Genomic DNA, 288,358 nt, shown 5'->3' on the forward strand with positions numbered 1-288,358 from the left:
CTTCTCTTTTCAATAAACTAGGAAAGAAAGTAAAAACTTTCAGGCTGAGCACTCAAGGTCCTGCTGTCAGCACAGGGATGGATTTCCTAAATAAGACCCCAAATGCACAAACCAGAGAAAAAATATTGATATATATGACACATTAAACTTAAAGAAGGTTTATTGAAAGATACACAAAGGGAGTCAAAGACATTTGGAAGAAGATACATGCATCACATATAACAGACAAAGGGCCACCCAATGGGCACAAAACTGAAGAGGCACTTCAAAAACATGGCCAATAAACATGAAAATATGCTATGCTTTGCTAGCAATTGAACAAATGAAAATGTAAACCCCATGAGAAAACATTTTATACCAACCAGACTGGTAATCACAAACAATATTATAATAGCAATGATTAGCAAAGGGTACAGAACACCAATGTATTGCTGGTGACAATGTAAACTGGTGTAATTCTCTTTAGAAACCAAATTCAGTTTACCATTATTTAATAACTTTGAAGATATATCCAATGAACCAGCAATTCCACACCAAGAAATATACCCTGGAAAAATTGTTGCATAAGTGTACCTAGGGAAATATACAAAAGAGCTCCTAGCAGCATTATTTCTAATAGCAAAATAAATAGAAATAACCCAGATGCTAATCAATAGCTAAATGGATTAATTAATACCAGTTACACAGAACCACACAAGTGAGTCTGAGAAATATAATGTTGAACAAAAAAAGCACCTTGCAAAAGAATGCATAAAAATGATTCCTTTTATATTATGAAAAAGAAAAACCATGCAAAATTGTTCAAGATGTTTTTAGGGACAAAGCCTAGGTGATAAATCTATGAAGAAATACAAAGGAATAATAAACAAAAAGCTCTCAGTGGGGGTTATCTCTGAGAGGGGTGGGAGGGATTTAAGGGATAGTCCTGTTGCCCATCATAAACTGGGAGGTGAGTTCATAGGTGTTCATGTTATCATAAGTCTTTATGCCTTAGATTTATTTTCTTAATGAATAAAAATGAATAACAGAAAAACAAGATCCTGGCCTCCCTCTGTTCAATGATTCACTCTGCATGTCCTTGAAAGAGAAATCTTTTTAAAACATGCTTTAGTTACAGCATTCCCTTTCCTAAAACTCAATGATTACCCAACCTCTGAAGGTAAAGTCTGAAGTCCCTAGACTCATATTCAAGATCTTCCACAAATCTGGCTCTTTCATATCTGCCCAAGTGTCCATGTCAATGTCCCAACAAGACATACTCCATTTCATCCAGAAGGGGCCAAATAGGTCCCACAAAGAGCCCTGCTCATTTCTGTCTACAAGTCCTTGTTTATGGTCCCTTTTCACCTGGAATGCCCTTCTTCTGCCTCTCTTTCCACCCAATTCCTACTCACCTCATCTTTTGAAGGCCACCCCACTTTCCAACTCATTCATGAATCCTTCCCTCACAATTCCATTGAATAGTGAAATCTCCCATAATCAAATGCCTATACCCTCATGGTATAAATTACTCACTTAACCCTTAATCATATACAGTTTCTTATCTTTGTGAATGTGTGTGATTAATTGTATATGCACACGTGTTTTTTCCCCAAAGTGATTATAAACTCTTTAAAAAATAATAACTATGTTTTATATTTCTTGGCATGGGTCAAAGGGCTTAGAATAGTAAACATTTGTCATACAAATAAATAAACTTTCTCAAAAATTTTTTCATGATATGGAAGTTTTGAAAATGCCTCAAAGTAAAATAAACCTTGGAAATAGTTTTCAAAATTAATTCTAATGTTAATGTGATGGAGTGTGTCTAGTTTTAATATGTGCTATTCAGATGTCCCTGTGGCCCTTTTTATTTTTATTTATTTATTTATTTATTTTTTCAAAACTCCCCTCCCTTACATTATATTCTGATGTAGCCATTTTTACCCAGGCACCATGATACAGGAACATTTTCCAATGACCTAAGAAGTAAACTTTTAAGTATTCATTTTAAACAAAATTTAGCAGCAACGTGTATAACAGACTCCAGTCTATGCTTCTTCCTGGGTCCTGAGTCTCAGCCCATCTATGACCTCATCTTGGTCAGGGGCTTCAGGAGTAAGGTAAAGCAGTGAGAGGTGGGTAAGATTTTTGGGAAGGGTAAGAGAGAAAGTACAGAGCCACATCAAGGTGATCCTGTCAGATATTCTGCTTCAGAAATGTCACCCTATTTTTAAAAATTGATTTGAGAGAGGGAGAGGAAAGGAGAGAGAGAGAGAGAGAGAGAGAGAGAGAGAGAGAGAGAGAGAGAGAAATATTGATTTGTTGTTCTACTTATTTATGCATTCATTGGTTGTTGCTTCTTGTATGTGCCCTGTTGGGAATCGAGCCTGCAACCTTGGTATATTGAGATGACACTCTAGCCAACTGAGCTACCCAGCCAGGGCTTGTCACCTTATTTTAATGTACAATACTCCATTTTCATGAATTAAGAAAATCTATAAATCTGTCTACCAAATACATGAATGATTTCACAATAAAATTATCATCCTCGAAGTATAACTTAATAAATTTATGGAAAATGGTGGCATAAGTAAATGCCGGTACTCCCTGCCTCCCATAACTACATCAAAATTACAACTGAAATACAGAATAACCATCATTCAGAACCACCTGAAAGCTGACTGAATGAAAGCCCTACAACTAGAGAAATAAGAAAAAAGTACATTGAGATTGGTAGGAGGGGCAGAGGCCCAGTGCAGCTGGTCCGACATCAACATGTATCATGTTTTTAATTGGAAGGGATATATCCACTGAAGAGGTCTCCTGTGAGAAGCAAGGGGTCCAAGTCCCACACCAGACCCCTAACCCAGGGTTCCAGAGCTGGGAAGAGACATCCCCATAACTTTGGTTTGTAAAAAATGGCCAGGGATTATGACTGAGTGACATGGAGGCTGCTGGAGACCCAGGCAGTCTGGCACATGAATTTACATAGTCTTGCTCCCTTTGAGTTCCAGTGCTGGGCAGTGACATTGAGGGAACCAGGGACATACAGGGAGGAACTGGATTATCTGGCATCAGGGCAGGAACTCTGGGGCAGCTCTCTTCCAGGAGGAGGTGCTCACAGGGGTCATTGATCCTGTGTTGGTATCTCCCCTGTCACAGAGTTGACTGACAGCCATATCTGAGTTTCCATCAGCATGGCTCACACTGCTTGCTCCACTCTGGTGATTTCCTTACATCCCATCCCATCCAACTTGTAGCCTCACCCTAGCTGTTTGCAGCAGCTTTTCCATATGAATGGCCTTTCCTGGCTCAGGCTTCAGACTTTGCTAAAATCTCTTAAATAAGCAGCAGCTGGTGTCATCCTGCCTCATACCTATCAATAAGAGGCCCAAGACTTGACACTCACACCAGCCTGCCTTGCTTCACAGCTTGGCCTCACCTGGGTACTTCTAAGCCCAATACATATAGCAGCCATCTGCAGATAATTTGGAAGCTCCTGCCAGTGGGCCCAGGCACTGGCTGACTTTGCACCTCCTGGGAGGCCCCAGAGCCAATGCACCAGGTGGACAGCTTCAGACCATACCAGATTACAACTCTACACATCCACAAGTGACACACTCAAGCGGCAGATTCAGTGAGTGCCAACGCCTTACTGAAGCACATCCTGCTCCAAACGAGTGTCTCCTGCACAACAGCCCTTCCACTGTAGTTGAAGCTGGTCCTCACAGCCAATTGGCCTGGAGGTCAACTCCTCCCAGTGACACCAACAGCAATCAAGGCTCAACTACAACAAGATGGTGCATACAGTCCACAAAGGGTTGCACCTAGAGTGCCCTGCTCAGGTAACTGGGGATGCTGAGCCACTAGGCCCTACTACACAAGGCCACTCTTCCAATTCCAGGAAACACAATGGCTCTACCTAATGTATAGAAACAAACACAGGGAAGCAGCCAAAACATGGAGACAAAGAAACAAGTCACAAATGGAAGAATGGAAGAAATCTCCAGAAAGAGAAATAAATGAAATGGAAGCAAGCAATCTACTGGATACATAGTTCAAAATAATAGTTATTAGGTTGCTCAAGGATCTTAATGAGAGCTTCACGAGTCTCAAAGAAAGCTTTAAGGGACTTAGTGAGACTTTTAAGGATCTTAGTGAGAATTTCAAAAACATGAAAAAGGACCAGTCAAAAATTAACTGAAATAAAGAGTAATTTACAGTAGTGTAGAAGATTCTGAGAATCAAATCAACAATTTGAATATGAGGAAGCAAAAATCACCCAATCTGAAGAGCAGAAGAAAAAAAGAACTCCAAAATATGAATATAGTGTAAGGAACCTCTGGGATAACTTCTAGTGTACCAACATTCACATTATGGGGTGCCAGAAGGAGAAGAGAGAGAACAAAATATTGAAAAACTATTTGAAGAAATAATGACAGAAAACTTCCCCTACATAAAGACATAGACCTACAAGTCCAAGAAGTCCAGAAAGTCCCAAACAATATGAACCCAAAGGGGCCCACACCAAGACACATCATAATTTAAATGCCAAGAGTTAAAGACAAAGAGAGAATCTTAAAAGCAGCAAGAGAAAAGCAGTTAGTTACCTACAAGGGAGCACCCATACAATCAACTGTCAGCTGATTTCTCAACAGAAACTTTATAGGCCAGAAAGGAGTGGTAAGAAATATTCAAAGTGAATTGCAAGAACCTACAACCAAGATTACTCTACCCAGCAAAGCTATCATTTAGAATTGAAGATCAGATATAAGCTTCACAGATAAGAAAAGTTAAAGGACTTCATTGTCACCAAACCAGTATTACATGAAATCTTGAAGGTCATTCTTTAAGAAGAGGAAGAAGAAGAAGAAAAAAAAGATTAAAAATATGAACAATAATATGGCAATAAATACATATCTATCAATTGAATCTACCAGTGGAGGAGAATCCCAAATGCCTACAGACTGCTGTGTAATAGTCCAGTGGGCTTTTCTCCACGTAGTCCTGAGAATCTGGGATTCCTTCTTGTACTAGCAAGTAACTAGTCTTTTTTTTTTTTTTAATCTTCGCCTAAGGATATGTTTTTCATTGATTTTTTTTTTTTTTTTCAGAGAGAGGAAGGGAGAGAAAGAGAGACAGAGAGAGAGAAAGAAAGAGAGAGAGAGAGACATTGATCTGAAAGAGAAACATTAATTGGTTGCCTCCTGTAGGTGTAACCTTTTGGTGTACAGGACAAATACTCCAACCAACTGAACCACCCAGCCAGGGCAATAACTATTATTCTTTCAACTGGTTATATTGTCAGTCATGTCTACAAAAATGCTAGATCAGAAGGCTTTTCTTCCAAAACCTATTCCACAAATCACAATCCTTTTGCTTTGTTTTTGGCTAACATAATAGAAATGTACTAGTATTTCTCATGTTTATAGAGGCTGGAAAGTTCAAAATCAGGGCACCAGCCAGAGGGCCTTTGTCCTGGCTTGCAGACTGCTGTCCTCCCATGGTGTCCTCATATAGCAGCAAAGGAGAGAGAGAGCCCATGAATCACCACTGTAACTTCTCCATTAAGCACAGAGCATGCAAGATTGTGTTTTTAGCCCTCTTCTCCTACCTGCATATTTGTTGTAGCAAACGGGGGGAGACAACAATGGTCACTAATTCATTTCTCAGTAAATTGCAAAATAAAAGGTGACCTTGATCTTATCCTTAGAGAAAACATCCTGGGGCTCTCTGTAGGCTCCTGTGGGAGACCCAGGCCCACGTGCAAAGTAAATTTCCCTCATCTGTGAATCCACCAAAGGTTTTACTATTACATTTTTTAAAAATTAACTTACTAATTGGTGGAAAATATAATCACCTCTAGAAATTTTAAGACAAAATCATATAGTTTCAAATAGACCATTATCTAGAAACTCATGGCAGAATATGCCTCTGGCAGCAAAACATTTATCCTTGGTAGTGAGTTAAAAGGTGTGTTTTGAAATGACATGCTTATCAATGGAAGTACACTGTCAAAACTCCATTTGGAAACTAAAATAGTAGTTATGTATACAGACCTTTTGCAGATTAACCTCTGAATAATTGATCAAATTTCCACAGAGCTGAGTTGCTTTGACAGCTGAATTGATCAAAATGACCAATCAATTAATGATCACATAAACAGAAGAGAGAAAAATATTTTAGATGGATAATTCTACTTTATTATTAACATCCCAAGTTGACATTGAACAAACTCATATTTTTAAAAATATGTAATAATAAATGTTCCTACCTCTCTTTGAGGTTTTGTGTATAACACCAACAAGCACAAATTTAAGCACAGTTTGTCGGTTCGGAGTTTGACCAATATTGTAAAGGTTAGAAGCTTGGATATGCAGTATATACCAAACCACTCTAAAAAGAATAGCAATGCTAATGATGGTAATTACCTTCTACTGAGCAACAACTTAAAATGAATTGTTTACCTCTGTTACATCTCTTATCCCTTATGATAACTGGGTGAGGTAGTGTTATTATCCTTCACAGGAAGAAACTGAGATTCAGAGAGGTTTAATAATATTGCCAAGGAAATGAGAAACATGCTCACAGTCCTATTATTTCTGAAAGGAAAGGAGAAGGAAACAATTAAGTACCAGATACCACACCTGGACCTTTTGTGTAACTATCTTGTTTAATCAGAAGTAGGATTTATGAAATAGATTGTAATATGAACTTCATGCTTAGCACTTTGTATTATTACTGTCTGAATGGCATTTTAAATTAGAGAAATTGGCAGTGTATTATAATGACTTTTCTCTATTTCCGCATTGCATTTAATAGGTGATGCTTAGCCCTAACTGGTTTGGCTCAGTGGATAGAGCGTTGGCCCACGGACTCAAGGGTCCCAGGTTTGATTCCGGTCAAGGGCATGTACCTTGGTTGCGGGCACATACCCAGCAGGGAATGTGCAGAAGGCAGCTGATGGATGTTTCTCTCTCATCGATGTTTATAACGCTCTGTCCCTCTCCCTTCCTCTCTGTAAAAAATCAATAAAATATATTTTTTTAAAAATAGGCGATGCGTAAGTCCTCAACTCTATAAAGAGCTAAAGAAACTTATTTCACAAGAAGATTTCCCCCCATTTACTTCATGACTGCTGAGGCATTTCTCCTAAGCCAACCAGCTTGTAAAACCGTTGGCCTCCCCTTGAAAATAGAGTTGCTAGGTATCAGGTTCTTGGCCTGTATACATATGTTGCAATCATAGTGTTAGCCTTCCTTATTTTAGCATGCAGGCATGAGCAAGGGCAGGGCATGTTCAACTTGTTTAATGGTAGTTTCTCTAGAGAGCTTTACTTCCATTTGTTGGTTAAAGGTTGGTAAGTGAGTTTTGTTTCTTTTCGCAGCCAAGCACACTGCTGTGACTATCTTGAGGTGAGTGCTTCTGAAGTCTTTAGAGGAGAATCCTTCCTGGCCTCTTCCTAGTTTGTGGTGTTTGAAGCAATCCTTGGCTTGCAGCTGCTTCACTCCAATCTCTGCTTCTGTCATTACATGGCCTTCTTCCACAGCAGAGAAAACATTTAAGCTCTACTCCAGTTGACTGAATGATCTGAATTACACATTGTCATGGCTAATGTGTCCTCCTGAAAGGATTTTTACCTCCATGACTTTCTTGTCCTCTATGATCTGAGTTCATTGCTTCATTGATCTACTGGGTACAAAGATGAAGAACATCTGTTTACCCAAATATTTGCTCAGAGAGAATTTGTTTAAGGGAAAGTGCGTTGACTAAATGAAGCAAGGTCACTTTTGTTTTTGTTTGCTCTATGATATCAAAGGGTTTTGCCTGTTGAAATTTGGTATGCTACTTAAGGACATGAAGAAAAACAATCAATTTTAAACAAAATGGCAGTCAATTTCATTGATCAAATGAGCACTTAATCTATAAATTTTGTTGTTGCTGTTAATTCTCACCCAAGAATATTTTTCCATTGATTTTTAGAGAGAGTGGAAGGGTAGGGAAGACAGGAAAAGAGAGAGGGAGAGAGAGAAAGAGAGAAACATCTATTTGGGAGAGACACATTGATTGGTTGCCTCTGGCACATGCCCTGACCAGGACCAGGGATAGAACCTGCAACCCAGTAGAAATAGGTACATGTCCTTGACCGGAACTGGAACCTGAGACCCCTTGGTATATGGGCTAATGCCCTGACCATTGAGCATACAGACCAGGGCTTAATCTCTGCTTTAAAATGTCTATTACATTTGGTACATGGAAAGAAGCAAAGTGATCTAATCTTAAAAGTGGTATAATTCACTATGTGAGAGGATATTGTGCATATTGCCTGTATTGTCTATGTAGTATGATATATTGTTCTTAACCACATTGACTCACTGTAGTTCAGCAAACATTTTTTGAATATGTAAGTGCCTGCACTGTTGTAGGTCCTGGGAACATGAAGCTCAGTAAAAAATAGCTTGGGCCTTCAAAATGAACTCAATTCTATTGAGAACCACATAGATTGTTGGTGAATTTGGTAAATGCATGAATGATTGAGTGGAGTAAACTCTGAGTACGTAGAATTCCTGGAACTTCTTGCCCCCAAAAGATATTAAAGAGGCTTAGTAACTCTCCTATGAAAGGAGGATGTCCTTTGACTGGAATCAACTGAGACCCAGGATGTCTTCAGCTTCACAGCTGTAAAACTTAATTTCATTATGTTCAAATGTGACTAAGCCCTGGAGGACTGAGTCATTACCAAATTCCCTAGATACTGACTAATAAAAAGATGCTTGTTTATTAATTAACAGCGTGAAAAACAATAATGCTACTCCTTCTGGCTGATTAACACACACCTTCAGTACTAAAGTCCTCAGAGAAGCCAAATTACTCTTGCGAGCTTGGCACAAAGGGAATAGAACAGCGGAAATTGGCTGCCTCAGCTATGCTCCTTCCACCCACAGGCTGGCTCGCTTCAAGAAATTATTTACACATCCATGCTCAGGGATTCTCTCTCCAGGCTCCAGATCCTCCTGAGTCTGATAACTGCATCTTGTTGGCTTTTTCCCATCCTCCCTTTTCTTCAAGCTGGTTTCACCTTGCAGTTCATCTGCTTTGGAACTGATGTTTCCCTGGATGGCACCTGGTTCTTGACCTGACTTTCACCCCCAGTTTCTGTCCTTCAGATAACTCTTGGCATTGACCTTGCTCATTTACACAGCCATTCCAGTAACCAGAATCGATCTCCAGCCAATAGTCTAACATCCTCACCCCAATGCTTTGTCCTAGATGGGATTCAGAAGAGTTACTTGATTGATGTACCTACTGGTATTTCTACTGTGGAGATCTATCCATGGGAGGAACCAGAACATTGTGTCCATTGGTCATGACTCCATCTGGAGACCATTCCTTTTTTGGAGAGAGTGGAGTACGGAGTTGAACTTGCAGAACCCCGAGTTAGAGAGCTTGGGTTGCTAATTCCCCTCACTGCTTAGTAACCGTGGAACCTTGGGCAAGTCATTAACTGCTTTGCACCTCACTTATTAGCTGCTTTGCACCTCAGAAACTAAAATGAGTTTCCTCATCTGTAGAAAGGGGATTATAATAGTTCAGACCTTGGAGCATTGTTCTGAGGAGTAAATTAATATTTTCACATAACTCTCTCCATGGCAAATAGTAAGCACACAATACTTGCTACTGCTCTTTGTCTATACTTTTTCTAGATTCCAAGCAGCTCCTTTCCTTTATGCCAGCATAGTGACCTCGGTGTTTCACAATGCAATTGAGTGTGTCATAGTTTCAGAGTGACACCCTCTCGATTTGATGCAGGATTCAATTAGATTAACAGCCCCATCATATTTGCATGCCATTTCCACTGTACACAACTTAGCAGCTGCCTAATCACAGTGACAATAGCCACCACTTATTGATGACTTTCCTGTGCCACACACCAGACAAACTGCTTCATGACTATTACCACAGGTAACACTGGCACTATCCTTGTACAGGAAGGCATTGTTTTTGCCGTTCTGAGGATTAGGAAACCGGACTTCCTGGCATGAGGACACTTGCCTGGAATGGGCATCACCTGGAGGAGCCCTGATTTGAACTGAGATCTTCCTAATTCCAGAACCCATGCTTTCCTCCAGAATCCTCTATTGTCTCCCTCACAAAAGTCAGAGGGACCCTTTGCTTCAGTTGTCTGCATATTGCAGGGACACCCTCTTACAGACTCTCATAATAATGACATACACCTCATTACCCATAATCAGTTCAGGCCAGATGCCCGGAATTTCTTGGGACAGCCTTGTTTGTAACCTTTGGCACTAGGCTGTCCTGCATTTTGTTTATTTGTTTTACTTCTATTGTTATTTTGGCATTAATTCCAGATTCCTTACTCCTAACAAAAACCAATTAACTTTTCTGTCTCAATAGCCCTCTGAGTGAAGAACTTACTAATCTTAGAATTAATAAATTCTTGATCTGGAGTTCCTAAAATCCCCTCCTTCTAAGGACAAAATTGGTCCTGGGGTATACCCTCTGGTAGGAGTCAATACATCATATTTTTAAAAAAATTAAACTAATTTACTTTTGAAAATTTTATTTTTCAATGACAGTTTACACTCAATATTATTTTATATTAGTTTCTGGTGTACAGCATAGAGGTTAGACAATCATGTACTTTACAAAGACCTGATTAGAGGAATTGGCGGCTATAAGTTGAGGGTACCATCCTCACACCACCTCTATGGCTTCCATGGTGACCAATTTCCCATCCCTTCTCCAGCTCCATCAATTCCTGGCTGGGGAAACAGTCCCCAAAACTCTGTCCTTGGCCACTCCCTGAGCCTGAGTCTGGCATCTGGGTTTTCCATACACACAAGTGCTTTCCTTGGAGATCTTATGTCCTGAGAAGAACTGGGAACTTTGATTCTGGCCCCACATAGCAGGTACTGTATCATGGGCTTTACTACCATCTTTTCGTGGCAAACTTTCTTGTCTTCAATGACTCTTGCCACAGGCAACACGGGCAATATCATTGTTGTAAAGGAAGGTATTGTTTTTGCAGTTCTCCATTTCTTGTTAGCATCCCTTCTACTAGAGCAGCGGTTCTCAACCTGTGGGTCGCGACTCCTTTGGGGGTCGAACGACCCTTTCACGGGGGTCACCTAAGACCATTGGAAAACACACATATAATTACATATTGTTTTTGTGATTAATCACTATGCTTTAATTATGTTCAATTTGTAGCAATGAAATTGGGGGTCACCACAACATGAGGAACTGTATTAAAGGGTCGCCGCATTAGAAAGGTTGAGAATCACTGTGCTAGAGTACTTCTTACATTTCTATTATCTCTTCCTCCTTAACGGTCATAGCTCTAAACCTTCTCATTATTTGTATGAAGTATTAAAATAACTTGTGTACTCCAGAGATTTTAACCTGGGAAGCAAACACACCCTAAAATGTTCATAGATGAATTTTTTTTTAATCTGAACAATAAAGATTTAATTTAAAAAAAAAAAAAGAGGCACCCACATAACATGTGGGTGTGAAAAGCAACAAGGTTTCTGTCCACCACAGGGAGAAAGGAATGCATTAGAGACACAAGCGACCTCTTAAAGTTGTTGGGGTCCTGCCCCAGCAGGTCCAGGGGTTCCCAAAGATGTGGATGGAGTCGGTGAAGAATGAGGGCCACGAAGACAGCGTTCAGTTGATCAGCAGCCTAGCCAGGTTCTCTAGCCAGGTTCTAGCCAGGATCTCCAGCCAGGTTCTGTCTTCATAGATGAATTTTAATGGGCCTGTAAAACCCCTGAAATTAATTGTTGCTGTTTTTTTTTTTAACAAGTTTACATTTCTTAAAAAGATTTTTTTATTAGTTTTTAGAGAGGGAGAAAGAAAGAGAAACATCGATGTGAGAGTGAAACATCAATTGGCTGCCTCCTGCATGCTCCCTACCAGGGATTGAGCCCACAACCTGAGCATGTGCCCTGACCGGGATTAAAACCAGCAGCCTTTCTGTGCACAGGATGAAGTCCAACAAAGCCACACAAGCCAGGGCTGAAATTAGTTTTTAAAAATGCTGGTATGGCCCTAGCCGGTTTGGCTCAGTGGTAGAGTGTCGGCCTGCAGACTAAAGGGTCCTGGGTTTGATTCTGGTATAGGGCACATGCCTGGGATTCAGGCTCAATCCCCAGTAAGGGGGCATGCAGAAGGCAGCCTTTCAATGATTCTCTCTCATCATTGATGTTTCTCTCTTTCTCTCCCTCTCCATTCCTCTCTGAAATCAATAAAAAAAAATTAAAATATTTTTTTAAATGTTAAAAAAAATCCTATATAATAAAAGCATAGTATGCAAATTGTCCCCTCAACCCGGAGTTTGTCTGGGAGTTTGACCAGGGGAGGGGCCAGCTGGGGGAAGGGAGGGAGGCCCCAGCTGGCAGTGGCAGTGGCAGGAGGCCCCGGCTGGCGGCAGCAGCAGGCGACCAGGAGAAGGGAGGGAGGCCCCGGCCGGCAGCCAACAGCCACTAGGGACCCTACCAATGCATGAATTTCATGCACTGGGCCTCTAGTAAATAATAAAAATACTGGTATGGTGATATGCATACATTCATTTTTTTCTATCAGTTTCTCAAAGGGACTCATGTCAGTTTCCTGTTATCACTGAAACAAATTACCAAAAATTGAATAGGTTAATACAACAAAGTTTTTCTCTCACAGTTCTGGAAGTCAAAAGTCTGAAATAAAAGTGTTGATGGGCTGAATTCCTTCTGGAGGTTTCTATTTCCTTGCCTTTTTCAGAACTAGAGGCCACCTGCACTCTGTGGCTTGTGGGCTCTTCCTTTCATCACTCCAAACTCTTGCTTCTGCTGTCATATCTCTTACTAGTCACTCTGATTCCTGCCTTCCTCTTATAAGTACCCTTGTGATCGTGTTGAGCCCACACAGGTAATCCAGGATACTCTCCCTTCTTAAGATCTTTAACTTAATCACATTTTTGCCACATAAGGTAACAGTCACAGTTTTCAGGGATTAGAATATTGGACATCTCTGGGAGCCATTGTTCAACCTACCATAGGAGCCAATGCCCCAAATATGCTACCTTGACTGGCTTCATTAACAATCCAGATAATTACCTCTCAGAAACCATTCTCATCTTGCCATCTCCTGCATAACTTTACAATGACTTCCTCTTGCCTAGCAGATCAATGCACTCTCTGAGTGCATACAAGGCCATTAGCCAACAGGCCCCAATTGATTTCTCCAAATTCATCCTGAAGGTTCCCCAGCTGGGACAACAGAAGTTTTTCCCTGAGAATGTATTATTATTCCCAGCTCTAACCCTGTTCCCACTGTTGTCTGCCAAGAATAACCTCCTGACTCACTCCCCACATCACTGTAATTTCCTCTGTTTAATCAAAGACTTTCCTCCATATCATTTATGATAATGTTTTCCTTTATAAAGCCTTAGAGTCATTGCTGACTAGTACTCTGTTCATGCATTATTTTGACTCATCCTTTAGCTGAAGATGAATAAATATTCTAAGGCAAAAAGTTTCTTTTTCTGTTTTTTTTTTACACGTAAAATAAAGTTATGTACTTATCAGTTGGTGAAAATGTGAGAAAAATAATTTTAAAAAAATAGTACTTAATTTTAAGATGCTTTCTTACATAAATAACCAGAACCATGAGTAAATAAAGAGAATAGGACATAGGTGTACATGTTTGTAAAAAATGGTCTATTTGTATATTTAAGATGGTGTATCTTATATTTAAGTATGCTTTTATTGATTTTAGAGAAAAAGGAAGGCAGAGGGATAGACAAATAGAAGCATCAATGAGAGAGAAACATCAATTGGCTACCTCCTACACGCCTCCTCTTGGGATCAAGCCCCAAACTCAGGCATGTGCATGGGTTGACATTCAACCACTAGGCCACACCAGCTAAGTGCATCTTATCCTATCTAATAATAGAGAAACATGGTAATTAACTGTAACTTCGCTACCCTTCCCATTGGCTAATCAGCGAGATATGCAAATTAATCAACAGCCAAAATGGCAGTTAACCGCCAACAGAGATGGTGGCTAATTTGCATATTGCAGGCAGGGTGGGACAGCGCCATCCCGCCTGCCCTGCTGCCATCCGGGCCTGCTATTTGCGACCAGGTGGCAGGCGCCCGTATGGGAACAGACCCAGGGCTGGCATGGAACCCCAGCGGCCACGCCCACAAACAGCCCTCCAGCGGGGATCCCCGGCTGACTGGTGCTAATGCACTGATCTGCCACTGGCCACGCCCACAAACAGCCCTCCAGAGGGATCCCCGGCTGACTGGTGCTAATGCACCGATCTGTCACTGGCCATGGCCACAAACGGCCCTTCGCTGGGATCCCAGGCTGGCAGGTGCTAATGCACTGATTTGCCGAAACGCACACTTGGGCAGCCTTTGCCCTGCACAAACTATGCAGCCAGGAGAGGGGAGTGGGGCCTGGGAGCAGGGCGGGAGCTTCCCGGGGTTGGCGTCAGGCAGCTCAGAGCAGAGTGCGAACTATCCCCGCTGGTAGCTGCTTGCTCATTCACTTACTCCTCATTCATTCACTCAGTCACTCACTCATTATTGACTCACTCAGCAAACCCACTCAGGTTCATGGCACCAGGCCAGGCACTGAAGTTGAAGCAGGATAAGACAGAGCTATGTCCTCAAGATGTTAGTAATTCAGTGTGCAGCCAGGAGAGGGGCGCCAGGATGCTGGGAGCAGGGGGGAACTTTCCCGGGTTGGGCTTCAGGGAGCCGGGAGTGGGGCTGGAACTTCTGCCATGTTGCCATGGCAACGCGTTCCCACCCCTTAGCTGCTTGCTCATTCACTTACTTGCTCATTCATTCACTCATTCACTCACTCATTATTCACTCACTCAGCAAACCCTCTCAGATCCATGGCACCAGGCCAGGCACTGAAGTTGAAGCAGGATAAGACAGAGCTATGTCCTTAAGATGTTAGTAATTCAGTAGGGCGAAGCAGGCACATTAACAAGGCAGTTGTATGCACAGATGCAGTGTACTGGGTTCTGTGAGGGCTGTAACTAACGCCGATTTTGTTCTCTTGATAAAATGGGGCCTCGGGAGCCAGGCTGCCCCAAACCTGTAGGCCTGTGCCTAGGCCAGGAATGGCCGGGGTCCCGGAACATGACAGAGGGTGCAGGTTGGGCTGAGGGGTCTGGCCCCACTCCTCACCCTCACCCCTGAGTGCACAAATTTTTGTGCACCGGGCTACTAGTATTTTAACAAATATAATGATTTATTGTTCCATGTTTTTATTCCTTTCTTGAATTTGGAGACTTCTCATTATTTGGGGGCCATATACTTACTGAATTAGTCAGAGTTCTCTAGAGGAACAGAATAAATAAGATATATCTACAGTGAGATTTATTATAAGGAACTGACTACTTGATTATGAGAACTGAGAAGCCCCATTATCTGACATCTGCTAGCTGGAATCCCAGAAAGCCAATGGTGTGAATTCCAGTCCCAGTCTGAAGGCCTGAGAACCATGATGTAAGTCCCAGTTAAAGGGTAGGAAAAGAATGATATCTCAGCTCAAAAAGTCAGTCAGCAAAAAAAATTTCTTTTACATTCCTCAAAATGCCTAGAGGAAGTTATGAATGAACAGTTTCTTTTATCTCTCCCACTTCTCCCAGAAAACAATTCTATACTCCACAAATACACTGTGTCCTCCATTCTGGTCCTTTCTCTGCCATCCAACAATAACTATTCTGAAATATGGTCCATCATGTGACTTACTCACATGAAAAAAAAAGATTGATGAACAAAAATGTTTAAAAGTATTCCATTAAAAAAAAAAAAAACCCACTTTATTTCAACCCCTGATATTGAAAAGCCTAAGAGATACCCAGCAGGTCCTCTACCATAAGGGATGAAAAAAGGGCACACTTTAGAAAAGTTTAAAGAAGGAGGATTATTTTACCTGTAATATAAGCTGAGTGTCCTGTTTATTTTTTAAAAATATTTTTTTATTGATTTCAGAAAGGAAGGGAGAGGGAGAGAGAGATTGAAACATCGATGATGAGAGAGAATCATTGATTGGCTGCCTCCTGCATGCCCCCTACTGGGGATCAAGCCCACAATCCTAGCATGTGCCCTTGAACAGAATAGAACCTGCGACCCTTCAGTCCGCAGGTCAATGCTCTATCCACTGAACCAAACCAGCCAGGGCGAGTGTCCTGTTTATTTATAGTGAATTGAAAACACACTCAATCTATCTTTTCCTCTTTCCATTAGTTGGGGATGGGCTTGGCCAAGTACTTGGTCAACTTCTTATGAGATTCCCTTTAGAACCCTGGGCAAAGCCCCTGATTGATAAGAGGACCTTTCCACCCCCACCTTCTCCATTTGCTTCTCCTCTAGGCTCTAACTAAATTGTCTTTCGTCTAAGAACCAAGTTTTCTTTGTGATGTTTTTTCCAATGACTCATTCTACATCCCATTTCTCTGGGACAGAGGAAAGAGACCAGTTCCCCTGAGTCCTCACTATTTCCATTACTCTCATTTCTTTTGTATTTAGTGTATTTTTATTGATTTCAGAGAGGAAGGGAGAGGGAGGAAGAATTCAAAACAACAATGGTGAGAGAGAATCACTGATCAGCTGCTTCTTGCACGCCCCATACTGGGGATTAAGTCTGCAACCCAGGCATGTGCCCTGACCAGGAATACAACTAGGACCTCCTGGTTCATGGGTCGACACTTAACCACTGAGCTATACCCACCAGGTGCAACCTCATTTCTTTGAGTTCCAAATTCTTTGGCCACCTACCCTCCACCCTTTTATTTCTGTTGTCCTTTGGTCACTTTCCTACTTGTATGCCCTAAGAGCATCTCCAATTCTCTGTGCCCAAACCCAGTTCACTCTCTTCTCTGTAAAACCTTTTCTCCTTCCTTTGTCCTATCACCATGAATAATGTCACTACCCACTCAGCCACTTTGTCCAGAAACATTCTTCAATTCTTTTCTCTCCTGAAAACCCTGTTTTCAATTCATCACCACATCCTCTATTCTTCTAACTTTTTTTCCTCTCCAGCCCCACTGCCACAGTTTTAATCCAGGTGGCTAATTTGCATACTGCAGGCAGGGCGGGACAGCGCGAGCCACCATCCAGGCTGTGTGCAGCCCTGGGCAGCGGAGTTTAGGCTGTGCAATCACGCAGCCTAAGCCCCACCCCCAGCAGGGACTCCTGTGTGCCGCCTAAGCCCTGCACCTCCTAAGCCCTGCCCCCAACCGGGGCCCCTGTGTGTCGCTTAAACCTCGCTGCCAGCCAGGACCCCATGGCAATCTGAGAGCAGGAAAGTGCAGCCTATAGGCCGCAGCCAGCAAGGCCTGCTCCTGGGTCATAGTGGGGACAATGCTGCCTGCAGGCAGGCCCCCGGGTGGGCCTGCGCCTGGGTGGCCATGGCGATCCCACAGTAGGAAAGTGCGGCCTGCAGGCAGCCCCCAGGTGGGCCTGCGCCGGGTCGCCATGGCGATCCCAGAGCAGGAAAGCATGGCCCTCCGGCAGCACCCAACCCTGGCCATAGCTCAAGGGAGAGTACAACACACAGTGGAGGCCAGGAGCCTGAGAGATCAGCACAGAGGGGCGCCTGCTCCAAGCCTCCACGGTGTGGCTGGGGTCAGGCCCCCCAGCAGACACACACACACACACACACACACACACGGAGCGACTGCTCTGAGCCTCCTATGCATCTGGGGGCAGGCCCCCAGTGGGGACACACACACACACACGCACACACACACACACACACACACAGGGCAACTGCTCCAAGCCTATGTGATGCAGCTGGGGGCAGGCCCCAGAAGACACATATACACACACACACACACACACACACACACACACACACACGGGACGCCTGCTCCAAGCCTCTGCTGCCAGACTGTGACCATCAGTAGGACATCCACTGAGGGCTCCCGGACTGTGAGAGGGGCAGGCTGGGCTGAGGGAACCCCACCCCCAGTGCACAAATTTCATGCACCGGGCCTCTAGTTTATTATAAAGGAGAAGATAGTAACTCTATGATGGAAAATCTGATTAACCACTTGAATCAAGTGATCAAAGTGAGCACCACCAGTAACAAGACATATCAACAGAGCCTAACTGAGAGATATAATAAAAATATAAGACACTCTAAAAAATAAGACAATCAATAGCACATAATCCCTGAAACGATAGACCGAGAACACAATATCACTTCTTTGTTATTCTTTCTTTTTTTTTTAAAAAAAAAAATACTCAGTTCTTCTTTTTTTTAAAAATATATTTTATTGATTTTTTACAGAGAGGAAGGGAGAGGGATAGAGAGTCAGAAACATCAATGAGAGAGAAACATCGATCAGCTGCCTCCTGCACGCCCCCTACTGGGGATGTGCCTGCAACCAAGGTACATGCCCTTGACTGGAATCAAACCTGGAATCCTTCAGTCCGCAGGCCGACCTCAGCAGCCAAAGAGCCAAACCAGTCAGGGCTTCTTTGTTATTCTTACCAAAAAAATTTATAATCTCAGTTTAAGTTAAAAAACAAAACAAAACATTAGGCAAATCCAAACTGAAGGACATTCTAAAAATAAGTAACCATTTCTCTTAAAAAGTATCAAGGTTATGGACAATAAACAAACAAGAGTGATGAACAATCCTAGATTTAAAAAAACAAAGAATTTGAAAGAATGTATTCACTCCTATATTTGTTGCAACATTATTTATAATAGCCAAGATTTGGAAGCAGCCCAAGTGACCATCAGTAGATGAGTGGATAGAAAGCTGTGGTACATTTACACAACAGAATACTACTCAGCCATAAAAAAGAAGGAAATCTTACCCTTTGCAACAGCATGGAGAGACCTGGAGAACATTATGCTAAGTGAAATAAGCTGGTAAGAGAAAGACAAGTAACATGATTTCACTCATATGTGGACTCTAATGAAAAAATGAACTAACAAGCAAAATAGAGGCAGACTCATAAGAGAGCAAGCTGACAGCTGTCAGGGTAGGGGTTGAGGGCTAGGTAGGTGGTAGAGGGATTGAGAAAATAAAAGGAGAGAGAGAAAGAAATACAATGAACTCATAGACACCGACAACAGTGTGGTGATTGCCATGGGGATGGGTGTTTCGGAGGTAGAGGAAGGTATAGGGGGGATAAATGGTGATGCAAGAGATTGAATTGGGGCGGTGAACACACAATACAGTGTTCAGATGACAGGTTATGGAATTGTGCATCTGAAACATGTATAATTTTGTTAACCAATGTCACCCCAATAAATTCAATAAAAAGAAAACAACAACAACAAAGGATATCAGACAACTAAATGCAATGTGTGATCCTTATTTAGATCCCGGACCAGAAAAAGGCATTAGAGGGAAAGCAACATAATTCAAATAAGGTCTTTAGATTAGTTAATAGTATTGTGTCTGTGCCAATTTCCTGTACTAATGATGTAACTTTTCTATAAGACTAAAATTATTTTCTCCCCAATTAAAAACAATTCAATGTTATTTATAAGGGAAATAAAATAAAAACTAGACTTTTTAAAAATTGCAATGCTTAATGCCATGGGGGAAAAGGGAATAATGTTTAATGTATTGAAGGAAAACAAATGTGAACCAAGGATTTTATATCCTGAGTAAAACTGACCATAAAGTATAAAAAGCACATTATAATATGCAAGAACTCAGGAAATATGACTCCCACGAGCCTTTCTGAAGGAATGTAGTCAAGAATAAGCTTCAGAAAACCAAAGTAATTATGGAGACATCAGCATAAGGGCTGGTGATAAGCATTAAATATATAGTTCTTATACATATAAGATTAACAAGGATTAAAAGAGATTATATATGTAATGGCTATATTACAACATACAATAACAAAAAAAATGGTATAGCCATAAAAAAATAGGAGAAGAATAAAGATAACATATGCCTCCCATTTTTCTCTTTTATTTTTCAAATTACAGTGACATTCAATGTTATTTGCTATTAGTTTCAGGTGTACCTCATAGTGGTTAGACAATTATATATTTTATGAAGTGATTCCCGATAATTCATGTACCCACCTGGCATCATACATACTAGTTATTACAATAGTACTGCCTTAATCCTTTCACTTTTTTCATTCAGTCCCCCAATCCCTCTCCCTTTTGGCAGCCATTGTGTGTTCTCTGCATCAATTGGTATGAGTCTCTTTCTGTTTTGTTTGTTCATTTATTTTGTTCTTTAGATTCCACATATAAGTGAAGTCATATGGCATTTGTCTTTCTCTGTATGACTTATTTCACTTAGCAAAACAGCCTCTACATACATTCATGTTGTCACAAATGATAAGATTTCCTTTTTTATGGCCCAGTAATATTCCATTGAATATATGTACCACAACTCCTTTATCCACTTCTCTATCAGCACTTGGGTTGCTTCCATAGCTTGGCTATTGTAAATAAAGCTGCAATGAACATAGAGGTGCATATATTCTTTTAAAGTAGTGTTTTGGATTTCTTTGGATATGGACCCAGGAGTGGGATTGCTGGGTCATAAGGCAATTCCATTTTTAATTTTTTGATGTAACACCATACTGTTTTCCATAGTGGAAGCTGATCTGCATTCCCACCAACAATGTACAAGGGTTCCATTTTCTCCACATCTACACCAACACTTGTTGTTTGTTGATACTGATGATAGCCATTCTGACAGTTTTGAGTTGGTATCTCATTGTGGTTTTAATTTGCATTTGGCTGATGATTAGTGACAGTGAGCATATTTTCATGTGTCTATTGGTCATCTGTATGTCCTCTTTCTGCCCATTTATTAATTGGATTGAGTTTTTTTTTAGTCTTGAGTTCCATCAGTTCTTTATAAATTTTGGACATTTACCCTTTATAAGATGTATGTTCTCCCATTCAGCAGATTGCCTCATTTTTTATAGTTTCCTTTGTTATTCAAGAAGTTTTTTAGTTTGATGTAGTCTCATTTGCTTATTTTTCCTTTTGTTTCCTTGACCGAGGATATATGTTAGAAAAAATCGCTAAGAAAAATGTCAGAGATTTTACTGCCCATGTTTTCTTTCAGGATTTTTATCATTTATGTCTTTAATCCATTTTGAGTTTATTTTTGTATATGGTGTAAGAAGATGGTTTAGTTTCCTTTTTGGCGTGCATCTGTCCAATTTTCCCAGCACCATTTATTGAATAGAATGTCTTTATCCCATTGTATGTTCTTGTCTCCTTTGTCATATATTAGTCAACCATATAAGTGTGGGTTTATTTCTGGGCTCTTTATTTTGTCCCATTGTTCTATGTATCTGTGCTCACACCAGTATACTGTTTTGATTACTATAGCCTTGTAGCATAGTTTGGTATCTGGTGGTGTGTACTCCCTCCAACTTTGTTCTTTCTCAAGATTGCTGTGGCTATTCAGGGTCTTTGGTTGTTCCACATAAAATTTTGGATTATTTGTTCTAGTTCTGTGAAAAATACCATTGGTATTTTGATAGGAATTGCATTGAATCTATAGTTTTTTTTGTGTTTTTTTTGGGGGGGGGGGGTAGTATGGACATTTTAACAATGTTACTTTTTCCTACCATGAGCATGGTATATACTTCCATTTACTTGTACATTCTTCATTTTCTTTCTTCATTGTCTTATAATTTTCTAAGTACAGGTCTTTTACCTCCTTGGTTACATTTATTCCTAAGTATTTTTTCATGTAATTGTAAATTGGATTGTTTTCTTAATTTCTTTTTCTGATAGTTTATATTTGGTGTATAAAAATGCAACCAATTTCTGAATACTTATGTTGTACCCTGCTACTTTACTGAATTTATTTATCAGTTCTCGTAGTTTTTTGATGACATTTTTTGTTTCTCTCTATATAGAATTATGTCATCTGCAAATAATAACAGTTTTATTTGCTGCCTTTTATTTCTTTCTCTGTCTAATTGCTGTGGCTAAGACTTCCAATTCTATGTTGAATAAAAGTGATGAAAGGGACATCCCTGTTTTCTTCCTGATCATAAGGAAAACACTTTTAGATTTTCCCTATTGATTATGATGTTTAGCTGTAGGTATGTCATGTATGGCCTTTATTATGTTGAGGTATGTCCCTTCTATTCCCATTTTCCTGAGAGTTTTTATCATAAATTGGTGCTGGAGTTTATCAAATGCTTTTTCTGCATCTCTTGGTGTGATCATTTGGTTTTTAATCTTTTATTTTGTTTATGGGGTGTATCATGTTAATTGATTTGTGAATATTGTACCAACCTTGCATCCCAGGAATAAACTCACTAGATCATGATGTATGATCTTTTCAATATATTGCTGAATACAGTTTTATTTTATTGAGAATTTTTACATCTTTGTTCATCAGGAATATTGACCTATAATTTTCTTTTTTTGTAATATCTTTGCATGGCTTTGAAATCAGGAAAATGCTGGCCTCAGAAAATGAGCTTGGGATCCTCCTTTTCTCTTAAGTTTTTTAGAATAGTTTGAGAAGGATAGGTGTTATGTATTGTTGGAACGTTTGGTAAAATTCACGTATGAAGCCATCCAGTTTAGGACTTTTGTTTGTTGGGAATTTGTTTATTATTGCTTCAATTTTGTTGAATGTAATCAGCCTGTTCAGTTTTTCTGTTTCTTCTTAATTTAATTTTGAAAGATTGTATGCTTCTAAGAATTTATTCATTCATTCTAGATTGCCTAATTTGTTGATATATGTTTTTCATAACATTTTCTTTCTTCTTCTTCTTTTATTTTTTTTAATCCTCACCCGAGGATATTTTTCAATTGATTTTTTTTTTTTAGCCAAACCAGGTAAAACCATAATATTTTCTTGTCATCATTGGCATTGCTGTGGTTGTTATTTATCCTCTTTCATTTCTAATTTTATTTATTTGGGTTCTCTCCTTTTTTTGTCTTAATGATTCTCGTTAAAGGTTTATCAATCTTGTTTATCTTTAAAAAGGATCAGCACTTAGTTTCATTGATTTGTATATATTTTTAGACTCTCATTTATTTCTGCTTTAATCTTTTTTTAAATTTTTTTAAATTAATTCTTTATTGTTCAGATTATTACAGTTGTTCCTCTTTTTTCTCCCCACAACTCTCCTCCACCCAGTTCCCACCTCACCCTCCGCCCTCACTCCCCACCCACAGTCCTCATCCATAGGTGTACGATTTTTGTCCAGTCTCTTCCCGCATCCCCCACACCCTTTTCCTCCCCAAGAATAGTCAGTCCACTCCCTTTCTATTCCCCTGATTCTATTATAATCACCAGTTTATTCTGTTCATCAGATTTTTTATTCACTTGATTTTTAGATTCACTTGTTGATAGATGTGTATTTGTTGTTCATAATTTGTATCTTTACCTTTTTCTTCTTCTTCCTCTTCTTAAAGGATACTTTTCAGCATTTCATATAATCCTGGTTTGGTGGTGATGAACTCCTTTAGGTTTTTCTTATGTGTGAAGCTCTTTATCTGACCTTCAATTCTGAATGATAGCTTTGCTGGGTAAAGTAATCTAGGTTGTAGGTTCTTGCTATTCATCGCTTTGAATATTTCTTGCCACTCCCTTCTGGCCTGCATAGTTTCTGTTGAGAAATCAGCTGGCAGTCATATGGGTACTCCCTTGAAGGTAACTGCCTTTTTTTCTCTTGCTGCTTTTAAGATTCTCTCTTTGTCTTTTGCTCTTGGTATTTTAATTATGATGTGTCTTGGTGTGGTCCTCTTTGGGTTCCTTTTGTTTGGGGTTCTCTGTGCTTCCTCAACTTGTAAGTCTATTTCTTTCACCAGGTAGGGGAAGTTTTTGTCATTATTTCTTCAAATAGGTTTTCAATATCTTGCTCTCTCTCTTCTCCTGGCACCCCCATAATTCTGATGTTGGTACGCTTGAAGTTGTCCCAGAGGCTCCTTACACTATCTTCATATTTTTGGATTCTTTTTTCTTCTTGTTTTTCTGGTTGGGTGATTTTTGCTTCTTCATATTTCAAATCTTTGACTTGATTTTTGCAATCCTCTAGTCTGCTGTTGGAACTCTGTATAATATTCTTTATTTCAGTCAGTGTATGCTTAATTTCTAGTTGGTCCTTGTTCATATCCTCGAGGGTCTCACTAGATTTATCAAGGTTCTCACTAAATTTATCTGCAGTTTCTAGAAAATTCTTGAAAAACCTTATAAGTTTGGTTTTGAACTCTATATCCAGCAGTTTGCTTTCCTCCATTTCTGTCATTTGTGACCTGTTTCTTTGTCTCCGCATTTTTTATGCTTCCCTGTGTTGATAGAGTGGCTTTCTGTTCTAGGTGTCCTATAGGGTCCAGTGGCTCAGCCTTCCCAATTACCTGAGGTGGACACTCTTGGTGCACCCCTTTGTGGGCTTTGTACACAGACTTGTTGTAGTTAAGCCTTGATTGTGGTAGGTATCACTGGGAGGAATTGACCTCCAGGCCAATTGGCTGTGAGAATCAGCTGGGTCTGCAGTGGGAGAACTTCTGTGCTGGAGACACCATTCTGGGCCAAGACTTGCTTCAGTGGGGGTTTGGTGCTCACTGAGTCTGCCCCCTGAGTGTGTCCCTTATGGATCTGAGGAGTTGTAATCTGGATGGTCCCACTCTGACCACTGGGTACACTGGCTCTTGGATCTCTAAGGAGGTCCTAATTTAGCCTCTGCCTGAGGCTACCCAGCAGGAGCTATGGAGAGATCTGCAGATTCCTCTTCTTCGTTTGGGATTTGGAGGTGCCCAGATGAGGCCCAGCTGTGAAGCAATGCAAGCTGCTGTGGGGCCTTAGGCCTTCTTTTGGAAGTTCTGGGTCTCTCTGACCCAGCTGCAGTTTGTTTGGTAGTTTTCAGATTGCAAAGGGCCAGGCCTTTCATATGCAAAAGCCTCAGCCACAGCCTGGATGGGGTGGGGTTTCAGGGGATCAACAGGCCAGAGCAAACAGCTAAGGCTGATCCTCAGCCCTGCCCTGAGAGGCCCCGGGTCTCAGTGCCCCTTGGTAATCGCTGCAAACACCTCTGAGAGAAAGCTGCCCTCGAGTTCCAACTGATGCCAGACAGTCCAGTTTCTCCCTATATGAGTCTGGGTCCCCAGAGACTCACCCAGAACTGGAGTTCAGAGCAGTTGGGAGCTTGAGTCTCCCTCCGGATTGAAAAAGACAACTGTGTCCTCAGTTGCCAGCCCTTTCCACGCGCGCTCGAGCCTCCGTACCTCTGCACTTTATTTCCGCACCTCCTCTGTGTCTCAGTGTGCTTTTCTCTTTCCTTCTAGTTGTAGAATTTCCACTCAGCCAGCCTTCCTGTGGTTCTGGATGATGTCCGTTTTGTCTTTTAGTTGTATTTTTGAAGTGGTTGTGCGAAGCAGCAATTTCCAGTGTTTACCTATGCCGCCATCTTGGTTTCTCTCGTGTTTTCATTTGCCTCAAGGAATCTTTTGATTTTTATTCTTTGATCACATTCATTGCTAATCAGTTCATTATTTAGTAACATGTTATTTAGCCTGCATGTTTTTGTGTGTTTTTCAGATTTTTTTGTTTTCTCTTATAATAGATTTCTAGTTTCATACCATTGTGGTCAGAAAAGATGCTTGATAGGCTTTCAATCTTCTTAAAATGATCCATGTGCCCTTGAAGAGAATGTATATTCTGCTGCTTTAGGGTGAAATGTTCTGAAAATTTCAGGTAAGTCCTTCAGGAGTGGTGTGTTATTTAAGACCACTGTTTCCTTATTGATTTTCTGTTTGGAAGATCTATACGTTGGTGTCAATGGGGTGTTAAAATCCCCTACTCTGACTGTATTCTTATTGATCTCTGCCTTTATGTTCACCAATATTCCCTTTCTATATTTAGGTACTCCTATGTTGGGTGCATAAATGTTTACAAGTGTTTCCAGCGGTCTTCTGTCTCACCTGGTGGAAAGGAATTCCTATTGACTTTCAGATAGATGTAATGTGGGCTCCTCTTCCCAACACTGGTGCTCTGAGCTGGAGATGCAGGAGTGGGGCTGAGACCCCTTGCTCCTCAGGGTACCCTCTACAGCTGAGATATTCCTTTGGATCCTCAACCCCCACATGTGGGTGTAGGGCCAGCTCATTTTGCATATCCACCCCTCCTACCAGTCTTGACGTGGCTTCTGTATATCCTTAGTTATAGAACTTCTGCTCAGCCAGACTTTAGATGGTTATATAGGTTGATTGTTCTATAATTTAGTTATAATTTTGATGTGGCCATGGAAGAAGATGAGTGCAGTTTCTACCTACTCTTCCATTTTGTGGAATCACTTGCTTCCTAATTTGTTGCATTTATTTTCAGTAATCATAATTGGTAGTGATAGTAATAGGCTAAAGTATTGTACGCAGATTCAATATAAACAAGTTAAGTAAAAAAATCTATGGTCCTGGATCTGAATTGGCTGATTCCAGATATGGGACAGGAAATGTACCAGAGAAGCATAGACCATCTTGACATACCAGACAGCAAGGTTGCGATCAAAGAGTTCTAGAATTTGTCAGAAGGACTGAAGAATAAATTTGAGGGGTTCCCACTGACAAAGATTGGACAACTTAAGAGAATGGCCGACCTTAGGAAGCTCCCTGCCCATGATCTCTTGGGTCTCCTTCTCCTCAGACCTTCCCCCTCAGCCCCTCCCTGTATTCCTGATAATGCTATTTTGATGATGGGTATTAGCATAATTTACTTATATTTGATTTGTTTTATCTTGTACCTAGATAACACTTAAGATTAATTTAGAAGGTTTTCAAAATTCCTAAATTTCCTATTCAATTTAGGTTTACATTTGTTCTGCTTCTATTTTTTTCTTCTCTCCCTTTACTTATTTTTAATCTTTATTGTTGAAAGTATTACAGATGTCCCTTTTCCCCCCATTGACTCCTTCTAGCCCATACCTGCTCTCTGCCCCTGGCCTTTCTCACCCTATTGTCTATGTCCTTGGGTTATGCATACAAGTTCTTTGGTTGATCTCTTTTCACCCACCCACCTACCCCGGCCTTCCCTCCGAGATTCAACAGTCTGTTCCATGCATCTATGTCTCTGGATCTATTTTGTTCAGCAGTTTATTTGTTCTTTAGATTTCACATTCCTTTCCTCCCTTAAGTTACATGAACATACTGAGCTCTTTCCTGCCCCAGGACCTTCATACATGCTGTTCTACTTCCTGAAAAGACTCTTCTCCTATCCTGGTTTCTTCTAATTTTTCAGCTATCAGTTCAAATGTAATACCTTCCTTGAGAACCCTGTCAAAGCAGGTTATCCCCTAACCCCATGGTCGGCAAGCTGCGGCTCGCGAGCCACATGCGGCTCTTTGGCCCCTTGAGTGTGGTTCTTCCTAAGCCTTAGGAGTACCCTATTTAAGTTAATAACAATGTACCTACCTATATAGTTTAAGTTTAAAAAATTTGGCTCTCAAAAGAAATGTCAATCATTGTACTATTGATATTTGGCTCTGTTAACTAATGAGTTTGCCGACCACTGCCCTAACCCATCGCTATTAATCTGTATCATATTATACTTACATTTCTGCATGGCATGTAATCACATGTAATATATATTCTAAAATGTTTATAAGTATAAAATTAGACTTACATGTATGTGTTCTATATATCTGTATTTATAAATCTACTGAAATATTTTGTATTTATGTAAGTACTGGAGACCCGGTGCATGAAATTCACGCATGGGTGGGGTCCCTATGCCTGGCGGGCAATCAGGGCTGATCAGGTTCCCCACCTCCCCACCTCCCTGTGTCTCCCTTCCCTCGCATCCGCTGCCACCCACACCCAGTTCTCCATCCCAGCCCAGGCCCAGCCTTGATTGGGCAATCGGGACCTGCCAGCCAAGGGGAGGGACCAGGATGGAAATGAATACACACTTTGTACATCAGGGCCCATCCTCTCGGCCAGGGATGAGCCCTACTCCTCTGGATACCAGCTGATTCCCCCAAACTCAGCAACCTTCCCTGGAAGATGGTTAGTCTTGCAGTCCTTCCAACTCTGCTAAGGTTCCAGGGTGCCATGTATAGAGCACCTGTTTTTAGGGCTTTTATTTAGCATCTACAAAGGCTATGACTTATTGCTATGATATACTTCTTACAAATTGGAGAATATTTATGAGTATCTTCAGGATTGGATTCCCTCACCTTCTCCCTTCAGTAGGCCTCTGAGAGGTGAGGGCAGGGTTAGGGGACTGCCTCAGACTCAAAGCTTCTCCATCCTTTCTTCTGTACCATGTGTTGAAGGTTATACTTTCTTCCTTGCTATTAATGAATCCCTTCCCCCTCTATTTTTCATTTGCTAAGAAGCAGAAATCAAGTTAGGTATATATTTCTTCCCTGCAATTCTAAACATAAATATATAGAGTAATATATCCATTTTTTTGAGGACAAAAGAATTGCTGAAGAATTTTATATCCAACCAGGTGTTGAGTGGGGAGAATCATCCTCTCCCTTTCCCACATGAAGGAGTGTTTGCTTGAAGACCATCCCTGACACCTCCCCATCTCCTCACTCACTCTGAGTGGGAAGAAACATCTTACTAGTGAGTCTGGAAAGAGATCTGGCCCTGTATGGCAAATCCACTCCTAAAGTCTCTCTTTTTTAAAAAAATATATTTTATTGATTTTTTTACAGAGAGGAAGGGAGAGAGATAGAGAGTTAGAAACATCGATGAGAGAGAAACATCGATCAGCTGCCTCCTGCACATCTCCCACTGGGAATGTGCCCGCAACCAAGGTATATGCCCTTCTCCAGAATCGAACCCGGGACCTTTCAGTCCACAGGCCAACACTCTATCCACTGAGCAAAACCGGTTTCGGCTAAAGTCTCTTTCTGATCTGGCCAGATGTGCAGTATGGCCCTTGGGTCTGCTTTCTGTGGTGTGCTTAGGGGCTCTGCTCCAGCAAGGCACAGGCCTAAGATATGGAACCATTTGATTTAGAGGGGACATATTAGGACACTAGTGTGGCTGAAAATTCAAATCACATCCCTCAGCTTATCATAAAGCTAAATTAAAAACAAAACAGAAGTCTGTCCAAAAAACTCCTGTGTCTTATTTCTCAATTGTTTCAGAACTTGGCCTTCTGAAATTCCTGGTTTCTTAAACATATTCCTGGAAATCTCAAATAAATAGGCAAGGACTAATAGACACTATGGAGTTTGATATTTTGTACTTTGAGACAGTATTAGTGCATATAATTAGAAATGCTGTTTTCCTAGTGAAAGAACCATTTATTGGTTATATTATTTTTCTCTACTAATCCTTTTGTGCCTTACAGTCTATTTTGTGTGGTACTAATCTATACTAATAATAGCCTAGGTGGTGTCACATCCTCACATAATCACAAGATGGCTGTCACAAGATGGCCGGCCACGCGCACAGCGGAGGCAGGGCCCAGTGACCGCTCTGCACAGTGAGGCCTGGGGGTCCCATGGCACTGTGCAGAGTGGAGACAGCTGGTCCCAGCGTCTCCACCGCCTCATGTGGAGGAAGCAGGTCCTGGCGGAGGAGGCGGGTCATGGCAGGGGAGGGCAGTTGAGGGCGATCAGGCTGACAGGGGAGTGGTTAGGGGCAATCAGGCAGGCAGGCAACTGAGCGGTTAGGAGCCAGCAGTCCTGGATTGTGAGAGGAATCCCTGCAGGATCCAGCCTAAACCAGCAGTCGGACATCCCTGGAGAGGTCCCAGATTGGAGAGGGTGCCGGCTGAGCTGGGGAACAACCTCCCTCCCATGAACAAATTTCATGTACTGGGCCTCTAGTCTATACATACAAAAAGCCAGCGACCAAAATGCCATAACGACTGGAATGACCAGTCGCTATGATGCCCACTGTGGCCAGCAAACCAGCCTGATTGTGGGTTGGGGCCGGCTGGCCAATCTCCCGTGACCCCTCCCCCAAGTCGGCTCCACTCCTGATCAGCCTCTGCCACCCTGATCGGGGGTGGGGCTGGTGGCCAACTTCCTGAAGCCCCTCCCCCTGGCAAGCCCTGCCCCTGATCGGACTCTCCCACCCTGATTGAGGGTGAGGTGGTCAGCCAACCTCCCCCCACAGTCCCTCTCCCTACCTGGCCCCACCCCAGATCGGCCCCACCACCTCGATCAGGGCCAGAGCCAGCTGGCCAATCTCCTGCGGCCCCTCCCCCCAGCCGGCCCCACCTCTGATGGGCCCCCACCACCCAGATCAGCCTGCAGCCCCTCCCCACAGCCAGCTCTGCCCCTGATTGGCCCCCCCCACTCCAATCATGGCCAGGGCCAGCTGGCCAACCACTGATGGCCCCTCCCACAGGCCACTGGCCCCCGATCAGCCCCCCCAACCCCATTCTGGGGCGGGGCTGGCCAGCCCACCACCCACAGCAACTCCCCATGGCTGGCCCCACCCCTGATCAGCCCCCACCACCCTGATCGGCCCACGGTCCCTCCCCCCAACTAGCTCCACCCCCAATCGGCCCCCCCACCCCAATAGGGAGTGGGGCCCGCTGGCCAATCGCTCGTAGCTCCTCCCCTCAGCCAGCCCAGCCCTGATCAGGCCCCGATCGGGGTAGGTGGCCAACCTCCCACCATCTCCTTTTCCTGACAAGCCCGGCACCAATCTGCCCCAATTGGGTCCAGACAGCTGGACCCCACATGTGCATGAATTTGAGCACTGGGCCTCTAGTATCAAATAAAAAACAGTTTCTCTTAGGCATTTGCCTGATCATTTTTGACATTTTAAAAAAATATAATCGTTGTTTGTCTTAACAATTCTGGGAAAATTCTTAGCCATTATCTCTTCAAATTATCTCCTCTTTCCAGTTCTTTATTATCACTTTCGGAAACTCCTATCAAACATTTGTTAGTCTGTCACACTGTAGCCTCTATGTCTCTTTACCTCTTCCACATTTTCTATCCTTTTGTCTCTGAATTCTGGAAAATTATTTTGAATCTATCATCAATCTTTCTTGAACTATATCTCATCTATTCTTACCACATCAAATTTAGGTTTTTCATTTTCAATTATTATATTTTTCTTTCTATAATTTTTGTTTTACTTTTTAAAGTCTACTTGGTTGTTTTTATAGTTTTATATACATATAAAGAATACTATATATAGAATACTAGAGGACTGTTGCATGAAAATATTTGTGCAATAGTCCTTCCCTTCCCCTGGCTGCCAGCACCGGTTTTCCTCCGGCACCCAGGACCCAGGCTTTTGCTCCGGCCGGAGCCGCCTTCAGTCTTCGCTCCTCCACTTTGCACCTATATATGCAAATTAGCTGCCATCTTTGTTGGTGGTTAATTTTCATATCTTGCTGATTAGCCAATGGGAGGCGTAGCGAAGTTATGGTCAATTACCATCTTTGTCTATTATTAGATAGGATGGATATGAATATATATATATATATTTATATATGCATATATATTCATCTCTCCTTTTTATTTCTTAAAACATGTTAAACATATGTATTTTATATTACTTGGTATTCTAATATCTGATTCCTTATGGTTCTAATTCTGCTATGTATTGTTTCTGCTGGCTCTTCTTCATGATAATATGTTCTCTTGTGTTTTATGATTTTAATTTTGAATTCATAAGTAGAAATTCTTTGAACCCAGGCTAAATTTGTGTTCCTTCAGAAAGGATTTGTGCTAGCTTCTGCAGGTTACTGGGAGGATTACCTTCCCAGGATCACTTTATTTTTATTTCAAAGTAATATTTATATATTTGAAACAATATCAAACTTACATTAAAGTTCCAAGGATTGTACAAAGTACTTTTTCATAGCTATTTGAGAGTAAGTTGTCAAGATGATGATTCATCACTTTCATTTACTCTAGTATTGTCACACACGAGGACGTTCTCATAAGTTGAATAAACACAACCATGAAAATCATGAAGTTAACATTAATATATTATCTAATCCTCAGACCCCGTTCAAAGTTTTAGCAGTTGTCCCAATATTGTCTTTTATTAAAAAAGGAGCTAGTATAGAATCAGGTGTTACATTTAGCTATCATACTAATTCTTTAGACTTCTTCAAGCTAGAAGAGTTCCTCAGTTTTTCTAGACTCTTTTGATCCTCAATTTGGGTTTGCCTGATGTTTCCCCATGATTCAACTGATAGGGGAAAAACCCCACAACAAATCAGGAAAGATGCTGGGACTGAGAATGGAAAGTGAGCTCAAGAATTCAGGTAGAGAGGCAAACCCTAGATCAAAAGAGTGGTTTTCTTCAGAAATAATAAATATTAATGACAGTATTTTAAAAAGCAAATGTTGAGGCTGAGTAGGAGGAAGTTGAAAAAACTCATGCCCTAGGTCTCACCCTTCGCGGTCAAACTTCTTAAAAGCAACCCTGCCTCTGCTTCCTCCTCGCCCACTCACTTCTGCCCCCACCATGTCAGAGAAGAAATTCCCTTTTTGAAGGTCACTAATGAATTTTTAATCATCAAATTCCATAGCCTTTTCTCAGTATTCAATCTCTGACCTTCTTGCCAAAACTGATACTATAGACCACTCCCTTCATCATTTTTTCTTAAACAACTAGATTAAGATGTAATTCACATACTATACAATTCATTCAGATAAAGTATATAATCTAATGGTTTTTAATATATTCACAGAGTTGTGCAATGATCATTACTATTCATTTTAGAATACTTCACTACCCCAACTCCCCCACCTATCCCTCAGCCCTACTCAACCACTAATCTACTTTCCACCTCTATGAATTTGTCTATTTTGGACATTTTATATAAATGGAATTATATATGTAGTCCTTTATAACTGGCTTCTTTCACTTAGCATATTTTCAAGGTTCATCCATGCTATAATATGTATCAGTCCTTTATTCCTTTTTATGGTCAAATATTATTACACTGTATGGACATGCCACATTTGTTTATCCATTCACTAATTAGTAGATATTTAGGTTATTTTCACTCTTAGGCTATTGTGAATAATGCCTCTTTCCTTCATCTTAAAACACTTCTTTTGGCACCACTGTAAGTCATCTTACTTTAATGGTTTTCTGTTACATTCTGAAAGAAAGAGAAAGGAAGAAAGAAAGAAAGAAAGAAAGAAAGAAAGAAAGAAAGAAAGAAAGAAAGAAAGAAAGAAACAGAAAGACAGAAAGAAAGAAAGAAAGAAAGAAAGAAAGAAAGAAAGAAAAAAGAAAGAAAGAAAAGAAGAAAAGAAAGGAAGAAAGACCCTAACAGGTTTGACTTAGTGGATAGAGCATCAGCCTGTGGACTGAAAGGTCCCAGGTTTGATTCTGGTCAAGGGCATGTACCTTGGTTGTGGGCACATCCCCAGTAGGAGGTGTGCAGGAGGCAGCTGTTCGTTTCTCTCTCACGGATGTTTTTAACTCTCTATCCCTCTCCCTTCTTCTCTGTAAAACATCAATAAAATATATCTTTTAAAAAAGGATGGAAGGAAGGAAGAAAGGAAGGAAGGAAGGAAGGAAGGAAGGAAGGAAGGAAGGAAGGAAAGAAGAAAGATCAGGCTGATCCTATATAATAAAGAGAAAATATGCTAATTAGACTGGATGGCAGAACAACCTTCCAGAACAACCTTCCTGAATGACCAGTGGGTGGGGGGCGGGGCCACGAGGCAGCCAGGGCTGCGAAGGCCTACTCTTGCATGAATTTCGTGCATCCGGCCTCTAGTATTTAATAATACTCATGATATTGATCTGCTTTTCAGTTTCTATCTCCTATTTCATCCACTAACTAGAGGCAAACCATATCTGGTGATTTCAGCCTTTGGATTTTTAGATGCTTTCTCCTTGATTAATTCCTCTTAAAGTCACTCTTCCCCATCTCTCAAGGACCAAAAAATCCTACTAAATCTTTAAGGTTTATTTCAAATGCCTCTGAAAACTTCCATAATCTCCCTAGACTAAACATTTATGTGCTTTGTTGCTGTCACTTGTATGTCACATAGGTATTTTATATTATAACTATTTATGTTTTCACTATCTTACCTACTAAGTTTAATCTGTAGGGCAGGAACTACATCTTACTTTTGTATATATGTAGCACCTCATAAATCTATTCAAAGTAGGGGTTCAATAAATATTTCTTCCTGAAATTACTAGAGGAGATCATGTGAATTGACTCAATATTTTGAAAGAATATCTGGATAGTTGGAGGAAAGCTATTTTGGGGTTCTGAATTATCCAGGTCTAAGATCACAGTAATCTTTAATTTAAGGCATGACCACAAAGAAGATGATTATTGTCCTTTGAATAATTCCTATTATATTGTATGTGGAGCAATGACTCATTGTTTAAAATATATTGTGACTCAACACTAATTCTAAGGAAATATCTATGTATATGGAACAAATGATGAATGACTTTTAAAAATAGTTGATTCACTAGACTTAGAGGCATCATAGTGTCCCTAACAGTACTAGATTATATAAACAAACCAATATAAACAGAATTATATAACACACTAGAGACCCGATGCATGAAATTCGTGCAGGGGGGCGTGGGGAGGTTGTCCCTCAGCCCAGCCTGCACCCTCTCCAATTGGGGACATTTCTCTCACAATCTGGGACTGATGGCTCTTAACTGCTCACCTGTCTGCTTGCCTGATTGCCTAACTGCCTCTGTCTGCCAGCCTGAGGCCTCAGGAGAACCAAACCTGCCAACATCTTGATGTTCAACTTCTAGCCCCCAGAACTGTGACAAAATAAGTTTCTGTTGTATGAGCCACCCAGGCTGTGATATATTTCCATGGCAGCCCTGGCAAACAAATAGAAGTCATTACTTATTTTGTCTAGTTACCATGATGATTAAAGAGAGACAGATTTACCAAGTACCAAACAATGAAAACCCTTCAATCTCGGTTGGAAAATTAGACTGTGAAAGAAAAAAAAATCCAGTTATAAACATATCCACATACATGCACCCACAAGTGTATGCTATTAAACTGACATACCAATTTCATAATTACTTATTGACTACCTATAACAATAATAATAATAAATGTCCAATACTTAAATGGCATTTAGCATTTTGCAGGCAATGTTCTAAGCAGTTTATCTACAATAACTAATTTAATTCTAACAACAAACTCACAACAGAGGAGCTATCATTATCCACATCTCGAAGGTGAAGGGACTAAAGCACAGAGGATAAACAAGTGCCTGAGGTCACAGAAATAATAAAGGGCAGAGTTACAGTCTGAATCCAAATAATTGGCTTCAGAATCTGGGTTGGCATTCGTAGCTGCCCTCCAAGTTCTCACTATAATAGGGAATGCTTGAGATGCTGGGGTTCATGCTCACACAGGGCTCGGGAAAACCTCCACATTAAGAATCTTAGCAACTAAGATCTGAACATCCACCCAACCATTTGAGTATAGTCTGTCAGTTTGTCCTTGTATGGATAAAAACAAGTTAAATGATTATAACAGACAAATGCAGTCTGCCTTCAATTACTGCTATGGTGAAGGTACAGCTTAAGTCCACCATACTTTCTGTGAAAAGAATTCTGAACTTGAAAATCAAAATGCCAAGCCTCAAAGCCTGCTTTGCCACTGGGAGTCATTTATCTTTGAGCATGTCACAACCTAAATTCACTAAGTTTTTTCCTAATTATAAAATACAGATAAAATACCACTCTGTGGATTTTATGTTAGGGCTGAGTAAGATAAGGAATGTAAAAGAGCCTGGCAGAGAGAAGTTGCTCAATAAAGTAAGTCTAGAAAAGTTGAATTCAGAATCTTACTAAGATGAATAAAAATGCATAACAGTGCACATAAGAATTTATTGCTAACTACTCTTAGATACATTTAGAGATGAGTCAACTATTTAGCAGGAAGAATAAAGCATAAATGACATGAAGGCAAAATTTTAATTCATCATATATATATATACTAGAGGCCCGGTGCACAAATTCATGCACAGGGATGGAGGGAGTGGGGGTGGGGGGGTGCCATGGGACGTTGGCCGCCAGCCCCAAGAAGGGAGCCGACCCTTGGCCCCCTTGGAGAAGGGGCCACATCTACCGCCACCCACCCCCGGTTCCCCGTCCCAGCCCAGGGCATGAAGGCCCCAGGGGGGTCAGAAGAGAAGGCAATGGTGGCTGGACTGGGCGCAGAAAAAATGAATGCCAATGCTGACATCGGCGCCCCACCACCATGCAGTTCCCCACCTCCCCCTCTCCTCCTTCCCTTGCCACTGCACCACAACCTCAGTGCCCCCCCCCCCGCCGCCCCCGGGAAGGGAAAGGATGGGAGTGAGACAAACCCTTATGTAGAGGGCTGACTTTCAATAGATCACAGTGAGGGAGCTGCTCTGCTACTTACAAAATCCGACCCAGAAGCAGTTCGTCTACAAATGGTTGAGCATCAGGGCCGATGGGGGCTGGCCAGGGGGAGGGGCCGTAGGAGGTTGGCTGTGGGAGCTCACTAACCACCAGGGGGCAGCTCCTGCATTGAGTATCTGCCCCCTATGGTCAGTGTGCGTCATAGTGACTGGTCGACCAGTCATTCCAGTTGTTTCAGTCTTCTGGTCATAATGGTCGCTTAGGCTTTAATATATATGTATATATACATATCCTATATAATAAAAGCCTAATATGCTAAGTGTCCGGTCGCCCTTCGGCCATTCAACCAATCAAAGTATAATATGCTAATGATATGCTAAGACCACTCAACCACTCAGTATGACGTGCACTGACTACCAGAGAGCAGACGCTCGAACCGATAGGTTAGCTTGCTGCTGGGGTCTGGATGATTAGGACTGAGCAAGATGGGCCAGACACTCCCTGGAGCCCTCCCACAGTCCCTTCTTGGCTGGACAACCTTGCGCATCCCTCCCCGGCCTTGATAGTGCATCGGTGGGGTCCCTTGACCTGGCCTGCGCCCTCTCACAATCCAAGACCCCTTGGGGGATGTCTAAGAGCTGGTATGGCCCTGACGGCGGAACAACCGGTCACTATGACATGCACTGACCACCAGGGGGCAGACACTCAATGCAGGAGCTACCCCCTCATGGTCAGTGCGCTCCTATAGGGGCAGTGTCACTCAGCCAGAAGCCAGGCTCATTGCTGGCAAGCACAGCAGGGGTGGTGGGAGTCTCTCCTGCCTCCGCGGGAGTGCTAAGGATGTCCGACTGCAGAGAGCGGCCCTAAGCTGGCAGTTGGACATCCCTTGAGGGCTCCCAGACTGTGAGAGGGTACAGGCCTGGCTGAGGGACGCCCCCCCCCCCCAAGTGCATGAATCTTGTGCACTGGGTTTCTAATGTGTGTGTGTGTGTGTGTGTGTGTGTGTGTGTGTGTGTGTGTGTATCCTATCTAATAAAAGAGAAAAATGGTAATTAGCCGTATCTCCGCTACCCTTCCCATTGGCTAATCAGGGCGATATGCAAATTAACTGCCAGCCAAGATGGTGGCCGGCAGCCAGGCAGCTTGAAGCAAACATGAGGCTTGCTTGCTTCAGTGACGGAGGACTCCAACGTTCCCGCCTGCTGCTGCCGGCCTCTGAGCTTGCAGTTTGAAACATTGTTAAAAATATAGAAGCTAAACAAAACCCCAGAAACCTGCTTTCAGCCAGCCGGGATCTCAGAGCTGGAGTTGAAACAGTGTTTCGATTATAGAACCCAAACAAACCAGATACCTGCTTTCAGGAGCGGAGGCCTAAGAGCTGGAGCCAAGCCTCAGAGCTAAAGCTGGCCCAGAATAAAAAAAAGAAAAAGAAAAAAAAGGAGTGGTTGGGAGCTTCAGTCACCCGCCAGCCTGAAAAGAGCCCTCAGCCCCTCACCCAGGCTGGCCAGGCACCCCAGTGGGGACCCCCACCCTGAAGGGAGTGTGACCAGATGCAAACAGCCATCATCTCCTCACCCAGGCTGGCCAGGCATCCCAGTGGGGACCCCCACCCTGATCCAGGACACCCTTCAGGGCAAACCAGCCAGCCCCCACCCATGCACCAGGCCTCTATCCTATATAGGAAAAGGGTAATATGCCTCCCAGCAACAGGATCAGCGGAGCCGCGAGGCCTCCCGGCACCGGGATCAGTGTGACAGGGGGCAGTGCCCAAACCCCCTGATCGCCCTGTGGCACTGTGTGTGACAGGGGGCGGGGCCACAACCTCCCTATCTGCCCTGCTCTGTTTGTGACAGGGGAAGGCACCCCAACCCCCTGATCAGCCCTGCTCTGTGCCTGATAGGGGGATCTCCCCAACCCCCTGATCGGCCCTGCTCTGTGTGTGACAGGGTGTGGCGCCCCCCCCCCCCAAAGGGCCCTGCTCTGTGTGTGATGGGGTAGAGCCATAACCTCCCCATCGGCCCTGCCCTGAGTGTGACAGGGTGCATCGCCCCAACCCCCTGATCCGCCCTGCTCTGTGTGTGACAGTGGGCTGTGCCCCAACTCCCCTATTGGCCCTACTCTGTGAGTGACAGGAGTGAGCTCCTCAACCCCCTGATCGGCCCTGCTCTGTGCGTGACAGGGTGTGGCGCCACAACCTCCCCATTGACCCTGCCTTGAGTGTGACAGGGGGCGGTGCCCCAACCCCCCAATCGGCCCTACCCTGAGTGTGACTGAGGGTGGCATCGCTACTTCCCGATCCGCCCTGCTCTGTGCATGACAGGGGACGGCACCCCAACTCCCCAATCAGCCCTGCTCTGAGCCTGACCAGGGGCTGGACCTAGGGATTGGGCCTGCCCTCTGCCACCCGGGAGCAGGCCTAAGCCAGGAGGTCGTTATCTCCCGAGGGGTCCCAGACTGAGAGAGGGCACAGGCCGGGCTGAGGGAAACCCCTCTCCCCAGAGTGCACAAATTTTTGTGCACTGGGCCTCTAGTATATATATATATATATATATATATATATATATATATATATATATATATATATATATGTATATTTGGGCTGCATTGCTTTCCTAAATAACTTAGACTTTTATCTTCTACCATATATACTGTTCATATACTCAGACCCAGTGAAAAGGCCCAAAACTGAAAATCTACTTATATACGTGCAGGGAAGGGAAAGGATAATGAAAGAGGCTGGGCACTCCAGTCTGGCAATTAACAGAGTTCATTAAGGGAAATTTACATATGAGGCACATCTCGGGCAGCGGTAAGACAAAATAGATATCCTCTTCACTGGGTGGCAGGTACCGAAGACTATAAAGAACAGGGGAAGGATGGATAGGAGGACTAGTACGTGAGTCGTCCCAGGTAAGGGAAAATGCCTTACATGTTTGTCCATGGCAGGACAAGGGCCGCTTTAGGAACCAGCATGATATGGGATAAAGGAAAGATGCAATGGCATATGTCAGATGAAAAGCAGATTATGATCAGTCTCTGAGGGAATTTATGAGGCACAATCTCTGTTCTGGCCTGGGTCCACCTCACAGGTCTGTCAGCATCACATCATGGGACAGTCTCTCCTCCACATTTACTAGGCAACTGGCAAGAGTTAACAAGTCTTGCTCTAAACGGTGAATGGCATTATAGAGTGAAAGCTATACACCAAATCATTTGTATTGATGAACACATTGTTACTCTAGTGTTTACAATCATCTTTGGTGTCAAAATAGTACACATTAGCATAAATCACCTAAGTCTCATTGATGCTGGGAAGCTCATAGTGGGGCCAGGGGAAGCCTCAACCCAGTGACAGTATCCAGGTTCTTATCACCTCACAAGAAAGGATTTGAGAGTGAGACAGAGATTCAGCAAAGCACAGCAGATTTATTAAAGTGACAATACATACTCAAGAAGGAGGGGAGTGCAGGCAAACTCAGGAAGTGAGTCACCCTGAGGGGGTCTGGATGGAGGTTTTTATCAAACTATGGGCCAGGGGAGGGAATGAGGGTGGTTCATGGTCTCTGATGTTGGGGTGGGAGGTTGTTGGTGCAGCTCATCTCAGTCCCTTCTCTCTGGGTGGTGGGTTTCTCTTAGAGGGCATAGCCGGCTCAAAATCATGATGTCGGTCAACATGGCTGTCAACTCTGGCTGAGACCAATTTTTTGTTTGTCTCAACTATTTCTTATGCCAGGACATTAGGAGGGGGCAGCAAGGGGACAGGTGTCTAGTCACAAGTTGCATCTGCAGTGCTCTGATCCAGTAGGTGAGCAGTGGGAAGCAGATGTCTGACCACTTCCACAGTGTCCTAACCTAGGAAGGGAGGGAAGGTGTAGAGACCAGGGCCTCTATTCCATAAGCTAACTTTTCTGCATTCTCATGATTATCATTACTATACTCATCTATGTTTAAAAGGCCATAGTCTACCTTCTTAACAGTTGAGATCCTCTTTCCCTCAAACATATCCTTTCATGCCCCCTAAAAAGCCCCAGGACTCAGGTTACCACTGAATCCTGATATTGATGAGCAAGAGGCAACAGAAACTCTGACCTTCATACTTGGAGAGAGGCATGAAGAACACACAGACTTGGAGGAGTGTGCTATTACCATCTAGACATCATTAGGTGGGGATGGAAGGACCAATGAAATAGATTCTGAAAGCTTAGAATCTGGATTTAAAGGAGTAGAGGAAAGGTTGGGGTAGGAGAGAGTAGGAAAGAATCAGACCAAGTATTCTGCTGCTCTTACTGACTCTCACCTCTTGGGTACATAGAAGTAAGAACATTTCTAAACTAAACTAAAATCATACAAGCTTTCTTAAAAAATGGAAAGGCTTTCTGTCCTACCATTCCTGCTGGCTTGGATAACCTTCATCGCCTCCTATTTTCCTAAGCCACCCTTCCCCCATTATCCTATTTCCATTTTGATGATGATGATGATGATGATGAAGAAGAAGAAAAATTGATTTAAAAATATGAATAATAAAATAACAATAATACATATCTATCAACATTTGAATCTAAAAAACAAATAAATGAACAAGCAGAATTTATAGACACTGAGAACATTTTGTCAGTTCCCAGATGGAAAGGAGGTTGGAGAGGAATGAAAAAGGTGAAGAGATTAAGAAGTACAAATTAGTAGTAACAGAATAGTAATGGGGATGTAAAGTATAGCATAGAGAATATAGTCAATACTATTCTAATAACTAAATATGTTGTCAGATGGGTACAAGATATATTGGGATGATCACTTAGTAAACTATGTAATGTCTAATCACTAGGGTGTATACCTGAAACAAATATAATATTTTTTGTCAACTATAATTGAAAAATAAAAATAATTTTAAAATGAAAAAAAAAGAAGTTTGGGTTTCACCTAGTGGGCAATGAGATGTTACTACAGAGAAGAGTAGCATGGTTGCCGGAGGTCTTAATCCAGCATCTAGAAGGGTTCAGGAACCTCGAGAAGGCGCTGTGCGTAAATTAAATAAGAGTCCAGAGACAAAACACAATTTTGGAAGGCATTATGGGAAGTCAGATAAGACTTAGCTAAAGGAACTAAGTTCTCCTTGTCTTAGGACCCCTTGCTATTTATTAACACAATTTGTCCTAAGGCAAGGTAGATATACATCAAAGGCCAGGGTTTGTATACAGAAACATTGTCAGATTGGGGTATTACCCACGGCTGTTCAGGCGTTTGGCCAGTAGGAGGCAATAACATGTAGATTGAAATGCCCTGAGCTGTCTGGCAGCAAGCAATCATTTAATGCATCCTTTTCAGGTTTGGGGGAATGCCCTCAGCCATTTCCAGATGATTCAACCCTGCTGACATGCTGGAATTGGCTTCCGGCACATAGTCATATGTAAGATGTTGAAAGAGCATTCCATTGGCAGCATAAAGAATGGTACAAGATCACAAACCGACAAAATTATCACAATAGTCCCGATATGTTAAATTTTTTAAAAAATCAAAAAGGGTGAGATGCCAGAAGCCAATTCCAGCATGCCCAGCTTGCAGACTCCATCCCCAGTTGGGGGCATGTAGGAGGCAGCCAATTGATGATTCTCATCATTGATGTTTCTCTCTCTCTCCCTCTTCCTCTCTGAAATCAATAGATAAATATATTTTTTAAAAATCAATAAAATATATTTTTAAAAATAAAATAAGATATATGTATATAAGTAAAATATATTTATTAATTTTTATTTGATAAGGCTTTCCATGTGACTTCAAGTATATTAAATCAGCTAAATTTAAAATATTTCCTTTAAGAAAAGAGAACAAATTCTTTGAATCACTCTGGGCCCTTGGAGTTTTCCAAAAATCATTCATCGGTTATAGCCTTGAAATTTAACTTGGAAAGACTATCAAATATATATGATTTAAAGTTTTGCCGAAACCGGTTTGGCTCAGTGGATAGAGCGTCGGCCTGCGGACTGAGAGGTCCCAGGTTCGATTCCGGTCAAGGGCATGTACCGGGGTTGCGGGCATATCCCCAGTGGGAGATGTGCAGGAGGCAGCTGATCGATGATTCTCTCTCATCGATGTTTCTAACTCTCTATCCCTCTCCCTTCCTCTCTGTAAAAAATCAATAAAATATATTTTAAAAAAATAAAGTTTATATACCTTTTATAATTATTTTAAAAGCTATTAATTAAATTTAAATTGGTTTTTGTATTAAAAATTTTGGTTGGGATCATAGAATTAATTCTCTTTTTTAATTAGACTAATAAGCAACATATTTTGAATTCCTAATTTTTTCAGAGAAAACACCAGATTTTATTTTCTCAAAAATACATTTCTATACTTTAGGCATTTAGTTACCACAACTATATAATTTCTCCCAATTTAATTTGAGCCTTAAACTTTTAGAGCTGGCAAGTCAAATATTTAGCATTTCTCAGATTAATAACACCTTTATATTTTTAAGAATAAATTTCAAAAAATATAAAAGATATAATCAATTAACAGATTTAATTCTGCCTTCTAGATTTCATACGAGGCATACTTAGATTAATATTTTAGCATTTTGTCATTTCAAAATATTTAGATATAAGTTTTTATCATTTGATTTAGAAATCTTCAAAGTTTTAAGTTTCCAGCAGCTCTGGAAAACCAGGTTTGAGGCTGGCAAAACAGGTCTGGCCTAACTTGGTCTATTTTTATGTAAATTGGCCATGTTCTTTTCTTAGAGATTGCTGCCAGCAGGAAACATTGACTTACCTACTTGACTTCAAAATGACCAATTTTTTTTTTCTTTAACAGGTCACTGCCCCAGGAAAAACTGTTTTTGGCTGGCAAGGGCCTAGCCGCTTGACTTTAAAATGACCATATTTTTTTTCCTGCTGGGGGAAGGGAGACTAGCCCCTTCCTCCATTAGAGAGGCACAGCTAGCTTTCCACCTGGGCTATTGGACCTTTATAATTAATATATTATTTATTTATGTTTCAACAATTTTTTTGAGATTTAAATCTAATTATAATTATCTTCAGGCATTTTCTTTGGCAACTTTTTGTAACAGAGACAATTTACTGATTTTCTTGGAGGCTTTAATGTTACTTTTTGAATGTAGTCCATGATTATTATTTAAATAAACTACCTTTTATTATGGAAATACCAATCTTGTTGCTAGAACCAGCTTGTATTTTTCTTTTTGGTTCCTTTCCGCCATCTTTTTGAGGAAAAAAAGTCTTTCAAAAGGATCATTTAATGCATCCTTTTCAAGTTTGAGGAAATGCCCTCTACATCATCTGTAAAGAGAGTTAAGTTTAGCTCAAAACATTTTTAAAATCCGAAATCAGACTGTGCGTGCATTTTGTCTTAAGCCAGCTTTCTCTCTCTATGAGTACAGAAATTCCAGATGCACTTCTAAATTTTGTAAAACTTTTAAATTACAAACATGGCAAAGATGAGACTTTTTAAAATAGCATACTTGGGGAGGGGGCGTCCATACAGGATTGCCACATGTTTCCCTTCCCGCACCTCCTGCTTGCTTTGGGAGAAATTCAACTGACCTGGCCGTGTTTCTTTTCCCAATTAAAGGCATGCTTAATAGAAAAAGACAGATTTTAAATTTTTTCCTATTTCGCTTTCCAAAGTAATGACTAGCACTTAAGCTGATTTTCGCCAAAATTGGTTTATCCAATGCGTTCTCTGGTAATTTTTAAACAAAGCATTAAGTAGTCTTTTTGCCGGAGAGTTGGTAGCTCCGCCCTCTCCAGCTGCTTTTGAATCTCTCCGCACCAGAGGCAGATTCAGTGGCAGGGCTTTATTTTTTATTACAGATTTTTGATTCTCAAAACAAATTAGGTATTTTATGATTTGAACAAGAAACCACATTAAAGATGAATTTTGCCTTTTAACCGAATTCTTCCCCATTATAATCTGACTTAAAAAAAAAGTATCACCCATGCACTTATGGACCTGCAGGCTTCCGAAGCTGAGGTGGGCTTTACGCACAGTTAATCTTTCCACCATTAATGGTGCTGTTTTATCCACTCAAGCGAATTCATCTTCTCCAAATTTCCATCCTTATCTCAAGAGCCATTTAACGCTGGTGGTCTTAATCCAGCATCTTGAAGGGTTCAGGAATCTGGAGAAGGTGCTGTGCATAGATTAAATAAGAGCCCAGAGATGAAACATAATTTTGGAAGGCATTATGGGGAGTCAGATAAGACTTAGCTAAAGGAACTAAGTTCTCCTTGTCTCATGACCCCTTGCTATTTATTAACACAATTTGTCCTAAGGCAAGGTAGATATACATTAAAGGCCAGGGTTTGTATACAGAAGCATTGTCAGATTGGAGAATTACCCATGGCTGTTCAGGCGTTTGGCCAGTAGGAGGCAATAACATGTAGATTGAAATGCCTTGAGCTATCTGGCAGCAAGCAATCATTTAATGCATCCTTTTCAGGTTTGGGAAAATGCCCTCAGCCATTTCCAGATGATTCAGCTCTGCTGACATGCTGGAATTGGCTTCCGGCACATGGTCATATGTAAGATGTTGAAAGAGCATTCCATTGGCAGCATAAAGAATGGTACAAGATCACAAACAGACAAAATTATCACAATAGTCCAGATACCCTCTTCTCCCATCAGTGGCTGAGAGCATTTCTGCTTCCCACATTTCACAGGAACTGATCTGGTATCATTTAACTTTAAGTGAAATTCATTCTCATTCATATAGAACTTGATAGAGGTATGCATACTATTCAAGAGATGCAGAGGACCAGAAGCAAAGCAGTAGCATTGAAGTTGAAAGAAGAGGCAGGATAGGTGGAATGACAGTGAGATAGAAGATACAAAACTTGGCGAAGAAAGGTTTAATACAAAGACCAGTCTGTACCTTACAGGGTATTGTAGCTCCATCAGTGAGAGTGACTTCCTACATCTTTCTTAGCAGCACCTTTGAGCATCTCACAGCCCTTTCCTTTTTATCACTTTGCCTCCTCCTCCTATGGCCCAGAAATTCCTCTCCCATCTTGGAATCCTTTGATTCATGTATAGACTTTCTGAACCTTTTTCTGCTTTGTCTGGTTATTTATAACACTGAATGGCAATAAATTACACATCACACTTGTGTAGGACTTGCTACCATCTAACACACATAATATCCCAGTGTAATAAGGAGGGAGAATGGAAGATAGGATAGAGGTAGAGGTAGAAAAAGAGAGAGAGGAGAGGTAAAGAGAGAGAGAGAGAGAGAGAGAGAGAGAGAGAGAGAGAGAGAGAGAGAGAGAGAAAACAGATTTACTTGAGCTCCCCATTCTACTAAATCAATTTCTTCATTTAGCATCTAGGCTTATTTCCTAGGCACTCCTCTACAGTTTTGTGACACTTTGTTTTCTTCTCAAAAATTTGCTCCAGTCTTCCTGCACCATGATAATCTTGCCTATGTGCCCTCCTGTAATGTAGGCACAGTTCAAATGCCATCCTGAGTCTCATATTGACATAACCACTTTCTCTTCTGGTCTCCATAGCACTGCACACCTGTTAGAGCATGATGTCACCACTCTGCTCCCTGCTGGCCTGAATGAACATAGAGCTCCTTGATGGGAGATGATGGTTTATACATCTTAATAGTCCTCAGTTTCTGAGTTTCAGTGTTTTGGTTGAATTATGAACATAATTTTGAGAATAGCTTTATAACATAGATAAAGAGTTGGAATTGTTTTCCTTTTGTAGTTAAAAATAATGCAGATATTCTAATATAAAATTTGGCATGTTCTGCTCAAAGTCACTAATCATCCGAGAGATGCAAATCAAAACAACAACGAGGTACCATCTCACACCTGTCAGACTGGCTATCATCAACAAATCAACAAACGACAAGTGCTGGAGAGGATGTGGAGAAAAAGGAACACTTGTGCACTGCTGGTGGGAATGCAGACTGGTGCAGCCACTATGGAAGACAGTATGGAGTTTCCTCAAAAAACTAAAAATGGAACTCCCATTTGACCCTGTGATCCCACTTCTAGGAATATATCCCAAGAAACCAGAAACACCAATCAGAAAGGATATATGCACCCCTATGTTCATAGCAGCACAATTCACCATAGCTAAGATCTGGAAACAGCCTAAGTGCCCATCAGTAGATGAATGGATTAGAAAACTGTGGTACATCTACACGATGGAATACTATGCTGCTATAAAAAAGAAGGAACTCTTACCATTTGCAATGGCATGGATGGAACTGGAGAGCATTATGCTGAGTGAAATAAGCCAGTCAATGAAGGAAAATTACCACATGCTCTCACTCATTCATGGATAATAAAGACCATTATAAACTTATTAACAATAATAGATACAGAGGCAGAGCTGCCTCAAACTGATTGTCAAACTGCAGCGGGAAGGCCAGCAGGAGGGAGGGGGGTAAGAGATCAACCAAAGGACTTGTATGCATGCATATAAGCATAACCAATGGACATAAGACACTGGGGGTTAGGGGAGGCCAGGGGATTGTCAAGGGCGGGGGTAAAAAGAAAGGACACATATGTAATACCCTTTGTAATACTTTAAGCAATAAAACAATTAAAAAAAATAAAATAAAATAAAACCAGTTAAAATATATAAAAAAAATTTGGCATGTTCAAATGAAGACATACTCATATTAGCATGAACATTTTCTATTAGGGGAAGTAGAAGCCATTTTCTGTGGCTCAACATAGTCATTATGGGAATAGTCAGGAGTAGATTTGGGTTTCCTGACCTGATCTGGTGCCCTTTCCATATTGAAATAAGGTAAATTAACAAAAAAAATTTTAAGGGATAGGAAAACCCCCCAAAACTCTCACTCAACCTATTAACAATACATGAAAACCACCTAAAAATGAAGCACCAATTAGTATACTGAGTTCCAATTCAAACAATGTTTCTCGAAATACTTGATATGCTTGTTAGAAAAAAACTTAAAAATATGTAGGAGGATTATCACAGTACAATAAACAAAAGTAAGCAGCACACACTGGTCAAGTGTGTCTGAGAAGTCACGTGAAATCAGGATACAAAGAAATATCAAACTTTTTATCTTTAACTTGGCACAACTAATCATTTTAGTACTTAAAATGACAGCTTGTTTTGTTCATATTCCATTGAACTCTCTTTTTAAAAGATATCTTTTTGTTGATTTCAGAGAGGAAGGGAGAGGGTGAAAGAGATAGAAACATCAATGATGAAAGAGAATGATTGATCGGCTGCCTCCTGCACGGCCTCTAATGGGGATTGAGCCCACAATCAGGCATGTGTGGGCATGTGCCCTGAAAAGGAATTGAACCAGCAACCTTTCAGTGCATGAGATGATGCACTAGTTCATAGGTCGATGCTCAACCACTGAGCATCACTGGCCGGGTAAAGCAACACTCTTTTTAAAAATATATTTTTTTTATTGATTTCAGAGAGGAAGGGAGAGGGAAAGAGAGATAGAAACATCAATGATGAGAAAGAATCATTGATCAATTGCCTCCTACATGCCCCACACTAGGGATCAAGCCTGCAATCTGGCCATGTGCCTTGACCAGGAATTGAACCATGACCTTGTGGTTCATAGGTTGACACTCAACCACTGAGCCACGCAGGCTGGGCTAAAACATCAAATTCTTGAGACCGTAGAAAAATGCAACTTTTTGTACCTGGGCCCACCCCCTAACATTTGTGAGATCCAAATGAAGAGGATAAATTGAAGCCCAAATATCATACATTTGAATATCTTACAGTTTTAAACTAAACTACAAGTTATTAAGTATCATGTTCTATTCTATTCTAAATTAACAAGACTTTCATGATGTCAAAATTTTTAGATATGTAAAGCTACAGTTTTTATTTGACTAAAAGAAAAATATTAAGACTATTGAATTTCATTTATTGTTATGTATATCTTATGTATACATAATAATATAATTACACCTTAACAATGTTCTGTTGATGCGCCAGCAATATTTGAGTAATAAATAAAGTAAAGATATGAATTATTCATAAATTATATATTTACTGGACAAAACACAGCTTTTGCTTTGATTTTATCATTCTTATGACCAAGATTATAATATAATTTATTGATATTCAGAGTAATGATTTAAAGGTTCTTAAAAATTGTATCTAAAGTGTATAAATTTGAATATATTTCATCAGAAATGTGAATTAAGTGAAAATTGAAACTTTAAAGTATTTCTCATAGATATTTTCAAAAAAGTTATTTTGTAAAATATTTTATATTATCTATTAAAACCAAAAGGTAAAATAGAAATTAAATTGTGCATCAAAATTATAAATAAAATTATTCCATTTTTAAAAATATAATTACTTTATTAAAAATATTTTTATTGATTTTTAGAGAAAGAGAGAGAAGAGAGAGAAGAGGAAGAGAGAGAGAGAAACATCTATGTGACAGTGAAACATTGATCAGCTGACTCCCACATGCCCCCCCTACCAGGGATGTGCCCCAACAGGGAATCAAACAGAAACCTTTCACTGCATGGGGTAATGCCCAACCAACTGAGTCACACTGGCCAGGGCTAAAAATATAATTACATCTTAACAAATATTTTTCAATTGTATTTTCTTTTTACAGTTTATGTTCAATATTATTTTGTATTAGTTTCAGGTGTACAATGTAGTGGTTAGACAGTATAATTTAAAAAGTGTTCCCCCCAATATTCCCAGTCCCACCTGGCACATAGTTGTTACATAGATGTTACATAGTTGTTACATAGATGCAAATGCTACAATGTTATTAACTATACTAGAGGCCTGGTGCACAGGTTTGTGCACCGGTGGGGTCCCTTGGCCTGGCCTGCAGGGATCGGGCTGAAAGTGGCTCTCCAACATCTCCCATGGGGTCCTGGATTGCAAGAGGGTATAGGCCAGGCCGAGGGACTCCACCAGTGCACAAATCCGTGCACCAGGCCTCTAGTATGCATATAAAATCTTGGGTTAATCTCTTCCTGCCCTTGCCCCTCCCTCCATCCCTCTGAGACTCATCAGTCTGTTCGATGTTTCCATGCCTGTGCATTGAGCGTCTGCTTCCTGGTGGTCAGTGTGCATCATAGCTACTGGTCAAATGGTCACACAGTTGCTTAGGCATTTATGTATATAGACTAGAGGCCTGGTGCACAAAATTCATGCATGGGTAAGGTCCCTAGGCCTGGACAGAGATCAGGGCCGATTGGGGCCTTCTGGCTGCCAGCCAGAGCCTCCCTTCCGTCTGCCAGATAGGGCCTTCCTTCCCTGGCTGCTGGCTTCCTGTGGGGGCCTTCCTTTGTTCCGCGCCACCCCCTGGTGGTTAGTGCACAGCATAGCTTCCATGAGGACAATTTGCATATTAGGCTTTTATGTATATAGATTTCCTATGCTGTACTTAACATCACTGTGACTATTTTGAAACTAAGAATTTATACTTAATCTTTTGAACTTTTTCACCCAGTCCACCAATCCTCCTCACCTCTTGAAACCTCACCTTTGTATCTTTGAGTCTTTTTCAATTTTTGTTTGTTTGTTTTGTTCTTTAGTTTCCACATTTAAGTGAAATCATATGGTATTTGTCTTTCTCTGCCTGACTTATTTCAGTTAACACTAGAGGCCCAGTGCATGAAATTCATGCACTCGGGGGGGCGGGGGGCGGGCGGGGCGGTCCCTCAGCCTGGCCTGTGCCTTCTCGCAGTCCAGGAACCCTCTGGAGATGTCTGACTGATGTTTGTCTGTGATGTCCTTTGTTACTTCTCTTTCATTTCTAACTTTATTTGGGGTCTCTCTCTCTTTCTTGGTGATTCTGGTTAACATTTTATCAATCTTCCTTATCTTTACAAAGAATCAGCTCTTGATCTTTTCTAATTTTTTTTACATTATTTCATTTGCCTCTGGCTCTGATCTTTATTATTTCCTTTTTTCTCACTTCGGGCTTTGTTTGTTGTTCTTGTTGTATTTCTTTCATTTATTTATTTTAATTTTATTTTTAAATTTAATTTCTTTATTATTTAATGTATTACCTAAGTCTTCTTTTCCCTCCATTTACCTCTCCCAAGCTGCCCCCAACCCCCAGAACTTGCTCTCAACCCCCCAGCCCTATCTGTGTCCATTGGTTATGCTCATATGCATGTATACAAGTCCTTTGGTTGATCTCTTACCTCCTCACCTCCCACCTTCTCTCATAGGTTGGACAGTCTAACCAATGCTTCTATGATTCTGGTTCTGTTTTTGTTCATCAGTTTATGTTGTTAGATGTACAGTTAGATAGTTCATTTGAAGTTTTTCTTGTTTCTTCTTTAAAATATGTTTTTGTTGATTTCAGAGAGAGGAGAGGAAAGAGAGAGATAGAAACATTAATGAGAGAGAAATATTGATTGGCTGCTTCCTTGAATGCCCCCTACTGGGGATCAAGCCTACAACCTGGGCATGTGCCCTGACCTGGAATTGAACTGGCAACCTTTGGTGCACAGGAAGATACCCAACCAGCTGAATCACACCAGCCAGGACAACAGGGCATTTCTTGTTTCTTAAAGTAGGGCTATAATGCTGTGAATTTTCCTTTTAGAACTGCTCTCATTATGCCTCATTGATTTTCAGTTGTGGTTTCATTTTAATTTGTCTCAAGGTATTTTGATTTCTTCCTTGATCTCATTCATTGTTAACCAACTTGTTGTTTAGTAACATGTTATTTAGAGTTATAAGTTTGTTTATTTTGTTTGTTTTTTAGTTTTATTTTTTTAATTAAATCTTTATTGTTCAGATTATTACATTTATTCCTCTTTTTTCCTCCCATAGCTCCCCTCCACCCAGTTCCCAACCCACCCTCTGCCCTCACTCCCCACCCACTGTCCTCATCCATAGGTGCACGATTTTTGTCCAGTCTCTACCTGAATCCCCCACACCCCTTTCCTCCTCAAGAATAGTCAGTCCATTCCCTTTCTATGTCCCTGATTCTATTATAATCACCAGTTCAATCTGTTCATCAGATTATTTATTCACTTGATTCTTAGATTCACTTGTTGATAGATGTGTATTTGTTGTTCATAATTTGTATCTTTACCTTTTTCTTCTTCTTCCTCTTCTTAAAGGATACCTTTCAGCATTTCATATAATACTGGTATGGTGGTGATGAACTCCTTTAGCTCTTTCTTATGTGTGAAGCTCTTTATCTGACCTTCAATTCTGAATGATAGCTTTGCTGGGTAAAGTAATCTTGGTTGTAGGTTTTTGGCATTCATCACTTTGAATATTTCTTGCCACTCCCTTCTGGCCTGCAAAGTTTCTGTTGAGAAATCAGCTGACATTCGTATGGGTACTCCCTTGTAGGTAACTGACTTTTTTTCTCTTGCTGCTTTTAAGATTCTCTCTTTGTCTTTTGCTCTTGGCATTTTAATTATGATGTGTCTTGGTGTGGTCCTCTTTAGATTCCTTTTGTTTGAGGTTCTCTGCGCTTCCTGGACTTGTAAGTCTATTTCTTTCACCAGGTAGGGGAAGTTTTCTGTCATTATTTCTTCAAATAGGTTTTCAATATCTTGTTCTCTCTCTTCTTCTGGCACCCCTATAATTCGGATGTTGGTATGCTTGAAGCTGTCTCAGAGGCTCCTTACACTATCTTCATATTTTTGGATTCTTTTTTCATTTTGCTTTTCCAGTTGGGTGTTTTTTTGCTTCTTCGTATTTCAAATCTTCGACTTGATTCTTGCGATCCTCTAGTCTGCTGTTGGGAGTCTGTATAATATCCTCTATTTCAGTCAGTGTATGCTTAATTTCCAGTTGGTCCTTCATCATAAACTCGAGGGTCTGACTAGATTTCTTGAGGATCTCACTACATTTATCGGCGGCCTCACTAATCTTTTCGAGGGTCTTACTAAATTTATCAGCGTCTTCTAGAAAGTTCTTAAAAACCTTAATAGTGTGGTTTTGAACTCTATATCCAGCAGTTTGTTTTCCTCCATTTCTGTCATTTGTGACCTGTTTCTTTGTCTCCGCATTTTTTTATGCTTCCCTGTGTTGATAAAGTGGTTTTCTGTGCTAAGTGTCCTCTAGGGCCCAGTGGTTCAGCCTCCCCAGTTGCACATTCTTGGTGCACCCCCTTGTGGTCTTTGTGTACAGTCTTGTTGTAGTTAAGCCTTGATTGTTGTAGTTATCACTGGCAGGAATTGACCTCCAGGCCAATTGGCTGTGAGAATCAGCTGTGTCTGCAGTGGGAGAACTTCTGTGCTGGAGACACCCCTCCAGGGCAAGACTTTCTCCAGTGGGGCTTTGGTGCTCACTGAGTCTGCCCCCTGAGTGTGCCCTTTATGGTTCCACAGAGCTGAAAACTGGATGGTCCCACTCTGACCACTGGGCACACACGCTCCTGGTTCTCTAGGGAGGTGCTAATCTAGCCTTTGCCTGAGGCTACCCAGCAAAAGCCTCCATGCAGGGCTTGGGCGGGGTGGGTCCCATGGGATCAACAGGGCGGGGCTAGCAGTTATGGCTGCTCTCAGTCCTGCCCTCAGAGTCTCCGCTTCTCAATGTCCCAGTAATCGCTGCAAGCACCTCCGAGAGAAAGCTGCCCTCGAGTTCCGACCGATGCCAGGCAGTCCCACTTCTCTCGTATGAGTCTGGGTCCCCAAAGACTTGCCCGGAACTGGAGCTCAGAGCCTGAGACTCCCTCCCAATTGCAAAAGACAGCCGCACCCTCAGCCGCCAGCCCTCTCCACGTGCACCTCTGTACCTTAGTGTTTTACTTCTGCACCGCTCCTCCTCTGAGTCTCGGTAAGCTTTTCTCTTTCCTTCTAGTTGTAGAATTTCCACTCAGCCAGCCTTCCTGTGGTTCTGGATGATGTCTGTTCCGTCTTTTAGTTGTATTTTTGAAGTTGTTGTGCGAGGCAGCAAACTCTGGTGTTTACCTATGCCGCCACCTTGGTTTCCCCTAGTTTTATTTTTGTAATTAATTTCCAGTTTCATACCATTGTGGTCAGAGAAAATGCTTGATATACATTCAATTTTCTTAAATTTATAGAGACTTGTTTTGTGGCCTAACATGTAGTCTAGTCTATAAAAGGATCCATGCGCATTTGAAAACAATGTATATTCTGATTATTTGGGGTGTATGTTCTGCAAATAACAAACAAAAGGAATCCAAAGAGGACCACACCAAGACCCACCATAATTAAAATGCCAAGAGCAAAAGACAAAGAGAGAATCTTAAAAGCAGCAAGAGAAAAACAGTTAGTTACCTACAAGGGAGTACCCATAAGATTGTCAGCTGATTTCTCAAAAGAAACTATGCAGGCCAGAAGGGAGTGGCAAGAAATATTCAAAGTGATGAATAGCAAGAACCTACAATCAAGATTACTTTACCCAGCAAAGCTGTCATTCAGAATTGAAGGTCAGATAAAGAGCTTCACAGATAAGAAAAAGCTAAAGGAGTTCATCACCACCAAACCAGTATTATATGAAATGCTGGAGGGTATTCTTTAAGAAGAGGAAGAAGAAGGTAAAGATACAAATTATGAACAACAAATACATATCTATCAACAAGTGAATCTAAAAATCAAGTGAATAAAAAATCTGATGAACAGAATAAACTGGTGAATATAATAGAATCAGGGGCATAGAAAGGGAGTGGACTGACTATTCATGGGGGGGAGGGGGTGGGGGGTGCAGGGAAGAGACTGGACAAAAATCATGCACCTATGCATGAGAACAGTGGAGGGGCGGGTAAGGGCAGAGGCTCGGGTGGAAACCAGGTGGAGGGGAGCTATGGGGGGGGGGGAGGTGAAGAGGAACAACTGTAATAATCTGAACAATAAATATTAAAAAAAGTAAAAAAATAAAAATAAAAATGTAAGCGTTTAATGTGGCAAAGTATTCCTCAGGTTATACGTAGAATTGTTACAAATATTATACTAATTTATAACTACCTGAAAAATATCAATTGGAACACAGAGAACATTAGGAAAATGGACACTTGGCACTCGTGGGTAACAATGCTTCCATTTTTGAGGAATTTATTGTATTCATGCTGAGAAGGATTTGATAGGCTAATTCATTTGTCTTCTCTTTAACCCCCATGCTTGCTCTGCTCATATCCTCCCTGCCCTCTAATGATGATGGTCCTTTGACTCACTAATCTTCCAGCCTTCAATGTAGCCTTGTCTTTTCAGACACAGAACAAGAGATGAAGAGGAACATTTACTTGAGGCCTGAATAGTGTTAGTCATGACAGTAGGGGTACTGTCACTGAGAGTCAAATCCTTCACAGTTCTTGATTCCATTTGCTTTTGGTGTATTTGTAACTGCAGGCCTCTCCAGTTCTCTTCCTTAGGCACCACTTGTATGTTCTCCTTCTAGGCCCTCCGACCACATCAGATGCTGTTTTCTTTCTCTTTTCCTGTGCTCTTTCTACTGAGAGCAGCATGGGTAAGATTTACTCACATTGGCAGTATTTCTGGACACTGAAGAGTGATTTAGGGCGATTTACCCTAGAACCACATGACATTTTGTGGGCCTGGGTATATTTGCTGTCAATTATGAAGATTTTTTCCTTATGAGAATCATGTGAATATTGCAGTGATTCATTTTTAGAGTAGCTGATAAATGTGCACTTGCTACTCTAGCAAAGATATTAGGATGTACACTTGAATAAATGAAAGTAAGAAATGTAGTCTTTTAATAATTCAAGTGTCAGCTTGAATGTAAGGAGTTGTAAAATGGTAAAAGTTTAAAAAGGCTTGCAATATCCGAATAGAGTAGCACAACATGTCCTGAAATATTCTTACTGTCTCGCTGCAGACACAGGTCCAAAGTCACTTGTTCAATTCATGCTATGATGTGGGAGACATCACATGCTCTGGAAGTAATTTCTGATAATTTTCCTTACAGTCTTGCCACCCTAAAAATAGCTTTTCAAGTGAATTCTAGCTCTCACCCACCTTTCCTGAAACTTGTGATTCACAATTACTAAAAATGTCTATTCATTCATAGCCACAGAGAACTAGAAAGCCAGAATATTAATAACTGGAAATACTGTGGAAATTCATTTCAGATCTTTGAATTATCTAGATTCCAAATACCACATTCTACTGGACCTTCCAGTTCCCAAAATAATGTCTGGCCATATCTTTAAATCTATAAAATCACATGAGTTTAGAATGGTCCTAAAGTATATTATAAAGTTTTTGTTTCATTTGTGATATTAATGTTCTTATTGAGTTTATTTTCTTAAGTATTTTTATGAACAACTCAGGTTAGAAAACCTCAATCATTTGAGATGACAAACTAGACTTATATGTTTTTATATTAAAACATCTCTTCAGAGGTGTATTTCTTTTGCAATTTTGATTCCCATTTTTCTCTAGAAAGGCAGCATCTCTGGACAATAGATTGTCTTTTTAAAAAATATATATATTTTTTAAAATATATTTTATTGATTTTTTACAGAGAGGGACAGAGAGCCAGAAACATCAATGAGAGAGAAACATTGATCAGCTGCCTCCCGCACACTCCCCACTGGGGATGTGCCCGCAACCAAGGCACATGCCCCTGACCAGAATTGAACCTGGGACCCTTCAGTTCGCAGGCTGATGCTCCATCCACTGAGCCAAACCGGTTCTGGCTAAAAATATATTTTTATTGATTTCAGAGAGGAAAGAGAGGGAGATAGAGAGAGAGAGAGAGAGAGAGAGAGACATCAATGACGAGAGAGAATCATTGATCAGCTGCTTCCTGCATGTCCCCTACTGGGGATAGAGCCGGCAACCCAGGCATGTGTCCTTGACCAGAATCGAACTTGGAACCCTTCAGTCTGCAGGCTGACGCTCTATCCACTGAGCCAAACTGGCTAGGGCCATATTGTCTTTCTTATGTTAGCAGGTCCATAAAACTCTTTTAGAGCATCACAGTATGCAGAAACATTAAAACTCGAAGTCCAAGCCATTTTAGTTACATAGCAGCATCTTTTCTTTTTTCACAGCAGAAAAGTTTGAGTCCTTCCACTGACAGGCAGATGTGGCATAAGTACTGCCTCCATATTCATTAGCCCATAATGAATCTATTAATTGAATATGTAAGTTTGGCTAATTAGCTGTAAGACATTTCTTCAGATTTAAAGGGTAATAATAAAAAATTTAAACTGCAACACCAGATCAAGCATTTAAGAACTGATAAATGTGAACTGGAAAGTGCACAATTCCAATATAAATTAGTTAATTGCCTCTGTTAATTTAGGTGAAACACATTAGCAAAAAGGTCAATCCATTTGAGGCTTGATGTGTTTTTCAAATAATAAATTAAAAATAGCAAATCAAAGAGCATTACGAAACGGGAAGCGTGGAATCCACTCTTCCAATCCAGAGGTTGCAGAGTGGACTCAAGGAAACCCACAGAGTTATTCTGCTGCGGGGTGACCAGTAGTTCTCAAATCAAGCGGTGTCTTAGACACCAGGAAGCTTTGTTAAAGATATCAATGCCTTGGGCCCCTTCTTAGACTAACTGACACCTCTGGGGTGATGGAACCTGGGTTCAAAACCACTGGACTCTTTCATGAATGTCTGAACCTCTAAGTAAGCGGGAGAGTGACAACATCAACTCCAGTCCAGCAGGTATGTAAGCATTAGAAACACGACCTAGTATCCTACTTCAGGTTCTCTTGTCTTCCTAAATGGGGAAAAAATTGGCTGCCTGTTCCCTCCTCTATTTTCTCTTCTGGCTAGTTCTGTACCAAAGGGTCTTTACACTTGAGAACATTTAACTCAGATTTGGGAAGTAGGAGGCAATCTCAGCTCCAAGTATTTGTTCCAATTTTACAAAGAGTTCAACTTAACAGATAACATTTGTTATCTTTACACTAGAAAAACGTAAAAGGAGTTCTTTGTAGAGACCAGTTTTATAGCACCTAGAAGAGGAGAAGGTCCCTGGCAAGCCCCAATTAAACTTTGAGACCAGGCTGTCTCCTCTGAATCCTCTCTCACTTTCACTCTGCCCTGCATATTCTCACTTCTGTCCTGTCTCATGGCCCCTTGAATGGCTTCACATACACAGCTACTGTCATTAGCAGACTTCTTTTTGCTCTTCACGGACTCTGTGTCAATGCTTGGCTTATAATGCACTGTCAATGAGTTTCAGTATTTGTTCACAGCCATTTGATTGATAGAGGAAAGAAATCCAGGTTTAGCAACAGCAGTCAAGGCATCACAGATGCTTTGAAAGGGGGAAGACGTGCGCCTGAAGCAAGACACCCCTCCTCTGTAGTTTGGGGCTGGAAGTCCAAACTGGATGTCTGTTACTGACATCTCTGAAGGCTTCCCATTTTTGCCTGGTGCCTTTCACAGGTTGAACTGTGAGAAGAAAGAGTCTGGCATTCTCCTGCTGTTGTCGAGACATGTTCCTCATTACCTTTTCAGTGGCTCATTCCAGCATGAAAAAGAGGGACATGGTGACTATTCCTTCAGTCTCATTTTCTAATGAACATGAATATGGATTCCTGCCCTAAATATCACCAAAGCTCTTGTGAGAATTCCTTACAACCAAAGACCCCTTCAGTGAATGACTATATAAAGGCAGAAGAACTTGGGAAAGAAGCTTATGTTTAAGAATGGGAGAGTCCTGCCTGGCCAGTGTTGCTCAGTGGTTGAGCATGGACCTATGAACCAGGAGGTCATGGTTCAATTCCCGGTCAGGGTACATGTCCAGGATGCTGGCTTGATCCCCAGTGTAGGGCATGCAGGAGGCAGCCAGTCAATGGCTCTCTCCTCATCACTGATGTTTCTATCTCTAACTCCCTCGCTCTTCTTCTCTGAAATCAATAAAAATACATTTAAAAATAAATTCATTAATTAAAAAAAAGAATGAGGGAGTCCTAAAGTAGTAACAATGAAGAGATGTGCGGATGTAAAGAATTTTAAAAGTAAAAAGAAAAGTGTCAACTAAGGAACATAAAAGAAAAACAAAAGAGCAAACTTAACTTACTTACATGCCAAGCACTTATTAGGGCAAGAAAAAAACCTAGAGCTTCCTATTAGCAAATCTTCCTCACCTACATGATAAAAATAGCTGCTTCCGATCTGAGACACATCCCTCTGACCTGCTCTGCGATACTGCATGCTCTGAACTACTGTGTGAGCAGGACTGTGGTGTTCTGAGTGCTTCGCTTTCTGGGGTAAGTCAGGCTCATGAACACTATCATTCCTATCTTAAAAGTCAAAAGGTCTGTTAGCGAAAGTCCCTCTCCTAAAAACTTGTAGTCTAAAATTTGTCTGCGTTCTGAGATTTTTCCTCCAAAGTAATCAAATTATAAATGTCACATCTTCGAAGATTTCTCACCAGTAGCAAATATAATACATTGAATTCAAGCTTTTGCTTTTAAAATAATATTCACTTGCACATACATACCATGAACTGCAGAGGGAGCTAATGCCTTTTCCCTCAGGCCCGTCAGAAAAGGGGGCATAGCTGGTTTTTTATTTTTATTTTTCCCTGTGCCTCGAAAGTGTGACTATTGGTAAAGTACTGAGCTCATCTCTGCACCTAGATTGAAGCCTTTAAACATATGTGAGGTAGAACTGGGCTTTACAACAAAGACAAAGCTAGTTCCCACTTTTAAATTAGTCTCTGGAGGTTCCCAAAAGGTAGAGGATATATTTTAAAAGGCAAGAATTGTGTTTTGTATCAAAACAAGATTTTTTGAGTCATAACCAATTAGGAATAAACTCCCTGCAACCATAAATTCCCCTTTTCATAGACTACAGTGACCAGAGGCCACATTGGGCCATGAGGGACTTAATATGTAGAGAATTTTTATGGTTAATAAATGCCACAGTCTCAGCCTCTTTTCTTATAGATGCTGGAAGGAAAGGGATAATTAAATGAGCATTTAGATCCCAAATAAAAAGTTGATATTCACATTAAATAAAAATATAAGCGAACTTATTTAATAGAAGTTTTCATAATGAGTCCAAAATACTTCATTAAACATTTCTGGATTGAAATATATAAAGCTCTGTACAAGCTTGTGTTAATAAATTAAATACCACTTCTCTATAAATATACCATGCATTAAGCTTTCCTGCTATAGTTTTCAGGGAAACATTTCACATAAAGTAGCCCAGCATATCCCATCTGAGATGAATGAGATCATTAGGAAACACTTATATCTGAAATAAGCACTCATTCTGCATACAACCCAAGGGCCCTAATTTTTTAAATATTTCAAACAATGTGCCTCTTTCAAATCATTATACTTAGAGACATTTAAGGACCTGATTCAATTAACCCAGAAGAGAGAAATGCTATAATGTGTGATTTATTTTGGCAGATAAATTAAAGTGCAAGTGTATCTGTTAGAAAAGGTAGGCTGTCATTGTGGTTAGTAACAGGAACAGGAAAGCCATTAGGCAGGGCTACCTGAGGCTGAAACAGCTCCTGAATAGGGAAGCTTGAAGTTCAAGATTGGCATTCAGTTACTGTCAAAACCAAAAGCATTCCTTCTTTAGGAGGAGTCTTGATATTCCATTCAGTTGCCCTAATTGATTTCTTTCTTCTTTTTAAAAAAATATGTTTTTTATTGATTTCAGAGAGAGGAAGAGATAGGGAGAGATGGAAACATCAATGAAGAGAGAGAATCATTGATTGGCTGCCTCCTGCATGCCTCCTACTGGGGATCAAGCCTGCAACCTGGGCATGTGCCTTGACCAGGAATCGAACCGTGACCTCCTGGTTCAAAGTTTGATGCCCAACCACTGAGCCACACTGGCTGGAACCTCACTGATTTCTAAAGCATGTTTCTCAAATAAGAAACACTTCCCCTCCTTAAGTGAAAACTAAAAAGAAGCCTAAATTGCTATGGTTTCATACCAAAGTCAAACTTCACATGAACTGATGTTTTAAAATTAAAATTTTGCATTCTATTATTTAGGTGAGGATTTATTTTTCTCCTCTACAAGCCCAGGAGATTAGCTCCGCCATGCCTAATAACCTGTTTTCAAAAGGAAATAAATAGAGCATGCTGTAGTTTACATTCTCTTGCACAGAAGGGTTTAAACACTGTCTATCCTAAACAATAAATAATTATAGATGGGGGAGAGTGGAAAAAGCAGGTATTATAAGGGTGGGGAGAACGTTTCTTAACAAAATCAGGGAAAAGACTGGAATTCAAAAGGTTAGCAACTTGAAGGTAGTTGTGGGGAAGACTTAAACCGTCTTGAAATCTATAGAAGAAATGAGAAGATAATAAAAGAAAGAAGAGGGAGAAAGAATTAGAATGTGAGAAGAGATGTTAAGGCATCCTTAAATGCAAGTAACAGAATTCTATGAACAAAAACCAAGAAGACATGTATACTGTCTCCTGTTGATTAGAGCTTGGAATATATATATATATATATATATATATATATATATATATATATATATATATATAGTAATCATGAACTGGTAGGGGAACTTTCTTTTCAGAGGATGATTATATGAAGAAAAATATTAATAATCTATGACCAGAAGGGTTTTCAGTAAAAGATGGGACAAAGCAAAACAAACTCCAAGATTAGGAAAAGAAAATGTTTCTTAATCAGAGAGCGTAGGAAAGTTCATTTCTACGTACACTAGAAGTAGTCAAACGCCCCCATCGGGAATGTGTTTCCTCTTTTGCTCATATACTCAACAAAAATATCCCAGTTTAGCTTTTCCATCACAATTTATTCCCCCATATCCTCTTCCACCCTCACCAATGCCCCTCCCCACTGAAATCACCACACTACTATCTGTGTCCATGAATTTTTTCTTTTTTAGAAAACCTTTTTTATTGATTAAAAAAAATGTTAGAGCAAAAGAGGGAGAGGGAGACAGAGAAACATTGATGTGAGAGTGAAATATCAATCCCCTGCCTCCTGCATGCCCCCCCCCCCCGACCCAACACTCCTTCCCCCACCAGAGCTGTGTTGCCAACAAATATTTTTATCAAAGAGTTACTGTGTGCTCCATGCTGCTTTAGGAATTGAGGGAAGGAACAAGAGGAATGGAAGCCACCGTTCCCGTGCTGATCACTTGACTATCTAGTTGGAGAGCAAATCTCACACAAAAGTAGCCATCAGGGAACAATTCAAACCAGTGTGCCATCTGTCACCGGACTGGGTCTTTTGGAGATGTCTATGAAAGCCAAGAGATCGTCCCTCCCTGCCTGGAGAAGAAGGGACTCTCTTTATTGGCTCTACCTCACTGTGTAACAAATGCTCATCATTTCATCACACTGTTTCTTCTCTGGGAGAGATTTTTCCAGCCATGATGATAGAACTGGAGTTAGCAAGCAAGAAGTGGGTCACGGACGAACAACCCCATCTTATGCTTTGAGAGAGAAAAAAAAAAATCAGTGGTTTTTCGTTTGTGATAGTCTTTCCTGACAATATTCATTTATCAGTTTAATTTTTACAGATTTCCCTTTTCTCCTTGGAACCTTTTGATGGTTTCTCAGTGTCTCAAGAATTAAAGTACCTACAACCTTGAATCAACTGTCTTGCCCTCCTCATCTGCTGCTCCTCCAGCCACATCGATGTTTCCTAAGAAGTATTCTCACATCTCTATGGACTGCTCTCTGGGCCCTTCTGCTTGTCCTCTCCTCCCTGTGGAGGCCTCACCTCTCCTCAAAGGCCTAGTTCAAAGGTTAGCATCCCCAGAGGGCTGATCTCCATGCTGGGGCATCCAGAACAATGTTGCTGATGCTCTTTTGTAACTTTCCCCCACAATCCCTCATAGTCTGTGAGGAAGGGTTTCAAGCTCACTGACAGCAAGGGCTGACCTTCTTGTTTGTAACCCAGCCTCCAGCACCTTGCCTTGCATTGGAAAGCGCTCAAAACACGTTTGCAGAATTGTTCTATGGGCACCATTGATTTATTTCCTTTGCTGCTACCTTCTCCCTCTCTCCCCAACTAATTCTAAGACCGTATTCTTGTATTTCTCAGTTGTATCTCCAGCCCTCCAAGGCTTTAATAAAAGTGTATCTCAAGAACATATACTGTTATTAAAGCACAATTTTGGGGTCTCGAGATCCTGTGTGAATTGAGATCTCTCAACTACCTAAGCTAAGTTCCCTAGTTTCTCCATGAAAACAATTCACTCAGGTACCCGTGGGTATACACTTTGAGCTGAAAGTTATTTCTATAGACCTAATACTAAAATGAAATATTTTTGTCTATTTCTATTGTTTCGCAGCCACCCACCGAGCACTGGGCAGTTTTAGGTACTGAAAATATTTCAGGCAAGATCTTTTCTGACTGACATTAAACACCCAAAGAAATGGGGTTCTCAGGGCTCTGAAAATGGCATTTAGGATAAGAATCAGTAGGCCCCGTTAGGATTATAATGGGAGGAGGGAAGTGCCCTATAGAGGTCTTTTCATTTGGACCCAGATTTAGTCCACTGAGCTCTGAGTCCATTCAGTATGGGGTCTCTGGGTTCTTGACGGATGGACACTTACATGCTGACCTTTAGGTGCCCACAAACGAGAAGAAGGCCTATTGGAACTACGGAAACACTTAAAATAGGGGGTTATAAATATGGAAGCTCAAGCCCAAGGGGGTAGTTAAGGGAGGGGCCCCATGTCCAGCGGGATGATAGCTGTTCGGGTGAAGAACAAAAAAAGCAAAACAAGGGTACGTTTGTGTGTTTTCGGGCGAGGAATATGAGAGCTGGAAGGAGGGACCCCAGAAGAAAGATTAGGGGGCAAATGAAACTTGCAACTCTGAGGAGCTTGTGAGGACCAAGGCCCGCCTCCCCCGGCGCAGCCCGGACAGCCGGGCAGTCCCGGCCGGCAGAGGGCAGCAGCTGGGCGGGAGAAGCCAGCCCAGGGCCCGCGGAGTCGCCAGGTTCCCGGGGACACGCTCGTTGAGTGTGGGACGAGGGACTCCACTCCTCATTGCCCGCCCCGACCCTGCGGCCCAGGAGAACCTGGGGCTCGGTTGCGAGAACGAGGTGTGCGGGGCTCGCTGCGGAGGTCCCCGCGCCCCTGCCCAGGAAGGAGAGCTGAGGGCGCCCGCTCCCTGACCCCCGGGAGGAAAGGAGCGCCGGAGTTTGGAGGGGCCCCGGGCACGCGGGTGGGAGGGGATCTCCGCATCCCTGCAGCTCCGTCCTGGGCTGGGCCCGCCGACCCCGCCCGCCCCGCTCCCACCCGCTTCGGGGGCCACAACCCGCCCCCGCCCTCGGCCAAGGTGCGCCTCCCGCCGACGCCGACCCGGCCAGAGCGAGGCCGCCCCGCTGTCCGAGCCCGCGCAGCCCGGGGCAGGTTCGCGCTCCGCCGTCGAGGAGGGCGGCGTGGGCGTGGGCGTGCGCGTGGGCGGGGGCCGGCTCCTGCGGCCCCGGCGGGGGCGGGGGCGCGGACGCCCTTGACCGTGGGCGCGAGCGCCAGGCGGCGGGCTGTATGTAAATCGCTGCGCCCCGAGACCTAGGTAGGATGGACCAGCCCCCGCGCCCCGGCCCTCACGTCCAATAAGAAGCGCCCCCGCTTGACACCTGCCTATAAACAGGCGAGCGCCCGCCGCCCCGCGCACAGCCCGCAGCCCGCACCGCCACGCCGCGGGGCGACACCATGACCTCCAGCAAGATCGAGATGCCCGGCGAGGTGAAGGCCGACCCCGCCGCGCTCATGGCGTCCCTGCACCTCCTGCCGTCGCCCACGCCCAACCTGGAGATCAAGTACACCAAGGTAAGCGGCGGCGGCCGGCCGGCCACGCACACCCTCTCGAGCCGCCTTCCTCGCCCTGCGTGAGCTGCTAGGGGGCGGGGGCCAGCCTGTAACCCCCGCGCAACAGAGGGGCGCCCGGGCTCGGGGTGGGGGCTGCCGAAGTCCCGCGGGGTCCGGGGACACCTCGGGGACTGGCCACTCGGGAAACGCGGCGCGGAGGGCTCGCCGTCAGCGGCTTTTCCCCAAACCGCATCCGCCGCTGCCTTTCATCCGACTCGGGGTCGCGACCGCTTCGGGGACGGCGCCCGCACCGCGTCGGCTCCTCCAATGGGGAAGAAGGGCGTCCCGCCAGGTTGGCCCCGCAGCCTGGCCGTGGCTTCTGGGTCCCCCGCCGTCGAGGGCCGCTCGGTCGCCCGCCCCGCAGGTCCTCGGGGTCACGACGGCGGGAGCGCGGGCGCTGGCTGCCCGCACAGGTTTCGTGGGAACCTGGCTGCTGAGCGCAGTAGACCCAGCGTCAGCGTCGCGTTCGAATTCTGTCGGCAGTGGCAGTTTCCCTGGAAAACTTGGGAAGTCTTTTCATTTGTAGAAATTAACAGGCTCGCTTTGGAACTGGGGGGGAAAAAATTACTCTTTATAACGAACTCTGACATCTTGGGTTTGCCAAGCACGAATGTTTTTTGTTGCACCACATGAAAAAAGAATATGTGTTCGCTACCTAGTATAAATTGAATTTACTTTCTTTTAAAAAAAACAACTCGACATAGAAGAAAATTATTAATTACACACATAGGGGAAGTATAGTGTCATAGCACCGGGAGGGAGAGATGGGATTTAAAGTCATGTTTCTTGGAGTTCATTTTACAGTTCTCTTGTTTGATTTTTCTATTTCTTTCCGTTGATTTCTACCCTAAACTCCCGATTAACTTAAACACACACTGAGAACACACAATATGGTTATAGTTGTTTTCCATCATGCTTATTGCACGATAAACTAAATTTTGTCGAGAAGTAAATTGTTTGGTTCTGACTTAATGGTTGAAAGAAATACAAAAAAACCAACATCGGAATATTAAAATTTTCCTTGCGTTGAGTTTTAGGTTACAAATCAGGGTGGTTCCTGCTTTGAGTGCCAATTTAGATGAATTTGATGTACCTGTTAGTTATTTTTTAGGTGGTGTGACAAATTTTTGAAAGCCGTTTTAATGAGAGGTCGTTAATCGTTACAGCCACTTAGGCATCATTTGCATCCCCATTGTGCCAGTGTTTGGCACATCTCTGGGTCCAGGAACAAGCGGGGGGAAGCCTGCAGCACCAAGCTTTGTTTTAGGAGCGTCTCTAACCTCTCCAGCCTCGCTTTAAAATTATTAAGATGCAAGATCTCCTTCTGAGAGAGGACGTGATCCTCAGATTTAGCCTCACTTTTGAACAGATTCTCCTCACCGCCCTGAAAGGAGTTTTAGGTATGCAGTAGGTATCTCCGAATTTAATTTGGAAACTCTTCCAGCTCTCTTTCCCTCTAACTACCCCCGCTCTCTTTTTTTCTCTTGTTCTCCCTCAGTAGGAAAGACAACTGATTTATAGCTAATTGAAGTCTTTAATGTGGAGTCATTTCACTCAGGGGAGACTTTTATCCAGTATCCGCTTTCCCACTTATTACAAAGAAAAACAATCAGAAATGAAATAATGGATTGTAACTTGATTCTTTAATTTGTGGGGAGGCGGCATCTTATTTTTGGCTTGACAAACACCCCTCATAAACACTGAGTAGCCCTAATCGAAAGGCGAGCTCTTTTCACAAAACCTTGTAAAATCAGGTCTCTCTGAACATTCCCAGCCTTCCCCCTTAGCTCTTTGGTGAGACTTTAAAATTTCCCGAGACAAGCGTGGTGGGCATGCAGCCTTTTTAACGCGGGGCAGAAAGCTGCTCTTTGGTAGCCGAGGGCAATGGCGAAGGCTGTTTTACTTAAAAGGAAAAATAAGATGAATGGGGAGTTTTTAAAAAATTCTCTTATGGTCACAAGTGAGGGAAATTATATTAGCATTTTTAAGCAAAAGAATGAATAAGGTAGAATGGACAGTTAGTCCTTTAGAATAGTGATACCACATTCATTAGGAATTTCTAAAAAGGTAATTAGTAGTTAAAAATTCTTATGCTAGACGGCTTGTTACATAACACATAGGAAGCAACAATGTTTGTGTCAGAAAATGGTACAAGACAAACATAGGTGGATCCTCAATCTTTTTTTGTCTTGTTAAACAAATACATCTTTAGTGAAGGCTATTGCTGTAGGATTTTAAAAAAAAAATGATTTTGGGACCAACATAAAGTCGCTACTGAGAATTTCAAGTAGCATACATCTAGGAAACTTTGCACTGGGATCTTGTATTATTGTATTTATTCACCATTCTCTTTCTCCTAAACTATTTTACTCTTTTTTAAAAAAAAAAATAAAAAAGGAATTCGGGAGATAATTAGGGGGGAAAGTTACTGCCTTTGTTTGTTAAAGGTCCAGTGAAAGTGCTCCAAAATTAAAGTTCAGTCTCCAAGGATGCTGAAAGGGCTAACCTCCTGGTTTGTACGTATTGACTTTCAGGCAATTACACGTAGTTTTGAAAATAAGCCTGCAGGTCCACTACCCATTTTAGACTAATGATCAATGGCAATACTATCTTTGGAATATGTCTATTTTTATTTTCCTAATAAAGCAAGCTAGACCTCAAGCTTTAAAAGTGATTTCTTATTAAAGAATATGTTAAACAAACAAATAAGACTTCATTCGTCAAGGAAGTGTGATAACAGCACCAACACAAAGGAGTGAGTGGACTCCTTTGTGGCAGAGAGAAGGGATGCTTCCTTGCTTGCGTGCTAAGAAGAATGCTGAACAGCTAGCATAAGAGTTTGATTGCTTTTAGCTATGCTTTTATGAATTAAAATTTTTCTGAATTGTTTGTTTTATCAGTCTAGTTTTTAGAAGTTTTGTATAGCTGAATATATCATAAGTGCACACACATTGTAAAATCAAGCCTGGTACTTTACTGACTGCCCAGAACTGCAGAAAAGATCTTTTCCAGATCCCCAGGTCTTTGGAAACTTGAAAACCACCCTACCTTCTCCATTGTCTGCATCATCTCTCCTGGCTTTACTAGTCCGTCTGTCCCAGCCTCCCCCTCCCCACTACACTGCACTACACCACACACACACACACACACACACACACACACACACACACACGGGTTGCACTCTTTCCCTGTTGATTACTTTTTCAGTGAGAGTTTATGCCCATAACTAACAGTAATATAAAGTGTTGGGTTTACTCCAGCATCTGATACTGTGGGGAGCTAGAACAGAAGGAGGAAGGGGGACATTTATGGGATATTGACCTACTAAATTAGAAGAGGAAAAATAAAAGGTTATCAACTGATAATCAGAGCTGATGTGCATGGAGTAACTACTATTTATTCTTTTATTTATTCAGTTAACAACCTTTTATTGAACATCTGTTTTCTGAAGTCAATTTCAGTTTCAAATATGAATGGCCATGTTTCTAACAAGTGTGCTTTCCATTATGCTAGCTGGGCTGTGGAAGCATTGAGTGCCAAAAATTAGTTGTCAACCTGGTGGTAGTTCAGTTGATTAATGTAAAAATAACAATAATGACAATAATACATATAATGCTACTTACATTGTTTATAGGGCCTAATGGTTTACCAAGCACTTTCATATATATCTTATGAAGGAGAGAGAGAGTAGGAAGAAGTAGGAAAAATTGATAAGGAAAACCTTGGCCTTGACTTTTAAAAATTGATAGAGCTTTCCTCCCCATACCTTTTGCTTTTCCTAATAGTCACATTCTTTTTTCTTTTTGAGAGAGAGAGAGAGAGAGAGAGAGAGAGAGAGAGAGAGAGACTTCAAATCTTCATTTTGTGTTGCTTCTATTGCAAACACGGAGAGAGTATGAATTGGCCTACTCCTCTTAAGAGCTTCCTTTTGTGACTTCTGATTCCCTAACTTTAAATTACTATTTTTGGTGTTTCTATGGTTTGTATGTCTGGGACAAGATTGTTGCCTATCCTAGGGATCATTTCTTATAAGATGGTGTGGGTCTAATTGCCTCTAATTGAGATTGTCTGTCTTGATCATAAATTATTAATTGAACTGTACATTTAGTGGGGAACTTGCATTAAAAAAACCTTTTGCAATTGCACAGCTTTTTGACGTTTGTATCATCTCCATTTAACACAGGGGAGCTGACCAACTTCATTGTGAGACTTGAATTAGCTTCTTCACCTGGGCTCCTGCCTGCCCCGATGCCTTCTGTATGGGCCTATGTTACCATATAGAATCATCAAGTCCTTTTTATCTATAAAATGAGGAATCAGTGTTTCCATTTCAGGGTAGAAGATTCTCTGAGGAGCCTATTCTGTGAGGTCTCATTTCCTTGTATTCAGGCTTAAGAGAAGCCAGGCTTGCATAATTAGTTCTCTGTTGTATTAGACAAGCATCCCAAATACCAACATGCACAGTCCTCTCTCGAGTTGGGTGGTGGAATACAAATACTGATGAATATTTTTGCCTTTTTAGTTATTTTAGTGACAACTTGCAGGGGTCAGCAAACTACAGACTGTCTACCTAGTTTTGTAAATAAAGTTTTATTGGAGCACAGCCACACTCATTCAGTTACATATTGTCTGTGGCTGCGTTTGGATTACAATGGCTGAGTCAAGTATTTGCAACAGAGACCATTTGGCCCTCACTTTAGAAAAATTTTATAAAGCCTTGACTTAGGAAAAGAAAGGCTCTGAATTAAAATAGGCCTTTGTTCAAATCTTGATCAGATATGTACTTAGTTAGCTATGTGAGCAGTTATGGATGGTGTCTCTTCTTAGGGGGTTTCTTCACTGGGTATCAATTTCTAGTTGTTGGTGTGAGAAAGTAAATGGCATATAATGATAATCAACCAAGGACTAATCCCATTTCATTTTTTTAAAGTGGTCATTACATTTGTAGTTCCAAATTAATGGAGGTCCATTAAGAAAGATCAGAGTTGTATGGACAATAAAGTTTTACAAACAGGCCAATGCTTAGTATTCTGCTTATTTATTTAATGTTTAGTAGTTTAATAAGTCATAAGAGTAATATTCTGCATAGCTTGTATGTTTACACTGAATTTTCATCAAATGGGATCCCTTGGAGGTTTCCCTACCAAGGTATTATCTTTACCAAGAAAGTAACCAAATCAGTTTCCCAGCCAGTACAGTCATGCACCACATAACGGTGGTTAGGCCAACAAGAGACTGCATTTACTATAGCGATCCCGTAAGATTAAAATGGACTTGAAAAATTCCTATCCCCTGTGATGTCATAGCCATCATACTGTTGTAGCCCAAGGCATTGCTGTTTTGGGCCATCTCAGCCCATCCATAGTCCTGCTGTCAGCTAGAAGTGGCTGGGGGTGCTCCTCTGGCTCACATGCCCCACGGCACAGTAAGGTCCTGAGTAGAGAGGGCATGAGCTAGCTTTCACACTGCCTCACTCTTTATTGGTGAATTCAAAACATAAGAGGGGGAACTTAAAGTATTGGAAGATAAAAACAAAACAAATAGCCTAAAATAGTTATCCAAATCAACCAAGATCTCTAAAACAAAGGAGCCTAAATGGGAGGAGGTGGACTGACTCTTTGTCCAGTCCTGTGACTGGGATTGTGTTCATTCCAGATAGCCTTCTTAGAAGTATTGCCTCTTTAAGGTGGATGCCTCAGCAATCAAAGCTTAAATCAGGCACTTGTATTAACAAAAGGAAAGCCAACAGTCAGGGCTTAAACTGTAACTACTCATGTGTTTGTGATGATGTTGGTGTAAGCAAACCTACTGCCCTGCCAGCTGTATAAAAGTTAAGTACAGCATAGGGAATATAGTCAATAATATTATAATAAACTAGAGGCCTGGTGCATGAAATTTGTGCACTCAGGGGTGGGGGGTGTCCCTCAGCCTGGCCTGCACCCTCTTGTAGTCCAGGAGCCCATGGGGGATGTCTGATTGCTGTGGAGGCAGCGGGAGAGGCTTCTACCACCACCGCTACGCTTGCCAGCCATGAGCCCAGCTCAGGGCTTCTGGCTGAGCGGTGCTCCCCCTGTGAGAGTGCACTGACCACCAGGGGGCAGCTCCTGCATTGAGCATCTGCCCCCTGGTGGTCAGTGCACATCATAGTGTTTGGTCAATTTGCATATTAGCCTTTTATTATATAGGCTGTATGCTGCCAGATGGGCACTAGACTTATCAGGGTGATCATTTCATAAGGGATGTAAATGTCTAATCACACTGCTGCATACCTGAAACTAATATAATATTGCAGGTCAACTGTAATAAAAAATGAAATTTTAAAAATATAGGCATGGATTACAGTAATAGCCTATACCATCTCGGTTTGTGTAAATTCATTCTACTGTATTCACACAAGATCAAAGTTGCCTCACAATGCATTTCTCAGAACATATCTCCATCGTTAAGCAGTGCATGCCTGTATTTTGATAGTTACATTGGGCGTCTGACGCTTGTGTGCCAAAAGTCAGCATTGCTGTGCCTCAGTGTGCCCAGCTGACTGGGCCCAAACGTCAGCCTGCAGAGCGCCATTTCTGGTGTTTTAGGTTGTTTGGACAAGATGTTGCCAAGTCGTTGGTGCTTAGACCTAGGAAATAGGACAGCCTGTGGGGACATTCTCTGAAGGAAGATACTATTTAGAAATGGGAAGGTCTATTAAGGTATATAATTTAAAACTGACTAGACTTGCACTGGTCCTGACTGCCCAATTTGGGGGCACTTCACCTGGAAAAGCACCATACAGTGACTATTTTGAAAGTCCTTCTAGCGTTTCTTTAATTTTTTTTTTATTTGCTGTGACCATCATTTCAGAGCCACTCATTTCTCTTCAAATAGTGAGTCTAATGCATATAAAAGTGATAGCCAGAATGTCACTTTGATTAATTTTTAATTGCCTTTTCAGACATATCTTTGAGCTCTATTCCATTTTACTGTTCAGATATATAAGATTCTTCAAATTGGGAATTTCTTATCTCTGGCATATCTCTATTGCTTGTTTTTTGGCCCAAATTATGTTCACGGTTGTCTCTCTTCATAATCTTAACTCTTAGTGAGTTTATTTACAGCAAGTCTCTTTTGTGTCACATGATTTGGAAACACTTCCAGACTTTGAAAATTTCAGTTGAAATAATAATTGGCCTCTCAGCAAAACTTTGCAGGGGCTAACACAGAGGTTTATTGACCTCCGTAGATTGTGATTGAAAATTAGACTGTCATGGGTGAACATTCTAATTTTTGTTATAGAAGGAAGCTTTCCGTTTCCTCCAGTGCTGCTCTGTTACTACCAGAAGTAGTTATCTGCTATGTTGCCTTCCCTCACTACAGTTTGACCGTTGGAGAACAAAGTAGCAGTTTCTTTATTCCTACATCTCTGGAGCGATAAGACATATTGTCCAGTTGAACTTGGAAACACTTGTCTCGTATTTAGAAGAATTTAGGATATCATCAGTGGTACCAAAACACTCTCCAATCTATATGTATAAAAGGCTAAAATGCTAAGTGTCCTAGAAAATGTCCAATTGGTTGCTGTGACGTGCACTGACCACCAGGAGGCAGATGCTCAATGCAGGAGCTGCTGTGACACGCACTGGCCGCTTACAAAGAAACAGCACCACGGACCTGGCTCTGACAAACCAACACTCGGCTTCTCCCAAGTGGGACACAGGCCCCGCCACCACCCCTAAGCAATACCCCACCAAATTGTAGCCAACACTGCCAAGACCCCATGGTGCAAAACTGTGGCCCACAGGCCAGCCCAGCCCAGAAATGGTCGCTGTGGGTGCCAGGTAATGATGTCACATAGCAACACCCAGCTTCCTCTCCCTAGAGACTAGCCTCCTTGGAGTTTCTGCAGCCCAGGAACATGACTTGCTTTATAGCCAGGTGGAAACACTTTACACTGTAACCAAATATCTGTGAAGTGTTTTCCCATGCCTCATCTCATTTGATCCTCACAGAAGTCTTGGAGTAGGTAGATAGGAGACTTGGTAGAATCCTATTTTCATTAGCCAGAAAACAGATATTTAGAAAGTTTAGAAACTTGACCCAACTGAAAAGAAGTAAGAAATGGTGGACCTTGAAAATGACTTCAGGTTTTCTCACTGTGAAGAATATAGTCAAACACTGCTGCAGTTAAATATTTTACCCTTTGTTCTCCCTGTGCGATCTACAATAATAATAATCTGCTTCATGTTGATATTTACTGCTGTGTTGCTGACAATTACCTGAAAGAGAAGTTGAGGTGTTTCACTGGACTGGAAAAAGTTTAGCTAAATCAGAAAGCAGGTCTAATTAAACAAGTTTATTCTATATATATAAAAGGCTATGTTGACTTGCGCATGTGCAATACATATAAAGCTCTCGCAGGCACCAATTGCATGCTTGTCATTTTGACCTGTCATTGTCGATCGTGAATTTGGTTGACACTTCTATTATAGAGAAAGGGCAAATAGCGATATTAAAATATTTCTTCTAATTAATTTCCTTTCACCGTGCATGAATCCATGCACTGGGCCTCTAGTCTTGATTATAAAATATAAGGCAATTTTTTCAAAATAATTAAAATATTATATTTTTGTATATTTTTCTGATACATAATTTTGATTTGTCTAGCTTAAGTCTTCTGATTTCAAATCCAGTGACTCTTAAGGGTTTTTGCACCAGGTCATTTCTAGGGGTTTCTTAAAGATTAAACTAAGTCCAAAAAATGGTATAAGTTGTATGGCTCTTCCCACAGGTAGGATGGAACCTACCTCCCCATAAGTGGATCTGGCAAAATATGTTGGATTTAGTAAACCTACTAACAGCCAAAAATAAACTATTTTCTTCCCCCCTATCCCCAGCATCAAAACACACACCAGATCTGTGGGCTGAGGTATGAGTAGTGATGGGGAGTTAGGGTGGGAAGTAAGAGGGGAAATGACACCTTGCCTGGAAAGATAAAAATTATGAAGTGTCTAAGCATCTACAGAGGATAACTTAAAATCTTATTTCCCTACGTGTGAAAAATGGACTTCCTCACCGAATCCTTTTTTGGGAGGAGATCAGGAACCAGTATGAGGCTGGTTAAATTTTCTAGCAAGCCTGAAACCAGTGAATTCCACCTCATTTATATTTTAGAATCTGATACTCAGTGTACCAGTGTAACTTGATTTTCACAAGGAAGGTTATATCTAATTGTATTATCTTGGGGTCATTTTTATTTTTAACTGCAGCCAGAGCTACCCTTTTGCTTCCCTGAATTTATTCATTTGACATTTATTAGGGGCTCTTGTGTACAAAGCACTGTTAGTCACTATCTGGCACGAAGATACATAGATGTGGACTTTGTCCTAAAGGAGGCTGGAGCGGAGTCCCATTGGGGACGGGGTGAGGACATGTACACAGTAACTATGGTGCATGATAGAAGATGCTAAATGCCTGAGACAAGTGCACTTTAAGCACCTTGAAGATTCAGAAGGTAGAGAGATATTTGCTGCTCAGCAGCATAATGTATTGTTAGACATGACAGGAAATGAAATGTTTCAAACATACAGAAGACTATAGACAATAATGTAACAAACTTGTACCTATACCCAGATTTGTTAGTTCTTACCATTTTGCAATGTTTGCTTCAATTTGTTTTTAAAAGAAATACACTGAAACTCCCCTGCGAACTCCACTTTTCTTCTCTACCTCTCCCTTCCTTCCTCAGAGCCATTTATCTTTCCCATAGGTGTGTGTATATGTATTCACAAACAATACATGCGGCTGTTTTGCATGTTAAATCTTTTTATATAAATGGTAGCATGGTGTATACATCCTTCTGCAATTTGATTTGTTTGCTTAATATATTCAAGATTCGCCCATGTTGTTGCATGTACCTGCAATTGATTCGCTGTCATTGTTGCACAGTATTCCATTCCTTGAATATATCACAACATTTAATTCTTCTACTATTGACATTTAAGATACTCCTAGCATTTTACTATTACAATATGCTGCATTAAACATTCCTGAACACATCTCCTTGTACACCTGTGTGAAAGGCCTTCTAGGATATACACTTAGAAGTGATATTGCTGACTCATAGGGTATATGTATCTACAGCTTAATTACAGATGGCCAGGTTTCTGTCCAACACAGTTATACTAGTTTCCACTGCCACCAGCAGTCTATCAAAGTTCCCATTACTCTACATCCTCACCTGTGCTTAGACTTCTCATACTTACTAAATTTTGCCAACCTGATGAGTGTAAAGTTATCTCATTGCAGTTTTAATCTGCATTTCACTGATTTCTTGTGAGGTTGAGCATCTTTTCATATATTTATTGGCCATTTGACTTTCTTCCTTTGTGAATTGGTCAGTATAGAATTTGCTCATTTCTGTTTGTGTAGGTGTGTGCTTTTCCTGACTTGTGGTAATTTTTATATGTTCAGGCTATAATTCTTTAACAGTTATATACTGTGTGAACATTTCCTTCCCCCTGTGCCTTTTCTTTCTTCTTCTTTTCTAGTGTAATTGTCATATAGTTTTAAATGTAAATGGAGAATTTTTCTATCTTTAAAAAAATGTTTAGTGCTTGTGATGTCTTGTTTAGGAAATTCATTCTTATTCCAAGTTTTTAAAGATATTCTTCTACATAGTCTTCTCAAAGTTTATTTTTATTAAAATTTTTACCTTTTGCATTTGTGTCTTTATCCACTTGTAATTGGTATTTGTTTATGTACAAGAACACAGATAAATCTTAAAGACAAATGATGTAACATATACGAAAGTCGAACGATATTAATGTGTCAGAAATTTTCAAAATTGTATTTTATGAAATTTTGGAATAAGATGAGGGAGTCCAGAATGTGTGTTTCTTTTCTGGGCTTAGTCTTCTCCACTAGGGGAAAATATCAGAAACTAGTCCTGCGTTGGTGGACGATTCAAATATATGTTGGTTTTCCTAAACTACGAGCAGAAATGCATTCCATAAATCTACCTTAAGGTGTCATTGTAGAAAACTCTGGGATACATGATCATTACAACTTTTCATGTCAAGACTAATTTCCCTACTTTTCTTACATTACCTAGAGCAGAATATGTGCTCAAATGTAGGTACTATTGTGTTTTTTTTCTCTCTCTCTCACTATCACTCATACACACACACACACACACACACCCCACACATTTTTGAAGGGCTATTACTTGGTAAGTAGATGAATTGTTCACTGTGTGCTATTTGTTTTGGGGACTGGAGAAAAAGTAGAGAGATGACAATGAATATAATGTGAAAAAGAATTTCTAATGGAAAGACCCTTTTCCTTGAGCAACTGATTCAATACTGTGCTTTATCCTGCTAGTTTAGAGAATTTAAATTATTCCTTAGCATCAGGCTTGAAATTAACATTACTTTGTATTTTGTTAATGTTTTAACTTACTGTGTTTTGAATCAAAGCAGATGTTGTACATTCATTCACCTAGGTGCTTGTATTTTGTAAGTTATTTGATCTGTTCATGTGTGCATCTAATTCTGAAGAAGCTATTGAAGAAGAATGAAATTTTCCAACCTTAAAAGGGAATCTAGTCCTTCTGTGCATGCAGTACTTATGTAATAACTAACAGGGTTGGCTCCATACTTTTTAAAGAAGGCTGAACCTATATTCTCTGAATGCCATATTACTTGTTTGTCCTACTCCTAAATGGTACAGATTTTGTCTTGTATTATATTTTTCTGTGTAACTCCCTACTCCTAAACTGTACTAGATTATAAACTCCTATTCATCGTGGTATTTCTGAGCATCTCGCTCAGTGTCTCATAGTATAAATGCTTAGGAAATGTTTGTTGAATGAATACTCATTATATTCTACTCTACAGCTTTTATTATTAATACATTTCCAAAGGGCTTTTCACATGCGACTACATTTAATAATTGTGGCAGTCCTAAAATATAAATATTATGCTGACATCTCCATTTTATAAGTGAGAAAATCAGACATATTAAAGTTAAATAATTTTTCCAGGCTCACTAGCTCGTAGGTGACAACTTCAGAACGCAAATAATCCTTTTCTTTTCCTGCTCAGAACAATAAGCACACGCACAAGAACCACAACTAAGGCAATAAAATTTGAACTCTTAGCTTAAAGCTCTGCTGAGTGTTTTGCTGGATAATCCCAAACTCAATTCTCTGAATATAAATTCTAAATTTAATTATAGTTGACATTATCATAGCTACCATTAGCAACAATTTCAACCTGACATAAAGATGAGAATGCGCATACAAACCAAAGAGAGAAAACCATTGATATAATCCACACTGTAGGTATGAATCACCTGGGCAGGTGTGATTCTTTAGGCTGTGAGAAAGCACTGTGCTTTTAGGTTCTCACTGGTTGGGCAGTCAGTCACACATGGCCCTTACTAACACCTGCTTGTTTGTGTTTTCTTTCAAAACGCGCTTTTCTTTGTTATGGTTATTAGATTCCATTGGGAGTGAGGATGTGTGGAAAGCGAATATATTTCACATTCTTTTTAACGATTCTTCTCCTGCCATAAACCATCATTTGTGGGGAAGACACTTGTCAGAGAGATGGGTGGGTATCTCCCATGTTGTCTTTTAGGAGCAATCCTTTCTCACTAAGTCTTTACTGTTAGATCTGTCTGTTACATGTAACCTTAGGGGGGGATGCAGAATAGAGAAATAGAGAGGGGCCCCAGAAATTCATGCAATAGCCAAACTTGAATAGAGTTTCAGTGACAGAGGGTGGTGGTGGTTGGGATGCACAATTAATGTTTTGTAGTCAATGGCTCAAAAACCCTATCGAAGGAAACTGCTGCCAACTTGTCTTCTAAAGCCAGACCTTAGTCTCTAGATTTCTCTGCCTTCCCTTCTGGAGAGAAAACATTTCTCTTTCTCCTCTACTTCCTGCTTCTTCTCATCTTTTTCATCTCTGATTCTATTTTTTACGCACTTGCGCTTCTCTTTTGCTTCTCTAAGTATTTCTCTCAGGACAGGCTCTTAATGACTCTCCTTCCTTGTTAGACGCATTACCTGTTTTCACAAAAATGGTTAGATACGGCTGGGAACCTTTGCAGTCAGCTCCTCCAGCTGTTGGCCTAAGTGGTCCTCAGGGAGGCCAGAAGCAATGAACCTGGAATAACCACATTTGACTTCTGTGAGCCCTCTTGAGAATTTAGTAATTACTTAATGGATTGAATCAGTGACATATACTATTCCAGATAACACCCTGGGTTGCATTAAATTAACCTTCACAAATGGATATTTATTGGTGTACTCTTAAAAGACTACATGTGTTGGCTGTAATTGCTCTTCCATGCTTCTCCACGCTGATAGGTATTTGCATTGAGTGAAAAATTTCTCAGATTAGAGCCTGGGTGGTAGTTCTAGCCATTTAGTGATGTGTGTGATTGTGTTCAGCACATTGAGCATAAATCCTGTCTTGTAAACAGCAGGGAGACTAATGAGGTTTGCCCACATTCTGGTGTCATTACCAGGAATTCCAACAGAAAAAGAGAGGGCTTAGCAAAGCAGTACACTAATCAGAGGTTTTTGGAACTCTTGATGAGCTGAATTAAGGAGAGAGATTATTGTTCAACATTTAGTACAGACGCCTACGTACAAATATGGGTACAGAAATGACATTTAGCTAAAAAAAAAATAAAGCAAACATTTTGCTTTTAATGAAGTTGCCAAGCCGCTGACTCAGTTCCACAGAGAACTGATGAGAGGCTTATTTATGAGTGTCTCTAATTATGAGTGGTAGAAAGAGGATGGTTGTTGAAATAATGAAGTTGTTAAAATGATAGCACACTTTTTTCTTTCTTTGAACTCTTCGTTATTTCAGCCAACTAAAATTCACACCAGTCTTAATCTTACAATTTTTGGAGTGATTCTGCAGGGTTGTTTTTTTTTTTTTTTATAGTGACAAATTACATCTGAACACAACAACTGTTTTGCAAGAAGCCTCCCAAATGTGTTTGTTTTAGGTTTACTTCAGCTCTTTATTTTTATTATTATTGTTAAATAACTTGTACATTTGATAATGTCACATCAAGGGATCCCAAGGAGAGTAGTGCACAGAAACCTCTGTTACTGACTCTCCTTATACAAGTGAGGGATTGAGCAGTGCCATGAAGATCCACTGGAAATCAAAATATTTGTTTTTGCAAAAGACTTATAAGACCAGAAAGTGGAGCGGTGACTCCCAAGAGCATTCTTCCTTTAAATCTTAGGAAAAATTGATTTTAATACTTGGCAATAGTGGTAGGAAGAAGAGGCTTATTGGCACTTTTCTTCCAAAGCACATCAGCAGCTTTTCAGTGAGCCTGGGTCCTGCAAAGTCAGGGGAGAGGGAACTTGTCAGAAACTTACAGCTCTTCACTGGAGTCTAATAGAGACTTAGCACTTTGCAGGTCAGTGCCACTGCTATTTGTCTCTGACCTAAGCGATCTGGAGTTCTTCACATCAAAACCACATCTTGCTGAGCAGAGATCAAACGTAGGAAGGTAAGGGTCCTGCCAGTGATTTATCATGCCAGGGAGAGTGATCAGGCCATATGGGGCCACTGCGAATGAAGCTGACATTCCGGCAGTTTCTCATACAGGTCTCACATGTAGTGATGGTGAGTTTTTCTTGTAAAGGAATTCCAGGTCAAGCGGCAGCTTTCAGTGGCGTTTCTTAGCAAGACTTACCTCCAACATGAGGTTTGTTTCAAAATCAAGTCCTTGCAAGACTTTTTAAATATTTTGTTTACATGGCAAATAGGCATTTTTTGATCAAATATTTGAAGCTTAATTTGAGCCCTTTTCTTCTTCTTCTTTTTTTTTTTTATTTCCTGGGAAGGTGCCTATAAAAAAATAAATAAATAAAAATTAAGGTCTTTTGAGGTCAATAAAACAAAAGAGCTTTTTCCCCCCTAAATATTAGATATGACTTTAAGGTAATGAAATTGACTCTATAAGTTATGTACAATTAGGCTTTTTAGTTCAGCATCACATTTTATTAACTCAGGGGCTTTTGGAGTGAATAATTATAAATATTACAATATAATTCTGGGGTAAGGGAAGGCAACACATAGACCTTTCTGCGTATTTGTAATGACCAAGAGCAAAGAGGAAGAATTTAATCATTTAATTACAAAATAGATATAAGTATGTTTGAAAATATTTGCTAAGATTTGAGTCAAGGGCAAAATTTTAATTTTAATTGAAAAACAATTTAACACTGCCTCTCCTCATTTAACTGTATCAACAAATACATGGAAATCATAGTGCTACATGAAATCCAGCCTGCTTTTTGTTACTGTGACAAACAAATGTTTAGTCTCCTGTGGAGAAATCACTTATTTATTGGTTCAAAGGCCTCTTCAACCCTAGGATGTGCACTGGGGTGTTCCAGCCCTCTTTGCACAGGATGTTTGCTTTGTAACATAAATGAAAGACGGTATTGGCCTTTAAACGTAGTAGTTCATGACATTAACTTCTAATTTAACTGAAGAGACCAGTTGTCCCTTTTGTGTTTTACTTTTTTTTTTCTTAATGAGATGGCCATAAATGGGATTAATTACCATAAATGGAATGGGCTTTGGTAGTCAGAACTAGATCTCATCCTGTAGTCAAAATTCACTTGATTTCCTGAGGTATCTATTAGTTGATCTGTTTTAAATTGGGGATTATTTTGACTGATGAACTACTTCAGCTCTGCAGGGAGCAAGTTTAAGTATAATAATGAAATGGAATTTCTCCTAGTTTTCACCTGGCATCCTTGGAACATATAAACATCCATGAAAACCTGGTAGGGTTGCAGAAAAAATGTGCAGCTACAGCATCTAGTTAAATTAGAATTTTAGGAAAATACCTGATTTGCCAGTGATTTGGGACATACTTATACTGAAATTTAATTCATTGCTTTTCTGAAGTTCTTATTTAACTGCACACCCTTTATTTTTATTTGCTAAAACTGGTAACCCTAAACTGTTATACACATGGTTTGTGACTTTTATTTGTGACAAGAAAATAAACATAATTTTAATGTAAAATTAATTGGCAATAAATATAAAAGACCAAAGGAATCCTTTAAAATTGTTGCACTTGAATAAAGAAGAAGAGTGTAGTAGACTTTTTTTTAACCCTAGCAATATTAGTGAATAAATAGGTCAACTAGGCCCATTGTAAAGACAGCTTAATCTCCTAAATGAATTGCTCCAGCCTTTTAATTCAAAATCATACAAACAAAAACATGAGATAAGCTGGGTGCTTTTTCAAATGGGGACCCCTGTGGCTTTGAAAACAAACACTTCAGCCTCCACCCCCTCACCCCCCAACACCCACACCCACACTCACTAGCCTTTCTGATGTCTTCCATTTGCAAATGAACAGCTGAATTCTGAGAAAGACAGAAGACTAATTAAACCCAGGGAAGATAGGCAAAGGAACATTTGTTTCCAAGCCCAAGACAAAAAGAAATCATGTTACTTGAGGTTTTCTTAAGACTGACAGGAGGGAGCCAAAGCCCTTTCCCGATTCCTCTTCTCAAAGCACGTTTCCCACACCCTGCTCAGCCCCTCTCAGAGCAGGCCACTCTGCTGTGTTTGAACCAGCCCTCTTCAGCCTGTCTTCATGGCCAGCAGCAGAGGGTAGCAATCAGAAATTCCAGGAGGCCAGTTACGGCTTGGATGGCCTTCACAGTCCTTACCTTCTCTCCCCATCCTTTTGCCCCATGTGTCTCTGATGGTTTGGCAGACAGGTCTTAGTTACTAGCCATAGAGAGAAGAATAAACGAATGAATAAGCAAACACAGGACAAGGAGTGAGTAGCTTTAACAGCACTATTAAATTGCCTGAATTGCTTGCTTGCATTCAGAATTAGAATCAGTTAAAAGTTTGAGTGCACACTATGCCAGGTTTTTTAGTACTCAGGTACCTTATTTAATCCGCATGACCACTGGATGACATGGTTTTATTATTCTACAGATGACAAAATTGAGCCACAGGAAGTTTAAATGACACACCTAGGTCACACCATCTAGTCATCTTTATACACGTAGGAATTTGACCCATTAAGGAATCATATGAAAGCAATGAGGAGGCAGAACTTGACTTGAGGGCACCTTTGTTCATCTTTGTGGTTGAAGAAGACCCAAAAGACCTTCGTGAGATTCAATCTAGGTGCTAGTCATACCCGGGTGATGGGAAAATCGGGCAGTTTAAGTCTATGATAGAGACATCCTACCACAGGGCTTGGAATTCTGAATCAAAGGGAACACTAGGTCTGCCCTAATTTGTACCACTAGCCCCTAGAATTACCCCAGAGCTCTCTATTTGGAAGATCCAAGAAGCCTCATTCTGGGAAGCAGGCCAGCCCCCTTCTCCACCCCCCACCACCTTACATCACCTCCCCGTTTATTTGTCCCCCCCACCCCAAAGGCTGGCCAAACTGAACTGTCCTCTGGGGAACATGACTAATGACCTTTTGTCTTTGTACTCTCATCAGTGTCCTTTCACTTTCAGAAACAGACCTTGAGGTTAGATGTATGTGACAGAAGCTGAGTGGATCTTCGCCACCTACCTAACTGCTCATGTCCTAACTTATTTCTGTTTACAACTCCACACAATCTATGCCATCATTGCACGTTAGTATAATATGTTGGGCATACAACATTTATTTTAAAAGACTCTGTCTGGCACAGAGTCTTTAGATTAATATTTAAAGCTCTTTTAAAATGTTGCCTCTAGTTTCTTACTTCTTTTGACCTTGTGCTGTCTACATACTTTGAAAGTCTAGTTGGCAGTTTTTTCTAGTGAAGGCTTCCTTTTTCCTGCCTTCCAGCCTAGGACTCAGGATAGGAGGGGTTCAGGGCATACAATATTGGGTCCAGTATTTAAAATTGTTCATTGATTTAAAATTAGAACTAATAAATTAGTCTTTGTCAAAACAAGCTTTGTAGAATCATGTGTTTTTTTGTTTTTTGTTTTTTACCAGTAAAAGATTACACCTATTGAACAAAGGCCATGTCTCTATAATATCAAAACATTGACTTTAAAGTAAAAAAATGCAATCAATCATCTAGGTGTTTTCCTATACAATGCCATTTGGGTGGTTTTTCACTTTTTAGCCAGATGTTTTGGCGTGAAGCAGAGTGAAGAATGGAAGTCAACAGAACCACTTTTGCTCTAACTACCTATATATTTCAATAGGAAGGACCTCCCTCCATAACTGGTCTGATCATTTGCTTCATCATTTTACTTCATACAGATAACCTGTTAATTAGAAGTAAAATAAGGTGAAGATTTCTCCATTCAGGTTAAAAATACCATTATTACCTTTGATTATAATATTTAATTATGTGTTCCTTTGCAGAGTAGCATTGAAATGATCATCAAAACGACTATTTTTATAACAAAAGACATTTAATTTCATATAGTTAAATGATAGTGCTGCCTATTCTTCGTTGTCCATAAATCTCTAAAGTACATCAGTAGAAGCAATGGATCAATCATGTCAAAGGAGATAACCAACATATGACAAATCCTCAAACTACTACTTTGTACTGCTTACTTAAAACGTATTGAGCTTTTTTCTATAAACAGATCAGTGTGGTTATTGATTTGCTATCTGGTACTTTCCTTTGATGAACCAAAAGCAGTTTAGTGACAAGGTGAGTAAAATTCAACTCTCCAAGGCACAATTTACTGCAGGGTTTAATACAAATCATTTGAAGCGTTTACTATTAAAATAACAAAACATTTTATTACTGAAATAAAACATGGCAGCTTTATGCCAAAGATTCATTGAGGATAGGAAATTATCTACACCTAACTGCCATTAATGCCTGCTGCTTTGCGAACTCCTCAGGGGTTTAGATTCCCCAGTTAGAAAATTCATGGCAGCCTCTCTCTGTAGTCACGGCCACTTTGCTGTGGGCCAAGGAAAAGTGTGGTAAGCCTGCCTTTCCTGGATTACCTTCCGGCTGCAACAGTGGCCAAGTGATGTGGCTTGGCCTGCATGGCGAAGCTTCACGGTCTTGAATCTTTATCCAAGTAATTGCTGAGATTTATAAAACAACTTAAAGCAACTTTTAGATGAATCGGATTCCTGTTAACAGTCAATCTGAGTTCCTTATCCCATCTTCACTTCTTTCCCCAGTACTACCACTTATTTATTTATTTATTTATTTATTTATTTATTTATTTATTTATTGAACACCGATTACATGTTAGAATGTGGGGGAAATCACATGAAGCCAGGAGATCTTTCTTCAAGGAACTTAGGAAAGGGAGAAACTTCCACTTCAGCCAGCGAAGCCTTAGGCACATTCACATATTATCTCCTTAACTGTGTATCCTCCTGGCAAGGTGGATAGGTCTTCCCCCGCCCCACACCCCTCCCTCCCCCTTTTTACAAAGCTGAGAGGTGGAGAGTCTAAGATCCTTCAGGATTACATAAGTGGTAAAAGCAGACTAGTGTTTAAATGGACGTCTTTCAGCTCTAGTATCTCCATCTAGTTTGTTCTATAAGGAATACATGCAAAATTAATCACCTCACTCCTCAGTGAGTTTCCTTATTTCCATACTTTGTTTTACATGCATGCACATAACCCTGGTAACACTGCCCTTTCATGATTGACTAAATTAAGCACCTTCAGTCTCTACACTTGTCTTGGGGAGAATAGACTTGCATGTTACTTTGTTATCCTGATGGTCTCCTTTGGAAAAAAAGAAAGTATAAACCAGCCCAGTCACCTTGAATTGGTCAAAAAGCCCACCTTTATGATCTTTGTTGTTTTAATCAAGGGATACACCCATGTACCCATTCATATCTCAGACCTCCTCTCTTGGACACTATGAAATAGCCATAATGCCTTTCAGGTTTGGGAAGGGACACTTTTGTTCGACAGAAAGCCTTTGTTGCAGTAGAGTATTGTGCTTGTTAGAGTTCTTAAAAGCATTCCACCAGAAAGGGAATACAATTTCTCAGATGGAGAAATATATGACATTTCCTGCCCAGGTGCCCAGAATCTAGGATGCTATGAAATATTTATAGAAGGAAATTGTACTCACAGTTTTTTTTTTTTTTTTCAAATGCCTGTATGGAGTGTCCTAATAAAGTGCCATTATGAATTTTTGTTTTAATTCCCTTAGCTGGGAGAAGCAACTGAGCCAAACATCTGTGACCATTTTATAAAGACTTTGGCATTGGATGCCCTTTTCTTACTCAGCTTTGGATATCTGGATTCTACAGAGAAACGCACATAGGAAAAAGGAATCACTTTGCTGCAACTGTGATCAGCTCCCAAATCAGCCAACGTTGGCCATTCCCTTTTTTCTCTGCTCATCCAAAACCAACCCTCCTGGGAAAAGTCATTAGGACAGGTTTTGAAGACCCTTTCCCAGACCCTCAGCTATAGCCCTGTGGCTGTAAGAGCACAGAACTGATCTTTACAGCACCCAGGAAAATGATTTCCTACCTTAGGGTCACAATAGTCTGGCTTCTGTGTGTCATCTGGCAGAAGTCCTGCCTCTGCACCTGGGAGATTGCAGCCTGTCCCAGGACTGCACCTCCAAGCAGAACCGCATCAGGAATGTAAATCACCACGTCGTCCCTAACACACTTTGCTTTCAAGAAAGGAAGTGAAAAACTATTTTGCGGTCACCTCTGTTGACTGTGCTGAAAGCAAAAGGGAATGAAGCAAAATTCCTTGTGCTGAATAATTTTTAGGGGACACTGTGAAAGAGATGCGGTGGGGATTGCTCATAGTCCCTGGCCAGCCATCAAACCTGCTTTCTAAGGAAACTTCAGCAAAAATTAAATTTAGAAAAGTCGCTGGGATGTAAATCTGGATGTGGGGGTTTCAATCCCTGTCCTGCCACTAGTGGGGTGTGTGATCTCGTGCCAGTCACTGGGTTTTTGACAAGTTTATATAACACCTTCCATTTGCATAGGTTATATCGAAGGCCCCTTCCAGCTCTGTGAATACAGTGGCCTCCACTATATTTAGAACAAGAAAAAGGTATTCATTTATTAGTGCATTTTAAAATAGTGCTTTAGCCCTAGTCGGTTTTGAACAGTGGTTAGAATGTCGGCCGGTGGACTGAAGGTCTCTGGTTTGATTCCAGTCAAAGACACCTTCCTTTCTTTGTCCTTCCCCTCCCTTCCATTCTCTCTGAAAAAATCAATGGAAGAAATGTCCGCAGGTAAGGCTTAACAAAATAAGTAAAAATAAAATAAAATAAAATAGTGCTTTAATAAGCCTTGGCTTTCAAATATAATCTTGGCATACTCCGTAGTTTCAAAACAAGAAACTAAAACCAGGTGTTTTTGTGGGGGGTGAGGGGGTGGGGGCAGGGGGTGGTGGGAGGTTTCCAGTTGTTCTTGGTGATTATTTTGCATACATTTTTAAATGCTTGTTTTCCAGCGAAATTTCTCTTTTCAAATGGTATCTTACATAAGTTGTGTGATCAAGTACTAGACAGAATTAAAGAGGAGGCAGTCAGTTTTGAACCGGGAGGACAGACTCTGCTGTGGCCATGGAGATAGGTTATTCACGTGGTTAGAGAAGGAGCAAGACAAACGTAGTGTCACAGAGCTTAGGGTGAACTTTATTATGGAGCGCCCACTGGTGGCCACATGTGTTCTATGGGCAGTGCCTTATTAGATACCCAATATTAGAACTAGCAAGTCTTCAGGTGGGACGTCTTCCCCAGCTGGTAGTAGCTTTCTAAAGTGCCAAGGTGAAAGCATTCAGGAGTTCAACTGAGAAGTGTCAGGATCCATTATCCATGTCTGCCCAGGGGCTGGACAGAAGATTTGTGCCTGCCTTTGGTTACCAAGTCCAGTTCTCTCATAGACAGAGAAGCAAGCCTGGGGAAGCTGGAAGGTTTAGTGAGAAACCTGCAGGGCATCTCGTGAGAAATCAAGACTAGAACACAGCACTTCACCTCCTCCTCCCATCAGGCAGGTGTGGTTCTTTGGTTGGATTTCTCTGAGATGCACAGATTCCCTGGCTAGTCTACACTAATAAAATACAAAAATGCTAATTGACTGTACCTTTGTCACACCCAAGCCACGCCCATCAGCCAATCAGAGTGACTATATGCAAATTAACCCAACCAATATGGCGGCTGGCAGCCACAGAGCTGGAGCAAGCAGGAGGCTTGGTTGCCCCAGTGATGGAGGAAGCCAAGCTTCCCGCCTGCCCTGGCCTGCTGTGGCCTCCACAAGAGGCAACAAAGTTTCCATTATAGAAGCTAAGTAAATCCCAGATACTTGCTTCCAGCCAGCCTCCACTGGGAGCTTGGGTGGCTGGGGGCTGTGGCCAGCCTGCAAACAGCCATCAGCCCCTCACCTAAGATGACCACACCCTCATGGGGTGAGGGTCCCTGCTGGGGGGCTTAGCAAGCCTGAAAACGGCCTTCAGCCCCTCACCCAGACTGGCCAGGCACCCCAGTGGGGACCCCCACCCTGAAGGGGGTGTGGCCAGTCTAAAAATGGCCCTCAGCCCCTCACCCAGGCTGGCCAGGCACCTGAGCGGGACCCCCACCCTGATCCGGGACACCCTTCAGGGCAAACCAGCTGGCCCCCACCCATGCACCAGGCCTCTATCCTATATAATAAAAGAGTAATATGCAAATTGACCCTAACAGCAGAGCGACTGGGAATCACTGGTCACTATGACACACACTGACCACCAGGGGGCAGACGCTCAGTGCAGGAGCTGCCCCCTGGTGGTCAGGACACTCTCATATGTGAGGAGCTCTACTCAGCCACAAGCCAGGCTGACGGCTGCCAGTACAGCGGTGATGGTGGGAGCCTCTCACACCTCCTCAGCAGCACTAAGGATGTCCAACTGCAGCAAGACCTGCTCCCCGCTGGCAAGTGGACATCCCCCGAGGGCTCCCAGGCTGCCAGAGGGATGTCTGACTGCCAGCTTAGGCCCAATCCCCTGGGGAGCTGGCCTAAGCCAGCAAGTGGTCATCCCCCGAGGGGTCCCAGACTGCAAGAGGGACAAGCCGGGCTGAGGGACCCTCTTGAGTGCACACATTTTTGTGCACTGGGCCTCTAGTGTTTTATAAAATTAGAATATAGAATAGGTGATCTTTGGAGCATATTCATAGTTGGTTTCCATAAATACTTTTGAACGTTGTGACCACATCATATTATTGGAGCTGTTATTGTGTTGACCTTCCCACTACAGTGCTGAACATTTATTTCAGGGACAGGAGCTGATTCTTATTTATTTCTGTGTCCTTTAGTGCCTAGCATAGTGTCTAACATATAGTAGGTGCATAAGAAATGGTTGTGAATAAAGGAAGAATTAATGACTTCTAGGGAGATAGAATAAAGATGCCAACTGCCTTCCCTTTCACATGTAATTTGTCCCCCCTTCTTCTTTTCCTGCTCTCTTTTCAGCTCTTCCCTTTCCCCCAATAGTCAGTACTCTGAGTACTTGCTAGCTTTAATACACCTTTCTAGAAGATAATATTTCTTTCATTTCTTCTCTTCACAAAAATGAAAGGTGACATGTCTTCATTGTAAAGAAATGGCCTCAGCAACTTCTGGAAAAACTCTGGTGGTTAATCAGTTACTTTTAATATAAATATATATGCTTAATGCTGAATTACATTGTAAAACTCCTGGGCTGATTTATGGTCTCAGTCCGCCTTAATTAACATTGATTCTAGGGGAATAGTAATGGGAATGGCCCTCACAATTGAGGTTGAACAATGAACTCTCTGGGTGTTGTCCAATTTGTAACATGATTTACATGCAGTGAGCCCTTCCCTTCCCGGGTTATCCCTTTTTTCATCTGGTGTTTAGGACGGGCTATATATAACCCCTAGATAGGAACATTTGCTGTCAAATACTTTTGCTGATTTAGGGCTAGGCCACAAAATGGTCACTATTAATAAAGGAGGAGAAAAAACCCTAATCTGAGGCTTTGCAGGGATTCCAGCTTCTTGCCATGTGTCATCGCTTGTCCAGTCTGTGGCGTTTTTACGAAGTGGCCATAATGAAAGTCAGATTAAATGCATGGGATATATACATTTAATCAACAGCCATTGGAGTCTGTGGTGCTGGAAGAATTATAAGAGCCCTGTGAATGCAAATTTATTGCAAAAGAATCCAAGGAGTGGGGGAATGAATGTCTGCCGACTGGTACTACCTGACACGGGACACCCAAAAACTCTCCAGAGTGAGTGATTTAAGTGTAAGGTTTGGCTTGTAAAGCTGCCAGCTGCTTGGTTTCAAAACTTGAAACATTTCCAAAACATTGGATGAGGCACTTTATATGTGCACTAGAGTAAATACTCTGGTTTTACTGCCAATTTAAATGTGCTCAGTTTACAGTAATGAGCTTGTATAGGCATTACCTTGTTTATAGAAAGTGGAACAGGAAGAAATGAACATTAACCATTACCAGTAGCAACTCCCATTGCCTTCTGCCACAACACTGATGGCATGTATGGTTTCTTCCAGTGTGGGAATATGTCACAACTGACAATGGTGTATACTTGGCTTCAATGCCATGTTGCTTCAACAGAGCAACAATTACTGTAATTCAGCATGACTTGGTCAAGGCAGCTCAGGCTAGTTGGCTGTTTCTTACTACTTTTCCTAAAGCTGATATCAACAGCTTTCTCAGACATGGGCGTCATGGGACAGTAAGTAGGTTGGTACCCTGATTACACATAATTGAGTTTGTTTCAGCTAGCTCTGGTTTCTACAAGTGAATCAGTCATGGGAACTATGTTTTTTCTCTTACAAAATTATCTGGGGGTGTTTTGATGCTCTACATGGAAGCAAGGGCCTTTTTCTTCTGGGATGACTGGCACAGGAACCCCTTTAGCCCTCTTGTACTCCTGGGATCATATACTGGAGACAGGCAGATATATTTAGCCCGAAAGACATATTTTGCTCAGCCTGGAAAAGAAAGCTCATGTACAAACCTAAGGAGACACTAGTAAGTACAATGCCTAGAAGAGAGCAGACACTCAGTAAAAACTGTCGAAGGAGATAAGAAAGGCAGGGAAGAAGGGAAGGGAGGGTGTTAATAGGAAGAGACCATGGAAACCCATATCTTAAGGGAGACATATGCTCATGAGCTCAGCTTTGTTTAGACTAGACTTCATCACACAAAAAGTCCCTACTGATTGCCAGGGACTCCTTGTCTTTATTTCTGCATTTCTTTGCATGGCTTCTGAGAACCATTTGGCCCAAGTATATTCTTATGAATATCAGGATTGTGCTACCCGAGGGACACCACGCTTCCCCTATGTAAAATTCCTTCTCCTTTGTGTGGGGATACTAGCAAAATGTAGAAATAGACTAAAACCAGCAGCATGATACATTTCTGTAAATAGTGAGATTCTGATAGTCGGTGGCTATCAAATTGTTCTCATTTAGAAGTTATGTATGTTTTCTGGTTGGTCTTGCTTTAATGCTTTTTCTAACAGTATTACAGTATTTTCATGGTGATAAAAAGAAAAGAAAGCTAGTTATTTAGCATTGAATAGTTGAAAATATTGAATATCTGAACTTTCCTGGGAAATGAGTTCTACCTCTTTCTGTGTTTGTTTTTTTGTTTTTTTGTTTTTTTCTGTCATACCCTCTCCCTGTCCCTCTACCCTCCCTTCATCCTTGGTTCCATTCTCAATTCATTGTTTCTCAATATGAAGTAATAAGGCCTATTTTTCTCAGACTCTTGTATTTTAACAGAACTATATATTTTTAAAATAAGTATTTGTTTTCTAACACTATTTTAAAATATTCATTGTTCTTGTCTTTTAAAGGTCTCCTCTTCCTGTTTCCTGTATGGCATTTTTCATTCCCTTTAATCATTGCTCATTCTGAATGTGGTTAATTTATAACATATTTAACATTTTTCTTTTTCCTTCCTCTTTCTTTCTGTTGGACAAGCTTTATGAGTTTTTGACCTATATACAGACTCCGGATTTCCATGATTCCTGGGTCCTGCTTGCCTGAAGCCACCATGCTTACTCATAGGCCAATGCTGTGGCCGAGGCTAGTGCCCAGAGTATAGGAGCCACTCAGCCCCTGAGACTGCTGGTGGGTCGGGACTTTGAGGAGGGAAGGAGAGAAGCTAAATTTCAATTATCTCCTTTCTCTGTCACACTCCTTAAACCAGGCTATCAGATCATCGTCAGAGAGGAGCTAAAGTTAAGGAAGCGGGGCTGATCAGGCCAGCTGAATCATTTTATTAGGGATAGAGTTTCTTTCTTCTACCTTATCTATTCCCTACCCCAGGTCATACTCCCTCCTTACTTCTTGTTTCCCTGAAGTGTTCTAACATGTCATCCCACACCGGTATTTTCCTTCTCAGAAGAGTACTCCCTGCAGTGCTTATCTCCACCAATCATCTTGGCACTAAATCATACAGTGCCTTGCATTATTTAACTTTCCTGAAAGTAATCTTGTCTGTGAAACATGATTATCAGCTTGGGGACATCAGAGTACAGGTCTTCTGTGGATTTTCAGTAGGCCCTACAAACAGCTCTGTGTTGACAATAGACCTTTAGTAAACATTTTGCAGGCTTTTCTGTGAAATCAGATTTCTGCTCAGCTACTCCTCCCCCTCTTGGTTGCAGCTCATGCTGTTTTTGTTCTATGAACCTGTTTCAGAAAGAGGATGTGGGAAGGAGTGTTGCAGTGCCCTGAGTTTTATGAAATGGTTGCGTTGCAGCTCAGAGCTGTGACTATTCTTTAGACTCTCTTTGAGATCATTATTTTAAATTCGCCTAATTTAAAAGGTTAATAAATAGGTGCTGGCTGCCAAAAATTGCTCCTCAGGATTTCCACACCTAGCATTGTAGTAAACTATATACTCTAAAGCAGGGGTGGGGAGCATCCAGGCTGCAGGCTGTATAAGGCCGGTGAAATCTTTTGGTCTGGCCCTGCCAAGACATGAGAGGTGAGTTAATTAAATGTTTGGCCAAATATAGCAGGCTAATTTTTAAGTTGGTAATTTGCATGGCCCATGAATAATGTTATAAATATCCAAATGGCCCTTGGCAGAAAAAAGGTTTCCCACCCTTGCTCTAAAGGCTCCTTCTGTCACATGCAACTAGATCTTGGATGAATTAATGTGTGTGTGTGTATAAATATGTATATTTAAATGTCATTTTTTATGACATTTGTTAATAGTATAATGGTCTTGTATCCTGGAACTTTGTTAAATTTATATTTCTATGATATATATTTTTAGATTTTTAAGGAATTTTTACACAATCATGTCATCTGAAAATAAAGACCATATTACTTATTTTACTTTCAATCATTTGGCCTTTTATTTCTTTTTCTTGCTTTATTACATGGTATAATATCAAATATTATTACCATATTAAATAGGAATAGTGAGAACATCTCTCCTTACATACATTAATGTATTGATTAGTTAAAAGAACAGTGATCTGAAAATGAATCAAGGAGCTGAAAGAAAATGCAAAAACTGGGTTTTCTCTAGAAACAAATGCCCGTAAAGTAAACCTTCATTCAACAACAACAACAGAATACACATTCTCTCAAGTTCACATGGAGCAGTTAGCAAGATAGAGCACATTCTGGGCCATAAACACACTTTAACACATTTTAAAAAGTACAAGTTTTATAAAAAATATACTCTCAGACCATAATGGAATTGAATTAGAAATTAATAACAGAAAGATAGCTGGAAAATCCTCAGATATTTGGAGATTAGCAGCACATTTCTAAGTCTCAAGAGAAATTAAAAACATTTTACTAAATGAAAGTACAACTTATCAAAATTTCGGGGATACAGTGAAAACAGCATTTTAAGGGATAGGTATAGCTTTGCATACATCTAATCTAATAAAAGACAAATAGGGTAATTAACCGTACCTCCAACACGCTTCCCATTGGCTAATCAGGGCAATATGCAAATTAACTGCCAACCAAGATGGCGGCTGGCAGCCAGGCAGCTGAAGCGAACATGAGGCTTGGTTGCCCCAGCGATGGAGGAAGCCAAGGTTCCCCGCCTGCTGCAGCCCCACTCTGAGCTGCACTCTAAGAAACAATGTTGCAATTATAGAAGCTAAACAAACCCCAGATACCTGCTTTCAGCAGCAGAGGCCTCAGAGCTGGAGCTGCAACAGTGTTTCAAATATAGAAGCCAAACAAACCCCAGATACCTGCTTTCAGCAGCCGAGGCCTCAAGATGGAGCCGGCCTCAGAGCTAAAGCCGGCTCTCAGTTCCAGTGACAGCCATAGAAGGTAAATAAATCCCAGAATAAAAAAAAAAGGAGAGGTTGGGAGCTTCAGTTGCCTGCCAGCCTGAAAACGGCCCTCAGCCCCTCACCCAGACTGGCCAGGCACCCCAGTGGGGACTCCCACCCTGAAGGGGGTGTGATCAGCTGCAAACAGCCATCAGCCCGTCATCCAGGCTGGCCAGGCACCCCAGTGGGGAACCACCCCCCCCAATCCGAGACACCCTTCAGGGCAAACCAGCCGGCCCCCAACCATGCACCAGGCCTCTATCCTATATAGTAAAAGGGTAATATGCCAACTGACCCTAACAGCAGAAAGACTGGGAATGACTGGCCACTATGACACACACGGACGACCAGGGGGCAGACACTCAATGCAGAAGCTGCCCTCTGGTGGTCAGGGCGCTCTCACATGGGAGGAGCTCTGCTCAGCCACAAGCCAGGCTGATGGCTGCCAGTACAGCAGTGGTGGTGGAAGCCTCTCCTGCCTCCTCAGCAGTGCTAAGGATGTCCGACTGCAGCTTAGGCCGCTCCCCACTGGCAAGTGAACATCCCCTGAGGGCTGCTGGGCTGCCAGAGGGATATCTGATTGCCATCTTAGGCCCAATCTCCTGGGGTGCAGGCCTAAGCCAGCAAGTGGACATCCCCTGAGGGGTCCCAGACTGCGAGAGGACACAGGCCGGGCTGAGGGACCCCCCCTCCAAGTGCACAAATTTTTGTGCACTGGACCTCTAGTATATTATAAAATAAGAAATAGTCTAAGCTCTATCTTAGGGGAAAAAAATGAAGAGCAAGCCTGGCCAGGGTGTAGCTTAGTGGTTGAGTGTTGACCGTTGAACCAGGAGATTATGGTTGGATTCCTGGTCAGGGCATGTGTTCAGGTTGTGGGCTCCATCCCCAGTAGGGAGCATTCAGGAGGCAGCAGATTGATTATTCTCTCATCATTGATGTTTCTATCCCTCTCTTCCTCTCCCTTCCTCTATCTGAAATTAAAAAAGTATATATTTTTTTAAAAAGAAGAGCAATATAAAACCAAAGCAAGCAGAAATCAATGAAATTGAAAACAGGAAAAGAATAGAGAAAATCAGTGAAACCATAGATGGTTCTTTGAAAAGATCAATAAAATTGCTAAACATTTAGGCTGGCTAACAAAGAGAAAAAGAGAGAAGACATAAATTATAATATCAGAATCAAAAGAGGGGCCATCACTACTGCTTCTATAAACATTAAAAGGATAATACAAGGATATGAACAACTCAATGCCCACAAATTTGATAAGTTTATTGAAAGACACCAATTCATTACAAGATGCCAAAACTCACACAAGGAGAACTAGATAACTTGAATAGCCTTATATTTACTAAAGTAATTGAATCTGAAGCTAAAAAAAGTTCTCACAAAGTAAAATCAAGGCCCAGATGCCTTTAGATGCCTAGAGAATTCTATCAAATATTTAAGGGGGAACATGCCACTTCTACATAAATCCTTCCAAAAAATTGAAGAGGTGAGAGTAATTACCAACTCATTCTTTGGGACCAGCATTACGCTTATACCAAAACCTAAAGGCATTACCAGAAAAATGTCCTTAAAATCCCAACACCTATCAAAGTGGCACCCATTCTTGAGCTATTCATCACCTATTGCTTGCCTCTCCACAGTTCTTTTGAAAAGAAGTTCTCCTGATCCAGAACTTGGCCCTTAAATCGCCTCAAATGGTACTATTTCCTGGTTCTAGATGTTTGGACCCAAGGACAGCCATTTAATTTACAGCTGTTGACTGATTTGAAAAGATGCCCTTCTTAGGAGGTTGACCTTAGAGACCCAAAGGAAAAGAATAGTTGGTGGGAGCTGAGAGTAGATACCCATATTGACTAAATCAAGATAAGTCTATGTGTTTAAGAAACTGAATCAGTAATTAATAATCTTCCCCCAAAAGAAAGCACCAAGTCCAGATGGTTTCGCTGGTAACACCTATCAAACATATCAATTCTCTACATTCTCTTTCAGAAAGAAAGAAAGCAGAAGGGACACTACCTAAAGCATTCTATGAAGCCAGCATTACTCTAATATAAAAACCAGGAAAGGAAAAACTACAAACCAATGCCTCTCATTAACATAATGCAAAAATACTAAAACATATTAGCAAATAAAATCCAACAATGTATAAACATATTATATACCACAACAGTCTTGAGAAAGAAGAGCAAAGTTGGAGGAATCACATTACCCGATATCAAACTGTACTATAAGGCATAATAATCAAAACAGCATGGTATTGGCATAAAAACAGACATATAGATCAATGGAACAGAATAGAGACCCCAGAAATAAACCCACACGTTTATAGTCAATTAATATTTCACAAAGGAGGCAAGAATAAACATTGGGGTAAAGACAATATATGGTGTTGGGAAAACTGGGCAGACACATGCAAAAAAATGAAACTTGACCACCTTCTTGCACCATATACAAGAATAAACTCAAAATGGATTAAAGACTTAAATGTAAGACTCAAAACCATAGTAATCCTAGAAGAAAACATAGGCAGTAAAATCTCAGACATTTCTCATAGCAATATTTTTTTCTGATATATTGGACAATATAAAGAGAAACAAAAGAAAAAAATAAGCAGATGGGACTATCTCAGACTAAAAAGTTTTTTTGAACAGCAAAGGAAACCATCAACAAAATGAAAAGACAACCACTGAATGGGAGAACATATTAGCCAATGACACATTGATAAGTGGTTAATATCCAACATTTATAAAGAACTTATTCAACTCAACACCAAAAAACAAACAGTCCAATTAAGAAATGGGCAAAGGATCTGAATAGACACATCTCCAAAGAGGACATACTGATGACCAATAGACATATGAAAAGATGCTCAATGTTACACTAATCATCAGAGCAATGCAAATTAAAACCATGATGAGCTATCACCTTACACCTGTCAGAATGACTGTTGTTAGTAAATCAACAAACAAGTATTGGTGAGGATGTGGAGAAAAGGAAACGTTTGTGCATGGTTAGTGGGAATGCAGATTGGTGCAGCCACTGTGGGAAATAGTATAGAGTTTCCTCAAAAAATTAAAAATGGGACTGTGTTATGACCCAGCAATTCTACTTCTGGGAATATATTCAGAATAACCCAGAACACTAATTTGAAAGAATATATGCACCCATATGTACATTGCAGCATTATTTACAATAGCCAAGATTTGGAAGCAGCCCAAGTGCCCATCAGTAGATGAGTGGATAAAAAAATCTGTGGTACATTTACACAATGGAATATTACTGGGCTATAAAGAAGGAGGAAATCTTATATTTTGCAACAGCACGGATAGACCTGGAGCGTATTCTACTAAGTGAAATAAGCCAGTGAGAGACACTAAAATATCATATGATTTCACTTATATGTGGAATCTGATGAACAAAATTTACAAAATAGAAATAGATTAATAGATAAAGAAAACAGACTGACAGCCTTCAGCGGCGATTGGGGTTGGGGAGATGAGCAAAAAAGGTGAAAGGACTAGGAAAAAACAACAACTTTATAGACAACAGTATGGTAAACTACCAGAGGGGAAAGGAGTGGAGGGAGGTAGAAGAGGGTAGAGGGGGCATAAATGGTGATGGAAAGAGATTTGACTTTGGATAGTGAATACACAATATAATATACAGATGGTGTATTATAGAATTGTACACTTGAAATGCCGGGGCAGACAGGCAAGACCCTGAGCGATGGATGAATGATTACTCTGACACAGGTTCACTGTGAAAGAGACTACCTGGCTAAAGGAACCAGACAGCCTTGATCACATGCCTCTTCAGGCTTTTATTGTAACCGCAGTTTGAGATAAAGTTTATCTTTTAGATACAATCTTGGGGTAAGTAATTTTGGGAGGAGACATGTGTCTGCAGTGTCCTTTAAGCAAGGACACCTAAAAAGTAAACATAAAGAATCCAGAAAACACCTGAGGGTCCTCACGTACACAAACTTGTTTGGAAAGGTCAAGGAACAATTAGGGGTAGCCGCCTTCTGCCAAACTCTCCTAAGTCAGAATTCTGATAAACAGGGCAGGCCACTTTCAGCCCACTTCCCTTTTCAGAATTCCCTCCTTATAGACTTTCCAACAAAGTCTCCTGTCCGCCCCACATAGTAACCAATGTCACCCCAATAAATTCAATAAAATTTTTTTAAAAAAAGAAAAAAACTGATTTAGCCATTTAAATATCTTATATAATAAATGGCTAATATGCAAATTGATCGAATGGTTGAATGACCAGTCACTATGATGTGCACTGACCACCAGGGGGCAGATGCTCAATGCAGGAGCTGCCCCCAATGGTCAGTGTGCTCCCACGGGGGAGCTCCGCTCAGCCAGAAGCCAGGCTCATGGTTGGTGAGTGCGGTGGCAGGAGCCTCTCCTGCCTCTGTGGCAGTGCTAAGGATGTCCAACTTAGGCCCGCTCCCCTCAGGTCCCGGACTGCGAGAGGGCACAGGCCAGATTGAGGAACACCCCCACCCCCCAGAGTGCATGAATTTCGTGCACCAGGCCCCTAGTAAATTTGAATAAGAGTCAGAGGCATCTGCCAAGGTGCTAGATCAGAATTTCTTGACCTTATTAAATGCTGTTTCACAAGCTATTGCTTGTTACACATCGACTCCTACATGCAGAAGTGACCTTAGAGCCCAAACCTAAAGTAAGGTCATACAACCATGTAATCCTTCCACAAGGGTTTTCAATGAGGTAAACATGGGCTCTTAATCTTGAGGGGAAAAATATTGTATTAAAGACGACAATAATCCTGAACACATACTTTACATGATGAATGATGTAATACAAAGAATGCTGACATTTTAAGACAGAATAATTTATTATTTATTGTTTTCTCTGATTCCATGAAGATCTTCAAAGTTTACCAGAGCTAACAATATTGATAAAGCTCGAGTTTTTACTTTATCCATAAACATTATATATTTACCAACCTTTAAAACTTCAGTTTTATGTGTATCTTAAAACCATATTACTAGGAAAAAATAACATTTGGATGTGTATATATTTCATGAGAAACACCATCAGCATTTTTTAAGTTGAAAATTACACTGTGTATTTGTATGTAGTAGAAGCATGAATAGCCACTTTCATTAAGAATTGGACAAAAGATAAATACTCAATGATTACAAACTGTACAAGAAAACCTGCAAAAAAAATAATAAAAGGGCAAATCATCGACAAGGATGATAATCATAGACTTACAGCAGACTTCTTATAAACACCATTGCAGGATAGAAAATATTGGAATAATATTCTCAAAGTAGTGTGAGAAAGTAATTGTCTTCTGGGGATATCCTTTGAGAATGAGGGTGCAATATATATATTTTCAGGCTTGAGACTTTATCCCCGATAGATCTTTACTGAATGAAATTCTAAAGAATCATAAGAATAAAATAAAAACTTCTTAAATATATAATTTTCTGTGTAAAATAATTTTATAACAAACTCTTGAAGAAAGCAATTATATTTAGTGTTCTAAGGTCCTTAAAATTGGGAGGAATGTTAAGATATATATACATTTTACACTTCAAATTAAATATACATGATAAAATATCATAAAAAAATCATGAATAACCAGTGAAAGAATAGAAATATAGTGTGAAAATACCAAACCAATAAAAGGGAAAATTGAATTGTAAAACAAACAATGGCAAATATTAATCAACTTGAGAGAAGAATCAAGAAAGGGGAAAACAGGAAGTAAAATAAAGCAAAAAAAATGTATCTAAGAATAAAAAAGTTAAAATTTAGGATACCGGGTCAAGCAGGAGGATGGGACCCCGAAGAAACACACAAATAACTTCAGTGATATTAATAACATTCTAGTGCTTGAATAGTGTGTTCATGATGTGCTTTAATATAGTGCATGTGAACTCACATTTATGTTACATATATTCTTTTGCATGTATCAAATATAGTATAATAAAAGAAAACTTTACTGCCCAAATATGTTCTTCATCCTTCAGTGTGTTTCAGATTTTATTTTGGTGTGAGAGACATTATATTTCTAATCATATCAGGAAAGGTACTAGACAGTGATTCATGTCGTCTCCCAGCAGGCATTCCATTCCAATTAACATGAATTAAGTGCCCACCACATTCATTATGTCTTTTAATACCAACAGCAGCCCATAAAATGCCAAGGGACAGTTCTTCACAGCCATAGGAAGAAAGTTAGGCTGATGAGCTAATCCATCCTATCCTCTTAGAAACCTGCAGCAGACTGGGAGCTTCTTAATGGGTCATATGCTTCTTTTGCCTGTGATTTGAGCATCACAGAATTATATAATGTTATGTATTATGTCAATATTTGTATATTTTACAGATGAAGACACTGAGAAAACTCAAGTAACTTAGCTAGAGTCAGACATCTTTACTTGCACAGAGTTCTAGAGTAGAAAGGCTGCATCTTCCTGACACTTATTCTGAAATTCAGTAACATGCAAGGCAGAATTTCCTAGTTTCTCATACAGCTATTAACAAGTATTTTAGCTGAAATGATTTGTAAATTTAAAAGAATAATTTTGGCAACATTGGGCCATATTTTAAGGCAGAGCTTGAATTATTTTTCCCCCACAAACTCACATTTAAGAATGAACTTTTGTGAAAAGAAAGATGTTGCTCTTCATTATTTCATGTAACGTATTTGTTTTGCTCACTTATAGTATGAAAGGTAGGCACCAAAGGGCAACTCTAATCTCTACCTTTTTTTTCACTTTTCATTTTGAAATAATTTCCAATTTATTTTTAAAAGTTTCAAAAATAGCGCAAAGAATTCCTATGTACCTTTCACCCAGATTCCCCAGGAAATTAACATGGACACACGATCTAATCCTAAAACCTTACTCAAATTCCACCAGTTGTCCCAATAATACATTTTTTTCTGGTCCAGGAGCCAGGTCACAGTTACATGACTCATTTATTTTTACATATCATTGGTGTCCTTTATTTTAGAATGGTGTTTTAGTCTTTCTTTGTCTTTCATGACCTTGACTCTTTAAAAAGGTAAAAAAGTAAGGCCACTTATTTTGTAGGATGTGCTTTAATTTGGATTTGTCTGGTAATCTCCTCATGGTTAAATTCAGGTTATGCCTTTTGAGTAAGAATACTGCAGAAGGATCTGTGTCCTCAGTTTATCATATAAGGAGCACATGATATCAATTTGTCCCATCACTGGTGACGTTAACTTTGATCAGTTGATTAAGGTGCTGTCTGCCAAGTTTCTTCAATGTAAAGTGGCTATTTTTCCCTTTGTAATTAAGAAGTATCTTGAGGGAGACTACATAAACACCCAATTTTTCATCATGTGTTTTCCCACTAAGTTCATCATCTGTTGATGATTTTTGCCTGAAGCAGTTATTACTGTGGTGTGTGACAAATGGTGATGATCTAATTCCATCATTCCTTCAGTGCTGTTAGTTGGAATTCTACTTGAAGAAGAGCTTTTCCTTATCCCTCATTTATTTACTTACTCATTTAAAATATATCAGTGTGGACTCTTGGATGCTTTGTTCATTCTATGAATAAGAATTCATTAATATTATTACTTATTTTGTTGTTTAAATGATCCCAGTATTGGCGTTGGGGAGCCCCTTCATGTTGGCTCCATCGTTTCGGTATGTCCCATCAGTTTTTGAACATGTACTTGATTTCTGGTATCACACTAGCCCAGGATCATTTTGTGCTTCCCTGTTATAGCTCTGAAATGAACTATTTCTCCAAGGAGCCCAGTCAGAGAAGAACACTTTAGACAGCATTTAAAATGTTTGAAATGGCCCAGAGAAGCTAAAAACCTTCAAGTATTATGGAGGTATTTGCTATCATGTATACCAACAAAGTTGTCAGTATAAGTTTTTAAATTGTCATACTGTATGGCTGGGTCTACAAAAATAGTAATGCAGTAGAAATATAAAATATTTTAACCTTTTTCATACCAGGAGAAATAGTCATTACATTTACCATTTGGGCCCAAAGGACTCTTTTTAAAAATTTTTTAAAAAATATTTTTTTTATTGATCTCAGAGAGGAAGGGAGAGGGAGAGAGAGAGATAGAAACACCAATGATGGCCCTAACTGGATTGGCTCAGTGAATAGAGCATCAGCCTGCAGACTGAAGGGTCCCAGGTTAGATTCCCATCAGGGGCATGTACCTTGGTTGCGGGCACATCCTCAGTGGGGAGTGTGCAGGAGGCAGCTGGTCGATGTTTCTCTCTCATCGATGTTTCTAGCTCTCTGCCCCTCTCCCTTCCCCTCTGTGAAAATCAATAATATATATATATATATATATATATATATATATATATATATATTTTAAAAAAAACATCAATGATGAGAGAGAATCATTGATCGGCTGCCTCCTGCATGCCCCCTACTGGAGATAGATCCCACAACCCAGGCATGTGCCCTTGGCTGGAATCAAACCTGGAACCCTTCAGTTCGCAAGCTGACGCTCTCTCCACTGACCAAAACCAGGTAGGGCTGGACTCTTTATATTTTTAAAATTTTAAATTATTTTATGAAAATATAGTAAATAAACAGATAGCTAAACCAACGAAATAATTGAAACATAGCAAACCAAAGTTTTTTCTGTAATTTTTCTGGTTTTGAAGGTATATATACCTGACATAGGCAATGGCCTTTGAGTGCACTGATGTGTTTATCAGTTTTCATGTGTGAAATGGGAAATATTCATGTCATAAATACTGATTCCAGATTTTATTTATTTATTTATTTATTTATTTATTTATTTAGACAGCCCTAGCCACTTTGGCTCAGTGGATATGATTCCAGATTTTAAATACATTTCTGGTGGGTTATAGCATATCATTTCTATTTTTTTTGTTGTTTGTTTTTTTTTGTTTTTTTTTTTTTACATGTGCATACAGTGTAATACTATTGAAAAGTTTGAAGGCTCATAATTTTGGAAAAAAGAGGATGGCCATCTTTTTGTCCCATAATTACGAAAACATTTTTATTTTTAACACCATAAATTTGATTAATCCAATGAACTTTTTAAATTTTTACATCATTTCTGCCCTTTCAATCACCTTTGTGTATATACCTACCTTCAGTATTTGTCCATTTATGAATCATAGCAAGTAAATTTTTATCTACGCATATCATAAAAGATAAAACAGTTGTTACATGTCCTTTTATCAAAACAAGATGGTTCAAGTTCTTTTTGCAAAATAATAAGTGATTAAGTCCCTCCTGATGAATGACTGGTTAAAATGTCATATTCCTCTTTGTGTTTATAAATTGTTCACTCTTTGATTTTTCAATTTGAGAAAATTCATTTATTTATCCTAAAGACTCATAGTCCAAGATTTTTCTCATTCAGTCAATTTCACCCCCATTAGTAAAGTCTGTAGTGTTTCTGTCTCTCTGCCTTCATCTTCTGACTCATCTAACAATTGTGAAATGTCCTTGTTAATTTCCCTCTCTTGACCATTATGGACAGAAATGAAACAATTTGAATTCTTAACTATGTTCAGTGAAAGCTAAAAAGAATGTGACAAAGGTGGTGCCTCCCAATTTTTGTATACCCTTTTGAAAAATAGTACATTACTTTGGACAACACAAAAAGGAAAGGGAAGGATGATGAAATAGTGGTGACGTGTTTATTTATTATCTAGGGGCCTGGTGCACAGATTCATGCACATTGAAAGGAAGTTAATTAGAAGAAATATTTTATCGTTATTCACCCTTTCTCTATAATAGAAGTGTCAACCAAGTTCACAGTCAACAATGACAGATCAAAACACACACGTGTGATTGGTGCCAGTGAGAGCTTTGTATGTATCACACATATACGAGTCAACATTTATTTTTAAATTGCCAGTACGTGTCACATGTACCAGCCAGCCGTTCAGTTCGATGGTTGGACGGTCGGTCAAAATATAGAGAGATTTCTAAGCAGTTCTGTAATGTTTTTGTTTCCTTATTTTTTAGGAGCTTTTTTTTTTTTTTTAGCATAGTTGGAAATAATGAGTGATGATGAAATAGCTTTTAGGATGATGAAATAGCAAAATGTTTCAAGGTTTAGGAAAAATCACTAAGATTCCATATCATATCTTGGGTTTATAAAAAGATCAATGGACCTAAATGACAATAGTAAGAGAATGAGTTTCATTCCATTAAAAACAAATAATTTTTCTCTTAGATTGAGTTAGAAGACCTCTATGAAACAATAGAAGTCATGAAATATCCATCCTTACAAATAGAACTGCTCAGCAAAGAAACTTAAAAACTAACATTGGATCATGATGATTTTCCAAAGATTGAGAAGTAGATAAATAGTGGATAAAAGGAATAAATATTGGCAAGACTCCTTGTTCCTTAAATCTGATAATAATACAGTACTTGTGAATCCTTAATAAAATTAGCCTCTTTTTTTTTTTGTTACCGTAGAAATCACATAGTGTTTCAAAGGAACATGCAGATATGATCAGCTGTGAACTGTTAGGAAATTTGTTAAATGGAGTGAAAAGAGAACTAGACCAGGAGTCTAAAAACTGTAGCTCTAATTCAGGCTTAGACATCAGTTAACTAGTTGTGTTTCTTTGGACTGAGCAATCCTGGCAACCATGGTGTAGTGTGAAGAGCAATAGACAGAATCAGAAGCACCACGAGAACCTGCTTCTTAGGACTCTTAACTTCCCGGCCTCTCTGTTGTCTCATTTTCTGTAGAGAGAATAAAGCCCTGCTGTTAGGGGTGTTGCAAATATTTAATGAATTACTAGAGACTATGTAAGATGCTGACTGGAAGGCTGGAACTGTTAGGCATCTTTGCCGCTCCAGTGGCGAGAAGTAGCTAAGTATTTATTGAATAAATGAATACATTATACTAAGTATGTTTATAAATTGCATATTAAAATGTATGAAATTACAAGGTCATTGTGCTTGTGCTTAATACATTTGTATTAGGTGCTATACAGATAGAAGATATTTTTTCCCCTTTATCTTAAAAAGCCTTCAGGAAAAGATAACTTCTTCAACACAGGCTCATTGTTTTATCAAAGCCAGGAAAAAGTGAAGCTTTGGAATAATATAGAACTTAATATTTAAAATTGTAACTCTGTAATCATTTCGCCTCATCTGTGATTGTTAAAATGGCAGGCAATAGTAAACTAGCTTACCACTGACTGACTCACAAGTTCAGAAACTTTCATTGTCATGCCATTAATGTTACAGAAAATGTCTCTGTGCATTCTTTGACTTTTAATAGTCCAAACTATTCATTTGGGTTTCTTTCTTAATGCTATAAAATTTTTGAATTTTCTTTGCCTATATTTCCCCTTCTTTTTTTTTTTTTTAACTCACGTCTTATAAATCTTCTGAGAAATTGACTCAAATAATTTCTTAAACCATTAGTCTCTTTGCCATTTTAATAAAATCTTCATTTTTTATATAAGGAACCAAAGCTCTTAAGAAAGCCTAGAGAGACCAATTTGAAAGTTATAGATCTTTTCCCTCTGCAGAGCCATGTAACCTACCAAGCAAAGAGAGAGAAATCTCATTTGGGTTCAACTTGTAACTTGTTTGATTTACTAGTTAGTTTGGTCAGAGTGATTGCTCGATTCAGGATCTGACTGTAAATTAAGTAAATGCTTATACACTGAGAGGCCAGATTACTATGAACACCTGACATTTGTAGGCAAATTAGCTATAATTTCACGCTGAAGTTGCTAGAAGGCCAGATCATTATAAATAGGGAAGCAGGTTGTTTACCACGACAGTAGAAGTGATTTTTTTCTGAAGATATGGGTAAACAACGTGATTTAACAGCCTTTGAACGTGGGATTTATTTGAATGTGAGTGGCCAGATTATGACCGCCTGACATTTGTAGGAAAATTAACCATACACTGCATCGTATGGGATATGGAAGCCGAAGGCCTGTTCGAACACCTTTGCTGTCTGCAGTTACCAAGATAAAACATTTGCAATTCGCACAGAAATACAAGGATTGGATAGTTGAGCATGGGAAAAAAGTCATGTGGTCCGATGAATCACGTTTCCAGTTGCATCATGCAGATGGCAGAGTGAGAATTTGGCGGAAACAGCATGAAAGCATGCATCCCACATGCATGAGTACAACCCTTCAAGCTAGTGAGGGCAGTGTTATGGTTTGGGGCATGTTTTCCTGGCATGATTTGGGCCCTTTAATTCGTGTGGAACAACGTCTGAATAGCACAACATACCTAAATATCGTTGCTGATCAAGTTCATCCTATCATGTTGATGGCGTATCCCAATGGAGATGGCTTCTTCCAACAAGATGATGCGCCATGCTACGGTGCTCGTATGTGCAGGAGTGGTTTCAAGAACATGAGGGAGACTTTACCTTGCTTAGGTGGCCCCCACAATCACCAGATCTCAATCCAATGGAGCATTTGTGGGACGAAGTTAAAAGAGCCATCAGGCAGCTGGTTCCACAACCATCAAATCCCACAGAACTGGACAGTGCTATTCATCAGGCATGGTGTCAGATTCCTCGCATCACCTTTCAACATCTCGTGGAGTCAGTGCCAAGAAGAATTGCCGCAGTATTGAAGGCAAAAGGTGGTCCAACGAAGTACTGATGGGGTGGTCATAATAATCTGGCCACTCATGTTCAAATATATCCCACGTTCAAATGCTGTTAAATCGCGTTGTTTATCCATATCTTCAGAAAAAAATCACTTCTGTCATGCTAAACAACCTGCTTCCCTATTTATAATGGTCTGGCCTCTAGCAACTTCAGCGCGAAATTATAGCTAATTTGCCTAGAAACGTCAGGTGTTCATAATAATGTGGCCACTCAGTGTATATATTTCAGCACCTTCAAGTTTCCCTGTGAAGACGCTTATGCCTCTGACAGAGAAACTAGGATCTAAGGTTTGACCACTGTCAGTTTAATCCACAATTTACTCCTTATGTGTATTGGCCAGAGCTTGGATAATGGATCAATAAATATTTTCTCAGCCCCAGTGTATGTTTGCTATGTTTATGAGACTCTATCCTTTCATTTCTTTTTGACTCTCTCACTGGCTGACAGGTTCACTGTATTTAGTCTTTGGATGACATTGAGGTAAAAAAAAATGTCATAGAGGAAATTTCTGAATTAGGGGCAGGGGGAAGCTGGACTGCATACTGTTTAAGGGCCTCTTACAACTCTTCATATTCTGTACTTTACCTGCATAGCAGCAAGCATATAGAGTAAGTATGATTACTGTGATATTTCCATAACAGTTTGCCTCTGACTGGCTTCCTGTCACCTGTCTCATCAATCCCATTCTGCTGTTTACTCCTTTAGATTTTCATTAACAACGAGTGGCAGAACTCAGAGAGCGGGAGAGTGTTCCCTGTCTATAATCCAGCCACAGGAGAACAGGTGTGCGAAGTTCAAGAAGCAGACAAGGTACGTCCTTCTTAGAAAAAAGACTCCCTGTGAAGTTACTCTCCAGACACCACCACTGACATTTGAGAGCGGTTGGTTCTTCCTTTACCTGGAGTGTTGTCTCGCTTCAGCTGTGCCTCGTTCTCTCCACAGGCGGATACAGACAAAGCAGTGCAGGCAGCCCGCCTGGCGTTCTCCCTCGGCTCAGTGTGGAGAAGGATGGATGCTTCTGAAAGGGGACGCCTGTTGGATAAGCTCGCAGACTTGGTGGAACGGGACAGGGCAGTTCTTGCAGTAAGTAGCCTAAGCAAACATTGTCTTTACCCCAAACTTACCTTTCCGCTGAAATTCAGATTCCTCGCTCTTTATGAAAGTATGATGTGAAGCAGACCGGGGGAGCAAGCTACGGAGTATGTAACACAAGAAAAACGAGAGATGTTTGGCTTTTGCATCAGGTGGGGGAGGTTAGTGGAGGACCAGCTGAGTGTCTCTTCTTACTTCATTTTGAAGAACAAAACCTTAGCTTCCCACGACTGGTACAGGCCTTCCTGCCTCCCTCCCGCCCTCAACAAACAAAACAAGCCTCTTAAGCCGCAGGAGAGTCACCTTGCTGCTTGCAGAAAAGCAATACCAAATGATTCATTGAAGAACCAAAAGGACAGTTTTTGACTCCCCAGAGTTAACCCCTCTTGACTAAGGAGACTCCTTCAGGAGCACGGGGCGTGATGGGGACTCCTGGTGGCCTCCTGCTGCCTTTGTTCTGTCCCTTTCAGCTACTTCCTTTCACTAAAACGGTCTTTTTCCTACCTAAGGAACGTTCCTCTCTTAATGTGTTTGTTGTTGTTACTGCCAGTTTTTAAAGTAAAATCATTTTGTTAGAGAAAAGACTTTTTGGAAGCTGGAACCACTGGGGAATGCCCGTTCGGTACATAAGGGATCTCCACGTGGATGACGTACAACTGATCAGTTAATACTTAGGGCATCGTTGCTCAGTCAGGGCATTCAAACCACAAATGCTAGGTCCTGCTGTCTGCGTGGGCAAACAGGTCCCCGTAGGGCTTGCTTCGGGAGAGGCAGGCATCCGTACCCTTCCTCCGTTCACACCTCCCAGGGCCCCTCCCTCCCACCAGCCCCTCGGGGATCAGTTCAGAGTATGGAAACAAAAATGCATCTTTATGGAGATGGTTTGGAACGCTAGCTATACATAACCTTTATTCATCTATAAAACCGTTTCCTAATCTGGTCCTTCAAGGAGGTGCTTATTTATATTGTGAAAAAGGTGTTTCATGGTGAAATGGCTCCTTCTTGGAGATTTGCAAGACACCAAGCATATTAACGACTCTGAAAAGCCCTACCCAATGTTTCTCAAACTTATTTAAGCCTCAACACCATTTGGTTTTTTTTTGGCTAACCTATCAATATCATGCAAAACAGAATTATCTGGAGTAGCTTAGGGCAGTGGTCGGCAAATTGCGGCTCGCGAGCCACATGCGGCTCTTTGGCCCTTGAGTGTGGCTCTTCCACAAAATACCACAAGCGAGCGCACACATAAAGTGCGATTGAAACTTCGTGGCCCATGTGCAGAAGTCAGTATTTTGTGGAAGAGCCACACTCAAGGGGCCAGAGAGCCGCATGTGGCTTGCGAGCCGCAGTTTGCCGACCACTGGCTTAGGGTATTCCAAGGTATATGATTTTTTTGAGAATGAAAATTATATTTTACTTAAAAAAAAAATCCCTAGCACAGTTCCTGGCACATAGTCAGTGGGAGGTACCCTGAGGGTCTGTAACGGTCAGCTTGATTGCGTTAAAGACACAATATTTACAACATCAGATTAACAATATGTACTAGATGATGATATAGCTCATTTTTGCAGTTATAGATTCATGTCATAAAATTCAAATGCCATTCTTTTTCTGACATATGTCTCACTGTGACGACACTTGAATGGCCTCTCTTCCTTTAAACCCTACCAAGTCACGAGAGGCGTGAGTGTTAGTAAGAGGTGGCCTCTGGAATGTAGGGGAGCTCCTGCCCGAACTGAGGTTAATACTGTATCCGAGTAAACACAGTTGAAAATAAACGTAGTCTGGCAGCTCTCAGGCCAATTTGGCTGGTGTCAGTAGCTCCTAGGGACCATTCAGGTGGCCCAGATTTTCACTATTGACTCTATTGCACTCTGTGCTGTGTAGATGGCTCTCTGCTAGACGTGGAGAATGTAATGCTCATCTCATGAACATTTAAATATTATAAAAAGTACTAGGCAGTAATATGATTTCTTTTAAGAAAGGTGAGTCAATGTACAGTGATAAGTAACACAATATTTTTTTGAGGTGACATGGTTAATAGGATCATATAAGTTTCAAGTGTGCATTTCTATGATACATGATCTGTATATTGCATTGTGTGCTCCCAATTCAAAGTCAAATCATCGTCCATCACCATGCATTAGGCCCCCTATATCCTTTCCCACCTTCCCACCCACCTCTCTGTGGTAACCACCACATTGTTGTTTGCATCTATGGGTTTCAGTTTTATATGCCACATATGAATGACATCATATGGTTCTTAGCTTGAGAATACCATGCTAAGCAAAATAGGTCAGTCAGAAAAAGAAGCTAAGTAACATGATATTTTAAAACGAATTTCATCTTATACACACAGTAAGTGGATAAGTTGCACTGTAAATAATAGTATTTTCATGTTATGGGATGGAGAATATTTCAATTTTAGTTTTCAGTGCTCAGCTTTCATACCACTATGTTTTATAAAGTGTCCTTATAGAAAAGGACATGAGATTACAAACATGTTTTGTTTCTTTCATTTGTTCACCTTGCAACACTGTTAATATTTCTCAGTCGAAGTACTCTTTTCTCATTTCAGTGTATTCATTTCTAGTTCTTTTTGTTACGGATTTAACCACTTTAGGAACATGTGATTAAAATAATAACATTTATAATCTAAAACTGCCTTATATCTCTATTTTTATTAAATGAGCCAGATACTTCACTCTCAATATATAATGGTTGCTAACATAAATATTTACAAAAAAGCAGCCCTTGAGTAGTTAAAGTCTGAGCTTCCCTGGAGGAGACCTTGTTTATTTGGTGGCAATAAATAAACTCACTGTGCGCCGTGGATATTCCATTCCTCAGCAGGGGTCTTGGCAGCTGTGGAAAACGTTTTATATTCTCATCAGTTGCATAAAAGCCCATGTCCCTGCTCCTCTTTGTGGACTCAGATTACTGGTGTGGACTCTGACCCCTTCCCTCCCCAGCTCTGATCACTAATATAAGAGAAGGTGGTTTGACCAAAGAGTATTTGCTTATCACCAGTTGAAGAAATCTCGTGTTTATGCACTTGGATAGTGGTTACTGGGAGCATGCAAACCCAAGAACATGCACAGATATCGTCATTGTGATTTTTACTGGAAACTAAACTAAACTGGCAGTACTGAAATCTTTGTATTTGAGAAATCAGAGTTGACCAGGTATGCATCACTGTCCATAGTCATCTGTGCTCTCTCGCTTTCTTTTTTCTTCTGCTCCAGAAATTATATAGCGTATCACTGGAAAGTTCTCTCTGTTTCTTTTTCCGCAGACCATGGAATCCCTCAATGGTGGCAAACCGTTCCTGCAAGCTTTTTATGTGGATTTGCAGGGGGTCATCAAAACCCTTCGGTATTATGCAGGCTGGGCTGATAAAATTCACGGGATGACCATTCCTGTAGGTATGTGAAATCCGAGTACACTGAAAAAGGAAACATGAGACCCCACCGGAAACACACTTTTCACCACCAAACTTGAAGGGCAGTCACATAGAATGCAGATATGAGCACACTTATAGCAGACTGAACCAAACAAAGAGCCAGATTACATCACTCGGATAATGACCCTATTTCTACACATAGACAGTTCACATATACGTGCAGGGTCAAGCCACTTACATCAGTACCTCAGGCAGCCAAGGAACAGGTATGTGTTTGTCAGCTGCTGAGTGCTCAGCACTGGGCTAGGTTAGGTTCAGAGCCGGGGAGAGGCCTCGGGTGTGGGGAAGTCTGGGGAAATTCTGAGCAGATTAAGACATAGTTCTTTCCCTCCTGAAACATAAGATCTATTTGTTTAGAAGGAAATACTCTAAAATGTTAACAGTTGTTTTCTCTTGGTGGTGAGATTATGGATGGCGTATTTCTTTTTAAAAAATACTCTTCCATATTGACCATGAATTACTTTCACAATCTATAAAAACAACAACCATCCTGATACCTTTCTTCTTTTCTTTTTCTTTTAAGTCATGTGGCTTGGCCTATCAGTGCTGTATTCCTTTAAAGGAGAGGGAAAGTATCCAGACTGAGTTAGTTGGTGGAAAGTTCCTGACCAGAGCATGACTATTAGGGGTAGCGAATACCACATGGAGTGCTTGCCCAGCACCCCAAAAGGAAGGCACTATTATTAACCTCCTCACTGACAGAGGAGGAAGCTGAGGCCTAGGGAAGTTAAATAGTTTTTCTAACTAACCCAGCTAGAGTTGTAGAGCTGAAATTTTAACAGTAGAGGCTGGTGACTCGGCTCACTAGAGGATCCGTTTTACCTACTGGGAGGAAGAGTTATGGCAGGAAAGGGACCGACTGCAAGAGCTATGTGGATGGGAGTGTGAATAGATATAAGGAAAGAAAATACATGTTTATTGAGTGGCTCCTGGAGGTTGCCATGTCCCGTGCCAGGTACTCTACCGGTGTTCTCCGGAACACAGCCTGCTCTCCCTGTGCGTACTAGGAAAAGTGTGAAGTAATGCTGGGATCCTGGAAGTGCCCTGTGAGACCTTCCTAGACTGAAGAGTATCTATATATATATAAAAAGCCAGCAATTAGAACCCTGGAATGACCAGAATGACCAGTCGCTATGACGCCCACTGCAGCTGGCCAGTGAGCCTGATTTGGGGCACAGACAGCTGGCCAACTGCCCACAGCCCCTCCTCCTAGCTGGCCCTGTCCCCGATCAGCCCCCATTGGGGCAGGCTGACAGGACCCCAGCCATGCACGAATTTGTGCACTGGGCCTCTAGTTGGTTTATAAAAAGGGAATGGTTGGCTGATAGTGCAGATGGCTTAGAGCAGTTCTTCTCAACCTTATTGTGCCTGTGTACCACTAAATAGGACTGGGGTGGGGCCTGAGATTCTTTATTCCTAACCAGCTGCCAGGTGATGCCTGGGCTGTGGGGCCTCTGCCTTGAGTAGCAAGGAGAGGATAGAGACCAACACGGAGCAGGCACCTGCTCTCTCGGGTCCTATGTTAAGCACTGGGGACTACAAAGGTGAGTAAGTAAGATGCTCATAAAATAGGAAGGAAAAGCAGTAAGTAGACAAGCAGATGCAGTGCAGTGTGGTTTGTTCAGATGTGGAAGCATGAAGTTCAATGGGAATCCATAGGAGAGGCCATCTTCGCCGGTATTAAGGTTTCCTTGAGAAGGAGTTGAGATGAACAAGATGATACCCGAAGGGTAGGTACATAAAGATGGAGATAGGGCCGTCACAGATGGTGGCAATGCCTGTGCAAAGCATGGGGGGAGGAGAGTACAGAGTGGTAGTGGATCTGAAAGTATAGCCAGATATAGAAGACAGTGGGGCTCTGGGGCTGGGGAAACTATGGTACATGTTTTATTCCAATGGTGAGTCACTGAATTATTTTAAATACATGAGTGCCATGATCAAAATTGCACTTTGATTACATGATGGACAATCAGTTGGGGAGAGCAAGTATCTGCTTCCTCCCCCACCCCCTCGTAGGGTGGCCTCCCTAATATTTGGGAGGAGGAGAAAGGGTTATGGCATGACCATTCTGAGCCATCCACTGGACAGCTGCTTCTTCTGACTTGAGAGCGTCTCCCATTCCTCTCCATTGCATCCCACTCAAGGCCCACAGTGGATGTTATCCCAGAATCATGCAGTATCTGTCATTTCCTGCCATGATGCTCAGTGGAGCTGTTGTCTCTGACCATAAATCCTATGCTCTGACCCTGCTACGATGGCACTTCTAATTATGTTGATAAATAATAACCATTACTATGATTTAGTGAACACCTTATTTGTGCTCATTATATTATCTCTAATCTCATAGCAACCCAGCAGGCAAAGTATTATTTTCCCCATTTTGATCATTTAAAACCTATATTCTCTCATGTCCACAAACTCTTTATGATGGAGGATCAAAACTTGTTTGCAATTAATGGAGGGAGAAATGGAGGTTAATTGATTTGCATAAGGTTTTCCTCTGTAACTACCTAGTGTTGATTTTATTGATTTTGTGTTATGTAAGTAGAGAAAATATAGTTCATGCTTTAAGCTGAATTCCTACAGAATGGCTTTCTATTAGCCTACAGAAAAGGTTAAAAACCTACTCAGGTCATATGTAATTATTTATCCACTTCCATCCCTTTTCAGTTTTATGCGTTAAACGAAACAATCGGTAAAAAGTGTTCAGACATTGACTCAGATCCTAAGGCTTTGCCTTCAACAGCTACATCTAGTTTGGTGCCATTAACGAAGGGCACATGTGGTGAAATCTTATTGTTCCCTGAGAGGGGGAGCTGTTTGTTCTGCCCACCTAAGAAGAATCAGGGTAGTTAGTGGGACCTGAATTGGTGGTGACAGGAGGTCATGAAGTCTGTTTCACATGTAACCTCTTTGAGAGGTTTAAGGCTGCAAAGACCTCAAGGATTCCTAAGGCCAATCTCCTCATTTTTCAGACAAAGAAACTGAGGTTCAGAGAAGTAATGTAAAGTCTCAGTGTTTGTATAGGTGTTTATAGTTTATCATTATAGCCGTAAACTGTTCTGCGAGGTCTGTTCAGTATCTGTTCAGTGTCAGAATACATAGGAATCTGCCAGGGGACATGACGGGATGGTTCAGTGTAGCTGGTCTAATTGTTTTAACACTGGAGAGGGGGAGATGACCTCCCATTCACTGAATTCTGCACAGATTTTTATGCTGTCAAATAAACTAATTTTTAGTGTGACCAGGTATATCCAACTAACTGCAGTTCTTCAAATACTCTTAGTATTGTAATGTAACTGAGAGCTAGTTCTTGCAGCTCATTTTGGATAAACTTCTCAATTTCTGGCACATTTTAGATTTTTCTGATTTTATTGACTATACATATTGCCCAATTATACTGTCTAGTTTTTGTATAGATTGTGTCAATGTCAGATATGCTTATGAGAATTCTGTAAAAAATTTTTTTCAAGTAACTATAAAATTTGCTTTAAGAAATAATGTTTACTCTGAAGGAATAATCCAAATAATTAAATTGTTATAATTAACTGAATAATTGCTCTCTCTCCTGTGTAATTTTTTCTTTTTAATCCTCACCCAAGGATACTTGCCCATTGATTTTTAGAGAGATTGGAAGAGAAAGGGAAAGACAGAGAGAAATATCAATATGAGAGAAACATATCGATTGGTTGCCTTCTGCACATGCCCTGACCAGGGCGCAGGCTGGGGAGGAGCCTGCAACCAAGGCACATGCCCTTGACTGGAATCAAACCCAGGACCCTTTGGTTCACAGGCCGACACTCTATCCACTGAGCCAAACCAGCCAAGGCTCTCCTATGTAATTTGTTGAGTTCCCCTCAAAAAACATAGAACAGTAGCTTAAGTGCATTTCACAAACACAGAGGAAGTTTATTACTCATTTCTAGGGAAGAAAACGATATAATTCTAGAAATGGCTCAATATACACCCATAAAATTTGATCCAAAATTCAACCAAATTTATCCTATATAATCAAAGGGTAATATGCAAATCGACTGAACTGTGGAAAGATCCGGTTGCTATGACACGCACTGACCACCAGAGGGCAGATGCTCAACATAGGAGCTGCCCCCTGGTGGTCAGTGCGCTCCCACAGGGGGAGCGCCGCTCAGCCAGAAGCTGGCCTCCGCAGCACTAAGGATGTCTGACTGACATGGGGGGCGGGCCTAAGTTGTCAGTTGGACATACCCCAAGGGCTCCTGGACTGTGAGAAGGTGCAGGCTGGGGTGAGGGTCCACACCCCCCGGGTGCACGAATCTCGTGCACCAAGCCTCTAGTAGTATGATAATGTCTTTAATTGTAGGAAATTTATATTCCTCATGCTGTGTAAACACTCAGGTGTAAAACACATCAGGGAAGTTGTCCCTGGGTGAGTCTTAAACTCCTGTAAGAGTGGTATCTTACTCTATAATTTTACTTTCTTGAGTGAAATGGGAAAGAAGCTGAGAGATAAAAGACTTACACGTGTGATTTAGTATTTCTGTTTCGGTATTTCATCTTTTCTTTAGTTTTCTCCACCATAGTTATTATGTTCTGACTTGTCAGTTCAGGCTGTGGGATTCAGATCATTTTTTTGGTGTCTTCATCAAATGCAGGCCTTCATGCTGAGTCTGGTTCTCTCTGCTTCATGGTTGGTAAGAAGACCTAAGGTCATCGCGGCCCCAAGTAGAGAGTCTGTGTTTGGGTGGAGATGTTTTCTACATCAAGCCCATGAGAAATGAAGGGAACAACCTTTAAGTCATCTTGCCGTACTTGGGGAGCATCCTTTATAATAAAGTCCTAATATATTAGACCGAACAGCAGAACGACCATCCGAACATCCTTCCAGACGATTGTCCGGATGACCTTGCGGATGAAGTCAGGGCTGCAAGGTCCAGCCAAGGCAGCCGGGGCTGCAAGGGCCGAGCCCCTTGCACGATTTTCATGCATCAGGCCTCTAGTTATTAACATAAAACATGGGAAAACGGGTGGTAATTTTTCTTCTAGCAGATGAGAGTACTCATTATGTATCACCTTAGGTGTAGAAGGGAGAGAGAGAGGTTATTACTGTTGCTCCTGGAGTTTCTGTGAGTTCTCTGTGTCCACATTCCAGATCCTCAAAGAGTCATCCTCACCTTTTACAAAAGAGTTGTCATTTTACCTCATTTGAACTTGTTGACATAACACGGGTCCTATGATTTGTGATATCCACCTAAATCCAACACCTTATTCACAAAAGAGTCTTTAATATGTTTCTAAGGGTAATGAACTTGAAATCTGATGACCTAGTTTCAAGTCCAGGAGCCACAATTTAACCAGTTATATGACTCTGAGCTTAACCTACCTGTGCCATGTTTTCTCTATTTATAAAATGTTGATAATAACAGTTGCTGTGTTTTTTATCTCATCAAATTGTTTTGAACATGAAATAAGAATGTGAAAATATTTTGTAAGGCTCCATAGAAATATATATGCTTTGTTCATATTTTGCTATTTTAAAAGTATTAAAAACATTGATCAGATTCCCCTACACTTCAGACTCCTTTCAGGCAAATTAGTCGAGTTACCAGAGAGGCAAAAATAAATAAACAGAAATGAAGTCAGCATGAAGCGGCTGTAGGTCCTCACGACGCCTGTCGACTCCCATTTACCCTCTTGGTTCCATTGAACCTCGCTACTCAGAGTGTGATCTGTGGGTCAGAAGTGCTGGCCTCACCTGGGAGCTTGCAGAGTCTCAGGTCCCCCAGACTTCCTGACTCAGAGTCTGCATTGCAACAAGACCTCCAGGGGCTTTGTGTACACTTTTAAACTTGAGAAGTACAATATAGCACACCACCTGGCGCTTGTAGCGTGCAAGGTGACTCTACACAGTAAAGTAGTGAGAACGTTTTTTATTTTAATTATTAGGTTTGAAGAAATCAGAAGAAAAGATTGCTAACTCATGAAACCAGCTGCTTCATAGATTTTCTTTAAGGTGCTGCTAACAAGTAGCCATGTATATATATTTAAAAGATGAATTGATTTAACAGAATGATTGAGTAAGTAATAGAGTAGTTACACTTGGATATAGCAGAAATGATGAAGATGGCTCTTGAGCGATTGGTGTTTGGGTAACTTTAGTCTGGAAGCTTGGTGGGATTTGGAGCGGGTCGTACTCCCTGGGAGGACCTCTGAAGTGCCTTTAGCCTTAGGCAAGGATGCAGATAAAAGGCACAGCTACTGTGTTTGCCAGGGCCCCAGATCAGACTAGGGGTGTCCAGAATCACCTTGCGCTGACCAGACTGGAATACAGACTGAATTCAAGGTCTATGGTCTTTCCTTTATCTCTTTCACTCCGTGCTCCGTTGGGAAAATTCAAGCACCAAGCCTGTATTTCTTTATTGACTACTTAGAGGAACGGTAGGGACAGAAGATTCTTCAGTTCCTTTCTCTGAGCCAGCCTTTAGCTAATTGTCCAATCTGTGAGCTGTTTATTCAGGGAAGTTTCATTCCCCATACTCAGTTTCTCTTGGGACATAATTACAGAGTTCCTCATGAGGTCATTTTTTAAGATTTTGCCTACACTTTTTCCCTTCTCTTTCATTTTTTCAGTAACTTTCAAAATCATATAAGTAATACCACTAAATTCTTCAGCACTTAGCACGTAGACGGGGAAATGCTTTATGAGTCACCGTGCTGTGCTTGCACAAGCGCCTTGTGGATTTCCTCTGAACTGTTCCTTTCCCACATGTGCTTCTAAAGCAAGCACCTGTGTTGTTCTTCAGTTCCTCTTCCCATATTTTCCTCAGCCCATTTGTACTCTATCTTGATTTTTATGGTTTGTGATTATCCACCTGAATCCATCACCTTAGCCAAACTGTAGAGTTTACTTGGGAAGGATTTCCTTGGAATTGAAACTCTTTAGCCTATTGATTGGTATTACTGCTCCCCATGGAAAACCTTCCCTGGAAGAAGAGCCTGACATCACAATTATAGCTACTGAAAAAAAAAATCTGAAACATAAAAAGGTATTAACATTAAAACCCCACCTTTACAGAGATTTATAAATTGAAGAAGGGTAGTAGCTGGCATTATTGTAAAGAATGACATCTATGATAATTATTGAGTCGTCTGCACACAAAACTAAGGTATATAAAATGATAGTGTTTACAGCTTTATTATAACTAGAGGCCTGGTGCATGAATTCGTGCACAGGTGGGGTCTGTAGGCCTTGCCAATTATCGGGGCCAGCCGGCCTGGGGGAGGGACTGCGGGATGTTGGCTGGCCACAGGAGGTTGGCTGTGGGAACGCATTGACCACCAAGGGGCAGCTCCTGCATTGAGCATCTGTCTCCTCATGGTCAGTGCGCATCATAGCAACTGGTTGTTTGGTCATTTGGTTGCTTAGACTTTTATATATATACTAGAGGCCCAGTGCACGAAATTTGTGCATGGGGTGGGAGGGTTCCCTCGGCCTGGCCTGCACCCTCTCGCAATCCATGACATCCCTCTTGCAATCTGGGACATCCCTCTCACAATCTGGGACTGCTGACTCCTAACCACTGGCCTGCCTGCCTGCCTGATCACCCCTAACCACTTGCCTGCCTGCCTGATCACCCCTAACCACTCTGCCTGCCTGCCTGATTACCCCTAACCACTTGCCTGCCTGCCTGATCACCCCTAACCACTTGCCTGCCTGCCTGATTGCCCCTAACCACTTGCCTGCCAGCCTGATTGCTCCTAACTGTTCTCCTGCCTGCCTGATTGCCCCTAACTGCCTCTGCCTTGGCCCCGCCACCACAGGTTCATCCAGAAGGACATCCGGAATGATGTCCGGAAGGTCATTCAGCTGTCCGGTCTAATTAGCATATTACACTTTTATTGTTATAGATAGATAGCCTAAACTGAAGGCAGTCTCGGTGTCCCTCAGGATCGTTTGTAGGTAGCACCATTATTGAGCCAGTGGAATAACATTCAGCAGTTAAATATGTTAGATTTTTGTGAAAAGAAGTGGAAAAAAGATAAAATATAGAATACTGAATAATATGATGCTATTTGCATTTTAAGAAATGAGAGGTGGGGCGGAATAAAAGGATGCTACCAGTTACAGATAGCTGTTAATTCTGGGAAGAGGTCCAGGAAAAAGAGAGAGAGAGCGATCTTTAATTATTTTAAAATGTATAATTTTGAATTTAAAACAATTCTGTATGATAAATATTAGTGATTCAAAGGTGTTTAGAGATAATGATAAACAGTCACATCATTTTCTCTTCCCCCAGCCCATACCCCCTCCTGTCCCCACCTGCACCCCTGCCTACCCCCATGATGCTGTTCATGAGGGTTAACCCAGTGTCTTCACTTTCCGGGAGGGACGGCTTTTGAGAGAGAAAACATATCAGTCAAGTGGCCAAAAGGTTGGCAATTGAGGGAAGAGCAAAGATTTTGCCCAGGACCAGAAAGGGAAGGCCCTATGCTAAAAAATGCGCCATTCTTTCTTTGGTTATTTCAATTAGCCATTTAACGTAATTCAGATAAACATAATGGCATTTTCCTAAAGGAGAATTTGGTTTGACTTTCCCGGATAATTATTCCAGTTACCTATTGTCCCTATAAGGAAAACAAGGTTATTAAATTGTCCTCGTTTCCATGGCTAGTTTGGAGGTGGAAGCTTTGGGTTATTGATGGAGTTTTCTTTGAAGTGGACTTTGGTCTTCTTAAAATTAGGCCTACATATGCCTGCATCTGAGGGCTCAGGAAGTGCATTTGAAAATTTTGAGGTATCTCAGTTTTTAAATCAAATAAGTGTTCTACAAATAAGTATTATTTAAATATTTAATATAAAATTTAGTAGTGAATATTTTCCTGTTTCCAGTGCCCCCCACCCCCAAAACTTCCTCCCCCAAGACTGTTTCTAGTGCCATCAACTTGTCCATCATTCTGCCTCTGAGGTTAGTACTCTGGGTGTCTGGGAGCCATAACCGGAGATACTTTATGCCAAGTAAAGTATCTACCAGTTTTCGTACTCGGTTGAGTGGGATGTTTTCTCAACTTTATTTCTGGTTTTGCTGCCACCCAAATTCTCCCTCTGCATTTTTTTCTTCTGATCTGGATTCCCTGGTAGTGACCATACTCATTTCTTTCAGATGGAGACTATTTTACCTTCACAAGACATGAACCCATTGGAGTGTGTGGACAGATCATCCCGGTGAGTGTAGATCCTCATGCTTCGTATTTATTTTCATTTGAACCAGTTCTCTTAAAAGATACATAAAACATGGATCTCAGTGATGTGTGTTTTCCATTACTGGGGGGAAAAAAACCGAGCTCATGTTGTTGACATATCTTTAACAGCCTCCCTGCAAATGCTTATTTGAACAGGTTAATAGGGTTTCAGCTCCGTTACCAGGAGTTGAGTTCTCAAGTCATGGAATTCTCATGATTAAAATAAGCAAAGCCAAGCCCAATGTATTAATAACCTACCCTTGGTTATGGATGTCCATTCAGCTTATGGAAAATTAATGCTTTGTTATATTTGCTTGTTTATTTTTTAAAACTGTGACTCACCATCTTTCCAGGCATATTGTTTTATATGGTCTTTTAATCCCATTCTTTCTCACTGTTTCTTTTCACAAGAATCTAGATAGAAGACTGTACAGAAGACACAGCAGTACCATTAACGTCACGGTCATAATTGAAACCATGCCGGGCTGTTGTGTGTCTTGTAAAGGGAAATAGATGTAGTGCTTAGTGTTTGGATTGGAACATTAAACATTGTCTTTTTTTTCTGCCTCTCTCTCATACACAGCCGTGGCACTATACAAAACACCATCCAGTCCTCCAACAGTGCTAGCTCATCATTCCGGCCAGGATTTCAGGGGAGTCTCAAACTACACTCTTATATTGTAGACAAGGAGTTTTCTCTTTTCAAAATATAAGAGAATGAGTTAAGATCATCTTTGGGCTTGGGGGGCAAAATTTTTTTAGAGATATCAATATTCTTTTCATGAGCTATTATAGACTCCGGGTTACTGTGAAATTTGTTAGAGAATGAAAACGGAAAATGAGAGGTTTGATTTAAGTTTTTCTGCTCCTAACAGCGCTCCCCCCCTCCTAAAACCCGCCCCCTCCCCGGGAAACCCCACTTGGATCAGAGCAGGGGTGAGGTCTGTTACCTTAATTGCAGGAGCTGAAGCCTGCTCTCCTGGCCCTTCCCAGACTCTCGGGGCAGCAGCTTTCACTGACAGGACAAGAGCTGCCTGTCAGCCACTCCGCTCGGTTACTGCGCTCCAAGATTTATATGCTGTAGATGGAATTGAAACATCACTGTGGACTCCCAAGTTTATAAACAACTAAGGGGAAAAGAAATTGGGTGTTTGGTGAAGGCAAGACACTTGTATATTTTTGCAAGCTTGCCAGGGCCAGTGAGAATCTTTCAGGGGTGGCAGCTGAGATGCTTCAGGCAGAAACACATTGTGGTCCGGCTGAAGCCAGGGGACCAGCATTTCTGTGTTCATTCTTAATGAAATTATCAGCAATACCTGATAGTCCTGAGGCTCATGCCTGTGCTTAGGACAATGCAAGCTCAATATTCTTTTAAAATCATTTTTTGGCCCCAAATTCAGGTACATATATTTTTTAGTCTCCATTAGCTTATTTTGCAGTGGAAAGAAAACAAACTAAATTTTTTGCGTACTCCAAAAGCAAAGATGCACTCTATTTTTATAATCATGTTTTTGTGATAATACATATATATATAAGTAAAAGGCACGGCCTTAAAATACGCATTGACTTAAATATAATTCACAGCTGGAATAGTCTCTTCTAGTTCTTCCACACTATAGAGCTTTCATACCCGTCTGAAATCCCTGGTACAAAAATCACAAATGCAAGAAAAAGTTTTCATACACAGGAACTTACTGGAACCAAAGTCTAGTTTTAAAAACATATAAAATAACAACAATGAAAAAACAAAACAAAGATTCTCTTTTCACTGTGTGATTTCTTTTGCTGGGTAGTTGGAATATAGTAATTTGGATTTTCAAGGCCAGTCCTATTTTATTCTTAATGAAGTAATTTAAAAAATCCAAACATCTACACTTTGTGGTGGAACAAGATTTATGTTGAGGAGTAGTCTGAGAAATCTGAGAAGTCACAGCTTGAAAACAAATAGCGGAGGGATATTTTTCCATCTATCAACCGCGGGTTTTTTCCTTTCAGTGGAACTTCCCCCTGCTGATGTTTGCCTGGAAAATTGCTCCAGCTCTGTGCTGTGGCAATACAGTAGTTATTAAACCAGCAGAGCAGACACCACTCAGCGCACTCTACATGGGAGCCCTCATCAAGGAGGTAAGAGAAGCCGCCTTCAGAAGCGGCCCCTGCTCCGTACGGTTGGGGCCTATGGGAGCATATCTGATTTCACCTGCTGCTTCAGCCCTCACAAGCCACCCTTCCTCCAATTCTGTTTTGTTAGGCTGGCTTTCCACCAGGAGTCGTCAATATTTTGCCAGGATATGGGCCAACGGCTGGGGCAGCAATAGCTTCTCACATTGGCATAGACAAGATTGCGTTCACAGGGTCTACTGAGGTAGGTACCTGGGAAACCATGGGTTGAACAGCCCTGCACATGAGTAGAGGGTTTAAAAGAAACAGGAAAATGTTACTCAGAGGCTGGTCACCAAAGGAGCAGTGAGCACCTAAGCCCTCCAAGGACATCATTGGTGTCATAGCTGGGATTCTGGCGAATCTCAAAGTAAAGGCACATGTTGACCCGTGAGGCTACAGACCCCTGATCTTTTTCTGTGTGATGCCATCTGTGTAAAACCTGTCTCAGACAAGTAAACAAAACCCTATTATCTTTTGAAATAAAAGGAATACAGAGGCAAAAATAAAACTATTTCAGAAGAGACTTTCCCAATGACTGGGTTTCTGGACACTCTCTTGAGTCAAGAACAATAATGGCAGAAGCCAGTTAAAAAGCTGGAAATTAAACTAATCTCTGGTAGAGATTAAAATGGGAAGTGTTCTCTTCTGTTTATTTCAACCAGATCCTGTAGATGCAACTGGCAACTACCAATGCCCATGTGTCATAAGGGGTGATACAGAGCAGGGGTCAGCAAGCTTTTTTCTGTAAAAGGCCAGGTGATAAATAGTGTAGACTTTGCAGGCACTACAGTCTCTGATGCCCTTGTAGCACCAAGTAGCCACAGGCAGTATATAAGCTGAGCATGGCTATAGGCCCATAAAGCTTTATTTAAAGATACTGAAATTTGAATTTCATATAATGTTTATGTCTCACAAAATATGAATCTTTTTAAAATTTGTTTTCCAACCATTTAAATCACAAAAACTGTTCTTAGCTTGTGATCCATACTGGATAGCAGGGGTCCTCAAATTTTTTAAACAGGGGGCCAGTTCACTGTCCCTCAGACTGTTGGAGGGCCGGACTATAGTTTAAAAAAAAAACCCACTATGAACAAATTCCTGTGCACACTGCACATATCTTATTTTGAAGTAAAAAAACAAAATGGGAACAAATACAATATTTGTGTTTGCATGTGGCCCACGGGCCATAGTTTGAGGACCCCTGCTGGATAGGCAAGGGGCCAAATTTGGCCCCTGAGCCATAGTTTTTTGGCCCCTGGCTGATATGGAGTCACAAGTTTGCTTAGAGGGTTTATAATAAAATGTTACCCCAAAATGTCTTGGGTTGAGATAACAGAGGTGATAAAAGATAATCTGACTCACTTTACCAAGCAGAACTTTACAGATGACATCATCATCATCGAACAAAGGATGTTTGCAGGTCTAGAGCAGTGCTACCTAATAGAAATATAATGAGAGCAACATTTGTAATTTAAAATGTGCTATTAGCCACATGAAATATTTTAAGTTAATTAATTTTAGTAATATATATATTGATTTCAGAGAGGAATGGAGAGGGAGAGAGACATAGAAACATCAATAATGAGAGAAAGTCATTGATTGGCTGCCTCTTGCATGCCCCCCCCTGGAGATCGAGCCTGAAACCTGGGCATTTGCCCTGACCGGGAATTGAACTGTGACCTCATGGTTCATAAGTCGATGCTCAACCACTGAGCCACGCCGGCTGGGCAATTTTATTTAATCTGGTATTTCCATATTATCATTTCAATTTATGATCAATATAAAAATCATTATCACAGTAGTTTACATTCTTTTTTCATTATGAAGTCTTCAAAATCTGGTATATAGTTTACATTTACAGCACAACTCAATTCACATTTTGACTTTTCAAGTGCTTTATTATTATTTTTATTTATTTCAGAGAGGGAAAGGGAGATAGAGTTAGAAACACCTATGATGAGAGACAATCATTGATCAGCTGCCGCCTCCACACCCCCCACTGGTGATTGAGCCCAAAACCTGGACATGTGCACTGCCTGGGAATCAGACATGACCTCCTAGTTCATAGGTCGACGCTTAACCACTGAACAATGGCAGCTGGGCTCAAGTGCTTTATATTGGACAGCACAGGTCTAGGGACTTGAGTATATTAGCTGATACAGTTAATGGTACTTGGTTAAACTGACAGATGTGAACATATTTAACAAGAAATTAATTGATTAATAAACCTGATGTTAATTTATAGTTACACATTATTGTTTTATGTTTGTCAACCTTTTATTTTAGTTGTATTCACTATAGTAATTTTGAAATTTCAGTGAAACATAACCCAAAATGTGAGCGTGAGAGTTATTATTCCTATTTCAACTAAGTCTAATGTGTTAAAAGATTTGCTAAGGGCTAGATGCTTAGGAAAACTGCAGTCAGTGAAGAGTGGGCAAGGCAATTGCAAAAGATCAGGGTGTGGGGGGAATATAGATCTAGATAGAGTGTGCACCTGGATTGCTTTGCAAATGTTTTTAAGTCCTCACTGCATTTTAAAGAAGCTGAAACCAGAAATTTTAAACAATATTTTAAGGGTATAGTTTACTAAGAAAGGACAGGTGTACCCCTAGTTAAAGAAAAGTCCTTGATCCTATATCCAAAGATTGCAGAATGAGTGTACATATTCTTAAAACTAAAATGAAGTACTTAAAGTATCTTTCTCTATGCTTTGACCTTTTTCTTATTAACCAACCAATGGTCCGGGTTGAGTCAGTTGAGAGTCTTGGCTATATAATAATTTTTAATAAAAATGAGTTCATAATATATAAAATGAGATATCAGACTTTACATGTCAGCCTCTATAGATCACTTTCATTCTTTTTTTAATAGCTGCAAGAATACTCTTGAATCAGTGTATCCTAGTTTAATACAGTGTAACCCTCATTCATGTACACTTATATTTTTTTCACTTTTTTACACAGCCTATTACACATTACACTATTGAAATAAAAATTCTTGGAGATCTAAGACAAATTACATATATATATATATATGCATATAGATAGATAGATAGATAGATAGATATTTTCTGTTCGATATGTTTTAGAAGTGGAATTGCAAAACAAAAGGATATTTATATGTTAACTTGCTTATCACCAAGAATGCATTAGAGTGATGGTTTTATTTTTGAGATCTTTCTATATATTGTGTTAATCTTCTGATTCTTGTAGAATTTACAATATTTCCAGTTTGTTCGTTGCTTTCTAATTTTTTTTAAAAAAGAGTTGTCATGCACAAGTTTTAAATTTGTATACAGTCATATCTTTCAGCCTTTCTCTTAATGGCTTCTGGGCTTCCTGTCATCTTTAAAGAACCTCTTCAAGGTTATACAAATGGCCCTTAACGTTTTCTTTCAGTACCTTTATGGCTTTGTTTTTGTTTAAATCTTTAATCTGGTTGGAATTTATTTTCATAAATAATGAAAGAGGAGGTCTAAGTTTATTTTTTTTTATAAATGAGTGTTCAGTTCCTTCCACACCATTTATTAAACAATCTATCCCTTTGCAGCTCATTTGAATAAAACATTAACAGTATATGATAAATTTCCATATATTCATGTTTCTGTTTTGAGACTCAAAATTTTATCTGTCTATTCTTTCACTGGTGCCAGATTGCTTTAATTACTAGATTATAAAAGATGTGTTGCAGTGTGGTAGGCAAGACACCCTGTTATATGGTTTCTCAAAATCTTTTGGCTATTCTTGCCCATTCTTTCAGATAAAATTTCAAATCCATTTTCTAAGCACCTTTCCTTCTTCCCCAAAAATCTCTCATTGGAATTTTGACTGGTGTTACATTACCCATTTATATTAAATTGAGGATAAGTATTTTTGCCACAAGATTGTCTTCTCACGTAGGAACATGGTGTAAATCTCTTATTTGTCCTGCCATGTTCATCACCAATGTCATCATAAAGGTTTTACACATTTCTTGATCAATTAATTTCTAGGCATTTAACTTTTTCTTCCAAAGATATTTTAATCCAAAAACTGAGCACCTTTTTTTAAAAAAACCACAATATCATGTATTGGAAACTTAGTTGAATGGGTGACTTAATCTTTTTGGCCAGACAAGATGTGGCGTAGTGAATCAGGAAGAACATAATGCTTGCTTCCAGGCTGCTGGGTTCAAATCTGTTTTGACATTTAAGGTTTTTTTTAACTTTTATAAATACTTTATTGAATTATCATTTACATCCAACAAAAATGCACCCATATAACTACCAAATGTACACACTCATGAAACAATCACGCAGATCAAGATATAGAATTTTTCCATACCCTAAAAGATTTCTCATGCCTCCTTGTGACTAACACCCTTGGTCCCAGGCAACTGCTACTTCTTTTTATTCATTTTGCCTAGTCTAGAATTTCATATCAATGGAATAATACAATATGTACTTTTGGTTAATATGAAATGAATTATTGATATGGTTGCATTTAAATATCCCATCCTGATTTTTGTTTTCTACTTGTCCCATCTGGTGTTTTGTTCCTTTTTCCTCTTTTTCTACCTTCTCTTGGATGAATTGAGTACCCTATTTTATCTTCTATTTTGGATTATTAGTTATGCCTCTTTTTAAAGTGCTTGCTTCAGGATTATATTATACATCTTAATCAGAGTCTACCATTAAATAGTATTATGTTACTTCATACATCTATATAATAAAAGCCTAAGTGACCTTTACGGTGGAACAACTAGAACGACCGGTCGCTATGATGCACACTGACCACCAGGGGGTAGATGCTTAATGCAGGGGCTGCCCCCTGGTGGTCAGTGCACTCCCACAGGGGGAGCGCTGCTCAGCCAGAAGCTGGGCTCATGGCTGGTGAGTACAGCGATGGTGGCGGGAACCTCTCCCGCCTCCGTGGCAGTGCTAAGGAGCAGCGAGCCAAGCAATAAGGGGCAGTGAGTAGGCAGGTGGTAAGAAGCGAGGGGTCCCAGATTGCGAGAGGGATGTCCAACTGCCGGCTTAGGCGGACACCCCCTGAGAGGTCCCGGACTGCGAGAAGGTGCAGGCCGGCTGAGGCATGCCCCCCCCCCCCCGCCCCTATAAATTTTGTGCACTGGGCCTCTAGTAGTATAACTGTACAACAGAATTCTTCCATTTCTTATGTCGTCCTTTATGCTATTTTTGTCCTTTAGTTTGCTACTACATATATTATACACCCTACGGAGAACCTTGCTACTCTTTTTGTTCAGTCAGCTTTTTGAAAAATTTTATAAATGGGAAAACAAAATTATTTTATATTTACTTGCATAATTTCCATTTCTGTCCCTCTCCTTTTTTTTTTTTTAGTGTAGATCCAAGTTTTTTTCTGATATAATTTTCTTCCTGTGTAAAGATCTTTAGCATTTCTTATACTTCAGGCCTGTTATTGATGTATTTTCTCAGCTTTTGTTTGTCTGAAAGTGTTTTTATTTTTTATGATGTTTTTCTGAAAATAGAATTCTGATTTGACAGTTTTTATTTTCTTTGATTTTACTTCAACACTTTAAATATGTCATTCTGTGTTTTTTTTTTTTCTGACTTACATTGTTTCTAATGAAAAATTAGCAGTCATTCTTTGTTTTACTGTACATAATGTTTTTTCTCTGGCTGTTTTAAGATATTATATTTTTACTGTTTTTCAACAATTGAGATTTTGTAGATTTTTTTCCTTAGTTGAGGTTCATTGAAAATTCTTGGATCTATGAGTTTATGGTTTTCATCAAATTTGGAAAATATTGACCTTTATATTATAGTAGTGTGGATATATAAGCTTTCTCATGTCTGTTACTTTTTGAAAGGATGCTGAACATTGTGACCATTACATTATTGAACAGTAGGTTTGGTTGTTACTCTGTAAAACAGTGCTGGGCTCTTTTCCCCCTAATAGGTGGTTAAGTACAACTTGACTTTTTTGACACTTAATTTTAAGCTTTGTTAGGACTAGTTTATCTTTTTCTAACATACAAAAATTCACTAAGATTACCAAGTTGAGGTCCTTCTGGGGTTTCTACTGAATGCTCCCAGTGTTCAAGGTCTTTTCCACTCTGGCTGGTCAGAACTCAGATGTCTCCCAGCCCTGTAGGAACTCTGGGTTTATTCAGCAGCAGATGACATGGTCTTAGTTCTTTACCTAGTCTCATGGAGCCTCCCCTATGTATTCCCTGCTTAGCATTCAGCCAAGGACCCAAATGGACTGCCATGCACATTTCTGGACCTCATTCTCTCCTTCCGGCACTAAGCTCTTCACATTTCAGCCACCTCAGCCTCTGAAAACTCAATTCAGTGAGACCACCCTGTTCTACTTCAGCTCCCCAGGCTACAATCTAGAAAGTCTTCTGGCAGAAAGGTCTTTCCTTATTTGTTTCTCTTATCTCTGCAGTCACAGTCCCTACTGCCTGACGTCCCGTTTGAAGGAAGAAATTCATCTATGTTCTAGTTGTTCACAGTGGAGGACAAGCCCAGTGCCAGTTACTCCACTAAGGCCAGAAGTAGATGCCCCATTGCATTGTTTCACTACTTTTGATGTTGTTCTTTGATTTCTTTCTCTAGGTTTCAGACAGATCACTTGTTCTCATGGTTTATCATTGACTCATATTGGATATATTATAGTCAATGAGGTTACAAATTTATTTACTTCAGTTGAAATAATTAAAGTCTTAAGAATACAACTCTAAAGGCAATTAGATTCAGAAAAGTTCTTGGTTTACTTAGTACAGAATATTTTAAAAGTACCTTAGTCCCATAAGTAACTCATTTTTAATTTCTTTGAGTGAGTTACTTTGCTTATCAGTTTAGTGTTATTTTTTAGCTTTAGTTTCAGAAGATGAGAGTGTTTGGTTGTATAGGTAAATTTGAGTGGGGGTAGCAGTCTCTTTGGAGTCTATCCTGTAGGCCTTCTCCTCCCTACCTCAAGTAGTACATGCTGTGTAGACAGCATGCATTATAAATATTTGTTGCTACTTGAAGGGGGGAAGACTGAATTTGAGAAGTAAATGCTTAATCTCAAAGCTAGAAGGTAATATATCAAATGGAGCACTTTCCTTCTTGCCACCAGAAGCTTAGGGTTTAATATCTTTTACTTTATAGCTATGCAATCATGGACCAGTCACTTCATTCTGTACAAAATTGGCTTAATAATAGTAAACACATGTATTTCTCAGGATTATGAGAATTAAATGCAATATGAGTTTTGTAAATTGTAAGCAGTTAAGCAAATGTTAGTTTGTAACATGACATTAGTATCCCCAAAAGGGCAAGGTTTCTGGGGGTTGGATGGCCTGTGAAGGCTTGAAGAGAAAGAGGGATTTAACATAGGCCTTACAGGATATGAATACGTGGGGTGGGTTGGGGAAAGGATCAGTGTCAGTAAACACCTAGCAGCTAGAGAGTATAGAATACAGTGGGCATTGGGAAGGGCTTGCGGAGAAAGGTGGTGAGGCTTGAAAATAAGATGCTGCAAGTCAAGCCTTTGAAAGCATTCTTGGTAAAAAAAAAATTGAGACCAAAGTGTAGAGAACTTCGCAACAAAGATATTACATGAAAACTATACACCAACATTCTTTATAAATTATAGATACAAAATACTAGAAAACAGAGTTCAGTGACATATAAAAATGATTATACACCGTGACCAAATGGGATTTATCCCAAGAATGCAATGTTGGTTTAACATCCAAAAATCAATCAATGTAATACTCCGTATTGATATATTAAAGGACAGAAATCACACAATCATCTCCATACACACAGAAAAAGAACACACCATTTGACAAAATCTTAATACCACACAGAAACTTACAAAAATGTTATTCTTAATTGCCTAAAAGTACAAATAACCTCCATATCCATCAAATGATAGTTGGTAAACAGATTGTGGTGTATCTATATTCATTCAATGGGATATCTATCTATCTATCTATCTATCTATCTATCTAATCTATCTAATCTATATATTTATAATAGAGAAATATGGTAATTAACTGGGACACCTTAACAGGTCCACTGGATAGGAAGAGGTTGCAGTGCAGCGTTGGGGGCGGGGCTGGGGCCTCGGCGCCTGCGCTAGGGGAGGGCCTGATCAGCAGAGGCTGTGGCTGCTTCAAGGGCCAGAGAGGGAGGCAGGGCCAGCAGTGGCTGAGGCTGCAATTGGGGCCCTGGGAGGGAGGCAGGGCCAGACCAGAAGTTGGGCAGCACCATGCAATTTCAGATCGCGCACTGGGCTCCCAGTTCAGCCATAAAAAAGGAATGAAGTACTCATACATACTACAACATAGATGAACCTTAAAAACATGATGCTAAATGAAAGCAACCAGTCCTAAAAGACCACATATTGTATGATCCTATTTATATGAAATGTTTAAAATAGGCAAATTTATAGAGAGAAAGTAGAACAGCAGTTACCCGGGAGCTGAAAGGAGGGCAGAATGGCAATGACTGCTGATGGGCATGGAGTGTATTTTTGAAGTGATGAAATGTTCTGGAATTAGATTGCAGCAGTTGTGGCGGTTGCATAGCTCTCTGGATGTACTGAAAAATCACTGAATCATCCACATTAAAAGATGGCTTTTATGGTATGTGAATTACATCTCAGTAATGCTGTTAGAAATGGATGATTTTTAAAAAAGCATTTAAGGTTTTAATTATGGTTATTCATAGCCAATATTGATTGAGCACCTCCAGTGTGCCAGATACCCTCTAAATACTTTGCATATATCATCTCACTACATCTTCATAGGTGAGCAAAGCATGGCTAGGGAGAGGTTAAATCACCTGCCCATGGCCACTTGCTAGTCAGTTGTAGCTCTGAGAGTCATAGCGAGACTGCTCTGAATCACAGTGCTGCCTCCCTGGCTGAGGGGCTGTACAGCACCCCATGGGAGGAGGGAGCCATTAAAAACAAGGACTATCTCTCAGTGGAACATGTTTTGTTCAAATCATGGCCAAAAGTTTCTAATTCTGAAAGGTTGATGTTCTAACTCACCCCTCTACCCCTAAAATTTACTTTAGCATCTCTAAATCTTTATTTGATATATTATGTTTCCATCTGACATTCTGGGATATAGGGCCTAAACTTTAAACCTAAACTTTCTTAAATCAATTCCACAAACATTTATTGAGCACTTATTAAATGTCAAGTACTATGCTAGACCTTAGAGAACTTGTATGATTCAGTCTGACCCGGGTGATTGAATGTTAGTTACTGTGAATATGTAACTAATATTGTGGGGTGTGTATGGGAGTGTGGAGGGAGAGAAAACTTGTTCTGCGTCACTTTACTTACAAATTTCCTGATTTCGAAGATGTTTTCAAAGATGAAGGATAGAACTAAAATTACCTTGCTCAACAGGCCTTTTAAATGTGTCTGTGCATAAAGGAGAAGTATTGCTAGTTGAAGATATTTAAATGAAAAGCTACTTCATGCAAAAATAATCTTTAAGACAAAGATAATTCTATATCTTAATTCTACAGTTAATATTCACAACTGGGAAAATGTGGGTTTATTTCCTTTTCTCTTTGGAAAAAATGAAATTGTAGAGGTGTGGGAACCAAAGTACCAAAGGACTTGGAGGAACCCCAGGCAGGGACCCTTGTGAGTAGTGTGTTGCTTAATATTGGCAGATAATCAACAAATACTGGTACCGTTCAATTCTCAGAACCATTTCCCATGCCTGACATTAAGGACCAGCACTTTGAAAAAGCTCAATACATATTCGGCTGGAATGTAAAATGGGAGATTAGGTTTCACTGTTGCCTTCCAGTAACAAATGCAGTTTTCTTTTTCTTTTCATTTCAGGCAGCTCTACTTTTAGCAGGCATTTGGATTCCAGAGCTGTAGATTTGATACTGATTCAGTGTGTAACCTTAAAAGTTTCCTCTGGAAGTGAAAAGCCTTATAGAGTTTGGAAAATAAAAGCCCTAAGGACCTAAATTATGACAGATGGGACATGTTGAGGCGTTAGTGTGTGTCTGATTTCCTAGTGCCCCAGACACTTGGTGGATTGAGCCAATGCTGGACACCAGATGTTCGGTGATTGCTAAACACATAATCCCAGTGTTCTAGTGAAAGCATTTAATATTTAAGAAACACAGAAGTGTGCAGAAATTAGGTCTGCCTCTATACCTATGTCTCATAAGTCATCTTTCTAATCCTCAGATGATATGACTCTCACCTACATTCAGGCCAAGTTAATTTTCAGCAACAAAACTATCCAGTGGCTTATCATAAGCAAAGGTAATAACTACACTAAATAGTTAATAATTAATCTAATGGTCAACAGACACCTCATAGAATTTAAAATGATTTAGCAAGTTAAGAACTTTAATGTAGTTCAGCTTGAATTAATGTCTTTCAATCATTTATTTAGAGTCTCTTAAAGGAAAACAGAGTACTCCTCATTTTTTTACTAATATGAAAGCTTGAAAGAATGCTTCATCACACCATACTTTTCTTTAAAAAAAAGAAAAAAAAACCCCAAACACACAAAAACAAAAAAACAAAAAGAAAAACAACAAAAACTAGAGGAAACTGTCACTTTTTCAATAAGAAATTCCAAACACAGTCTTCAAATCATACAAAAGCAATCAAGATTAAATAAGATGTCATATTCATATCAGAAAACTAGACATAATTTAAACCTCTATAATGATTGTGTGAAGTTGTTCACAGTACATGTTATTTAAAAATTTCCAGCTCTCAGATTGCCATCCACAGATAAGTGGTGATTGTACCTAATTCATGGGTTTTGAGACTGAAATAAGTTAGAGTACCTAAGGTGTTTAAACAGGGCATGGTTCTTAGGAGAGTGTCAATAAATATTGTCATTGCTTTCTGTTTATTTTTAAATGAAATTTATAGAGCAATTTATGCTTAGGAAAGTGTGAAATAATAATAGAAGGGGGCTGGGTTCAACTGACCTTGGATCAAATCCCACCTCTCCTGCTGGGCGACCTTGACAAATTATTTAATTTTTCTGATCTCTCATTTCTTCATCTATTAAGAGGCACCATGAAGAAGTCCTTAAAAGTTTATTTGTGGATTAATGGAGGTAATGTATTTGAAAGTTCCAGTTCTATTGCTTGGCACATTGTAAAAACTCAGTAAATATTAGTTGCATTTGAAACTCCCATTTGTAAAGAATATGCCCATCAAAAACTAATTCCTGCTCGCCTCTGGCAGTTTTACTTTCCTTTTGTTTGTTTTATAGCTTTTATAAATATTTTACAAATATTTTTGTCTTCTAATAAATGTTTGGGCTTTTCTGTTTTTGTATTTGCTCTTCTGTTTCACTCTTTGGAAGATTGCCCAGGTGCTTGCTTGGATAAACTGATTTTGAATCTTTTTTTTTTTTTTTAAGGGGTAGAATGTGCTGGATTTAGAGATAGTGCTGAAAGAAGACACTTGGTACCTATGAAGGAATCGCTTATGCTTTTGCTATGGCCTAGTTCAGGGGCCACTCCTTCAACTAAGTTTGCCAGAACTGAATTCTGGTGTAGGGACAGAGTCCTTTGCAGTAAAGTGTAATGCAGTTACCATTGTTTTTCAGTTGTCCTTCAAGGACTACCTCACATACAGTTATAAATAGGGGGTGGAGTCAGGGGAAGGGAGGGACTTATTAAAATGCAGATTCCTGGGCACCACCCAAGACCTTCTCAGAACACTTGGAAATGGGGCCCAGAAATTCTCATTTTAATTAGGTTTCCTCGTGATTGTTATGTTCATTAACATATACAGTTTAAGTAGCTGGGTCATACTCCAGAACATGTTCCCAGGCCCATTTAAGAAAAAAAAAAATACAGCTCCAAATTTGTTCATCTGTGCTAAAATAAAACGTCATGTAAACTGACAGGCACCACTCATATTGTCTGCTATCTCTGTAGTTCCCACTCCAGCAGTAAGCTCTCTCCCAAACACCTGAAGGAAAAAAGAAATTAGTTCAAAATCAGTTTAGCAAAGCAAGGACATGGTCCAAAGCAGTCCCTGTATCCTTGAATTACTCAACAAAGAAACAACAAAAAATGCCCGTATTTTATTAGACATTTACAAATGTTTCCAAAAGTTCACGCATACTGTGAAACTACACAGTGCTGGTGATCTGGGAAAACAGCTGACTGAATGCAAGGGAACTTAACTAATTGCCATGTGAGCAGTTCTGCTTCGATTGTATTTCTCGGATAGAGGGTCTAACTCACACAGTGCAGTTGTAAAGTGCTGAGACTTTATACGTGACACCTCGCCAACAAGCAGTATAGCAACTCCATTGCCTTTTTTCAGTCCGTGTGTAGTTAATTACACTTTCTCTCTTTCCTGCTTCCCGGGTACTGGAGTACCTGGAGAGCTTGGAAGGGCACGAATGGGCTCACTAGCTACAAAAGAGAGATGGCTTTGATTATTCGATAACTAAGATTCCTGTTTCATCCAATTGATGTCCTACTGTGTGCCAGGCACTGGTGAAGATATCCTTATATCATTCCTTACTTTACAAATGAAGCAACTCAGGGCTCCACCCAGCACATGAGCATAAAACTGATTCCTGGTAAATAGAATTGACTTCTTCATGAATGATTCCTCCCTCTCTTCTCTGTTTCCTTTGTGCTCCAGTCCTGTTCCCCAGAGGGTCCCACAGGTTTAGCATAGATCTAATGCGATCATTGGCACCTGTCTGTACAGAGGCTACAATGGAGCCCAGGGATTCAGCTGATGAATTGGTAGGAAATTGTATCTTCCAGGCTTAGCTGGTTGGACTTCCTTCCCATCAGCAATTTTTGTTCACTTACCCTTATCTGCATAAAAACAGTACTCCTAAAACAAGGTCCAATGTTTACTTCTGCTATAACTATTGGTTTCTGAAAAATGAACCACCATTTCCCTCTCTAACTCTCTTTCTTCCTTATGACCATCAATATAAAAGATTCTTCACCTGTAGTAACCTAATTGATCCATTTGATTTTTTATTTACCAATATGAAAGTAATCAAATAAGATGCAGATATTAAATGGGCAGCCACCGTCCGAGACTTGCCTGTGCCTTGGGTGGCCCTGGGCGGCTGGGGGGCTGAAGGGACTGGGGGCTTTGGAGGCAGGCGCGGGGAGCGGCTGGGCCTTCCTGGGGGTGGGTCTGGTCTTGCCGCGTGCCTGACGCCCCAGCGGGACTGAGGGAACTGGGTACCACCATCTTGTGGCTGTGGGTGCTGCCATCTTTGAGGGCGTGACAGTCAATTAGCATATTCCCTCCTTATTGGCTGTGGGTGCTGCCATCTTTGAGGGTGGGGCAGCCAATTAACATATTCTCTCCTTATTGGCTGTGGGTGCTGCCATCTTTGAGAGCAGGGCAGTCAATTAGCATACTCCCTCCTTATTGTCTGTGGGCACCGCCATCGTTGCGACAGCATGAGGTTCAATTAGCATATTCCCTCTTTATTAGATGGAATATAAAAGCCTAAGTGACCATTCAACCATTTGACCATTCAACCGATAGCTATGATATGCACTGACCACCAAGGGGCAGATGCTCAACACACAGGCATAGAAACATGGAACAGACTGATGAATCTTAGAGGGAAGGGGAAAGGAGGAGGGCAGGAAGAGATTAGCCAAAGATCTTATATGCATACTAGAGGCCCAGTGCACGGATTCATACACCAGTGGGGTCCCTCAGCCTGGTCTACAGGGATGGGGCCAAAACCAGCAGTCCAACATCCCCCAAGGGGTCCAGGCCAGGCTTAGGGACCTCACCAGTGCACGAATCTGTGCAGGTCTCTAGTATAACATAACATATTAATTTCTTTTTTAAAAATCTATTGTTGAAAGTATTGCATAAGTCTCCTTTTTCCCCCTATCCACCCCCTTCAGCCCATCCTGCCCCCGCCCCAGCCCTCACCACCCCACTGTTTGTGTCCATGGGTTATGCATATATGCATACAAGGTCTTTATTTGATTACCTCCCACTCATCCTCCCTCCTCCGCCTTCCCTCTGAGATTCCACACTCTGTTCCATGCTTCCATGTCTATGGATTCACTCTGTTCATCAGTTTATTTTGTTAATTAGATTGAGATCATGTGATATTTGTCTTTCTCTCACTGACTTATTCATAGGATTTTTTTTTTATCTTCATGGGAAGAACAGTAAGACCTAATTATGCAATTTTCAAAGATGCAGATATTAAATGGGAAGAACAGTAAGACCTAATTATGCAATTTTCAAAGATGCAGATATTAAATGAGAAAACAGAGAGGAAAGAGAGAGAAGAGAAAATTTGGCAAAGAGAATGCGGTGGAAGGTGGCCCTGTGAAATGTTTTGCTGTTAGGACTCCTCGCAGTGCGGTGGCTCTTAGCAGTGTGCATAGAGGAAGTTTCAGCTGCGTTTCCCTGACAGAGTCTATTGATATTTCTCTCTAGGGAGAGGCTTATATTCACTTGGATGGGAACCAGTGCTGCGGCCTCTGGAGAATCTCTTAGTTTCCTCTCTGGGATGATATCATTGACAGACAATAGAGGGCCTGAGGGAGAAGTGTTTGTCTAGATTACAGTGGTCAGCAAACTCATTAGTCAACAGAGCCAAATATCAACAGTACAATGATTGAAATTTCTTTTGAGAGCCAAATTTTTTTTAAAAAATATATTTTATTGATTTTTTACAGAGAGGAAGAGAGAGAGATAGAGAGTTAGAAACATCGATGAGAAAGAAACATCGATCAGCTGCCTCCTGCACATCCCCCACTGGGGAAGTGCCCACAACCCAGGTACATGCCCTTGACCGGAATCGAACCCGGGACCTTTCAGTCCGCAGGCCGACGCTCTATCCACTGAGCCAAACGGGTTTCGGCTGAGAGCCAAATTTTTTAAACTTAAACTATATAGGTAGGTACATTGTTATTAACTTAATTAGGGTACTCCTAAGGCTTAGGAAGAGCCACACTCAAGGGGCCAAAGAGCCGCATGTGGCCCGCGAGCCGCAGTTTGCCAACCACAGGGCTAGAATATGAAAGCCAACTTATAATTATTCATATTAATGGTGGCAGGCGGAGAATTTTCACAGGCAAGCCAAATGATCACATAATCCTCAAACCCCTTTTCAGCTTATATTATTTACTTTCATATCCACTTGTCCTTTTCCAATTTTATAGGCTGCGTGGAAAATTGTATAGATGCTCTCAGAGGGCACGTGTCACTTAAATATGGATTTGAATGTGGCTCCTGTTATGGCCATTCCAGGGAGAGGGACCTGTTGGTACATCACCAAATGCCTATCAGTCAGCAATAAGACGCTCACTTCAGGAGGCTGCTTCCCATTTACTTCAGCAAAGGCCTTTAAAAAGCACACAAAGCCACTCAGATTAAAGATGGAATTAATTTCTATTTATGCAGCTAAATACATAGGCAATACATGTAAATATTTAAGAAGCGAATATGAAAGCGCTCTAACAAACACAGAGTCAATAAACAGCCTCAGTGAAGGATAGGGAAACGGTTTGCGTTTTGCTTTGTGCGGTGTTTTCTTTATTCACTTAGATTAACAAACCATGATTTCATCATAGTCACCACGATAGAAGAGAGACCATCAAAGCGAACTACAGGAGAGTCCAGATTGATTCGTGCCAAGCAAATGTTTGTAGCGAACAGCTGTATTATCACTGATGCCGACTTACGCAGCCGGGGTCCCCCTTTCATTTCCTAAGTGAGATGAATGTCATGTTGCATGATACGGACACCCTCTCTGCTGCCTGAGTAATGGATCGGGTCAGCTCTCCTCTGTGCAGCCTCTGCCTCTTCGCAGGTGGGGAAGCAGTGAGCTTCAGTTTTAGCTATTTTTTAAAAAACAAGGAAGGGCCTCTCTCTAAGGTTGTATGAGTCTACTAGTGAATATCCAGCATTTGAATCAAATATACCAGTTTGATGTGTCAAAACCGTTGGATGGACATGTTTTAAATGATTAGCTTTCTCCCTTTTCCCCTTCGATGCTGTAATCTAAGCTTGAGTACTGAAGAGTGAGAAAAGGGATGCCGCAGTCTCCGCCTGCTAGCTGATTCTGTCCCTGGATGCAGGATTCTCTCCTCAGCGCTCAGGCTGAGCAGGAGCAGGGTCCTAAGATGCCCACCCTGTAGTTCGCCTAGTTAGGGGGACTAACAGGAAGTAACCTTGACTTGAGTATATGAGGCTGCTTCCTATCTAAGTGACCAAAAAATCAAAATCTTGATTAAAAAAAATTATCTGACAGAGGAAGGGACAGTCATGTAACAAAAGAATGGCTCAGTGTGCCAGGCAGTCGATCTAGACTAGTCGCTGGCTGTGGGTAGTATGTTTAGCTATGAGAATTCTGCTCACAGAAGAGGGGATCTAATCCCAGGAGAACATCTGGAGAAGAGAAGCAGGAACCACAGAGAGCAGCTATCATGGAGCAAAAGGCGTGGTGTGGGCCTTTGGAGTCCACTCCTGGCTCTGCCGCTGCTGGGTGCCTGTCAGCAAGTCACTTCTTGACCTCTCTGAGTTGTGGTTTGTTTGTTTGTTTCAGCTGTAAAATGGGGCAATAATTCTTGCCTCACAGGGTTGTCATGAAGATTATATTAAGTAATGTTTGTGAGAACAAGCAGTGCACAATAGGTGCTCAATAATGTTAAAAAATTAGAAACTAGAACCAACAATGAAAGGTTAGAGTCAGGAGGAGAGAAATGCCCGTAAAGAGTCTTTAACCTCATGGTTCTGAACCCCAGCAACACATTGAAATGCTCTTGAGAATTAAGACTACCCAACGCACGCCTGTGTGCCCCACTCCGGACCAAGATCGGACTCTCTGGAAGTAGAACCCAGACATAGAAAAAGCTTTTAAGTGCGGGGACTCCCCTGTGGAGTCAGGACTACAAATACCTGCCCTTCATGGAAGATACAGACATTTAAGCCAAAGGTAAGTGAGAAGAGGAAAGCTAAGTCTCATGCTGCTAGCTGTGGCAAAGCTAAGCCGTGGAAGTAGGTGTCCTGGGTCCCAGTCTCTCACTTCTGTTTATCTAAAGACGTCATGTTCTCTGGTTTTCAGAGACCTCAAGAGCAGCTGTCATGTCGGGCCCATTGGCTCATCTCATGTTGAAAATTGTGTGTGTGTGTGTGTGTGTGTGTGTGTGTGTGTGTGTGGTCCCTCTGCCCACACATTCATCCTAGTGGGGAAGACAGCTATTAAATGAAAATGGTGTGAGAGTTATGTGGGACCAGCCAGTGGAGCGTGGACTCCTAACCCCGTGGGGAGGTAGGTGTGGAAAGCTAGAGTTTCTGGCGAGGTGACAGGTGGTCGGCCTGAAGAACTCGGTGTAAAGTAAACGGGGGAGGAAAGGATTTCAGATGAAGCCGCTTACACGAAGACAGGCACATTCCGGGAAGGGCAAGTGGCCTCATGTGGCGGCGTGTTGGGGGTGTGGAGGTGGGAATAGTGGTGGGAAAGAGGCTGGAGATGTTGTTAGCGGCTTATCGGTTTTTGTAATCTGAACTTCACAAAGTTTTGAAATTGCTGTTACCACTGAAATTGATATTTAGATGCCTCAGTCCTGTTACTCTCTGGTAGAAATCGAACAGATTGATTTAGCCGATTATTTCTGAATATTTCAGAGAGACAAGAAATATCCAATAACACACATTTTTGGCATTTCTATTCCCATCCTAGTTAGAACCAGTGAGCACAATAAAATTAAGAAAGGAGAGGAGGTTTAAGAAATGAAAACATACTGCAGAAAGCAGGCATCTTCAACCAGTTTATTGAGCTCTTGACTAGAGAATTTTTTATTTTTAAAAAGGATGGAATATCTCTGAGAAGGAATTCACCCTAATATGCACAAGTAATTAATCAAGAAAAAGAAATACCTCTGAGAAGAAACCCATCCCGATATAGGTAATTAATAAAAAGAAAAAATTCACCCAACTTTAGGAACTCTGTTCAGGGAGAAGCAGCTTTGAATAAAGGGCAGGGAGCGCCATCGCATTCTCTTTTATCCTGTGTAATAAATCGCTTTCCGTGCAAAATGCCAAGTGGCATTTCCTATCCTGTGCATTGCTGTGAACATGATTCTGGCACACTGTGGCTTGTCCAGCGATGCTCCTGATATCAATCTCGAGGACTATTCAAAACCAGGATGGGAGTCAGAGTTGATCTGTGCCAACATTCCTGCTGAGAATTAGCCCAGTTCCCTTATGCGTGGGGGAGCCCCAGTGCCCTGCCCTGGCCTGTTTGGGGTACACGGATACAGCTAAGAGACTCTGCAGGGAGTGGGAAGTTAGGAAAGTGCATGTTAGGAACACGGTCACTTTTCCATAATAAGCTCTATGTGAAAAACGACAAAAAGGTCAGATTTTCCTCCCATTCAGTGCAGCGGTGGTGCTTCCATGAAAAACTATTTCTGCTCCACAAGGCGGGAGGAATGCAGAAGAATTGGGGACAGACTTGGATCGAGCAGGGCTCCAGGAGCCCTCTGGGTCTTTGCTTATCTCTTCAAACACTCTGGAGAGCAAAGGGACAGATTAACTGCTTGGCTTGTGCCTCCATCTGTCAGGTGAAGAACCTGAGGCCCAAGGGGCTGAAGTGGCTTTCCCAAATTGACGGTGAGTTAGGGGCCAAGCCAGAGTTTGCAGTACATAGGTCTTCCGACTCCTCTGGGCCAAACTGCAGTCCACAAACCTGAGCATGGTTATAATTAGCCAGGTCATCAGAGATAGGGCAGGAGGTATAAGAAGAGTAGATTGTGAAATCTTTGCTGATTGGGGAAAAAGATAATGATGGACTCAAATTTTGGTCTCTGTGCCTTTATTTTGTTTAATCTATCTTCCCATACTGTATGTTTCCCAAACTATATGTTTATCTGTTTCACCGCACAGATTACCTGTTTGATCAGAATGGGGCTTGGTTTTCTGGTCCATCCCTATTGACTTAACCACTCAGAAGACCTGAGCGCCCTTGCAGCCTCGTCTATCCCACCACATCCTTCCACCTTCTGATTATGCATGAAAGGGTTCAGGATGGCCAGTGTAGCACCTATCCCCAAGGAAGCCTCCTTATTACTTTTCCATCTAAGGTGGCCCGGTGAATCCAAGGCCTTGGTTGGATGTCTATATTTCATTTGTTCTTAGACTTCCTAACCCCCTAGATTTTAATTTGGGAAACCCTTGCATGGTATTTGTGAAAGTAATGGTTTAGGCTGGTTTGCATAAGACCTATCATGTTTTGTAAGCAGACACAGTCAGTTCTCACTTGAACTTAATGTTTTTAAACATTACTCTTTCCTGTTAAGAAGCCCCTGCTTTGAGTTGCATCTGTTCTCCTTCCATGGCCTCTTCCCCCTCATGGAAATGATAATGAGGCGTGCCTCCTGTTTGGGGTCACTTAACCTCTCTCGCTCCACTGGCAGGGAGGATTCATGAGTAGCAATATATTCTCCAAAGAGTTTGACCTGGAAACTGAGCATGTCATGGGAAGGCACATGATACTTGATTCCGTAATTAATGAAGGTTATTGCATCCTGGCCATTCTATGGGTAAGGGCCAGAGAGGTCTGAATCTGGCTTACAGTGAAGAGCTGCAGAACCATATTTCATCTGTTCAGATCTAATATTAAGTCATACTCAGATTTTCCTTTAAGTGGGCTGCAAAACTGCACTTACTGAGCACCTGCTAGGTTTACATGGGCGTTCTCTTAGCTGGGAGTTCCTTGTTGCTAGGGACTGTGCCCAACACACAGTAGGAGAGCCAGAAATATGTGTCTGAATGAAGGAGATTGGTAGCCTGTCCTGAGGCCACTCCAGATGGAAGTGGTTCTCCTCTCGCCTAACACACCCAGTTCTTTCTTGAGGCTGGGCTACAACTTGACCTTCTTCCAAAGATAAAAAGGAACGACATTCATTATTCATCTGAGATTTGCCTTGCAGTGTTTAGCATGAATTTGGTTTCTAAGGAAAGGCTGGCAAAGCATTGACACAGGAAAAATTATGCTTAGGTATTCTTCTCTGATGACCATAGACTGAGCAAGATTTTTTGTGTAGTTACTGTAGCCATGAAAATAATCATGGGACAACATTCATAGTGGCAAATATATACATCAACCCACAGAGGGTTTGAGGAAGGTCAGGGATAGGACTAACAGGACATAATGCCCGCCGGGCCAGCACTCTCTTTACCAACTCTAAACACTTATTTAATGTCTTACACTGTATAAAATCCATGGTTTATGGCTTTTGCTTATTTTAAAAAATGTCAATCTGAAGGTAGAATATTTAAGATCATCATTTGTGTCTACAAAAGGTGAAATTTCTACTCACTTTGAAATTAGTTTGGAGTTTGAGGATGAGATTTTGGGGAGGAGGAGATACACATTAGGTGCTCAGTATGCACAGACAGGCAGGCAGCCAGGGCAGTGTGTTGGGGGAAGAGAGGGAAGGAGAAGGCGAGAGCCACACTTGTGTTCTGGATTCAGCCTTCATAGAGTTCAACAGGGTCTGCCCGGAACCAGCTGGTAACCGAGTAACATCCATTGACATCTAACTCTTGAGTTTTCTCACCTTTAAAATGACTTAGTACCTACTTTTTAGGGGCTTTGCGAGTCTTAAATGAGTGAATGCATGTAAATGTCTTACATTAACTCAGTACATGTTAGTTTTTTAATACAATGAGTCATGATGTTCATGACTGCAGTGATTATTTCCTCTGAGAAAGCACTTGTCTATCTTTCTGGACTTTGCAATGAGTCCCCATCAATTAATTTGGTTTCCTCAGGGCCGAGAGAGCCACACACACTGAAATGCCTCAGAACAGGCAGCTGTAGACACAGCCTCCTGGGGATGCCCCTGGTGCTGCTGCCCAGCTGCCTGTTGGTGCTGCTTCCCTCTCCTGCGAGGCCTCAGCCCTCCGTCATGATTCCCATCCACCGACAGTCCCTGGAACAGGGGGCTGACCCTCCTTTCCTTGGTGTACTCATATTTTCTTCTAGAAAGAGGCAGAGCATGTCTGCCTGAGAACGGGGCCTTTGTTAGCCCGTCCTCATAGGGAGTTTACCTTGTCGCAGAAAAGATGAGCTGGCAAGGCAGGCAAGGAACAATGTGGCTGGTGGGCTGGTGTCTGCCCATTCATCTTTAGGGTCAGATGTAGGCATTTCTCAACCCCTTAACTAGCATTGTCCCATGAACGAAGAGGCTCTAATTTTACCTCTTTCAGAGACATCGCTGTTTGTTCCCCAAGGTTGGGTTTCCTCAGAAGGAGAGTGTATGTTCTAAAACTTTTGCCATGAGGTGGAGTTAGACTACAACCACAAAGCATTTAAGCCAGCTAATCCAGAGGAGGAGGGGATGGTGCGGGAGGTCCCCAGACATTCCACACCATTCCTGACACAGTGGATGCGCATGGACAGGCTGGAGATGCAGGATGAGACCTGCTATGGAGTGTCTGGGGCCTTTCCACACCATCACCACCTCCTCTGCACTAGAGGTGGAGGGAGAGGGCCCTGGCTCCTCACGCCTGCATGTGGGTTCTCAGGCCCAGATATTTTATATCACTTAATCCTCAGGACCAACGGTTGCCAACCTTTCAGACCTCATGGACCATCAGTGGTCCATGGACCACCGGTTAGCAACCGCTGCTCAGGACAACTAAATTCTGAGTCAGATACTGTTCTATTTTTCCCATTGATTTTTTTTTTTTGAAATCTTTATTATTGAAAGTATTACAGATGTCCCTATTTTCCTTCTATTGATCCCTTCTAGCCCAGCCCCACCTCCCAACCCAGGCCTTCACCACCCTATTGTTTGTGTCCATGGGTTATGCATGCATGCATACAAGTTCTTTGGTTGATCTCTTCCAGCCCACCCACCAGATACTATTTTTAGCTTCATTTACAGAGGAGGGAGCCCAGGGCTCAGAGAAGGTAAACAAATTTCCCAAGGTCAAACAGTAAGTGATAGAATCAGTAAAAGAAACTCAGGCAGAGAGCCTCTGCCCTTAGCCGTGTCTCGACACTGCTCAAGGAATTACTAGTCCTGCTTGAGGATCTCAACAAGCGGCTGGAGGAATCCAAGGTAAATTCAGCATTTCTCTTCTCCAGGCTTTCAAAATACTTAATTTTTGGTGGATCCAGGCACAGGTAGCATTTCTCATCTCAACTAGAGCAAACTGCCTACATGGTGGCTCAGCGCTTTCCATAAAGTAACCTCTGCCCTCCAGGAGAGTGGCGCCATTACTGGTCAGGTTCTCCAGACACCCTGAGGTGGGGTTTGACGTGCAGGCTGTTTATCAGGTTTCCCCACTGAAGGGGGGTGGACACAGGGGAAGCCGAGCTGCAGTGCAGGCCTGACAACCTCAGCCAACCATAGGTGGCCTGGCTGAGCGTATATGGTCTTGCGGAGTTGGCCTGCGGTGGGCTGAGAGGGCAGGCCTTTATACCCCTGCCCCCATCAGTGGGTGGTGTGGGATGCCCAGGGGAAGGTATCCCAGTGGGCAAGAGAGCTCTTTCTAGCTGAGGCAGGTTCTGAAGGAGCTGACAGCTTCCTAGTCGCAGAGGCACTAACTTATATCTTGTCCACACAAGTTGACCACAGGAGCTGCTCCTGTGTCAGCAGTGGGTGGGTTTGCTTTGCAGGGTCCATTCCTGCTGCCAGCCGCTGTTGCCCGGAGCTGGCTCAGGCCACTGACCATCTCAATGCAGTGTGCAAAACCTCTCTCCATTTCCTTTCAGGTTGGAAAGCTTATCCAAGAAGCAGCTGGAAGAAGTAATTTGAAGCGAGTAACTCTGGAACTTGGAGGGAAAAGTCCCAATATTATTTTTGCAGATGCTGATTGTAAGTCAACCACAGGCCTCATACGTGTTCCAGCACATGCCCTTCGGTGCTCTCTCCTATCTCCCTTAAAACAAACAAACAAACTAACAAACAAACAAAAAAACTTTAGTGCTGAGAGTGTTACGAATGTCCCCCTTTTTTCCCTCCATTGCCCCCCTCCGCCTGGTTCCTGCCCTGCCCCAGGCCTTCACCACCACTCTATTACCAGTGTTCATAGGTAATGCATATATGCATGTAAGTTCCCCATTGATCTCACTTCCCTCCCCCACCCTCATCCCCCCTTCCCTCTGAGATTCGTCAGTTTGTTCCATGTGTTCATGTCTCTGTTTCTATTTTATTCATCAGTTTATTTTGTTCATTTATTTTGACTTTTGGATTTGATTGTTGATAGGTGTGTATTTATTGCCATTTTATTGTTCATAATCTTGATAATTTTTCCCTTCTTTTTTTTTCTTCTTTTTTCTTAAATAATACCCTTCAACATTTCATGTGATACTGGTTTGGTGGTGATGAACTCCTTTAGCTTTTGAGAAAAAGATCTTTGAAACTAAGGGGCACTCAAGAAGAATCTGGACTCTTCCTTCTAAGGGGAAAATAGTTTAATATAGGGAAAGAGCACTTATCAATGTGGAACTGAAAAGGATTTGTTTTCTAGACACTAATAAGCCATTTTGACCTTGTAATGTGTAGAATAGGGTGGAAGGGGTGAAGGCTTGGTCAGCGCTCTATAGTAGAAAGACCAATGGGCTACATATCTGAACACCTGAAATATAACCTCCCTGCCTAGTTTCAAGAAGCCTGAACTCCCTGCCTGGTAGCTTTGTAGGTCATTTAGAAAATTCTTCACTAGCCAACATGTTTCCGAACCCACAGTCTCTCCTCTGGTCATCCCAACCCCTTTCTTTTTTAAAAAAATATATTTTATTGATTTTTTTACAGAGAGGAAGGGAGAGGGATAGAGAGTTGGAAACATCGGATGAGAGAGAAACATCGATCAGCTGCCTCCTGCACACTCCCTACTGGGGATGTGCCTGCAACCAAAGTACATGCCCCTGACCAGAATCGAACCTGGGACCCTTGAGTCCGCAGGCTGATGCTCTATCTACTGAGCCAAACTGGCCAGGGCCATCTCAACCCCTTTCTGTTACTCTGTGGCACTCAGTCAGGATGACAACACACGGTGGTCAGCTCTGTGTGAATAGACCCAAATTGGAGGTGACTCCGCCTTGACAGTGGGGCTTTAGGGAGGCTTGAAGCAGTAGCCCAGGGAGCCCCATGTCTCCAGGCAGGACACTGAATGGTTCGCTCTGCACAGGTGTGGTCTCCCTGTTTTGAAAAACTGTCCAGGGAATGATATTCCCAGTCTCTTTCAGCCATTGTTTTCCTTCCCCACATCCTGCCCAGCAGAGCTGCTTCCCCAGGTTCACCGCTGGGGAGAACAGGGAGCAGTTTGCCTGCCTTCCAGCCCCAGCTGGGAATGTGCAAGGAGTTCAGCTTCAGTTTTATACTAGATGCCAGGGGATCAGAATTCTTACAGCCAAATCCTCCCGAGGAGTAGGCACTTCATCGACGTGACGTTGATGGATTGATTCCGTCATTTAGCAGCTAGCACACACCAGATTTAATTCTATCTTGAAATATAAGAGATGAAAATGAAAGCGTTATCACAGGCTATTATACAAATCCCTGTAAAAATAGAGGAAATGTGATGTCTTCAAAGAAAAGCCATTGCTATTACAGTTAAATCCACCAAAATACTAATTAAACATAACAGCCACAAGGCCCTATAGATTAGGGGTTGCACATTGGCCAAATGCCGGTCTAACTATGTTTAGAATCTGGGTATTACACAGTGCTTAAAAAAACAAAAACTGTGCTTTACAAGTATTGATTTCTGTTTTTCCTTAAAATTGGAAATCTGGCAACCATGGGCTTATATCCATGCAGAGCACCAGCCAAATGCAGTGGCTTTCCTTCCCAGTGTCCCTCACATTGTTTTACTACCTGGCAGATTCATACCATTACGTTACCTGCCAACCCCTTTGGGTTTGGGACTCAAAGAGGTGGAGATGCCCAAGTTAACACAGCCAGTAACGTCAGGGTCTATTAGAACAACAGTGAGGTTGCGTTCTCAGTCCAGTGCCCTCACAGTTACTCACCTTGTGCCCTGCGTGCAGCCTGACACTGCCTGGGCTGTGTGTGTTGCGGGGGGCGTAGAGGGGGCGCAGGGGGGCGGCTTCTGGACAGCCCCACTCAGGTGAGGCAGTGCTGGGAACGTGCCTTTCCTCTTGCAGTGGATCACGCCGTGGAGCAGGCTCACCAGGGTGTGTTCTTCAACCAAGGCCAGTGTTGCACTGCGGGCTCGCGCATCTTCGTGGAGGAATCCATCTACGAGGAGTTTGTGAGGAGAAGCGTGGAGCGGGCCAAGAGGCGCATAGTGGGGAGTCCCTTTGACCCCACCACTGAGCAGGGACCCCAGGTAGAGAAATCATGAACCATCCCTTTCTTTACATTTTAAAAAAATACTGATTTTAGAGAGGGAGAGATAAAAACATCAATGATGAGAGAAGCATTGATTGGCTGCCTCCTGCACATCACCTCCCCCTCCTCCCCCCGCCAGCCCTCCCTCCCCCCCCCCCCCACCCCGATCAAGCCCACAATCCAGGCATATACCCTGACCAGGAATTGAACCGTGAACTCCTGGTTCATGGCCGATGTTCAACCACTGAGCCACACCGGCCGGGCCCTTTCTTTACTTTATCCCTGGTGAGCACAGAGACTGGTCACTTGGTGGGACCCAGCAAAGCACCGCCTTCCGTTATCCCGCCTCCTTCACAGCTGGAAGTGTGGCCAGTGAGCATTGCTTATGTCTAGATTCTCTTTCCATTTCTAAATTTTGTTTCTGGGAAACGAAAGGATTAGAGTTGCCTTAAGGATACTCTCAACTTCGGGAGTAAGTTGGAGTCGCTCAGCCCTAAAGGAAGACCTAGTTGTCACAAGGTGGATCTCGCCCTGAGAACCCAGTCCCAGCCCTGACCATGGACTTCCTTGCAGAGGCCGAAGTCAAGGAGGCGGGGCCTCTCTCATTCTCAGAAGCTATTTATCCTTTTCCCAGCTGCAAAGGGCTCTCTCCACCACCCTGATGTGCTTGGGGAGACCATTTGTAGATTGTGAATGTTTGGTCATGAAGACCATACGGATGTCTCTCACTCTTGGGTGCCTCGTGCGCTGTGGTGGGTGGGGAGGCCATGAGAGTCCCGCAGCCTGCTCTCCTTAGGGCTCAGGCTTTCCACAGTCATCACGGCGTATTTCCAGATGGAGTTCTGGTTTTAAACTGTAGACAGAGGCTGTGAATATGTAAAGAATGCTTGGACCAGATCTCATCTGGGCCACTAGAGCCTGGGTTTTTCTAATAAGAATTAACACCTTCTCAGTTTTGGGGCCATTTGAGAACAGATTGATGTTCTAGCTGAGCATTTGAAACTCAGGTGAATGTCAGTTTTTATATTATTTACCATAATAATTGCATGATAAGCCTATAACTTTTGGAAAGCAAGACTGACCTTATTTTATGGCGTAGGAAGCTAGCCCTCACTCTTTAAACTTAACCCTTTTCTCTAAAGGTGGAACATTCCATTAAAAATTTCCCCCAATAGGATTTGAGGTAAAGAGGTTGTATTAGCTCATCTCTTGTTTTCATCTTTTTAGTATCAGTACAACTTACTAAACTCTTCATTTTGGCTATAGAAGTTCATTTTCCTTCCCACAGTGAATAATCAAATCACCAGTGTCTCTATCACTTAGAAAGTTGTTTAAACATTAACCTGGTGTATCTGATTCAGTGGTATCAGAGCCATTCATTTATTGGAATTCTTGATATATTTGTTTGAACCAAATTGCCATTTTCCATGGATAAAAAATGTTTAAATAATAGTATCCCATATGATTTGACTAGATATGATGAAGCTTTTTTAAAAAGACAAATGATTCCTGAAAACATGCTTATTTCCGTTTTCATGGAAGATTTTACTTGGAGTCACTCGGCAATTTTGTCCGTAGATTGATAAGAAGCAGTACAACAAGATCCTGGAGCTCATCCAGAGCGGTGTGGCCGAGGGTGCCAAGCTGGAGTGCGGAGGCAAGGGGCTGGGCCGGAAGGGGTTTTTCATCGAGCCCACGGTGTTTTCCAACGTGACCGATGACATGCGCATTGCCAAGGAGGAGGTACCAAATACAGGATTCTAACATTTTGGCATGTTTTCCAGAGCATTTCTAGTACAATGATATTCACGTTTTCTATTTCTGTATGTATTGTACTAGAACTAGAGCAATAAATATGGCTATGAAAATCTCTGTTTCAAGAAAAAAGTTAAAAAGGCAGGGAAAGTAGGTGACGTATTGCATGATTGCAGTTATTAGCCAACGGAATAATCAGGAGAGCCAGTTGTGGGGTCACCAGGCTGTTACGCAGGAAAGGAAAGGCGTCCAGGCGTCCTCACAGTAATGCAGCAGAGGGACCACGCAGGTCAGCCAGCAGCCCGAGCAGTGCCTCCTCGGCTCTGCCCGGGCTCAGAGCACAGCTGAAGTTCACACAGTGGAACCAGGTGACATCAGGGAGGGTGGGGTGTGGGGCATCAAACACCCTCTAAGGATAGACTCCTGTGTAATCTATTTCTGCAGAGTTTGGGATATTTTCCAGTTTTGTGTTGCTAAACGTAAACATTATTTAAATAACGAAGGCAGAGAACCCTTTCTTTGAAATGTGGAGAGCAGGTGAAGGAACGGCATAGCAACGATGTTGAGTCAAACTATCTTGTTGCAGATCTTTGGCCCCGTTCAGGAAATTCTGAGGTTTAAGACGATGGATGAAGTTATTGAAAGAGCCAATAACTCCGACTTTGGACTCGTAGCTGCTGTCTTTACCAATGACATCAACAAGGCCCTCACAGTGTCTTCTGCAATGCAAGCTGGGACTGTTTGGTAAGATCCATCTGTGCCATCATTCTGGCCATAACACATTCCAGGGGTGGTACGGGAGCCTTGCCATTCTCCAGAGCCTGGGTGAAGTACACGTGTATCCTCTGGAAGGATGGGGAAGGCCCCAGCAGCAGACGTCACCCTGAGAGGAGATGCAGTCTTTACTGGCTAGATCAGGAAATCAAAATGAATTATAAATTTTCCATCTGGAACAAAGGAAATAAAAATAAAACTTACAAAAGAGGTATCATGCCTGTGGGATTGTTTCTGTGTGAGCAGAATTCACACTAACAGTAGCACTGTTTTCTTCTTCCAGGATCAATTGCTACAATGCCTTAAACGCCCAGAGCCCCTTTGGGGGATTCAAGATGTCTGGAAATGGGAGAGAAATGTAAGTGTCCAAAGTTGCTGGTTCTTAGTGTAGAAGAGGATTCTCATTCCCTTACTCATTAAACAAGCATTTGGTCGAACATACCCCACTGTAAGCTACTAGTAAGCCCCGTGCTGCACGTTACAAAGATGAACAAACACAATTCTCTCATCTGAGGTGGGAATGGGGAAAAGTTAGTGTACCAGCAATACCATATTAGAAGGGCCATTAGAGAAGTATGTCAAACATCTTGTAAGTATAGAGGCAGAACCAATTAATTTCACCTGGTGGGGTCAGAGAGTTTTTTTTTCAGGAGCAGGCATTCCAGGCAGAGAGAATAGCAAGAACAAAGGCGTGAAGGTACAACAAATATAGAATAGCCAGCGACCAAACCAAGTTTGTAGTGTTTAAAACAAAGGTCACCAACTGCCAGCCCAGGAACAAAGGTGGCTGGCAATGTTTTGTTTTGCCTCACATTTAAATATCTTTACCGTCCAGTCAGCAATGAGGAGGCTCTAAATCAGTGGTTCTCAACCTTGGCTGCACATTAGAATCACCTGGGAATCTTTTTAAAATCCTGATTTCTGGGCCTCATCCTCCGGAAATTCTGTTTCTTTGTTACTAATGTTGTGGCCTCACCTCATAACAAAGAAACAGAATTTCCAGAGGATAAGGCCCAGAAATCAGGATTTTAACAAGATTCCCAGGTGATTCTAATGTGCAGCCAAGCTTGAGAACCACTGCTCTAAATAGATCTAGATTCCTCACTTATTTCCTTCTCCTTATAGAACTGCTTCAGCTGTGAGCTCTGCAGTTCACCATTTCCCCATCCCTCCTGTTCCTCGTGGGACCTGAGTATTGGTTGTCATTCATTTTACACTCACCTGATTCACTCACCTGCTCAGCCCCTGTAGGTTCTTTCAGACTGGAAATGCAGCGTTAGTGCATAGCAGGAATGAGTGTTTAATCCCAATCTCCAAGGGCTTCACAGAGCATTCTGTGGGAGCTGAGGAGATCCCAGAGTGTTTAAGGCCAAGATTCCTGGCACAAGAGGATGCTTGGGCAGAGGTTATAAGAAGACGACCTGCTAGAAGGAATTTTCAGTAACAATAATGATACCATGAGTTAAATGCCTTATCTGTGTTTGGCTTTATGCTAACTTGTATCCTAACATCTGATTCAATTTTCACAATGATCCTTTAGGATAAATACTTGTCTTTATATGACAGATGGTTTAGAGGGGGAACTAAGGGTTAGAGGAGTTTATGTAGCTTGCACAAGTCATACAGCCAGTAAATGGCAGATCTGAGATTTGAACTTGGGATTCAGTGGCTCCAAATGCACTAGATTCCATAAGATCAGCCAAGGAGGCACGGGGTGGGGGTGGGGGGGCAGGCATAAGGACTTCACAGGCACAGGATCAGGACAGAGTCCTGAGATGCTAAGAACCTGAATAATGGAACTGCAGCAGAGGAAATCTAGACTCAAGAGGGATTTTATTTGCAGGATTCATATATAAATGGACTTTTTGGGTAGCATTTGGAGAAATAATGATAGCCAGGGTCGTCCTGAGGTGACATCTACCCTCCCAAGCAAAAAAAAAAAAAAAAAATTCCTTCGTTTTGAAAAGAGCTGGACCCATGTTTTCTAAATCCTGTGACTCACAAGAGGAAACATCTCCCATGCCCTGCCCTCTGCCATTACTGAATGCATCTTTATTATTATTATTACAAGAGGCCCGGTGCATGAAAATTCATGTACTGGAGTTGGGTTCCCTCAGCCCAGCCTGCCCCCTCTCACAGTCCGGGAGCCCTCAGGGGCGGGAGGTGACCTGGTGATCAGGGGAAGATGACACCCCATCACCCTCTGCTGCTGCCACTGCCGGCAGCGCAAGCCTTGGCCGGCCCTGGTTACCTGAGCCTCAGGCGGCCCCGGGTGGCTGGGGGGCTGAGGGGACTGGGCGCCACCATCTTTGAGGGCATGGAGTCATTTAGCATATTCCCTCCTTATTGGCTGTGGGTGCTGCCATCTTTGCGATGGCATGAGGGTCACTTAGCATATTCCCTCTTTATTAGAGAGGATTATTTTGAGCAAGTGCTCAGTTCACAATCAGTCTTCTAACAAATATTGAGCAAAGCACGATGCGTGGTCTGTGGGGGAAGATGCAGCTCATTAAGGTACTTAAGATCGTGTTGGGTAAATGAAATATACAACATAGTGAGATGAAGTCTGGAAGCCTTTAGTTGTGATCTAGTGTAGCAATCAGCATTGGCCTTTCAAGGAGAGGAACATTTGGATGGATGGAGGGAGGGAAGTATTTATTCAGGGTTGGTGCAGAATGGGAGGAGGAAGTAAAGACACTGCGGGAGAAACAAGTATGATTTGGGGGAAAGTGCAGTGCACCCGTAAAACTAACACTGGCTCCATGCTTCACACATTGAGGACAGATCACAAGAATTCTCGCTTCATATTACACAGTGTTTTACAAAGTATCATACTTTAAAAAGATATTAGCTTGTAAGAACATGTAATAAATAACTTCAAAATGCAATGGGTATTTAATTTTAAAACATGCCTTTAACATTTATGTAAACCTTTTTTGTACTCATTCAATAGAAACTTATCTGGCCACTGGGCAAAGCTAGCAATAAAACGACTGGTCTGCAATGTGTTAGATACTTTAACTGGCCATTTCCAGCCCCTAGCCATTAAACCATAAAGTAGGTGTAACTTTGAGGTAAAGAGGAGACTTTGTAGAATCACACTGCTCAGATGTGTATCCTGACTGTAGCACTTAATACCTGTGCAACCTTGGGCAAGTTACTTAATCTTACTAAGCCTCAGTTTCCTCATCATAAAATGGGTATAATTATAGTACCTGCCCCAAAGGGTTGTGGTGAGGATTAAATGTTAGGATTAAGTATGCCAAATATTCAACAGAGTGTCTGGCCAACCTTCAGAAAATGTTAGCTGCTCTCATCGTTATTCATCAGGTACTGTAGATGAGTGCTATGCAGGTGATCCCCCTTTTTCTTAATAAATACCTTATTTTGGAAGGGTGGCAGAATTTTTCCTAAGTTCCAGGTAGTATCCCCAACTTCTGTGCTGTCTCTGTGATGCCAGGGAGGGACCACTCCTGCTTGAACTTTTGCTTCTGGCTTCAGCACCTCTCACTTGGTTTACAGCCAGAACCCAGAGCCAGTCTGGATGCTCTTTGCTCAGCCATTGGTGCTCCTCAGCTTTTACTAGTATACAGTCCTCACATACTCCAGGTGTCTCTCCTTAGCCTGCACATGGCCTTGCTTTCTGCTTCCACTTGTCATTTCGCTTCCCGCCCTGGGTTTGGGCTCCCCAGGCTCTGAAAGGTTGGAACAGTCACTGGCTCTGGGAATGCTGCTCACATCGACTTTCCTGTTACAGATCATCAACAGGGTGAATCATGGGCATGAACTATACCTGTAATAAGTAAGCGCTAGCTGATGGCTGTAATCCCAGGCTTGCCCTGGACCCTGGTCATGGTCACACATCCTCCCGGATTCAGGCTGTGATGTCCAGGTCCAGTCTGCTCCTGTCAGAAACATTCCCCCTGCTAGAAAGATGGTCCAGGAGAAGGTCTGGCTCTGTCAGAACCACCCAGAACAGCGGGCCAAGATACTGAAGAACAGCGCTCAACTCATCTTGTAGGCGCTGTAGTGAATTGGCCTTCCCAGGCAGTTAAACAGTAATTAGGAAGCAGAGCCCTTTGATGAGACTCACTTCATCTTTCTCAGTTATATGCTTCTTTGTCCCCGCTTGCCCCTCAAACATGCTTTCTCTTCCCTAACTAACCTAGAGTGGTAGGAAACCCTTCATTTAAAGAACCTGCCTTGTCCAGCCTCACTCTTCCTTCTCATGTAATACAGTCCTAGGAACCCCACCTAACCCTGCGTGTGGAAGAACTGTCTGCCTCACAGCCCGCAAACTCCTTGCAGCTTCGGTCCCTGACGTCTCCCTGCCACCTGGCACCTCTGAGAGGAGCAGAGACAGAGGGAGCACCTTCTGAAACAAGCTGCAGGGAGGGCTGGGGAGCCTCTGCGTGCTCCCCCAGGGAGAGCTGTGGAGAGGGCTCCCTCTGCAGGTTACCTGACGGGCTGGCCTCTGACTCCGGGTCGGAGGAGGCTGAGTTTCTCTCAGTCCTGCCCGCTCAGCTAACTCCATCTGTTTCACTCGCCCAGTCCTTTTCCTTCCTCATTCAGGCTCCCCTGAGACACAAGAGCCCGAGCTATAAAATATGTGTCACAGTTAAGGGAAAGGAAAGAAAGCCGCGAACCTCAGCATTTTACAAACGAAGGACACAAGCGTTGAAGATGAGAAGCATTAGGATGCTCTGCATAAGGGCTTCTCGGGTTCACGGTGCGCACACACGCATTGTGCATGTATGTCCGTGCACAGCACGCACCTGCACAGGAAGTGCCTGCGGTCTGGGGAGGGGCGGGCTGAGCGGGCCTACCTGGGGACCCCTCAGGGATTCTGACTTAGTGGATGTGTGCTGGGGCCCAGGCTCTGCATTTTTAACAGGCTTCTGGAGGGGGTCTGATGCAGGTGGTCCAGGGGGCCCTGCTCCGAGAAACGCTGCTGTGAGCCAAAGAACAAGGCAGGGAACTATACACCCGAAGCATAAATCCCTGTTTGTGTAATGAGTGAGTCTAACTGATTTTCTTAAAGGGCAGGATGAGAGACACTGAAATCTAACATCTTACCTTATGTGTAGGTATGCCAAACTTGGTTCCTTTTAGGGAATATAACCTGGTCTGGCTGAGAAACAGGAATAAGACTTCTAAGTGCACCTGTGCCCTGACACATGGTCCAGCTGTGAAGGCAACCACACAGAGAGTGGGACACCGTAATCACAGGTCTGCCTTTATGCCGGAGTAGGGTTTGGTGGAGACAGCAAGCCAGTGCTGTGGGCTCTACACTAGGTTGGTGGGGCAGGAAGTGGTGCTCTGGGCTGTGCACTAGGTTGGTGGGGCAGGAAGTGGTGCTCTGGGCTGTGCACTAGGTTGGTGGGGGAGGAAGCCGGTGCTGTGGGCTGTGCACTAGGTTGGTGGGGAGGATGCCAGTGCTGTGGGCTGTGCACTAGATTGGTTGGGAGGAAGCCAGTGCTGTGGGCTGTACACTAGGTTGGTGGGGAGGAAGCCAGTGCTGTGGGCTGTACACTAGGTTGGTGGGGAGGAAGCCAGTGCTGTGGGCTGTGCACTAGGTTGGTGGGGAGGAAGCCAGTGCTGTGGGCTGTGCACTAGGTTGGTGGGGCAGGAAGTCCGGTCAGTGAGATACAAGCCCGTGGGGGACAGATGCTCAGGCAGCCCTCCTGGTGACAGGCTGTGCTAGAGGTGGGTCCAGGGCTTTGTAAACACAGAACGAGGGCAGCTGCTTCTCTTAGCGTCAGGAAAAGCTTCGTGGAGTTGAATTTACAGAGAATAGAAGGAGAAAAATTCAAGCATTTTAAAGAAAAAAACAGAACATGCTTGGTTTTACAGTGAAATCAAGAAAAGAAAAACAGACAATTATAAAGCAGTAAGAATGGGAGGGGCTAGAGAAGAAAAGTGAAGACAAATTGCATGGTAGCCACAAGGCTTCACTCCACCCCAGCAGCCTGAGAGCAGTGGAGTGTCCAGAGGGCTGGGGAGCGCGGCCAGCGCCCACCCTCCTCTCAGCCCAGCCACCGCACGCTCCTCAGAAGCTGGAGCCGTTATTTAGTTTCTCCTTCACCCAACCCAGTGCAGTGCTGCCCATAGTCATAGCTCAGTTATGTTTGCTCCCCAGATGAATGACAATCCTTGATCTATAACCAAGATCCCAGAGGTCCCTGTGAGCCAGGAAGGAAAGTGGCTGAAGGAGAGTCTGGGGCCTGGGTGGGGGAGAAATGACAGCTTACTGCCACTTCCCATCTTTTAAAACATTTTTCATAAGAGTTTATTTGACAATATATGCCAAGGAGCAAGATCTCCAATGCTCCCAAGTTGTTTTCAGCCAGTTATTTTGATGGCTGTGAGGGCTGCGGACATTGTTTATCCAGGATGAAGTTTTTAAGGCATTTCAGTGATTTGTGCTCTGCCGTGATAGGCCTTGGGGGTCATTTCCATGTATTAGATCTAAGAGCCAATGAGGAGGGATTTAGAATCCCAAACCCAGAGGCCCTTAGCCTGGGGATCTCCTGGTCTCCTCCCAGTTAGAGTGGACCCGCCCTCTGGGAGAGCGATCGGAGCACAGACTCATCCTGGGCCCAGTGGCAGGAGCGGGATTTGAAGAGAAAAGCTCGCCATGGTCCTGAGGAGCCGGTGCCCCTGAGGTAGAAACAGCCCAGGCATTAGACACGAGGGCCTGCCGCTGACCGTGGTGCCCAGCCAGGCGCACAGCCAGGGCCTCTGGTGACTGCTGGCCACGGCGCACCTCTGGCCTGTTTCTCTGAGTCGTTGGGACGTGTGGCCTTTGTGTGTAATACTGTGAAGACAGATCATCCTTTTCCTGTAAGAAACGGTGACTGCTCATAGGTGATGGCTTCCCCAGCCCGCACATGGGCTTGGCGTCGTTAGGAATTCCTCCAGGAACCCCAGGGCCTGCTGGTAGCAGGTGACAAGCTGCACCTCCCCAGGACTCTGGCATCTCCGGTGGGGAAGCCGGGCCCGGAGTCTGACGCTGCCCCTTTCTGTTTCCAGGGGAGAGTTCGGCCTGCGCGAGTACTCCGAAGTGAAGACTGTGACAGTCAAGATCCCCCAGAAGAATTCCTAAGGAGGCCCAGAGGGAGGTGAAGGCTGCCTGCACGACCCCCTCTCTGCTTTCCCTGAGGGGCCCAGCGCTCAGGAATCCAAAGCTGATACTCGGTCCTTATTGAAAGATGAAAATGATCACACACAGGCCAGGCCGGTCACTGCGTCACTAAAGCAAGCCAGCTGGGCAGTTTCTTGGCACTCTGTAGGGGATCACCAAATGATACCAAATATTGGGGAGGGCGGGATGAAGGACAGAGGGGTGACTATCGGCACTCCCAGGGTCTCTCTGAGGGGGGGCTGAATAGGGAGCTGTGTTATTGGATGCCTTCTGTCACAAAACCCTTCCTCCTACGGAAAGGCAGCCTTCCTGCCATCTTCCCTTTCCCGGTCCAGGCACTCCCTGCTCCTCCCCTGCCCCTGCTTCTCTGAGGAGAGCTCAGCTGAGCTCATTTGGGGCAGATGTTTGGGCCGGGAACAATTTTCCAAGGTTTTGCAGCCAAATTACCGTTTCATGTTATCCATTTCTTCAAAGCAAAATATTGAAATGGCTTTAGTGAGAGCCAGGCCAGACTGACAATGCCAGAAGCTGGTACACTGCAGATACGCTAGGCAGGAGGGAGGAAGTGGGGATTTTCCAGACCCAGCCTGGATTTCTCACGTCCACGGGCACCACGAGGGAAGGACTAGGATATGGGGAGGCAGAGACCGTGTGTAGTTCCCAGCTTCTGAGTGTGGGCATGTTTGGGGGACAGGTGTGCACCTGCATTTGATTCCTTGGTTATTCTAGAATAAGGCAGGGAGTGGGTTGTTCTCATAGATTAATAAGATCTTTTCCAAAGTTTATCTTTAAAGTCAACCAAAGCAATCTGAGTAGGCTCAAGCATTTGGAGAAAGGTAATGCTGGGTGCCTGGCAGAAATGATTTTGTTTCCAACACCGCTTGACAACTCTTAACTAAGTGGGTTACCTCTGCAGTTGGATCAATAGCTTCTCCTGCACCCCAGCCCCCACTGCACCACCAGCGGCTCCCCTCAGTGCAATGGGTGTTATTTTGGCCTCTCATGCCTTAAAATGCCCCAATCCCACTGGCAGGAGCCTTGGAAAATCTGGCCAAGCCTGGCGGTTTTCCTTCCCATTGGCACGGTTCCAGTGTGCCCCCGTCACCACACTGCACCAGAGCTCCTCTGCCACACGCAGCGGCCCCTCCACGGACTGTTCCTGCCTCCCGGCCTCCCGAGGGGGGTGAGAAGCAGGCTGGCCCCCTTCCTCCCAGCCACGCACTCCTCTCCCGAGAGCCCACCAATGCGATGTGAGCAGTGTCAGCTTCCTTCCCTGCTTCCCTCCTTCCAGCTGCCAAATCCAACCCCAGCTCTAACCTAGAGGAGGGTCATGTATTTAAAAGTACCAGACATAACCTGGAGTATATGGAATGTGGGCAACACATAGATAGCCTTCTGTATTTAACTGCTCCTGCTTTCTAACCACGCCGGGTCCCCTTTCTAACCCTGTCTGCTCCTGTTTTCAAGAAATCCCTACTTGCTGTTACCTACGACAGTGCATCCCGTGCCCTGATGCCTTGAGGGATGCCACGTGTCTGATCCTCCGTGTGACTGTCATGCTCTCCCCTTATAGCGTGTGTCCAAGTGAACGTACCCATTAACCAGCTAGTTACCTTCGAACTGCAATATAGAATGTGAAAATGAAGATTTATTTCTTTTAATTTACTTAAGAAGAAACCTCTGTGCTAGCAATAAAGCATTTATATTGTGTACTCCTCAGGGCTCTGGCTGTGTTTATAAGCCTGCGTCCCACAAAGCCCACGCGCATCCTCCTCCCAGCGCTGGGCGCCCAGCTGTGCCGCTCTCTGGGGGTGGAGCAGAAGTCGGGGGTGGGAGGGCTTCTTACAGGACGAGGCAGGGCAGACAGCACCCTCGTTTTCTGACACGGTTTAGAATCTGTGTGTGCATACGGTTTTAGGTGGCAAACACGTATAACCATCTATGAAACACGTGAAATAACAATTTTCATTCAAAATAGCCTCTGTGAACGCTAAATGCGGAGGAGTTTGGGGGGCCCTGTTCTCACAATCGTGGCTACGTGGTGAGAGCGCACGTTGCTGATGGCACTTAGCGTGGCTGCATTTGCATTTACCGAAGCCAGATGAAGTCGAGGCTGACTGCCTGGTGCAACGTTCTGCAGCTGTAAAGAGGAAGCTGTCGGATGACTGTACCACCACCTACAGCTTGTTTGCTCTGTCTGTGCTCTCAGAGTTGAGTTTTTTGGGGGTGGCGTCCACCCTTTTAGACCTGCACATCCCCTCCTTCCAAGCTCCACCCACGTCCAGGTGTAGTGAGACAAATGCAGAAAGTGGTGACCTGGCCGGAGAGGAAAGCGACTGTGGCTAGGACTCGGGGCTCTCTCTGCTGTGTCTTGTCTCTCAGAGGAGCCGGTGGTGTGGGCGAGAGCGCGGTGCCGGGCTGAACTGGATATAAGAGGCAGGCTTCCTGCTAGGCTCCCTCACGCTCAGAAAGAAAACGAGAAGGCATTGGGCATAGACTAAGCATTGAAGTCCTCTGGGCAGGTGCCTGGGTAGAGCTTTTTTGCAGCAGGAATTAGAGGACAGACATTCTTTGTTCTTCAAAGCATAGCATTCCTCACACTTCCTCCCTTCATGATGCTGACATAAAGGCGAATGCGGGCGGCATCACAGATGTCATGAACAAAACAGACACTCATCAGTCACTTGTCATCAGCACCACATAGTTATGGCCTTTCCCCCCTTATTGTTAACACCTGCGATTTCCATTGTGCCTTTTCCTCCAAAACGCCCTCAGTGCATTCATATCGACAGTTTCATTCTTTTTCATGAGACTTTAGTTAATAAAGGACAAACATACTGTAGGGACTAAAAAACAGAAAGAAACAGAAGCCACTGGACTGCGTGGGAGAACAGGAAGGCACCCAAGAAAAGAGGACAGTCAACGAGAAGTTGGTAGAAGAGGTGGGTTTTGAACTGGCAGGACATAATCCCAATAGGCCAGGAAGCAAGAGGAAGGAATTTCTGGTCAAAGAAAGCGGCAAAGCTGCAGAGGCGAGGCCAAGGCACCCTTGTATGACCGTGAGCGACGACGGGCTAGAGCAGGCCTGGTGTGCTGGCAGTGGTCGGCTTGCGGAGGGCCTGGGGCAGCCACTGCCTGAGGTCACGTCCCAGAGAGCAGGCATCCCCAGCTGCTCTGGAGCGGGAAGTGACGAGGCAGTGGGCAGAGCAGGCAGTGGTGGAGCAGAGCAGCGGGGAGGAGACACAGACTGAGTATGAATGAGCTTGGTTTGACGCTCGCTTGGTCATGGGGACGGAGCGGAAGGAAACAAACCAGGGTATCACTCACCGGAGCCTGGGGAATGAATATGAAAGATGAAAAGAAGACGAGGAAGCTTTCAAGCCCAGCCGAGTAAGGAAATGGCAGCACCCCTGCCCCAGAGGTTGAAACGTGGAACAAAGTTTTGGAAGTAGAGTCTTGCCGTCAGGCCTTGGACATGGAAATTGGGGATGATAAAGAGGCGTCCAGGCATGAGTCCCCAGCAGGCATTTAGGAACAGGGGGTCAGGGCCTGGCTCAGGTGATCTGCCTGCCGCACTAACATAAAAGTGATGGCTCTGAGTGCAGGGATAAAAACAAAACCAGGCACTGGCTGGTGGTTCAGTGGTTAGAGTGCTAGCTTATACACTGAAGGGTTAAGGGTTAAATTCCCAGTCAAGGTCAGGTTCCTGTGTTGTAGATTCATTTCCCGGTCCCATCGGGGCATATGTGGAAGGCAACCAATCCATGGTCTCACATCAATGCTTCTCTCTCTCTCTCTCTCTCTCTCTCTCTCTCTCTCTCTCTCTCTCCCTCCCTCCCTCCTTCCCTCCCTCTCTTCCACTCTCTCTCTACCTAAAAAATCAATGGGGAAAATATCCTCAGGTGAGGATTAACAAAAAACAAGAAAACAATAGCAACAACAAAAACCAGGGCCAGCGAGAAGCTGAGCAAAACAAAGGGAGGCTGCAGTGAGAGAAGCAGGGAGACTGTGCCAGGTGTGCCCCCAGAAACCCGGGGAGAGCTCAAGAAGGCAGGCTGCAAAGAGGGTAGCGGATGAGGGTGATGTGAGGAGACCTCACACGAGGAGACCTTGACTCTCTTTCTTTATGAAGTAGAGACTGCAGGGTCTGTGGGCTGAGGAGGCTTAAGCAACCCCTGCCCTGTGTGTGCTTTATGCTGTGAGCGAGGGGCCTTTCACAGGCCTGTGCTCAGCAACAGCCTTGCAGCCACCAGGCCTCCCCGAGCCGTAGGGCAGACTCTACCAATAAGCCAGTCCCACCGCAGACCCCATGGAAAGAGGACGTGAACCCACAATTAGTACATGTCACATCGCGTTAGAAGAAACTGGAGCTGGACTAGCTTAGCTGGCGGAGGTCAGGCAGGAGGAAACTGGCCTTGGGAGTGTCAACGTGTGAGTAGAATTGCGAAAGGTGTAAAGAGGAGAGAGCACGAGACTGCTGGGGAAGGTCTCCACGCAGACTTTCCTCCTGCCCCATGGGCTGCCTCTTCAGCCGGAGCTGACGAGTGACAAGGCAGGGTGAAGAGCACGCTGCATCAGAGGCTGGACAAGTGATCAGAAGCCCTCCCTTGAGGCCCCGAATCGGCCATTACAAGCAGGTGTCTTTGGGTGAGTGGCTTCACTTCCGTGGGCCTCCCCTGCCTCCGTGGGATCATGATGATCGCTCCTGCCCTGCCTGCCTCCCAAAGCTGAGTGAGGATCCATCCACGTCATGGCTGATGCATCTCTGAGACACACAACTTTAGACAACCACAGAGAGTAAAAACAAAGTGATTCTGTTGCTTTGCCGATAAGTCAGCAGGTCATGAGAATTCATCATTTCTCCCCCAGCTTCAAGGCCCTTGGGTAGACCCTGACCCTCCAGGGTAGGTTTCCTGTGGGTTTCTAGGCAGGTGGACTCCAGGGGAATTCCTCCAGCCAGCTAGGGGCAAGGGAGAAACATGCAGCTCCGATGTCCCCCAGGCTTCGGTCCTGTGGATTAACACACTGCTCAGCCACTCTGTAGGGTGCTTACAAGACCCAAAGGCTCTGGATGTGGGTGCCACCCTGCGTGTCTTACACAGCGAGTGCTCCTCCGTGGAGACCAGCTGGGAATGGGCATGGGAGAGTCCACTCTGGAACAGCCTGAAGCCCTTTCCCTAAACACGTACATGTCTGATTCTCACTTGGTTATTGGCCAGATTAAAAGGAAGATCAGCTTGCCATTTAGCCTTTGATGTGAAACTGCTTGGATAATGTTTCCGTTGGCCATTTATCTATGTAGTGAGGAGGAACCTGAAACCACGGTGGCCTGGGCCCCATTGCCTCTTAATGGTTTCAAGGTCTTTGGGCCCTGCCTTTTCTGTTTCTTTCTCAAAAGCAGGTCTCTGTCCCTCTTTTCTTTCTTATGAAATAGATGTTATTTATCAAGTGGGCTTGGGTTGCCTAATTGCTTGTATAACTGTTTCTGCAGTCTGTTTGCAGAGATGGGCGGCTGGTTTCATATTTTCTATTCTGAGCAGGATAAAAAGCACTCCATCCCAAGCCATTCTGAGCTGCACAGAATAGCTCTCCTTCCAACCTGACCCCATCTGGAGCCAAACACAGCCACCCCAGGACCCTGGCAGGACCCCTCTTTCCAATCCCACCAGCTATGTCCAATTTGTGGAAGGACAATGTAGAACCTTTCCCAGCCCCTCCTGTCTGGTGACCTAGGGTAGGAACCCTCAAGCCTCCCTGGGGGGAGCTGAGCAGCAATGGACAAGACCCACGGCGCTGCTCTAGCCAGAGCTGGCAAACCCATGGGCAGGGTCTGTTTGTTAAACAGCTGAGATCCCAGGTTCATTAATAAACAACACAGGATTCATGTAAAAATTGAATAAATTCCAGATGTCACTTGTTAATACAATTAGTTCATGCTCCCTAGTAGCCCCGAGGGAGGTGTAATGGCCACAAACACTCTAAGCTCGCAGCGACGTTCCCTCCCACCCCTCCCACCCCTAATTGTGTGTGCTAAAGAGTGCTTTGCCCTGCCAAAGGGAGGCGGGGGCAGGAGCTTGTCGGGTAAAGGCTGCAGACTGTGTGTGTGTGTCTGTGTAGGGCTGTCCATCCATCACATGTTGAGTCTTCCAAGTTCACATCTGACACACACTAATTCCAGAAAGGGCACCAATTCCAGAAAGGGCAACCTGTTGGTTACATAAAGACCTTCCCCAGTGGGCAAAGGAGCAAAGCTTTAAAGTAGTTCACTCTTCACTAGCCGTGTGCCCTTGGAAAAGGAGCCATTCCAACCCTCAGTCTTCCTCACTGTGAAACGGGGCAATAAAGCGACCCACCTCACACAGCTGTCGTAAGAGTGGAACAGAAACTGTACGTAAGGTGCTTAGTAGTGGCCATTGTAAGATCACAATAAAATGGTGGCGATTAATAAAAGTGAATAAATAAATCAGTATTCACTAGGGCTGTAGTCCTGAAGAGGTTGCAAATCTCACATTTCCTTGTGGCTGGACTAACACATTTGTGGCTTTGAGTTCCCATGTAGAAGACAGGCAGGGGGACACCTACCTGAAGGTGGCCTTACATTTGCAATAACGTGGATGGACCTAAAGGGTACTATGCTAAGTGAAATAAGTCAGACAAAGACAAATACCATACAATTTCATTTATATGTGGAACCTATAAAATAATGTAAATAAAACAGAAGCAGATTCATAGAATCAGAGAGCAGACTAGACTGATGGTTGCCAGAGGGGAGGGAGATTAGGGGACTGGGTGAAAAAGGTGAAGGAATTAAGAACTATAAACTGGTAGTCACACAATAGTCATGGTGATGTAAAGTACAGCATGGAGAATATAGTCAATAATATTGCAATGACTACGTTATGATGCTGGAGGGTGCTAGACTTCTCAGGGTGATCACTTCAGAAGGGATATAAATGTCTAATCCCTTTGATGTACACCTGAAACTGATGAAATATTGTATGTCAACTGTAACTGGAAAATAATTTTTTTAAAGGTGGCCTTAGATGGTAGGATTGAAACCGGAACTCATGTGAATGCTGGGAGACTGGAAAGATGATGACCATTTAAAATCACATGTCTATTCTCAGTCAGTTCTGTGGCGACACTGAGTTTTAGAGAAGAATTTCTTAACACTGAAGATGTTGTCCTGGCTCTCATATGTTTAAAAAAAACAAGTAACACTTTGGCCAGTGCTGCTAAATGGTTAGAGCATTGGCCCTCACTCCAAAGGTCCGAGGGTTTGATTCCCGGCCAAGGGTACATACCTGGGTTGCAAGTTCAATCCTCTGCCCTGGTCAGGGAAAATGCAGGAGGCAACCAACCAATGTGTCTCTCTCACATCCATGTTTCTCTCTCTCTCTCTCTCTCTCTCTCTCTCTCTCTCTCTCTCTCTAACTCCCTCCTATTCCCCCCTCCCTCCCTTTTCACTCTCTCTAAAATTCAGTGGAAAAAATATCCTTGGGTGAGGATTGAAAAATAATAAAAAAAAGTAACTGCTATTCTTACAAATTAGTTACAAGGCTTGCCCACAAGAAGACTCAATAACCTTAAAAAACCTGGGGAAAATAAAACCACTCTGTGAACTCAATCCCGAGGGCTTGGCTTGGGGCATGATGACCCAGGATTCTGATTTGGCTTTTTTTCCCCTTTTCCCTCTCAAAGATAACAAATAATTTAATGCACAAAGCCACGCACATATTGGAAACACTTGTCTTTTTTTTTCCCACTTACCCTCAGTGATATCAAGGGCTCTGTAATAAATAGCTTGTCAGGAATTCTTTTCAGGAAACGAAACCACAGTTTTAGTCTTGTCTCTTCAACACATTGTTCAGAAATGTTTTGGTAACCTTTAAAACCCTACTCTAGGAGAGAGGTTCCCATACCCTCCAATTAAATTCTTTCCTATTTTGAAGGTCATTGAGATTTTGGGAGATGTGCTCTCATACGTGAGTTTGAGTCACATATCCATGTCCTCAGCCTAGGAGGCAGGAAGGTCCATGCTTGTGAGAAAACGTTCCACAGAGCCACCAAATGTGCTGGGCCAGGCCCTCCCAACTCGGAAAGGAAAGCCTGGGGGTGTCCAACACAGCTGCTGCCCACTAAGGAGGACTCACCAGATGGTGGGGAGGCTCGGGAGGCCAGAGGACTCACTGCATGGGAAGGCTGTGAAAAAAACTCTGAAATAAGGAGTCGGCCTGCAATGCTTCAGCCTGCCAGGTATGGCCTGCCCATTCCTATCCAAACCCAGTCATAGAAGGGACTGGCACAGATATTTACACACCCATGTTCACAGAGGTGTTATTCACAGTAAAGGTGGAAGCAATGCAGGTGTCCATCAGTGGATGAAGGCATCAACTAAATGCAGTATAGACACATCCCTTTTTATTCAACCTTAAAAAGGGATTTTTGACACATGACAGCACATGGTTGAACCTGTGATGCCATTATGTTAAGTGAAATAAGCCAGACATGAAAGGAATACCTTGTTCCATTCCACTTACCCGTGGTGCTTAGAACAGTCAAATCCACAGAGACAGGAAGTAGGATGGTGGTGGCCAAGGGTGGGGAGAGGGGAACGAGGGAGCTTCAGTTGGGGAGATAAGAAGTTATAGGGACAGTGGTGGCGATGGTTGCACAATAAGGAATGCACGTAATGCCACAAAACTTGTCACTTAAAAATGGTGAAAATGACACATTATATGTTACTAGAGGCCTGGTGCACAAAATTTGTGCACTGAGGGAGGGTTGTCCCTCAGCTCAGCCTGCACCCTCTCCAATATGGGACCCCTCGGGGGATGTCCGACTGCTGAACCAGCAGTTGGACATCCCTCTCACAATTCAGGACTGCTGTTCCCAACCGCTCACCTGCCTGCCTGCCTAATTGCCCCTAACTGCTTCTGCTTGCCAGCCTGATCACCCCCAACTGCCCTCCCCTGCTGGCCCAGTCACCCCCAACTGCCCTCCCCTGCCAGCCGGGTTGCCCCCCATTACCCTCCCCTGCTGGCCTGGTCACCCCTAACTACCCTCCCCTGCTGGTCTGATCACCCACAACTGCCTTCCCTTGCTGGCCATCTTGTGGCTGTGGGCGCCTCCATCTTTGAGGGCGGGGAAGTCAATTAGCATATTCCCTCCTTATTGGCTGTGGGCACTGCCATCTTTGCAGCGGCATGAGTGTCAATTAGCATATTCCCTCTTTATTAGATAGGAAGTATATTTTATCACAATCTACACTAATAAAAGAGAAAAATGGTAATTGGCGTACAGCGATACCGTTTTCATTGGCTAATCAGGGCTATATGCAAATTAACTGCCAACTAAGATTGGCAGTTAACTGCCAACAAGATGGCGGCTAATTTGCATATGTAGGCACAATGCAGGGAGGCGAAAGGGAAAGCAGGAAGAAGCCCCCTGCCACCGACAGTGATCGGAAACCCAGGGGGGAGCTTAGAGCTGGGGGGCAGGGCAAAGGCGGCCCCAGGGCTGCCTTTGCCCTGCCCCCCAGCCATGATCGGAGAATCAGGCGCCTTTGCTGCCCTGGCCAGTGATAGCAGAAAGTAGGGGTGGACCCAGCGATGGGAGCTGGGCACGGTCGAAGCTGGCAGTCCCAGGAGCTAGGGGTCCCTTGCCTGGGCCTAAAGCGAAGCCCACAATCGCGGGGCCGCTGCAGCTGCGGGTCCCCGCTGCCCGGGCCGGACGCCTAGGCCAGAGGCGTTAGGCATGGGCAGGGGCGGAGCCTGCAACCGCGGGGAGCTGGGGGTCCCTTGCCCAGGCCTTACACCTCTGCCGGAGGCCTCAGGCCTGGTCAAGGGGCCGATCCGGTGATTGGTGATCGGAGGGTGATGAGGGTCAACTCCTCTGGCCGAGGCATCAGGCCTGGGTGGGGGGCGGAGCCGAGGATTGGGGGGATATGATGGTCCCCTTGCCCAGGCCTGAAGCCTGGGTCAGAGGCGTCAGGCTTAGGCGGGGGGTGGAGCAAGCGATCAGAGGGAGATGGGGGGTCCCCTGCCCAGGCATGATTCCTGGGCCAGAGGCCTCAGGCCTGGGCGGGGGCCAGAGCCAGTGATCAGGGGGAGATGGGGGTCCCCTGTCCAAGCCTGACACCTCTGGTGGAGGCGTCAGGCCTGGGCAAGGGGCCGATCAGGCGATCGGAGAATGATGGGGGTCAACGCCTGAGGGCTCCCAGTATGTGAGAGGGGGCAGGCTGGGCTGAGGGACACTCTCCCCCCCCACACACACACATCCAGTGCACGAATTTCGTGCACCGGGCCCCTAGTAATAATAATAATAAAGAAACACTTGTTCATGAAAAGATCTGATAAGTTTGTAGACATTCGGGGGGTGTGGCTGATAAGACAGAGCATTGCCTTCCTCAGGAGCACTGACTTGCCTTTTAGTGGGAGGAACGCCTTAGGTTAAGGCTCCACATACCAGCTGGTCCAGGTGTCCTGCCAGGGGATGAAAAGTAGGGCATCTCTTCTGGACCATCCCTTTCTCAGATGCACCCGCCTGCGGCAGGAGCAGAAACCGTGGCGAGCAGGCATGTCTGCATGCACACGCGTCTCCTGGGTAGGGCCTTCTTCAGTTCTCATGGCTCACTTCCATCTTTAACTCGAGTTTGGCTTCAGTGTCTTGTAGTGAATCCCAAGCTCTTCTTCCTTCTTGTGATCAAGACTGACGTTTGCACAGAGTGGTTTCCTGGACCGCCCGCCTGATCCTGAAATGGCTACAACCCTGCTGCTGGGGCTCCGAGCTCAAAAACACCCATGTTGCCGGAAACTCTTTTCCAAAAGGACTATTGAATCTTCCAGGGTCTGTCATTGGAAACGTAGATTTAAACAGAAAGGAAAGATTCCGACAGGGGTTATGGAATAGACTTTTAAGAGTTAAATGGTTTGCCAAAACCGGTTTGGCTCAATGGATAGAGCGTTGGCCTGCGGACTAAAAGGTCCCAGGTTTGATTCCGGTCAAGGGCATGTACCTGGGTTGTGGGCACATCCCCAGTAGGGAGTGCAGGAGGCAGCTGATCGATGTTTCTCTCTCATCGATGTTTCTAACTCTCTTTCTCTCTCTCTTCCTCTCTGTAAAAAATCAATAAAATATATTTTAAAAAAATAAGAGTTAAATGGTTCCTTTAAGATTATTGTGTCGAATGTCCTTATTTTACAGATGTAGGAAACGAGGCAAAAAGAGAAATGACTTCCACACAGTAAACATTTCAAACCATGGCCTGGGACTGAAGGGCAAAGCTCTTTCTCCTCTGCCTCCTGGGGTAGCATTTGGGGAAATTGTTGTAGTGAATCCCCCATATGAACTTACCAGGAGTAAAACACAGCCATTAATTGCAAATGTTTCCAGAAGCGTTCAAGCAGTGTCTTTTAACGGAGCCAATTAGCCCATTAGTACCCACTAAACACATCATCACCCAGGTTTCCAGGTTAGCGTGCAGAAAGCAGGGTTTGAACAGCAAGGGACCTGGGACAAGGAGAGCCTTTCTTGTAGCGCTGAGAGGGGAGGCTTCTGGGAGCCCCAGGGGGAAGAAGAGGAGGGTCTCATGGTTTGGAGATCTGGGCACTGGAAACCCAGATTTTACCGGCTGTTCTGTTCCTAAGCAAGGGTGTGACTTGGCTCCCTCAAAGGTCAGTTCTCTCATCTGTAAAACAGGGGTCCTCAAACGCAGGCAGGGGTCCTTGAACCCGGCACCAGGGTCACTTTAGAGAAGTGGTTAAAACACTGCCTCATTTCCTGTCTGGATATTTTGATTCAACTGGACTGGGAAACTGCATTTGTGGGTTCCTCTGACTTTAAATGTGAATTATTTTAGTTATTTTTGATTAGTTAATTGCATGCAGTAGGTTCAAAACTCCAAAGCCAACAAGAGAGTATTTATATGTTGGAAGACACCTTCCATGCTGTGTTGTCGTTCCCCAGCCCTCTTGCCTGAAGCAGGCCCGGTAGCAGTTTCTTGGTATCGAAGAGGCCATCGGCATCTTCAGCACGTGGTCCATGGTTGTGGTGCAGCTCATCGCAAGGTGGTATTTGGGAGCGAGAGTGTCCTTCTCCTGCGGATGAGGGAACGGAGGTTTAGGGGCAGAGTGTTTGGGCAGCAGCTCTGGTACACAGTGTCCTCAGCTCTCCGCCTGGGGTGCCCAGGTCCCAGCCAGTGTTTGCTGTTGTCACTGTCTTACTGAAGGCACTGCTCTCCGGGACTAGCGGGCTGTGGGGTATCCACCCCCCAGAGCCTCTCTCCTCCCCTCTCGAGGGCACAACTGACTTCTCCCCCTGGCATGACTCTGTGCTGGGAAGGGGTCCTGTACTCAGAGTGGACTCCCTGGCAGCGACGTCAGGATCGCTGGACGAACGACTGTGGGACCCCCAGGCAAAATAAAAAATGCCCTCCTGCCCCCAGGGAAGGTGTGAGCTTCACTGCGGGTGTTGCATCTTCCCCTCCTCTCTCTGGCCTTTGTAGCATCAAACATTTAAACACGGGGACTGCTTCCTAAAGTTAACCAATTTCATACTGAAAAAAACCTTCCCAGAAAATGAGTGGGAAATTCAAGAGAGTAAAGAGCCTTCGTTCTGATACTTGAGTCAGTAAGGGCCTTAAAGATGGTCTAGTAATGGCCGCTCCACATACCCTTGCCCTTAGCTAATAAATAACAGCGAAGCGTCACCACGGGCCTGGTTTTGGACAAATTATCTTTTCAACACTTGGATCAGTTTACTTCATCGCTTGGTTGTTTCCTGTTTCTCACATCCAATTGGCTGGCCTCGGAGCTGGCCATGAGTCTGGGCTTTGTGTGTGATCTTAGGAAGAATTCCTTTGCGTTACTTAAAATCCATGTTCCTCCCTCCTGAGCTCCCATGGGGCAGCCCCCTGCGGCGGGAGGGCCCTTGACTAGCAGTCCAGGCACCTGGTTATGGTCCCTGCTGTGTGCTGACTGTAGGTACTGGGGGGCAGCTTCCCCTCCACATGCTGGCGCCTCATTCACGCAGTGTCTTCTTCACATTACATGGTTCCTCTCGACCTCGGCACTCCCTGTGCGGGATGCACCAGGAGCCCCATTGCGTTGATGGCCCTGAGATTTGAGAGGCATCGGAAGTGGTAGTGCAGAACTGGAGTCCAATCTCCCTCCAGCTTTTGGGGTGGAGCCTCTGTCCGGGTGATGGGACCCCAAACCCCAACCTCTGCCCCAACACACCTCTCCATTACCACTCTCCCCCTTCCACTCATCTCTTCCTCCTCCAACCCCAGCTCACCCAATTGATGTTGTTCTCTCTCTCTGCTCTCTGGTACCGACTCCCTCTCCCCAGAGCTTGGCCCACTGCCCTTCATACCTTCAGCGGGGTGATCACCCCATACTCAGTGTTGGCACAGGTGCTCAGAATACCTAGTGGGTGAGATGTGTCGGTCCTCTGGAGCTTACCTTTAATGTGGGCGACAGGGAGAGAAATAAATCACTCTAATATCGCAAGTGCTGCACTCAGAAGAAGAAAAGCTACAATGGGAAGGCAGAGGAAGGAAGTGATCAATTTTGACAGGGGAACAGGGTCTGGGGCTAGTCTGGGGGAAATTTTATAGGGAAGGTGTCATTTGAGTTTTTAAATACCTACCCTTCTTCAAAAAATGATCTTAGAAGGGCAGATATAGGGCAGGGATCAGTGACTGAAACTTGTGATTTGCTATGTCACCTACTACCTATTGACATTATTACTTGCCTGGGCACAGAGCTGGAAGATTCAGAGTCATGCCCAAAGTTCAGAATTTTTCTTAACACCATACTGACGCCCTCCTGACAGTAGCTTCTAGAGGAAAAGGAGTACAGATACAAGCAACAAAAGAAAACCCAAAGTACCTGGAGTCCACCTCAAGGGGAAAACATCTGTCCATTCACGAGGGGTAGATTCTGAGTGTGTGCAACAAAGCAGCGAAGTGCTGGCAGGAAGGGAGTGGATGGCAACCAGGAAGCCAGGGTAGCAAATAGAACCGGCCACTCTGCTCCCCTCTGAAATGCTAAATGGACCTTGCAAAGAGGCGGATGGGCCAGGCTCCGCAAGAGGGGCTCTTGAGGATAAGCTCAATACAGGGTTTGCAACTCCTTTGCTCTGTGACCTTAAGATCCTGACTTCCATCCAGGCTGGCAGGTGGGCTGAAAGCTGCTTTGCTGGGATCCCGGAGGAGCCGCGAATGGTCAAGAAGAAGGAACCCGCTATGGGACAGCATCTACTCACACAGCTCTCAGCACAGCGCCCAGGGCGGGATGCATTAGCGGAAAGACACCCCCATGGGTAGTGGAGAGCACAAATCCACCCTCGGGCGGCAACACCAGGCCAGTAGAACTCTGCCTGCTGGACACAGCACCTTCCACTTTGTCGATTCCCAGCACCTCCCGCAGGCTCTGGGGTAGCACCGTGAACAGAACTTGGTTCCTGCCTTCGAGGGGTTAGTGATTAGATTTTTACCTCCCGGGTCTTCTTGCATATTGTCACACCAAATGACATTAATAGAAACAGGAAAGCTTACTAGCTGAATTAAAGAGTTATAGTCATTGTCTATGATAAGAACGACCTGATGTTTAAAAAAATAGTCCTTGCATTTTGCCAAGTGGGACTGTTAGAATAGACGAAGTTAAGAGTGGTAGTAAGTCTGGATCTGAATCAGACAGCCTTCAATCCCGGTTCTGCCGTGTGTGTGACTTGGAGCAAGATGCTTATCCTTTGTATCACATGTTGCTCTGCTATAAAACTGAAGAAGATAGTAACACATAGTTTTGCTACAAGGATTATTGCTAATGCATGCCAAGGCAATAGCATTCAATAAGTGAGATTTTTTTAAAAGCACGCACCCAACAGATTAGGAGAAAATATTTGCCATGTATTTAATAGACAAATGATCAGTATCCAGAATATATAAAAAGCTCCTAGAGATCAATAATAAAATGACAAGCCAATAGAACACTGGACAAACAATATGAATCGGTAATTCACAGAAGAATGAACATAAAAGACAAATTTAGTGAGCATATGAAAAGGTCCTCTCTTTTACTAGTATTCACAGCAGTACAGACTCACAATGGAAGTTTCAGTTTTTATAAGAATGTGTTCATATGTCACATGGTGAAGTTAAATAAGTAAACATGTAAAATATATTTAACTAGGGGCCCGGTGCACGAAATTTGTGCACTGGGTGGGGGGGGGGGGGAGAGTGTCCCTCAGCCCAGCCTGCCCCCTCTCACATACTGGGAGCCCTCAGGCGTTGACCCCCATCACCCTCCGATCGCCTGATCGGCCCCTTGCCCAGGCCTGACGCCTCCACCAGAGGTGTCAGGCTTGGACAGGGGACCCCCATCTCGCCCCGATCACTGGCTCTGGCCCCCACCCAGGCCTGAGGCCTCTGGCCCAGGAATCATGCCTGGGCAGGGGACCCCCATCTCCCTCTGATCGCTTGCTCCACCCCCCGCCCAAGCCTAACGCCTCTGACCCAGGCTTCAGGGCTGGGCAAGGGGACCATCATATCCCCCCAATCCCCGGCTCTGCCCCCCACCCAGGCCTGATGCCTCGGCCAGAGGAGTTGACCCTCATCACCCTCCGATCACTAATCACCGGATCGGCCCCTTGACCAGGCCTGAGGCCTCCGGCAGAGGTGTCAGGCCTGGGCAGGGGACCCCCATCTCCCCGCGGTTGCAGGCTCCGCCCCTGCCCATGCCTAACGCCTCTGGCCTAGGCGTCCGGCCCAGGCAGCGGGGACCTGCAGTGGCAGCGGGGGCCGCCGCGATTGTGGGCTTCGCTTTAGGCCCAGGCAAGGGACCCCTAGCTCCTGGGACTGCCAGCTTCGACCGTGCCCAGCTCCCATCGCTGGCTCTACCCCTACTTTCTGCTATCACTGGCCAGGGCAGCAAAGGCGCCTGATTCTCCGATCATGGCTGGGGGGCAGGGCAAAGGCAGCCCCAGGGCCGCCTTTGCCCTGCCCCCCAGCTCTTACCTCCCCCCTGGGTTTCAGATCACTGTCAGTGGCAGGGGGCTTCTTCCTGCTTTCCCTTTCGCCTCCCTGCATTGTGCCTACATATGCAAATTAACCACCATCTTGTTGGCAGTTAACTGCCAATCTTAGTTGGCAGTTAATTTGCATATAGCCCTGATTAGCCAATGAAAACGGTATCGCTGTACGCCAATTACCATTTTTCTCTTTTATTAGTGTAGATAACTTTTCTCAGTATAGGGTACGGTTGAAATTTCTAGCTCTGAACCCAGGTTGCCTGGGTGGGTACCCAGCTCCACCGCTTACTCTGTGTGAGCTTAACCGAGTCCTCTAACCACTCTTGTCTTAGTTCCTTCATCCTTGATATAAACATAGCAGCAGTACTTGTCAAGGGCAGTTGCGTTGAAGACAGACGATCAGTACCTGTGGATACTTAGGCCTGGCCTGTGGAAAGATCAGCAATGTAGCTTTTACTATCATTACTCTCTTTCCTACAATGATGGGTCAGCAAAAATCACCCCATGTTGGAGTTGGGAAGGTCCACATTCAGCCCAACATTGTTCCACAGATAAGGAAACGAAGGCCAGAGAGATTCAACGAAGGAGAAGCTTCTGAGTGGAAAGTTCCTTTGTCTTGAAGAAAATGGGCTGCCTGGGCTTCCTTGAGGGACGGCCTGGGCCTGGGATGGCTGTCCTGTGGGAAAAGGGAAACCCTATCTCCTGGGAAGGCCTGCACAGGAGAATATTTTAATGAACTTCTACCTTTGGGTGGACAGGTGGTAAAGTGCAAAATGCAAACAACGCAACAAAGACATGCAAATGGAACGCCCTTTGGCCCAGTGGAGCCCCCCCTGGAAGAGCTCCTACCCGGGATGCTGCTTTGAAGGTGATGGATGGAGTGTGAGCACCTCAGCCCAGCCAGCCTCCAGACTGCCACTGCCTCCTGGAGGACCTCGGTGACTGAATTCTCACGAGAGCATCTGAGCGTTGTTATTCTGGTGTAGACTGCTTCCAGATGCAGCCGGGAGACTGTTCAGGGCATGTCTTCCTGTTGCAGCACCTGCGGGTCTGTGTCAATGGTTGAGTACACTCATGGGGACACAGGATTTGCTTCCAGCATCTCTCCCCCAACTTCAGAGCTCCTTATTGATGAGGCCAGTGGATGTCAAGGAATGTTTCTTTGTATGCCAAAAAAATCCATGATCAGAAATGGATAAATTTATGATATTAGCCAGCGAGTGCTACCAACAAAAATTAATATTTAAAAGTTCGTTAATGAAATGAATTCTCTTTGTGGCTGAGAGGAAATCCACAGCCCCACTTGAAAACCCAGTACCAGGACAATGTCTACTCTCAGAGCAACTATCACAGGTAAATTGCTAAGTAAGAAAAGAAAAGAATATAGTACCCATGACCTTGAGGAAAAACTGGGCTTATTCAGTCACTGAAGGAATCTCAATTCCTTAAGGAAGGGGATCTACACTGTTAGCAGAACCCTTACCAAATTAGCAGCAAAAATTGCATCACCCCCATAAAGGAAACTTGGGTAGCAAGGTGTCCTTTGGTGATAGACTCCACTACAAATGTAGCCACGATGAGGTGAATGAAGGGGATTGTGAGGGAAGTCTCCAGCTACTAACATGTGACATGGGGCTCATTCAATAGACCTCAGGCTTCAGATATGTGGGGTGGGAGTAAATTATAAGAAAGTAAGAGGGAAAAGAAGGAAGGGAGTAAGAAAGGAAGGGAGAGAGCGTGGGAGGGAGGGAGGGAGATGGAGGAAAGGAGGGAGCAGGGAGGAAGGGGGAAGAAGTAAGGAAGACACTGACAGCAGGCACTTTTGCTATGGCTGCTTTGTGTGGGAGCCAATGGGGTCTCCTCAGGGAGAAGCAGTAGACCATGAGCTGCTCTCTGCTACAGAAGGATCTGGTCTGATCTGACAGACAAGTTGACAATTTGCCAAAGAGAAAGATGGAGCACATGCTGGCCTTGAGCATGGTGCAGGGAAATGACTGCTTTTTAAGTTGCTGGTTTTTAGAGAATTAGAAGACCCTGAAAACAGGAATATGCAATGACAGAGTTAATTGTCAGGATTAAGGAAACACATGTAAAAGGCACAGTTGTTTCCTCTGGTCGAGGATCCCTCGTTCAGGGTTGTCCATTCACAACTGGAAAAGGTGGGTGTGTCATCACGACCAGTTTGCAGAGCCAGCGCAGCCACTGCCATCTCCATGGCATGACAGGGCCCAGACTTTCTGAGTGTTGGTGCCTGATCTGCAAACACAGGATTGGCTAAGGCTCATTTCACCTGGAAGAAGCAACGATTCCAGTATTCATCTCCATGCACTTCCAGATACAGCAAATATCTGGGCTAAGAGTGGAACACTGACTGTTTGGTGAAGTTATGGAGTTATCTCCTGAACGCTTGGATTCATGCCACTTAATATTCCACTTTTCAATAACAGCAGCTTTGTCTGCTGTTACACAGTTAATTGTTTTTCCTTTGGAGAAATTTATAACAACAAATCAAGGAACACACACAAAAAAAGCAGAAATGCAAATCTCTAGCTATTGATTCCAACTTATAACTAAAAGAAAAATGAAGATAAAGACTTAGTTACTTTTTCCAAACTTCAATTACATTCTTTGTCTAGATGGGAAAAGTACTTCAAGTGAGAATGGGGTTTTTTATAAACTATTTTTCTCCACTACTTTTGTGGACAAAATTTAATTATTTAAAATATTCTTAGAAATCTATGACGCATATCTGATGACAAAAAAAGGAAGCCTAAAATGAATAATGATTTATATTAAAGGAAACAATTTGATGTCCAGTGGTCACCTGCTGCCTTGGACATGAGCCATCTCCCAATAACTTGCTATGTTTCTGCCTGAGCCAGCTTTCAAAATAAAAGGGTCCAGCCATCACTGGGAGTTCGAAGGTAATTGCACCCCCATTCACTCTCAAGGAGCTTCCCCAGCGAGTTTCTCCATCAGTCAGGCCTCTGATCTGCAGCTCAGAGAACAGGCGGAGGTATCTGGTTTCTGCTGACCTCGTGGAAAAGGCTCTTGCATTTAGAGGCCGGGGCCAGATCTGTACCAGATGAAAAGGACAGTCTAGCTTGAAAGCCTCGGTCCTTCCCATCCTAATCTGAGAAAAACCTCAGGATTCGTGAGAGCAGAGGCTGCCAAGGACTGGTTTTACTTAGGCCATTCCACTGCTCTTGCACAATAGAATCACTCCAAGTAATCTGTGACAAATCACTTACATATGAAGAGGCTGTTGACTGCCCATGAACACCAAACTCTTGCTCTCTGAGTGGCAAACATATTTTTTATCTAATGTGTGGCTCTTGTCATAGAACACCAGCAGGCAGACATTGTCACATGCATTTTTTGGTCCCTGCACAGAGCTTCCACTTAAAGAATTACAAAGATACTACCCTAAATTACACCATTCACGGTGAGGGGTGGGGTGGGGGTCTTTGCATCAAAATTAGCTGGGGGCTTTGTCAGAGTACAGTTTTCCAGGCCCCCTGCCCCGGACACACCAAGTCAGTATCTAGCTGGAGGAGGCTTGGGAAGAGCACTTTTGAAATTCTCCTTTCGAGATCCCTATGTCACCGGCCCTACGCTAATCCTTGAGTTCAAGTTTGAGAACCACCAAGCCAGACTACTATGCCCAGTATAGTAACTTCCCAGAAAGTAAATGGTTTCATCTAGAACTCTGGCTAAGCCCAAGAAATGTTCCTAACGAGAGACTTTCTGTGGAAGTTATTCATTTTAACTTGGCTGAAGTGGTTGCTGTTGCCTTTAACCACACGATTTAATTCTCATTTGTAATCAGACTAGTAAAAATTAAAAGTTAAATCTGTTTCTACTTTAAGGTTATTATGTATGCTGGTGGATGGGGAAAATTCAAAACAGAATATGCATGTATGTACATATATCAGTGAGTATTAGTCAACTAGAACAATTAAAATGTCTGTGACATTTTGGCTTTGGGCTGCATATCTAATACAGTGTATTTCCAGAATAGCTGTGGTTAACCCACTGAACTGCAATAGGTTTTCATGAAAAAAGTAAAAATAAAAAAAGGAAACATGCCTCTGCTTGCAGAGTTTATATTGTTTCTTTTTGAGGAAAGAATAGATCCAAATCTTGCTCCTTTGGATAACACGGTGTTGTCAACACCATTCCAAATCTTTTCATTAAACCAATGAGACCAGCAAAATAAAGGAGGTGTGAGGATTCATTTCCCTGGATTAATTTGCTGGTAGAGATCTTGTGCAAACCTTGCATGAAACCAATGTCTTTCCCAAGATGCTCCAGAGTTCAGTAAAATGGTTTGTTTGAATGAAAACTTTAACTTAAAAAAAAAAAGCATTTTTTTTTTTTTGCTTGCTTGCTTTAAGATATTTTACATACCACCCACTTCCCTAACTTGAAAAGAATCAGGAGTCACCATATCACCTCATGGGCATGAGCACAATCTCTAGAGTCATTGGAAAGCTTATGAACATTTTTAGGAAAACATAGTCAGTGAACTGAGCAGGAGAAAAAGGAAGAGCCATCTTGCATACAAGCCCAATCCAAGCTTAGAGGTTCATTCATCCCTTCACACAGCCTCTGTCAAGTGCCTTCTGTACACCAGACACCAAGGCTGGGGACTTATAGAGGCTAACGCAGTTCCCACTGCTTAGAAACCCCGAGGGAAAATGACGGGCATTAAGTAATTACAATACCATTGGATAATTAAAAAAATATACAGAAAGAGCCCTGGCCAGTGTGGCTCAGTTCATTGAGCATTATCTCATGCACTGAGAGGTTACTGGTTCAATTCCCAGTCAGGGCATATGCTCTGGTTTTGGGCTCAATCCCTAATATAGGGTGAGCAGGAGTCAGCAATTGATGTTTCTCTCTCTGTCTCCTTTCCTCTCTCTCTCTAAAAGAAGTCAGTAAAAGCATATATATGGACAATTCATGAGCTGGACTTTGCAGGATTCAGAGGTAAAAATGGGAAGGACAACTTCCCTGTTTCCCAAACATTAAAAGCACAGAGGTTGAAAGAGGAAAAGTCAAGTGTGAACAATGGCCAGTGGTTGTGTGGCTGGAATACTAGCCTTTAAGCTGTGGTTCACCAGAGGCTGTAGGTGTTAGTAAGGTTGGGGTCATGAAAGGTGATAAATGATGCTCAAAATTCAGATGTTATCCTTCAAGGGATGGAGTAGACTTTGAAGGGTAAGATTTCTGACAGCAGGATGGAGGATGGGGATGAGACTGGAGGCATGGAGAGCAGGTAGAAGGCTTTGACAAAGTCCAGGTGAGTGGTGATGGGCATCTGAACCAAGTCTGTGACAGGGAGGAAGGAGAGAAGTGAAATGTGAAAGCTCTTCGAAGGATGTGCTTGACAGAATTAGCTTGGATGAAGATGCCCACAGGGACTGTAGGCTGGGCGCTGAGAGGGAAGACAACTGACCCGAGGGCTGATACTGCAACATATTGTTTTATCTCCTCTCTCCTTGCCAACAGGATGCTCTTGCCTTTTCAGATCCTTTTCCTGTTCTCTTGCTCTTACTTCTTTTTACTCTTCATCCAATAAGATTTGAAATATCACCATCCACATGGACCTCTATCACCACACACTGTCCTACCAATTGCAAGACTCAGGCCACAAACAGAAGCTGAGGCAGCGGGTCCCTGGTGCTCATTATGGCTCAGCCACAAAAATAACAACAAGAACATTGAATATTGCTTTGCAGTGCCATTTTTTTTCACCTCTGTGTCTCATTCAAGTCTTATAACCACCCTTGTCTATAGAAAGGACAGGTCTTATTGTTCCCATTTCAGAGAAGAAGAAACGGGCTGGAGAAGTTGATCTCAACAATCCCAGAATGGCCTCCCACCTCCTGCCTCCAAGTGTCAATCTCCTTCTCTAAAAATGGGAACAAGAAAAGTACCTGCCTCCTGGAATCGTTGTACAGGCTAAAGGAAATAATGCAGGTGAAGGCCTGGTGAAGTCTCAGTAAATGTTCGCTGTTGCTTTCACAGCTCTTCTAGCTCCAAAGTCCTAGCTCATTCTCCTCTACCCGTGTCCCCACTGCTGCTCAGAAAGAAGGCTGTCATTTGCCACTGGACGAATTTCTGCTGCTGACAGAAGAAAAATGCCAAAAGGAAACATAAATACTTCACTGGGCCTGGAATATCATTTAACAGTCACAACTCGTGTCCCGAAGTTCCTTCAAATACAAAACTGATAGTGTCGATGGAGAGATGCTGAGTTTTTACGACTCACTCATAGGCCCCAAGAGAGCTTCCTGTACTTGCAGGAAGTGAAAGTTTGATGGTGTGAAAGTCAACATGTCCGTGTCTTACAAGAGGACCAGCTACTGGGCTCGGGAGGGGCTTTTGGCTGGCCGAGAAGAAGCTGCAACCAGAGCCATCGGGGTGTCCTGAGATCTTGGCGATACAGGGCATCCGCCTGGCGACAAAGGCCAAGGGGCCGAGCAGCGTGTTCTTGCAGCCACTTCGCGGTTGGAAATCTTCCTCAGGAAAAGTATGTTTCCAATTCCCAGGTCAGCATCTATTTCCACCTCTTATGACTTTTCTACACGTTTTGCCTCAGTGCTAATGATCCCTAATGAACATTGTGAAGGTGGGGGCTGTGGGGAAGGGGACAAGAATATTGACATGTTATGTGGGGACATGGTGGGGCAGCGTATCTTAAGGCCAACAATTCAAGAAGAGAGGAAGAGGACGTCCATTCTGCCGGGTGGAATAAATGTTTGAGCAGCATTCTGTCCAGCTGGGGAAAGGCCAAGACTAATTTAACCTTTGGTCAAATGGTTGGGAGTTAGCTAGTTTCCTTCTTCCTCTTACATCACTCCCAGAGATTCAGACAAAAATAACATGGTCCCGATTACATGACATTATGGGCTCTGAAAATACACCAGGGAGGATAGTGTTGAAACCCCTTGGAGACAAATTAATCCTAGCAAAGCAACAGCTGTTAAAATTGATACAAACAGAAGAAACAACAGCATATTGGTTCCAGGCTTGGTTAAGAGTTGATTTCCATCCAAGCTATTTCAAAAAGGGTTAAAAGCACTAATTTTGTTCTTGTTTTGTTTTGTTACTGTAAGATGGTACTTTATGAAATACTCATTGATCCTCCATGTGCTTCAGTTGGCTGTTTGGCACACTTTGGGACTTAATCCCTAATTTGACTTTTTAAATCCTTATTGCTTAAAATGGAAATAAATGCAATGAGAAAGTTGACCTCTGCTGTGGCAGATTTTTGGCATTAGGACTTCTATCGGGGAAACCTAGGCATGGGAGCCACTGATGCTGTGGGCAATCAGGGACTGGGCACCTGCTCCTCCCCCTCTGGGCCGATCGCATCCAGAGCGGACACTCGAGCTTTTCCCGAAATCACAGCCTGCAGCCCCTGGAGGACCATCTGCAGAACTTGTATGCACCATTGACACTCCAAAATCAAAATATTTCCTCTCCCCGGGACACAGCGGCCTCTCCACACCCGCCCACTTTGCAATTGGGCATTACTTGGAGACCCAATATGAACCCTATAATAGAAATCTCACAGCTGGAGCTGAACTCAACTAACAGAACACACTTTTAGAACACGAGGAAATCTATCGTAATGTTTATGGGCACAGTTTCTGTACTCAGCCTGCCTACATCCCAAGTCAGCTTGGCCCATTGCCATTTGCTTCACTGTGGGCAAACCCGCCTCAGGGCACTCATCTGGGGAAGGGAGGTACGAAGAACACCTCTGTTATGGTAATGTTTGGGACGTGCTCAGTACTAGCCTGACAAATAACAAATAACAACTGTTGTTGTCAGAACCACGGTCGTTTTAGAAATCTTGACAGAAATTGGTTGGCAGTCGGTCCCCTGAAGTAATCTTTAGGATTGAGCTAAGTTATAACCCTTTTAATTATAGAAGCAATGACTGTCAGGACAGCAGCCGTATAATAAGGAAAAACAGTCGCAGTGCCAGGTCCAGCAAGCAAGCTGAGGAGATCTGGGTCTTTCTCCTGGGGACAGGGGAAATGGTTTGGGCTCTGGTAGGGTTGGGGCGGGGAGTGAACGCATCAAAAACCAGATGGCAGAAGTCCCAGCACAATAGGGAATATTGAAGCTTGAGAACTGTGTTTTCTATAGTCACCTACTCACATTATCATCCATCTATCCATCCATCCATCCATCCATCCATCCATCCATCAATCCATCCATCCATCTTCATTCATTCATTCATTTGTTCAATAGTTCTCGATTTAATCTATGCCTGGCAGGAACTGTGTTAACTTCTGTTCATACAGAAGGGGATTTTAATGGGACTTATCGTGCAGTGGCAGAGATGCAATTGAAATATAATCACATATATATTTAACTTAGAATTGTGTAATTTTTTATGGTTTATTTTTTTTAAAAAGATACTATGATAGGAAATAGCGAGGGGCCTACTTTAGGTTGGGGTTTAAGGGGGTGCCTTATTGGTGAACAGATAGAAGTTACTCAGGCAGCTGGAGATTTGAACTTGTGCCTCCTAGTGTCTTAAGTCAACAACCTCATTCCACCAGCTCTGACCCTCCTTGCCTTGTAAGCTATCACCCCTTCTGCTTCTGCAACAACATCCCCAATACCCAGTTCTACCCTGTGAATAGGCATGAAGATAGTAAAGGCCTTCATTTTCTACATGCAGACACTCGGCCCTAGCTGGGGTCGGGGTTGCTGTTTATCTACAGTCACAAGGCAGCAGGTTGGGTTTGGAACCAGAACTCGAGGCTGGATGGTGCTCCCCATGTGACTCAGTGCTCACCCCCTACTCTCTGATGTATGACTTCTTCCCAAGGAAAGAATGATGGGAGGCAAATGTCCCTTAGAGATATGACTCCTAGAAAATTCCTTTCAGGGCAGCCCCAATGCTGGAGACCTCTGATCTACTCTGAGGTCCCTCTAGGTTTCCACCATTAACAAATAAAAAATAAATAAATAAAATGAAATGAATAAAATAAAATGAGCCATCACAGGGCATGGTAAAGCTAACACCTTCAGAATGACAATCTCGTTTGCTGAGTTTGTATTCTGACTGGCCTGCCTTCCAGGTTGCTCTACCCCAGAGGGAAAATATTTCTGATTATTTCTGACTCGCCTATAGACCTTTTGCTAACATAGCACATAACTAGTGGGACTTCAACCCAGATCTTTTGACTCCAAGCCCAGTGCTTTTCAACTCCAACATATGAAGTTAGTAACAAATTCTGTTTGGGATGCATGGAGACTACAGAAATGGTGAATGTTTCACGTGGTGATTTCCCAGGGGCAGACTGAACGAGGCAGATGGTCACTAATTTATTCAGCAAACATTTGCTGAATGCCAACAAGTCAGGCCTCAAGGATTTCCGGGTGAATAAGATCAATTCAAGTTCCACCCTCATGGAGCTAATAATTTTCCAGGAAATTCATACAATAAACACATAATCACCCGAATAATGATGAATTACAACGGTTCTGAGTGTTGGGTAGGTTTGTACAGGGTGGGCACAATAGAACCTAAACCAGGTCCTATTTTAGCCCTACCATCTCAAAGAATAGCACTCCCCACCCCAACTCCCCAGTGTGGAGGTGACAACCCAGGAGTCATTGTTAATTCCTCTCATTCCTATTACCAATTCCTTACCAAATCCCCCTTATTTTGCTATTACCAATTCCTTACCAAATCCCCCTTATTTTGCTATTACCAATTCCTTACCAAATCCCCTTGGTTTCGCTATTACCAATTCATTACCAAATCCCCCTTATTTTGCTATTACTAATTCCTTACCAAATCCCCTTGGTTTTGTTCCTATGGGTCTTCTGGAATTTTGTGCCTCTCTCCGTCTTCACTGCCATTGTCTCCACTAGAACCATTGTCTCTTGTCTGCACCATAGTAGTACCCTGGCCAGTTCCACTCCTACCCACAGGGGCCCTGCAGTCCATTCTACACCGTAGAGCCATGGTGATCTGAAAGAAAAACCTGATTGTGCCACGTGTTACGCTTCACCTCACCTCTTCTCCTCTCCCCTTCGACACTCCCATTCCCCATCCCACACTTAAAACATTATTGTCTCTTTGCTCTCAGTGTCAAGGCAAACTCCAGAGGGCATGCTACAGAGTCCTGGATATTCTGCCCTTCACGCTCTCCCACACTCAGTGCAACAGCCCTCACTCTCTGGCCAGCCACCTCGCCCTTCTTTCAGGCCCTAATATGTGCTTCGCTCTCTTCTGATGAACAACCTTTCCACAGGTTGTTGCTCTGCTTGGAATGCTCATATGTTTCTCTCATTGCCTAAACAGCTTTCCCAGCCTCCCTAAGTAGGTCCAATTCCCCCAACAATGCATTCTTGGAGGTATCACAGTGGCACTCTTACTTCTACGTACCGTATTTTTCCATGTATAAGGCACCCCTATGTATAAAACGCCCCCCACTTTTCCAACCCAAAATTAAGAAATCAATATTTTAAACATTTTGCTGGTTTTCCTCTTAAGGCCTTCTTCTTTTTTGGCATCTTAAGGAGTTGTTCCTTCTGTTTTCTCCACTGTCAGAACATACACTCAATGGGCAGGGGGTTCAACTTGTCTCTCTGCAGCTCTATTTCCATGCTCTTTTGCATAGCTGATTACATTCAATTTGAATTTTGTAGAGTAAGACAATCGCTTACTGGTATTTATCTTTTTATTTTTTGACATCTTTATGGGCTCAGGACGCTCCAGTCCCTGTTGCATCTGCACACTCTCCACCTCCACCTCTAATTACGGCATCAGCTGATGTCAGTAACAATAAGGCTTGTGATTGGAGGAAGCCCGTTTGACAAGGTATGGGCAGCTAAGCACGGACCTGGCTCCCTCCTTGGCTGACTCCCATGTATAAGACACCCTTCAATTTTCAGTCTATTTTAGAATAAAATAGCGTCTTATACATGGAAAAATACGGTACTTGATTGTCTGCTCCCATAGACTGTGAGCCCCATTAGGGGTATGTTTGTTTTGGCTCATCATTGTATCTTCAACATCTCGCCCAGGGCATGTACAGATTAAGTGTTGAATGAATAAATGAACAAATGAACAAATGAATGAATGAATGAACTTCCTGAGAAAGTTTGAGCTGAAAAGTGAAAGGCAAACAGAAGCCAGTTAGATAAGGGGACTGGGGAGGAAGGAACACTCCAGTGTGAAGAGGAACTCCTTCACTTTCCAGGGAGAACTGGGGGCATCAGAGAGAAACTGTATGGAGATAGTGCCCTCTATCCTGGATGGGGCAGAAAAGCAGTCTCAGCTAATGCAGGGTTGGGGATGGAGGCCAGGGGCTCTTTGCAATGGACATAGTTCAGTAAGGAGGCAAATTTACATGTAGCATAAAAAGGTCAGAGTTACTTCACAAGATTGAATCGCAAAGAGAGAAAAAATTAGGTTTTTTTTTCTTTTCCATAGACTTGACTGTGACACCTTCAGGGAAAAAAAAAAATTAATTTGCACAATGACGCATGCTCCTAGGTCTGTGGTAGGCACACTGCGGCTCGCGAGCCACATGTGGCTCTTTGGCCCCTTGAGTGTGGCTCTTCCTAAGCCTTAGGAGTACCCTAATTAAGTTAATAAGAATGTACCTATCTATATAGTTTAAGTTTAAAAAATTTGCCTCTCAAAAGAAATTTCAATCGTTGTACTGTTGATATTTGGCTCTGTTGACTAATGAGTTTGCCGACCTAGGACCTAGGTGATTCAGCAAGAAACCAGTGACAGGCATCCCCCAGAGATAAAAACCAAGGGCAGATGAGGCGATCACAGTCATTCTGCCTTCAAGGCAGACCTTCCCATGGCCCTCTGAGCAGGGACAACTGGGCAGAGGAATGCCCCATTAATATCTGCCAACATCTGAGCCAGTGGCACACTGGGCAGAAATAAGACTCTGGTTTCCTGTTGAGAGGTGGGGGTGTCCTGAGGAATGGCGACTGGTTCTTTAGTCTTAGCTCGGGCTGCTATAGAAATACTATAGACCGAGTGGCTTAAATAACAGACATGGATTTCTCCCAGTCCCAGAGGCTAGAGTCCAAGATCAAGGTGCAGGCAGAGTCAGTGTCTGTGAGAGCCCTCTTCTGGGTTGCGGACAGTCACCTTCTCACCGTTTCCTCACGTGGTCTTTCCTCGATGAGTGTGGAGAAGCTCTGGTGTCTCTTCCTTTTCTTATAGGGGCACTAATCCTATCATGGGAGCATCTCTAAGCTTAATTACCTCCCAATACCATCACACTGAGGAGCAGGGTTTCCACGTATGAATTTGGGGCAGTGAGAGGACACAAACTTTCAGTCCATAGCAGCCTTGAGTGTGGAGAGTTCCAACAGGGGCCCAAAGTGGGTACAAGATGCGCGGGGAGGCAGTGAGTGTGGAGGAGTAGGGCACCATCTGTCCCGAGAGCCATGGGAGGTTTTCCACCCAGACTCTCATTTCAGCCCAAGGGACCAATGAGCCTGATTAGTCAGAACTCCCATTTCCCCCAGTTGGTACAGTTTGGGGAAGTTCTCTTAAACCTTCAGGCAAACAGGCGCTTGTGGCTAATTTAGAGTTAGCACGTGGTCTGTCAGTGGGAGCAGACATGGTGGTGCTAGAAGTAAGGAGGTGTGAGAGCTGTTGGGTGTTTCCAAGACCCCCTGATTGCCTGCTGAGGTCACCTGTGCACATCCTGCAATTCCTGGGGCAGCAAAGATTGCAGACCAGCAGAGGACCCTGGAAGCCAGGAGACTATGTAGCCCCTTCCTTTGAGACTTCCCTTCCCTCAGCAGGTACCAGAGAGAGGAGAGACCCTGGTGTATAGGTTAGGATGCTAACAACATGAGACAGAAAGGAATTTCGTGTGTTCACAGGCTAGAAAGAAGGCCACGTGCTCCATGCGGTGTAGGGTAGGAGAGCTGCAGGGTGGGGAGGAGAGGCTCAGGGACCCATCCCAGAAGATGTGACAGCCTATAGTCAATCTTTTGAACTTGACATCAATGAGAAGCCACAAGCAAGCTCTCAGCAGTGAAATGCCTGGAGAGTTGCTTGTGTAGACCACCCTGGCTACAGGTGGACCGGGATTAGAAGGAGCAAGAGATGATGTGTGTGGGGGGGGGGAGGTTCTGGGGGGAGTACCAGGAACCATACCACAGATGAGAGGGGATGGGCTCTGAGCCAGGTGACTACAGAGGAGATGAAGGGAGGAAGTGGTTTCCAGCCACGTCATGATGAAGAGCAATGGAGGTGAGGGAGGCTAGGCAGCCTCCACCAGGGTTTCTGACTGGCCCAAACTAGATGGTGGGTGGCGTCACTGCCTGGGCTGGGGGACACTGAAGGAGGACCCCCACTCTCTCTGGAGGAATCCACTGTGCAGCTTCTTCCCCAGGAGAATCCCACAAGCAGCCCCTGGTGGCCACGGTTCCTGTTGATCCGGGACCCCCTCCTCGGCATGGCTGTCTGTGGCGGTGGGTGCCTGTGGGGTTTTGAGTTTACTCTTTTGCTTTTGAAAGGACTGGTTCTCATTTCCTCCCCCAGACGACTCTGAAGTGGTGTGTTTGGGAATGTTACATAACGGCCCTTCCCCATCTCCCTCCTATTTATCTTTGCCTGTGCACCTCCCTCCCCAACAGGATGGGCGACCACCTCGGTTTCAACAAAACGAACTTGCCCAACGCCTGCCTTAGAGGTCAGGGCGGGGCTTAGTCCTCTGGAACCCAGGGAAAGCCAACTGACCTAGGGATAAATGCGCCCTCCTTCCTTAGATGTTTAGATCTCTGTGGCTCCCTTCCCTGTGGCCTCCGGTACATTTTTGGTTAGTGTAACCAAGAAAATGATAAAGAAAAATAAAGGAAGAATAATGAAGGACAGTGCATACGACTTGGCGAAAGAATGCCCTGTCAGTGCCAGCTCCCTTTGTTACGCTGGCTTGACTGGGAGCCAGAGCACTTTGTCTTTTGGCTGTTTCAGTTTTTCCACATGCAGGTCCTGCTTTCTCTCCTAGGCCTCCCGTTCGACGTGAGCAGCTTCATTGGTGCCTTTTCCCCATCTCTCCTCCTTCTCGCTGTAGGTTGGTTTTAGGGTTTTGGTTCTCCCTCACTCCCTTCCTAACTTCTGGCCCCTCACAGATTTGTCCCCCAACCCCACCCCCCCTTCTCCACCCGCCTCCCCCTCCCTCTCTCTTCTCTCTCTCTCTTTCTCTCCTTGTCACCATTTGTTCTCCATCACCCTCCTTTCTGGCTGGCTGAGGTTGGAAACATTTCAGGAATTTTTAATTGAAAATACCATGAGAACTGTTATCACCTCCGTTTCACCAGGGAGAGAGCTCGTGGCTTGGGGAGGATGATGGGTGACTCCTGGGGCGGGTGGGGTTTAATATCTCACCTAGGTTAACCGGGGCAGCTGGGCTCTGCTAACCTAGGCCCGGGTGGAATGTGAGGGATGAAATATGATCTGACAGGAAAGAGGGTGTGTTGAGTAACTGAAAATTCCTATAAAGTCTGAGGAGGTGGGAGAGAAGTACAGGATGAGGAATTAGTTAAAAGAAACAAAACAGCCAGGAATTCTACTGGCTCTCTCTCTCTCTCTCTCTCTCTCTCTCTCTCTCTCTCTCTCTCACCGTCCATCACAAAAAATGACGGGGTGGGGAAGCAGGTAGCACCTGGAAGCCGGGGAAGGCTCGGGAGCCTCCTTCTTCCCTGCGGAGTGCTGGGTGCCCCCCTCTGTTCCCACAGCTGTCCTGGCCCTGACTCTGCGGCCTGGGTCAGATGAGCTCAGCCTCCTTTGATCTCCTCCCCTGTGAGGTCACCAGCTCCCCCCAGGCCTTCTCCCAGGTCTCAGGTCAGCCGTCACATCTGCCTGCGCCTCAGAAACTGGGAGGCTGGGGAAGGAGGCAATGGCGGGCTGTGGAGGCGGGTGGGCTGGCTGTTTTTCCACGATGTCATGCCACAACCAAAGGATCCTATTTGCAACCAGGTATCATGAAATATGGGAGGAAGGCAGGGGTGCTGGGACAACAGGGAGAGAAGGTGATGCTGACGGTTTCTGACTCCTCTCCTGCATCCTCAGCTGGAGTCAGGGGCTATGGCACAGGATCCCGGAACTGGAAGGAATTAGAGAGCACATGTCCTCCACTGGCCCCACCCCGGGCCCTCGCCCAACCTTCAACCAGCTTCGCTTTGAGCTGTCTCCTTCACTTTTAGCTGGGGTCCTGTGCAAGATTTTGAGAAAGGGATTTCGCTGCTGCAAAAAGAAGTAAAATTTTGAAATCCAGTGATTTAGTCCAAGTTTCTCCTGTTTATTTGTGAATAAACTGAGACCCAGAGAAGTTACGTGATGAGCCCAAATAATACAGCAGTAACTGCATAACCAGCCCAGCCTTGGGTCTCCTGCCCTCAGTTAATTTCCCCGTGACCTTGAAGGAGGAGGAGAGGCTGATGAGAGTGGATTTGCTCATCTGCATCCCCCCAGAAAGACCCTCACAGCTGCAGTTACTCCAGGTGGGAGCTGAGGCCCAGGAGGCTGCTTTGGTTTTCCAAAGGCATAAAGGAATGCCTTTTGGGCCTAGAGCGGAGAAGTCAGTGGGACTTTTGAGGTAAAGCATCACCAGTGAGGTGGCATAAAGCTACTCACGGATTACATGTTACTCTCTTATCCTCAGAGCTAAGAACCTTGGAAAGCATTACAAAGTAAGAGAGAAGGAATGAGAGAGGGAGAAAGAGAGGAGAGAGAGAGAGAGAGAGAGAGAGAGAGAGAGAGAGAGAGAGAGAGAAAGAGAGAGAGGAACAGGGAAAGGAAAGAATGTATTCACTAAATATGACATATGACCTTCTTATTCCTGAAGAATAGTCTGGAAAATAGGGAGAATAAGACAGGCTTTTGGCCAGCTCCCACCATATGTCAAAGCTCAATACTGAGCCTTTATGGGGCATTTTCATCTGTTAGTTTTCTGAAAGGAGACAAAAGCAGAGAAAATGAAAACCCAGGAAGAAGACATGAAACTAAAAGCATGCCATGGGAGGGGATGTCGGGAAAGGCAAACATCTGGGCAGGAGATGGCAGGACCCAGGGTGTTGGTGCAGACACTGCCAGCGAATGACCGGAAAGGGTGACGGCTCCTCCCAGGCCCGGGGCTGAACCGGGCAGCCCTCACCTCCCTCCTCCCAGAGGCCGCCCTGGGCCCAAGCATGAGCAAGGCTGCTAGCACATGGTGTTTTCTTTTTCCTGAAATAAAATATCATCACCTGATCTGAGCTAAGTAACTGTGAACTTGTAAAAGTTTGTTTGTGGTCCCCCAGAGACCCAGTCAAATGGTTTTTCAGATGAATTTGTTCATTCAAACTCTTTGCAATACTTCTCTAATTGTTCCTCACAGCCCCGTCGTGAGGCATAATTAGCTCAGCTCCCTCCCTCAACCCCGTTGCAGGTGAATACACTGAGGCTCATGAAGGCGGAGACAGGAGCAGCAGAATGCGGGACTGACCATTCTCCAGCCCTCAGACGCTCGTGGGCATTTCCCAAGTCTAGAACTCTTTCAGAACTCGTAGGGTGCGTGTTTCCAGCCAGCCCCGACCAGCAGACCAGGCGTCTATTTGGTTTGGCCAGGACGCCACATCCTGTTGGTACCATTAAGTAATTTCACAGCATATCAGGAGCGTCAGTGATGCTAGGACATTTCAGTGTCAGAAAATCAGCTCAGGGGAGGAAAACTAATGAAAACCAGGGTTCTAGGGAGTCTTTAAAAATACTGGAAACTCACAAGAAAAGCATTTTGAGGAGATATATCTGGGATTGAGTTTTCATTCTTTTTTAAGAAATACATTTTTAAAGGGTGTCCCAAAATTCACGCAATAAGTAATTTTGATAAAAACACAGGTTTATAATTAAAAATTGTAAATTTTTTATTGATTCATAAAGTATACAGTATAGGGTTATGTATGGAATAGCATATTGGGTAATTTAGGCACAAAAAACTGGATTATCATGTCGCGATAGCGAGCACCATGAACTGTTATTGCCTGAGCAGCCGCATTTTCGAAAAAGAATGGTCCAATGATGCCTCCAGCCCCAAATCCGCACCAAACAGTGACACGTTGTGGATGCATTTGTTTCTCAACAATCACTCGTGGATTTTCTGAACCCCAAATGTGACAATTTTGTCGATTAACCAAGCCATCAAGATGAAAATGAGCCTCATCGCTGAAGATGATTTTGTTCGAAAAATCAGCATCCACTTGTTCCATAATCCATTCAACGAACTCTATTCGCTGTGCGTGGTCAGTAGGCTTCAGTTCTTGAGCCAATTGAACTTTGGAAGCATGAAGATGCAAATCTTTCGTGAGAATACGCTGTAGAGAGCTTCTCAAAATGTCCAATTCTTGACCACGGTGCCGAATTGATGTCCCTGGACTCAGCAACACTCTCCCGAACTGCTTCCATGCTTTGTGTTGAACAACTTGTTGAAGGACGGCCAGAGTGTTGGAGGTCACTAACTGACCCAGTCTCGCTACATTTTTTAATTAATCTCTTCACAGCTGATGAAGTTAAATCACTATTCCGACCATATTTTGCAGGAAAATTGCCAAACCTTCATTATTTTTAAAATATTGCTCAACAATGAAAATGCCTTGTTCTTTCATGTAGCGCTCCATTTTTAATAACCCTGAACTGTCAGCTGTCACGCTATCCTTTCTCCCCCCTCCCCCCCCCCCCCCGCCCCGTTGGCAACACTTTACGGCACAAATGGCGTAAAATTCAAATCTTGCGTGAATTTTGGGACACCCTTTATTTATTTCAGAGAGGAAGGGAGGGGGAGAGAGAGATAGAAACATCAATGAGGAGTGGGAATCATTAATCAGCTGCCTCCTGCATGCCCCCTACTGGGGATCGAGCCCCAAACCTGGTATGTGCCCTTGACCAGAATCAAAGCCGGGACCCTTCAGTCCGCAAGCCGACACTCTACCCACTGAGCCAGACCAGCTAGGGAAAGTTTTCATTCTTCTGATAATGAAATATATTATTCAGAATCCTTCTTTGTCTCCCTTAGGATTTAGTCCTGCACAAATATACAGGGGTGCATTAATTATTAATTAGTCCATAATATTCATTACAATAACATTTAATGTTATGTAGTATACTATATTATAAAACATCACACATTATGATGTACTATTATTTAAAATATAATATGATAGTATATTAAATTACTATGTATTATATAATATTTAATAATATATTACTATGTATGAGATAACATTATATAATTTAACATGATAACTATAATAATGTGTCAATAAGTATATATTCATCATACATAGATATTACACATTCATGTAAATAATATAAATATATTAATAAATGTTATGATAATGTAACACAATAGAATAACCTATAATAAAAAGTAAGCAAATACCTGCCACGTGCAAAGCACTGTTCCCGGTGTTGTGTATGTACTGGGAGCACGAAGCTGAAGGAGCTGAAGGAGCTGAAGGAGAGTCAGGCACGCCTAAGGCAGGGGGAGAGCACGGGCCCACAGACCCTCCCTTGGGCCCACAGACCCTCCCTTGGGCCCACAGACCCTCCCTTGGGCCCACAGACCCTCCCTTGGGGGCTGAGCTGCAACTCCCTCATGGAGCTTGTTCCCAGGACCTGCGCCAGCACTGTGGCCAAGGGCCTTAGAGACTCTCGGAGGAGAAGTCATGAACAGTTTTCCAGGATTAGGGAACTGGGGAAGGACACCTCCCTCCTTCTCCTCCACCATTTCTACTCTATATTAGATTAAGACCCTTTTTCTCTTGGGCACCGATAGTCTTGAATATGTTGCCTTGCACGGAGTGTTTGGGGGAAGACAGGGTGGAGAGGACAGACCCTGCTAATAAGGGCCCAGTGGGTTAGAAAGAGGGCTCACCTGGTTCTGAGGGGTGGGTCTGTCTCAGGCCCAGCAGGGAGGTAATTTTTTAGGGCCAAGCCTGGGAGGAGGTGGCTGGGGGAGGACAATTCAAGGGGCAGGGGAAGAGACAGGCTCACAGTGAAGTGGAAGGATGCTGCCCTAGAGACCCAGGGTTCATCCTGTTTCTGCCTCTACCTTGCTGTGCCATGTGGGAAAAGTCACTTCTGCCTGGCCTCGGCCTTGGTCAAATGTAAACCCATTCCTCAGACTGGACTGAGGCTCCCTCCCGCCCTCAATTCTGAGATTCCAGCTGGAGCCTGGACTTAGGAGAAAGGAAAGGCACACTGCACAGTGCTGGACCAGCACCATATTGTGGGTAAGAAGGAGAACTGGGGGACCCTTTGCCCCTCCCCACATGGGAGTTCGTTCTGTGGGACTCTTTCCCCCTCCCTAGGTGGGAGTCTGTACTTGTCCTATACAATAAAGAGCTAAACTGCTAATTAGACCGAACAGCAGAACGACCATCCGGACGACCTTCCAGATGACCATTCAGACGACCTTGTGGACGAAACCGGGGCTGCGAGGGTGGAGCCCCTTGCTCGAATTTTGTACATCGGGCCTCTAGTTCTTTAATAAATTTCCACCTTTGCTATAATATATATATATAGAGAGAGAGAGAACTGGCCTGGAAGCAGGAAAAATGGCTCTGGCCACACAGCGGCCCTTTATTCAGGATAAATTGGGAAAATATTTTCCTCTCTTTGGGTCTCTGTTTCCCAATAAAAAACCAGAATATTGATCTTCCAATTTTTTTGCAGCTATTTTAAACAATTCTTTTTAAACAAGACAAATCTTTTTACCATATCTCAGTGTGACAGAAAACAAATACACACAAATATCAACAACAAAACCACCCAGCCTTCCCCAGGGGAAGCCGTAGGGAAGGCTCCCGAGGCTGTTCCTGTGACTCTGGTGAGCCATTGAATTTTTCTTGGGCCTCTATTCCCTCATCTGTGACATGGAGATGAGAATTCCTGCTCAAATGGCCTCCTAGTTAATCAGGGGAAAAATGAGACAAGATACGTGATAGGGCTTTGCAAACTCTAAATTGCTCTGAGAATGTACAAAGTCACGTTCAGTTAACCCCTTTACCATTTCTGCTGGTTTAGAAGTCAAGTTCTCACAAAAGCAATCGCGAAGCTCATGGGTATGGAGGGGAAAAGTCCGTGCTCTCCAGCCAAAAAGCACGGTATCCCGCACCTGCCCTGCCTGCGGATGGGGCCCAGGGCAGCGATGGCCAGGGAGAGAAGCCAGAGCCACTGCTGCCCACACACCGTGCAGGAGAAAGAGGCTTGCTCTGGGCTGCGGCAGAAGAGCAAACGTTGCAAAAAGAGGTGTGATAGCAGTGTCTCCCTGGTCCTGTGACGAGCACTTTTGTTTGGGATCCCTGTGCCCCCAGCTCCACACCGCAGCTGGTTACCCTGGTAATCAGAACAGCTCTGCCCTGGGACACAGTTTGCGCAAGTAGAGCGGTGACCTCCCTGCTCCCTGTGGCCCCGCCCCCTGCCCGGGTCACCCATCTCGCTTTCCTGCGCAGACTCCACACCTGCCCCGGTGCCCACGCCACTCCCTGTGCTGCCCCTCCCTCATCCTGTGCGTTGGTTTTGACTGGGCTCCAGCCTGTGGGACTCCCCAGGTTGGTTTCTAGCGGGGAGAGCTGGGTGTGGCTTCCTATGCTCTTTGCTGCCCTCACTCTTTTGCTCCTCTTGCTTCAAACAGGCTCCTGCTGGCTTTAATTAAGCCCACGGAGCCTCCCCCAGGGCCGGCCCTCATGAAATGAGGTGACCCAGCTCACCAGGGCTGCTCCTCAGAGGCCCCCGAGCTCCGGGCTTATCACAACAATTTCTGCTTCTCATTTTCCACAGAACATTGCAACCTGCGCAGGAAAACATTGCCCGCCAGCGCAGGAGCCAGCCGGGGCACTAGAGCCCAAACAGGAAGGCTCTGGAGGCTCTTGGTGCCCAGAGCGCTGAGCCTTTGGAGAGGTTGCTAGTGAGACACTTAGCTTTTTAATACCAAGGAAAATGGCTCCGAGGCCCAGCCACAGGGGCCAAGACACAGTCAGCAAAGCTTTGATTGCCTTTTCGTGGTTTTAAAAGACTGAATCCAGGATGTCATACTGTGTGGAAGTCCCAATCACCTACTCAGTGGTGTCTGTGTTTCTAAGGCTGGGGTTCAAGACCGGCAAGAACTTTCTCCTTTCTGCTGTAACCTAAAGCTGTTACCCAGACCCTCAGGCTTTGCAAAAGGAAGGGACTAGGGAGTGCAGGGTAGTGGTATATCCATGAGGAGAGGATACATCATGCTGTAGTCACAAACAGCCCCACAGTCTGTGGCTTAACATGCAAAAGTTTATATTCCACATGGGGACCATGTGGAACACACACAGCCTCCTTAGCCATCCTATGTGAATGCCACAGTTTCCGCCGTGCTGACTAACAGCACAAACAGTGGAGCCTCTGTCAGCTAGAACTGGATTCCGATCCCAGTTCCACCACTCACTAATGGTGGATCTCCGTCAACCGAACCTCTCCGAATGTTGCTATTATAAACTCACTTCTTAGCGCTCCTGACTCTTAATCTAAAGACAGTTTCCCATCTGGATGCCGTTGGTTTATTTACTTGCCTTATTGCACCTCCAGTACCATTTGAATAGGAATGTTGGAAACAGACATATACACCTTGTTCCTAGTCGTATGGGGAAAGCATCAGTCTTTGACTATTAAGAAGATGTTATATATTGTTCTGTAATTTTGTAATGGCTTTTTTCTAGTGTTCATATCAGGGCAATGCTGGTCTCATGGACTGAATCGGAAAATGTTTCCTCCTCTTCAGTTTTCTTGAAAAACTTATAAAGAATTTGTATTACTTCTTCCTTAAATGTTTAGTAAAATTCAGTGGTAAATCCGTCTGGGCCCTGAGATGTTTGTTCGTTTCTATGGTGGGAACGTTTATAACTCTAGGTCCTGTTCCTTTAATATACAGATAGGAATTTTCAGGTGTGTTCTTCAAGGAATTTGTCCACTTCATTAAAGCTGACATATGTGTTGGCATTGTTCAAATTGTTATTATACTTTAAATGTCTTTAAGACCCAGTAGTAGTGACAAGCCTCCTTCATTCCTGATATTAATTTCTGATATATATGTAAATTGGGATAGTTAGTTATTGATTTTCTTAAAGAACCAACTTTTGTTTCATTGGTTTTTCTCTTTCATTGATTTTTGCTCTTTATTATTATGTGCTCCTTTTAAAAAATTACATTTTCACTCTTTTTTTATTAAAATATATTTGACATATCATCTAGTTTCTTAATATGGAAAGTTATGTTTGCAATCTTTCTTCTAATATATGCATATTAGCTTATAATATTAGCATATAAATCTCCCTCTAAGTAGTGATTTTACTATGCCCCCACAAAGTTTGATATGCTTTGCTTTTATTTAGCTCAAAATACTTTCTAAGTTACCTTTTAATTTCTCCTTTGATCTACAGCCCCGTGGATTATTTAGAAGTGTGTTATTTAGTTTCCAAATATTTGGGGATTTTGTAGGTACCTATTTGTTATTTGTTATTAATTTTATTGTAGTCAGAAAATAAGCTTTGCATGATTTTAATCCTTTAAATTTATTGAAACTTGTTTAATGATGCAGAATATGGTCTATATTTGTAAATGTTCCATGTGCACTTTTAAAAAATGTGTATCCTGCTGTTGTTGGGAGGAAATGTCACGGGTCTGGGGGACTTTGACTAGCCCTAGCCAACAGGATTAATTCATGCTGAAGACCGGCCAGGATGAGACATCACCTGGTTGATGTGGAGGATAAGTAACCCTATCAGATTGATGGTCAGGGTTCTTGCTAAAACTGGATGTTACGAGGAAGTGCACAGATGGGGTAGGAGAAGGTTCAGGAGTCTAACTAAAGTTTGGTCAAGCAAAGAATCTTTGTCAGTGCCTCTATCAGAAAAAGCAATCTGGGTTGGGAAGATGGTTAGATGAGGCCTTGGTCAAGCCACCCGTTCAAGACCTGTTCCTCAGCTTCCTCAGCCATGAAATAAATTATTTATTTTGTACTAGGCACTGATCTAAGGTCTTCACCCATATTAATTGATTCAGCCCTCCCAACAACCTTATGTGGAAGGCACTGTTTCTATTCTCATCTTATTCTGAGGCATAGAGAGGCTGAATAACTCACCCAGTTCTAACCTTTCCTCAAGATGGCCACACGAAGTGTTTTTTTTTTAACTTCAACCACTAAAAATTGGAATAGTGATTCTTAAAAAAGACCTCTGAACTCTGGAAGCAAGTCCTTCAAGGTGACAAAATGTTTCTCTCAACATGTGACAAACACCTCTTTTTCTCTTCCTCAGACCAACCCCTCAGCCATCACCTGCCATTGTCCTGCTCTTGCTCTCCTCAAGTTCCCCACTCCAGGTCTGAGGCTCCAGGGAAGGCAGCATTGTTCTCGGAGCTCTGATCTCTCTCAGCTCTTCTCCCTTCTCAGCAAAACAGGGAATCCCATTCTCGCCTACGGATTTCTAGAGGTCAGTGGGTATAATGACATGAGGAGGACCTGGGCTAAGTCATCAATGACCTGTGAGACCTAAGCCAAGGGGTTCAGCCCAAGTGAACTGACCAAGTATTTAATGCCCCGATCTTAGTGTAATGAAGATAACCTCCTTGCCCTACCTGTCACGTAGGACAGAAGAGAAGAGACAGAAGAGCATGTGGGAGGAATAGAAGCCAGCGTTTGTTTTTTATAACGCTCTTTCTTCTCTCTTGCTTCGAAGTAGGAAACATTTTGGAAATGGAGTGGTTCCACCCTAAAACGGATGACCTTCTGAGGTGCCTGCTAGCATGCAGCCCCTCTGAACGCCAAAAAACAAGGCTTGGGAAGCAGGGGCCCCGTGTGAAAGAAATGTTCGCACCTGTCCAGTCTGGGGCCCAACTGGTAAAAGGTGAGAACACCCTGGAGAAGTCAGGAAATGGCTTGAAGTTTTCTCATTTTTCCATCCCTTATGTATCCTGGCTCCATGTGCGGGGGGCGCAGGAGCTCAGATTTCATAAACAGGGTCTGAGGAGGCAGGAAGCTCATGCCGTGTGAGCTGTTTTCTTCCCTCACTTGCCCACATTTTACAAATCTCTTTCCTCCCTTACTTTTCTGGCTTCTCAACCCCTTGCCTCTGGCACCATAAAATCTTGGCAGGCCCTGAAACCAAATTTATTTGGGTTGAATAAACAGTTAAATGAGGTTTTATTTTCTTGTTTCTGCCCTGAATTGGAGGAAGGGGAGTTACAGTGCTAAGCTGGCCTCTTGGGAAGCCATTACGTAATTCTTCTATTCCTCCAAGAAGATTTCTTATAAATAACCCTTAGTTACAATAAATTATCAAGATGTTGTGGAAAATCAGAAGGTCATTTTGTACAAGAAAGGTGAGCAAATTGAATGGAATGAGCCCAAGGCCCAGATTTGGAGGATGACACCTCACTGCATCTGCACAGCCAGCTCTTTGGAGTGCTCACCCTGCACTGGCTTCTTCATCCCTTTTTCTCAACAGAAAAGCTGTCTTTGAAAAGCATCACTTAGACATGAGTGATCATTGTAGCTAAGAGATGTTCCATAATTTCTTTACATGCTTACAAAGAAGTGACTTGGGGATACCTATAGGCAAATACCTACTTATTAATCATATTTTGTGTTTTAATCATAATTAAAATAATTTTAGAATCAACAGCATCTGTTTATTAATCAAAGTCTCACAGGGCTAGGGATACATTCAAGGATGAACCCATTTGGTGATTTTCACCTGTGTACTGTGACACCAGAGACTGTTGTAAGATACAGATCCTGGGTGGTTTTCTTCCTCTTTGCACATTTTTGATGATGGAGTGAAAAGTATGAAGATGAACATAAAAGAGGTAGTGTGTGTGTGTGTGTGTGTGTGTGTGTTTGTGTGTACTCATGCACGTTTGTGAGTTTAGATGTGCCAAGCAGTTTCATTGACTAGGTAACTTATCCACTGCTCATACGAACAATTCTAAAAATACAGCAGGATTCTTTTGCAAACATAACTTAGAAAATTAAGAAATAAAAAAATCTTCACTGAAAACAACCACACACAAAAAACACAGCAGGATTGTAGGTATGATATCATACAAAACAGTGGAGAACAAAATCATCTGTTCGTCTCCACTACCATCCCTACTCCCTCAGGCTTCATTTGATGACAAGGAAACCATCTAAGAAAAAATAAGATATATATATATATATATATATATATATATATATATATATAATCTCCAATATAGAGCTATTTTTGGAAAGGAACAAGCTCTCAGCAACTCTTGCCAGTGTCTAACTACCCAGAGAATTTTGAGCAGGACTGATCTGCTATAAAGTTCACTCATCCTATTTTCCTATTTCTGTCTTCAGCATAGAGGCCAAGTAGCTGTTTTCCAAATACTAACGTTACTTCAGATAATAGACTATAAAAGGCCTAAGGGCCAGAATGAAGAGTCTTGTGCCATCAGAAAGTCTGATTTCTAATTAAGAAAATGCCCTTAAAGAGTGAAGGTGGCCTGGTTAAACTCTTCTGAACCAGTGGAGAAAGTGAGGAGGCCAGGGCAGGAGTTGTATTTGAGTTCTACAAAACTAATGTGCTGATAAGTCCCTTGGCCTCATGTCCTCAACAGCAACAAAATGAAGTCTATATATATAAAAGCCTAATATGCAAATTGTCCCCACAGGAGTTCGACTAGGACAGTAGTCAGCAAACTGCGGCTCACGAGCCACAAAATACCACGTGCTGGTGCGCATGTACAATGTGATTGAAACTTCGTGGCCCATGCGTAGAAGTCGGGATTTTGTGGAAGAGCCACACTCAAGGGGCCAAAGAGCTGCATGTGGCTCATGAGCTGCAGTTTGCCGACCACTGGACTAGGAGACCGATCGCTTGCTATGATGTGTGCTGACCACCAGGGGGCGGCGCAGAACGAAGGAAGGCCCTAGCTGGCAGCTGGAAGGCCCTGATCAGCCCTGATTGCTGGCCAGGCCTAAGGACCCTACCTGTGCACAAATTTCTTGCACCAGGCCTCTAGTAATAAAACGACAGAGATAAAGGCTGGATGTTACTATCTCTAAGCTACCTCCTCCTCTAATGTTTTAGGGTTCCAGAAAATGTTCAAGGTCTAGAGATCATGTCATTTTTGTGTGGAAGCAACAATAGAAGCAATTGAGCTTAGTGGTCAAATCTTCATATCTTTTCAGAGCATTTAAAGGGTGGTCTTATCTACTTGGCTAAGGAAATCGACAAATGACACCTCTTCCACCCTCTGCTCTAATGTTAGTCCCATCTGTCCCAGGAAGAGTCTGCAGAAACCTCTATTAACGTCTCCTCGATTGTGTCCAATAATAATGATGGTAATGATAATGATAATGTAATTATCCCAGTTTATTGATGTCAAGTGCATGTTGATTACAAATGGAACAGGAAGTATTTACTCGCCTCCTGCTTCTCCAGGCTGGTTGTGAAATCAGAGCTGGGCTTTGGAGCAAGCATGAAGCCTGCACCTTTCATAATTGTAATGGGAACCAGATGTGGCTCCGTCCCACGAAGGCAAGTGATGAAAGCAGTAAATGGGTCCCATGCACATATGCTCTGCCCAGGTGGGGTCCACTTCCAGCTCCCTCTCTGTGAGCCAATACTGTTCTGCATTTCCTCCAATTAACTCTGATGATGGAAAAAGATTAACATGCATCCATCCCAGGGGCTTGCACATAGTAGGGTGCTCATTCACATTCATTCATTTATATTCCAGTGATGACAGGACATCTCAAGGAAAGCGATCTGAAAGCCACTTGACACGTGTGCTCTTAGAGTGATGCTGGGTGAGATGGGAATTTCTTGATGTCGGAATGAGCCATTAGTGGGAGGCCAACACTGCAGTGAAGAAGGGTCCTTTGAGGGGAACCACAGCAGGTGCTAAGGACTGAGCCCTGGCGACAGAACCCAAGTCTGAAGAGTTTGAGTGTCTTGGGAACCAGCAGGTGGGAGTCAGGAAGGGAAGGGTGTTCTGTGCAACAATGCTCAACGGTGTCTTTCTTGCTCTCAGAGGCCCTGCATCACTCACTCTCCCATTACATTCCGTTTCTCTGTTGGAAGGGGGTGGGGTAGGGTTTCCTCTCTTCCTTTTATTTTCCTCAGCATTCACCGTCCCTTTCTCTCTTGCTCCATCCCTCAAATCTTGAAGTGTATTTCTGCAATAAGTTCATTTTTTAAAAAATCTTTGTTTCCTCAGCTGAATAGATTAAGAAAAGTCATATTTGAATATGGCTATGGACAGGCAGATAAATCTTCATTAACTTTTTATCAATGCCCATCTTTCATGAAAATGGAGACAGGTGGGCACTCTTAACACAATGTAGAGACAAAACACTCCTAAAGAGAAATTAATAAAAAAATTAATTCTATTTTAAAACCTAGAAATATTAACACATCTTAAAAGCCTATTTATCAATTATAGAAGCTCAAGTGTCAAATTGTTTAAAATAGAAATGTCTTGGTTTGAAAACCACACTCTGCTGTATCTGAGTTTTTTTTAAATTATGATTTTTAATTTTGCTCTAGTGTTCTAGAATTTTTTAACATTATATATGTAAATTATGTTTTTTTAAATTCAGTGTCTTGAAGGTTTATCACAATGTTTATACTATTATCAGGAAATGAAATGATTCCTATAGCTGAATATTTTGAACAATTGACACAGATTTATTCAGAAGTCAAATTTTTATTTTTAATATAAAAATATTTCCCCATTACACAAATATATATGATCATTATACAAAATTCAGAAAATGTATGTAAATCAAAAGAAGAAAATAAAACAAGATCCATAATCCCATCCTTCATAAGTTAGTCATTCAAAAAATATTTGCTAATATTTATGGCGACATGTTCGAGAAAGGAAGCACGAAGGGATTGGGCCGCAGGACAAGCCAGCACATATGGCCACCTATTCATCAAACAGCTACTATGTCCCAGAATTGTGGTTGGTTCTGTGGAGACCGCAGTGAGCAAAAAGACAAACACCTCTGCTCTGGTGGAGCTTATATTCTAGGGTTAACACTGACCACAGTTAACATTGGGTTATATATTCTTCCAGTCATACATAGAGATATTCCTTTCTTTCTTTAGGTAAAATCATTGTGTATTTCATCATTTTAATGAAAATATTTTAAAGTGCACGATGTGCCCTCCTGAGTTTTTATATAGAGGACCCTCACTGTCATTTTGCATTATCTAAGGAGGCCATGCTGGGAAGGATAGTAAATCAAGAGACCTTGCCCTAGGACTCCTGCACCTTCTACTAACCAGCCATGGCCTTTGGAATTATCCATTCCCCTCTTTGGTCTCAGCTTCTTCAGATACAAAATTTGGACATATGCTCTCCCAGGTGGGGTCCTCTTCCACATTCCTTTCTGTGAGCCAATGCTGTCCTGCATTTCCTCCAATTAACTCTGATGATGGAAACATTAAAATGCATCCCCCAAGGCACCAAGGTACCTTGAAGTTTTAAAATCTATGACTCCATAGTTCGCGATCTTCTTCCAATAATATGGGCCAAATTTGCATTAGTGGGGGAAATTCTCAATGGGGGAAAAGGGGGGGCATATGTAATACATTCAATAATAAAGAATTATTTTTTTAAAAAAGGAGAAGATTTCTGCATTAAGATGTACTTTATAATGTGATGAATATCATAATTATATTATGGACATGTTAACATTTTGCATATGTTTATGTGATAAGTAAATTAGGGAAGCTTTATTTCCCCCAAATGATTGTCAAATGCTTGAAAGAAAAGATATTTCTTAAGTTATTCAAAAGGATTACTTTTTAGGTAACATGATCAACCACAGCAGATGATGCCAGCTCCTGAACTCTGAGGAAAAGCAAATATGTTCTTAAAAGTCAGCACAAGATGTTTTTCTGTTTTTAGAAGCATTGAAGAGATCCAGTATTGCCTTTGCTTCTGATGTGTATATGTGTGTTTGATATGTTTTTATTGACTTTAGAGAGAGAGAGGAAGGGAGAGAGAGAGAGAAAGAAACATCAATGATGAGAGAAAATCCTCTATTGGCTGCCTCCTGCACTCCCCTGAATGGGGATTGAGCCTGCAATCTGGGCATATGCCCTGACAGGAATTGAACCAGAGACCTTTTGGTGCATGGTGCAACCAACTGAGCCACACCAGCCAGGGCTGCCTCTGGTGTTTTTATCTAGATGCAGGTGAATTTGTTCCTTTCTTCTGAGTCTTAGCAGAGGGAGAGTAAAATTCTGTATACCGTTAGTTTATCTGTGTATTTTTGCCTATTGCCAATATATTGGTGAAAATGAAAAATCACTGAATTTCATGAGATTTGGCCAATTGTAGCTCCATTTGTAACATTACAAGTATTTTCAAGTAAATTCAATGAGCAAATTGACAATTATTTACCAATAAACTTTTCTTTTAAATTTAATGAAACATAATTTTATATCTATATGTTTTATACTACTAAGTTATATTGATTCTAAATATGTAAAGAACAATTAAAATAACCGTACTCATATACTTCAATATTCCTCAAGTTAGTATATCCAGTCATAAGTGAAAATAAATGATTTCATATAGAACTGCTTTAACTACAAAAAATGCCATATTTGCCTGATTCTTAGGCAGCTATATAGTGTGTTTATTATGTAGGGAGTCCATTCGCTGTCTGCCATCTGTGCTAGGAAGGCCTCTAATTCTCCAGTGAAGGGCTGGCTGTCAGTCTTGACAGGAGCCTGGAAGGAAACTGGAGAGGGAGGTGGGGAACCAGGGAATACAGGCACCATGGAATGTGCAGGAGTGAGGGCCTGGCAGCTTTGGGTCTTCTGATTTTTAAAGAGAAGCCAGAAGCATGAGTTATATTGAGAAAAAAATTTTTACAATGAGAAATTTTAATGTCAGCTAATTATTTAATACACTGTACAATCTCCCCCAAAATCTGTGGCCCAGAATCAGCCAGTGGACTGCCAGGTGATGATGGCTCATCCTGAAGTGCCCGGCAATGAGAGAGCCAGATTCCGTAGGAATCAACAGAAATGGAGCAGCTGTGGTGCTGGCCATATGGGGAGTGTCAGGATCCTGAGACAGTGCATAGAGAACAAGGAGTTTAAAGACAGGAACATATTTGTAGTTGCCCCAGACTTACAATTTAAAGAGAAAGGCTCAACATGGTAGCGAGAGAGGGAGTTGATTTTCTGAGACAGCTGATACTCAGGCTTGAAGGTGGGTCAGTGCAGTAGGGGCATCTCTCCTCTGGTTACTGCTTCATTCAATGCAGCAGTTGGGACACAGGCAGGATGGCCTTTCTTCAGTTAAGTGGGGGAGAGAGAGAAATGAATGCGGAATGAGCCTCACTCTTGAAATGAAAATACATAGCCTGAAGGCTGTGGGGTGGGGGAGTCTGGCACCACCCAGGGGAGCCTGCTAGAACCAGCTAAGGAAGAGAGTTGGGGGTGAGGGGGGAGAGGCTGCTGCAGAGAAAGCAGGAAATAAATACCAAGAGAACTTTGTAATCATTTTGGAAGCTTTGTGATTTCACCATGCTTATTACCCCTGTGACCACTCCGTGCATATTCTTATAATGAGTTGATGAAACACCCCTAGAAAGAAGTGAGTGAGCATGCATGTTTATTTTGAAGACCAGCAAGTGGAAGGTGGGTACTATGAAGACACGAGGCGTCTTTCCTTTGGGATTGGGAAGTGGCATCTGTGAAAGGAGAGGAGAAAGCAGGCTGAGTCTCTGGAGATTGGGGAAGTTTGGGAGAGGAAAGGGCTGCTTGAAGAACCACACTGGCAAGGAGAGCAGAGCCCAGTACTGCACTGGTGAGGGCTGGAATGGCTCTCCCCTCCCCTTCACATTGCCAGACCCAATACAGTTTGCCCAGTTGAACTTGAATTTCAGATAAACCAGACACACACACATACTCACACGTACACATCGAGCAATATTTGGAGCAAACTTATACTAAGAAATTATTTATTATTTCTCTGAAATGTAAACTTTAAAAAAATATTTTTTTTTATTTTCAAACACAGTTGACATACATCATTCTATTAGTTTCAGCTGGGTGTACACTGAAATTTAAATTTTTTACTTGTCAAATCTGGCAACCCTGCTTTCATTCGTTGCTAGTTCTCCAACCCCACTGTACCACAGCCTGATCAGGGGCTGCAGGAGCCTCATCCAGGAGAGGAGGGTGACCCGAAAGTAGTCAGCTGAATTTGAAATTAACTTCCTACCCAAGGGCTGCAGGCCCAGGGACAGAGTCTGCACCTGGGCAATCAAGTAAGTACCATACTTTGAATATTTGAGTCAGACACTCATGGGCCCACCTTCTACCAGTTTTGTGATCCTTGGCAAGTTGTGCAATAGCTCTGAATCTCGGTGTTTGTTTCCATCTGTAAAACGGAGAAAATGAGAGCACTCACTGGTGCTTGGCAAATATTAAATGAAATGATAGTATAATATTTCTAGTCCAGTGCCCAGACAAATGGCTTGATAAAATGGTAGGGATAGTTCTTATTACTCTGTTCAAGGGGTACACTTCTTGATAAATCAAATTCCCATGTGTAATACCTCATCAAGACAAACAGCCCCCATATCCACCACGGAACATTTCAAGGGGTGTTGTAGGCTAATCTGTTCCCTCTAAGTTCCTGAAGATTTACTAGCAGATGTAGGGAGGATGGCATAAGCTTATACTATCCGTCTCAAAAATCGCTGTAATCCAGGACCAGCTTGTCCACCACCTGGTTATGGCTCTAAAACAGAGCCAAGCAAACACCCTATTCCTTACTCCAGGTAGACAAGGGAGAGTCTCAAACCATCACTGTGTCTCATAGTTCTAACACCTCAAGCAAACCCATGCAGACACACTAAATCTAACACTGCACTGGGAGGCCAGGTAGCTTGCTTCCTCCCAACATTCCTTTCATAAACTCAGATCCCCCAAAATTAAGTGCATTGCCAAGGAATGTCAAGGCACGAGAAGGTGAAGCTTGGCATTTGCAAAGAAGACATTACTTTTAGCTTGTGTTATTAAACACAAAATGCTTTGCTTCAATCTGTTCGTCTTTGTCTGGACCACTGTGCTGCAAAATACAAAAATTATCAGCTTCAGCTACATTTCCTTGGCTCAGATTTTCATGGGGAAAAACAGACGTGTTTGGAGAGGAAGGGCTGTCAGCTGCAGGCAGGGTGACAGGAGTCATCCAAGATGCTTAGACTCTAGTCTTGTGTTCCATCGGCAGCATGTGAAAGAAACCCAGCTGTGGCAACCCTTTCTTCCTTTCCCTTCGATTAGGAGGAAGCCGCAAAAGGGGTCATCAAAAGTGAAGAAAGAACAGAAGTTGGATAGTAGTCATATTTTGTTTCTCTCTAGAGCCATGCCACAGAGTAACGATGTTGCTGAGGAGGGCCCCACAAGGCCTATTCTTGACTTTGTTCCATGAGACCTTCAGCAAACCCCAATCTCTCAGACCTTATCTCTCACCTATGAAATGAGATCAAAATAATTTCTATTCTACCTACCCCAGTGGTTATGGCGACGGCCAAATGAGATAATGTTTGTGAAAAGTTGTGCCCTGGAACCCCACTGTCAGCCCACCTTTTCTTGATTTATAGTCCCTGCGTTTCAACTGTCAAGACAATGACACGCTGCTAAATGACATTGACTTTATTTCCCACTACCTAGTAAGCGTAACTTCTTGCATTTTCCAGTGTTATCTCATGGCCAATAAACTGAAAACCAAACCCATTATATCACCCGAAACTCCTACCCAGACCTGCTTTGCAAGCCTGTGATGTATCCAAGGTTCAGTCTGACCAATGAATCTTGAGTGGTGCCCATTGTGCTTCTGGGTGTCTTTCCCACCCCAGATTTCTCCAGACTCCTCAGGTGAACCTGGACAATTATTATCTTAAAAATACCCACAACCTTCCAATAGTCATATTTGGGCTTGGAAGATGAAACTGCAATTCTGTTTCTTGTTTCATGAAAAAAAAAAAAAAAGGTTCTGGAGTTGAGGATAATCAATTTAAAACTGACAGGCTAAGTAGAACTGCATGATTCTCCCTCTCTAATATCCTGCATTCCATGTGATAAGGAACAAAGAACTGGTGTTGAACAAAGAAGTCTCTTAGACATTTGAGTTCTGACTGTCTAACTGGGGTGAGCATAGCCAGGCAAAAGAATCATGCTATCTGAGGAAATGTTTGAGGCAAGGACTCTGTTGTTGAATTTCCTACTGAATTCCTCATATGTAAAGCAATGTCAAGAACATAGTAGGCAGTCAGAAAATATTTTGAATGAATGAAGGAGGGTCATGTTTTCAAAGAGGACCACTAGTCCATGAGTGATGTTACAGATTTTATTTTTATAAATATCACATTCCATCCTGAAATTTATAACAAGGCTGGTGGTATTCTCATGGGCTGCACAAATATTTTACCCATTTTTCAAATTACTTTCAGACTCCTACATAAACTGAATTCTATTGTTGGATAGTTTTCAAGATTAAAATTTCCCTACTGTAAGCCTTATAGCTTTCATTTCTTAATGTTTATTTTCTGTGTTTTATGTAGAATTAGTTCAAAGATGATAGTAACCAGTTTTTCTTTGCCTCATCAGAAGATAATCAAGAGCCAATTGCAGGCATCACTAATTGATTGTAGCACTCTTCCTGCTAAGCTAAGGAAATCTTTGTTATTAACACCATATTTCAGGTAGCCACAACCAACCAATCAGAGTGGCATGTGATATTTATCCATTTTAATACATGTTTATTGAGTGCTGTTTATATGCCTGGTACTGGAGATTTGCAATGACTAGAATAAGCAAAAATTTCTATCTTCATAGAGCTTGCATTAAGGTGTAGAAGAGTCAGTAATTAAGATAAAAAGTGAAATATATAAGATATTAGGTGGTACTAAGTTCAGTAGAGAAAAATACACCAGGAAAAGGGGATAGAGAATGTTGGGAAGAGAGGAATTGCATTGTTTAATACAGTAGCCAAGTGTATTAGTTACCATTTTCTGAGTAACAAATTACCCCAGAATTTTGTACTGTAAAACAACAAATATTTATTATTTCACAATTTCTTTGGATCATGAATTCCTGAGGAACTTAGCTGGGTAGTTCTGAGTTGGAGTGTTTCATGAGATTGCATTTAAGATGCCATCTGGGCTGCAGTCATCTGAAGGCTTGAATGGGGCTGGAGTCTGGCAGCCAATGAATAGAGCTCTTCAAGGATTTGGGAGTCATCAGCTTATTAGCTATTGACTCATCAAGGAAGATGAGAACTTAACAATTCCCATTGGATCTATAAACACAAAGGCCATTGATCACTTTGATGGAACAATTTTAGTGGAGTGATGGGGTAAGTGCCTTATTGGAGGGAATTCAAGAAGGAATAGGAGGAGAGAAATTGGGAATAGCAAATATAGGCACATTATTTGAGGAATCTGAGAAATTTTGCTGGGAAAGGGAAAGAGAGAAGAAAATGGTGTCAGTAGAAATAGCTATTTGCCATCCAGATTGTCATTTATGCTAGAACTAGAGGCCCGGTGCACAAAATTCATGCATGGCGGGGAGTCCCCCTCAGCCCAGCCTGTACCCTCTCTAATCTGGGACCCCTCCAACCAGCAGTTGGACATCTCTCTCACAATCCGGGACTGCTGGCTCCTAACTGCTCACCTGCCTGCCTGCCTGATCACCCTTAACTGCCCCCCATGCCAGCCTGATCACCTCTAACCGCCTCTGACTGCCAGCCTGATCGCTCCTTACTGCCCCCCCTGCCAGCCTGGTCACCCCCAACTGCCCCCCTCTGCTGGCCTGGTTGCCCCTAACTGCCTCCCCTCCCCACCAGCCTGGTTGCCCCTTACTCCTAACCTCTTTCTCTACTGCCATCTATACTAATAACAGAAGAATATGCAAATTGTCTGGGATGCTGTCACAGTAACAGTAACCACTGAACAGCAGGCTGGCAGGCTGTGTGGGGTGACTAGGCTGGCTGGGGGAGTTAGTGAGGGAGACCAAGCGACTGGAATCAAATTTCCTCTTTTTGACTCTTTTTCTTTCTTTTTTTTTTTTTAAATATATTTTATTGATTTTTTTACAGAGAGGAAGGGAGAGAGATAGAGAGTTAGAAACATCGATGAGAGAGAAACATCAATCAGCTGCCTCCTGCACATCTCCTACTGGGGATATGCCCGCAACCCAGGTACATGCCCTTGACCGGAATCAAACCTGGGACCTTTCAGTCCGCAGGCCGACGCTCTATCCACTGAGCCAAACCGGTTTCGGCATCTTTTTCTTTCTTTTTAAATTTTTTTTATTTTTTTTTAAATTTTATTGTTTCAGATATTACAAATAATAATACATATGTCTCTTTTTTCCCTCCACTGACCTCCTCCTGGCCTCCCCTATCCCCCAACACTTGCCCTTGTCTTCCCGCCCCCAGTGTCTTGTGTCTGTTGGTTGTGCTTATATGCATGCATACAAATACTTTGGTTGATCTCTAACTCCTCCCAACCCTCCCCTACCTTTCCACTGTAGTTTGACAGTCTGTTCGATGCTTCTTTGCCTCTATTTTTGTTCAACAGTTTGTAATGTTCTTTATTATCCATAAATGAGTGAGATCATGTGGTATTTATCTTTCACTGACTGGCTGATTTCACTTAGCATAGTGCTCTCCAGTTCCATCCATGCTGTTGCAAATGGTAAGAATTCCTTCTTTTTTACAGCAGTGTAGTATTCCATTGTGTATATGTACCACAGTTTTCTAATCCATTCATCTGCTGATGGGCATTTAGGCTGTTTCCAAATCTTAGCTATTGTAAATTATGCTGTTATGAACATAGGGGTGCATATATCTTTTCTGATTGGTGTTTCTGTTTTCTTGGGATATATTCCTAGAAGTGGTATTACTGGGTCAAATGGCAGTTCCATTTTTAATTTTTTGAGGAAACGCCATACTGTTTTCCACAGGGGCTACACCAATCTGCATTCCCACCAGCACTGAAGAAGGGTTCCTTTTTCTCAGCATCCTCTCCAGCAATTGTCATTTGTTGATTTGTTGATGATAGTAATTCTGACAGGTGTGAGATGGTACCTCATTGCTGTTTTGATTTGCATCTCTCAGATGATTAGTGACTTTGAGCATGTTTTCATATGTCTCTTGGCTTTCTGAATGTCCTCTTTCAAAAAGTGCCTATTTACGTCCTTTGCTCATTTTTTTATTGGATTGTTTATCTTCCTTTTGTTAAGTTGTATGAGTTCCTTGTAAATGTTGGAGATTAAACCCTTATCAGAGATAACATTGACAAACATTGACAAATATGTTCTCCCATGCAGTGGGTTTTCTCGTTGTTTTGTTGATGGTTTCTTTTTTGTTGTTATTATTGTTGTTTTTTTAAGTCTCCATCTTTGTATGAATTATTTTTTTAATTAAATCTTTATTGTTCAGATTATTACAGTTGTTCCTCTTTTTTCCCCCCATAGCTCCCCTCCACCCGGTTCCCACCCCACCCTCACCCCCTCTCCCACTGTCCTCATCCATAGGTGCACGATTATTGTCCAGTCTCTTCCCGCATCCCCCACACCCCTTTCCCCCACAAGAATAGTCAGTCCACTTCCTTTCTATGCCCCTGATTCTATTATAATCACCAATTTATTCTGCTCATCAGATTATTTATTCACTTGATTTTTAGATTCACTTGTTGATAGATATGTATTTGTTGTTCATAATTTGTATCTTTACCTTTTTCTTCTTCCTCCTCTTCTTAAAGGATACCTTTCAGCATTTCATATAATACTGGTTTGGTGGTGATGAGCTCCTTTAGCTTTTCCTTATCTGTGAAGCTCTTTATCTGACCTTCAATTCTGAATGATAGCTTTGCTGGATAAAGTAATCTTGGTTGTAGGTTCTTGGTATTCATCACTTTGAATATTTCTTGCCACTCCCTTCTGGCCTGCAAAGTTTCTGTTGAGAAATCAGCTGACAGTCGTATGGGTACTCCCTTGTAGGTAACTGACTATCTTTCTCTTGCTGCTTTTAAGATTTTCTCTTTGTCTTTTGCTCTTGGCATTTTAATTATGATGTGTCTTGGTGTGGTCCTCTTTGGATTCCTTTTGTTTGGGGTTCTCTGCACTTTCTGGACTTGTAAGTCTATTCCTTTCACCAGGTAGGGGAAGTTTTCTGTCATTATTTCTTCAAATAGGTTTCCGATAGCTTGCTCTCTCTCTTCTTCTGGCACCCCTATAATTCGGATGTTGGTGCGCTTGAAGCTGTCCCAGAGGCTCCTTACACTATCTTCATATTTTTGGATTCTTTTTTCATTTTGCTTTTCTGGTTGGGTGTTTTTTGCTTCTTCGTATTTCAAATCGTTGACTTGATTCTTGCGATCCTCTAGTCTCTATTGGAACTCTGCATAATATCCTTTATTTTAGTCAGTGTATGCTTAATTTCTAGTTGGTCCTTTATCATAACCTTGAGGGTCTCACTACATTTATTGGCGGTTTCTAGAAAGTTCTTGAAAAAACCTTAAAAATGTGGTTATGAACTCTATATCCAGTAGTTTGCTTTCCTCCATTTCTGTCATTTTTGTCCTGTTTCTTCGTCTCTGCATTTTTTATGCTTCCCTGTGTTGGTAGAGTGGTTTTGTGTGCTAGGTGTCCTATAGGGCCCAGTGGCTCAGCCTCCCCAATTACCTGAGGTGGACACTCTTGGTGCACACATTTGTGAGCTTTGTGCACAATTTTGTTGTAGTTAAGTCTTGATTGTTGTAGGTATCACTGAGAGGAATTGACCTCCAGGCCAATTGGCTGTGAGAATAAGCTGTGTCTACAGTGGGAGAACTTCTGTGCTGGAGACACCCTTCTGGGGCAAGACTTGCTTCAGTGGGGCTTTGGTGCTCACTGAGTCTGCCCCCTGAGTGTGACCCTTATGGATCTGAGGAGTTGTAATGTGAATGGTCCCACTCTGACCACTGGGTACACTGTCTCTTGGATCTAAGGAGGTGCTAATTTAGCCTCTGCCTGACGCTACCTAGCAGGAGCTAAGAAGAGATCTGCAGATTCTCCTTCCTTGTTTGGGGTTTGGAGGTGCCCAAATGAGGCCCAGCTGTGAAGAAATGCAAGCTTCTGTGGGGCCTTGGGCCTTCTCTTGGAAGTTCTGAGTATGTCTGGCCCAGCTGCAGTTTGCTAGGTAATTTTCAGATTACAAAGGGCCAGGGCATTCATATCCAAAAGCCTCTGCTGCAGCTTGGGTGGGGTGGGGTCTCAGGGGAACAACAGGGTGGAGCAAGCAACTATGGCTGATCCTCAGCCCTGCCCTAAGGGGCCCTGCATCTCAGTGTCCCAGTAATCGCTGCAAGCACCTCTGAGAGAAAGCCGCCCTCGAGTTCTGAGTTCTGCCCGCTTCCAGACAGTCCAGTTTCTCCCTGTATGAGTCTGGGTCCCCAGAGACTCACCTGGAACTGCAGTTCAGAGCAGTAGGGGGCTTGTGACTCCCTCCCTATTCAAAAAGACAGCCGCATCCTCTGTTGCCAGCCCTTTCCGCATGCACCTCTGTACCTCTGCACTTCCACACCTCCTCTGAGTCTCAGTGTGCTTTTCTCTTTCCTTCTAGTTGTAGAATTTCCACTCATCCAGCCTTCCTGTGGTTCTGGATGATGTCCGTTTTGTCTTTTAGTTGTATTTTTGAATTTGTTGTGGGAGGCAGCAATTTCCAGTGTTTACCTATGCCGCCATCTTGGTTTCTCCTCCTTGTTGATGGTTTCTTTTGCTGTGCAGAAGCTTTTTATTTTGATGTAGTCTCATTTGTTTATTTTCTCTTTAGTTCCCATTGCCCTAGGGGCTGTATCAATAAAGATATTGCTACGACAAATGCCTGCTATTTTGTTGCCTATGGCTTCTACTAAGATTTTTATGGTTTCCCATCTTACGTTTAAGTCCTTTATCCATTTTGAATTTATTTTTGTGTATGGTGTAAGTTGGTGGTCTAGTTTCATTTTTTTGCAAGTATCTGTCCAGTTTTCCCAACACCATTTATTGAAGAGACTGTCTTGTCTCCATTGTATGCTCTTGCCTCCTTTGTCAAATATTAATTGAGCATACTGGCTTGTGTCAATCTCTGGGTTCTCTGTTCTGTTCCACTGGTCTATATGTCTGTTCTTGTGCCAGTACCGGGCAGTTTTGAGAACAGTGGCTTTGTAATGTAGCTTGATATCTGGTATTGTGATCCCTCCAACATTGTTCTTCTTTCTCAAGATTGCTGCAACTATTTGGGGTCTTTATTTTTGGGGAATTTGTTCTAGGTCTCATTTCGACTCTTAGCTTCTTACTACTACTTGTGTGAACCTGGGCGAGTCGTTTAGCCCATCTGTGCCTCAGTTTCTTCATCTTTCACATGAAGATTATAATAGTACCTTCTCATAAGGTTGTAAAGAATAAGTTGCTTCATGTAGAGTGTTTGAAGTAGTTCTTGGCATATGGTAAAAACTCAGATAAAGTGTGATTGACCAGCCACATGTCCATAGCTCTCAGGGGCACCTGGAGCACTAGATGATGGAAGTAATGAGCTAAAAACTCAGCCCAGTGATGACCCAGAAAGATGGAAAAAGCTGGATGGTAGGGCTAGCAACTCTGTTCCAGATCCACTCAAGGCTGAAGACATGCATTTTTTTTTTTTAATCAGGCACTGTTCAAGAGACAATAGTTTCATGGCAGAACACTTTGTTTATATCTCCTCATTTCCTGAGGCTCCTCCCTGGAACAAGGGACTTGATTTTTTTTTTTTTTTTGATCTTAGCTAATGTAGTAGATGCTCATTGTAAGATTCAAAAACAATTCTGTTTTTTTTTTCTTTTTTAAAATCCATTTTTATCTGATGCCCTTCAGCAAGTGTAAATTCCTCAAGTGAAAGGGCATTGAGGCAGAGAAGAGTCAACAGTTTCCATCAAAAAGTTTCTAATGCCTGAGAGATCTTTTAAAATTATGTTTGGATTCTTACTGTATTCATCTTAGAAAACTTTGCAAATATTGCAATAGTTATTTTTAAACAAATATCTCTTTACCTTCCATTTTTTAACCCAGCTTCCTCACTTCATTAAATGCAAACTTTTCTTTAAAATTACAAAACTTATATTGATTGATTTACTAATTTAAAAAAATCTCCATGGATGGGTTAGCCATACAATCAAACTGGGACTCTTTTGATTGAGAGGGGGCACTCAAAAATTATGCAAGGATAATAGATGTAAACTGGGTTGGTCCTGAGTAATCAGAACATATTCCAGGAAATTGGAATCATTAGACCTTCCAAATTATACACAGCCAGCTTTCAGGAGGAAGAGAGTTCCCCAGAGAGAGAAAAAATATATATTGAATTTAACTCAATAATCTAAGGTTTAGTTGATTTAGGACCTCAATATAATTAAAAACTCATTTCAGAAATCATTAAAAAGACCTTTTGTTAATATCCACTCTTCTCCTCTGCTCAGAGAATCTTGAACAAGTACTCAGACTTCAGGTGTTTTAGACCAGGAGGCCCACCATTAAGTAGTGGAACTGCCTCATAGAACTGGTCCCCAGGGCTCATGCTCCTCTAAACATGAACAACATCCTCATTTTGAACCTGAATTCAGAGCCACCCATAATCACATCGGTACTAACCCGAGGAGGTGGATTAGTAAGAAGAAGGTGGGAAGCTGTGTGTGCTTCCTGTCTCAAGACACTCTTGACTTCAGCGTGTTCATCATTGAGACTGATTGATCTCGCCCTCTGACTTTCAACCTCCTGGACCAACTGAGCAAGCCTGGTTCATGTTATGAACCTTTGAATGGATACACAATCTCATCCTGATCAAAGATATATTTTACCTTTTATCATTAGAAAGCCATTCAACTAATTAAATGCCCCCACTCTGTACCAAGGCTGATGGGAGGGTAACACTTGCTCAATAATGTCTTCATGATTTACTTGTTGGACCTGACCATCCCTAAGCCTGGCCTAGGCTATCTTGGACCTATTATTATAGCATTCCTTTCAGGCTAAAGCTAAGAAAGGTGGCTTAAGAGCTAAGAAGCAGAGACATGAAACAAGACAAAATATTACTAATAATAGATTGTCAAGCTCCAAGACAATTAAGGTTGCCACTGATTCCTGTGTTTCATTGGACACCGTTACCAGCTTCCCCCCCCCCCCCCATTTCTCTGATGTGGCAGTCCACAGAGTTGAGATCTTCAAAAAAGGAAAGAAATCAAATGCACCTGGTAAGGCTTCAACATTTCAACCATTGAAAATGCTCTTCAAATCCTTGCTTATTCCAGCCTACCTTGATCTAATCTGCCAGACAATTATCAAAAGCAGTGCTGTTAAAAGTGTTGTGGTCCATGGAACACCGACTTCAAAATCTCCTGGGTTACTTGCTAAACAAGTGCACCTTAAAGGAACCTACTGAATCAGATTCTTTGGCATTGGCGCTCAGAAATATATTTCATTCAAGCACCCTGGATGTACTTAAGCATATTAACATTGAACAACTACTAATCTAGAGCTAGAGCAGTGGTTGTCAAGCTGGGCACATTAGAGTCACTTGGAGAACTTCTGAAAACCCTGAATGCCCAGGTCACTCCTCAGTCTAATCAAATAAAAATATGTGGAGGTGGAGTCCATCTTTCGAAAGTTTCTCAGGGGATTCTAATGTACAACCAAGGTTGAGAACCACTGCAAAGCTGAGATCCACTACAAGATCCATCATGGCATGGCTTCCCTGTTCCAAGACGATCACATCTAGGATTTTGCAGTTGAGAGTGACTTACCTGTATGACTGTGGAACTGGGGGATATAAGCTAGTATTGCTCAAAACATAATCTGCAGACCACTTCCAGCCCATGAATTCTTTCCCTATGAAATAAACAGTACATTGATGTATGTTCTGATGGAAGCTCTTTTCCTCATAATGGAGCAGTAACAGAGAGTTTGTGGATGAGCACTTTGAGCAGTGCTTGTTTAGACCAGTTGCCCAGGAATGAAGGGGCCATTTCAAGGGTCCCCATAGCAGTGCAGTCCAGCCACTGACTCGTGGAATAGGTGAGGCCAACCTGGAAACAGCCCCACCAGGGAAATGTGCTGCATTCTCAAAATGCTGGTGCATTGTCCACAGGGCAATGTGTTGGGCATCAAGAAAGGCTCAGTGTGAACCTTTCAGGAAGCCCAAACACAAGGGAACAGCATGATGAAGACACTGTGACCCTAAACTTGTGAACTTTGTGCCTCCTAGTTAATTATCTAGTGTGGACAACAGAGAGTTGGCAAAACATCCGACTGAGGGTCCAGAGCACTTGGTGGTTTCAGGGCCCCAGGCCACAGAGAGCAAGCCCTAGTCATGGCTCTCTCAGTTGTAAAGGACAGAAAATCAATCTAATTTTACTTAATGCAGAAAAAAAATATTAGCTCACATGATCTCCCCACTGAGTGGCAAGTGTGGTCACCAGAAACAGCAGGCTGACAATCTTTCAGCTTAGCACAAGGACAGCCACGATCTTTTCTGATAGTTCCAGCAAAAGTATTGGGGTTGACTCTTATTGAGCCAGATTTGGTCATGTCCCCATGACCAAATCATTCTGACTTTGATCGGACATATCTAAATCACGTGGCATTATTGGTGCAGGATGTATAGTAAGTCTCACCTGAACCACATGGATTGAGAGTGGATAAGAGGTGGATCCACCAAAGCAAAACTGGTGAGTTCCTAGCAATAGAAGGGGAATGGATGCTGGGCAGGCAAAGACAACAGCCGCCCCCGAGAAGAGCTTCTCAGAATCACCAGCTATGTATACTACAAAGAGGCCTGAACCCATGTTCCATGCCTCCACCATGGCCAGCATCTCCAGTTTGTAGAGACATCTGGAGGTCCCCAGGTCAGCGACCAACCCAAGGAATCATGGCACCCACTTTTCTCCACATTTGCTCTGAGAACGTCATCCAAAGTAGACATTTTTAGAGATTTATCCTTTTGTTGCTTCTCTAATTCAAGCACAACAATCTAATATTTTTTCATTCGTCCATTCATGTATTCATTTGAAAAGCATTAATACTGAGTCCTTCTGATGCTGACAGTTGGAGATACCTAGAGAGACAAGGCACACCACCCTCTTTCAATACTTGCTGCCTTGGTCCCTTGATGCAATTTCTTTTTCTTTCTGGGTTCCTCTCTCCTCCCAATCCTGGAGCAGAAACCCAGGGCGGGGGTTGGGGGGGGGGGAGGTGGTGGCAGGGGGATGAAAGCTTCATAGGTGGTTTTTATGATGAGAATGTGAAAAATCATGTCACTGGGTTCTCTTCAGCCAAAAATGAGATAATCTGCTTCTGTGCTCTTAATGAAAATCCCTACCCATACACTTTCCAGGGAAATGGAACCTGGATCCGGATGTAACGATTTCTCCTCAGGATTGCTTAGCCAAGTGTGACTTTTACAACTGCCTCCCAAGAGAAATTTCAGAAATTGCACCAAAAATGGTCTACATTTTTAGATAAAATGGGTGGCATGAGGAGAGGGATGGAAGGTGAGGCTGCACTGGCTGCTAGAGAAGTTGGGGTGAGGTATTGCTAGGACCAGAAACCTGCTCCTTTATGGTCATGAATTTGCCCACAGGTAGGAAACTGAACTGGAAATGGGGTCCCTAGGAATCCTGGGGGATAGCACCTCCCTTTCCATAGCAACCTAGATGGAAATGACTAGTTGAAGCCAGTGCCCTAAGCAACGGGCAAATTGCTTTCCCCTGTAGACAGGGTGAAAATGTGTCCCAATTTTCCCAGAACCATTCCAGTTCGTGCTTAATGTGCTGACATAATTATCAATGGCACTTTTCATTGTCAGAAGAGTCCCAGTTTGTGGTAAGTCCTAAAGTGCCCTTCTTAATAGCTTTTTAGCAGGAACTTCCTCATTTTGAGCAATGTAGCAAGTACCTGTCCGCACCCACCCAGGCATCTTGCACCAAGCCTGCCATAAGCCAGGTACCTTGGAGCAACAGGTTGGGTAAATGAATAAATGCATGAGTTTAGTTTGGCATATGGTAATTCACAAAGCAATGTGAATCACTCCACAGCTTGCCTGTTCATCGAGGCTGCCCCTGGCTGTTCTTCTTGTCATCTCTGCCCACCCTCCAAACTTCTCAAAAAGCAAGATTGGGATGCCAGAAGGCCAGCACATTGCCTGGGGTAAGACGTGCTGTAACTCACAGAAAGCAGCAGTGATTGAGCCAGAATGCATGTGCACAAGGCAAGAGGTGAAAATCCCAGCGTGGGACTTGGCACTACTGAGGAGGAGCCCTTCAGTTGGGTGGATACCAGCTATGGGCAAGCTGAGGAAGAAACATTCTCTGAATTCCAGAGAGGGTGGTTTTGTAAAGGGTGTGTATGTGTTGGGGGAGGGGGGGTTCGGGGGGGGGGGATTGCAGATGTGAGGGAAAACCAAAGAGAGAATTACTGTAAAATAACTTTATTAAGTAGCAAAACCAGCAGCTGGACCAGATTAACTGTTCCCGTCTCTTTCCTATTTTTGGACTTGGAAAGAAAATGTGCAAAATAATTCCTGTTTTGGAGAAAAGAGGAGAAGGATGCCTGTTGGGGAGGAGGCATGGCGGGGGCATGGCCAATGGGGTGTGGACCAGGTCGGAGAAGCAGGGAGATGAAAGGCTACACAGCTGGTGAGCTCCACTCCTGTCAGGGGCATGAGGACACCAATGTGGGAACCCAGGTCTCTTCTCAATGGCTGGACAAAACCTGAGGGTCAAGTGCCAAACCTGTGGTTCTCACAGGGTGGCAGCTGATGCCAGGTGCAGGCTTCATGGCAGAGAGACAACCTCAGGGCTCCACCTGCGGGGCAGGATCAGGGGGCAGACTCGTTGGTCTTTCTGCCGTCCCTGTCTCCTTTCCCTTTCATTCAGTGCATGGCATTCTCCTGCCCTGATCTTGACTCTTGTCAAAATCTCAGTTTTCTAGTGAGGAACGCATTCCCAGTCAATATAAGTGACCGATCGGGAGAGCCCGACAGATATACCACTAATGGCGACATTTCAGACGCCTCTGACAAAGCAAACCAGGAACAGGGAAAGCATTTTGGGAGTGACCAAGCCTCGAAACTCTCCTACACTTCTGATGGGAGTGTAAATTGGTACAAACGCTTTGGACGTTGTTGGCTCTATCTACTAAAACACATGCCCTCCAACCCAGCAATTCACTCTTGCCAAAGAGGAGTAAGTATGCATATGCTCGCTAAAAGACACGTACCCAGATGTTCAGAGCAGTCGCTAACTGGAAACGACTCAAATGTCCATCAACACGTACACTGGTATGTAAATAAAACTACATTCGCATAATGAGAACAAGTCATCTACAACCACCAGCAACAATGCAGCTGAATCTCACGAATGCAATGATGAGCTAGAGAACCAGGCACAAAAGCATAGATCCAGATTTCTGATTCCACGTATATAAGTTACAGAACAGGTGAAACTAGAGGGTGCTGTTAGAATTTGGAATAAGAGTTACCCTTGGGAAGGAGTATTGACGGGAAGGGTTCTCCGGAGAGCCGGCAGCAGTCGGGGCGCTCTTACACAGGTGTGGGAGGGTGTAAAATACAAAAAAGCTGTTCAGTTATATGTGCACTGCTCTGAATATTTGACATATTTCAACTTTTAAAAAGCTTTCAGGCCACAAAACCCCTCTGCAGTTTGTGCTCTGTGAATAACTGGGCTCCAGGTAGAAAGTGACTCCTGTATTGATTCAAAGCTGACTCACTGCCACTGCAAACCCCTGTCCTGGTTCTGCCCTTGGCAGACCACAGATGTGTCCCCTGGTACCTCCATATCCTCCTAGGTATTTGTTTCTGGGCTAAGCATATCCCTTTCCTCGGCCCCCTTGATGAGGGACAGCGTTTCTGTCCTAGAGCTGCCAGAGGCAGAGAGCACTCTCCTCTCCAGGAAAGGCCTCACATTGATCTGGTCGGCTAGGCAGAGGGTTCTGTTTGTTTTGTGTTTCCTCATTTCTCATTGGGGCAGCATTCCAGCTCCCAGCCCTCCACATAGGTGGGAATACTTTCATCAGCCAAGAAGTCCTGGACTCCAGAGCAATCTCAACTCCTTGAGTAAAGTGGGGACCCAGCAGGGCTGGCCCACCATCCACAACCAAGCTCCAAGGCTGAGCCTGGAAAAGATTTCACCAGGGAGGAGCTCTGACCTATTTTAGTCCTTCTCCTGGGGCTCTCGCTCTCATCTCATTGAAACCAGCAAGGGGCTGAGTCCCCTACCCCCCAGGTTCTTATTCATGGGAGTAAACATAATTCCTGCACCAGGGGTGACTTTTCATGGAAATATTATGAACATGGCACAGGGAAGGGCACACAAGGCTTAGTATGATGGCCCTGAGGGGCAACAGTCACCCTTGGTTAAACCCATTTGCTTCCAAGAAAGAGGAAACATGATTAACTTCCTAGTGAATGCCAGTGAGGCCTTCCTACTTGAGAAGGGAATCTGATCAATAGTTTTCTGTAATGGTTTTCATGTTCATCATCTTGGTTGACTTGATTTCTGAAGTAATAAGAAAAACTGATTTCTCATGGCCTCACTCTGATTTAGGCGTAGCCACAAAGTCACTTAAAAAGAGACAAAACCTATTCATATAGAATCTACCCAGCAAGAAAAATGAAAATACAACTCTGGCATGTCAACAGAAGAACACTGCTAGCCAGGGAAGACAAGGCCCCTGAGCAGAAATTTCAACTGTGGTAGGTTTTCTTACATAACCATCACTGGCTGTCCCCCAGACCGTGCCAGTTACATAATTAGCAGTGACCAGTGCAAAGTGAAAACACAGAAACCCTTGTTAAAAAATTATTATGATCTCAAGACAGCAACAGCAAAGCACTGGGACCCTGTGTGACTGCAGAGGTAGTGGACGGCCCGTGAAGCTGGCCTTGGGTGCAGCAACACTGCATGGATATTCCCTTAAGGTTGGGAAAAAGTCAAGAATGTTGATAGTTTACACAATAATGAAGGGCCTGGTCAATGTGTAAGAAATGAAGGGCGGGGGGGAAGCAAGAGGATTGAATGTGGAGACATAACATTATCATTATTTGCAAATATTATGAAATTCCTAGGACAACCAATACATCAACAGGGGGATAAAACTATTAGGGTTAATAATAGTAGCAAGTTGACCAGATACAAGATCAAAACAAGAACATAAACAAGCTGAAGGGCAGAGATGGAGCATGGACTTGCAGGAGGATCTCTTAGGAGAGCCGCTGCCACCTTGTTTGTAGGAGTTGGAGTGAAGGGAGAGTCTGGCTCCTTTGCATCCCCCGCCCAGCGAGGGCTTCAGTGTGATCCTTGGAAAATGTGCTTTGTATCCTCTAAACTTCGGGACACATTTACACTGGGTCTGCACAGGTCTGATGGCTCCCCAGACAAGAGGCTGATTTATGGATGGTCCAAGGCACAGAATGATGGGGCAAAGAGGTACAAATCAGGATAGGGATCTTTTGCTTCCACTCATTTGAAAAGAGATTCAACCCAAGAGAACCACTGGGAAGCAGAGGAGTTATTTACATAGAAAGCTCAAAATGGGGTGGATCCTGGGATCCTAATACTGAATAGGGTGGCAGGAACCCTGCCACAAATGCAAGTCTAAAGTTTTATTTTTTCCAAAACATATTTTTCTTGATTTTAGAGAGGAAGGGAGATGGAGAGAAAGATAGAAACATCAATGATGAGAGAAAATCATTGATTGGCTGCCTCTTACATGCCCCCTACTGGGGATCGAGCCCACAACCCGGCCACGTGCCCTCGGGTGCCAGAATCGAACCTGAGACCCTTCAGTCTGCAGGCCAACACTCTATCCACTGAGCCAAACCAGCTAGGGCAAGTCTGAAGGTTTAAATGTTCTGTTTACAAGTCAGGTTTGTAAAGACAGAAAACGGGACTTAATCCCTGGATCTGCCACCTCTCTAATCTGTGAATTTGTCCAACCCCCTTAACTTCTATAAGCAAGTGTTTCCCCTCTGTGAGTGTAATATTATTCCCACAACATCTACCTACCAAGCTTATGGTGACAAATAATAATATAACGATTACCTCCAATTACCACTGCATGTGGGTTGTAATCGTAAGTGTCTTTTTTGGCGGGGGGGGGGGGGGGGGGGGGTTGTTCCCTTTACTTCTTTAAATTTAGTCTGGTAAGTTTGTCCACTTCTGCTCCTGGATCAAATTTAGGACAAGTCTCACGAGTTTTGTGGTCCCTTTCAAGTAATAAAAGCAGTCTCAGCTCAATAATTCATACTATGTTCAGTTCAGTGAAAAATTAAACTTTACACTTCACCCACAGTCTTAGCTTCTGCACATTTGCAGTTTGGGCCTGGAGCAGGCGCGGCTGCAGGGGACCATGGTGTTGAGTTTGTGTTCTTGAGCTCTGATCCTGTCCTCCCAACTTCATTAATCACAGATTCTGACCCCGCTAGGATCAAAGTGTGGGAGAGAGGGGAGCAAGGTGGCAGGAAAGTTCTTAGTTGTCTGACACCATAGGAACCTAGAAGGGGACTCTCTGGTCTCCGAGGTTCTCGTCGGGACAACTTTGTGAGTTGCTCAGAGACGGCCCCTCTCCCCTCTGCCCCCAAACTAGGAAGAGCATTTAAAGTTTCTCCATTCAGTAGAACATGTACTATCGGTTTTTGCATATGACATTTATTAAATTAAGGCGGCTCTCCTACTCTTGGTTCTAAGTGAATTTTTAAAAATCACAAATAGGTCAAGGCTTTTTCTGGTAGCTTGAAATGTCATGCGTTTTCTGTGACTAAGTCTGTCAATGAGGAAAATTACATTGGTAAAGCTTCAGATGTTACAGCATCCTCACAGGTTTTGGATAAACTGTTTAATCAAGATGCAGTTTTTTAAAAATTCAGCATCTGATTAGTAAGCTAAAAACTTGTTTTGATTCTCACATTGATGTTCATAAGTGAATTGGGCCTATCGGTTCCTTCTCTTGCTTTTATCTGATTCTCTAGTCAACACAATCCTGATGTCATAGAATGAGGGGGGCAGATTTTTCTTTGTTTCGTTTTCTGGTACAGTCTATTTAGGATCAGAAGTCTCTCTTTCTTGAGAGTTTGGTAGAACTCACCCAGAAAGCCATCTGGGCCTGGATTTGGGGGGAAGAAGAGATGTTTACTTTCTATTTTAATCTCTTTAATACTTACTAGTCACCTCAAATTCTCTATTTTTTTTTCTTGTGCAGATTTTGGTATTTTGTTCTTTCTTGGGTTCTTATATATTTCCTTAAATTTTAAAGCATATAAAACACATGGCTTTTTATAATAGCCTTTACAATAACAGTTTTATTGAGATAGAATTCATGCCATAATATGCACTCTTCTTAAAGTGTATGATTCAGTGGCTAGAGTCGTGCCACCGTTCCTGCTATCTAATTGCAGGGAATTTTCATCATCCCAGAAAGAAATCCCATGCCTATTAGCAGTTTTCCCCCCATTCTCTCCTGCCCACTCAGTCCCCAGACCCTGGCAACCATTAATCTGTTTTCTGTCTCTATGGGTTTTTCTGCTGTAGACGTTTCACATAAACAGGATTGCACAATTATGTGGCCCTTTGTGTCTGGCTTCCTTTACTTACCATAATGTTTTCAAGGTTCCCATGTTGTAGCATTTATCACTATTTCATTCCCCTCTATGGCTGCATAATATTCCATCATATGTATAAACCACATTTTCTTTATCCATTCGTTATTTGGTGGGTACTTGGTTTGTTTCCGTTTGGGGCTGTTGTGACTGTGACTGCTATGAACACAATTGTTGGTAGACATTTGCCCTGACTGCCCTGAGTGCATCCTGCCGCCTGAGCCATGTGGCCTACTCCCTGCGATCCACCCCCCAACTCCCTGTGAGCACAGACCTAAATAATTACTGTGAGGAGGGTCAGGGAACTCCTAGGTCTCTGCCATAGGGCTATGGTCAATGTGGGCTCTGAGTGGAGGGGTCCAAGCACTCCTAGTTGGAAAATATTTCAAACATCAGCCTTGAGTCTTTCCATATAAGATTTCATTTGAACAAAGGGTTCCACAGTGTCAAAAACTGAGAAAACCACCAATAGTGCAATTCCTTCATATTATATATGAGGGAACTGAGATCCAGAAGAGTTCAATCATTTATATAAAAATCACACACATAATTTGTTCAAAATCGCAAGTCCAATGAGTGACAAACCCAAGATTGAAAATGGTTTCTTCTTCCTCAGTCTAACACTCTGCCCATTCTACTATGATAAACCAATCAAAACAAAAGACTGTCAGCTCTGATTTATGCCAAAATTTGGGCAAATTAGTATCTGAGGTGATTTATCTCCTAGAAAGACAAAATATAAAAAGGGATAAATCTCAATAGTGCATGTCTAGATTTTTTTTTAAAAGAAATTGCCAAACTCTTTTCCAGAGTAGCTATGCCATTCTACCTTCCCACCAGCACTGAATGAGTGATCCAGGTTCTCCACATTCTTCTCAGCATTTTGATGTTGTCAATATTTTTTATTTTTTCCATTCTGATAGGTGCATAGTGATATCTCTTAGTTTGCATTTCCCAAATGGTTAATGACATTGACCATCTTTTCATGGACTTATTTGCCATCTATATATCCTCTGTGAAATGTCTTGTCTTTTGCCCATTTTCTAATTGTATTATTTGTTTTCTACTGTTGAGTTTTGAGAGTTCTTTAAATATTCTAGAAATTATTCTTTTATCAAGATGTGTGGTTTCAAATGTTTTCTCCTAATTGATAACTTGTCTTTTCATCCTCTTAACAGGGTCCTTCACAGAGCAAAAGTTTTTACTTTTGATGAAGTCTAATTTACCAATTTTTCCTTGCATAGATGGTGCTTTTGCATCAAGCCTAAGAAGTCCTTGCCTAGTCCTAGATGCCTAAGATTCTCCCCTATGTTCTTTTCTAAAAGTTTATATAGTTTTATATTTAAGTCCAAGTTCATGACCAATTTTGAGTTAATATTTGTATAGGTTATGAAGTTTTGGTTAAGGATTTTATGCCCCCTATGAATGTCCAATTGTTCTAATACCTTTTGTTGAAAAGATTAACCTTCTTCCATTGAAGTGCTCTTGCACTTTAGTTGGCATATTTGTTTGTGTCTGTCTCTGGGTACTCTATTCTGTTTCATTGATCCAAATATCCAATCCTCCACCAATACATCTTACTATAATTAATATAAATCCTAAATTTGGATGGACTGCTTTTCCCACTTTATTTCTATGTTTTTGAATTGCTATAACAATCCCATACTCCTTGGCATTTTATATAAATTTTAGAATAATATCATCTATGTTTACAAAAAGTCTTGCTGAGATTTTGAGGAGAATTGTATTAAGCCTGCATATCAATTTGGCATCTTCACTATATTTAGTCTTCCAATCCAGTGTTGTCTCTCCATTTATTTAAATCTTCTTTGATACCTTCATTTTTTCATGTTTCTGAGTTTTTTATTATTAATAATTAAGTCATGATTCGGGATCCCAGAGGTCACATGTACCCAGGTCTCATTTCACTACTCTGCAAGAAAGACCGAAGACAGAGGAGATGGGGGTGGGGACAGTTCTGATCTTCCCAGGAAATGTACCTTCTGCCCTGTGTTCATTCCAGGCTGATACCCAGAATATGGGCCAAAGGGACTTGTATATATGCCAGTACCATTTGCATGTTGGAGACATCACCCCTTTTAGTGGGCATTGCCTTCTCGCAGTGATGTGAGGGCAGGTAGTTCTGTCAATGGTTTCTGCTCTGGTTCTAGTGGTTTGACAATGAGAAATCTGGCTCTTCTTTTCCTCAGTTTATTGATTTTTGTGCACAATGTAACCAGTCTCCCAACCACACCTGTGCACCGCCTCCAACACTGCTGCCTCTTTAGCCACTAGTAATGGCACCTCCTAACGCCACACACGCTCCCCTTCCCTTGCTTCTCAGATGCTAGTCTTGATTATGGCTCTATGAAGGGAAGATCAGAGGGCAAGGAAAGGAAGGAAGGAAAGGATGAATATGTCCTACTATGCTTTTAGACATCAGAGATCTATTAACAAAACAAAACAAAAAAGGAAACAACAGAATTACAAAATCAGCTTATTGACTTTCTTAGCAGATTTCTCTGTAAATGTGGAGAATGACTTGTCCAGAAGATGTAACTTTCCTCCTAATTCACAGCCCTCTGTTAAATAATGGAAGGTGCTGTCTCTGTAAGGAGTAAGGAGTGAGGTTTTGCTCTAATTTTTGAGGGAGGAGCTCTTTCCAGGTGGAGGTGGCAGAGTGTCCTGTCAGACACAAGTGGAGAGGCACGGGGGATGCAGAGCTTAGCTCCAGAACTAACCCTAGGAATCACCCAGCTCAGCAGTCCCACCTCCTGCCATTAGCAGCAAACAACACGGGTGGATGACATTTGCATGCTTGATGTATGGGATGTGTCCAGATGGTTTACAGGCTGCTACATAGACCAGGCAGGCTGTGAGTTATATTCAAATCTCAGCAGGCAATTCCAGCTTTTCCTTCCAAAGTTAGACACTGGCCAGAGTATCATGTGATAAAGCTAAGGACCAATCCTTCATTGTACACATGAGAAACTGAGTTTTACAAAGCATGGGCAACTTGATTAAGAACTCACAGACAGAACATCAAGATTATTCTTCTTGCCCTAGCCGGTTTGGCTCAGTGGATATAGCATAGACCTTCGAAGTGAAAGGTCTCAGGTTCGATTCTATTCAAGGGCACATGCCTGGGTCACAGGCTCTATTCCCAGTGGTGGGGGGAGGGTGGGTTTGCAGGAGGCAGTTGATCAATGATTCTCTCTCACCATTGCTGTTTCGATCTCTCTCTCCCTCTTCCTTCTTCTCTGAAATCAATAAAAATATATATTTTTAAAAAAGATTAGTCTTTCATTCCTCTTTACAACATAGGTCCAGAAAACTCTAAATCAGAAATTCTGAAGATCTCAGCTGGATCTTAAGTTACTAGTGCAACTAGGCTTCCATATTTCTACGGAACTTCTAAATTGTCAGAGAGCGTAGCAAACGTGACTATCTGTTCTTCAGAGCTTTATGTGGTCACTTTTATTCTCAGATTCCAAATTTTTTTGTTTTATATGCACTTAATCAGAAACATCTTATGAAAACTTTGAATTCTAAATTAGGTCTTAATAAGGAAAACACTTGTTTTTTTTAAATGCTTGTGAAGCATTCTCTGAAAATACTATTTTGTTCAGCATTCTTGGATTCCTCTTGGATCCTCATTGGGACACCCAACAAATCTTGGGTTCATACATGCAAAGCATGTCAAAGAGCTCTCATCCACAGTATACATGTCCATAGCAATTACTCAAACATGGTAATTGCCCATGAAGTTAGCAGTTATTAGGGAGGCAGGATTGTATGCTGGTTATGAACTTGAGTTGTTGAGCTAGACAGCCTGGGTTTGAGTTCTGACTCTCACGTATTAGTCCCACTTAAACTCTGGTCTCACTGCGTAGTTGTGGGAACTTAGATAAGTTAATCAACCTCTCTGTTCCTTGGTTTCCTCTTCTACAAAATGTCATATAGTAGGGCCCCCCGCTAAGTGTTTACTCTAACAATTAGAGTAGGTATTCCTGTTTCCCTCCCTAACCAGACTGAAGGTTCTCGGGGCAGATACCACAGATTACTGTGGAGGGTTCTTAGAGCCTGCAGTAGTAAGTTTCATTCAGTACATAATCGTCATTTGTGGAATGATAGAGTGTGCCATAGAAGCCAAACTGAACTAAGGGGCAGGCCTGCCTCCAAAGGACTGGCCCTTAAACCCAATCTTCTTCGCTGAGAATCATGGCTCTCAAAGCCACATCTAACATCCACTAGAGGTCTGTGAGCATTTCTTAGTGGACACAAACTCATTTCAAAAAGAAGTAACCAGTGTCTAGGTGAGGCTCTCAATCCAACCAGGGAAGGAAAGAAGACAAATCCTCCTAGAATGGCTTGCAATGGGAATTCACCTGCAAAACTTGGTCTCCTAGAGTCTGAGGAAGCAGCTGGCATCTGTTTCTCAGTCCCACTACTCCTTACCTGCGCGCTGAGGCATGGAGGGGCAGGAAAGGGGAGAACCCTGCAACATTTTCCAGACAGATCCCTCCTAGCACTTGGTACTCTCACTCTAGGGCTCCTATTTGCTCCCACTCAAGGTTACCCACACAGGAGAGAGGAATGAAGAAGGAAGCTTCCCTTATTCTCTTTATACACCACCCCCCACACCACCATCTATTCTGCCAGGAGCCGGTCCATCCTTGCTGTTTCAAGGGGCCTGGCATATATGGCATACTGTTCTTAATATGTTTGCTCACCTTCTTGGCACTATGTGTTTTAACCAAGGTCACCTCTCTGAGAAAGGTTGTTTCCCCAGGTAGGGATTTTCCCCTGAAGTTATGGAGGGAATAAAACCCCTTAACTAAGTGCCAGGCGGGTAATTAATCACTTTAACTACGAACAATCATGCTTAAGCTACATAATCTTTACTCCATGGAATGGAGATAAGAAACGCCCTAACCTTTGGAATAGAGATTGATAGGATTGGAATCAACTGGTATAAATACAGATGTAACAAGACAACAGGACACAGAACCTACACACAGAACCTAGACACAGAACCTAGACACAGAACCTAGACACAGAACCTAGACACAGAACCTACACAGAACCTAGACACAGAACCTAGACACAGAACCTAGACACAGAACCTAGACACAGAACCTACACAGAACCTAGAGACAGAAGAACTTCGCTGGAGAGAACATGGCAAAAGATCCTGGACAGAAACTGGCTACAGAACCTAGAGACAGAACCTGGCTACAGAACCTGACTAGAACTTGGTGACTGAACCTGGCTGGAGAACCTGGACAGAACCTGGCTGGAGAACCTAGCGAGGGAACATGGCTACAGAACCTGGCTGGAGAACCTGGAGAACCTAGCAAGAGAACATGGACACAGAACCTGGCTGGAGATCCTAACCAGAACTTGGCTAGAGATCCTGGCTAGGCTGCTGATCAACTGAACGCTGCCTCTGTGTCATTCCTTCTTCGCCGACTCTGTCCACACCTTTGGGGACCCCTGGACCTGCTGGGGTTGGACCCCAGCACTATTCTTTTCATGTTTCCCTCACTCCCTCTGGAGGTGAATATAACAAGAGTATAGGAAGTATATAGAGAGAGAGTTAGAGGATGTACCTCTAGGGGAGCTTCTTCCTTTGTTGGCTTCCAAACAAGTGAGCTGTGGACTTATGGTCAGGGCCCTCAGCTGCAAACCCAGCATTTTGGGAAAGGGTTTACTCACACAGTAGTCCACAAACTGGGCTAGGACTTTGGCTACTTATTATCAGTGCCTGAGAAGGTAAGTTCAGAATTTGGGAGTATTTAGAAACAATAAAAAATTTGACAAAGTAGTTTTATTCTTGTTGAATCTAATAATAAAAAAATAAGACTTATAGTTGACACATTGTAGAAATTGGCCAGGAAGAGGCATAATAGAATCTTCTGAGATGATGGAAATATTCTATACCTTTATATAGTTTGGGGTTACCCAAATATATGCATTTTTTAAGACTTGCACATTTCACTATATATAGATTTTACCTAAAAAAAGCCAAACAACCATAAACAAATACCTAGTTAATGATTTGCATCCTAACCTATCTAGGGGTAAAGTGTACTAATATCTGCAATTTACTTGGAATGCATCAAAAATAATTTGCATCAACGAGTGAATAGAGGGATGAATAGATAAGTGATAAGACAAATATAATAAAATCTCAATGGTAGGACCTAAGTGGTGGATACATGAGGATTCACTGTGTAATTCTTTCAGTTTTTCTGTATGTTTTAAAATCTGAATTTAATTTTGGGGGGAAATCAAGGTTTGTATGTTTGTATTGTTTTTTTCCTTTTATAATAAAATTTTATTGCATCTTACAAAAGTATTGATCTATAAAAGTTTGGGGAAAAACTGGGTGTTTGATGCAGATAGTTTGAAGGACAGTTCTAGAACCCACCAGGAAAGCCTAAAGCCCAAAGACTCCACAGTGCCCTGTGTTTCTCAGGGGCCTTGGTACAACCTTTTGATTGAATGGCTGACATAAAAATACTTTGTGGAAAATCACTGTGGGCTGGGGCCTTTTTTTCCATTAGCCTCAGGAAGAAAGAAGATGTACTTGAGGGGGGGCATAGGTTACTGAAGTGGACAGGGCCCTGCCGTGATCACAGATAAGATTCCAGAGACCCTCCTACCAGGCCTACCAGTGGTTCCCAAGTTTGGCTGTACATCAAAATCACCTCGGATTCAAGGAATATGAAAATTATAGAAACATAACACCACCAAAGGAATACCATATCTTTCTAGTAATAGACCCCAAATAAATGGAAATCTGTGATTTGCCTGATAAAAAAATTTGAAATAACTGTTTAAGAAAGCTCAGTGAGCTGCAAGAAAACACAAAAAGATAATACCCTGGTACCAGAAAAATAAATATATGAACAAAATACAGAGAGACAGAAATCATAAAAAAGAACCAAACAGAAATTCTGGAGCCAAAGAATACAAAGAATGAAATAAAAAATACAATGGAGCCCTTGCTGGTGTGGCTCCATTAGAACTTGGTGACTATATTGGTTGAGCATTGTCCCATGCACTGAAAGGTCACTGGATCGTAGTCTTGATCTCCCATTGGGGTGCATGAGGGAGGCAGCCAATCGATGTTTCCCTGTCATGCTGATATCTCTCTCCATCTCTCTTTCCATTTATTTCTATCTCCAAATCAATAAAAACACTAGCCAGGGCAATTGTATTTTTAAAAATATGTTTGTTTCCCAGTCAAAGGCATGTGCCTGGGTTGAAGGTTCAACCACTGGCCCCAATTGGGATGCATGAGGAGGCAATCAAGTGATGTGTATCTTTCACATTGATGTGTCTTTTGCATATCACTGTTTCTCTCTCCCTCTCTCCCCTTCCACTCTCTCTAAAAATCAATGGAAAAATATATCCTTCAGTGAGGATTTTTAAAAAATACAATAGAGAACCTCAATATCAGATTAGTTAAAGCAGAAAAAAAGAGTCTGTGAAGTAAATTATTCATCAGAACAAAAAAAAAATTAAAAAGAGTGAGAAAAGCCTAAAATAAACTGTGGGATACCATTAGAGAACCAATCTATCTCTTATTGGAGTTTCATAAGGAGAAGAAGGGGAGAACTGGCAGAAAGCTTATTTAAAGAAATAAATAGGAGAGAACTTCCCAAATCTGAGATTTGTACATCCAAGTTCATAAAGCTAAATTTAGGCCACACCAAAATTTTAACCCAAAACAATCTTTTTCTAAAATATATTATAATAAAACTCCCTAAAATCAAAGACAAAGAGATAATTTTAAAGCAGCAAGAAAAAAATTCTCACATACAAGGCAACCCCTATAAGGCTATTTGTAAATTTCTCAGCAGAAACTTTGCAGGCCAGAAGAGAGTGGGATGACATAATCAAAGTGCTATCAGAATGAAAAACCTGCCAGCCAAGAATATTTTACCCAGTACAGCTGTCATTCAGAAAGGAATCTAAGACACTTTCCCAAATAAACAAAAACTGAGGGATTTCATCACCACTAGGCCTACCTTACAAGAAAAGCTGGAAGGCATTCTTAAAACTGAAAAAAGGACACTAATTAGTAACATGAAAACTTAGGAAAATGTATAACACACTGGTAAAGGTAAATACATAATAAAATTCAGCATAATGAACTAGAATATGATGGTTTGTTAACCACTTAACTCTAGTATAAAGGGAAAGGGACAAAAGCATTAAAAATAACTATCTTATCTAATAAAGAGGGAATATGCAAATTGACCATCATGCTGTCACAAAGATGGCGGCACCCAGCCCCCTCAGCCCCACCGAAGTCACACAGTCCTTTCAGCCCAGCCGGGGGGGTGGCAGGCGCATGGTGCCGCCGGACCTGCCCTCAGCCCCACAGACTCCCAGAACCGGCCCGAGGCACAGGCAAGCCTCGGATGTTGGCTGCCCAGCCACCTGAGGCTCAGATAACCAGGGCTGGCCAAGACTTGCACTGCCGGCAGTGGCAGCAGCAGAGGTGTGATGGAGGCATCGCCTTCCCCTAATCACCGGGGTCTTCTCCTGCCCCTGAGGGCTCCTGGACTGTGAGAGGGGGCAGGCTGGGCTGAGGGATGCCCCCCCCTCCAATGCATTAATTTTCATAAACCAAGCCTCTAGTAGGTACAATAATTTGTTAATGGATACACAATATAAAAATATATAAACTGTGGCATCAAAAACATAAAACATGGGGGAGAGTAAAAGGGTAGATTCTTTGTATACAAATGAAGTTATTATTAGCTTATAATATACTGCTATAATCATAAGATGTTTCATTTAAGCCTAATGGTAACCACAAAGCAAAAAGCTACAGTAGATACACAAAAGATAAAGAGAAGGGAATCAAAGCATATCACTCTAGAAAATCATCAATTCACAAAGGAAGGCACCAACAAAAGAAGAAAGGAACAAGGGAACTACAGTACGCAAGAAAACAGTAAGACAGTATTATTAAGTCTTTACCTAGCAACAATTACTTTAAATGTAAATGGATTAAATTCTCCAATCATAAGGACTAGAGAGTAAAAGGAATGGGGGGTTATTGGTCAAATGGTATAAACTTGTAGTTATGAGATTTATAATTTCTGGGGATCTAATGCACAAAATGGTGATTACAGTTAATAATGTTGTATTGTATACTTGAAAGTTGCAAATTGAGTATATCTTAAGAATTCTTTTCCCAAAAAGGGAATAACTAAAGTAACTGTGAGGTGCTGAGTGTATTAATTAACTTGATTGTGATAATCATTTCACAATGTATGTGTATATCAACACATCATGTTGCACACTTTAAATATATACAATCTTATTTTTTAATTATACCTCAGTAAAAAAAAAAAAATAGGCAATTACCAACCAATTAGAATGGTTCCAGTTCCAAAGAGAGGGTCTAGGTGCTCCCCCAAAAATGATAATAGCAGTTAGTGTTGACTGAGCACTCATCATGTAGCCATGACTTTGCTACATCCTTGACATGAGCTACCTAATTCCTCTCTACAGGACTGTGACCTATCACTGTTACGGTCTCTGTTTTATATATGTGCTCACTAAAGCTCCAAGATGTGAAATGGCTCACCCAGCCTCGCATAGCTATTCAAAGTGGTGCCTGCATGCACATGGAGGCGGTCTCATTTCTCAGCCCCTGCTCTTCAACATGATAGTACCTGGGAAGTCACTAGAAATCTTCAAGGTGTCATTTCGAGAACCTTTTCTACAACAAGGTCATTTAGGTCTCACAGGGAGACATAGAAAAAAGCAGGAAAGGTCTACATTTTTACTATCAGTCCTGTGAAAACTTTGAAGTGTTATGACAAAAGTTTTCCTAATTTCCTCCTAAACATTCACTCTTTTATGCAGCAACAGTCTCTTGATTAACTCTAGCTATAGGGATCTGTAGGAGATTAGATGTGAAAACTCTGATAATGCTTATACCTCTCAGCTTTCCTCTACCTTAACTAGATTGGGGTGGTGGTTGTTCAAAATTAATTCAGTAAAAGCTACTTTTCAGGATTGGCAGCGTTTAAGTAATTTTAGAAAAGTAATTTCACCTCCAAAAAAAACTCTGTGTGTGGGTTTCACATTACAAAACTACATGCAAGGGCAGCACTGGTTATAGTAATAGAAATGCAGAGAGGAAGCAGGCATCAAAGGAAGGTAAATACATTAAATCTCTTTCTCTCAGACACACAAAACAATTATCTTTTCAAATGCCAAAAGAAGTAATGTAATGATCTAGACAATACAGGTACCAATTCCTGCTCTTGAAGAAAGAATGGAAGGAACATTTGAGAAATGACTACAAAGATCAAATTCCCTATATAATCCCTCCTCTTCATTTTCCTTTGCCCAAATGCTTTGCCTTTTGAAATGGAAAGCATGAGTTGAGAGAAAGTCCAATTAGCCCAGTCACCATTTGTGATGAAAAAACATCCATAGAGGCCTCTGGCTACCCCGTAGAGGCTTCATAATAGCCAGAATCTTGGTTCAGCTTCCCAGCACATCAACTCTGAATTCTCGGTGTGTGGGAGGTGGTCAGGCTTCAGCAGATGGACCCATACTAACTAAACACATGAGAGATTTTAAGATGAACCCAAAGGCCAATTTATTACTTTCTATGAAAGAATGGTCTAGTGAGTTACCAATAACTGGTCCATGGTTTAAGGTACTCCTCCTGATAGGCTAGTCCACTCAGGATTAGAGGGTTGTTTAATGAAGATGGGAAAGAGTGGCAAAGTGCAGTGTTGCCATACTCTTTACTCAGGTGTGGGACTGTTTGTTCTGATGACAACTACCCCTGGAATGGCAGGCATTTGATCCACATGCCTCCACTTTCCTTCTCATGCTTGTGTAGACTTCATCAACTGACCTCAGCACTCCTCACTAGACCCAGAGTCATCACACTGTAAATAGCCAACAAACTGGGAGTTGTATGGGGCTAATATATTATGGGGACTTCTGCACTGAACGACTTCAAGAGCACTGCCCACACAGATCCCTGTGCTGTACATCATGGTATTCCTGTGAACCCCCACTTTTTCCCACCCAAATTCAGAAACATTTAAGAAATAAGACACAGGAGACAGGCAAACAGTGATCAAAATGCTATCTTCTAAAAAAAATGAAAGGTAAGTGTGTAAGTGAGGCTTTCAAACTGTGGACAAAAGCCCTGTTCACACTTCGTCTCTGGCTTTGACAGTGTCCCATCTAGTCGCAGGCAGCACTGGAAAACCACAGGCCTTCCCCACAGATCCTGGCTCACCGGGCTTACAGCCTACCAACAAAGCAGACCAGAACACACCCTCATTGCAGACAGCAGATCTGATACCAGGAGCTTAGAAGGGGCTGAGACACACATGAAGTTCCTTCTGACTCACCCCTCAGATAAGCCTTTATTCTCTGAATGAGTAAGGGGGACCCCCCAAGAACCAGCAGTGTTTCCCCAGTGCAGTGGTCCTCATACTTTATAGTGTGGAGAGTGTGTTAAAACACAGACTGCTGCAACCCTGCCCCAATCTCTGCATCAGTATGTCTGGGGTGGGGCCTGAACTTTGCATGTTTAGCAAGATCCCAGATGTGCTGCTGCTGGTCTGGAGACCACACTTTGAGAACCACTGCTGTAATGGAAGCCCCTCTGTTAGAAATTTTCCTCCAATCGACCATCAACAGATCAGGGTTAGCGCATAAAACAGTACATAATTGGCAGACCCGGCTTATAAAGAATTAGCTTGTTCAACACCCGATGAAACCAACTTTTAAGAGCTTCCATAACTGTAGGTCTTCCCAGGGCCGTTATAAAGCTCATGTACACATAATTATTTAGGAGGAACCTACAGTGTGCAGCATTTCCCAAACTTAGTTGATCAGAGGAGGAAGAGCAGAGCACAGCCAAGGGCCTTGGGACTAGAACTTCCCTCAGTCGCATTTCAGTCTTGAATATGACCTGATCAACATAGCTGTTTCTCGTGCTCCCTCATTAATTCTTTCGTGCAATCAGCACAGATTGATTTAATTCTCACTGCATCCCAAACACTGAGATTGGCACTGGGATACCAAGATGAATGCTCTGGGCTGCAGGGACTTCCATTGTGAAGGGTGAGGCGGGATCATGTCAATGTAATGAGCACTAAACCTCCATAGCAGTAGCACCAGTCACACAGGGAAAGAGAAGGAAGGGCTCACCCGCTGGATGAGGAGGTGGTGAAGAAGTGCATGGGGAGTTCAGAGTCTCCCTGAAGGAAGGCACCTGAGCAGAGTCACAGTGTAATAGCAGCTTTACCCAGGAATTCCAGGCTGAGGGAGCAGAATGCCCAGGACTCAATGGGAAGAGAGAGCCCGTGGGGCTGGGCCTCCAGTGCTGTGTGGAGCAGTGAGTGAGGTGGCTGGAAGGATGAGCAAGGTCTGATTGCTACGTAGCACCTCCACACATTTACAAGGCATCTCATGGGGTCAGTCATTTCTGTAAAGGGCTCCCTTCATCCCATTAAGTCCCAGAAGACAACTTCTCCGTGACTGGTCATCAGGCTCCAGATGGCTGTGTACTGAAGACATCCTCCTCCTCCTGCTTTCCTTGGGCGTCTTTGTGTTCCTGCTGCGTAGAACTGGCTGCAAATGAGGATTCTTGCATTTCATGGGTCACTCTGGGGATGGTGCCATGGGTTTGATGGACCAGAACACAAGGCATACCCACTCCCTTCCCAGCATGCCCTTCTTTGGTCTGTGCCATGTGGCAGCCAGACATCACACAGCAGCACCTGTGTGTGGGAGGAAAGCATTATGGCTAGACACTCGCCAGATGTTGACATGAGCCTACTCTTTGTCTCCTCGGTGGCTAGCTGAGGACGGGGTGTGTGTGGGGGTTGGGGGGGGGGAGACAATGAGAAGAATTTTACAGAACCTATGGGTTCCCTTTATAGCCTTGACTTCAAAGAGTATCTGATGCATATGTTTTCACAGGTTTTTTTTTTCTTGTTTATTTTTCCAACTAGACTTGGAAATTCTATTTCACAGCACATTTTGCCCATTTTGATTTGCCAAACCAGATTTAGCAATTACATTTCACAGTACATTAGAGATATAAACAACTCTATTGAACTTCACACAAACAGCCAACTCTCTCAGGTCCAAATAATGCAGCTCTACTTGAAATTCCCTTAGTCCCAGTGGACAGGGAGGGGAGTCTTTTTGTGTCATTCCTGCATTATTTCTTGGATAAAAATGGCACATCCCAAGGCTTGGATCTGGCATCAATTTGAAAGTTAACCTAACACCAACTTTTATTTGTGAAATATTTGATAGATTTTACCTTCTTAGAATCTATTGGCCAAATGGGACATACTGATGGTTTGAAATCAGCACCTTTCTTTCTCTTTCATATTGTCCAGTCAGTACTTTTGGCATAGGGAAAGGAGAGGAAGTACCAGAGAGACAAGGTGAAGGCCGCCACTTTAAATAAATGACACAGCTTTATGACTTCCCATGGTGGGTTCCGTGGTAACCCTTCAGAGGCCGGAGCTTTTAGGGCTTCACACTGTGGGTGTCGTACACCATCCCCAAGGCCATTTTGGCCACTTAGATGATTGCAGAACAATGAGCGTATTGATCAATCTCTTCCCTGTTTTCAAATCTGTGTAGCTGAAAATGAGAAAATGCATCCTTTTAGTTAGCAATGGATTTATGATGATATCTCTCTTCAGCCAAAGCACGGGTAACACTCAAAGACCAGCGGTCACGTGGAGCAAGATGGTTATACGACTCCTCGATGGCTCTCAGAGGGTTTATAGTGGCCAGCTTCCCAGACTGGCGCATATCTCAGTTCACATCTGGTGGTAGGAAGTTTATTGAGAGTCTGGATTTCGTATTTATAAAGCTTCCATTACCTGTTTTAACTGGGTGTTAACTTGATAAAGAACTTCACTGATAGTTAGGATTGTCTTTTTCTCACTTTTATGAACTGCTAAAAATGTTTGCAAGAGTCAAAATGTGGAAGATGTTTTTCTTTCCTTCCTTCCTCCCTCCCTCCCTTCCTTCCGTCCATTTCTGAATTATGGGACCAGATTTTTGGGTTCATGTTTTTTATTTTTTTTCCATTGTAATGAAATGTTTAACACATTTAAAAGTCCTTTAGCAGAAAGAGCAGAGACAAACAGACCAATTCTTCCTTACTATACAAGTTCAATCCAATCTCCAACTCTGTCCCAAACAAGTTATATTAATTTAAGCGTACCATTTAACCTCTTTGAAATTGCTTCCTTATTTGAAAAGTGGGGATAATAAAAATCTGCTCTCCCTGCCTCACAACATTGTTGTGAGGATCCACTGAGACTGATCTTCATGAATGGCTTTTGTAAAATGGTGGTTATAATTATAGCCAAGCATTAGCTATAAATTACTCCCTTTAGGTTCATTCATGCTGCAGGATAGTCACATACTGATTCTATCTGATCACATATGTTCCCCTATTGGTCAACATTCTTAATGGAGGAGTTGCTTGTTCCTCCATTATCTCATCCATATATTCAACTCTTGTCCCAAGGCTGTGAAACACCAGTTACTCAGTGTGACCGCTAGAGGGCACAAAGCCTTTTTGTTTCCTTTTTCTCAAGTCAAGAGAGTTAATTCTGTTGAGCCATTAGACAGCACTCTTATATTATGTTACCTATTGGATCAATAAGTAAATATGCAAATACGCAGAATTAAAAATAAGCTGATGGTCCATGGTCTTTGGCTCTTTGGAAAATACCTCAGAAGATAACAGAAAATGTATCTTTTCTTAACTAATTAAAACTAAATGAAAGGAAATTTATATATCTGTATGTGGGTATTTATACATTTTTCTCTTAATTCTGTTAACTGGCAAGACCTAGAAGCAATAACACCCCAAATATCAACAAGCACACATAGCACCCAGATCTTGGTTTCTAAATACCATTCTCCAATAAAAGAAGGCAAGTCTCCTTCGAGAAATAATTGATCCCAGGGCTAAGAGCAGGGGAAATTCAAGCTTAGAACACCTTTTGTGTTCACTATAAACCTTTTGGTATCATAGAGGATGGAAGCATTTCAAAAAATTATGACTACATCGCTAAAGAACACCAGGATCAACTTGAAGGAATGCCTAATTGCCAAAGCTGGGACCATTTGAGCAATAAAATATATACTCATGGTAATAAAATAAAATAAATAATCATCAATTTAACTGATATTATAAACCACTGAATAAATAAGTAAAAGGGGAGAAGAAACAGTTCTTCTTACAGTATAATTCCAATTAATAAGTGAATAAGGAATAATGGAAATAGAAAAATCACCATTGGGCAAATACCACAGTAGTAGTTATTACTGTCAAGAACTGTCGAGGATTGCTAAATTAGTGGGCGAAAGTTTAATAAGAAACAGGATATTTTCATAGTCTCAATGTATCTCCCCATAAGACACTAATTAATTATAAGGGGAAAAACTGATGGAGAAATCTGGATACCACCTTTACCATGTGATCAAAGGTAACATCCGTTTTAAGACATATCACTATTCTGTATCTCCCAAATGAGGCACTAAGAAAGACCCAACATCACATCTGTGGTATTTTTGCCAAACATACGTAAACTCAGCCTAAATCCTGAGGAATCATAAGACTAATCCAAATTGAAGGACATTGTGAAAAAATTGGCTAGTATTCTTCAAAGCAACAGAAAAGAATGAGGAACCGTTACACACTGAAGGATATTAAAGAGACATGACAACTAACTGCAATGTCAGATCCTGGATTAGATCAGGAAAAATGACATTCGTGGGAAAACCATGAAAATTCAAATAAGGTCTGTATAATATTTAATAGTTTTGAGTAAACAGTAACTAGTATTAACTAACTAGGATTAACTAGTAACTAGAAGTAATTTCCTTGTTTTGATCATTATATTGTGGTTATATAATATGTTGATATTAGAGGAAGGGTGTAAGTGAACTCTTATTTCAAGAGTAAAAGTTTAAAACTAGATTGAAATTAAGACTTGGGAAATACTTAAACAGCACTTATCGTGTGCCTGGCACTGTCCTAAGTGCTTTATGTACATACTAGAGGCCCGAAGCATGAAATTCATGCAAGAGTAGGCCTTCCTTCTCCTGGCTGCCGGCACCGGCTTTCCTCTGGCACCCGGCATCCGGGCTTCCCTCGCAGCCCCAGCTTCATCTGGAAGGTCGTCCGGAAGAAAGTCTGGTCTAATTAGCATATTATGCTTTTATTATTACAGATTGTCTTATTTAACCCTTGCCATAACTATGTGAGAAAGGTGCTGTATTATCTCAATTTTTTTTAGGTGAGAAAATTGAGGCAAGAAAATGTTAAGTCAATTGCCCCAAAACACGTATCTCATATGTGGTGGATGCAGGATCTGGCCATAAGCATCTGGCTTTGGAGTCCCTGCTGTTACCATAACATTGGGCTGCTCGTCATGTAAGCACTATGTACTTAGCTATTCAGCAAAGAACTATTTGCTGAGTATTTATGAAGTGAAAACTGCTGTGTTGAATCCACATTCTGCAAAGATGTTCTCTTCAAGGAGCTTCTGGTCAGGAAAAGAAACAGGGCATGATCACCAATAATCATTTACTAAGCACCTATTATGCATTTTGTGTATTAAATATTAAAATATTTTTATTGATAAATAAAATATTTATCATTAAAATATTTTTTATTGATTTCAGAGAGGAAGGGGAAGGAAGAGAGAGATAGAAACATCAATAATGAGAGATAATCATTGATTGGCTGCCTCCTGCACAACCCTCACTGGGGATGTCCCCTTGACCGGAATCGAACCTGGGGACCCTTCAGTCCAGAGACCGACGCTCTATCCACTGAGCCAAACTGGCTAGGGCTACAATATTTCATTTTTAAAAAAATATATTTTATTGATTTTTTGCAGAGAGGAAGGGAGAGGGATAGAGAGTTAGAAACATCGATTAGAGAGAAACATCGATCAGCTGCCTTCTGCACACCCCCTACTGGGGATGTGCCTGCAACCAAGGTACATGCCCTTGACTGGAATCGAACCTGGGACCCTTCAGTCCGCAGGCTGACGCTCTATCCATTGAGCCAAACTGGTCAGGGCCAATATTTCATTTTTAATGGTAAAATTAAAAATGAGTCTCAGAGAGATTTACATAGTTAATAAGTGGTAAAGCTCAGATTTAAATGCAGGTCTGTACTCATTTATTCAAAAATATTTATGGAGCACTGCTGTGTGCCCGGTAGTGCAGAGGGAGGTGGGAATGCAGCAGAGACTGAGGCAGTCGAAAGACCTGAGCGCTCCCAAACCTGTGTTCTTTCCACAACTGACCCTTAACTTTTAGGACTTAGCCCCTACCCAGCCACACACCATTTCTCCCTGACCTGTCTTTCTAACATGAGGGATATCGACAGGGGGCCACCGACCCGCAGTTTATTCCTTAAAGTACAGCTTGATGTCAGCTAGGCAGCACTTCGGAGCAAGGATTCCTGCTTTTCAGAGCCACAGACTGGAGCCTATTCTTTGTCTAACGCCCTTTCCCCCATTTCCAATAGATGGCTTTCTCCCCAAGTGCCTGCTCACCCTTCCCGTCCAGTGCCTCCCACGACAATGTCCGCACACAGCTTCCGATGACTTCCCTGAGTCTTGGGGCTTGGTCTTGGCCAATCAGAAACAAGAGAAACAAAATGTGACCATCTGGGTGAGGGTCTATTTCTAGCCATTCCTTTCTGCCTTCTCTCCATCTGTGATAAATATTATTGACCCCTGAACATTGAGTTCTGTGAGCAACAAAAGCCACCAGCCTCTTAAGCTTTTCCTGAGGTTGCTCATTCTAAAACTTCTGAACGTGAATGGATACATCTCTTGGGATAATTATTGACATATAATTACTTTACCTTACAACAGAGGTCACATTATCTATAGGTGCTACTTGGCACTGAAGGTAATGACCAGTTCGAAAAGTGGGGAAGCCTGGCCCCGTGCCCTGTACATCTCATTACCTTTTGTCTCTTTGACTCCTCTAGATTCCAGAGGCCTCCACATGTTGCCATCCAAGTGCAGGCCTGGGTGTGCAGTGAGCTGTGGGGGTCTGTTCTGGTTGGTCTGTGTCCTTGCCACAGTGATTGTTAAGCAGCTGCGATATCACCTCTGGGTTTATCAAATAGAATGCAGTGGCTTTATTACACGGAAGAGATGCTGCATTAATACTGAAGCTGTCTCTCCAAATCTGGTAATATTAGTTGACTGGTGTTATATGCCCCACAAGTACTCCCAGAAGTGAGAGCGAGAAGCAGAATTACCAATTACAGAGAACTGCCTGTCTCTAAATTAAAAATAGAATCACTGGCTAGGCCATGAAATAATGTCTACAAGTGAGATGACCTTGAAATGTCCTCTTAAATCCTGTGTAAACCTTGAACCATTGAGTGCTTCATCTAATGTTATTTTGACTGGGATACCGAAATTGGGTACTTTTGAAGTATAATTAGAAATTCCCATTTGATGAGATCTGTTTAGAAATCTATGACTCTTCAATTAACCTAACACTTCTGAAGGCCAAGATGCCTGTGAACATGTTCTAAATGGGGCCAGACTATGACTGGAGTTCAGTCTCATGAAAATTTGTACTTCTTTTCCTACAAATCACATTTGCTAAATTAGTACTTCTTACAAGCTTAAAAAAGGAAAAAAAAAAGTCACTATTTTATGATTCCCAAATAGCTAATTATAGAAAAAATTGCAGTTCCCTCCTCTTATAATATAAAAATGTTGGGCTAGGGCCAAGTTTCTAGCCTAATTTCTTTTTGTAATTGGCAATGGTTGCTGAATTTGCTAAAATTTATTTTAAAATTTTTATTTGTTTGATATTACGATAGTGGACCAATATGAGTTGGAAGCTCTGTGTGTGTGTGTGTGTGTGTGTGTGTGTGTGTGTGTGTGTGTGTGTGTTTCAATGCCATGGAACAGTTAAATAACCTGGCAATTAAATATTCTTTAAAGATTTTACACAAATCACTCTTACGGCTAAGTCTGTGAACACTGATGGGAGTCGGTTTAGCACTATTTCGATATCTTCTCAAACCGTATTTGTTCCTTGGATAACATTACAGATACCTGAAGCATTTTTCACGGTAAAAGCCTTCATCACATATACATGCCAGACCTGCAGCAAAATGAGGAGCTGTCACAGATGCCTGGGTAGAAATTATTATGAAAATTTGAAAAAAAACAAACACACAAAAACTGGGGTTGCTTGCTAAACGTCAATAACGTTTCTCTCCCTGGACAAAGAAAAAATACTAAGGTTACATCAACCTGGGGGAATGGCCCTGAAGGCCGAACCCGAGCTTGGAGAAATGCATTCCTTATCTTGGCTCCTAATTATCTCAGAATAAAGAATTAATCGTGGCAACCGCCCAACATCTGGGAAGTTGTTCTGAGGTTCTTGGACAGAGGAGTCTAAAACCCTGGTGACCCTGTGGAGGTCAGGAGATCCCTAATTTCTTGGTGGCATTGCCATTTCTGTTTGGTCAGAGAGGAGAAGTCACTTGGAGGCGGCACAAGTTTGGCAGAACATCTTGGGTAGGAGAAAGGAGGGGCAGTGAAGACAGCTGTGGGGTGACCAATCAGAGAAGCAGAAAACCTTTTAAACCACAAGCATCTTATTTAACATTTCAAAGGCTTTCATCCTGACAGCAATATCCTTCAGACAAGGAGTGGAAGAGGAGTTGAGTACTCCAAGGTTCAAATTTCTTTCTAGAATTGATGTCAACAAAAAGGGAGCCTCTGTCGTCCATCATTTAAACTTATTTGACCTAGCCTTCCCTATCTCTTACGTAAAGATGTGGTTGGGATTACCAAGCTGTCATTTGCCAACGCCTTAATTATTTTACATGTACCTTGGCAAAGAAAGGCAAGGAAATGGAAAGACTAACGGTGTTTGGTCTGAAAATAGAATAGAAAATGTGGACAACTAAATTCATTGGTATGTTATCCCCTCCAATGAAGTTTATACACAGTTTCAGCCATCTGCTTTGTTGACAACCAATCAAACTTGTAATTAATTCTTTAAGGGATGCAATTCTTGGCCCACAGGATGGGTCACGGTGACTTCAATAAAACCAAATTGGGCTCCATATGTGACATAGGAAGAATGCCGTCGTAACTGAGATAAAACCAATTTGGGCACATGCAGAACTGAGCAACTGTAATCCCAGAAATCAGGGCACAAGACAACAACCCTGAATGATAGGGAAGACCTAGTACTAAAAGGAAACACTACTCGGAAGGAAACCGCGGGGTGAGGACAGCTGTGCAGACCTGAAGTCCAGGCACGAGGCCTTCGTCCGCTCTCCCGCTGGGGAAGGATTGGCCATGCGAAGCTTTCCCTGCTTACGGGTAATATAAAACTGTCAGCTTTCCTAAAGCAGGCAACGTGTATGTTTTGTGGGTTTGTTGTGTTCTTTTTCAATATTTCCAATACAGGTTTTCAATAACATGCAGGCATTTTTAATATAAAATTATTTATATCTAGTATTTTGAGTTAAAAAGGTGGGGAGTAAGTGGGATTGAACCCTGACACAGGAAATGAAAATCAATTGACATTCAAATTCCAATTTACTTCAAAAAGCATTCAAAGTATGTAGTGACTTTGGGATCCCAACAACCAGTGACTTAAAATCCATCCTGGCCTCTATGATTTCAGTTCTCTCAATCATGATTTATTAAGCACCTACTCTGTGCGAGCCCCTGTGCTGGGTGTGAGGTCTACAGTAATGATCTACACAGGCCTTTGGCGTCTATTCACAAACGCAACTTCTTTATCATCAGCTTTCATTGCTTTAGAGTAGACGCAGGCAAGAGCGAGTCCTGCCCAGGCTCATTACTTGAGATGGCCTGCCTCCAGCCGTGCCCCTGCTCACAGGGCAAGGAGCCCACAACCCCCATCTAGGCCTCATTCCAGGTGGTTGGCACCCTGCTCAAATCATGAAACTCCAGTTCAGAGTGGCAGCAAAACAGCTATATTTTGGGCACACGGACAGAATATGAATGTGTGGGCTGGAATAGCCACACATGTGCATTCAAGGTCTCCTGTGGTGGGGGATGGAAAGTGAAGGTGAGTGGGCCTCCGTCCAGGAGCCACCCCTCCCTGTACCACCTTGTTCCAGCAGAGAACTCCAAAAGCCCGAAAACTAAATCCAGCCTGGCTTTCCACATCGTTATGGAGTTAGAGTTGTCAAGGTGGGAGGATAGAACATATTTTATTTAACAGTTTCTTGGTTTGATTTATAACTTTTAAATATTTAGACACATGGTATGTGAGCCCTGCAAATGTGAGGGGAGGGATGGACCTTCAAAGCAGTGGGAGGTGAGGCTGAGGGGTGACATCACGATTCTTCTCACCCCTGGGGTTTCCCCCATGCCCCATCAAAGAGCCGCTGTGGACTGGATGCACTTCAAAGAATGCTTGTTCTCTACACAGTCTACTCCCCATCCTGGGTATTTGTAGAGCAGTAGTTGCAGGATTCAACCACAGGCTCCCCGTGTTAGGTACAGTCAGCTGGCTACATTGTGTAGCCCAAATTGTTTGCATGCTGGTTAAGCGTGCCAGGTCAAAGTTCAGCGGCACCCCCCTGCCCCCTGCCCCCCGCCCCATGCCGGAGCAAGGCATTCCCTCCCCACCCATTGCTCAGCAATACCTGTAATGTTGCTCACCGCGTGAAGCTGATTTGCTCCTTTTCCATGAGGCACATTATACTTGGAGCCATGGCCTCGGCACAGTGGGGTTAGACTGAGACTAACATGAGCCATCTTCCTCCCAGTGGTACGGGCTTTGGCCCCATGCCTGTTAGGAACCTTGGCCACTTGCTAACCGTGTAACGTTGGAAAGGTTACTTAGCCCTTTCTGAGTCTCTGTTTTCCATGAACATGGGACACGGGAGATTGAATGGGAAGGAGTGTAAAGCAAAAATCAAGAGACTGATTCATGGTAGATGCTCTAAGCTTAGACTGGTCTTTAAGCACCATCCTCCCACCTCCAATGTGTGTCCTTATCTTTAATCTCTCTCCCTACTGGGCTGCCACCCAATGCAGGGAACCCTCTCTCCCATTGCAACACACACACACACACACACACACACACACACACACACACCTCTGTGGGGCTGACAGTATTGTGTCCCTCGGGCTGGTGGCAATGTCGGAGGTCTCAGCCTACCCCATCAGCAAGCATCCTGATCCCATTTGCTCATCAGCCCTCCACATCTGGATGAAAACCCACTTGAAGAGAAAAGTGCTGCCTTGTTGAGTGCCTGCTATCCCTGGAATAATGCACATGAATGTGGAGGAGAGAACTTTCCCCGAAACTCCCACCCCGACAAACAGAAGGGGCAGGTGCGAGGGAGCCCCAGAGCCCAGGGGTACAGGCCGCAGGCTCTGGAATCAGACAGGCTGGGGCTTGGCCCTGCCACTTGTTTGGTGTGTGCATTTGGGCAACTGAACGTCTCCGAATGTTAATTTCCTCCTTTGAAAACTGGGGCAAAATCAAAGGAGACTTAAATGACTTCAGTTAAGCCCTTAGCTCCGTTTCTGACGCTAGTGAGTACTTGAAGATGGCTGTTTTTATTATATTAGCAGTAATATTATTGGTAACTGCAATTGCACTCTACATGTGGTAAGAGTATGAACAAAATGCCACCTATCGTGGAGGCTTAATTCCGCCTAAGGAGGGCAAGGGGGAGAAAGGGATAAGAAAATGTCAGAAAGGCCCCTGAACTAGGCCTGGAAGAACGAGGAGACCTTTGCCAGAGAAGGCAAAGGCGTCGCAGGCAGAGGAGGCCCACTGCTGTGACAACGGAAGTGAGTTCGCGTGGCCCAGTATTCTCTGAGGGTAGCAGATGAGGCTCGAGGGGGAGAGTCAGACCAGGAAGCACCAGGAGGGGTTGCAGTGCCACGCTAAACAGATAGCAGTGTAAACTCCCCTGCAATATGCTGCTGCTGCTATTCGCTAGAATAGAGGCGAGCGGTGATACAGACGGAAGGGGAGGCCCAGGTGTCCTATGCCAAACACAAACACTGAGGCAGACCGTGGCAGGCACTTGGTCATAATCAATATTAATGCTGCCTGGTGGCCCACATGGGAATAACCCCTAACAAAATGAGCCGCCCTGGGAGCTTGGTGAGGGCTACATAGCAGCCAGGGAATTCAACAGTTAATCCTGACTCAAAGGACCCACTTGTTTGTGAGAAAATACATCTCTAAATTCTTAACTTAAAAAATAAATAAATAAAAGGCCTCAGTGGATTATCAAGAGATTCAGAGCGTGTAAGCGAAAATGTGTAAAGTGTGAGTGCTTTTCAAAAGATCAAGAAATAAATAAAGTTGGGAGTACGTCCCCAAAAAGGTCTTTGGGAGAAGGAGGTTGGAGTTTTTTCTTTCTTCTTCTTTTTCTATTTTGCAGCTGCAGCAGAATAAGTTAAAAAAAATTTTAAAAGAAAGAAAGAAAAAACGCTCTGGCCAGCCAACTTCCTCTCCAAACATTGGGTCCTGAGTAGCTCCTGCAAGAAACAGTCAAGTGTGACGGAGATGTAGGAATGTGGCGATCCATTTGCTTTATTTCTCCCAAATTGTGGCTGATTGCAGGTTTGGAGGAGGGGATGCGTAGGAGAAACTGGCTGCTGTTAGGTTGGGTCCTGCTTGGGCTAGGAATGCGTTTCCAGGACATTCTCTCTTTCTCTGCTGGGCAGTTCGCTCAGGTCCTACCGCTCACCCTGAAAGTCTGATAGTGAAGGAATTACTCGAGGCATATTTCTGCTCTTTCCTAACAATATGTCATGGCAGCAGGCCAGGAGACCTGCACTAGAATGAAAACGTGGATTAGCCAGAGGTGATCCTGGAATCACCATTATTTTTTAATCAGCTTTTATGAGCAATTCAGAAATTACCCAGTAATGTGCTGATACTCTGTATAACATACAAATGAAAAGTCATGGGATAAGATTTACCTGCATGACATGGAAGGATGTGTAAGAGATATATGCAAAAAGAAAAGTGTGGGAAAATATGTATAGTTTGATCCTGGTTTTATGACTCACAAAGGAAACAACAGAATGCTGTCTGTATGTTTGGGGAGGCAGGAAAAGATGTCTGGAATGATGTATAGAGTATTACATACCCACCTCTCGCTGTGGTTATTTTTCTAAAGAATGAATAAGAAATGGGAGGAAGGAAAAAGGAGATCTGCTTTTACATTTTTTTTACACTGAGTAGTATTCTTTTGTACTTAAAAAAAAAGAGGACAAATAGAATGGAACAAAAAAAAAAGATTGAAAGAGATTTCATGATATTTTTATTTAGTTGGGGGGATTCTCTATGAACTATCTCTAAGTATCAGACGTACAACTCAGGGGAGGGTCATCACACAGGTTCAGTTAAATGGTTGCCTAGGGAACAAGTGGAAAGATCTGAGGTATGTGGACTGTATCCCTCCCTTCCTTCCGTGCTTTCGTTGGGATTGTTTTTCTAAGCCAATGACCTCAGCACTTTTAATGGATCTACCTGCTCAGGGGCCAGGTGCTTCAAGGCTGGGATGTGTATAGAGTAATTACTGCTCTTCCCAGGGTATCACACAGGCCAGAACCAGAAGTGGGCACTGGGCTGGAGAGTTTGCCATTGGTCTCTATAAGTCTCTAGGACCCAGACACCAGTCATGAAGCAGCTCATGAATCTGGTGTCATCCAAATCTATTACATCACCCAGGTTCTCAGAGCAGTGAGCTGAACGCACTCTGTGTCTTTGTTTGCAGCCTACTCTTGCTTGTTGAAACAGCCAGCAAACGAAAGTATTGGAGCCCTGGCCAGTTTTGCTCAATAGTTAGAGCACCAGCCCTCAAACATAGGGTCGGGGGTTCAGTTCCCAGTTATGGGCATGTACCTCAGTTGCAGGCTCAATCCGTGGCCCCAGTCAGGGTGTGAATGGGAGACAACCAATCAATGTCTCTCTCTACATCCCCTCCTTCCTTCCCTCCACTCTCTCTCTCTCTCTCTCTCTAAAAAAAAAAAAAAAAAAAAAAAAAAAAAAAAAAAAAAAAAAAATTAACGGAAAAGTTATCCTCAGGTGAGGATTAAAAAAATAAGAAGAAGAAGGAAGTATTGGAAATCAAATTGAGCTACCAGACTTTGAAAAGGAAGAAACTGAGCTATCCTGGAGTCTAGGTACATACAAAGAAAGAATTGGCTTAGCCATTTGCCATTGTTGTGTCATTCCTTCTGGGATAGAAACACTGTGAGGCCAAGCTTAGGCTCCATGTTCACCCTATGACTAAGGCAATGGAACCTCCTCGAAGTAAAATCAAGGTGCTCTCCCCAGATGGAAAAGGAAATGGATGTTGGACAGGCAAAAATAGCAGATGTCTGCTCAGGGACACATGTTGTCAGTTAAAGATGCATTCCCCTATAATGGGAAGAAGGAATTCCTGAGACTCATCACCCCATTTCCCATGCTAGTTTCCTTCTTACCAGCTGGACTATCTGCTTCTTCAGATAAGGCAACCTCTGCGATTTGATTCAATGGTTAGGGTACCTCTGGAAATAATGACATCTTTTCCCTTTAATTGATGGCTATTTTACCACAAGATTTTTCAACAGTGCACTGGTAACATTTTTCCTTGGGTATTTCTTTGTTGTGGGGCTGTTCTATGCATTGTAGAACTGTTAGCAGAATTCCCAACCTCTACCCACCAGATGCCTGTAGCACCACCTTCTCAACCCCAGAACTGATAATCAAAAAGCCTCCCGTTGTTGTCAGATGTCCCCTGGGGACAAAATTGACTCTTGTTGAAAATTATTGCCTCACCAAGATAAATGTCCTATCATACATTGCCAGGCCTGAGGACTTCAAGGTCTTGCTGTATGCGTTAATGATGGCCTTGAACTTGTTACATTTTGTCCTTCTAGTCCTCATTCCTAGGCATTGGCATGCCCCATTTAAGCTCAGGGAGTCTGTCTGATAGAGCACTAAGCAATCTGAGGACAAAAAGCAGTCTACCCCCTTGGAAGCAATGTTGGCCCCATAACAGCATGCAGCCATGTTCTCGTGGACGGAGAAATCGGAACCCCCAGATCGTCCTTGAACACAAGAGAAAAGAAATGACACAGTGCAATTCAAGGTCTTCAGAGAAACAAAGGCATTGACACATTTAGGGTGTGATTAGAGTCAGAATTCCTTGTGAGAAGCATTTTGAAACCCTGCATCAGGCTTGTTGCCCTTGTTTGAAGTGGTGGATGAGATATTTAAAAACTTCATCTCCTCAAAGCCAACACAAATTTTTGCTTCCATCAAAATAATAAATCATTTTCATATTAAAAAGAATTTGGCACGTGGGCCTCCACAAACATTTTGGGTTTAAAGGGCAAAACCAAACCAAGCATTTGACAGCTGGGTACCACCTTTATTTACACCCAGCCATTGTCAAAGACTATTCTAACAAGGTGTGAACTAGGAGATCCTGCCTCCCCCCTCCCTTGTATGGGCCTTTTTGACACATTTAATAAACACCGAGAACGTTGATGAAAGTGGCCTTACCTTATCTAGGACTGGGAGTTAAAGATCGGGGCCAGGCCAAATGTTATCTAACTAACTTAGATACAGCTCACTGGAACATAGCTTTGCCCCTGTGGGCTGCCATGGACCCCTTTTCATAGACTCACCTACAAAGGTTTGATAAGACTAGTTGAAGGTTGAGATCAATTTTCTAATTCCCCAAAAAGGATGTTTTCAGTTAGATTTTTGTTTCACCCTTACTACATCATTCTCGTATGAAATAGACAAGAGGAATTTACTTGGGGTGGGCAACACTTAAACCTTACTTGCCTGAAGTATGGTTTTCTAAGGTATCACCAGGCACTAGGGCATTATTAGCACCGCTTTCTGGGAGGGCAGCATTCAGAGTTGCAAGGGCTTTGGGCATAGCTTTTAACTTGATTGACAGCCTTAAGCTTCCAAAGTAAATTTCTAAAACCCCCTGTAATTTCATCGCAGACATGTGAAACTTCAGAATTCCAAAGGGAAAAGAAAGTGTTATTTTTAAAATAAACTTTTAAGTTTGAAAACAAAACCAGACAAGCAGTGCAGAAAGAACTGTTCTAAATTGAATTTCAAAGTGTGTCTTTGCGTCTGGAGGCCCACCTCTCCCTCGCTCCCAGCCACAGTCCTAATTCTGGACTCCCTTGCACTGCGAAAATGACTACAAGGCCAGCCCCTGCCCACTTATCACTAGTGCCTTCTCTGATCCACCTTGTAAGCCTCTGCTGACGTCATCTCCTGAAAGCCTACTCCAGATAACGCCTCTCTTCCACTCAGAACCTCCATCCCCACCACGGCACTCAAAGGAAAGCCCAAACTGCTAGCTATGGCACTCAAGGCTCTCCAAGTTCTAGGTGTTGTTGTGCTTTTATTTTGTTTGTTTGTTTTTTACCTTATGCCTTAGTTCAAGATAAACAAGATTCATCAACTTTCTCTAAACTAGAAATCTACTTTTCTACTTCTGCGCCTTTGCCTGGGCCCATGTCCTGGGTGTGTGACCGGTACTGTCATGCAAGATCTGTGCTCAGAAGGACCTAGAGCTTGGTTTAATAATCTACTGTTGTCATGTTTACATTCTTAAATATTTTATTTTTGAGGTGTGTTTGTTAAGTGCACACAGGCAGAGGATATATACTCAACATGGGTTGATGTCCTAACATTTGCATATAGCAGCAGTTCTCAACCTGTGGGTCGCGACCCCTTTGGCGGTGGAACGACACTTTCACAGGGGTCGCCTAAGACCATCCTGCATATCAGATATTTACATTATGATTCATAACAGTAGCAACATTACAGTTATGAAGTAGCAACGAAAATAATTTTAAGGTTGGTTCACAACATGAGGAACTGTATTTAAAGGGCCAGAAGGTTGAGAACCACTGGCATATATGGTTTGTGATGTCCCCGGAACACAGAACTCTGATGGTCTCCATGTGAATGGGGAAGGGGAGTTCAGAGACCAAAGCCAAGGTAAGCGTGGTGTCTCGATGACTAAGGAGGCAGGTATCCTCATAGCCCGGGCTCTTTATTTGAACCAGCACTTGCTCCAAATACAGAAAGAAGATGATAGTGTTCTAAGAAACACAAATGATTGAGGAGTCCAACCATCTTCTTTCTTGTTCATGTTACTTCCCTGGATGACCCAACTCCTTATGCTGCAAATGATGACAGAAAAGAAAAAGGAAAGATAGAGCGACCCATCATTCTTTTTCATTCTGTTCTTTCCTACTTATCAATAAGCTGAAGTGTAGAGTGCTGGTGGAGTGAGTGATTTTCAAGAAGTGAAATAAAAACAGCTGAGCAAGTTTTGTGCAGTGTCCCCATTGTTCTGGTAAGAACAAAATACATATGTATGTGCAAACCGTGAAATTAAAATTCTAGATGCTCCTGCATACAAGTGAATGCTCTCACATTTGCATTTAAAACGGGCATAGCACAACAATAAAAACGAACTATAAAATTCATGCTAATAATTTAAAATCATAATTTCCTTAACTTAGGACAACATTAAATAGCAAATAAAAAAAAAAAAAACACCATGCCAAGTCAAGGGAGAAACTGCAGAAAAAAGAAAAAATATTTATATTTCTGTACCCTCAATGGCACTTTGTCTTCCTCCTTTCTCAACAAGAGGTCCTGCATTTTCGTTTCCCACTGGACCCTGCAAATTATGTGGCCACCTTGGCCTTGGTGCAAACACTTTTTTTCCCCTCTAGAAAACCTCTTCCCTTCCCCCTTTCCTCTCTGCCACTCCTGAATCTCTGCTTGTCAAAATCCAACTCTGATTCTTCTAACTCAACTCGAATGCCTCATCTTTTGGCATTGTCCCTTTGCTTCCAGAAATGACTGCTTCCATAGCACTGGGCAACTGTGAGTTACTTAGCAGAGTAATTGAGTATATACCCCCTTACTCCTAATAGGTGCCAACTAAGCTTTTCCTAGAGCTGGAGTGCTCAGGCTGTTCCTTGTTTCCATATAGTTCTCCGTACACCTTATCCTTAATCAGGCCTCTATAAGTGTCTGAGTGGAGAGGGCAGTGACATGGTCAACACTACTTTTGCTGCCCACAGCTCATGTGCAGAGAGACAAGGTGGGCAAAGGAGATTGTCTCAGTCTATTGTAACTCCTCCCTCCTCCCCCCATAACTAGTCTATGTTTCTCTACTCCCAGGTTACTTCAATAATATCTAATTTGGGATTTGTTTTTCAGTACAAAGGAAAACCTCTGTCAGGTAACTCCAAGATTCAAAGGTTCTATTTGCACCAAAATTCAAGGTGGTCTCTTGCTATGAACTGAACTGTGTTCCCAACAACCCCAAATCCATATGTTGAAGCACTAACCTCCCACCTCCAATGTGGCTGTATTTAGAGTCAGGAAATAGTTACGTAGGTGAAATCATAAGGGTGTAACCCTGACCCAATAGGATTAGTGTCGTTATAAGAGGAGACGCCTGAAAGCTTGCTCACTCTCTTTCCACCATGTGAAAACACAGCAAGGCAGCCATCTGCGAGCCAGGAAGAAAGTTCTCACCAGCAACCCAATCAGCTGGTACCTTGGTCTGGACATTCCAGCCTCCAGACTCTGAGAAGTAAATTTTGTTTGGTTAAGCCACCTAGTCCATGGACTTTTGTTACGGCAGCCCAAACAAACTAATACCCCTGTGGCTCTTCCCACTGCTGATAGAAGTTGATTGACATGGAGAGAGCTTTGCCCCAGGTAAGATCAGCTGTGTCAGGAAACCTCCTCAGAGGATATATGGGAGGAGAGGAAATGTCACATTTTGTCATTACATTTATAATTGCAGTTGTAAATTAGGCATAACCATTCCTAGAGCAGTGCTTCCCAAAGTGTAACTCACAGACCATCTACACAAACATACTAACTAAGTCAGAGTGTCTGAAGGTAAGGCTCCCAAATCTGCACTTTGAGCAAACACCCTACCAGTGATCAGCAAACTCATTAGTCATCAGAGCCAAATATCAACAGGACTTCTTCAAAATAGATTCGCCCAGGCCGAAAACCGACTTCTGGGCATGGGCCACAAAGTTTCAATCGCACTGTATATGCACCCGCACGTGGTGTTTTGTGGAAGAGCCACACTCACGGGGCCAAAAAGCCGCATGGGGCTCGCGAGCCGCAGTTTCCCTACCACGGCAAAAGCTTTGAGTTCAGAGCCGCATGAAGAAATTCAGGCGACAGAGACTCTGGGTGGAAGGGCTGAGGTCACGACTTCATAGTTGAAGAAATTTAATAGTAGTGGCAACTGACATGCAAACCAATGCAGGGTGCAGATCAGCAAATCACAAAGAAGTCAGCACCAAAGAAAGAGAAGACTGCCGCCAGAATGAGGAGAAATGCCCTCCCAGTCAGTCCTTGATAAAATGTCACCAATACCCTAACAAAAGGAAGCTAAGGTAACACCAGAATCTCTCCGTGATCAGGGCTGTACACGCTGCTTTATGTGATGCTTTAGTGACTGAGGAGTCCGTTGTACATAAAGCAAGCCGCAGTATGACTTTACACATTTTATCTTTTATTTTTAATCTATTAAGTTCTGACATAAAAGACCCACTTGGAGTATTATTTTTAATGTGCCGTGCACTGGGTGGCCCTAGCTTCTCACTGTGATCTTGACCCTGGACCCTGGAATGAACCAGCCCATGCATCTTGCCTCGTGGGCTTATTCCTTCCAGTGCCTACTAAGGGATCTCTAGAATGTACCTCATGCCTACTCCAGGCCAGGCACCATGCTAGGCTCCCTTCCTCTCTCTGAAATCAATAAAAACATATTTTTAAGGTCGTTCTATTAATAATTTTTCCAGAACAATAGGCATAAAACAGGGTTTGATGACCCTACCCTTAGAAGGTGCTGAATATGCAAATTTGTTTGTGTCTACATGAGTTTTTCTGGGGGAGATGATTTATAATTATCATCATATTCAAAAAAGTCTGTGACACATAAAGGTTAATAGCCAATAGCATATACACATTTAGAGGCAAGTGGCATAGCAGAGTTAGAAGAGGGATTAAATGTTCACTCTAATATTTAAGAGAGTGTAACCTCCAACAAGTTACTTGCCTCGGAGGGCTGCTGTTTTACTCATTACTTACTTTGCAAGCGCATGTATAAAAAGGTCCTTGTCACCAATGAATGTTTAAATGTAGAAGTAGTGTATAAAATATTATTTTCCCCTTTGTCTCTCCTAATATTTCCCTCTGATTTTTGTGCATTGTTAAAAGCAAATTATATCATGATTAAATCAAATTACAATAAGAAAATGTACTCATAATTTCACCACCCTAACATATGCTTGCCCTCTTTCCTAGTTTCTGACTATTTCTTAATATCATAACCAGTCTGCATATAATTTTTCCTTCTGCAGTTATTCCCCACTCAAGATAGTAATCATAGCATCAAAGGAGCCCATCTGGTTGAAGTACCATGATGTGTCTGTTCTTTACTATATATTCCAGTTTAATATTTTAAGTAAAATTGCAGGGATATCTTTATCTTTCCTTTCCCTTTTGAATAATTTCCTCTGAAACAAATCCCAATAAGGAATTCACAATTTCAAAGAAGATGAACAGTATTACCTCTGCTGATGTGTGGAACCAGATTGCTTTCATAGAGCTGTTGGGTTCATTTAATCTGTGCCAACTCTTTAAGAGTGTAATTCATTTCACTCTAACCTGTTCAACATTGGAAATTATTTTACATTTTTAATTTAAACTTGGTCATGAATTGGTTCCTTGACTTGGTTTAACTTACATTTCTTTTACTACCCGCGAAGTTGAATAGGAACAACTTTTACCATGCGCGTTGTGAACTGCCTTTTATGTAAACTTTGTGTCCTATTCCCCATTTATCTATTGATTCTAATGCTTTTATAAGTATGGGGTTCCCACAGTATTAGTCATTGATCTTATTTCTTTTTAAATCATGTTTCCCTTTTTAATGCCTGACTGTAAAACTAGCATTGTTAGTTGTAAAAACAAGTATTTGTATTAAAAATAATTTAAAATGGGGGGATCAGCTATCTATCACTATTTAAGTTTTAGCACTTTTTTGTCTCTCCTTTAATTTTTAAAGTCAATTTATGTGTTGAGAAAGGTAGCCATGGAGACAAAGGAACACCAGGGCCTCCGTGCAGAAGGACGTGGGCAAGGGCACAAAGGGCAGAATGAGAAGGAGAGAAGGGAGCGTTTCAGCGACTGGAGGGTGGAGGGCATGTGTGGTGCAGTGGTGGGCACACACTCAGTGGGAGAGCAGGAACCTGGGATGGAGGGTCTTGTCACCAAGAAAAATATATACTTTATCTTAAGGGCAAAGGAACATATATAGGATTTCTTTTTAAAATATTTCTTAAATGTACTGAAGGAATACTTACTTTTTGTAGGTAATATTTAAAAAAAAACACCACACACATAGAGAAGGAAAAAGAAGGAAAAAAAAATCATCTAGTTTTTCTACCACCTAAAGAAAACTCCTGTTAATACTTCATCGCACTGGAGGATTCTAATCAAGGTCACACTCGCTATGTCCGTTTTTGCTTCTGGTAGCAATGTGGGAAATAGACTGAAGGGAACTTGGATATCAAACAGTTGTGGCAAACACTTCTTTTCTGAACTGAAAGTTTGAGCAACTGCCTATTATCAACAGAATTCATGGTTCAGCTTTCCTGGGTCTCTAAAATAGCAGCCCCTTTAACTCCTACAAAACTGTTACGCCTCAATTTCCCCAATTAATCACAACCATCAAGCCATGCCTCAGAAACAATCAGACTCCTGGCCCTGTGTCCTCAAATACCATTCCCATCCCTCCCAAAGCAGCTGAACCAACATCTTTTGAGGTGACCAAATGGTGGACACATCACTGGCACACCCCGTGTCCACACTTGGATTTCAGCCATCTTCTCCTGACAGATTTCTTCAGAGTATCCATGTAGGGGCCTTCCTTCACACGATGGCCTGAAGGGCTGCAGGGTGACAAGCCCACACCCACCTCGGAGAACATCTGGAGGAATGGGGCAAAGGACATTCTTGACCCTCCTCTATGATCCAGACCACCGAGGGGGTGGGGAGAGCATCCTGGCTGATTGGAGCCAGTCCAGTCATGGGTGAGGAGAGATTCAGTCTTTCAGAGTGTCTGCAGCATACATCCTACCTTCACATAGGAAAAATGATCTTCATTCTTCCTGCATAAGAAGGTTTTAATGAAGATTCAGTAAACCTAGCTCTTTGGAAAGATATAAAATGCTATGAATTTGGAGAAAATTGGCTTAGTTTTGCCCCAGCACTAGCATAGCTGTAAAAATGTAACATATACCCTATATGACTAGTTCCAGATATACTAGTAGGGGCACCTGACCTGGGTATATAATAATAGATAGGTAGGTAGGTAGGTAGGTAGGTAGGTAGGTAGATAGATAGATTTGATAGATTTGTATATGTATTTATTTGTTCTTTTTATATATAAAATCCTTAGTTGGGGTAGCCAAAATCGCTCTTTTAGCCTCAAACATGCCTGTGTTTTACCTTGTTAAACTAATATAATCCATCCCCACCCACCTTACACACTCTGTTGTTGATCTCCTAACTCCCCGGGTGGTATTTCCTGGGGGGGGGGGGCAAGCAGGGAGTGATGGAAGAAGCCACTTGAATTAGGACTAGAGATAAACAACAACAGAGAGACTGAAGGGACTTTATCCAAACATATGACCCGTGGGGCTCGGAGGCAGGCCATTTGGTGGCTGGCATATGCAACATCCATTCCAAACCCCCTGAGTGGTATTATTGGTGAGGGACTGGGGAGGGGGCGGGTATGTTACCTGCATCAACCTCAAAACAATATATTTTACCAAAGTTTCTTACAGTTACCTGATATTTCCAGCTTTTTGACTCTGCCAGACAACCAATTTTCTCCAGATGGAGAAATGCTTTTAGACTCAATTTGTGATGCAAATCATTTTTAATATACTCACAATTTAGATCAAAAATTTTTGTCAAGGAGGTAATGATGAGTTGGAGATAACATGCTACATTTCCTGATGAATTGAATTCAACTCATAGTATGTGCATAGGCCTGTGCTAGGTAATGGTGATACCAAAGTATGGTAAGTGATATATCCGGTGCAAATATTCTAGAGACGGTTGCTGCATTGTCGAGAGGGGCTTTTTGAGTATCCGGGAGCCTGCTGAACACTGCACTATCTGCTGCCCAGTCACTGGCAAAATTCTGCCCAGGCTCAGCATATCTCAGTGGTGGAGTTTCTCTTGTGTGCCAAGATATCTGCCTCTTGGAATCCAGCTTGTGAGCCCTACCTACTTCTGGATTCTGGATTCAAAAAGGCTGACTGGAAATTTTCGGTTTTTTAAAATTCTCAGCTTATTCTAAGAAATTCTTCAGCATATCAAGAAGAAATGCTGTGAAGAGACTCATCAGGGATGACACTGCTCACTCAGGGACAGACAAGTCGGGATTTCAATCCAGATCTTCTAACTGCAAATCCCACCTTCATAATCTTGGCAACAGCAGTCAGTGGCAGGACGCCAACTCTGACCGAATGACAGAGAAGCAAGAAACTCGAAATGAATTCAGTAACTGGCTTTAGGCCCTGGTGGGTTCTTTCTTCGCCTGGGTCTCTCCTTATGCTGAAGGAATATTCCTGTGCTGGGGACAATCTGAGGAGCAAGGCTGGCCTCTGCTCATGCATGAGTCAAACCATTTGTTTTGTTAACCTCATGTGAACATTACAAATGTGAAATGGAGCAGAGGCCACATCCTTCTATAGATTAGCAATTTCTTGAGTCAGCATGGCCCCTTTACCTTGACCTTCAAAGGAAACACTTCAAAGGAAAAAGCCAAGGTCCTCTTCAGATGGTGGGAACTCTGAGGTGGCTCTTGCTTTGAACTCAGAGGGCTTGGGTGTCAATGCCAACTGTCTTGACTTTGCCGCATGTGAGTATCTGTGTGGGTGGGTGGGCGTGTGTCTTTCTCTCTAAATACATTATGTGTGATTGGTGTCCTTCTTTCAAATTATTCTTTAAATGGAAAGACCTGTGGAACAACATTATATGAAAAAGTTTCCCACAGATGGGTTTCAGCAAATGAACTTGTGTTTATACAAAGAGTGACCACGTGTTCTCGGCGGACCATGTTTTTAACAAAAGCAGCCAAGGAAAGAGTCTAATCCCCAGTAATTAAAAAATCTGGGTTTGGGGGTAAAAACAGCTCCATTTTCCCATCTTTAAATCAGCAGATTCTAACACAGCCAAGAGCAGCCACGATGTGGCCACGCCCCCTACTCGCCCACAATTGCAGGAATTCTCAGTTTCACAGCCTACCATCTGGAGGTACAGTTGGGTCTCCTAGTCCTGCCTGTGCGCTCAATTCCTGTACTGGAAAATGCTTTAAAAAGTTAAAAGTACAATATAAACAGAGCTGTCTTTATCATATTAAATGAGCTTTGAGATAGGAGAGAGGTGATTAGGCCCAATTATAGCATATCCAGTTACTCTGGGGGCCCTTACCCCTGGAAAGCAAGGCCTTGTGAAAAATAACAAACTTACACTTGGCCGTGTCTCTGCTCTTATTTAATCTTAACTAGGGAATGAAGTGGTGGCTACAACCTTGGCTTCCGCACAGCTTTATCAGCTGATGAGAAGACATCTTTCCCCACCAGCTAATCTGCGTAGAAGAGCAGCTTGGCACAAAGAAGAGGGGAATGTGCTTAGGTTTGGGTGACTATTGCTTGAACTAGCTTGTTTTTTTAAAAATTTGGTGAAGATAGCACCCCCATTCCGCCCCCCCCCCGCCCCCCTCAACACACACACACACACGCTCTACTTTCATCTTTTACAACATTTGTTGATATTTTCTCTTACTCATTCTTCTAGATAACTTGCAGAATCATTTAGGTAAATTCTAAGAAAATTCCCGTTGGTATTGCATTAAATTTGCAAATTATTTTGGCAAGCACTGACAGCTTCATGGCATGCATTCCTCCTACTCAGGAGCATGATGCATTGCTTGCCCAGAATATCTGCACTAATTTATACTCCTGCCAGTAATGTAGGAGAGGCCATTTCCTCCACACTCCCACCCACCAAGAATTCAAATGACACGTGTGTGATATATATGAAGGCATTACAAACACCTTACTGAGAGCTGTGATTATTTAGAATAAATAAATACACTTGTTACTATTAAGCAATAATAATTAATTATTGAATTACCCTATTCAATAATCCCACTGAGTTATTGGTAGATGAGAGTGTGGAGGAAATGGCACTCTTCTACATTCCCAGTAGGAGTCCAAATTAGTGCAAATATCCTAGGAAAGCAATCTGGCAGGAACATCAAAAACTCCCGAACAGTTTTCTAGGAATTTGACCCACCTTAGCCATCATGGCTGTGAAAGAGTGTTTAGGGACAAGGATATTAATTGATTAGCATTAATAATAGCCCCATAAAGTGGAAACCTCCTAAGGGTTCAACCTCACAGGTGAATTATGGTACATCCTTTTGATGGAATACTTTGCAGCCATTACAATGTAGGGACAACAGAGTATTTGATGACAAAGGATATTACCCACAGCATGTGTTTAAAGGAAGAAAACAAGTTACAAAATAGTGTAATTGCATGATCCTAATTAGTAAGGGGAAATTACTTGTGCATAAAAAGTTGAAGAGTTGTCTCAGAATAATGGTTTATGAGAAGTTTTCATTCTCTTCTTTTAATTTTCTAGGCTTTTTTCTCTCAAAATTTTCAAACAAAGAACAAGTATTCTTTTTGTAGAAAGACAAGAACTTCAACATGTCCTATAAAGTGTGCCTAGGTGATTTACATTTTTGTTGCTAGTAAAGAGAAGTGAGGAATCTGTCATTTGAAGCTGATTTATTAACAGAAATAAGTTTGAAATATACTCTTTAATATAAATAAATGCCCTTCTGCTCCTATTTTTTGGTAATTTTTTATTAAAAGAGGCACCACCTTTTCAAGAGTAGCTTTTCAGCCTAACAAGATTATCTTGTTTTCCTTATTAAACCAATGTCCATGCTCTATTATATCAGTAGATGTTTAAATCATGATCTACCCATGCATTGCTAGAATAAAAGCCCCATGTCGTTCTGCTATACAGTGTTTAGAAGCATGACTGTGGCCAAGTTACACTCTCTGAACCTCAGTTTCTTGATCTGTAAAATGGTACCCCACAGGGTGTTATAGGATTAACAAGTAGGGGTATGTAAAGCATGAATGGCAGCAGCTGGCACACAGAAAGAACTCTATAAGGGTCAGCACACATTATTATTATTACTATTACTGATTTATTATATGTTTGTTATCTTCTTACAGTCTATTTGCTTGTATTTCATTTGAGATCCATATATCTAAGTGAGCTTGGTCTGCAGTTTTTCTTTCTTTCTTTTTTTAATGATATCCTGATAGGCTTTGGGTACCAAGGTTATGTTTGCTTTACGTAATGAACTGGGTAGCTGCCCATCTTTTGCAATGTTCTGGAACAATTTATATTACTTCCATTTACTTCAAAAAGGGAAATACAACCAGTCAATTATACAAAATGGTTAGTATGCCAAGTTGTAGAACATGATACCGCTGCTAATCATACCAGCATTCCCAGGTATATTACAATTTGGGCCAAATAAATGCAAGTAATTTAATTATATCATTTTCAATTTAATTCCATAGACATTTATGAGTATATTCTTCAATAAGAAAAAGAACATACAGAACAGCCTGTGAAATGTGACCCAGTTTTTCTTTATAATTCACATGTGCACACACACTTGAGAGCATGTGTGTTTCTGTGTGCATGCACACACACTCCGAAAGGTAAATGTTAATTTGTAAGAAGAACTAGTACTAAGGTAATTTTTAAATTGTTTTCTTTCTTTAAACTCACCTGGCCTTTTCTTTTACACTGAATATATATTATTCACATAATCAAAAAGCCAAAAAGATATTTTACACTTCTATGCAATTTATGGTTATCTACTCAGTACAGATAATGTTCTTGACCTTCAGGGATAAAAAAAGATCCATGTGACTCAATCTCTGCTCTCAGAAAGTACGTAATCGAGATCTAGATAAAGTGGAAACAGGCAAAGATGACATGGTTGTACAAGCCAAGGGCTGGAGGTAGCATGACCAACGTTCTCAGTTTGCCCAGGACTGAAGGTTTTCCTGGGATGCAGGAGTTTCCAGTACTGAAACTCAGACAGTCCCAGGCCACCTTGGTGGTCACCCTTGCTGGAGGAGCCTACAACAACGCGGTGCTAACCAAATGTCCATGTGCTTCCCGTATTTTCCAGCCTCCCCTGTAGGTCACTTGGGGCCCTGTGATTGAGCTCTCAGGAGCAGGAATGTGAGTGGACGTGATGGGTTGGTTCTAGTATAGGGCAGTTGAGAGTGGGTATGCATCCTTCAGGCCTTGCCTTTCTCCTCCTCACCACTGAAGCAGACAATTCTGAAATGGTAGAGAGGACAGATGGAAGCAGCTCGGTCCCTGAGTTGCTCTTGGAAAAGAGCACCCAGGAGAGCTACTTGACGCACATCAGACTGTCATTTCAAGATCTATTTGTTAAGGCGGCAGAGCATGATGCTATCCTGACGAAAACAGAGCACAGGTGCCATTTATACAAAGCATAAAAACTTGGTAAGATTTCTACATGAAGAAATGAATGGTGAGCAGGGGAAGGTAGGCAGTAGGCAGGGAAGGGCAAGAAGTAGTTCAAGTACAGGAAGTGGTCCTGTCTTGGGAGATAAGGCTGGGAAGATTGGTTGTACCATTTGAAGAAGGTCTTGAATTCTTCCTTAGAAGTTTGAGCTTTATTCCAGAGTCAGCTAACAGCAACTGGACATTCTAATAATGATGTATAATGACCAGGATAGTGTGAATGGAAGCCTGGGTGGGGAGACACTGGAATGGGGCTGGGGTGGGACCAAGATAATAATCATTAGTAGTTCAGGCAGTGATCCTAGCAGGAAGTGACGAGGGCCTGAAATAGGGCAAGGGTGGTAGGTGTGCGGGGGCATTAGGGAAGCAGAAATTACTAGACGAGGCCACTCCTCATTAGAAACTCTCATAAATGCAGAGATAGTTGAAAAGGATGGTGAGGTTTTCACTTTCGTGTCATAAAGGATGCTGATGCTGTTCACAGAAACAGGGAACCAGGGGTGAGAAGCAAGTCTAGGGGAGAAAATGGCAAAAGTAATTTGGATCCATTAAAGGAGGAGAAGGAAGGGAAGAGAGTGAAGAATTCTCAGGAAGTCACAGAAGCGTGGGAGAAGCAGGAGAGTGCAATATTCCAGAAATCAAAGGAGAGAATTACAAGAGAGGAAAACATGGACAAGAGTGTTGTAGCCTGCGGCATGGTGGACTGAGCGGAGGACTGAGAAGAGACCATTGGCTGTACCTTCATGCAGTTATTTGGATTGTCATTTCACAGGGTCACTGATATAGAAGACAAACAAAGGACTTAGAGGTGTGGGTGATGAAAATAGCAGGAACGCAAGAGTTTATGTTCACGGGAGAAACAGCTGACCAGTCTGCTCTTTTAATTCAACAGATATTTTGAGCTGCAACTGTTTGTCAGGTCCAGTATCTGAGGACTGTAATGATGAGCAAAATGTGCTCTTTTCCCTCAAGGAGCTTCTAATCTCCAGTAGGGGAAAAACAGAGAAATAAACAGGCAGTTTTAGTGCCGTGAGATAAGCACAAGTTGCTCTGAGAGTACCGAGAGAGGCCCTGTTTTGGGTCCCGGGAGTCAGGGAAGGCTTCCTGGAGGAAGTGGCCTGAAAGCTGGGTCTGCCAGGATGTGAGATAGGCAGCAGGGGAGCAGGCCAGGCAATGACATTGGGTCGAGGAGGGCAGGGAGAGATGGTCTTTCAGGCCATGGACAGAGCAGGTTCAAAGGCCCAGGAGAAAGAGAGAGCCTGACACTTTCAGGGAACTACAGATGGTTTGTTTGGTCTGGCTGGAGCTTAGAAGTAGGAAATGCAGAGGTGGGGATGGACAAGTCATACAGGTCAGATCATTAAGGGCCATTTAAAGAAAACAGGGAGGAGATGGCTGTTTGAGAGGGCACTAGTTTCAGGGAGAAGCGGCTAAGGTGGAGCATGTGAGCTGAACAAGAAGAGGCAGTGGGGAGGGGTAGATTAAAGGAGATGAATGTATCTGTAAGGCTGGTGGGAAGAGTAGAGGTTGGGCTTAATCCCTGGCAACAGAGAGAAGGGAGAAGCAGGTGAGCACAGGGGGAGTCCAGGTGCCGCGGGGACCACTGAGGACCCCTGGCTTTCATCCCCCCAATAAGACAGAAAGTAAATAATTACCTGAGGTGAAGAGGATTGCTCCGGGTGTGGTTGGGGGTAGATGAAAGAACAACAAGGTTTGCAATAGCAGCTGCAGGGGCTGTGATCGGGACTCAGCTAAAGGATGCATTAAACTGGATGGCTGCACATTAGTGAGGGCCCTTTACAGCCACAGGAAATGAAGTTTGTTCTTTTCTTTAAATATTTATTGTCAATGAGAGTGCTCTTGAGACACCCCCCTCCTCCCCCGGCTTGGGAGAGGAGAATGTGATTTCCACTAGTGGGCTTTCTCTGTGCTCCGGAGCTGTTCCCAGCCCTGGGAAGTCTCCCACTCCCCTCTGGGAGCCCAAAGCGGGGGAAGCTGGGAGCTCAGGGGCTGCACTGGTCCTACCAGCTCCAGTCTGAGGGGAGCGGCAAAAATGAGCCTGCAGACCTAACCGGCCTTTCTGCAGCCGGGACCCAGGCAGGCTGCTTGCTGTGCTCTGCACTGGAGAGGACTCCCACCTCCTGGCACCAAGAGAGTGCCGGGTGCCGAGAAAAACAACTTTTACAACGTAACCTGCCAGGTGATCGAGGCCCGGGTCTACAGTGACAAGTCTTGTTGGTAGGAGGCTCCTTTGATAAGACAGCTCTGTGTTCTTCCTCCAAGGACATACAACCCCAAGCTAATCATGAGAAAAACAGCAGGCAAATTCCAGGGGATGAGCATCCTGCAAAATGCCGCCCTGGTGCTCCTCACACCTGTCAAAGGCAGCAGAAACAAGGAGAGCGAGACACGGTCACAGCCAAGGGGGCCTTGAGGAGACGACCACTAAATGTAATGTGATGGCCTAGATGGGATCCTGCAGCAAAAGAAAAAAAGGACTAAGAAAATCAGAATAAACTGGGTTTGGTCATACTCCCGCATCAGTATTGGTTCATTAATTATAACCAATGCACCACCTCTACCCAAGTGTGAATAACAGGGACCTGGGTGTGATGTGGGGGGACTCTCTACCAGCGGTTCTCAAATATATATATACTAGATGCCCGGTGCACAAAAATTTGTGCACTCGGGGAGGGAGGGGGGGTTCCCTCAGCCCGACCTGTGCCCTCTCACAGTCGGGAGATAACGACCTACTGGCTTAGGCCTGCTCCCGGGTGGCAGAGGGCAGGCCCAATCCCTAGGTGCAGCCCCTGGTCGGGCTCAGAGCAGGACCGATTGGGGAGTTGGGGCACCGCCCCCTGTCATGCACAGAGCAGGGCAGATCAGGAGGTTGTGATGTCACCCTCAGTCACGCTCAGGGTAGGGCCAAAGGGTGATCAGGGGGTTGGGGAGCTCCCCTGTATCAGACACAGAGCAGGAATGATCAGGGAGTTGGGGCGCCTTCCCCTGTCACGAACAGAGCAGGGCAGATAGGGAGGTTTTGGCCCCGCCCCCTGTCACACACAGAGCCGCAGGGCGATCAGAGGGTTTGGTCACTGCCCCCTTTCATGCTGATCCCGGTCCTGGGAGGCATATTACCCTTTTGCTATAAAGTATAGAGGCCTGGTGCACGGGTGGGGGCTGGCTGGTTTGCCCTGAAGGGTGTCCTGGATCAGGGTGGGGGTCCCCATTGGGGTGTCTGGCCAGCCTGGATGAGGGGATGATGGCTGTTTGCAGCTGGTCACACACCCTTCAGGGTGGGCGTCCCCACTGGGGTGCCTGGCCAGTCTGGGTGAGGGGCTGAGGGCTCTTTTCAGGCTGGCAGGTGACTGAAGCTCTCAACCACTCCTTTTTTTCTTTTTTTTTCTTTTTTATTCTGGGCCAACTTTAGCTCTGAGGCTTGGCTCCAGCTCTTAGGCCTCTGCTGCTGAAAGCAGGTATCTGGTTTGTTTGGGTTCTATAATCGAAACACTGTTTCAACTCCAGCTCTGAGATCCCAGCTGGCTGAAAGCAGGTTTCTGGGGTTTTGTTTAGCTTCTGTATTTGTAACAATGTTTCAAACTGCAAGCTCAGAGGCCGGCAACGGCAGGCGGGGAACGTTGGAGTCCTCCATCACTGAAGCAAGCAAGCCTCATGTTCGCTTCAAGCTGCCTGGCTGCCGGCCGCCATCTTGGCTGGCAGTTAATTTGCATATCGCCCTGATTAGCCAATGGGAAGGGTAGCGGACGTATGGCTAATTACCATGGTTCTCTTTTATTAGATAGGATATTTGATTTCAGAGAGGAAAGGAGAGGGTGAGAGATAGAAACATCAGTGATGAGAGAAAATCACTGATGGGCTGCCTTCTGCACGCCCCCTACTGGGATGGAGCCCATAATCTGGGCATGTGCCCTTGACTGGAATCAAACCTGGGACCCTTCAGTCCACAGGCTGAAGCTCTATCCACTGAGCCAAACTAGCTAGGGCTAGGTCTCTTTCTCTGGGCCAACAGTTTTGTGTCCTTTGCTCATGCAAGCGGGCTCGCTCTGCTCATTCAGCCCTGGTCTCTCTGGATCAGCCTGAAGGTGGCCTCCATCTGCCCTGTCCTCTCCCCATCTCAAGGCAGCCTCCCAGCTGTCATCCCGATACCAACTGTGCTCCCTAGTTCTGGAAGATCCCTTTAAGAGTGACCCTTCATTTTATTTTATTTTTTTTGTTTTGGAAAAGGTTTATTTTCAGAAAAGTACAATGAATAATATAACACACACACTTTCACACCATAAAGGATTAATTGGCATTTTATCATATTTGCTATTGGCAAATATTTGCTTCCTAAATTTTCTGCTGTGTGTGTGCCTTTTCAAAATTATACAATGTATGCTCAGGTTTTGTGGGTTGTTTTTTTTTTTTTTAGAAAGTAAAAGATTATAAACAAAATTCTCTTGAGCCAATCAAATTCTATTTTCTTCCTCTTTTGAGCTCCTGTACCAATCACCATCACTGTTTCGATGTAACTTTTCCAGTTTTCTCTTGTACACACACACACACATACACACACACATTCACAAACAATACATGGTCTTCACTTTTGTGTATATGTCTTCATTTACATGAATATTATCATGTGGTATGAAATTTCCTTTTTCATTCAACATACTGATATTTATCTATATCCATATTAAAACATATAAACCTAGTTCATCCTTAACCACTATATATATTCTTTCTTTCTTTTTTTAATCCTCACCCAAGGATTTTTTTTCCCATTGATTTTTTAGAGAGTGGAAGAGAGGGAAACACAGAGAGAAAAATCGATGTGAGAGAAACACATCAATTGGTTGCCTCCTGCATGCACCCCCTAACCCCGACTAGGGCCCAGGCCAGAGAGGAGCGTGCAACCGAAGTACATGCCTTTGACTAGACTCGAACCTGGGACTCTCGTCTGCAGGCTGATGTTCTATCCACTGAGTCAAACTGGCTGCAAGCATGTCAAACTCAAGGCCTTGATTTTGACATGCTTGGCTAGGGCAACCACTATATATAATCTATCAAGTAAATAAATCGAGTGAAATAAAAGCAAATAAAACAGATTCCATTTGTCCATCCCTATTGATGACAATGTAGTCCGTTTTCAATTTTTTACTCTGCCATGAATATGCTCATCTGTGACCCCTTCTGCACACATAGGAGAGTTTCCTGTCCGGGATTTAACTAAAGGTATTGCCAGGTTCAGGCTACAGATGTGAGAGAGGGGCTGATTAGCCCAACGGCTTTCTCACAGCAGATCTGCCAAGATCGCAGAGAGGGCCGCTTTTCTACTCAAGTTTTGAATAAGCTGGAAACGAAGCTCAGAGCCAATAGAAGCCAATAGGTCACCTTTATTGCTGATGGAGTCCAGGTTGGAGGATGGGACAGTGGACAGTCACAGTGTTCTTTAAGGAAACTCCATGCCTGGGCAGACCACCACCCATCACAGACAACTGAGACCTGAGACAGGCTCCCCTCACCCCCTAACCCCATAAACTCCACTCCCAGCCTCCCCTTCAGCCACCCCAGGGCCACCCTAAAGGAGCAGCAGCATGCATGGTTCTCCCTGGAGGCAGCCTCTTCCCAGAATGATCAGGTTAGTCACTCCCTGGGGCGAGGAATGCCAGGGGAGGATTTCTAGAACAGCAGGAAGTGAAAAAATGCTTCCCCCTAACATCTTCCCAGGCCATTAGTCAGCTATTTGGTGGCCCTTATCAGGAGCATGTGCGGGATCTAACCAAGTGTGGGCTGGGAGGGAAGAGCGCTCCTGGGACAAATGCCTCCCTGTGCCTCCAGCAGGGCTTGGGTGAGGCGCCTTCTCTTAGACAGGACTGTGAGCAAGGAGAGGCCACAGTGGGCACGCTGCCACAAGTAGACTTTTTAATGATATGCTTCATTTCAGGGACAAGCTATAATGCATATGCCATGAAAACTTGCTGAATTGAAGCTATTTACAAATGACCTATCCAAGTATGGGCAAAGACGAACTTCACCCAAACCCCAGGGTCCCTTCGCCACTTCCCATCCCAGAAACAAGGAAGATGAAGTGAACATCTGATTCTTTATGTTGGTATTTGGAGAATGAGCACCATGTCCATCAGAAGAAGAAGAAGAAGAGGAGGAGGAGGAGGAGGAGGAGGAGGAGGAGGAGGAGGAGGAGGAGGAGGAGGAGAAGGAGGAGGAGAAGGAGGAGGAGGAGGAGGAGGAGGAGGAGGAGGAGGAGGAGGAGGAGGAGGAGGAGGAGGAAGAAGAAGAAGAAGAAGGGCATCTATTTATTGAGCACCCACTATGTGCCAGCATTACACTGAGTGCTTTCTATAAAACAGTCTCTTTAGGAAGGTACTATACACCCCATCTGCAGATGAGGAAACTGAGACCAGGTTAAGTAATTTTCCTGGAAAACAGGAGCAGTGGACAAGGGGAAGTTCCCAAGAGAATGAGACAAGGCACGGAAGTTGAACACTGGACACTGCGCCTGGGAAAAGCACCAGGGCTGAGATGAGCAGGGCACCCCACACCAGCTGCCCTGGCTTCACAGCCATGTCCCTTTTTGTATCATTTTGTCCTACTTGCAGTTCTGCCTGTTACAATCTAGTTTTTTAAAGTGCTTCGGTTAGCATCCAGCATCCTTTCTGGGTAATGATTTCACACTTAATTTGGACGAGCAAAAAAGAAATTCTGTATTTGGGCTGAAACTGAAGCAAAGCTTATTTGGTGATTTTTTCCTTGCTCAGGGCCCTGGAGAGTGGTTTTAAAAATGGATTCTGGTTTCAGAAACTAATCAGTCCCAGACAAATTTAAGAAAACATCTGGGGTCATGAAACAATTATTCAAAGATGAGCACTTAAAATTTTTTAAATTATAAATATAACAGTATGTGCTTATTGTAAAATTTTTAGAAAATGCAGAAATGTATGAAGGAGAAAATGACAATTATTCCTAATGTCACAACTGAGACAACGCCTCCTAAAATCCTGGTGTGTTTCCTGGTGTGTTCCTCTGTGCATGTGCACTAGTATGTTTTAATACATGACATCATATTGAATATACATTTTTAATCTTTCCTTTTTCACTTAAAACACACCATAAACACTTTAAATAGTAAAAATGGCAATAGCTCATATTTGTTGAGTGTTTATTGAATTCTTTATATGGACTGTTTCATTTAATTAAATAGAACTCTAAGAATAGGTTCTATGATTGTTATTGAGGTTAATTTTTCATATGTGTATTAGCCAACTACATCTCATTTTATTTCTTGTTTTCCAATTGAGTAATTAATCTTATTCTCATTGATATTAGAAATTTTTATATAGTCAGGATATTAACCTGAAAGGAAAGGAATATTTTCTTCCTTTTTCCATTTGCCTTTTTCAGTTTTTTTCTAATTTCAACATACTGAAGTTATTAATTTTTAGATACTACATTATCAATTTTCATCTATGGTTTCTTCATTTTTTTTATGCTTAGTAAGGTGTATTCCAGCAAAATAGCAAACATTATTTAGTCTAGGTTTTTAAGGGTTTCATTTTTTATATATAGTTAAATGTAAATGTAATACATCTGGAATTTATTTTATTATGTAGTGTGGAGGTAAAGATGTAGCCAATAATTGTTCTAGTTCTATTAATTGACTATAATTGACTAATTTTAAATGCCATATTTATCATATTATAAATTCTTACATATGCTGTGGTCTGTGTCAGGTGATATAATAAACTTGCAAACTGTTCACCAATTTTTTTTTAATTCCTTCTGGGCATACAACTATACATTTCCCAGGCTCCCTTGCAGTTAGCTGTAGTCATATGACTAATGGAGTGTGAGGGAAGTGATATGTGGCACATCCAAAAGAGCCTATAAAAATGAAACCTCACATAAGCAATTCTCTATTATCTCTTCCCTTCCCAGCTGTGTGATAGGATTCCCAAGACAACCTCAGAAACCCTATGGAGAGATGGAGGATCTACAAAGTAGAAAGAGCCTAGGCTCCTGAATCTCTCTCTTTTGAAGAAGATTGACTACCTGAAATGCCTATTTTTGGACTTTATTTGCATGAGAAACAAACTTCTATTATGTCTAGCACTAGAGGCCCAGTGCACAAAATTCATGCACAGGGGAAGGGGGAACGGTGTCCCTTAGCCCGGCCTACACCCTCTCCAATCTGGGACCCCTCAGGGGATGTCTGACTGCCAGTTTAGGCCCTAACTGGCAGTCGGATGCCCCTCTCATAACCCAGGACTGCTGGGTCCTAACTACTCGCCTGCCAGCCTAATTGCCCCTAACCGCTTCTGCCTGCCAGCCTGATTGCTGCTAACTGCTCCCCTGCCAGCCCGATCACCCACAACTGCCCTCCCCTGCTGTCCCGATGGCCCCTAACTGCCCTCCCCTGCCAGTCTGGTCGCCTCCAACTGCCCTCCCCTGCAGTCCCAGTTGCCCCCAACTGCCGGCCTGATCGCCCACAACTGACCTCCCGTGCCAGCCATATTGTGGAGGCCATCTTATGGCGGTCATCTTGTGATGATGTGAGGGTGTTGCGCAAGGGTGCGAGGACCACCTAGGCTTTTATTAGTATAGATTATATATTTGAGGTTCCATTTATCTGTTAGTCAATTATTTTACAATTCTTAAATATTAATTTAAGAATCATTTTGGTTCTCTCTCAAGTTGCAATTCTTATTTAAATTGCATTAAACTTATAAATAACTAGTGGCCCCAGTGCATGGATTTGTGCACATTGAAAGGAAATTAATTAGAAGAAATATTTTAATAGAAGTGTCAACCAAATTCACAATCCAAAATGACAGATTAAACACTAATATGCGACTGGCAACAGTGAGAGCTTTATATGTATCGCGCATGCACGAGTCAAAGTTTATTTTTAAATTGCCAGTGCGTGTCATATGTACTGGCCACTCAGTCGGTCAGACAGACTGACAGACAGTCGGTCACTTAGCCTTTTATATATCTATAGATATGAGAATTGTCATGTATGTGATATTCAGTCTTGTAATTTAAAAACATGCTGTTTTCTACTTTTACTTACATATTATTTATATCCTTCATTAAAATGGGTAATTTTCTTCATAGAGAACCTGTTTATTATGTATGTTTAAATATGTTATTTTTATGGAATTTTTATTTATACAAATTGTTGTTATTGGTATGTTATATAACTATCTTTGGCATGTTTTATATCTGACTGCCTTAATGGTTTATTAATTGATTTGGAGGGTACTCTAGATGAGGGGCTAGCAACTTTTCTCTGGGAAAAAACAGGTAATAAATATTTTAGACTTTGTGAGCCATATTTGGTCTCTATCACAACTTTTAGATTCTGTTGTTGCTGTTCAAAAGCAGCCATTACACAATATGTCAATGAAAGGACATGACTATGCTCCAATAAAACTTTATTTATAAAAGCATTGCACTGGCTAGATTTGGCCCTTGGGCCATAGTTTACCAACCCCTGATCTAAATAAATGATCATATCATTTGCAAATAACAATACCAACCTTTTTCTGTTTTAAGACTTATAATATTGTCTAGAGCTTTCCTAATATATTGTGAATATAAAAATATAGGTGATATTATCGTATCTCTTCTTCCTTAGATTGTCCCTAATGCGTCATGGTTAAGAATGATGCTGCATGGCTATTGATTTGGAAGAGAGGGGTGTGTGCGTGTGATTTTTAAAGTTGAATTCCATATCATTCTATGCCAACTTTATGGAAGTAATTACTTAACAATATATTTCCATTTCTTCTACAGTTTTTGATGCAGTTAGGTTTCCTACGTAGGGTTGAGAGGGTGTTTTGAGAGTTTTCAGCATGCAAATGTCAAGCTGAAAGAGAAAAATAAATATTTTAGGAGATACTTTTTTACAAATCCAAGATATAAGAAGCTGGTATCTTCTTTAAAAATAGTTCTGTTTCCTTAATTTCATTTGTGTCAAATCAAGGCTACCACAGTCTCATTTGTTTTGAATGGTCCTAAATAATTCCTATCACTCTGGATATCTGATCAAATTCTTCATCCCCCACCCTCCATAGCTTATCACCCTGGTTTGCCTTTAGCAAAAATCCTATTAGGTCAGTTGAGCAAAGAATTATCCCACCTCTTAGTAATTTGTCATCCATGGACCCTCCAATAAATCCTCTGCCAATAAATCCCCACTTTTCCTGATTGTATTTGGAGTTGAGTCCAATCTCTCTCCTACTGCGAAACTCCACTCGAGTCACTGCCCACTCCCTCGACAAAAGTATTCCTTAGTGTTTTTAGCACATGTTATGAGTAATATTTTTTTGAACAATGCCCACCCTAAAATGTCAGCTCCATAGTAAGGAAGGCTATAGAAACAGGAGATGGAAGTGAGAAAAGCACCATCACCATCTTTGGGATCCAAACTCACTGCCACTGGTAAGGAATGAAGACTTCCAAAGTGAGCCCAGCCTGAGCTTCCTCTATCAGGCACTGTGTCCTGCCCTGAGCTTTCCTTGCTGTCCAGGCAGGGAATTTCTACATCAAATTCCTCTCCCACTAACCACGTAAGTGCTTTGCAGGGTGCTGCCTCTTCAACCTTCCGGAAGAGGAGGATGAGGAGAAGGTTTGTATTTCTCTGACTCTCCCAACTCATCTGGGAAGAAGCCACATCACCACCTTATATTCCATGGACTTTGACCAATGGTCAAATGAGGATCCCAAACAGAATCTGAAATTGGTAAGAAGCCAAAATGAGATGGCAGAGTTTGGGACTAAACTGTAGAATTCAAGACATTTGATCAAATTGAAATTGCAGTTTCTTAGAGGAAAATAACTTTGGTGTAGAAGGATATACGCCAAAGTGATCACACTAGCATACTAGATGAGTTTTCCTTTGTGTTTCCTGTATTTTTAATGTTTCTAAAATAAGCAAACATATGTTACGTTAGCATTCAGGGGAAAAAATAGTGCATATTCTTTATTTATTTGGATAAGGAATTTCTGAGAGACATCATTAAATCAAGTATTTTTGTGGTCTTTAAAAGACTCATAGTTTCTGGACAGTCAAGGAATTTTCTGTGTAAGCTAGTCCAGGTCCAGTGGAAGGCAATAAACGATGTGGTCCATCGTTCCTAGCCTTGACCCTCTAGGCTCCTTTAAATGTATGTCCCTACCCGCCTGGGCACATCAAAATAGGGGGGTGGGGAGAAAGGAATCACTCGAGATGCTGAATTGCTGGTACAGATGTTGAAGGGTGATTGCCACTAAAGTCACAACCATGCCCCAGTACTCTACTCCCAAAGTATTTCTGAAGGCATCAACAAAACCGTCTGCCCAATTTATTAGGTATTTGCTCTGAGGGTAGTTCATAAGCATTCAAACATACTCGTCTAAGCCAGTGTTTCCTAACCTGCAGACTTCAGAGCCCTGGGATGAAATAACAGGTGACAAGGAAGAGATATGAAACCATATCTCTCATATGGAAACCATATCTTACACATTGATTGGATGAATACTATACATTGCACATATTTGTATCATTTGCCAAATGCATATAAATACTGCTATAGCAAAAAATACAAACATACTGTTCAATGGTAATGAATTCATCACCATTTTTTTATTAAGTGTTTCTCAATTAATGGATTCTAAATTAAAATCTTCAGTTACTATCGTTTGGGCCTCTTTGGACTAAAATATGTTGGGAACCACTGCCTCAACCATTTGCACTTTCAAGTCAAGCTCCAAGTTCTTGAGAAAGTTTTCTTTGATTACTTCAGTGGGCAGTCATGGTCCCTTCTCTGAAATTCTTCTCATGGCACGTTGTTCTATCCTGTTTTCTTATTGTCTCCACTGGGGTCTTTTCCTCCCCCTCAAGTAGACTGGAAGCTTGATGAGGGCAGGGGCACTGTTTTCTGCTTCCTCGTCACTCCCAACCACTCAGCCCAATGGGGCTACAATAAGTTAAGAGCAATCGCCATTTTCTAGGCTCTTTCCTGTTACCTTATTACAGAAGCTCCTCAACTTACAGAAAGTTTCCATGCTAAAGGTCTACCCATAAGGCAATTTTTGTAAGACCAGAATTAGTGCATTTTCTTCCTTCATTTGAGAAATTTTCCCATTTACAAGCAACTTTAAATTCCAGCTGTGTTGGAGGAAAAAAAATGGCCTACTTTTGCTCTGGCTCAAGACTTTGTTCTTTTTCATGAAAGTTGGTACGTTTGTAAGTAGACAACCTTCTGTACACCGCAAACCCTGGCAGACTGCAGGCTAAATCCCTTCTCTGCATTTTGCTTTATGTCTAAATCAAGACGGTGCTTTCATTATTTCACTAAGAACTTCTCTTCCATATGCTCCCTGGAAATTATTTTTCTCATTGTTCATAAATTCCAAGTTTGTTTTCTCTAGAATACAGGAGAAGCAAAAATAGAATGTTGAGCTGTGAGGGGCAGCGTCTGCTGGAGCTGAGTTTGTTCTGGGGAGTGATAAATGATGCTGGGTTCCCATGGGTTAGAGGGCACCCAACTTCAAATAACTACAACATCCGATAACAAAGTTTTTCTCCATCATTTGCAATCCAAACACTAAGAACACAGCCCTGCGGACCCCTCATCCTTCATGTTCAATTGTAAATCCTGATTAAATAGCTTGCAGGTGTCAGGATTAAAGTATATGCAGTGGGAGCCTAAACAGAGGGCCAGCTGGGTTCCTCATTTGCCAGTCGCAGTTTCTTCTTTGTTTTGAAACTGTTGACAGTACAACTAAAAATGTTCCTGAGGGCCCAGGCTGAGTTAAATAACAAGCGGGATGAGTAAGAGAACAGCTGTAGATATTTTTCTGTGTTTAACATACCTGCCTTGTTGATTTATAGGAAGACCCTCAAATAATGTACATTTTGTAATGCAAACATTTAACCTTTGGAGCCCAGTCTGTGATAGAGACATCAGAAACAGGAAGGGTCTTGATGGACCTTGTACTCCAAACTTCGCCCCCTCAAAGGAAACATGAAATGATGGAATAACTTGATTTTATTACTCAAACCGCCACGGTGATACTGTCTAGGCCTCATCTGATACTCACAGCTAATCAGTATCAGTGAACAACGTGAACGAAGCCACAGAAGCCAGAAAGACCTGCTTAAAGCAATGCAACTTGGGAATTCCTCTCTCTTTTTCTGTATGGGCTTGATGGAGGGAGCCAGCTCTGCACTAATCATCTGCCCTGCCTTCAGGGAGGGTTGTGGGGGTGGAGCCTCAATGGACCTGAGCATGGGGCTTTGGGCCACTTCTAAGTTCCTGCTCGTGTGCGTGGCACAGATAGACGTACTGAGTTTCCAGTCAGTGCGGAGTCCCGACAATTCGTCTGGGTTGTGCTTAGCTAGACTGTGGTGTTAGGGAACCTCAAAGCAGCAGCAGGATTAAACAAGTGTGAATGGTAAAACCTAAACCTTTTATGCCATTGCTGTCAACTGTGGGCTAAGAGCCTATTGCATTCATGGCCCTGGGGTGGGTACCAACCTGAAACTGCAGATTTAAAGTAGTGCCTATGGCTATGGTAAGGGTCATGGAATCCTGACCCAACACCCATTCCACCCCCAAAGGATTTGTTTGGGCTCATGTGGTCATCCCATTCCTCTTGCTAGGGATTTGCTTGGGAATAAGACAAGGGACCCAATTCTGGCCAATGACACGTGAGGGGGGCCGGCCAGCGCCCAAGGTCTAAAAATATAGACACAAGAGGGACATCTTTTCCTTCCTCTGAACACTGCCTTGTCTGGAGGAGGAGAGCCAGCCTGAGAGCAAAACTGGTGAAGCAAAGAGGCCCAGAGAACAGGGCTCCTCATGACATCACTGAGTGGCTGGATTAACCCCGGAGCCCACCCTACTGCTGAACTTCTTGTTCTGTGAGAGAGTAAACTTCCAAATTGTTTAAGCCAGTATGACATTAACGTGTTCTGTTCATCAAACACACTCCAAGGAATATAACTTTAAGCATGCTACCCTCTAAAAACAATTAAGCATATTGTCAGTGGAGGGACAAAAAGATTAGAGAGTAAGACTGAAAAGCTGATTTGACCAAACAACAACAACTTTGTTTACTTCTTCAAACATGGAACAACTGATTGGCCATATTTGCATGTGAGGCATGCTTTTAATTAATTGGCTCCCTGGAGGCATCCCAGATGTCTCATAACTGATGAGGTGGCTAGAGGTCCCTCCTCGAATCATGCATAGCCCACGAGCCACAGAGACCAGAACTGTCTAAAGGAATTAGGAAAGTTAACATCTGCAAGGGTCTTTTTGGAGTCAGGACGTTGGCTTCAGCTGGGTGAGAGTCTAGCACAAAATGAAACAGTGGAGAATGCACTTCACACTCAAGGGACATCCCCTTGGGTACCCAGCAGGCCCCTTTCTTGGCAGTGTCATAGGTGATAAAGAAACGGGACTCCTAATAAACCGTGATGTTGGAGGGGGATGTGGCTTTCACTTCCAGAAGGTGCTTTGTGAGCACTACATGGCGTTAACCATTCAGTTACTAGTAGCAGCTGACCTGTGCTAGGCACTGCAAACAAAGAAACCTGGAGATGGCCTGCAAGAGTCCTAAAACTTCCAAAAGACGCATGCGAAGGCCTGTTGATGTGGTGCATTGAGCCCTTCAGAATTCACCAAGCCAGTGTTTAACCCACTTTGCACTGAGTCTTTCCAAATGATCCTATGGCATCTCACTCCATCTTTGAAAATGTCTGGGGAAAAAATAATAGCTTATAGTCATTGCCAGGGCTCATGCTTAATAAACACTTTTTAGACGTGATCTGATGAAATACAACAATCCTATAAAGTAACTATTGTTGTTTTTCTCACTTTACAGTTGAGGAATTTGCTCCAACTCACAAAGATATAAAGGCGGACTTGGAACTCAGATCCCGGACCGTTGAAGCCAAATGTGCCATTAACCACTTTCCCTCCTGCCAAGACCCACACAGAACATCCATCTCATCTTAGGTGATGCTTGGAAGGTCACACACTTGAATCATGGAGAAAAAAGCTGAGCATGGCTGCCAGGTTCCTGCCCCAGACTTGGACCCAGCCCAGGTGCCTCACCCAAAACATCCTCATCCTAGACCTCAAGAATTCCCTGAGGTCTCTAAGGGGTTGGTGCAAAAATGGTTTTCATTTACTTGGACACAGTATACAAGTGTGATGTGGTGTAGTTGAAAGTGCATGATTTGGGTGCAAGAGAGATGCAGTTAACCATTATAAGACCCTGAGCGAACTGCCTGACTTTGCTGTGTTTCAATGACCCCTGTTGTTGAGGAGCTCTGGGTAGAGGGGTGATGAAATGATCTGTGTAGAACACTCACATAGGCACAAAATATGAACTCAGTATTATTTTATTCTTTCCTTCTATTCTGAATGTGGCCTGAGTCACTGCATTTCTGTGTTGTTTCATAGCTGGCCCAGAGAATTTCCTTTAAATGATTATTGAAAAGCAATGAAACAATTCGTATGTGAGAACTTACTACTATTTTAATTTGTCTTTGTATTTGTCTACCTCACTAAGCTATAACTTTCTTGAGGGCAAGGCCTTTGTCTTGTTATAATGGGCCTACTGTGTGCCTGAGCCTGGCACACTGTAAGCCCATTATAACTAGGCATGAGAGTGGGATGACAAAAAGAAGTAAGGCAGTGCTGTTAAGAACACAAGATTTGCATCTATGCCACTTAGGATAACAAAAACTGCTAAATGTCTTGCCTTGGGACATAAATTACATGAAATAAGCTTGAATATTTCCTTCATGATTAAGGATGTTGCTAATGAGTATGAATCTCAATAGTTTATTGTACAAAATGAGACTCATTGGGTGGAGTTACTATATTCTAGATAAAACCCAGATGATAAAGAAATATTTGCTAAGTGAATTTATTTTATTATGATTTGCTTCATTTTTTCCAAAAAATTGAGGGCATGAAAATACATCCAAAGAACTGATGTTTGTGCTAAATCGAAATACCATTGTGAGCTTTTTTTCCTGGCTGGTCATCATGAAAATGGCAGTAGTTCTCATATTTTTCAGCCTGACTTACAATATCTATGTTTAACTTTCTCTTATCATTTCCTACAATTGTCTGCTCTAATTTTATTGTTATTGTCACCTATATAGATAGCACTTTACAGATTAAAATACTCATGTCACAGTGGATCCTCATAACAAATCTCTGTGGTAAATATTATTACCCACATTTTTACTAACAAGGAAACTAAGGCTCCAGGTTTTATGTGACAGAGTAACAAACCAAGCTTAGACCTTCCTTCCTTTCTTCCTTCCCTCTTTCCCTCCTTCCTTTCTCTTTGCCTTCTTCCCTTCCTCTGTTTCTCCCTTCTCTTCCTCCTTCCTTCCTCTAATCCAGTGGTCAGCAAACCGCAGCTCTTGAGCCACATGCGGCTCTTTGGCCCCTTGAGTGTGGCTCTTCCACAAAATACCACGTGCGGGCGCACACGTAAAGTGCGATTGAAACTTCCTGGCCCATGCACAGAAGTCGGTTTTCGGCCTGGACGAGTCTATTTTGAAGAAGTGGCGTTAGAAGAAGTGGGGGGTGTTGGTCGGTCAGGCGACGGAAGACGCAGCGCAAGGGTAGGTACATTGTTTTGAGGTACATTCGATGAGGTCGACCCCTTCCAACTCTCCCATCCACACTTGTCTATCTGAAACAAGTATACAAAACGAGTGTGGATGGGAGAGTTGGAAGGGATCAACCTCAGCAAACGTACCTCAATCAGATTGAGGACGTTTTTAGCAAAGGCCAGCTTAGGAGTACCCTAATTAAGTTAATAACAATGTACCTGCCTATACAGTTTAAGTTTAAAAAATTTGGCTCTCAAAAGAAATTTCAATTGTTGTACTGTTGGTATTTGGCTCTGTTGACTAATGAGTTTGCCGACCACTGGTCTAATCATTAAGCATGCATCTTTCAAGTCCCAGCTGAATGACAGTTATGTCACTAAGTCCTAGGGACACAAAGTCATATTAAACAGAGTCCTAGACCAATTGACTCCAAAACCGGCACCCCTTCCATTGAACCAAACAGCCTCCCATCCTGGATAAGCCTTTTAACCTCTGTTCCTCTGCCTCTGACCACACCTTCTGGACCCTAGGGCTTCACCTGGATCACAGTGGATGGACCTGCTTCGGGAAACCCTGCCTCTAGGCCATGTGTCTCTCCTTTATGCAGGGCTGACCATAGAGTTCCCGCCAGAAAAATATAACACTCCATGTGAGGAAAGCCTGTGCCCACTTCAGGACTGGCCCCTGTAAGGCCCAGTCAGAAAGCAGTAAACTCACTCCTATGGGGCCCTCAGTGAGCCTGCCCAGACTTGCCAACCCCAAAAACAATGCTGCTCTGCAGATGTGGAGAACTCTATGCCCAAGCCAACATCCAAGTCCATTATCTCATTTAATTCTCCCAACAACTAGGAAAGTAATGACATCATCCCATTTTAGAGTTGAGAAAATTGAAACTCAAAGAGATGACCAACACACACCCAAAGTTACATAGTTATCTGAGACTAAACTGGAACTGGGTTTAGATCTAATCTAATTCCAAAGCTCAAACTCCCAATCCAAATTAAATGTTACTGTCATCTGAAGAAAGATGGAAATCCATTAAATGTAAGGAATACATAAAAGACATTCCTAAGGCTGCCCCCTGGACTTCACCACTCCCAAAAAGGTAATGTCAAATGTTTAGCCTGGGAAAAATCACTAAGGCAGGGAGGGACCTAAAGTGGCCAGCTCCCCACCCAGCTGGTGACGAATCCCAGGGTAACTCCAGTTTGCCGACTCTCAGCTAAGTGCTCTGCTCAGTAAGCCACACAGCCTTGACTCACCTGAGCCTGAGAAAATGGGACCATCAGCCAAAACACATTCATGGGCATATTTTCACTTTCTTGGTGGCTATTTACTTCTTTGAATCAACTTTCTACACAGGGCTCCACCTATTTTATCAGACCTCCTCAGTTCTCCATTTGGCCTGAGAGCCTTCTGATTTCCAAGAGCCAGGAGAGTCCCCCTCTCAGTGCCCTGGGTGACAAAGCCTGTGTCCCATGTGCCCCGACAGAGGTCACAGGAAGCTCCGGGTCCACAGATCTCAGCTCTCCTGTCTCATCGGCATTCCCAAAAATCACTTTACAGCAGGGACCAAAGATCAAATATTTTATGGGCGCTTGGGGAATTATTCCTCCCCAACCCATCTGCCCTTTCATCTGCACACCCACTGCCCAGAATAGCAAACAGCTCATCGCTCCTAAGCTTTTTCTCCAAAGACTTCACAGCAGGAAAACAGAGGTTAGAAATATTTCAAAAGCTTGGCTACAGCTGTCTGCAGGAGCCCATTTGAAAGGCTTCATACAGAAAATCTCCTTCTTCCTTTAAAGTGCCAGGCACTGGTTTTGCTCAGCTCAGACAACTGCAGTGTCACCATCACCCTTGCCCTCCGTCCTGTCTACCTGGGTCTGTCCAAGGGCATGTCTAAGAGGCCCTACTAAATGGCAGGAATCACATTCAGGAATAGAAGTTTCTAGACCTCCATGACCAAGCACACTTGTGGTCTGAGAGGGAGTCCCACCCCACCTTGAGAGGGTTTGCATTGTGCACCAGGCTTCCCTCCCCCATGGCATGTCCAGGTGCCCCTGGGCTGATGATGCATTTGTGGACCCCAAGGCTAACCCAGGGCAGCAGCCTCTATGGAGTGGGAGTCTTTCTGACTTGGTTCCTCAATGGGTAACTCTCCTAAGAAGAATAAACTCAGAGCAGTACTTTCCTTAGACCTAGGCATGATGGGTCCCTCCTCTGGGTCCACTCTGGTCATTCCCCGGCCATTTCCCCCGGGAAGTGAGGAATATCCAGGCTTTACGGACTTGCCCACCTAGAGCCCACAGCTCCTTTTCTTAACTATGCTCTGGTGATCAGAACCCCAGAATTTTCTGCCCCAAAGTTTCTGAGCCTACTACCAGGCCGTGATGGGCCCCATCCCTGCGTCTTTCTGCCAAGGCCGGAAAAGCTAGCAACAGAAACACCTTGAAGTCCAAGAGTGGCCAAGGGCAGTAGTGTGTGGAGTGGTGTGGATACCGCTGGGATATGCAAGGCCTCTCAAGAGATGAGGCAAAGCCAGCGAGGCAGAGAAGCAAGCAGGCTGGGGGCAAAGGGGGAGGAAGGGGATGGAAGCCAAGTCCAGAGCCAGCCTTGCCTGCACCACCTCGTTCCAGTGCAAAATGTGAAGTCCAATACAGAGGCCCGTTTGTCAAAGAAAGAGGGTATTAAATATTTATAGAGCTGTATTGTAGCTTGCTTTGTAACTTTCCAATACTCAAACACATAGTATGTGTTACTACTTCTGCACCCAACTCATAATGTTATTCTTTCATCGGCCATAATTTTATTGACTCCTGGCCTGTGCTAAGTATCGTGCCAGGCATTGGGTGCGTCACAGTGAAGGAGATGGTTACAGTCTGGCTAGCAGGGGAGGCAGGAGCCATTGCATGAGGAAGGCCACAGGGTGGCGGAATGACAGCTCCTAGTCAGTGTCAGGCAGGAGGTGGTAGTGGGGAGGACCAATTTCTGAGTGAGTAGTCAGAACCTAACTCTTTATTTTTAGATCAAATTTAACTAATAAATAACTCTGTGAGGCCTTTAACTAGAAATTAAATTAATTCAATAAACTTGTGTTTTGTTTAACCTGGCGTTGTACTAAGCTTGGAGACACCAGAGACACAAGCCCTCCTCAATGGTGCCAAATCTACAGAGAAAAGTGGATATGAATTCAACCAACTCAGGGTCAAGACAGAAGCAAACAGTAGCAGTACCAGCCGGGGTAGTGGGAACACAGAGGGAGATGTGACTAATTAATTCCTTCTAGGTGTTCGGGGATGGGTTCATACCAGGAAGAACATTTCAATTGAGTTTTTCAGGATAAAGTAGAACTTATAAAGAGCACAGAAACCTGGACAGACATTCCTGGTTGAGGGAAGAGCTTGAGCAAAGGCACTGAGACAGGCTGTGGCATTGAGTGCTGGGGATGACTAGCCATCCTGCATGGCCTTGGCTATGTAAGGATGTTGGGAGCATGCTCCCAAGGCAGTTTCTGGGATCAGATTTTGGCAGGCCTTGCCAACCAGGATTTTGGCAGGCCTTGCCTACCAGGATGAGTTCTGGAGAAGTGGGAAGACATTTTAGAGTGCTCATTCTGGTGACAGAAACTGGAGGCATTGGAAGAAATGGAAGGTAAAGAGGCCAGAAGAGGGCTGTTTCAAAAATTTAGGCAAGAGGACCTGAGGTATGAAAACAAGGTTTTGCTGGTAATAAATAGAGATTCAGGCCTGATCGTTTTGAGTTTTGATCTAAAGAGCAAAGGCAATCATCTGTCTCCAAGCCCTTACTTGTGGCTACCTTCTAATTGTTAAGGACCATTGGTGGCGAGCAACAGACACCAACGCTGGCTAACCCAAGCAGAACCGGCGCTCCTCCGATGGCTAAGCAGCAGCTCACAGAATCTAGCAGAGGCCGAAGAAAGCAGCTCTGAGGCTCCAGGTAGCAGCCAAGTTAGGATAGTCCAGCAGAACACGGGCCAATCTATGTTTCCCCCCATGCTTTTGTCCCTCCTCTCATGATGCAAATTTCAGGAAAAGCACCTCCGATGGCCTCGCTGAGGTCACTTTCCTGCCCCTGTACTAGGGGAGGACAGCTCACTCTGATCAATAGTCTCATGAAACTCCAACCAGGAAACAGAACAGGCCCAAACAATGGATGTGCCCTCCGCGAGGGCAGAAACTCGGGCTGTTCACTGTGATCCCCAGTGCCTAGAAGGGTGCTGGCACCTAGAATGTGCATGATTAATATCTACTCTCTGCCCGCAAAAATGGCAGGTGTCCACACCACCTTACCTGGCTCCTCTCCCCCAGCACTGACATCTCTGCCCTCCCAGGGTGTTGGGGGAGTGTCAGGACACTGAGAACACCCCCAGGTGTTTGGGGAACTGGTCAATCCACCCTAAGCTCCTCCTCAACCCATCTGATGTCCACATGCCAATTTTTCACCTGTCCCTGGGTGCCTTCCCTGGAATTCCTTAACACTAATGATTTCCTGTAGGATGGGATGTTTGGGATTTTGGGCTTTGTTTTTCATTAAATACTGTTTCTATTCAAAATATGAGTTCATTTCTTCTGGAAGTTATTTTTCATTATCTTTTCTCTCCCCCAGTCCTTGCACTGCGGGCCTTCCTGTTGTGGGCCCCTGTAATATTAGGTTCCTGGAGAGTAGCTGAGGAGGTGGGGGAAGGGGTGGTGATTACTGCTGGCAGTTTTGCAAATTTTTTTTCCCCATCCAGGACACTCTGCAAGGCATCTAGAATGGGCTGTGTTTCCTGCAGTGTGATGTGCCTTCCTGGGGGGAAGGCCACTGTTAAGTGGGGGTCTGTCTCTGATATCAGGAGATGGGCTCCAAAGGACACATAGAAGCTGCCTATGTCTGAGAGAGAGCCAGCCCCTGGCTCCAGGCATTAGATTTAACCATGTTTGGCATGAAGTTGCCACTTTCCCAATCAAATGGGCCCAGCGCTGTTTAAGGCTCAACATCCATATTAACCAGTTAACTGCCACACATCCAAAATGGAAACCATCCCCACTCGCCACAATATTTTGAATGTAATTTAAAAAATCAATTTGCAATGAATATTACAAAAATAAATATATTACAATTCGGGTGTACTTGAATATTTTCAGTTGAAAATTCTCACGAAAAATGATTTCGAAGTTGGTCCATAGACACTTATGGCAGGCAAATGGTTAAGTCATCATAAAACTGAAGGTTTATGGTCCTAAAAGAAACACTGAAAAATGTATGCTTCCTACAACCCCTAAAATATGTTCTCTAGATTTTTCCCACGTGGGTAGGAGGAACAGTTTGGGGAGGTGACGGGCTGGGTTGTGTGGATGTGCAGGGCAGCTAAGGGGAACTGTCCCCGGCTGCCTCCATGAGGTTTGGGATGCCAGGGGCCTCCATGGTGGAACCACCCTCCCTCACACCGTTTTGCAAATTCAGATTCTCCCAGAATAAAACCCAAACTCAGGATCAGGGTCTTCAAGGCTCCCCTGGGCCAGGCACTGTTTCTCTGCCCACACCCCTCGCTCATGTGTGGGCCCCACTGGCCTCCTTCTCTCCCCAAGCTGTGCGTGCAGGTCATCGGCAGGCACTGGCCCTGCCTGGCCTGTTTCCTCTTTGCTCTTCCTCTGGCATCTCTTTCTGTCCCTGTATGTGTGAGAGAGACACATCAATTGGTTGCCTCATGCAGGCACCCCAACCTGGACCAGGGATTGAACCTGCAACCCAGGTACATGCCCTTGACCAGAAATCGAACCTGAGACCCTTCAGTGCATGGGCCAACGCTCCAACCACTGAGCAACACCAACCAGGGCAACCATTTTTAAGTGTATAGTTCAGTGGTTTTAAGGACATTCATGTTGTTGTGCAGCCATCACCACTATCCACCTCCAAAACTCTTTTCATCTTGCAAAACTGAAACTGTTCCCATTAAACAGTAACTCCCCATTCCATCCTACCCTTAACCCCTGGCAACCACCATTCTACTTTCTGTCTCTATGAATATATAAGTGGAATCATATAGTGGTCCTTTTGTGACTGGCTCACTTCACTTAGCATAATGTGCTCAATATTCATCCATGGTGTATCATGTGTCAGAATTTTATTCCTTCTTAGGGTTGAATAATGGTCTATTATATGTGTAAATCACATATTGTTTACCTATTCATCCATTGATAGGCGTTTGGGTTGCTTCTACCTTTTGGCTAGTGTAAATATTGCTGCTATGAACATGGGTGTACAGACATCTTTTCTAGATCCTGCTTTCAACTCTTCTGAATAGATAACCAAGTGGAATCGCTGAATCATATGGTAATTCTAACGTATGATCATGTAAAGCAGCCACACCATTTCACATTCCCACCAACAGTGCGCCAGAGTTCCAGTTTCTCCACATTCTCGTCATTTGTTATTTTCAATTATTTTTATTATATCCATTCTAATAGGTGTGTGGTGGTATCTTATCCATTCTAATAGGTGTGTGTTGGTATCTCTAATGATTAATGATAAGCATTTTTTCATGTGCTTATTGGTCATTTTTACATCTTCTTTAGAGACATATCCAAGTTCTTTGCCCATTTTTAAACGCATTTTGAGGGATTGTTGTTGGGTTGTAGGAGTTCTTTAAATATCCTACATGTTTATCCCTTATCAGATATATGGCTTATAAATATTTTCTCCCAGTCCTCACTCTGATGTTTCTTCACTCTGTTGTTCTTTGATGCACATAGTTGTTTGGGTTTTTTTATGAAATTCAATTCGTCTATTTTTTCTTTTCTTGCTTACACATTTGGTATCATATCTAAAATACCATTGTCAAATCCAATGTTACGAAGCATTTCTCCTATGTTTTCTTTTAAGAGTTTTGTAGTTTTAGCTCTTAGATTTAAGTTTTTGATCCATTTCAAGCTAATTATTATATATGGTGTAAGGTAAGGATTCATCCTCATTCTCTTGCCTGTGGTAAAGGATGAGTTTTGACAGAAAAGAAAATTGAACCTAGAACAAAAAGTAAGTCGCCTGAGGTAAGCAGCTGGAAACATACAGAGCCGAGGCTAAAACGCAAGCCTCCTGTGTCTTAGTCCAAAGTCGTCTCTGCTCTTCTGGGAAATAGACACCCTGGGAGTAAGTGACCCTGGGCTTTGCTGTGCGTCACATCAGAAATAAAATGAAATATTGGGGCTGGTGGGTTTCGCTCCAGGTGGGGTAAGCCAGTCTCCTGTCCAGACCACTGTGCCAGGAGCAGGAGATGGGCTTGTTTTTCTGTAGGTTAAGACGGTCAATCTTCAGGACACCTGTGAACACTAGACATGAACAGCAGCCAAAGAGGGGATACTGCAGGGAAACTGGTTCCTTGTTCCTTTGCATGGTGATTTGATGTAATTTATCACTTAGTTACTGACAAGAGGGCAATAATGCTAGTGGCCTTCATGCATACACTCTTGTGCCCAGTGGCCAGCAAATAGGAGAAAACTTATGTTTCGAAGCATTATCTTCAGGAAGGAAAGGAAGACGTGGTGACTTTGATAAACTTGTTGGACTAAGGCAGGGGTTGGCAAAGCACAGCCCAGGCTAAGTTCAGATTTAGGGGACCACAGCCATGTTTATTTGTTGATGTGCTGTCTATCGCTGCTTCCGCCCTGCAACAACAGAGTTGAGTAATTGTGACAGAGACATGCTAGTATAGCCCGCAAAGCCTAAATTATTTACTATCTGGCCTTCTACAAAAAATAGTCTGGACTTGGGTAATTAAGGAAAAGTGAATGGGCACAGCAGCAGAGGCTCCGTGCCTATAGGGCAGCCCAACCCTCAGGGGCCCTGAGCCCCATGGGGAGGACTCGTGGGAACCTGAGGCATGTTCTAGCTGTTCCGCACTGACACTGATTTCCTGGCCCAGCCCAGAGCAGATCTGGTGGCTGTGACATGGCTGAGCACAGAGAAGAGGGCGCCAGATCCGAGTCCAACCACATTCATTGGCCACACTCTCCAGACAGCAACTACTGTTCCTGTTCTCAGGGCAGAGTGGCAGCTTGGAAGTAAAGAGCAGCCACAGAGCTGGACATGGCGCCTCCCTCTGCTGTCATTATTCTCAGCTTTCTTACACATGTTGTTAATAACTCATCACTTTCAAAATTGATATTAATTAGTTTTCACTTCAATGTTCTTGTGGGCTGTCCTCAGCTTCCTGGCCTGGTCTGGTGGAAAGCACCAGAAAGGCAAGGGTCCCAATTAATCTCAGCCCTGTCACGTGCGCTGGCCTGGCAAAAGGGACCTGGTTTCTCTCACTGCTACTTCCTCGTCCGTAGACAGCAGAATGAGTCCAAGGGTTGATGTGTGAATTCAATAAGAAAATGGTCCTACAATTGCCAGAACATTCCAATGATGCCCGTTTACTTTCCTGAGTCTGTACAGGCACCACCCAACAGCAGCTTCTCCTCCAGAGGCCAAGCCCCTGGAGTCTCCTACTCTTGCCTTCTCTCCTCCATATCCCTCCCACTCCCTGAGGGCTCCAGCCTGAAAAAAGACTCAAGGGCTCCAGACATTGACAAACAAATGTGCTACAATGTAAGGGATTCTGAAAGTGTGACTTTAGTCATTCTGTTCTCTGGGTGAATGGTCTATTGTTTGAAAATGTCTGTAGGTCCCAGGAAGTGTGCCCTAGGCCATCCCTCTCTTCAGGATCCCTGAAGATGAGAGCAGTTCGAACACCAATCAGGGCCTCTCCAGTGCTGATGGAAACTCCTAGTTTGGTCTCAGAACTATTTCCTCAAGGTCCACAGATGGCATCTGGGGTCACCAGGACGCCACAGCTCCCCGCTTCTGTTTCCTGCCCCTGCCTTCACCCATCACAGCCATTTCTATGTGCCCAGATGCTGAGGCCTTCAGATGAGTTATTGAGAATGTTTGTTACACTGGTGTTTATTGTAGCAAAATATTGTTGGACATTTAGACATAAATGGCTGGGTAATTCAATCATGGTGCTATTCAGCTATTTGAAATATGTAGTAGATATGCATTCATTGAAAAAAAAAAAAGATATTTGCCCTCCATTTAAATGAAAGCAAATTTTACAATCATATAAATAAAGTAAGGAAATTAATTTTTAGTTTAATATTTTATAACTATTTACTCCTGTATGTATATGGGTATGTAAGAAGTTAATAATAGCTTCCTCTGGTTGTGTTATAGATGGATTTTATTGTTTCTTTTATGTATTTGTGAATTGTCTTAAGTATAAAAATATATTATTTGTATTTCAGAATTGCAATGGGAAAAATTATATAATGCTATGTATGAGGCAAAAAGAAATGTTTTATATGAGGTTAAAGAAAAAAAGACTGGGAGGTCCCCTACTCCAATGTACACATGTAAATAAATACAGATGGAGCCCAGCCAATGTAGCTCAGTAGTTGAATGTTGACCTATGAACCAGGAGACTCGATTCCTGGTCAGGGCACATGCCTGGGTTGCGGGCTCCATCTCTGATAGGGGGCATGCGGGTGCAGCCAATCAATGATTCTCTCTATAATTGACGTTTCTATCTCTCCCTCTTCCTTCCTCTCTGAAATCAATAAAAATATATTTTAAAAAATACAGGGGGAAAACAGGCCCTATCCTCCAAGAGTCTGTCTGATCTGTCATACTAGTAGGGTGACAGCAAAAGAGCTAAATGACAGAACTCCAAGTCTTGGTTCATTCTTTTCACTGTGTTTAAGGCCTGAGTTTACAGCCTTTACACTGTGGGACGTACGTGCTAGAAGACCCTGCAGGGACCATGTAACTCTTGTGTTTTCTGAGAGCTGGAGTGGTGTGCTGGGCTCTCACGGCAGCCTGGGACCCTTCTGCTCCCTGTGGGCTGCCTCCTGTCCTGGTCTTCCAATATAAAGGTCTTTACAAGACTCTGACATTGGTCCAACCCCACTTTATCCTCAGCTGTTACAGTCACCGTGCAGCCATCCACATGCCGGGGTGACTAATACCCCGAGTGAATTCCGGAACAAAGGGGCCCTTTTGTTACCAATTGGAAAGGAACCCTGACTGGGACTTTGGAGATTCATGCAGTCGCGCCCTGCCTGGTGACGTGTGCCTCCACAGACCCAGCTTATTCATGGCCAACTAATGGAAGCCATTCAACCGGACAAGCCCGCAGTGAGGATCCCACCAAATAATATCACTTTCAGAAAAACCACATTGTTTGACAAGTAGTTATGTTCATCATGGTTATTGAATGGCCTTCTTGTTCAAAAGGACCCAAGGTACGATTTCACCAAAACCAGGCCCTGTGAGCCAGATGCTGAGGACTCTAATCAATGCCAATTTCATGATATTGTGACTCTATAAACAGCGTAAGAAGGGTCTGTTTCTTGGGGAGGGCTGTGTGAATTTTTCTTAACTTGAACTACCCTCCTCAGAACAACTGAGTGGTTTTCTGGATCTCTGCTAGGACGCTCATCAATTTCTACATTGTAGTGATACCATGAAAAATGCAAACGAGAGCCCTGGCTGGGTGGCTCAGTTGGTGAAGTGTTGTTCCGGGCACCAAAAGATTGCAGGTTTGATTCCGGTCAGGGCACATGCCTAGGTTGTGGGTTTGATCCTCAGTCCGGGGCGCATATGTGATGCAACAAATCGTTCTCTCTCTCTCTCTCTCTCTCTCTCTCTCTCTCTCTCTCTCTCTCTCTCTCTTCCTCTGTCTCTAAAATCAGTAAAAACATATCCTTAGGTGAGGGGTTTTTTAAAAATGTAAACAAGATCTGTTGCCTTCTCTCAAGTGAGGAAGCAGAGATTAAACATATTTTGATACAAACGTCTAAGTGTAAGCACTCAGATTGCTGTAGAAGCTTACACGGCGAGGGGTGGGGGGCGGGGGGGCACTCAACCAGAATCAGAGGTGTCAAGAAAGGTTTTCTGGAGCGAATGATGTTTAAGCTGAGTCCAAAATACAGGTTAGACTGAGCCACGTGGTGAAGAGAATTTAGAGGGTCCAGAATTCAAATATTTTACTATTCAATTGGACGCTTCCTTTAAGTGGAAAGTTTGAGATAAATTCTAGAGGCAGAAAAGAGCATAAATTACAGCCTGCAGAGCCCAGCTGCCCATGGTGCTGTATTTCATGGACTTTTCACCACAACTGCGTTCATTTCGGCTCTCTATTGACTTAAGCCCAGCCTCACCTTTGAGATCAGTGTGAAAGAGAATAAGGTGGGAACATTTTCTCTTCCAGGAACAAGCTTTGTAGCTCAGGCAGTGGTACCCAA

The 288,358-nt window shown here is 42.8% G+C and overlaps 1 protein-coding gene across 2 annotated transcripts; it reads left to right on the forward strand.

Moving 5' to 3' along the window:
• Positions 1-63,823: 63,823 nt before the first annotated feature.
• On the forward strand, positions 63,824-157,526 carry ALDH1A2 (aldehyde dehydrogenase 1 family member A2; the record flags this gene model as incomplete). Of its 2 annotated transcripts, XM_081093581.1 has the most annotated exons (13): positions 63,824-63,940; positions 105,598-105,702; positions 105,835-105,975; positions 109,280-109,409; positions 118,588-118,649; positions 120,662-120,790; positions 120,915-121,028; positions 143,555-143,657; positions 145,952-146,136; positions 147,717-147,881; positions 148,480-148,637; positions 148,951-149,025; positions 155,700-157,526. In XM_081093581.1, the coding sequence occupies 13 exons, from the start codon at positions 63,824-63,826 to the stop codon at positions 155,770-155,772; spliced, it is 1,557 nt and encodes a 518-aa protein (XP_080949707.1). In that variant the 3' UTR covers positions 155,773-157,526. The 2 variants fall into 2 exon arrangements, with proteins under 2 accessions (XP_080949707.1, XP_080949708.1); XM_081093582.1 differs by lacking the exon at positions 120,915-121,028.
• Between the last annotated feature and the right edge of the window lie 130,832 nt (positions 157,527-288,358).

The sequence above is a fragment of the Myotis nattereri genome (assembly GCF_964212035.1).
Source record: "Myotis nattereri genome assembly, chromosome: 1".
NCBI lineage: Eukaryota > Metazoa > Chordata > Mammalia > Chiroptera > Vespertilionidae > Myotis > Myotis nattereri.